Source organism: Barbus barbus, assembly GCF_936440315.1.
Source record: "Barbus barbus genome assembly, chromosome: 2".
NCBI classification, from domain to species: domain Eukaryota; kingdom Metazoa; phylum Chordata; class Actinopteri; order Cypriniformes; family Cyprinidae; genus Barbus; species Barbus barbus.
In genome coordinates this window covers 7,189,091-7,473,192 of record NC_136730.1, presented here as the reverse complement: position 1 = coordinate 7,473,192, position 284,102 = coordinate 7,189,091, and the positions used below count along the sequence as shown (strand labels likewise).

Below are 284,102 nucleotides of genomic sequence, written 5' to 3'. Positions count from 1 at the left end.
TTTTTTAAAAATGTGCTTGTATGCCTTTAATGACCCAGAGGAGTATTTTATCGCCCATGGTTTGCTCAGGGTATTTCTCAACTGTGTCTCAGGTTTTTCTCCTGCAGTTTCCTTGGTTAAAAATAAAAATGTCAGCAAATTAGACAGTTGTTGACGTTAGAGTGATACAATTAATGTGGATGGCATCGATAATTAGGTTTTGCAAGAATTTTGTGCTAAATTGAATTAGTGATAAAATTAATGTGGATTGCACAGATAATTAGATTTTGTAAGAATTTAATAATAAATGTTTGAGCTCTCAAAATTGAAAGCAAAAGTCTCCTTTTAGTCTCCATTTGAAATCATTGCTGTCTGAGTGGTTACCTTTGTTCCCAGTTGAACTCATAGGACCTAAATTAATTATATGATTAACTTCAAAAAGAGCTACAGATTCAAGATTTTTATTTGTCACATACACAATTATACAGAGTATAACCAGCAGTGAAATGTAGGTCAGGTCCGCTCCAAGGACAGTGCAATTATAAAGTACACAAATATTAAGAAAAATAAAAGTAGAAAAAATAAGAGGAATAAAATAAAATAAAAGATAAAAAAATATAAATGTGCAGGTCAGTATGTTGTTGACTTAAATAGTACTAAGAGGAATGTGCAAAAAGTTGTACAGGGTATTTAAATAGCTGCAATATGAGGTAGAGAAAAATTATGAATAGCTTATTGATATGGTGATATTTACATGGAGTCATGTGATGTTATGACACAGAGTTAGAGTTTAGGAGCCTGATGGCCTGGGGGAAGAATTCCTTCTAAGTCTCTCAGTTTTTGCCATCAGGCTACGGAAGCGCTTACCAGATGGAAGCAAAGTGAATAGATGGTTACCAGGGTGATTAGAGTCCTTGAAGATTTTAACAGCTCTATTTTTGCAGCGTTTGAGGTAGATGTCCTGCAGAGAGGGGAGAGCAGACCCTGAGATGCGCTCAGCTAAGCGCACAACTCTCTGTAGTGCTTTGCAGTCCTGATTGGAGCTGTTTCCATACCACACTGAGATGCACTGAGTCAATACACTTTCTATGGTCCCTGAATAGAAAGTTTTCAGGATTGCTGGTGAGACCCTGAATTTCCTCAGCTGTCGCAGATGGTACAGTCTTTGCCTGGCTTTCTTAACCTGTGTTTGGATGTGTGTAGTCCAAGTCAGGTTCTCGGAGATGTTTACACCGAGGTACTTGAAGCTACTCACCCTCTCCACAGGGGTCCCACTGATCCTGAGAGGAGAGTAGGGCTGCTGCTGTCTCTTCCTAAAGTCCATGATCAGCTCTTTAGTTTTGCTCACATTCAGAGAGAGAGACAGTTGTCCTGGCACCATGATGTGAGTCTCTCTACCTCATCCATGTATGCGATCTCATCATTGTTGGAGATGAGGCCCAGAACCACAGTATCATCAGCGAATTTGACAATAGATGTGGAGCTGTGAGAGGACGCGCAGTCATGCGTGTAGAGAGAGTAGAGCAGGGGATTCAGGACACAGCCCTGTGGGGCTCCTATGTTCAGAGTGATGGAGTTTGAGGTGAACTGGTCAACTTTCACCACTTGAGGTCTGCCGGTGAGGAAGTCTTGAATCCAGTCACAGAGTGAGGAGTTTAGGCCGAGGTCTGTGAGTTTAGATGCCAGCTTGATGGGGACTATAGTGTTGAAAGCTATATCCTATATATTTTATGTATAGGATATATATAGGATATATCCTATATATTTTATGCAGATATATCCAATCTGCATAAAAAAAGAAATAAAAAGCCTTACAAAGTACCCCAGAATCTTACATAATGCTAAACTTTAATTAAAAGGTAATAATTCAAATCTTCACATTATTTGGAAAAATATATATATTTTGTAATAAAATTGTGCAAGTATTACATTTTGACAGTATAAACATGATATATGTAGATAAAAAAAATAGACATTTTATCAGTTTAACGCACTCACATTTTAGCATAAACCAGTGGCCTGCAGCTTGCCATCCATGTGGGGAGAAAAGGGTTTGAAATCTCACTAATAGAAATGTTTAACCTATATATCATATGTAATACATTTATATTTTATATTCCATTTATTTAATCAACTTTGCACATAGGCCAACTTTGTTGAATTTCCTGTCAAATTCCAATTCATTATTTGTGGGCACTGCCATTAGCCTAAATAAAAATGCCAACTCAATGAACTGAGCCCTTAAATTATACATTTTCCCAAATCTGGTTGAGCAGCTATAAGAAAGGCATTGCTAGAAATGCATATCAGACAGTCATCCGATATTCCCATCTGGAAAAAAGCCCTTGACTAAATGTCTCTCCACCACTCGCGTTAAAACAAGTCTAAGCTGGATCTATATTTCGCATCGAGCGTAGTCACAAAAAAATTATTTGATCTCGCAACAACATCATTGCCCCATTAATGTCAGTAGGTTATAGTGGTGTGAGATAAATGTTATGTTAACCAAATAATCAAAGCCAGTGATTCAGATATGAATACTTATGTTGATACAAGTCTTTTAACATTCTTGTATATGGTGTGTGTGTGGGGTGGGGGCGGGGGGGGGGGTGATTGTGTGATAATATTTACACATATTTACCAGAATATATGCTTTAAGTCTTTTTAATATACCATGGATACACACATACTGCCTTCTTCCTGACAACAGCTGCGCTTTTCTGTGAAGTAGAGCACAGTTTCTGTTGTATTATTAAAAAAGAAAGAAAAAAACTCAAACTTGGCCTGGAGTGAAATCAATTAGGAGATAATCCTCTATAATCAGATTTGAACAGGTTTTGGCGGCAAGGCTAAAAATCCCGAAGACCGGCTCGCTTGACTTGAATGTCGCCACAGGAGCCTTAATACCGCGTTGCTATGGGGACCCTCCTGAAGGTCAGAGAGAGCGAGATATCGTTTCCTAGCTGCCTGTAATTTGGCCATTTGAATAGCTGGTCGGTCATCTGCATATCAAATGTGCGAAATGAGCGAGGGAGAGGAGAATGAAGTACAGGCCACCTCCCCTGCGTTTTCTTTCTAAAGGCCGAGGTGAGGAAAGGTGAGGGCTGAAAGTCAAGTGTCTCTCTCTCTCTCCGTCTCTGATCGCACCTGTAGGCAGCATCGACTGGAAGCGACTGATGAAAAGACGGGTCTTTAAGTCGTCACCAGGAACCCCCTCTGCTTAATCTCTCTCAGTCTTGCAGCCACCTCAGCTCTGATCTCTGACAGGGACATTCTCTCTCTCCCTCATTCTTTCTTCTCCCTCTTTCGACATGTTCTCCTCCCTTTCTTGTTCAAGCCTTGCATTCTTTAGTTGTAGGAGAGAGAAAAACAAACTGCTGCAGTTAATAATGGGGCCGATGACAAGTACAGCTGGGCTGGTAAAAATGAAACTGATAAAGCAACAGAAATGGAGAGAGAGAGTCATTAGAGGGTGTTCATTTCAGATGATTAATTTATTAACATGACACCATACCAGCCGAATATCCGATACAATACAGTTCATACACCCACATGCTCTCATGTTCTCTCTTCCACTTTATTCACAAACCACACGCTCTCACAAACCCTTAGATCTATATGATAGCATCCGAAAACATCGCCGTGAGTTATGGGTAATCGTTTGCCCTTGGATATTCACACAGAAAATTGCATGGTGGTCCCATGATCTCATCCATCATTCATTCACATTATATCTAGTGTGCTTCTTTCATCTTTGATACTTCAGATGCTTATGTTATTCAAGTCGAGGAGAAATCAAAATTGGCTTATTGCTTTCTTACCGCAAGTTTCTGGTGTTATTTTGAGCGATTCTGCACGTTGACACATTCAATTGAGCAAATGTGACAGTAAAGGCATTTATAATGTTACAAAAGATTTCTATTTCAAATAAATGTTGCTCTTTTGAACTTCCTATTCATCAAAGAGTATCACATTTTCCACAAAAAGTAGTTTTCAACTATTTCTTTAGCATCAACATTTATTTGTATATATATATGTTATGATGCAGATTGTGTCAAAGAAGCATATTAGGATCATGTGACACTGACAAAATGTATCTTTGTCATCACAGGAATAGATTATATTTTAAAATGTTTAAAAATAAAGCAGTGATTTTAAGTTTTAATACAATATTAATATTTTTTTATCTAATAAATGCAGCTTTAATGAGCATGAAAGACTTCTTACTGTCTCCAAACTTTTAAATAGTAGTGTACCGTATGCCCCCCCAAAAAATGCATCACATTATGGAAGTAAAATGGGTTGCAAATGCTGTTCCAAGTTGATTTTCACATTTTTCTTTTTTTTCTTTCTTCACAAAGGATGTGGTTTAGCGATGATAGGAAGCTAAAATTTTCTAAGGGGGATGTGAAGCTAACAGAATAAGCATCTGTCAGTCTGTATGTTCACATAAAGTTGTCTGTTTCTAATCATGCATCTTTCAGGTCGGACAGACAGACTGTCTCTAGAGCATCCACTCGGCATGTTGTTTCCAGCATCCATCTCTCAGCATCACAACCTGTTTTGATGCCCAGTGACCTGAGGTCAGTCTCACCCTGCTTTATAACTTCAACACCCTGAGATAGCACAACAACAACAACAACAACACAAATCAATATGGCCTTCGTCTGAAGGGATTTCTTCTTTTTTTTTTCAAGTCCCAAAGGAAAAAGTGTTCAATTCTATGGTGTTCCGTTAACATTGAAAAAGATGTCACAGGAAAACGAGACAAAATTGTTAGCCTTGTGAACATGCACAAACACACATGGTCTTGCAAACAATGAGACAATAATGGACCCCCACAAAGCCTCAAAATTCAATTTGAAAAGTTTTCTCAAAAATTCCCCAATTGACAAGAGTCCTTCAGCAGCAGAATAGCTGCCCTGCATCTCCTTCTCTCCCCACCCTCTCTCACTCTTTCAGCTCAGAAAAGAGGAAAAAAGAAAAAATGAATCCGCCACCTCCCTCACTCCCCCCACTTACTCTCTTTTTAAGACTCGCACACACACTCCCGTTGCTTTATTGAGGCAGCTGCACCCTTTGACCTTTGTGCTTTTGGAATGTGTGTGTATGTGTGGGTGTGAGTGTGTGTGTGAGACAGAGAAAGAACGACGGGGGTCTCTTTTTCTCCATACAACAAAGGCTTTGACAATAGAGTGGCAGAATAGAGTGTGTCCAGAGAGCCAGTGAGTCGTGCTAGCTTGCTAAACCGGCGAGGGGGACGGAGAGACAGTGAGAAAAGAGAGAAAAAGAGTTTAATTTAAAAGAAGAGGAGAAAAGAGATCAAGGATATTTGTTTTATCTTGGCACACTCATAAATATATGACTTCCGATGCCAAGGGAAGCAAAAAGATGGGCCCATGTTTGGTTCTAGACGTGTGTGTGTGTGTGTGTGTGTGTGTGTGTGAGGGGCCCAGTACACACAGCAGGAGTGTGGGCCCAATGACTCATTGCTGCAAATGACATCAGCAGTGTCAGCCTCAAATACTGCCAAATGCTGCATTCAGAGAAGGAATGTGTGTGTGTGTGTGTGTGTCCAGGTTGTGCAGCTGGGCTACAGACAGACAAAGGTGTTCCGTCACGCTTTGCCTCAAAATGTGTGTTTTCGGAGATATGGGGGCAGTTTGGTGATTTTCTTTTCAGTCCTTTCACACACACTTGGTTTTATCGATCTCTCTGGCGGAAGGCAGATGTATATGTGTAGTCTACCATCTAGGAGTGTATGAAGTGATTTACTTTTTTAAGGTCCGTGTTGGGCAGGCCCTTAATCTCTTCAGCCTAGCTGAACTGACCCTAGCATTTCCTCCATATATGCTGCCGGCGGCCTTAAGGTCTCCGACCTCAACAGAATACATATGGATCTCAATCTTCACACGTTTACACACAAAAACACTGACTAACAGAAAGCCCAGTCCAAACGTTTGGAAACGCCTTAGGTCAAGTGGGGGTTTGGACAATAAAATAAATCCTGATCAGTTCTTGGCGTAGATCTACAGTACAGTTTGGGCTTGACATTTATAATGTTACAAATTTCAAATAAATGCTATTTTTTTTATGTAAAACTTTCTTCATCAAAGAATCATGAAAACTGTATCACAGTTTTCACAAAAGTATTAAAGGGATAGTACACCCAAAAATGAAAAGTATGTCATTAATTACTCACCCTCATGTCATTCCAAACCTTCTTTCATCTTGGGAACACAAATTAAGATATTTTCAATAAAATCTGAGAGCTTTCTGATCCTGCACACATAGCAGGGCAACTGACCTATTCAAGGCCCAGAAAGATAATAAGGACATTGTTAAAATAGACATTGTTAAAATAATTAATGATGAGCTAATGATGAGTTTTTGGGCGAACTATCCCTTTAAGCAGCAACTTTTTTAACATTGATGATAATAAGAAATGTTTCTTGAGCACTAAATCAGCATTTTAGAATAATTTCTGAAGGATAATGTGTCACTGAAGACTGGACTCTCTCAGCTTTGCTATCACAGGAATAAATTACATTTAAAAATATGTTAAAAAAGAAAACAGTTCTTTTAAAATGTAGTAATATTTTCCTATATGTTACTGTATTTTTGGTCAGATACATGCAGCATGTAGTTTAAGCAAGTTTATGCAACCAGCCACTGGTGGCTTACTAGGGTATTCTGGGAGGTTGCCAGTACGTTGCTGTGTGGTTATTAGGGCATTTCTAGTGATCGATTCTGGTCAACAGAGCCCACCCCCAAGGCCTTATTGCCAAATGCAAAGGTGGCACAGACGCTTTAATGCTGCTCAGGGGTGGCTTACAGTAAATGCATTTTACACAGCAATTTGTACACTGTATACAGTTATACTAGAAGCACAAACTCACCCAAACTCTGCTTGGCTCCTCCCCCGACCCCCATCTACTCCAGCACCCCCTTCGTGCATACACAGCAGCTGCCAGGCTGCTTTGCAGGGAAAATGATGCGTGTCCAAAAACAACTGATCGCACATTTTTTCTTTCCCAATCGTAACTACATCTCCCCGTACACCTCCATCCACTCCTAATTTGTTCGTTTTCAGCATTCCAGTCCACGCTGTGCAGGGTCCCTGAACAGTATAATGTGTCTCTCTGTCTCCATCCCATATAGCTCTAATATTAAACTGGGCTTCATTCCTGTGTGCTGACAGACGGAGAGATTTCAGGAGGCTAAGCATTTAAACATACTGCTTATTGATTGTCCATTGAATTTAAAAGGGAGAGTTCACCCAAATATTCTGTCATCATTTACTCACCGTCATGTCATTCTAAACCTGTATGGCCTTATTTTTCTGTAGAACACAAAATAATTTTTTCCTCCAAATGTATCTGTGTTTCTTTGTCCATACAAAGAAAATCAATGGGGTAATTTTTTTTTCTTGTTTATGGAGCTGCAACATTTGGCCAACCATTTTGTGATTAATTATCAATTTGACTAGAAATAATAATAATAACAACAAAAATGATAAATATAATTTAATAATATTTCACTGCAAAATTAAATATCAACAAAGTATTTAAGAAAAAAACATATGTACACACAAACATCACAATACTAATACTAAAAATACAATACTAATATTATGGCTATCTTAATTCATTTTCAAATGTTAAACTTAAAAGGTTTTTTGGACAACAATTGGTTTATAAGCATTTCTCATTGCAATTTTGGCTTGACTGTTGAGGCGCATTAAAGAATGCAGTGCTGCACATCACTAAAACACTTAGTGCATATATTTATTTAAATTGTATACATTGCAAAATTGGTATCTTGATAATTGTTTCTCCAATCTATTGCATAGCCATTGGTTTTCATTGTATAGACAAAAACAGAAGAGTTAAAAAACAATGACAGAATTTTCTTTTTTGGGTGACCTATCACCTTCCATTCTGGTTTTGGTGCTGGTTGATTAGTACAGCCAAAGAAGCTCATTGACCTAAGCAGATTTGCTAGTTAAGCAGCCATATAGAAAAACTTGGTCGTTTCAGCAGTGAACAGACAAATGGAGACGGAGAGAGAGAGTTTGGATAGCTACTAAACACTCCAAGATGTTTGAACGCACTTCTGGAGACATAATATTCAGGGGTACATACTTTCATAGTGTGTAGCTATACACACATTCACTCATACACACACACTGAGATTTGCCGCCACACAAGGGAATCCCCTTTGAGACCTCAGCTTCATTATGATCTGGCTTACCTCAGCATAGACTGGAGTGTGAGCTCTTTGTTGGCTCTGTCAGGGAGCAAGAAAAGAAGAGAGAGAGTGATAGAGAAAGCTCACAACCGTGTCAGTATTGAACACTCAGGCCTGTCTGTGAAACCTATCCCTGCCATTTTTCCCTGCACCCCTTTTCGAGCCCCTCTTCTGCACTACTGGAGCTAACCTCTTTTTGTTTTGATTAATGAATGCCGTGCTGTCACCTGTCTGCTGACACATGTAATGCTCACATTCATCCATGTACTGGACTGGCAGGGAACACACACGTGCGCACACACATGCCCCCCCCCCCATGTGGTTGTGACCTCATAACCTTGTTGTCATGCAGTATCCATCTGCCATCAGGACACAACAGGATAGAGGGAGAGTGTAAGACAGAGAGGAGACTATCAAATGTCAGGCCCTCCCTCCATTCTTACTTGTGAAAAACACTAATGACTTTTCCTTTCTCTTCCCCAGCCAATACTTTTCATTAGGACGGCCATTACTGACTCAAACTCAGTCATTACTTGTGCGCTGTTTTCACTTTATTGGCATATTTATGTTTTGTTAAAGAGAGGATAAAAGTATTTTTCAAATTCTACAAGAGTTGTATGTCAAAGTAATTAGTTGGTTGCTGAAATGTGTTGTGGGATAACCCAGAAGAGCATGTACAGGAATAGTTAACCCAGAAAACTATTACTTAACCGCATTTTGGCCAAGTGCTCATTCAGTTTAAGTTCTGATAATTTTATTATGAGGTTTTGCCATTTTTATTATTTTAAAAACATTTCTATTCTTTTATTTCATTTTTAGTCATTTTACTGTTTCAACTTATTTCATTTAGTGCATTTATTTATAAAGCATTTTAACACTGAAAGTGGCTTTATAATATTAAAATTGTATAACATTAAAAGCATAAAAACCACTCGACCTTTACACAAATTAAGCAATATGTATTTAGTTTAAATTTAAATTTATTTGAGTTTACATTTTCATATAGTATTTCTTTTCAGCTTTACTTCAGTTAATGACATTTTTTTAATAGTTTTAATTTTATAGGTACACTATGTAACCTTTTTTTGTACCAAATGTACAAAATATAATGATACAATGAGCTAGTACATCATGAATCCTACGGTACGGCTATAATTGTTTATATTCTATTTTAGTCCGAGTGGGACGCCAACCACTACAGAGTGGCTCAGAACTGTGTGACTCATAAACATATTCATAAAAAGAGAGAAGCAGCTATGGCTACAATGTTCTTCCACAAGATGCATGTTCTTTTGTTTATTAACCTCTAGAGGGGCAAAAGTTGCATAGTGTAGCTTTAACAGTAAGAGAGTTATGGACTAAAATGGCCCAAAAACTGTATTTTGATATAATTTTTCTTTGGTGACACTTCTCTTTTTAATATATCAAAAACAAGCAATGCCAGTACCAGCTGTACAAACTACTTTTATAGTGTTTTTGGCCCTTTTTAAAGCTTCCCAGTTCATGGTCACAATATGTTTTTATTGTATGGAAAAAAACATTGTTTAAAACAACTCTTTGTGTGTTCCACTGCAGAAAGAAAGTCATACAGATTTGGAGCAACATGTGCAAGGCTGGATTATGGATAGAGCCAGGGGCCTCCAAAGCCTCAGGCTGCGCACCCCAAGATTGCCAAAGTATGCTGAACACTTGTGTCCTCTGTGCAAGGCCAGCAGACATTTCCTCATTTCAGTAGAATATGAAATGAGCTGGTGAGTAGCCAAACACATCTCAGCTTATTCTCACTTATGTCTACAGAATAGTTTCCCCCTTAATTTAGTGTACATATTTATGTAGCCCTGCATCTTACATTTTACATCTTTTCAAAATGGACCTAACTTAGGGTGGGAATGCAATATGCTACTTTTATGGTGTATTAAAAATAAATTACTTGTAATGCGTACTCTATTCAGAGCCTGATTAGAAAACCTAGAAAATAGACATTCTTCAAAATATGTTCAACAGAAGAAAGAAACTCATACAGGTTTGGAACAACTAGAGGGAGAGCAAATGACAGAATTTTCATTCTGGGGGAAACTATCCCTATAAATTACCAATGCAAATGAAATGTTTTTATACACATTTTGTGTTTTTGTTTTTTGTTTGGTCAAGCATTACACACATCTAATCTATGGGATCCAAGGCGGATTTCATTTACGACACCAGCACTGAACATGAGGGTAAGTAAATGACTGCAGAATTTTGTATGATCTGTTCCTTCAGAAGTGGATTTAAAGCATGTTCTGACTTCCGCAAGATTTGGGTTGAGCATCTGAGTAGCAGAGATAGTGAACGTAAGACCTCATATGTATTCTGCTAACCCAGGAGATCATTTAACGGCAAGGGCAGATGTGTCAGATAGTCTGACAGTTGTAGTCCTAACCTAGAATCTCACAACATCGGATTTGGAGTTCCTCTGCACAGTGTGCCAGTATTAGAGTTCGTAAATATCTGCGCGTCCTTCCCGTGACACATTTATTTGTTGAAATTTGTATGATTCATAATGTGGAAATAGAGTGTTTGTAATGAACTGCCTTTTGATAAATTTTAATTAAATCCCATTAAACCCGGCACTTTGTCGCTTGTGGAAAAGGCGGCTGACAGCTCGCTTTTATAATGCATTTTGCTTTGTCATCATCCTGCTTTTCCCTGTAATTAAGTGTGACAGTGCAAGAGCCACGTCGTGAGGGCCCTGGAAGCGCGAGCGCTAGATGGAGACAGGTACGTGTGAGGAGAGCGTGTGGGAACCAGAGGGGTTTTTTATATGGGCGCCAGGCGATTACCTTAATGACTACATACTCCCATACCATGCATTATATTTCCTCCTCCAAGCATAACCCCCACCGCCTACCTAATCCTCCTGAACCCCGTTCCCCTCCTCTCTCTCCTTCCTCATCCCTCCCTCCTTTCCCCATCTTCCCCACGCCTAGCAAAAAAACTCATTTCCTCCTGCGCCCTCGAGCAATGTGTGCCGCGCTAATTGCGTAAAGGTGGAGCTACGCTTTCGTCTGTGTTTGTGTGCAAAATGTATTATATTTGCTGCGTTGTTAAATGCGTGTATTTGCATGTGTCCGCTAGTCTAGGCGTAGTTCCAGGGCTTCCTGTGCCACCTGGGCATCTTAAAGTCTGCCAGTCTGTCGGTACGGGAGACCCAGCTGGACTGAGGGGTGTGATGGTGTGTTGGTGGAATCAGTAATGAAGATTTAGTGCCAAGAACATTAGCCGTCTTGAGCCTCAAACCCACCCAAGAGCCCCCAGGATGCTCAACCTTGAGCTTGTTGCCCTCTATGTGTTTGTGACTCCGACTGTTCATGGCGAGATACATTTGTGCTAATGTGGAGACTTGTTTTGTTATAGCAAATGTTTATTTAGGTCCTTGAGGTAAATGTGAGAGATTTGAATTGCCACGTCCTTTTTTAATTTTCTCTGAGCCACAATTATCATCTAACACCTTCACGTTCATTAGCGACACGTTTGCTTAGTAAAGGTATGCGATGTGGTTACTGTGAAAGGTGTGAAGGAGCTCGGCAAATAAACTAAACCATTCCAGACTCACCGCCAGTGAAACCGTAGTGTCTGGCATGTAATGCACAGTTTTTGGAAAAGAATGTTGGTTTACTGAATGACATGCAGTTTATTTTGTGTACTGCTTACTATTTAAAAAATAGCATGCAAAACTCTACATATTATGTAACTATAAATATTGTGTGTCGCATTGTCACTTCACCTCATCATCTTGTTTCATTCAGCAAGTTTTTAGTACCCAGCATGGGTGTGCACTATTAGGAAATAATTTGTGAATGCCTTGTAAATTGTAATTCCACTTCTGAGTTTGAATTTAACTTGAGGTAGCAAAAATAATGTGTGGAGTTATAAATATATATATATATATAAAAATGAAATTCAAATAAATTAATGTAATTGTAAAAAAGAAAATGTTTGTTTAAAGTTTTATAGTCCTGTTAGATCAGTGGTTTTTCAACCAGTTGTTCGTGATTTTCTGGATAAAGATTAAGTAGAACAGTTTTTAAAGATTTTTTTTGTTTTTACTCTCAATTCCTTTTCCGATAAAATATTTTAGAGCTTTGGATAGCTATGGAAATATACTACATTTATTATAAAAATGCCCAAGATTGATTTTTTTTTAATTATATGAATTCAAGGCCTAGAAATCTAACTTTCAAATTTAGGCTTCCTCATATATACAGGTTTTTCAAGACCCTGCATCTTCAAAGAAAACAAAAGGGAGCTAATTCTTCAATTTTGAGATTTGAATAACCCTGTGCTATAGTGCATATTGCACATTTTGCTAAATGTGCGTCTGTTTTTAGAATTCCTCACTTAATTCCAGAATTCAGCTTGCATTTTGAAAGCAGCCTGAAACACCACAGGCGAGTTTGAATGCTTCAGCTGGTCTGATGCAAGATTCTGGATGTTGTTGATGGCATGATTTGTACCCATGCTACATGATTGTAGTGTTATCTATCCTGTTTACAGGGCTGTGTGTGTGCATGCAGATACTATAGGATCAGAGTAGTCTGGAGACACAATCTTCCCTAGAGACTGATTAGTAAACCCACCAAATGCCATTAGGGCAAAATGAATCCGACCACAATCCCTGTAATGTGTAATAAAGTGAATGGAGTGTAATGCTATTACAGTACAGACCAGACCGTGATATTAGTGGTCTTGGACACACGCACACATGCACACATTAGAGCGTAATAAGCTCTCTATTCAAACACACTCTCTTTTAATAAGGACAATATAAAAGTAGTGACTAATGGTAATATTTCTAAGTTATGGTATTGGACACTGTGGGCTGGGTGAGGTGATGTTATGTCATATATGTGTGGTGAAGAATAAACCAAAGCATTAAACCACAAAAAGAGGCCCATGTGACCTTTTGTCTGGTTTTAATAGACCACAATTTTTCCATAATATTAGCAATCAAGACTGGAATAGCTTGGCTTATTCTGCAAAGATATGAAACTTGGTAGTCATAAATATTCTGCGCTATTGAATGAGAATACAATTCTGAACAATGGTAATTCAGATTTCCCTTCCTGCGTGGAGCTGACTGTTGGATGTGATTGTAGGAAACAAAGATTTATTACTTTAACGTCACATATCAACGTTACGTCCCTGCGACGTACTGTCACTGCATCCCTCACACATGCATTTAATTAACTACTAAATGAATAATTCATAGTTGAGCCTCAGGGCAGTAGATAATTATAACGATGAGGGTTATTCTGTTTATTTTGCTTTTTATTGTGTTAAGATGTCAATTCCTCTCACTGCATTTGAGAAGGAAAGTCACACTCTGTTTTTAACCCAAGGTAAAAAAACACAACTCTCACACCTTATTTTCTGAATATAACTGATGTAAATAGATTGATGAAGTGCGATCAGGAAAACAAGTAGAGAATCTATGTGCAGGTTCTTAATTAGTTCCCTTTAACACTGAGATTAGTTAGATATATTCATGTCTCGTTTGCAGAGCTACAATATTCTGCTGCAGATATTCAATACCATTGATTATATGTTTATACAATTGAGTTGGACCATTCACATGAGGATAAATGATGGTCATATACCAGTTTGCGGCACTGCTTTGAGCACCGCTGCTGATGAATCGACAGCTCCACACCAAAACCACAGATGTGTTTGCAGTCTGCAATTGAATGTTGTGACGAAAAGATGGTGTACTGAAAATAATGGCAAGAAAGCATCTACGGTTGTCTTTGTGTGATGCATGCAAAAACACGTCACGATTAGAGCAGTCTGATTTACAAGCGAATGATTCTCTTCTTGAGCTGGTTATTTTAATGAATTGTTAGGTGACTTGCAAACTCAGTAGTTGCAAACTGACTCGTTTAAGTGTCAACTTATTACTTTTTTGTGTTGATTGTAATGTATTGTTCATATAACAACTTGAAGATACACTCGCACTTGCATTTTTTTTGTAATCCTATATTTTTTATTTTAAAACATTACTTATAGTGCACAAATGTTTTTATTACATACAGATATTTATATGAATTTAAATTATATGAAGAAGTTAGTAACAATTTATTGCATTAGTAATATAATCTGACTACATTTGATTACTTTTGACCTAAGGAGGGGGTTCATGAATTCATAAAAAATCTAATAATGAATTAAATCTTAAAAATGTTAAATTAAAATTAAAAATAAAAACTAATTAATTAATTTAATATAGCCACACCACTAGTGACCAGTCTGACCATACACACATATTACATCAGTATGACATCTTATGCATAACTACGCAGTAATAGCTTGATAAATCATTTTGGTTGGCTTGCATAAAGCATAGACAGGTCACTGATTGGCTGATAAATCTGTTTGTGGCTGACATATATCATGTGTATATGTCCATTAGACAATTCCAGCTGGTATCAGGGCAGAGAAAGACGATGGCTGATGTTGGCTCTGGGCTTTTTAACAGGCGATCAATATGTGATTGATGGCTTAAGTAGATGTTATGACTCCATGAGTGACCTTAGAGACCTTAGAGGAACTGGTAAAGCTGGGTAGAAAGCCCCTCTTCGTCCTCTTCACCACAACTAGCTATTGATTAGTGGTCTTTACGTCTGCTCATCAATGGTGCGAAACTGCTCTATAACTCATTTAAACAAGATACCAATTGGTCTTGATCTATCTGCTGATAGGGGTGCAGAAGGGGATTTTTCCTGTCCGTGAGGCCTTGTGGCCGGAGTGGGAGTGGAGAGTGACAGGCATGGATGTTGTGGGCGTTTGGCTTGTCCAATCTAAACAGGAGCAGCATGTCGGACATGGAGCCGTCCACCTACACACATATATACTGCCACTTAACGACAACATTCCACCAATCAGCGTGTCAACGAGCTCTATTGCTGCCCAGTGGTCTTTAACATGTCTGGGCCTGACCGCAACCTACGCAGCTGTCTGTCAAAAACCGAGGCCCCGCCTCCGTTCACCCACTGTTTATAGAGCGGCGAAACGCAGACAGAAGTGTGGCGCTATGCAGGGGGTGTATGTTTGCACAGAGTCACCCATTGCAACGGGGCCTGATGCATGCTGGGAGAACGTGGGCGTGGGAATGCCAGACGGACACATGTCTGGCAGGATAGACTGAACGCAAGACGGTTTGAAGGAAAAGCAGGAAGGCGTGACAGAACTGTGAAAAGCATGTCATAGCTTGAAGTGTATTCAGAAGTGTATTCAGAGACACATGATGTTTATTTAAAGCAAGAGTGGAGATATGAAGAGATGTACTGAACAGCTTTGTTTAGTACTGGCACTTCATGCTGCTCTAGGACTAGTCTCCCAAAGCCAGATTTTTATTGATTGGTGAAAAGTTTGGTCCAATTTTCAGTTTATTATGGCCAACTAGCACCCACACTGTGTTTTACCCCCCCCCCCCCCCCCCCCCCTTCAGCATTCCATAAATGAATTACCAAAGTGCTGTGGTTTTTAAACTTTTCGATAATAAGAACCTTTAAAATGATAATCATTTTGTGAATTATACCCTTTAAAAACAAATGCAGCTATAATAAATAAATAAATACATATGTGTATTAAAATATTTGAATTTTTGAACTAGAATTGTATGTATATATAAAATTCTAAATAAATAATAAATAAATACATAAATGTGTGTGTGTGTGTGTGTGTGTACACTGCTGCTCAAAAGCTTGGGATCAGTCAAATGTTTTATATTTTTTAAGGAAGTCTCTTCTGCTCATCAAGGCTGTATTTATTTGATGAAAAATACAGAAAAAACAGTAATATTGTGAAATCTTATTGCTATTTCTTCCTATTTTAATATACTTTAAAACATAATTTATTTCTGTGACGCAGCACTGAAGTTTCAGCATCGTTACTCCAGTCTTCAGTGTCACATGATCCTTCAGAAATCTTTCTAATATGCTGATTTATTATGAATGATATATTCATATTGTTTTTTGGAACATGTGATACTTTTTTCTTTGAGTCTTTGATGAATACAAAGAGCTGCATTTGTTCAAAATAGAAATATTTTCTAACAATAAAAGTCTTTACTATGTCTTTTTATTCATTTAACACATCCCTCCTGAATAAAAGTATTAACTTCTTTAAAAAAAAAAAGAAAAAATGTACTGACCCCAAACTTTTGAATAGCATTGTATATTGTAACACAAAATGTATTTTTATTAATCAGAGAATCCTAAAAAAAAAATCACATGTCCCAAAAAAATATGAAGCAGCACAATGGTTTCCAACACTGATTATAAATCAACATATTAGAATGATTTCTGAAGAATCATGTGGCACTGGAGTAATGATGCTGAAAATTCAGCTTTGATCACAGAAATAAATTATATTTTAAAGTACATTAAAATAGTAAAATGTTATTTTAAATTGCAATAATATTTCACAAAGTAATATTTCAGCAGAGCAACAGGTCTGCTGTGGTATGCGCAGACCCCATATTTAAATCTCACCACTGCTTCGAAAAGAGACAAACACACACAAGCATCACATCGAAAGATTTCTGTCAATATGCCTCAGTTCCCTATACCAAGTGAAGTGCTCTTTATGTTTAAGGACATTGAACTCACGTAAGTAAAATTGTGCTGTGGCTGTTACCAGGGTAACAATGCCTTATGGAATGAAATGAGAGCAGAACACATTCACAAGTGCACAAGATCTACTTCTTTCCTGGGATCCTTGTATATGTTCATTTGAGTGTGCATGTGATTGTTGAAGGGGAGGGGGTAAAGGAAGATGTGCCGCGAGATGGTTGTAATCTGCTGAGACAACGGGGTAACATTTTGTGCACCGCTGCCAGGCAAGATTGCTCAAAAAGGGTAACCGAGCCACTTAATACACACTTAGGCTCTGCTTCAGAAACCTAGACAGCACTCTTGCCATCATAGAGCGTTTGGTTCAAATACTTTTTTTGATCATCAGATATGCATTTGAAGCTTCAGTTCAAACTGCGGTTTTGGACATTGTAGTTCTTACATTCAATTGAAATAGAAGTTTTGGATATAATTAGCACTTTCAGATTTTGGTTAGGTATCTTAATGTATATCTGTATACATCTATATTTTAAATTCAGTTAGAGATGCACAATATATCAGCTGTCATATTGGTGTTGGTAAGACCAATATTTGGTAAGTAAAATAAGCCTATATGGTATGATCAAGCCAATGAAGTCAAGCCGAATATGTTCTCACCTATTGATAATCACAAATTAATTCAAATGGTAACTCAGAACCTTTAACTTTTTTAAACCATGGCACATGGTACTTTTTGTTAAATTTCTGAATGTTGTATTTTCCATTTACGTTTTTAAGGCATAAGCATGAATAATTAGTTTATTTCAGTGTTTATACAAGTCTACATTTGTGAGATAAGAAATATGTGCCTTTTTTAATTAAACAGCTTTCTGTTTTAACTTGATATCACTTAAAACATATACTGTAGATTGGGGCTTTGTTACTTTCGTTGTTGCTTTTTTAAATTACTCAAAATATTAATCAGTATCTAAAGTTGGGCAATATGTCATTAATGTAAGGCTTCAAATTATAACTAATTATCAGTTATGCTTTCCATATTGTTGCATGACAAATTAAAACCAGCATCATTTTAGTATTTTAGTAAATATTTATAATTGTTGTTCAGATTTTAATTTAGCTTTTATTTTTAGAATTCCAGATTTAATTTCATTTTAGCTAAATTTACCTATCTGCTTATGTAATTTTTTTATTAGTCTTTCTTTTGCAATATTTCTAATTAGCTTTAATCTATATTTATTTGAGTTATAGTTTTAGTCATTTTAATACTTGTTTTATTTCGGTTAGTTGCCAAGGTAACATTTCTAAATGAATGTACGTTTTTTCATCAAATATTTATATTTAATTTTATTTCAGCTATATTTTAACTAACATAATTATAATTTTATTAGTTCTATTTGTAGTTAACAATAACAACACTAATTCAAGGAAAGTAGTTCTGGTAGTTTCTATTTTCTTTTTCTTTCTTTTCTAGTTTGACATGTATTTTAATTCAAGTAGAATTCTAGACCCATTAGGTCTATTTGGCATTTGGGCACATTCAAATGTTGCATTTTTGATCATTTTATGCATTTGGACATCACGGTTTAAAAACACTTACACTCTATATATCTGTCTACTGTATGTAGACTTTGAAACACAAGTTGTTATATAGTTACCTGTTTCCAGACTGTCCTGTGTCTTAAAGGTTAACTCATTTGCTACTAACTCAAGCGACCATTGATAATCGGACTATCTCTGTGACATAGTCCACACGGCTGTGTGGCTTTCATTTTTCTGTGCCAGTGAAACAAACGTTTGATAAACAAGTGAATAAATTAAAAGGGGGGAGGAGGGGAAGGGATGACAAGTTTTTCATCAGAAAAATTTAATTTCTCACTTGATCACACACGACAGAGAGTGAGTGGTGTGTTTGTGTAGGTACGTCTTTTCTCATTCTTTCTGTGTGTGTGTGTGTGTGTGTGTGCGAGCACCTGTGAGAGTGTGTGTGAGGGATTATTATCTGTGTTGTCTTTGAAGCATTCATCCTTGAATATGCATGCATTAAAAATATTTCTCTCCTCCGTTTTCTTCTGTCTTTGTCTCTTCTTTACCATCTTTTACTTTTTCTTTTTCTTCACTCGTCTTTTCTGCATCTCTTTCAAATATCCACACACACACTGTTCTGCGGTTTGAGCCTCCATACTGTATGTACAGTTGTTATTGACTGTTCATTGGAGGAAAAAACTATATAAGGAAGAACTAAAGAAAAGATTTTTGCTCCTCCTCAGTGTGACAGTTGCTCTCTCTCTCTCTCTCTCTCTCGTCCTCTGGGAGCAATGCCCCTGGCAGCAGGGTGGATCTCGTTTTAAAGGGTTTAAATTTTTAATTGAGCTCTATTCTCAACCCCCCCGTCTTCCCAGACACCCCCCATCATTCCCCTCTCCTCTCGTCTTCGCTCCAGGCTGGCTCTGAGGGCTACCAGATTTCACTCAGTTGTAATAAATAATTCTAATATCTACACACACACACACACACACGCATCGACAAACACACCCAGTTTCGGCTTTTTTTCCCCCGGAAAAGCCCAGCTGTCAGTGTTGGTGTGAGTGCAGTAGTTCAGATGGAACTGCTCTTTCTCCTCTCAATAATAAAATATGCCAGTAAAATGTCATTCCCTCCCCTAAGAGCATGGCAGAGGAAACTGATCGATTCACATTAGTTGTTCAATTGACTTTGGCTTTAACCTCCCTGCCCGTTTGCTCTCTTTCCTTCACTCTCTTCTCGGTCTCTCTCTTCTTACATTTTCGCTTATTTTAAGGAATGGTTCACCCGAAAAGAAATACTCTGTCTTCATTTATTCGCCCTTGTCCCAGACCTGTATGACTTTCTCTCTGCTGCACCTCTCAAATTGCATTTGCACGTCTCTATATAATACATCACATGTGAGAACCAAAGTAGTTTGGCATGTCATATTTGGGAGGACACGTCATGTTTTGAAGTGAAGTGAAGTGACATTCAGCCAAGTATGGTGACCCATACTCGGAATTCGTGCTCTGCATTTAACCCATCCAACGTGCACACACACAGCAGTGAACACACACACACCGTGAACACACACCCGGAGCAGACACGTCATGTTTTGGTGTACATTATACAAAGATATGAGTTTCAGCCAAAAAAAATCATTCTCTTGTGTGCAGATATTCAAGTGGCTTTGTTTTTAATTTCATTATTAATTAACAATTGTCCTCTAATAACTCTTCTGTTCATTTACAGGACCATTGCGTACTGTTTATTTTTGTAGTTTTTGCCTTGGAAATATCTTATTTTTATTTTATACATATTTCTTAATTTTAGTAAATTTTACCACATTTACAATAGCAAAAATACTATATACTTTACAAAATACAAAATATTCAAACATTATTTATTTTGAATACTTGTGTAAATAATACTTGTATTTGTTATGCTTATTTTTTTGTTATTTATTATATTTGTTATTTTTACATTTACATATTTATATTTAATATTCTACATTTTTTTATATTTATGTATTGGGTGAGGATATTGGTATTTATTTTGTCAACAATGTTATAAAAAAGGATCACTCCTTTTCCACAGGAAAAGAATGTCTAGATATTGATTTTGAGTTTAAAGTGAATGATCTGTGAAAGATGCGAATCAACCAACCTTCATTTACCATCATCAGTTAATAAATAATTTTCAACAGCGGTTTAAAAAAGACACATGATTCACTTCCTTTCAAAGATTCATTTAGCTAATTTTCATTTTTGGGTGAACTCTTCCTATAAAGGTCTCACTGATTTTTTTTCCCTTTCATAGTCTGTTTGTTTCTCATGATTCATTCAATGTAGTTTCCTGTCTTTTCTTTTCTCTTTGTTCTCTGCCCTCCTGTCCCTTTCTTAAGAGTCTTTCTCTCTCTATCTTTCGCTCTCTCATTTCTTCTCTCCTGTGGCGTTTTGATTTGATCTTGCTGCCAGTTCCAATTCTCACCTTCTTTACAGTGATTGCTGTCATTAAGTCCCTTTTTCATTTTTTTTTATTCCCTTTTTGCGCACGCACACATAAACTCGCACACACTTTATCATTGTGCCTCGCTGATGCGTTCGCCGCTTTTTAAAGCACCCCACTTTTCCAGCTTAGCTTCTTTTTATCTGGTTGAAAACGTTTAGACCAGCAAGATTCTAGCTTGATGCCTTACATTTAAGCAAACGTTTGTCCGGTCTGCAATTGTTACCTTATCTCTACCAACACTGCAGGCACCTGGCTATCTACAGCATTGTATCAACGCTAAATCAACGCTGAATCAACGTAACGGCATCATTCAGGACCGATGCGCTTATCTGAGCGGCCTGTTTTTTCAGATGGGATCCCAATTTGGACTCTTGTTGTGAAGAAGAGAGAAACAGACAGATGGGGATGTTTGTGTGTGCACAGGGGGAAGGTGGAGAGCGAGGTCAGAGGTCATTGTAAGAGAAACTGATGGCATAAGGTCATGGGGGGAGGTTTGTTGAGGTTAAAGGGGGGTTTGGTTAGTTAGGGTTTAGGGGTTAAGCCTCTATAGGATTGAGTCTAAAGTTAATATCCAGGTGGCTCACCAGCCCTAGGACACGCAAAAACCACTCTTGCCCCAGTCTATGAATCACCAACAGGTCCTTTGACTCTGATCCCATCGCTAAAGCATATGTGAGTGTGTGTGTCTTCAGATTAAAACCTTAGCAGGGAGTTTCCCACTTCATTTTATATCCCTTTGAAAAAAATCAGTTTTTCCCTTCCCATAAGGAGACATGCCCGCAGCTCGATCCTGTCACCAATGTGAGTGGCATTCTGTGGGTATTTCTGTCCGGATGGCGCCTTTTACCAGCCTTCGCGGTCGTACCCTTGATGTCACACCTCCTTGTTAGACGCACACACGCCTTCATATGCGGCTCTTTTAAAACAGGAAGCCGGAGCACCACATTTCACACACTGTGATGTAAAGCACATGGCAACATTTATCTTAAACCTTCATTTCTGTCTAATTAACAAAAACGAGATTTACAACCGTCTTAATTTAAACCACCGTTACACATGCTACACACATGTGTGCATTTATCTGCCGTCGCATGTGTGCATTTATCTGCCGTCGCATGTGTGCATTTGTGTGTGCTGCTAAGCGGAAGACAGACACAAATTCATTTATTAATTAAAGCTCAGTGTTGAGTGCGAGTGTGTGTTTACGTGACTTTCGGGTCATCGTTAGCTTCATGTCAGTCTTGTTCTTTTATGGGTGCTTTTGTTGTGTGTTGTTGTTTTTTTTATAAGGAGGCACCATTGGTGGTCCTGGCCCACTTGTTGCAGTTCAGACGTGACCTACAAAAATGACTTTTTAGGGACTTAGTAATTAATTCCCTAGCACCTTGCTTCTCTAGATGGCATACTTTTAATGGTTTTCTAATGAAACTTGAGGGATTTACCATTTATATGTATACAGAGTTTCTTAACTGCCATATTTTCTCCCTGTCTATTTTTGTTGCCCTTTGGTCCAGTGATATTTCAATACTTGTTTAGTATAGACCCAGTTGCAAAACTCCGCATTTATTTATTAGTTTTTTGTTTTATTTTTATATTTATGTTTAGGCTGATTATTTATTTGTTTGTTTGTTTATATTTTTAATATTCATGTGTAGGTTTAGTATATTGGCATTTACATTTTAGTTAGTTGGTTAATATATTTATTTAGGCTATAGGTTGAGTATATTGACATTTACGTTTGGATTAGTTTATTTATATTTATCTTGTTGTTTTTAAAAGTTCTTTATTTTTAGTTTCTGTTTTATTGAGTACTGTATATTGAGTATATTTTATATTGTGCTACTGTATTTCTATATTTGTTTTTTTAGTTATTTACTTATTTTAGTTATTGATTTATATTATTCACCCCCCCCCCCCCCCCCCCCACAGTTTTTAAAGCTATTTGGGTTATTTTTTAATGTTTATAAGTTAAATATCTATTTATTTATTTAGTCAAATAAAGCTGTTAAAATAGTGCCTCCTATTTACTTTCACAGGGAAAAAAAATCATATGAGTTTTGAACACCATTGTGGCTAGGTATTGATTTTCTGTTTAGAATAAGTAATCTGCTGGAGGTTCAAATCAACCAGCTAAATTCCGTGAATGGTAAAAATACTCCAAGCACTATGTGCATGATGCTTCAGCATGTAGGTGTGTGTGTGTGAGTTCTATATATATAATTCTCTTGAAGCTTGTCGGGCCTCATTATGGCAGGAGGAAAAATAAATAACTGACATGAGCTCTAATCTCCCATAAGACCTTATCGCCCATATACCACCATACAATCTGTGGCCTTTAAAAATACTCACCTATATAAAATGAAGGGATGAGGAGTTTGACTGACTGAGAGAGCTAGCGATAGAGAGAGAGAGATTGTGTGTTATGGATTGAAAATCCAGGAATGGAGGGAAAGCAAGATGGAGTGATAGAGTGAGACAGGAAAAGAGAGGAGAAGCGTGTGTGTGCTGACAGCTCCCGCAGTCTCTGTGGGACTGGTGTCTCATCCCTGACATTTGGAACAATATTGCGCTAGTATGAGTCTACAACACACACACATACACACGCACATCCCCATCTCTCTCTGTCCTGCGGGTGTGTATAAGGAGAGGTAGATTTATCTCTGTAAACTATGGTTTGTTCTTTTTTAGAGAGTAAGAATGGTATAAGGCTGTTTTTGTGCATTTGAGCAGGTATAATCTAGGTAAACTCTGTTCTGCTGTGTAGTTTTATTGAGTGTTATGTCCATATGGATACAATATATGATGTGAATATCACATGAGCTGGAAAAAGCATTGACACGTAGACACTTACACAGTGTGTGTGTGTGTGTGTTTTACAGTATTGAACTGGAACTATTTGATTGCTATTGCAGCTAAAAATGTCTGTTATATAATAATACAATAATTATTTTATTGTCTAATGTTTTTATGCTTAAAGGAAATGGTAAAATATGTTCTCTTAGAACAGCTTAAATTATATAATCCCAAACCTGTAAAACAGAAATCAAGATATTTTAATGAAACCTGAGAGGTTTTTGTCCCTTCATTGAAAGTCTAGGTAACCAAAACTTAGAACATCCAAAAATGGCATAAAGGCATTGTAAAACTGAGTCTTGTGAAGAGATCTGACAGCTTTATATGATGAACAGATTTGTTATTTATATCTAAACAATGATCAAAATGCATAGAGCATATAACATATGGTAAATACAGAAGCCAGTGAGGTTTGTTATATCTTATGACACACATAAGCATCCGTGTTTACCATGATGCTCTCTATGTGTTTATATATGAATTAGTGCTGTCGAACAAAACAGTATATTTTTAATATTGTTTAATGGCATGTTTATTTTTATAACTGAAAGCCAGTATTACTGACACTAATTAATACTGATTTCCCTATAAAAATGTTTCCCCCTAATATTTAACCATTGACTATAGCCATTCAACTTTACATTATAATTAAGAGCTATCAATTTTAATATTTATTAGCCTTTAAAAATAACAACCCAGGTTACGTATGCAACCCAGGTTCCCTGAAGGGAACGAGAGCTGCGTCCGAAGACGCTATGGGAACGCCATCAGCGTGACCGACGCTCTGAATATATCTACAACCAGTCTAATGGATGGGCGAGGCGTCACGGGCGGGGTGACGTCACGACCAGGAAGTATATAAGCACGTGCGGCGGAGCCGGCGTCAGCTTCAAAGTCATGAAGCAAGCGCGGGCAGGGACGCAGCTCTCGTTCCCTTCAGGGAACCTGGGTTACATACGTAACCTGGGTCGTTCCCTTCCAGGAACGTCGAGCTGTGTCCGAAGACGCTATGGGAACGCCATACCAACGCTGCCAGACTGACAAGTCCCTGCCTGGTGTCAGACTGAGAGGACGGAAGAGCCTGGAGTGGCTCTGATGTCAAGATTATAGAACCTGGCAAACATCAGGGGCGTGGACCATCCCGCAGCGTTGCAGATGTCTTGGACTGAGACACCTGCCCAGAAGGCCTTGGAGGCCACCACACCTCGCGTTGAGTGCGCTCTCACTCCCGACAGCGGGGGACGCTCAGAGGCCTCGTACGCCAGATTGATGGCATCCACTATCCACCTACTAAGAGTGGGCTTCGTAACAGGAAGACCCCTCTTAGGCGGACCAAAGCACTCGAGCAGTTGGTCCGTCTTTCTCCACAGGGCAGCTCTGTGGATGTATGCGTCCAGTGCTCGCACTGGACACATACAGTTGTGCCTTTCCTGGTCGGGCTCCCTGAAGGGAGGAGGACAGAAGACCTGGAGTACGACCGGCTGTGGTACGACCGTCGGAACCGTCGGTACGTACCCCGCACCGGGGTAGAGAAAGACTTTCGCCGAACCGGGCGCTAAGTCAATGCACGAAGGGGCCACAGACAGGGCCTGAAGGTCACTCACCCTCCTCAGAGAAGTGATGGCCAACAAGAAGACGGTCTCGATGGTGAGGAGTCTATCTGTTATCTCCTCGGGAGGCTCAAAAGGTGCTCTGCACCGAGCCTCCAGTACCACAGCCAGGTCCCACGTGGGGACACGGGGTCGTACAGGCGGCCTCAGCCTCAGCGCACCGTGGAGGAAACGTGTAACCAGGGGGTGTCTGCCCACTGACTGGCCACCAATAAGGGCGTGGTACGACAAGATAGCTGCCACGTAGACCTTAATAGTGGAGTGGGTTAACCCTGCGGAGAAACGGGCCTGCAGGAACTCCAGACTGCGCGAATCGGGCAGTTGACTGGGTCGAGCTGGTGGTCCCCGCACAAAGAAGTGAAGAGTTTCCACTTAAAGGCGTACAGTTTCCTCGTGGAGGGAGCTCTGGATCGGAGGAGGGTCTCGACAACCTCGGTTGACAGACCGGAAGCTATGAGTTGCGCCCCCTCAGGGGCCATACCCACAGCTTCCACATCTCCGGGCGGGGGTGCACAAAGGTGCCCCCGGCCTGTGAGAGGAGATCGCTCCTGATCGGCACCGGCCACGGGGCGCCGTCGAGGAGCGAAATCAGGTCCGAGAACCATACTCGGCCCGGCCAGAACGGCGCTACCAACGGTAGGCTTACCGCGTCCCGGCGCACTCTCGCCAAAACTCCCGGGAGCAGAGCGATCTGTACCATGTCTGTACCATAGTGTCCAGTCCCGGAGGAGCTGGAGGAACCAGAAGGGAACATTGCGCTGACTCTCGAGTGGCGAAGAGGTCCACCTGTGCCTGGCCAAAAACCTTCCACATCTGCTTTACCCCTCGGGGAAGCATCCATTCCCCGGGCCTCGGCCCCTGTCTCGACAGGACGCCTGCTCCCATATAAAGATGCCCAGGAATGTGCACAGCTCTCAGTGACAGGAGCTTGCCCTGGGACCACACAAGGATCTGGTGTGCCAGCTTCTACAAGGGGCGCGACCGCAGACCTCCTTGGTGGTTGATGTAAGAGACCACTGCCGTGCTGTCGGTGTGGACCAGCACGTGGTGATCTCCCAGGTCCGGGAGGAAGTGCTTGAGCGCACGGAACACAGCTAGGATCGCTAGCTGGTTGATATGCCACATCAGGTGGCGACCACTCCACAGACCGCGGGCAGGGTGGCCACTCATGACCGCACCCCAACCGGTGAGGGAAGCGTCCGTCGCTAGCGAAAAGCGGCGACAAGGAGCTCCCAGCACCGGGCCCTGAGACAAGAACCAAGGTTTCCTCCACATGTCTAAGGCACGGACAACGGCGTGACACTTTGACAGCGTGGAGCGAGTTTTCCCTCAAGAAAACCCCCTTGGTCTTGAGCCACCACTGTAGGGGCCTCATGTACAGCAGGCCAGAAGGTATCACGCTGGACGCAGCTGCCATGAGCCCGAGCAGTCTCTGAAACTGCTTGACAGTGAATGGCTGGCCCTCTCGCACTCTCTGACTGTCGTGAGGATCGACTCGTCGAAACCCACACCACGCCTAGATAAGTGGTTCTCTGAGCCGGAGAAAGCACACTTTTCCTGGCGTTTAGTCTTAACCCCAAGTCTTTCATGTGGGCGAGAGCGACATCTCAATGCCGAATCGCCAAGCGCTCCGATCGAGCGAGCGGGGTGAGAGTGCTAGGCCGAAGGGAAGAACCCGATACTGGTACGCTTTGCCCCCGAAAGCGAACCTCAGGAACTTCCTGTGAGCAGGAAGGATGGACACATGGAAATAGGCGTCCTTGAGGTCTATCGTAACAAACCAGTCCTCGGACCTGATTTGAGACACGATCTGATTGACCGTCAACATCTTGAACTTCAGCGATCTGACTGAGCGGTTCAAGAGACGCAAATCCAGTATGGGCCTCAGCCCCCCATCCTTCTTTGGAACAATGAAGTACCGGCTGTAGAAGCCGGTGTGGACTTTGTGAGGTGGAACCAACTCGATGGCTTGATGGCAGGAGACGCATGATCTAGCGGCTGAGGCGAGTTTCTCAGGCCCGCTGAAATCACAGGCGGAAGAACCTGAGAGTACCACTCGCTGGACCTGCTGTGCCCTGGAACTGCAGGGTTGACAGACAAATCCCCGGAGGGCACCGAGGGGAGACGGTCACCGTGTGCCGCGGTGTAAGCCGCTCCACCCCAGTAGGGGTCGCCCTCCACGGTCCTGGGGCTCGCCCGTCAGGACCTCTGAAGGACCAGACCCTGCAAGGCAGGACCCAAAGAGACACATTGGCAGTTGCTTTCACACTGCCAAATGGTCTCCTAAGGGAATCAGTCTCTCGAGACTGACCTCCGGTGTAATAGAAGCGGCCAGACAGCTGCCTCGGTGCGGCGCACCGGAAGGAAAAGCGCGATCTGGCGGTTAGTATGCGGAGGAGGCTGCCCGCCCAGCAGCCACCTCCCACTGGGGCGAAGGAGGCGGCGAAACCTTGTGAACGCTTGTCACATCAACCTCCTAGGAGGAAGAAAGGCGCAGCGTCGAGCCCTCGTCTCGGGGGAAGAGACTGCTTCCAAACCGAGAGACGGGGCGCCAGATCTGGCGGATATGGGAGGAGATGTCCGATTTGTAGCGGCAAAAGTCATAGTTAATGGTTTGTTATTAGCAAGAATTGGAAGAAAGTTTTATTTTAGTCTTTCTACTTAAAAATGTCATGTTTAATACGTGCCTTTTTTAATAATTTGTCATATTGTAGTTTCTGAATGAGATTGTTTTATTCAATGTATGTGGGTGAGCGGGACAGGTTTTTGTCTACATTGTGGGGACTAAATGTCAAAAGGATATTAAAATCTGAAATTGCCTACAATAAAACATAATAACAATACATGGTGACTGGGTGTAAAATGCACAATGGTTTTTGTTATAGATATGTCTAGGTTTGTTCGCTCAATATAAAAACAGATGTAAAGTCTCCGCCATCATAAAAAACCTGTGTGTGAGTGTTTTAGCACTGGGTAAAATATTGTTTGCTGCAAACTACTGACCAGTTTATCCAAGAACAGCTTCATCAAGCTTTAAAAAGCGCAATTTCCAAATGTCACTTTTTACGTTTTAGGCAGAAATAATTATAGTGTCCTGTCAAATCTAATTCCAGGCCTTAAATTGAATGCATTTGTAACAGGTTTAATTATGCAGACATGTACCTGGAAACAGCGTTCTTCTAGTTTCACCACATTGTGGATGGAGAAAGCGAGTGAGTTTGTTCAGTTAGCTGAGTGTACTCAACTAATTACAGCTGTGAGCATCACGGCACTAGAGTGCTAATATTATTCCACACGACTCCGTGTGTGTGGGTAGACATTAAATCACACAGACCCACTAAATGAGTCTGTTTAATTAACAGAATATGGAAGTACATGTTCACCAGAATGCAAAAGCCATCAATCACATACTAATGCACACGGAAAACACACTCGCTTTCTCTGGCAATATGGTTTCCATTAGGATTGAATCGCAGATCTTTTGGTTTCAGGACTGAACACTACAGTATGTGTGTGTTTGTATTTTAGGGCATGTGCCCTCCAGCCAGTAAGTGTGTGCGTGGACCGTGCGCATCCTACTCTGCGTGCTTTAGCTTCATAAAAATGCCACTCAACTTTCTCATACTCCACAATGAAAAGCAGCTGCGGAGACTTACACTCTCTTACACACACACACACACATCTATTTCATCTACGTCTTTCTTACACACACAACCAACTGTGCCAGCCCCTCTGCCAGCTGTTGTGTGCCCACTCATGAAAGAGTTAGTTTGAAAGCAGCAATAACAGTGTGAATGTTTGCTTTTGTGTTACGAGCATGTGTTTGATATGTAGTAATGGTTTCTTTTGTTGTGTTTTTGCAGTGGGCAGTTCTTGTTCTCCCTCTGCTGTCAAAGTGCAGTGCTGCAGCCACCACTTGTTGCCTCAGCGGCTGATCCCGGGTCAGTTTTTAGTGATTATTTATATATTTCAGTATCGATCCGTCTCTCAGCCTGATGCCTCTCTAATCCTGCGTTGATGAATGTGGCGATGCCTGCTGGGGGACACCAGATAAATCAGTGTGTGTGGCGATGCACGTACAGTACGAAACACACACTGATGTACAGCAGAGAGCTTGTCATAAATATGTTGCATCAATGGCAAAGCCTGTTGGGTGAATGTGAGGCTACACACACACATTTCATATAGGCAAAAGAAGATTAACGCAATCCATCCATGTATCTTTTCATCTCATTCTCCCTCTTTCAGTGGTGGTAAATGTATTCAGCCACTGTCCCATTTCCATTCATTGTTTCTGGGTTTGTCTCCGGAGAGCCACCACCACCTTCTGTTGGAGAGCGAAGGAAACAGGGTCACTACAGATGGAGGGAGAGATGGAGATAAGGAGGGGAAGGAAAACGAAAACTGGAAATATGAAGGCAGACGATGAATAAAGTCAGAGAGAAATGATGGTTAAAGAGGAAGTTCATCCAGAAATTAAAATGTACTCACCCTCAGGCCATCCAAGATGTAGATGACTTTGAAACAGATTTGGAGAAATTTAGTATTACATCATGACTCCAGTTCATCAATTAACATCTTGTGAAGTGAAAAACGGCATATTTGTACAAAACAAACCCATCATTAAGGCGTTTTAACTGTAAACCATCACTTTTGGCCAAAATACCAGTCAATAATCCATAATAACGCTTCCTTCAATGAAAAAGTCCATCTCTGGCATATTTGTTTAGAACTACTTTGGATTGTTTTTGTCTTGTAAACAGTACTTGATCTGTGCATATTTCTCTCCTGATTCAGTTGACTTTTTCATTGAAGAAAGCAATATAATAGATGGACGTCTCCTATTTAAACCGAAAGCAAATCAAGTTTTCTTACAAACACTCACACAGTTTTTCACTTCACAAGACTTGATGAACTCTTGTGGATTATATATCAGCTGTTTGGACTCTCATTCCGATGGCACCCATTCACTGCAGAGGATCCATTGGGGAGCAAGTGATGTAATGCTTAATTTTTCTAAATCTGTTCTGATGAAGAAACAAATTCATCTACATCTTGGTTGGCTTTTCAGCAAAAAGCAAAGTACATTTTCAGCAAATTTTCATTTTTGGGGGAACTTTTCCTTTAATGAAAGAAAAGCCTTGTTTGAAATGCTGGTGTATCAGAGACAGATAACTTATGGTGTGCGTGAGTGATTTTTACAGGCGCTCCAGTTTTATGAGGCCTATCTAACGTAATGTGTCCTACTCCTCCAACACTTTGCTCTGTTGACTGTCAAAGTAACCCGTAAGACCACAAGCCTGAGGTTGAGCAAATGCATACATGATACAGTCACACACACATAGCAGTAATATCTGCTCCAGTCGACCGTTGTCATCGTAATAAAACACTAGTAGCCAAGAACACAAATGATATCACTCAACCTTAAATCAAATGCTTATGATGGTATTTACAGATAGTGTTGTGCGCCAGTTCCCTTCAAAATAAACCTCAGGCATGGACGTTTGTGTGTATAAGTAACAAGTAAATAATAAATACAAGAAACTATAAAAAATATATTTTTCTGTCTTTATGTTTATTTAAGTTTCTTACTCACCAAGACTGCATTTATTTGAACGAAAATACTGTAAAAACAGTATATTATTATGAAGTAATATTACAATTTAAAATGTTCTATTGTAAACAATTTTAAAATATATATATTCACTTACTCTGACTTTTATTTGATATTTTGGAAAATCTGAGACATTGAGATCTCATCTCTCTAGAGAAGAAGTGTCATCAATAGGATCTTTTTCTTAGGAGAAAGTTCTCAGAACACTCGTCATTTGCTGTCTAGGAGACACAATTGAGACACTGACAAGATCTCATTTGTGATTTTTCTTTCTTTTGACCGGAGACAAGTCAGATCCCTCACCGATTCACTCAATGTAATGAGCCGTAATACTTGAATGTTTCTGTTTCAGGAGCAGAAAAAGCCTGAATGGAAAAGTCACAATATAGCAGATAATGAAACTATTGTGCATGGAAGGCGCCATAGTACTCTTTCTACCCATAATTATTTTCCTCCTCCTCTTCAGGTTAGTCATTTGAAGAGGCGCAGGTGCTGTGCTGAGGGTCAAGACGCTGATTCAATCTCAGCCCTCGAGAGAGAGAGAAGATGAGTGTGAGGAAACAGACAGGGAGAGCAAACGCTGCAGATGAAAAAGAGGTGGGAGGTTCACATCTCGCAGGTGGAAGACAGACAGACAGACAGACAGACAGACAGACAGGAAGACAGGCACCATAAGGTGTTTATTTGGTTGCTAGAAGATGGTCTATATTCCCTTAGGACTCAAAATTTGTAAATAGCCCACTCCAGGGAAAGAAAGAAGAAAGAGATATGGAATCCATAGGGAACCCGTGTATTTCAGCATACAGCACCCCGTCTCACACATGCAACACACTTGTAATGAAGCTAAGATTGGATTTACAGAAGTCCATACTTCAGCTCACACATATAGTATATAGGTGAGCAGACATCCATTCACACATACATTCAGTGAGGTCATTACTGACCTGCGGCCCAGTCTCATTGCCATGCGTTTTAATGGCGACTGATCTCTCTCTCTCTCGTTTTCCCTCTCTCTCTTTCTGATGGTTTCAGAAGGCAGAACTCGCTGCGTGAACAGGCGGTATTACCATACAAATCAGCGAAGCATTTTCTCAACGTCTGCGCCACACGCACACAGACACGCGCTCTATCACAAGCTGATTTCAGATTCAAACATCAGATGCAAACTCCATCCTGTTCTCCTGTAACTATGGAGGCCAGTTTGGATCACGATTATCATCACACATAAACAGGAGATCCCTGATACACACATAATACACAACACCAGAAACTGACAGATAGATAGATGATAGAGAGATCAATCATGTCTGCAGTAACTCGGGGTTTGTTGGCAGTGTATTATGAAAACAAATAAAATGAGATGGCAAGTATGTGTCTATTACCAAAATTAGATTTTTACACTTTCTGAGGTTTGAAGAAAATATGATTGGTGCTTGTCCCTGCAAACTTACTGGCATAATGCAAGAGCATCTGCATATGACATCACCCACATTGATATGTGATGTACTGTGGCCCAGTAGTGCACAACACAATGAAATCTCCACAACACAAAGTATAGGACTAATTTTGTTGTTTTGTGCTAATTTCGCTGTGTTGTGGCTTGTTTCCGACCATTGTGTTGTGACTGGTTTCCATTGTGTTGTGGCTTGTTTCTGTTGTGTGGTGATAATTTCAGCTTGTTTCTGTTGTGTTGTGGAGATTTCATTGTGTTGTGCTCTACTGGGCCACCGTACTGATGAGATAACATACATTATTCAAATACTATATCACATATTTGCATTTTCCAGGATACTCCTCTGGATACAGGCTGATTAATAGAGTGTTTTCCATTCTCAGACAGATTGCGTTCATGCACTTGTCTAATCCATGCATTATACAGAGAGTGAGAGACTTACACGTCACATGTAATATACATTATTTAAAAAATATATTTTTTAATTTAGGATCTTTATATCATGCTAATTGCTTTAAAAAAATAAATTATTAAATGTCTTTGAAAAAACTATATTATGCTCACCAAGGCTGCATTTATTTGATCAAAAGTACAGTAATGTTCGTAAATATTGTGAAATATTATTATAATTTTGTAAAAAACTTTTCTTTAAGTTTATTTTATATATATATATATATATATATATATATATAAATATATAATCAAAATGAAATAGAAAACAAAAAATGCACACACCTATTTAATATATAGGTGTGTGCAGTTTTTGTTTTCTATTTCATTTTGAGCCAAGGATTTTAATTTGGTGCACCACTAGCCAAAAAAAAGTCTTTGTAAAAGAACACATTTCTTCAACCAACTACAAGATTTAAAGTGCATAACTCAGCTATGTGCCAAAATGAACGACTTCTTGAACATTAAGGGTTGTTTAAATCAAAAGTTTGGTCTCATGACATATTTTGAGACATTGTTGTGAAAACGTCTTTTTCTTTCCAACTCCAAGAAAGAACCAAGTGATCTAGCTGACACACAAAAAAAGTGGGAAAGAGCGACAGAAGAAATTAATGACAAAATCCAGACATTCATTAAAGACTGGGGAAGATGGAGGGAATGGGGAAAAGAAAACAAACAAGACATCTGTCCGTCGATCTCATTGTTTGCTGTGTCCAGTTTCTCACAGGTCGCTCTGCCCCTTTATGCAGCAGATGGGAGACACACAGAGAGAGAGAGGAAGGACGAAAAACAAGAAATGAAAACAGGAGGGAAGATTTATATCAGAACCAGGATTCTCCATCATTGCCACAGCGACTGGTTACCTGGCAACGGGATACACAATGGTGCGGTAACCCTGACGACAGTGTAGTGGTCTGTCTGGCCAAAGACAAGGGTTTGAGACAGACAGAAGAGAATCAGACGGCAGAGAAAAGGTGAAGTGTGTGTGAGAGACAGAGAGAATCAGTCTACTGACTTTATTAAAATCTCAATATATCCATTCATGAGACTGATATTATTATTGACACACACACAGATGGACAGTGTCTCCCTCTCTTTTTCATTCTCACACACACACACACACACACACACACTGACACAATGTAGTTTCAGTTCAATAGCGCTTTATTGGCATAACTGTCAAAATGCAAAATGCCATAGAAAGGCAGAGTATAATTAATGAACATGCACACAAACACAGTGTGTTTAATGTACGCTGACAGGTGGATCTATTGCTGTTGTCAGTGAAGTTCTCTGTAGACATACAGGCTTGATTAAAGGGCTTGTGTTTTATGTGAGAGTCAGTGTTGTAGTACAAAACAAACTGAGAACAAACACAGCTATATACACACGGACATCTGTGTTTTATATATGTAATATGAGCCAAATGTGTGTGTGCATGTGTGTGTGTCCGTGAACGCTCACATAATGGTTATGTAAGAATATAACAGGCAGAACTAAAAGCCAATGTGACAAGTTCACACACACACACACACACTCAGCATCTCCTCCTGCATATCCTTCATACACTTTATACTAGTGTTTGCATTATGTCATTTAAACGTTTGAAAATTGTCCAAGCAGACACTGGAAAGAAAAATCACGAATGAGATCTCTTTAATATCGCTATTGTTTCTCCTGAACACCAAAGCAATGAATGAAAGCAAATTGAGACTTTTATGTCTCACGTTTTTTTGTAAGAAAGGAATTTCACATGTGGCTTCTTTAGTTTCAAAAGAAATCTCAACAGTGTCTCAGACTGTGCTCGGATTTGCCAAGATGCAAAAGATGTCATTTTTTTTACTTGTCTAGGTATACGGTATGTGCTGCTCTGTAGGAAAATGCTGACTGCCTAAAAGCACTTCTTCTAAGTGGCATTACACAGTCCTCTCTAGTAGTGGCTCTAGTAGAGGAGTTCAAGTGTTTTCTTGTTCCTCCATTCTGTGGTGGAATTTTAGCAAAGAAATCTGAGATGAAGTTGATACTTAAATCTGAGCAGTCAGATTTTCTTCTCCTCAACCCTGCTGAGTAATTCTACTTAAATCAGGTTTGTTTTATTGAACTACAATTAAACCTAAAACTATATATAAAATAATTGTAAGTACTTGAAATAAACAAAGTAATATATATATATACACACAGGTCCTTTTCAAAAAAAATAGCATATTGTGATAAAGTTAATTATTTTCTGTAATGTACTGATAAACATTAGACCTTCATATATTTTAGATTCATTACAACACAACTGAAGTAGTTCAAGACTTTTATTGTTTTAATATTGATGATTTTGGCATACAGCTCATGAAAACCCAAAATTCCTATCTCAAAAAATTAGCATATTTCATCCGACCAATAAAAGAAAAGTGTTTTTAATACAAAAAAAAAAAGTCAACCTTCAAATAATTATGTTCAGTTATGCACTCAATACTTGGTCGGGAATCCTTTTGCAGAAATGACTGCTTCAATGCGGCGTGGCATGGAGGCAATCAGCCTGTGGCACTGCTGAGGTGTTATGGAGGCCCAGGATGCTTCGATAGCGGCCTTAAGCTCATCCAGAGTGTTGGGTCTTGCGTCTCTCAACTTTCTCTTCACAATATCCCACAGATTCTCTATGGGGTTCAGGTCAGGAGAGTTGGCAGGCCAATTGAGCACAGTAATACCATGGTCAGTAAACCATTTACCAGTGGTTTTGGCACTGTGAGCAGGTGCCAGGTCGTGCTGAAAAATGAAATCATCTCCATAAAGCTTTTCAGCAGATGGAAGCATGAAGTGCTACAAAATCTCCTGATAGCTAGCTGCATTGACCCTGCCCTTGATAAAACACAGTGGACCAACACCAGCATCACTGACTGTGGGTACTTGACACTGGACTTCAGGCATTTCCCTCTCCCCAGTCTTCCTCCAGACTCTGGCACCTTGATTTCCGAATGACATGCAAAATTTGCTTTCATCCGAAAAAAGTACTTTGGACCACTGAGCAACAGTCCAGTGCTGCTTCTCTGTAGCCCAGGTCAGGCGCTTCTGCCGCTGTTTCTGGTTCAAAAGTGGCTTGACCTGGGGAATGCGGCACCTGTAGCCCATTTCCTGCACACGCCTGTACACGGTGGCTCTGGATGTTTCTACTCCAGACTCAGTCCACTGCTTCCGCAGGTCCCCCAAGGTCTGGAATCGGTCCTTCTCCACAATCTTCCTCAGGGTCCGGTCACCTCTTCTCGTTGTGCTGCGTTTTCTGCCACACTTTTTCCTTCCCACAGACTTCCCACTGAGGTGCCTTGATACAGCACTCTGGGAACAGCCTATTCGTTCAGAAATTTCTTTCTGTGTCTTACCCTCTTGCTTGAGGGTGTCAATGATGGCCTTCTGGACAGCAGTCAGGTCGGCAGTCTTACCCATGATTGCGGTTTTGAGTAATGAACCAGGCTGGGAGTTTTTAAAAGCCTCAGGAATCTTTTGCAGGTGTTTAGAGTTAATTAGTTGATTCAGATGATTAGGTTAATAGCTCGTTTAGAGAACCTTTTCATGATATGCTAATTTTTTGAGATAGGAATTTGGGGTTTTCATGAGCTGTTTGCCAAAATCATCAATATTAAAACAATAAAAGGCTTGAACTACTTCAGTTGTGTTGTAATGAATCTAAAATATATGAAAGTCTAATGTTTATCAGTACATTACAGAAAATAATGAACTTTATCACAATATGCTAATTTTTTGAAAAGGACCTGTATATATACACACACACACACACACATATTGCTTTGAAGTACTAAATTAACAAACTAAAACTAAAAAAAAAAAGAATAAAAATCACAGACAAAACAAATACTAAAACCATGAACTAAAATGAACTAAAAATTAAGTTGAAATCAAACTGTTAACTAAACCTATAATAGTATATCAATAGCCGGGTTTCCATTACAGATTTGTGCAAAACTTTTGCGATATTTTATAAATGTCAATAAAAAAACTGTTCCGAAATGGTGTTTCTATTAACCAATATTATGCTAATAATACGAAATTTATTTCCTCTTGCGATGCTTGCGATGTTGGTAGGTTTACATACTGTATATCGCAGCCATTGTACTAGACATTCATTTTAATCAAAGACGTAGGCATGTATCTTTAGCAAAGCAGTGTGGAGAGACGCTTCTGAAAGGTTCCGTGGTGCAGATAATATAAACATGAGCATTGACTCGATCAGCTCTGGTGTCTGTGTCAGAGCCATATTGCTCCGCAGACCTGTGAAGTGTAAATAAGTGGTTATCCAAGCATTAATGACAAGCATTGTGTAGTCTAAGCTTGTGTAAGCGGCCACATACGAGTTGTCTTTTGAAGTTATAGTACATTAAAGAATGATCATGTGATCATAACGTATGCCAGGTGATCTGTAAATGCGAAAAAGCCATTGCAGTTTTGCAAAATATACCTTTTTTCGAATTGCCTGAAAAACCACCTAATGCAAGCGGAAAAACGGTTTTGCGATAAATTGGAGTTTTTGTGAAATTTGTGTCTCCATTGGGCGTATTTTCAATTCGCTATTTCAGTTTGTGTATTTTGAAGGGTAATGGAAACTAATATAACACTAACCAAATTAATATGGTTTTCTGATCTCAGCTGGTTTAGGATGGTCTCCCAGCTGGCGTTTAACTGGGCAGCCAGCAGGTCTTCCAGCTGAAAAAAAAAGCCAACAGACCAGCAAACTATCACGTTTCGTTGGAGGAAGGGAATGAGGAGACAAGGAGTTCTTCACCAAAGCAAATCCTTTAATGACAAAACTTCAGGAAACGTGAAGCACAGGCAAGACAAACACTTGAATGACGATTAGACTGGACACAGAGGCAGGGAAACACAGGGCTTATCGGGCCCTGTGGGAAGTTGTGGCCTAATGGTTAGAGAGTCAGGCTTGTAATCCAAAGGTTGCGGGTTCGAGTCTCGGGCCGGCAGGGATTGTAGGTGGGGGGAGTGAATGTATAGCGCTCTCTCCACCCTCAATACCACGACTGAGGTGCCCTTGAACCCCCAACTGCTCCCCATTGGCTGCCCACTGCTCTGGGTGTGTGTTCACGGTGTGTGTTCACTGCTGTGTGTGTGCACTTTGGATGGGTTAAAACTAATTCCGAGTATGGGTCACCATACTTGGCCGTATATCACGTCACTTTCACTTATAAAGGACAGACTAAACTAGATAATAAACAACACACCTGGAACTAATGAACTGATAAATAAATGGAATGAGGACAGGAACAGGAAGACCAAATATGGGCACGAGAGGAGGGGAAACACGAGACACAACGAGACAAAGTCTGACATTATCTTTCTCATGCGGGCTTGCCATATTCTCGGATGACAGGCTTGCCATATTTTCTGCCGGCGAGCTTGTTTTGGCCGCGAACAGCAGCGGGCATGGGAAAGCCACGGACGGCGGTGTGAACTTCCCCGCGGGTAGCTGACTTGCGTCGGCCGCTGACGGTGGCTGGTTAGCGTTGGCCACGGGCGGCTCGGGGCTGAGGACAGAGGCGGTGCTGGGAAGAGTTGGGTGGTCGGAACCTTTGGCTGGGTATGTGGAGGGTCCTGGCGAGGGGTGAGCTGGTGAGGCCTGGTGGTTTTCGGGTGGGGTTGGATGACGATCGTTCTGATAAACTTTGTAGGAAGAATTCTGCTTAGACACACACACAATTTCCAGACCGCTTGACGCCTCCTGGAAGGCCCTCCCTTAAATCTCCTGAGACCAGAAAAACATATATTTTGGGTTTTTGAGAGCCTTTGTCATTTGGAGAAACTCCACAGAAAAACCCTCCCTAACTGCTAACTCCATTAAGTCGCAGTAAATTCAAGGACGATATCGCAGAGGATGATGTTTTTACGATCGACTCGAACTAAAGACAATTTCCAGACTTTTCGAACCAAAGACTTTTACGACCTTGCATAGCAGCACATTCCAGGGAAACGCGCCTTTTCTGTGGTGCTAACAAAGAGAACCACACCTTTGAATTAGAAACGAGTTTTAAAAAGGGAACAAAGTTATACTCGTTTCTGCTACTTAAACAATATACTCGGAAAAAAAAACATTATAGACAATATAGTTTATACATATATTAAAGGATGTTTTTGTTTGTGATATTTCTAAGCTTGTTGTGTATTTTGAACTTATAGAAATCTGTTTCCAGAATGTATAAGTTTACCTGATCACTAGATGATCAGTTCACCTGCTATTTGTGTCGTTTAGAATTCGGGATGGTTTAATCAATGTATTTAACCCAGTAATATCCTCTGTGGTCACGTGTATTTTTGTGCATATCAAAATATAAGTGTTTGGTTTCTTTAGAAAGCTAACCTTATGAAGAATATTATGGTTGAATGAAAATGATCCGTTACATCAATAGATGATTACAATAACGGATAGAAACTTGCTTTCAATAAGTTGTTTCATGTGACAAATGACTGAACAAGATAATGTATGCAAAACACGCAACTGTGCAGGGCGGTGCTCCGCCCACAGAAACACTTGCGATTGGATCAAACGCCCTGGAGGCGGATCCCAAATCGGCCCGTTAAAACGGATGCACAACCATGAAAGTTGTGTTGGAGTTGAAAACTACAGGAGGCCACACACGCCTCGTGAGTCTCTCGTTCTGCTCACGCTGCAAAGCGCTTCTGGCCTCTAACATCACGGCGAAGGCATTGCACAGCGATCAAGTTAAACTGCTAAGAGCTGACAAAGACTTCCTGAGAGCTTCATCAGTCAGAACGAAATCCTCCAATCACTGAAGAGTAACCGCGTCACACGACCTACCGAGCAGCCAATCCACACGCGGTCCGTCTCGACCAAAGCAAAGGACGGAATTCACCTGAGGAAAAAGCCTGAATTTGAACCGAAGGAAAGACTGAGTTCGATCGGAAACAACTGAAGGCACAGTAAGGCAAAATAACTTCTCTTGAATCTACTGGAAACTGGTGACATAGCTATCTGTTGTTTAAGAGTAAAAGATAAAATACTTCTGTCTATGAGTTTCCTCAGGTTGAAAAGCTAGCATTAGAAATGAAGACTCTCTTCAGAGCATAACAACCCATTGCAACGAATGTGTGTGTTTATGTCTGCTTTATGTTGTCTAGTTAATGTTGTGTTAGAATAGTGAATAAAACTTTGACTTTAAGAAATCTCTTGTCTGTGCTATGGATTTTGCATCTCGTAATTATTTGCCAAAAAGATCGCGTTTTACCTACGCTCATGAGTCTGAGAACTAAGTTAACTATTTGGTTATTTTAATCGTTGGTCACGAATTAAATAAACAAAGTGTTAATAGATAACTTGCTGATATCAATGCTTGCTGGACAAGTCGTTGATAAGGTATAAGTTGGACATTCTGATTAATATCAATTAATCATATGAAGATCAACTCTTAAGAGTGATTCCCTAAAAGCTAAATAATAAAATAAATATTTGTGAAAGGATTAATTTCCTACAACTTCAACTTCGAGATTTATGCCATTTACATAGAGGACATGATTAACCAGCTCGATCAGGGAAAAACTGGACATGGGAAGATCGCAGCTGATTACATCATCCAGCCCCAACCGAAAACAGACACCGAGCGAGGCGTCAATCCAGCTCACCTGGTTGGCAAGCTCTAGGAACTCCTCTACATACCTCACCAACTCCCGACCATCCTGCCGCAGGCACCAAAGCCTGTCTTCAGCCGTTATCATGTTTATCTGTCCGGTCTTCTGTCACGTTTTGTCGGAGGAAGGGAATGAGGAAACAAGGAGTTCTTCACCAAAGCATATCCTTTTATGACCAACTTCAGGAACCGTGGCGCGCAAGACAAACACTTGAATGACGATTAGACCAGACACAGAGGCAGGGAAACACAGGGCTTATAAAGGACAGACTAAACTAGATAATAAACAACACACCTGGAACTAATGAACTGATAAATAAATGGAATGAGGACAGGAACAGGAAGACCAAATATGGGCACGAGAGGAGGGGAAACACGAGTCTGACACAAACCAGCTTAGACTGGTTTAAGTGGGTTTTTTTCAACAGTGCCACTAAATGCGAGGATGTGATTGTTTAATCTTTGTGTAAATGTGCCTATATTTCCTTGCTGAAAGTGTTTAATCTAGTAGTTGGAGTGTGTTCTCTCACATGTCTTTGAGTGTATGAGACTTTCACCTTCATCCTGGTGCTTATTATCAAAGTGCAAGAGACTGAAGCAGGTCATGACCCGAGACAAAAAGGAAATTAAAACACTGAGGTACATATGAAGAGAGATGAAAGGGAGAACATGGAGAAAGATGATTAATTTCCATTTCTTTCACTCTCACGTTCTCTTTCTCTGACTGCCTTTATTCTGTTTCAAAAGGCGGGAAGCAAAATAGAGAGACTGAACGAAGCCTCTCCACCTCTTATAAACACGCAGCGCTGCAAGCCGTTTCCACGACAACATGTCTCACACATGTGGAGTGATGGAGGGTGGAAGGAGGGAGAGATGAAGAAGGGGAAATGGAGGAGTGAGGGAAACAGCAAGTTCTCTTCTGTGCTTCAGTGCTTGTTTGCGTGCGCGTCTCTCTGAGATGTGTGTTTGTATAGTGTCTTCACTCTGTTTGTCTCGGTGTCAATCCACACATGACATTTAGTTTCTCAAATTTTCATCAGAACTCTCTCCGTCTGTAAACACCCAGGACCACTCTCATTTCTTTCCAACCACAACAGTTTCCATGCATTGGTTCTTTATAAACACCTGTATGAATGTGAATGGGTATTGTGTTAATTTTCCTTGCAAAGACAGTTCAGGCATGCTTAAATTTGCTTTAATATTAATATTGTGTTATTTAATTGAAAGCACCACAGGTTGTAAGGAGTGTGTGTGTATAATTTTATACACACACAATATTATATGTTCAGGATTTATCAATGGTATTTTATTGTAATCAATCAATATTGTATTTTCAGAAATATATACTGTATTCATTATTTACATTTAGATAAACAATTTACATCAATAATATATTCAGATTTACAACTACATATGTGACCCTGGACCACAAAACCAGTCTTAAGTCGCTGGAGTATATTTGTAGCAGTAGCCAAAAATACATTGTATGGGTCAAAATTATCAATTTTTCTTTCATGCCAAAAATCATTAGGATATTAAGTAAAGATCATGTTCCATGAAGATATTTTGTAAATGTCTTACCGTAAATATATCAAAACTTCATTTTTTATTAGTAATATGCATTGCTAAGAACTTCACTTGGACAACTTAAAAGGCGATTTTCTCAATATTTAGATTTTTTTTGCACTCTCAGATTCCAGATTTTCAAATAGTTGTATTTCAGCCACATATTGTCCGATCCTAACAAACCATACATCAATGGAAAGCTTATTTATTCAGCGTTCAAATGCTTGACGGAAAAATTTACACTTAAGACTGGTTTTGTGGTCCAGGGTCACATATTATAATTCACATTTATATATTCAGAATTATAACTACATATTCACAGTTTACATTTATACATTCAGACTTATAACTATATATTCAGATCTATATATTCATAATTTACTTTTTTTAAATATGTGTTACATATCTGTGCGTTCCAAAAGTATGTGAATCTTTGCTTTCCGTATCTGATGTGACCCCCTTTTGCTGCAGTAACTGAAGGTAAAGTTTCTTGTAAATGCTGATCAGGGCCTGTATTTATCAAGCTTCTCAAAGTGCCATTTTAGTCTTAAGTGCTGAGAATTCATGAAATTTACTTTCAAACTTATGTATAAAAGCAAGTTATCAAATTTCTTAAAGCTAAGAATCACTCAGTCTAGCGCGAGTATTATATGCGATCTACACTGTATGATGAATACATTTCTTACCCCTTATTTACACTGCACGCATCTGCGGTGTATTAGCCTACAGCTCCACGGCCACCGGAGCTGATCAGCCACGCCGTGGCAAGTTTCTGAAGCGGCTCTCTGCGCTCCATGACTAAAGATAGGCCCCCAGTCTATTTTTGACGGATAATAATAATAATCGTCTAGCTGTCGTCAAAGCAAAGGCATCAGCAACAGGCGATATCTTTGACTATCTTCGATACACTATAGCTTACTATCGTCTATTGACACCCTAAAATGAGTTGTGATGACGCTTCGTTTCCTTGCCATAATGTATTTTTTTAAAATTCTTTATTGTCAAATGTGTGTTGAATGTAAACGCCTATTAGGAATTTAACCATTCAATGTGAATTTATCTGAGAAAATTCTTAATTAAGGAAATCTATTCAGTGATTGGTCCATGCGTATGTCGTCATTCAAAATCCCCTTTGTGGCACAGCAAAGTGTCGTGAATCATCCCTAAGACTGACACTTAAGATTTAGTCCTACACTTTGCTCAAATTATGATTGAGCGCAGCTTTGAGCCAAGAATTTTTTTTCACTTAAGTCAATTCTTAGCAGTGTTCTTGAGAGTAATTCTTAGAGGCTTGATAAATACGGGCCCAGTTCTGCACAATAACATGTAGGAGTTTTAGCCCATTCCTTAGTGCAGAACCACTCAAACTCTGTGATGTTGGTGGGTTTCCTCCTATGAACTGCTTGCTGGTCCTTCCACAGCATTTTAATTGGATTAAGGTCTGGACTTTGAATCAGCCATTCCAAAACATTAACTTTGTTCTTCTTTAACCATTCTTTAGTAGAATGACTTGTGTGCTTGGGGTTGTTGTCTTGCTGCATGACCCACGTTCTCTGATGTCCTGACGTTTTGCTTTAGAATTTGCTGGTATAATTCAGAATTCATTGTTCCATCCGTGATGGCAGGCTGTCCTGGCCAAGATGCAGTGAAACAGGCTCAAGCCATGATACTACCACCACCATGTTTCACAGATGGGATAAGATTCTTAAGCTGGAATGAAGTGTGTTCTTTTCTCCGAACATAATAGCTTCTCATTTAAACCAATAAGCTCTATTTTGGTTTCATCCATCCATTAAACCTTTCTCCAGTAGTCCTCTGGCTTGTCCACATGATCTTTAGCAAGCAATTTTCTTTTTGGAGAACAGTGGCTTTCTTCTTGCAACTCTGCCATGCACACCATGGTTGCTCAGTGTTCTCCTGATGGTGGGCTCATGAACATTAACATTAGCCAATGTGAGAAAGGCCTTTAGTTGCTTAGCAGTTACCCTGGGAACTTGTGCAACCTTGCAGACTATTACACGTTCTGCTTTGGAGTGATCTTTGTTGGTTGACCACTTCTCGGGGAAGGTACACAGTGGTCTTGAATTTCCTCCATTTGTACACAATCTTTCTGACTGTAGATTTATGGAGTCCAAACTCTTTAGAGATGGTTTTGTAAACTTTTTTAGCCTGATGAGCAACATCAACTCTTTTTCCTCGGTCCTCTGTAATCTCCTTTGTTCGTGACATGATTCACTTCCACAAATATGATCAGACTTTGATAGATCCCTGCTCTTTGAATAAAGCAGGTCACGTACTGACATTTGATAGTCATTGCTCTGACTGAAAACACAGATGGACTCTAATTTCACCTTTAAATTAACTGCTAATCCAAGAGATTCACATACTTTTGCCACTCACAGATATGCAATACTGGATCATTTTCCTGAATAAATAAATGACAAAGAAAATATTTTTGTCTCATTTGTCTGATTGGGTTCTCTTTGTCTATTTTCAGGAAAAACGGGTTATGTTTTGGGTCATATTTATGCAGAAATATAGAAAATTCTAAAGGGCTCACAAACTTTCAAGCAGCACTATATATATATATATATATATATATAGTCAAGACCCGGGGCCTGTTTAATAAAACAAGTTTACCAAATAAGCCAGGCTTATTACACTACATGACTTTTAAAATCTGAACAGATTTTTAAAACACTAGGCATCATACGCTTACCGACTTTGTAAATAGTGACAAAGGGCATCATACACTACGCGACTGAAGATCATACACTACCAGACTTTAAAGTCATTCCAATCACAACAAACTCATGCAGAAACTTGCGCCTTACTGCTAGAAGACGCATGACAAATGAAAACATTTGTGTTCTAAAATCGGCTGAAAACAGCTCCGTAGTATAAATTATATATAAATATTTCTCTATTAAGTTATCTCATCCAGTTTTAATAACTTAAATGAATTGAAACTTAAAAATTATATAGACCTTTAAAAAAAACTAATAAAAATGACAAAAACAGAATTAGTAAAATATTAAAATAAAATCTAATTCAAACTCTTAAGAAAAACTACAATAGTATCTCAATGATACTAAAATAACACTGACATACTTCAAAGTTAGATGTTTTTTATCTAAACTGGTTTGAAGTAATCTTAGCTGATGTAGGATGATCTGTCAAATCATATATATTGTGTGTGTGTGTGTGCGCATACACGTTATTAAATAGAATCGCCACAGATTATTATTTTTGGTGGAACATTATGTATTTCAAACACGTTTCTCCTGATAAATAACATCTCAAGAGACTAGTTGTGATTGTTATGTGGTTATTGTGCTAATATTTTACAGTTTCTTTCCTCTTATTACGCCTCATTAAACCTTAAAAAATGTATACAGTTTAATTTCTTAGTACATGACCAAGAAACACAGTAAATTTAGACGTACACCTTTGATGTTTTCCTGATCATTTTATAGACACCCCGAGTCTTATCTCGTAATTTGACAGAGTGATGGGCGTCTTGATTGATGTCATTTTTCTTTCATTTCCTGCTGTATTGATTTTGCCATGGTGTGTCACTCACATGTTATTTCCTTTTTATGAATCATGATTCATAAAGCTACAGGTAGCCATTATTGGTAATCATTACACACTTAGGTTGTCAAGGGAACTGAGTCCATTTGAATGGATACCTGGGGGGAGGAGGGGGGTCAGGGAGATGGAAAAATCCTGACGGAGAGCGAGAGGTAGAGAGGGAAGCGTGAAGGGGTTGGGGGAGACAGATGTGCGTCCTCCCGGTGTATTAAACTTTTGTGTCACAGGCAAGTAAATCCACACCTAACGCTTCCACAAACACAGTGGTGGTCGTCCTGCGGGGCCTGCTGCAGTCTAAAAACACCACAGTGCTCTGATTCACATTCATCAAAGATGGCTGTCCACATAAAAGAGAACGGACTAAAACCTGTGGCTGTGTAAATGTTATATGAACAAATGTTCTTAAGGATAAGTTGAGCTCTTTCATCATTACCTTCGTTTGTGTTTCACAATAAAAGAGCTTTTAGAAATATTCCTGCTGATTTGTTCTATTCAGTAAAATAATATTGTGAAACTGACCCTCTGCTGTGGCTCTCTAATGTTGTTTGTGTTTTTGCAAAATCAAGCCTGGTGAATTGGGTTTAGTGTATTACAAGAAGCAATGGTATACACCAAGATATAATATGTGCAAGTCCAAATGAGATTTGAGAGCTATGGCAGAGTGGAAGATTTCAATCTATTTTTCCTCACAAAACTTTTCATGACTTCATAAGAACTTGGGTTCTGTGTTCATTTTTAAAGTTTCTTTGTTTCTTCTGGGTTTCCCCCCCCCCCCCAATTTATTCATAAATTTTTCTTTAAAAATAGTTCATATTTTGTTGTCTTATTAATTAATTTAGTCCATTTTATTCTCTCTAATATAGCATATACTTTTTGTTGACGATAAAATACTAAATGTCAAATGGTGTATCACATATTTGTGATTTTTAAGAGATTTATTATTTTAATTTCATGTATGTATACATACACTACCATTCAAAGGTTGGCATCAATTCTTTAAATGTTTTTGAAAAATGCTCACCAAGGCTGCATTTATTTGATCAAAAATAGAGTAATATTGTGAAATATTGTGAAATATTACTGATGATAATCTATTTTATTATACATTATCAAATGTAATTTCTTCGTGTGATACGATATTTTCAGCAGCCATGAGACATTTTTCAGGATTCTTTGATAGAAAACAAGAACAGCATTTATTTCAAATATAATTGTTTTTGTAACAATGTAAAAGTCTTTGCTGATCAGTTTAACGTGTCCTTGCTAAATAAAAGTATTAATTTATTTCTGGTGAATTACTGAAACCAACCTTTAGACTGTAGTTTATACTTTATAATAACCTTTTTTTCTTAGAAGCTAATGTGAAATGGTATTTTACATGCTTAGACTATTAGGATGTTGCATTATACCATTTACTTGTGTCATTGTCTTTGAAAATGTAATCTTATGTTTATGTTGTGGATATAGCTGATTTACTTCATTTCGTATGTAGGATGCATTATCTCTGATGGCTTAGAACTGATCCTATATACATTTTTTTTTTGTTGTTGTTGTCCTGTTTGGAGGTTAAAAATCCCTCAGATGTAATGGAAAACACTTTTGATGTGAATTTTCATTTTTAGATGGAATAGCCCTTTTAAGCTAATATAATATCTGTGTGATGTTATTAGAATCTGTAAACATTTTTATAATCTTAATGCAACATGGTTTGAGCATTCTTTAAAATGTGATTGTTTTAGCTTGTAGTGTTGTTTCCAGAATGTTCTGAGCGCTACTTTAAAGGGGAGGTAGGGGAAGCCGTGGCCTAATGGTTAGAGAGTCGGACTCGTAATCCAAAGATTGCGGGTTCGAGTCTCGGGCCGGCAGGAATTGTAGGTGGGGGGAGTGAATGTCCAGCGCTCTCTCCACCGTCAATACCACGACTGAGGTGCCCTTGCGCAAGGCACCGAACCCCCAACTGCTCCCCGGGCGCCGCAGCATAAATGGCTGCCCACTGCTCCGGGTGTGTGTTCACGGTGTGTGTGTGTGTTCACTGCTGTGTGTGTGCACGTTGGATGGGTTAAATGCAGAGCACGAATTCCGAGTATGGGTCACCATACTTGGCAGTATGTCACTTCACTTCACTTAAAAGAACATCCTTTTAAGCACATCGCAAGAATGTTTTCAGTAATGTTATGCTAACTTTTAGATAATGTTGTACTTGCATTTAGAAAGTGTTTGTTTAATGCTTGTGTGGTGTGTGCGATGCCTCGTGTGTGTTTTGTGAACATTTGGGCCTTCACGTTGAGATTGCTTGCGGCATGAGCAGGAGTTTGCGTGGCGGTGTTGTGATGGAGTGATGGCTCTGCAGTGCCGTCTGTCTGAGGGAGAGGCCTGCCTCTGATGGGCCCGCTGAGAAATGAACTGCTTTTAATGAAGTGGCATTATTAGCAAAGAGGGACGGATAGCTCTCCTCTGGGAGACACACGGCTAATGCTGCAAAATACATGGAGCGAGAGAGACGGAGAGAATAGAACGGAGGATGAGAGAATGATGGAAAGACTAGAGCTGATGTGATCGAGAGACTTTGGGAGAGAATGAACAAGAGGGAGAAATTTTGAGGGCAGCGCTTTCAAGGGAGATGCGATTTGTTTGAGAGACACTGAGTTAGAGCGTGTGTGTGTGTGTGTGTGTGTGTGTTTCTCATTTAGAATGGAGTGCTAAAAGCTGTGGTCTGAATTAGGCCAGTGTCCATTAATAATGAATATCCAAAATAGCACCATCACAAATCAAACTCCCCGGACACACTGCAATTTAGGAGCAGTACTGCCCACAGCTACATGCTGTACAGCACAGATACACACACACACACACACACACACACACGCACAAGCATCAATGCACTGAGATGTTCTCGCTCTGATGCAATATATGAATGCTTGAACACACAACTCACTCCAGCACATTTTACACACACACACACACACACACACACACACACAGTTACGACTGGATGGAGATTATGAGGCAGTATAATGCACTCTAAACCTCAACCAAATCTACCTCAATGCCACTGATTGCTAATCAGTTCTTTGGCATTGCACACACACACTTACACTTGTTTTTCTACCATGGTGTTTTTTTCCCTATTGACTTTTATCATTTTTATACAGAGCTGATGATATTTTTCATCCACTAGTTCTAATTCTAACATTCACAGAAAAGTTTAACATTTTTATATTTTCATTAAATTACATATTTTAATTACAAACAATATTTTCATTTGTTATATTATTTATCATGCTTTACCTATTTTCATTTTTAGATCTTCATTATAGATTTTACTTAGACAGATATGTAGTATATTTTATATATTATATGTTTTTTCTTTGTGAACAGTTGGCTATTCACTACAATATACTGTAAGCAATTTCAGGTTTTAATGTAGTGAAAAACTGGACCCACACATGCACAAATATGCTAAATCCAGTATGTCGTGACACACCGGCTCATTTGTGGTCAGATAATGAAGATACTTTGTTTGGACCAGAGATAATTAGTCTCAATCATGATAATAAGGATGCATGCATAGCAGTAGATCTTGCAGTTGGAGTGTTTACACAGCAACTTCAAGGTCAAAGTTTGGAGTTGAGATCTGCAGGAGCAGTATTGGAGACAGTGAGTAGAGGTTTGATCTCGCTGCGTGTGATCTGAACAGTGTTACGACACCACAGCAGTAATGGGTCAGTCGGGTTAATCCAGACCCGCTCGCTCACTCCAGCGCGCCTTTTCTCTTTTCACTGTCTCCATCTGTTTCTCTTTCACGTTTACACCTGTTCTTTTCTTGTCTTGTAAATTTCACCACATTTTCACACCGACTACAGGTATAAGTGTGGCATGTTTTAAATTGATTAATGTACACTACTGCTCAAAGGTCCCAATTGGTAAGATTTTAATTTTTTTTATGTTTTTGAAAGAGGTCTCTTATGCTTATAAAGGATGCAGTTTAATCAAAGTTATATTGTTAAATATGTTTATAATAAAAAAGTTTTTATATATTTTAAAATATGATTTCTTCCTGATGGTAAAGCTTTCAGCAGTCATTAAATCATTCTAATATTCCGATTTGCTGCACAAGAAATAAAAGTGTATTAATATCAATGTTGATACCAGCTGTGCTGCTTAAAGGGTTAGTTCACCCAAAAATTACAATTCTGTCATTAATTACTCACCCTCATGTCGTTCCAAACCCGTAAGACCTTCGTTCATCTTCAGAACACAAATAAAGATATTGTTGATAAAATCTGAGAGCTGTCTGACCCTCCGTCAGCAATGCAACTGCAATATTCCCAGGTCCAGAAACGTAGTAAGGACATCGGTAAAATAGTCCATGTGACACAAGGGGTTCCGACGACGTCCGCCCCCTGACCCGAGAGTTGAAGGTCCCCTTCGCGCGGGCAGCGGAGGGGGTTCAGACCCACCGGCAGCCGCGGAGAGGAGGACCCCCGGTCCTCGGGCGGGGATGAGGCGCCGCTCATAGGGCGACGTTCAACCATAATTTTACGAAGCTATGAGAATACTTTTTGTGCGCAAAGAAAATAATAATAACAATTTATTCAACAATTCTTCTCCGCGAGTTACCATCTTCCGACATTTTGGAGAGTACCCCAGAACGTAATCAAAGTAATCAGCGTTGTTTACTTTCAGCATGCGCATGCTTTCTACTAAATGTAAACAGCACTGATTACGTTGATTTTAAAAAAAGTATTCTCGTAGCTCGTTGAACCCCTGATGTCGCATGGACTATTTTACTGTTGTCCTTGCTATACGTTTCTATTCTCTTTCAGTACCTACCGTGAACAAAAATAATTAAAACAAGGAAGAAACCAAGAAGGTACAAATGTGTACATAATAATATAGTTAATCAACATTTATGAATAATGACTACATTTGTTGTGTAATTAAATGCTGAAATATTGTCCATTGAGGTAATGAGAGGAATACAGTCTGTGGTAAGGAAACATCCTTCATTGTTTGGCAGACATCAAGACTCCGAAACACAGTTGAGGTTGAACTGTGGGGTTGATGGAGGGGTCAGGACTGGATCTCCTTTTCTTCATTTATTTTCCATAACACTCTCGCCCTCTTTTGGTTGTCTTTTTTTATGCTAATAGCTGCTATATATAGTCAGTGGGCTAAACTCTCATTGTGACCATAGAGCTGTGAAGTATAACAGCATAACGGAGCAGAGCTTGTATTGAGCCTCAGGCTACCTGTGTGCTTATGACGGGATTAAACTGGGCCAGAGCCAGCTGGAGCCAAAACACCAGCGCAGACAAGCGCTAACATGATCACAGAATCACTGATCTCACTGATTACTAATCAAGCTGAATGAGCCGTTGCCAATAAAATATACATATACATTTCTAAATCAGAGTGTATTGTTTGGCTCGTGTTCTGCTTCTACACTGCACTTCTACACACTTTGATCAAATTGTGGGTTATTTTGTATTTATAGATGTAGTAGAAAGAGAGAGACGACAGGAAATGATGAGGAAATAAAGAGGAATTAGACTGGGAAATGTTCCAAGGCAGATGAAAACTTACTGACCCTGTTAGGCCGTGACTTCATGCCTTAAAACTAAGTTAGAGAAAGCATGTTTTATCTGAGTTTTTGGCTTTTCCAAGTGAACATGAAATTTCTTAACGTCCCCAAAAGAACAGCAAAACCTTGAGGGGGGACATAATTAATGTCTTAATTCAGATGTAAACATGCCAAATAGTCTGGGTTGTTTGATTAGCATAAGCCTAGTATATGACTCATCTTAAAAAATTATGTTATGAAATTAAATATATATTGATTTCCAAAGTAATTTTTTGTAAAGACAATTGAATGCAATGATTTACATTTGAGGGCTTATCTAGGCAAATATTGATATATGCAATTAATTATAAGTAATTTGATAAATTTTTGGTATATCGTATAATTAACATTTGACATTCCTTGTCTATAATTATAATTAGCTTATATTATGCAGTGATATGAAAGTGAAAGGGAGATCCCTACATGCTGGTGTGCTTGTAGAGAGAGTGAGAGTGACTGTATGGGATATACAGTATGAGTGGACGTTTGACGCCACTTGTGTTGCAGCACTCAATCGTGTGTGTGTGAGAGAGTGATAACAGCGTTGAGATCATTCTGCTTCTCTTGACTCCGTGCTGCTGGGGCTCCTCACTGAGATTGGTGTGAATTATTCTAGCACACCATTTCCATTTCCAATACAAGACCAGACGCACAACACACACCCCAGGAGGAGGGACTGGCGGTTTAAATCCATGCTGTATGTTTAAGTGTGTGTGTGCGTTGTTGAATATTTAATGAGACAAAACCATAGTATGAATTTTTGATGAGGACATGTGTCCCATATGGAGGGTTCAAAGAGCACCACACCCACAGCTCAAGACGTGTGTGTGAGTGAGGGAGGGGGTAAATGAGGGAGAATCACAGGAGTGTTTGTCTGTGTGTTAGAGATTAACGTTGATGTGTGTGTGTGTGTATGTGTGCGTCTCAAATCTTGTCCCAGCTTCTCGTATCTGTCTATATCTTTATTCTTTCCCACATCCCTCATTCTTATCGGTCCTTTTGTTTATCAGTCTCAGCTCCTGCTATCTGTCCGTCTCTGACAGACCTCTCTTTTAATTTCCACTCTCCTTCTGTCCATCCCTTTTGTCCTCTACTAGAGTGTTTTTCATGCAGTTTTGTCCATTAGTGCAGAAAGCTGTGAGTATCACATTTAAACACTTATTCTTTGGCTTTAATCAGCTTTAGTGTTCATTAGCTGCTATGTACAATGTGTATCTGTTAGTAGTTGACTGATATATTACTAAGGCTGATATATCGGCTGATGTCTGTCTGTCTGTCTGTCTGTCTGTCTATCTATCTATCTATCTATCTATCTATCTATCATTCAGTACTGCGTAAAGTTGTAATTGCTACATTTAAACTTTTTGTTTTTTTGCTTTAATCAACCTTAGTGTTCATTGGCTGCTAAATACATTGTCTCTATCTCTCTAGAATGTCAGTCTGTTTCTAGTTCTTCCTAATCTGACATGCTCTCTTGATTGTATATCAATCTGAGTCTGTGTGTTTCTCCCTGTGGACTTCAAAGCAATTACTCACATCTGAAGCAGAACACACATGCACAGGCACCTATGAACACACACACGTTATTCCCACCACCCAGAGAGAAAATATCAGCATCTGCTGTGAGAGACAGAGACATTAATTAACCCCGCCCCTCTGCTTCTGACGTGCCCCTCTTCAACCTTGTGCTTTAATCCACACCTGAGCCACACACACACACACTAAGACTCACACTCAGTCACAGAGCTTGTGTGTTCTCTCCAAAACGTTGTGGTCGTAATGTAAATGTCAACTCTGTGTATGTGTGACTGGCAGCTACAACATCATCGTGATGAGCCGGGGCCTGCAGTGCGGGAGCGGAGCGTTCACTCATACAACATAGTGCAGAACTCTGGCCTCTTTCCTCAATAGATGATCAAAAATGTAATATGTTATTATTTTATGATATCTTGCAGATAATTAAAAGAGCTTTTCTTAACCAATTAATGCTTTAAGCTAGTATTCTAAGTTGTTAGCATGTTCTATTGTTCTATCTATCATTCTGTCATTCTATCTACAGTGGGGAAAAAAAACGTTTTGTGGGGATTTTATACGTTTGCCCACTGACAAAGAAATGATCAGTCTATAATTTTAATGGCAGGTTTATTTTAACAGTGAGAGACAGAATAACAACAAAAAATCCAAAAAAACTAATTTCAAAAAAGTTATCAATTGATTTGCATTTATAAGTATTTGACCCCTTCGCAAAACATGACTTAGTACTTGGTGGCAAAACCCTTGTTGACAATCACAGAGGTCAGACGTTTCTTTTAGTTGGCCACCAGGTTTGCACACATCTCAGGAGAGACTTGTCTCACTCCTCTTTGCAGATCCTCTCCAAGTCATTAAGGTTTTGAGGCTAACGTTTGGCAACTCTAACCTTCAGCTCCCTCCACAGATTTTCTATGGGATTAAGGTCTGGAGACTGGTTAGGCCACTCCAGGACCCTTCAACTCCCTTCACAGATTTTCTATGGGATTAAGGTCTGGAGACTGGTTAGGCCACTCCAGGACCTTAATGTGCTTCTTCTTGAGCCACTCCTTTGTTGCCTTGGCCATGTATTTTGGGTCATTGTCATGCTGGAATACCCATCCACGACCCATTTTCAATGCCCTGGAACTGACGGTATATGGCCCCATCCATCGTCCCTTTGATGCGGTGCAGATGTCCTGTCCCCTTAGCAGAAAAACATCCCCAAAGCATAATGTTTCCACCTCCATGTTTGACGGTGGGGATGGTGTTCTTGGGAGTCATACGCAGCATGCCTCCTCCTCCAAACATAGCGAGTTGAGTTGATTCCAAAGAGCTGGATTTCGGTCTCATTTTACTACAACACTTTCACCCTGTTCTCCTCTGAATCATTGGCAAACTTCAGACGGGCCCGTACATGTGCTTTCTTGAGCAGGGGGACCTTGATCCTCCCGTGTAGTTCTGGGCTGATTCCTCACCGTTCTCATGATCATTGAAACTCCACGAGGTGAGCCCCAGTCCAAGGGAGATTGACAGTTATTTTGTGTTTCTTCCATTTGTGAATAATCGCACCAACTGTTTTTCGCACAACAAGATGCTTGGCGATGGTCTTGTAGCCCATTCCAGACTTGTGTAGGTCTACAATCTTGTCCCTGACATCTTTGGACAGCTCTTTGGTCTTGGCCATGGTGGAGAGTTTGGAATCTGATTGATTGATTGCTTCTGTGGACAGATGTCTTTTCTACAGGTAACAAACTGAGATTAGGAGCACTCCCTTTAAGAGACAGCTCCTAATCTCAGCTCCTCACCTGTAGAAAAGACACCTGGGAGCCAGAAATCTTGCTGATTGATAGGGGATCAAATACTAATTTCACTCATTAAAATGCAAATCAGTTTATAACTTTTTTTGAAATGGGTTTTTCAGAATTTTATTGTTGTTATTCTGCCTCTCACTGTTCAAATAAACCTACCATTAAAATAGACTGATAATTTCTTTGTCAGTGGGCAAATGTACAAAATCAGCAGGGGATCAAATATTTTTTCCCCACCGTATCTATCAGTCTTTCTATCTATGATTATATTTTTTGTATTGATTTTTTTATTGTTCTATCTATCTATCTATCTATCTATCTATCTATCTATCTATCTGTCTGTCTGTCTGTCTGTCTGTCTGTCTGTCTGTCTGTCTGTCTGTCTGTCTGTCTGTCTGTCTGTCTGTCTGTCTGTCTGTCAGTCATTCTGTCTGTCAGTCATTCTATCTATCTATCTATCTATCTATCTATCTATCTATCTATCTATCTATCTATCTATCTATCTATCTATCTATCTATCTGTCTGTCTGTCTGTCTGTCTGTCTGTCTGTCTGTCTGTCTGTCTGTCTGTCTGTCTGTCTGTCTGTCTGTCTGTCTGTCTGTCTGTCTGTCTGTCATTCTATCTATCTATCTATCTATCTATCTATCTATCTATCTATCTATCTATCTATCTATCTATCTATCTATCTATCTATCTATCTATCTATCTATCTATCTATCTATCTATCTATCTATCTATCTGTCTGTCTGTCTGTCTGTCTGTCTGTCTGTCTGTCTGTCTGTCTGTCTGTCTGTCTGTCTTTGTTTGATATTTAGTGTTGCTAAGCTAAAAATACATAACACACATAAATTATGGATAGAATAGTAATTTTTCTTTTAGATTTTACTTTTTTATTTTGAATGAAGCCTAAATATACTGTAATTATAATCAGCATTTCTCTGAACTCATCTGCAATTTTGGATTTTTTTTTTTTATAACTGAGCTTGTCATAATGCATTCTACTATTGCCTTCTCTGCAACTGATGTTATGTTGAGGTGCCATACCTTTCATGTTGTGAGCATACTTATGACGCTTTAAAATGTTGTTCAGTAGCTCACTAGGTTTTGGAACAGAGCTTGAATGCGCCAACCTTTGAATGGCGACTCAGCCTCACCCCAATCTCTCTCTGACTCTAATTGTTACCATCTCGGTCCTTTGTTTTGTACCCTTTCTGCTTCTGTCTCTCTAAACCACGTATCCATCCAAAAACCCAAATGCCATTTGTGTGTGTGTGACTGCAATTACAATCCCAGAGTTTTGGAGATCAACCAATAAAACCAATGAGAGAGAGGGAGTCCTTTGTGACTTCTCTGATTTTATTATTGCTCCTTTATGAGATTTTTCTTACTAATGGCACGTTGAGCCTCTCATTCCCTGTGTGTGTGTAATCCTGGCAGCATCGAGCATTAAAATAAGCCTGTGAGAATGTGGAAAAATGTACGAATCCCACTGGTACTTCATGGCGAGGGGGAGGTCATTGCATTTCAGTCATATTCAGATGTTGGGCAGTTCTGGAGAACATGAAGAATTCGAATGACCTTGGACAGTTACACAGGCTCATGGATGGGAAGATGGAAAGAGTGAAGAGAGATGTGTGTGGGTACCGAGATCAAACCTCTTTTTGTTTCTCCCCTCTGCTTTGACTGACAGTTCAAGGAAATAGTCACACCTATGATTATTAAGCGTGCACTTCCTGGGCCCTGCAGGCCATTAACTAGCAATTCAAATGTTTGCAAATAGTGCACGTGTGTGTGTGTGTGTGTGTGTGTGTGTGTTTGCCCCCCTCGCATGCAGATTAGTTTGCGTGCACATGTTTTAATTATGCTCATTTCCTGATTTCGCACAGTTGTGTATGTGTGTGTGTGATTCTATTCTGCTGCTCAGTGCTTAATATATAAACAGAGGAAATGTCTTCTGACATCTTATGCAAACAAAACCGTTGTGTGTGTGCATGTGTGTTTTATTTAAAAGATTTATCTTTTTGCGGCATTAAACCTGTTTTTGACAGATGACATCTCAATCCTGCGATTGCAGGTGTTCAGCGAGTGTGTGTGTGTGTGTGTGTGTGTGTGTGTGTTTCAGGGTCATACCTTGCCTCTGGCTCTTGGAACAGTAGTCGGAATAGGGCGAGCGGTAGAATGTTGAACGGATAGTGGGCGGAGCACAGGAAGAGATTCACACCTCTGGAATGTCTTTACTACTGTTTGCCACTGGGAATATCTTCTGCACTCCGTTTTCTCTCCTCCTCGTTCCTCTCCCTCGCTCCTGCACTCTTTCAGACAGTGAAGAACAGATGGGGCTAGACAGGGTGTGAAGGCACACCTGGTTTTCATCCACTGAGAGAGTGAGAGACAGCATGAGCAAAAAGAGAACAGACATGAAAAAAACAGAGAGGGTGAAAAAAAGTGGAAATGTTTCGTGATCTCTGTCGATTATAGTTTACATGAGTTGGGATCTACACCTATGCTTAGAAACGTTAGCCATGCTTAATAATAATAATGATAATACATTTTATTTGTAACGCACTTTATATTACAACAAAATCCCAAAGTTCTACAATATAAAAACACAGAAAAAAAAAATTTAAGGCCACATTTAAAAGCATCCACCGACTGTGGTGTCCTCAGATGGTCCGGGAAAGCATTCCACAAACTGGGAGCGGCTGAGCAGAAGGCCCAATATCCCATAGTACGGAGCTTGGTCCTGGGGCGGTTTCAGGAGATGTGCTGAAACAGAGCGGAGGGTACGTGTAGAGCATTGTAGAGCGAGAAGTTCCTTGAGGTGGGGGGGGGGGGGGGGGGGGGCGTCACCATTCATACACTGGTGGGTGAGGAGGGAAACCTTATACTCAATCCTGTATGAGACAGGGAGCCAATGGAGCGATTTAAGGATAGGAGTGATATGATCATATTTGCGCACCCTCATCAGGATCCTAGCAGCACTGTTCTGAATGTACTGCAGGTTCTGGAGCCTTTTGTCAGGGATCTCGATGAGGAGCGCATTACAATAGTCCAGCCTGGAGGAGACAAAGGCATGGACAAGCTTTTCTGCATCTCCAAAAGTGAGCATAGGGTGAAGTTTGGCGATGTTCCTCAGGTGGAAAAAAGAGGTCTTACACAGATGTTTGATGGACTCACGTCTGACCCTTGAGGATCACATTTTAACACCCAGGTTGGTGACTGATGTTGAAAGTAAAATATCCTGGCCAGAGAAAGTAATGCTGTTAATGACAGTTGTTCAAACCTGATTTGGAGTGCCGATTAGGATGGCTTCAGTCTTGGAGCTGTTTAGCTGCAAGGAATTTTGCTTCATCCATGCCTTTATCTCCTCCAGGCAGGTGGTCAAAATGGAAGATGGCATGACAAAAGACGAAGTTGAGTTGGTCCTGATGTAGAGTTGAATGTCATTAGCGTAGCAATGAAAAGAAATTCCATGCCGGCTGATGACAAGACCGAGAGGGAGCATGTAAATGGTAAACAGGATGGGTGGGCTTACAGTTTACAAGGGCAGCATGGAAAATATTTATATACTTATATGAAAAGCAGCATAGCTGTATCTTCTACTGTCTGTGATTTCCCACAATTGTGAGTGAAGTAAAAATGGCTGATGGAGTGTTGTAGTCACTGAACATTCTAACAGTCATGAATATTTTCTATGTGCTTTAGTCTTGGCATGGCTTGCTGGTTTAAAAACAGTTCTTAGAAGGTGCTTTCATGCTAATACCCTGTCTGCATTTGGTTTAGGACACAGTCAAAGTGTTGAACCGGTAATTCCTAAATTTGGTTGCTATAGTGATTTCCCAGCAGTCTTTGTGATAAGGAGAGATATTGACTGAACCTCGACCAGAAAAAGCATGTTGTATTATGTCTTAACCTTTAGATTATTTCTGTTCATGGCTTAAAGTAGGTACGTATCCTGCTGTTTAACCTGTCAGTAAGAGTTTGTGCAGGGGAAATGTTGAGGTCAGTCGTGCAGAGATGTACGACCTGCTGTAATGTGAGATTATTGGTTGAGTTAGGTGATCTAAGGCACAGCTTGCAAATGGCCAAAAATGAAAAAAAAAATTTAAATAGTATTTATAAAAATGTATGTATAAATGTATAATCTATGGGTATAAATTTAAATGTGCATTTTGTTTACCTTTGCCATTATCTAGCGCTCACTTAAAGTTAATCATTTCACGAGTTCAACCTGCCCATTCAGCCCTGCCAGATAATGGCAAACAAACTTGACTTGCTGTCTGCGAAGGAGGCTCGAACCCGAGGCTCGGCTCGAGCCCTGAGTAAGAGCCCCCTCTGATGATACGGTGTGGATAAAGAAAAGGGATTTGAAGGAGGAGAAGGGGTGGTGGAGGGATGCCGGAAGACTAGTCCCTTGAACGGAACGATGACTGCTGCTTATATATGGTCATAACGATGATTGGCAGGACTGGATGATTGGGCTCCTCCCGTTGTGAACTTCATTAAACACTAATAATTTAGTAACGCTGATTATTGTAATCTTTGGAAAATAAATTTTTAGCTTTTAGTGTTTCATTTTAAATTAATTTAGAATTTAAATTTTATTTATTTAAAAAAAAAATTATAAACATAACATGCATGTAAATAAATAAATGAATAAATATTTCCTGATTGGTTTGACAAAAGAAAGGGTGAGAAAATGCACAAATTTATCAACGCGCAGACTCTTAAAGGAATAGTTCACCCAAAAATGAAAATTTGCTGAAAATTTACTTTTAGGCCATCCACCAGTGGATCTACTGAAGTGAATGGGTGCCGTCAAAATGAGCTGATATAACATGAATTTTGGACTCCGACGGCATCTACTGATGAGCAAGAGATGCTTAATTTTTCTGCTCTGATGAAGAAACAAACTCATCTACATCTTGAATGGCCTGAGGTTGAGTAAATTTTCAGCAATTTTTCATTTTTTGTGCAAACAGTTCCTTTAACTGCTAGGCCGTGGTTCCAACAATTCACAGCTTGACTGACTTAGCAGACATGGTGTTTGCTTTGAACTCAACCATCTTTTGCAGCTCTCTTGTGTTCCAATCTTCATACCATTAAATATTTCATTATCATCAAATGTTTATAACATGCACTGCATGGTGGGGAATATACATCTTTATTTGGTTTTTAAGTGTTCATATTTCAGAATCTGTTTCATATCATATCAAGCAACTGTGCTTGATTTTGAGACTGTGGCAGTCTAAATAAGATAAATAAAGCCAATAAATAAATACTGAAAGTGTATTCATGTCTGGTCTTGTATCTGAGGCTGTTCACTATACCATTTATTTTGGAGCATTTCTGCATGAGCATCTGCTTATATCTTGTGATGAAGACTTGAGATTAATCTCCTGCTGTCTGTAATTTCTAAACATGTCATATTATGTATGAGTGAAAACTGCACGTATACACATGCCCCATTTGTGTATTTGAATATTAATGTGGCAAGACAAATGGATATGGATTCTCTGTGTGTGGATCTGAATCTGCTAATGCGTATTTATGTAATTAGTTGTGAGATGATCTACTCCTGTGTGTTTGGATTTATGCTTGTGGTGGATATTTCAGTATTTTTATTCATATGCCTAAGTTGCATGCAGAATAAATCAGTGTGTGTGTGTGTTACAAATTGCAATTGTGTAGCAGCATAAGTGTGTTGAAGGCTAGATCTTTAATAGTCGGTGCAGTCAGACTCCTTGATGGGTCACTGAAGCCACTGCAGGATCCACAATGAAGCCACTGCTTGAATTGTGGTGGAGCGGGAAATAGTAGTGGTTTCAGGGTCAGGCAGTTTAGAGACAGAGGATGACATTGAACAGCAACACTTGAAGAAGCAAGATATGACTAATATATGTATTTATGTGTTTTTGTTATTTTTCTCTCTCTGTATCTCTCTGTCCATTTTTATAGATAAATGATCTGAATATGCTTTGCTTTTCGTCATAAATATTTTTCCTTGAACCAGTTTTTCACTCACCAGTGGTTTGTAAGCGTTGATTCGTTGCTCATTTGAATTGTTTTAATGTAGTTAGTTTTATCTTAGTTGTGTTGAGGAAACCACTTTTAGTTAAAAAAGAGAAAGGTTAACCTGGCTAGAGTTTTGCTACTTTAAATTGAAAATATCTTGTAGCTTGGAAAGCCACAGTGCAATTCAAAGTAGCTTTCCCAGCACTAGTTAGCTATAGCTACTAACAAAATGTAGCTAACTACTTTGAAGCTATTCAAAGAGGCAGTGCCTTAAAATATGTAACTACCGTATCTGATGATATAGGTGATTTAAGTGACTGTGAATATGGCATGGTTGTTGGTGCCAGACGGGCTGGTCTGAGTATTTCAGAAACTGCTGATCTACTGGGATTTTCATGCACAACCATCTCTTGGTTTTATAGAGAATGGACAGTGAGCAGCAGTTCTATGGGAGAAAATGCCTTGTCGATGCCAGAGGTCAGAGGAGAATGGCCAGGTTGGCTTGAGCTGATAAAAAGACAACAGTAACTCAAAACACCACTTGTTACAACCAAGGATTGCAGAAGAGCATCTCTAATTGCACAACACGTCGAACCTTGAAGCAGATGGGCTACAGCAGCAGAAGACCACACCGGGTGCCAGTCTTGTCTGCTGAGAACAGGAAACTGAAGCTACAATTCGCACAGGCTCACCAAAATTGGACAATAAAAGATGGGAAAAGGGTTGCCTGGTCTGATGAGTCTCAATTTCTGCTGCAGCATTAGAATGGTAGGGTCAGAATTTGGCGTAAACAACATGGATCCATCCTGTCTTGTATCAACGTCCAGAAATACATTGGCATTTGACATGCATGGAGTGCTTTAAAATTATAGAATTTAAAAAGACCCGTTTTTCTCTGGCACAAAACAATGAAGGTTTTTGAACAAATTAATTCAGTTAAGCTGAGAACATTAAACATTTTTGATTTTTAAAAAAATAATAGAGTGGTGGAACTGTGATGTCACTTTAGCACCGCACTGGTTCCCTCGACAAAAGCCCATAAGATTTTTCCATGGACTTTTGGATTATCGCAAAAAAATAAGCTCTGTGTTCAACCATAGTTCATGAAACTCACACGTTTTGTCCATCAAGATAATCTTCACAAAATAATATAACTTTTATGAATTTTGAAATCTAAATACAAGCGCAAGAACTTAAAAGCTAAACTTAGACTATAAGCGAACTACACCACCACCGTTGCTCCACTTCAACGTCACCACCACCATGCTTCTGACAACTATTTCAAACTTATTTTTAGAAACATGTTCAGTGTTTCTAAAGGATGTACTCTGTGAATTAATTTCAATCCACATCACATTAACCTTTTCATATAAACTGGAATAAATACAAAACTTAAAGCCAAACTAAAAATGAAATGAGACAATAATAAATAGTAAGTAGTTCATATATGAAATAATCATAAAGCACATATGAAAGCATGTATTTCTGTACTTTTCAAAATAAGGTCCATTAAAAGTCAATAAATCCTTGATTGATATGAATATGTGAATGTCTGAATATTGATTAATATGAATATGAATGTCTCCACGTAGTATTCAATACAATTGTAGCCCATTTAATCTATTAAATAATAGCAGAGTGAGCGAGTTTTTGGATATGGTAAGATTAAATTTATTTTAGTGAATAAAGTACCACATTTCAACCATCATTTTGTTAGGGTGGTTACACAAAATTTTCTTTTCAATTTTATTTTCTAGAAAATCATCAATCTTTCTGCTTTCCAACAGCTTCATGTGGTCTTAAACATTTAATTTTAATGTGGCGTTAAGCACTATGCATGATTAAAGCTTCACTTTCACTTTTAGCAAGCCAGTAAATGTGGTGTTTACATATAATAATTGTAATATGAGTTTACTTTATGGTGCGAACCCAGAGTTTCCGCTTCAGTAAGTAAGCGATAAAACGAGCATCTTCCTTTCCGAAGACTTGTGGTTGCATTTTGGGGCAAAGCAAAAAACATAGTCGAACAACAATATAAAATGCAGGAAGCTATTAATTGATTATTATACAATTAATTGTACTACAAATTATACTAACTGGAAAATACTACAAAATGATCAAATGTTTGGCTTGATGACATTAAATGTCTCTGCCAATGCCTATAGTCCCATTTAGCAACTTTTTAGCAAGTGTCTTCTTTAAGAAATGTAACAGCTTAAAAAAATCTCAATTGGGGTGTAACTGGTGTGTTCCACCACTCCCTTTGCGGGGAGCTTGATTGACAGGCGATCTGACCAATCATAACGTAAAATCTGCCATTTTGTTACACTAACAAATCAGACAGATAAGTACATTAAATTAAACTTCGCCAAACTTGGACTTAAACTTAAAAAATGGTCTGTATTGACGTCTTTCCATGGTTGAACTAAAATATGTTCTGATGTTCATTCCTGTTTATTTTGTGCTTTAAGTAAATATGAAAAGATGATCTGTTCATGTGCCGCTTGAACTGAGGCACTACAGCGATCTTTCATGACACATTAAAGAGCCACAAAACAGTATTTATTGTTTGAATTTCATAAAAAAAGACAAAATTTGAAAGATAAGACTTTTCATACCAGAAGTAACCTGCTTTTGTCTTGCATGTCGGTGTGTTGTCAGATTCCTCTTTGCTCCGCAATGGTTTTTTCACTGCGTGAGAACATGATGTGTGGCGTAAGAGTGCCATGGCATGTCCGACATAGCAACAGTAACTAAGGGGGGGGGGGGGGGGGGGTTTGCAAAGAGTCAGCTTACATTCAGTAAAATCCATAAACCTACACAAAAAAAAGGAATATCTGTTTGCACAAATAGCCTGGCTTGGGGGCAGAGGCTATTTACACTAACTCCGCCCACCAATATGATGTTGGTCTAGTCAACACTACAAAAGATTGTCAAGCCACAAGTCTAGTGGTGTAGATGGTAAAGCACATACTGCTGTCTTTTTGACGTGATCGACCCGCCTTTTATCAGATTTTATTTTATCTCCATCACGTCGGAAGGACATTTATTTTTAATAAAAAATGAAGGAAATAATCAAAAAGTTGAAAATGAATGAATGAATGAATGGATGATGCATTTTATATAGCGCTTTTATTGTGTATTGCCATACACCCAAAGTGCTTTACAATCATGTGGGGGGTCTCTCCTCAACCACCACCAGTGTGCAGCATCCACTTGGATGATGCGACGGCAGCCACAGCACAACGGCGCCAGTGCGCTCACCACACACCAACTACAGGTGGAGTGGAGAGAGTCATAGAGCCAATCAAGTGTATGGGGATTATTAGGAGGCCATGATAGACAAGGGCCAGTGGAGGGAATTTGGCCAGGTCACCGGGGTTACACCCCTACTCTTTACGAGAAGTGCCATGGGATTTTTAGTGACCACAGAGAGTCAGGACCTCGGTTTAACGTCTCATCTGAAAGACGGTGCTTTTTACAGTATAGTGTCCCCGTCACTATACTGGGGTGTTAGGACACACACAGACCACAGAGTGATCACCCCCTGCTGGCCTCACTAACACCTCTTCCAACAGCAACCTAGTTTTCCCAGGAGGTCTCCCATCCAGGTACTGACCAGGCTCAACCCTGCTTAGCTTCAGTGGGCAACCGGTCTTGGGCTGCAGGGTGATATGGCTGTGGCATAAATATTGGGTAGGGTTAGGGTGGCTGTAGGTAGGGCTTTATTATCCCAATAAGGTGGTATCTACTTCATAATTTGAATTAAAATTATAATTTGCACTCGTTACGTTACGTTATACGTTATAATTGCATACTGTTTTATAATGTGCAGCAATACAGATGTGTAGATAATTGCCACTATTTGCAATAAGTATTATAGATAGCAGAAAATCCTGCTATTTTAACATAGTGTAAATAGAATGTATCGTTATTTGCACTAAGTGTAAATAGAATCTACCGCTAAGAAAAATGCTATTTTCACTTAGTGTAAATATCATCTATTGCTATTTGCACTTAGTGTAAATAGTCTCTATAGCTATTTACGCTTAGTGCAAATAGCTGCTGCCAAAAAATACAATGATGAATAGCAACATTTAACTAAATGTTTTATTTCAAAGGACTTATTGAATTAATCTGTGAATCATTTATTTTCATGAACCATTCAGATAATTCAAGGTAGTATAGCTATAGTAATTTGCTTCTCCAATACTGTTAATTGTTAGCCACTTTTCTTAGGTATAATTTTTATTTTAAAAATTCAGTAAAATCCATTAATTTTTAACATTTTTATTTTTAAAATTACAAGCTAATTTTGAATTGGATTGAATCTTTTGTGTCTCTCGGACATATATAATCACATTTTTGGCAGGGAAATATGTGGAAAATGGAGAGAGACAGCGAGTGAGTGCTAAATAGAGATGTGGGGTGATGTGATCTACGTGAAAAAAGAAAAGAAATGGAAGCAGAGGGTGAATGTAAAAAGAGCTTCACTAAAAAAAAGGGAGAGAGGGGGTATAGGGTATTAGGTGAGAGGAGAGGTAAAATAGTATAAGTGCGGGTTCGTTATCTCCATTAGCACCTGCAAGGCTAACGAGGCTGTCTCTTCGTTACCATGGTGATGGCTTGTCACACAACACACACACCAAACTATTCAGTTTGCTCTTTATCACACTACATTTTCAGCATTTGTGTGTTCTACTTTTGTGTGTAAGAACCACAAATGAGTCTGAGTTGATCAATAGACAACGTTCGCTTTGTGTGTGTGTGTTACATTTTACCCACCTCCTTGTCCAGGCCATCCTTAAAATCATATCGGCAGAAACATGCAAAAACCCTGCCAACTCGAACCCTGTTCGGTGGGATCCAACAGGATTGAGGACTATGTGTGTGTGTGTGTAAGGGAGACAGCGTGTGTTTTATCTCTTGTAGTTAATGACTGCAGCACAGCTCTACAGATATTGCTTGTGTTGAGTGATCTGTGATTGTATCCGACCGCTAGCCATTTATCAGAGATATATGAGAGAGAAATAGACTGCAGAGAGAGAGACTCCAGATAAGTGATGGCAGAGGTAAGGATGAAGGTAAAAAGAAGTGTAAGTTCATTTCGTCACTGTCCTGTCTGTGGCTGCTTCTGTGGCATTGTGATTGTGATGTGCACAAATAAATAGTGTGTGTGAGAGATACATAATAGTGAGATTTGGGTCCCTTGCAGATGGACCGATACACAGACACACAGCAGGCCTGCTTAATAATTAACAAGGCAAATCTATTATATGAATATTTAATTAGAATCGTTCTTGCACTGTCCTGATACAGGAGTGCAAGGCTGTGGGAATGTCCGTGTGTGGGACTGTATGTACTGCACATGAGGTACACACTGTGTGTCTATGTGGTTGTGTACTACTGTCAGCCAGACCTGTTCTGACATACATGGTGTTGGGAAGTTAGGAATTGAAGAGAGTGTGTGTGTGTGTGTGTGTGTGTGTGTGTGTGTGTGTGTGTGTGTGTGTGTGTGTGTGTGTGTGTGTGTGTGTGTGCACTAGTTTACATTACATGTTACATTGTGGGGACCAAATCCCCACACAAGGATACCTGAAATTTTTGATATTGTGTAAAAAAAAATGATTAATAGTAAATGATGTTTATCTGAAAGTGTAACAATGCAAACAGGTTTAGGAAAGGGTTAGGGTTAGGAGGTAAACATATGGAAAGTCCCCACAATTCACAGAAACGTGTGTGTGTGTGTGTGTGTGTTTTCAGGTCTGTGTTACTCTTTTATCCTTATTTTTATACCTATACTATATTTGCATACCTATTCACCAGTCTAACACCAAATATTTAGTAAGTGCATTTATTTCTGGCATTGAATTTATTTAATTTTATTTGATTGTTTTACACCATTATTATGTAGTGTTAAGAATTAGTAAAGTTAAGTACATGTTAAGAATATTATGAATTCTTGTATTTCACACATTGTAACACCAAATTTACCAAATGTATTTATAATATTGAATTAATGTTGAAAGAATAATTTTTTCTTTTTTACACTATTATAATATCAAATTTAGCAAATATGTCAATGATATTAATAATAATCATTGAATGATTACAATTAAATTTAATTTAGTTTTTACTATTATTTATTTAATTGTTTTATTATATAAATTAAATGTAAACGTACCTATTACGCTCATGTACCCATTAAGCACACTTACATATTTGAGCTCAGATTATAAAAAGAAAAAAAATATTTATTTTCCTACTTGATGTGTTGATGTGTTTAATCGGATCATTGCACACTGAGACATGAGTCTCTGGCTGTGTCCAAATTCAGGGTCTGCATCCTTCGGAGTACTCATTTGAAGGATGTTACGTCACAGCGCCGCGACGAAGGCTGTCCAAATTCGTAGGATCCTTCAAATGCGGCCCACAAATACGTCCTCCTTTTCCCCGAATTGGAAGGATGGGTGTGGTGGATCCTTTCCCGTCCTACCTATCCCATAATTCTTTTCGGCAGAGCGTAATGGCGGACGAAGCGAGCGGTAGCGGAGTGGGAGAGGAGTTTCTCTGACAAAACAAGCTAAAGTTTATGCTTCGGCTCAATGAATTTGTAGGAGAAATTAGTAGAATACTTAAAAACAAATAAAAATAGGCTATAATGGCTTACCTGGATGTGACTGTCTTGTAGTCTGATATAAAAAACTCTCCGACAACGAGCAAAGAAAGTATTTAATTTATTTAATTGCTTTATTTCTTCCAAAAGAATTAAAATGAGGAGAATAACTCTTTGCTTGGCGCTGTCACGGTTGCTAGGCGACAGGATATGAGCAACGGGTAAGGGAGGGAACTGAAAGAAGGGTAGGCTGTCCAAATTCACAAACACCGACTTCCGGGTTTTGCGGACGTCGGAGGATCCCTCCTCCTTCAACCGGGTAGGAAGGATCCTAAGGAGGATGCAGACCCTGAATTTGGACACAGCCTCTGTGTTCACATTGTCTGGCGGCCATTTTGAAAGCTGTCTTAATACTTTCACCAAAAGAGGAGCCCTTTAAATGTGCATTTTTTAGATGGTTAAGCCTTTATTTTGGGTAACTTTCACTACTTTCTGTAAAATTAAGAGATTAATGTTTAGACTTTTGCATATTATAACTTGGAACATGGATGTGGGAAATAATTACAGTTAGATCCAAAAGATAGTTTTAGCAACACAGCACAGATGCTACAGAACACAGTTAGCTGACTAGCTGTATTAGATTGTGTGCTACGCTAATATATTACTTCACAGGCATTTCTGGCTTGTACTTTTACATCCATAATATTATAAATTGACAGTTTATTGCTGGTCTGTGGTTTTACACTGCTGTAATTTTTAAAGATTTCATAATATTTTAAGGTGAGCTTAAAGGGTACACGACTATGAAAATCACAGCTTCAGTGTGACATCAATAAGAAAAAGTATCATTTCATAGATATTGTTAATAGTAGTTGTTCATATTAAAATATGTGTGAACTTTATACATGACCTAGATTATTTATTTAGCAAAAATACTGTTATTTTAATAAATATTACATGAAATTTATAAAAAATTGTTGCCGCTCCAATTAAGCTCAGTGTGCTCTCTTTAAGCTCTTCTACATTGAACGTCTATATAAAGACTTCATAAACAGACTTTAAATATTAACTGATGGTCATAACTTTAAGTTGATCTTAATAAAATGATTAATAACTTATTTTAACAGCTTTAAGATAACAAAATCGAGACATAACTATAGTTTATGCCCAAAGATGAGAGGCATGTCTTCCATTCAAAGAAGGAGCCATCAGAAACCTGTCATATCTGTCCAGGAAAAAACAACTAAATGCTGGAATACACTACACGGCTTTTAAAATGTGAACAGGTTTTTTTAAAACACTAGGCTTCAGACACTACCTACTTTGTAAATATTTGTTTTTGTTTTTTTGAATATGTTACTTCACTGAATATGGACTAGTCTTCTATTTTTGTTTTTTGTGATTGACTTGGTACCTTCAAATAAAACTTTTTTTTTCAATTATTCTTTAAAAAGGTTGTTTAAAATAAACAAGATTTTTTTATAAAATATGATGTGAGCTTAATGGGAACATGGGTGTGCTTAAAGGGTACAAAAATGCACAGCCAGACATTTTGCATTTAGTGATCTTAATTGAAATGCTTTTGTCATTTAAAATAAAGTTACATATTTTTGTTAGAGATTAATATTTTATTTTAACATAACTTTTTGTGCTGAAACCAATGTCTTGTGCACTAAAAATGACTCAATGTAGATTTTGGTGAGCTTAATGGGTACGATTACCCTACATCTGAATGAAACGGATTATAAATTGGCAGGATTTCTATCCATTAGTTGTTGATTGGATAGAGGGAGATCTGAATGTGAGTTTGCAGATCGAATTGTGGTGGGATTTAAGCGACAGTTTACCAGAAGAAGAAGATCCATTTATGACATTTTAATTAAAAATTACAAGGTCAAAAAAAAAAAAAAAACATACACATGGATAAATTGTCCATAGCAAGTTCAATAACAAGCGTTTAGAAAATAGATAGGGTGAATTTTCATTTCATGTTGACTTTAAAAATGAAGGCCATTAAAATGCATGCATTTAATTTGACATCTAATTAATTTTATTTACATGGTTAGTTGGCATTAGTAGGTATTTTGGTTTATGTGTATATCTGTGTAATTGTGTATGCATTTATATGCAATTTTGCTTTTTGTACCTTGCATATGAATATTATATTCAACCATATTCAACCACTCGAATATGAAAAAGAGAATGAGAGGAAGCAACAAACTCAAGGAGCAAATAAGAGAGACAGCAAACATTGGAGAATAAAGGGGAAAGTGTGTGTGTGTGTGTGTGTGTGTGTGTGTGTGTGTCTAGTGATGTTCTCATTCCCATGCCACTTTCTGTTCCAATATCTGTGAGAATTAGAAACTCACACAACTCTCTCTCTCTCTTTCTGCACTGACAGCTCAATGTCAACAGTGACCCAGAGCGAGGGAGGAGAAGGAGAGGTGGAGAAGAAGAGGAGTAGCTAGGGAACAGAATGAGTGAAGGAGAAAGGTGAGCAGCCCGTAATAACACTGCTGTGTTACTTTTGAGCAGTAAAGGATTGCATTTATCAAACCTGAGCTTCAAGAGGGGAAATATGAAAGATGGAGGAACACAGAGCGAGAACAAGGGAAGTGACTTAATAATTGCATTCTGGGAAGTCAGAGATATATTGCGTGTATTTCATACCGAACACTTTTACATACTTTTTTGGACCAGATTTATAACCTCGCACATAGTTTATAGCAAACAAACACGCTCAGGTGAAAAATAGCTTTGTGAATTATTCATCAAGGAAAGTCACTCAATGGCAATTTACGATTTTGAGGTATGTATCCGCCATTGTAGATGAGACCTCCCATATTTTCTGCCGTCTCATGTACATGTATGTGGTTTATGTGTGTTTACCATGGCCTCTCGGCACCTGTGTCTCAGCCCTCCAGATGTGTGCGTTTTTGTACGTGACATGGAAACGAACGTCTTTATCCCGAGACACAACGAGTTCAACTTCGTCACATGACACCTGCCGTAACCAATCAGCGTCCTGCTACAAACAACTGCGCTCTTGAAGTATGTCTGGGTGTCGTAGACAGTGTTTGATTTGAATTTAAATTTAAAATATCGGCCTCATTACGGTTTTCATTATCTAATCAATTATTCATGAGTTAGGCAAACGGAATGGCTTAGACGCTCAGCGAGCACTCGACGAGGGCGATTGGCCTTGAACTTGATTTTCGCTTGATTTCGTATTTTGCATCATTCTCTTCTCCCTCGCTCTGTTTTTTTTTTCTCTCTGTTTTCACTGTCTCTCTTCGAAATTTTCTTTCTACAAAATGAAAAGTGCATGAGCGTCCCAGGGGTGCACTTTCCCCAGTTTTCAAAAACTTATTCCGTGCCACGTTCAGTCAAGAAAAAGCAAGTGAAACGGGGAAAGAAGGAGAGACAGAGGTAGAGAGAGATTGGTGAAGGAAATCAGGGTATGTGCAACAGAGAGCAATGGATGACAGCAAAACAGAAGGGAAGATGGAGGGTTGGCAGATGGAGGGATATGAGAGCTTTGGGACTCTGAGAGAGAGTGAGAGGGAGAGAGAGAATACGCCACCAGAAGTATCATGCCCATTCAAACTGAAGGGACACATGCAAAGTGGATTATAAATGCAACACAATTCATGCAATATATATAACTAAGTTGCCCAATTATTGTAGGTAAAATGTGTTTATCTAGTACACTGTGGCAGAAATGTCTACATTTGCAGATTTGCATTTGCTGAATTTTTGCTTGATTTGTTTAAAAAACAATTATATACTATAATATTATTTGAACCCTGGTTTCCTTGCTTGCTAAGTGAAAGCCTTACCACTTAATGAATGCATCATATATAATGCATTTCTACATTCTTTTTTTTTTTTTTTTTTTTTGGTCAATGATAACACCATTTTTTATCTTTACGATTCATTCAGTAAGTAGGATAACCATTTGTACAAAAAAAAAAAAAAAAGAGAAAGAAAAAAAAAAAGAGAAAGAAAGCATTTCTACATTCTTAAAGACTCCATTCATTTAAAATGAGAGTTTTTGGCTTTTAGTTTATGTCTTTGAGTTTTAAGACTATGTATGGTGTTCAAATATTTGGGGTCAGTATTTTATTTTATTTTATTTTTCAAGAAATTTAAATGTTTACTTATTTATTTATTTGGAAACATTAAATTCATAACAGTGACATATATTATATAAAAAATCCTGAAAAAAAATATGTCAGCGTTTCCACATAATTAAGCAGCTGCATAACCATTTTCAACTGTGATAATAAGAAATGTTCATTGAGCACCAAATCAACATATTTCGTATGATTTCGGAAGGATAATTTGACACTGAAGACTGGAGTAATGGCTGCTAAAAATTCAGCATTGCCATCACAGGAATAAATTACATTATAAAATATATAAAAATGGAAAGAGGTTGTTTTAAATTGTAATGACTTCTTTGTAATGACTCTTGACTCCTTTCAAAAAAAAAAAGTAAAATGTTGTCAACCCCTAACTTATGACTGGTAATGTATAATCCTAAACATTGACTCACTTCACTTTTAGCAGATGCATGCATTTAAAATATCAAATTATTCTTCTATTCAGGAAAACAGACCAAAAATGTTGATAAATCCTCCTGTCCAGATGCTCTGAGAGTATTCCTCCATCTAAAGCCAATGGACTAGCAAATGTGATGAGTCTTTTGATACAGTATTTACATTTTCATGGGAAAAAATGTCAATACAGAAAAAAAACTACACTCATCTAGCGATTTCATGCGGTTTTTAAAAAGTGAGCCAGGACTGCCACTGGTGTCCACCTCAGAAATAACAGGTGCGTGACATTTCTGACAGCCACGATAATAGTAGCATCTCATCATATTGTGACGGTACAATGGAAAGAACGGACAAATGGACCGAGAAAAGAGCGCTCTTCAGGCATATCTCATTCAACATGACAGCTTTCCAAGAGGAAATTATGTTTAAATAAAATCTTTTTCTTTCCCGCTCAGCTTCAGGAAGATAAATAAGGAAACGTAATGAGAAAAGTTTGTGCAGGAGAAGAAAAGCCATTGTGTCTGTATATTACTGGCCACAAATTACGGCCGTTAAAACACCTCTTTGCTCCAGCCCCCCCTCACCAGCCATCCTCTGCCTGAGCAAAGATAAACACAGGCCCTAGATGGAGGGTAAAAAAAGAAACCAAATGAAACAAATGACCTCTTATTTTCATTTCATTCAACCCTCCCCCCAACTCACTCCTGCTCTTCCTTTCTCTCTTTCTGCTCTCGCTAATGGTTATTTGCCTTGGTGGAAAGGGTACAGTGTTCTCAAAGAGGAGAAAAGAAACTCTCCATATGAGAGAAAGAAAGAGAGGGAGGACGAGGGTGTGGATGGGAGGCGGGAGCGGGGGGAGAAAAAAGCAGAAAAATATTTAATTTAGATCCATTTTCATCCCCAGCGACACAGATCCCCTTCCTCTGGCTACAATAAAAGAAAAAAGACAGAGAAAGAGAAGCGGGGAAAGAGATACAGGAAGGGTGAAAAAAGAGAATTACATGTCAATATTTGTTCCCTTTGGCTCCTCGGATAAGGGCTGATACATTACCTAGAACCTCTCCCTGTAAACCAATTCAATAACGGCGTGGTTTGCCGAGGATCACAGTGACTCAGGGGGCAGCGCGGAGAAACAACAAGAAATGGAAGCGAATAAGTGGGGAGAAGGAGAGATGAGTTGAAACTGGCTTAAGTGAGAGAGAATGAAAAAGAGAGAGTCAAAGCAACCAAAATCACTACTGCAACCAAAGAGATAGACAACATTAAAGGCCTTTGTTTCTGCCACCAAATGTTTCGATAAACATGCAAAAGCTCTTGCATGTTTACTCATTTGTACTAATCATCTTAAAAAGCTGTTGACTAGTTGAATCAGTGTTAATATGCAAATTAGTCATCGCACTAATCTTAGAGGTCTCAGGGTGGTTTGCAAGAACATTAATATTAGAAGTTCAACATATTATTTAATGTTAATTATATAGATTAGTATACTTTAATATTTTAGTAAAGTTCAAGTTGTTACATTTGGCGTGAATAAGATTTTTAAGCAAGGTTTTTGAAAGCCTCTAATGCTCACCGAGCATTAATCATAAATACAGTAAAAATAGTGATGCATCATTACAATTTAAAATAGCTGTTTCTAAAATGTAATTTGTTCCTGTAATAGCCAAGGCCATTTTTAGCAGTCATTACTCTAGTCTTCAGTGTGATCCTTCAGAAATCATTCTAATATGATGATTTGGGGCTCAAGAAATATTTCTTACCATCATCAATGTTGAAAACAGTTGTGCTGCTTCATATTTTTTGTAAAAGCCATGATTTATTTATTTTTTTCCAGAATTTATTGATGAATAGAATTCTTGCTGGGGAAAAAATAAAAACATTACTGACCCCAAACCTTTGAAAGATACGGTATATAGCATGAAATACGAATACACAGTAGTGTGAAATGTACTTGTGTTTTTCCCTGTCTGATTCCTTTCACAGCTCAGGGTCATTGCTATTGAAGGGTTTTTCAACCATCAACCAAGCAGACTTGTTACATTTAATAAGTCAGAACATTTACAACATTTTTGATGTGATTAGCTAAAAAAAAAAAAAAGTGGTCCTTTGACCACTATTATCTGTGCTAAATTTCTCTTAGTATTACAAGCCTTCTTTCTCAACACAGACCAAAAGCAGTTGTAGAACTAACAAACTGGGATATTTAAGTACATCATTAAAATTATTCCAGATCCAACAAAGGCTTTAATCAGAAATAACTTCATCTGATCCATCTGTGAGTTCATTAATGAAAGAATGGTCATCACCTTCAGCAGATATTTTCTTCTGTACCCTCACTGACTGTGTATCATCGCTCGTAAGAGAGCCGTTACTTTAACGACTGATGAACCTAAAGATGTACGATGGCTTTTGTGCTTGCGTACTCAAGTTAATTATGTTGTTTGTGGGTCTCATATGGTCTTGTATTAATCCAGATGGTTTCTGAAATAAGTCCGCGATGCTTTAGAAATGCTAAATGAACGTTGTCTTCGCACATTTAGTTTGATTAATAGTGTTGTTGTTATTGAGTCTGGGGCCGGTGAGAGACTCCGGTGGAAGGGTCGTGATCCTGTCTCCTACCTTCATCACCTGTCCATCAGACACAAAGTAGGCTGGGACTGGCTACTTCGGGCTGTCCGTCAGCCTCAGTGGGAGGGTCGTGGATAATGATAGCACCCCATCTGGCCACGAAGACGACATCACGACGAGCTGATTGGGGTGAAAGACCAAGAACGCCCACTTTTTCCTCTCCAGTCCAAGACATATGAAGCAAAACTCTGGCACGTGCATATGTATGTGTGCTATGACATGTTGTTTGAGGGAGACAGATGGGATCCACTCACTTATACTCACGCTGACGCTCGCTCGTGCCAGACTCTGCCCCATTTCACCCTCGGCTCCCCATGATTCTGGCAAGGTCATGACCTCTATAACCCTTGACTTTAACAGACTGGACAAGCATATGGAGGTAACTCGGGGGAAATAAAGTTTTGTGCGCACACACTCCACGGTTATCTCAGCAAAACTTCATTTTCCATTAAACAACTCACTCCCGTCACGATTCGGTGTTGTCCGCTCTCATAAACGTCCCCATCAGTAGACAGAGATCAACAGTAGTTAACTCCACCCCGATTCGCGCATCAGTAGTGGATCCGGGGGCCCGCGGGCGAACGCGGCACTGCCCTCACCTGTGCGCATTAACATTCTAATGCCACCCACATTGATGTCTGCATTCATTAAGACGAGCGCTCAGGGCTGTCATGTGCACGCGATACAAGAACACCAATCTGTCATACAGAGTAATGGCTGTTGCTACTGTCAGCAAACACACGCGCGCACCATCCCAGACACACGTTTGGTGACTACTGCGGTGTTCACTTCCATCTTGATCAAAGCGATAACGGTGCTTCTTAATGTCTCACCTCATTGAGATTCTATCAGTCTATCAGTCACTGGCCTCACAACACACACACTTTCAACCTGAGGAATGGCATTCTCATTAAGATACATCAGATACGGCGACTCCTGAACTGAGCGTGTGGCGTATGGCAACTCATTTCCACCGGCTCTCATAAACATCTTATTAAAACAGATCTCTTCTTATTTTCCACCTGTATGTACGAATGTCGAAATGATTTGCATTTGTACTGGTAGACGTATCAGTAAATACGCATAATGGAATCAGTTTGTGTGTGCGCTTGTGTAGCCGTGGCCCAAAGCCTCACCCGCTGTCAGTAATGACAGGCACAGCGTAATTAGCCTGGGGTAAACAATTAACACAGGAGATCCATTCTGATGCAAATGACCAAACCCCAGCAGAACCAGACACAATGCCGCCTCAATGCATTTAGAGTCATTATGATCACCTTCCAGGTTGGCGAAGCACACGCCATTCGGTTTGTGTGTGTGTGTGTGTGCGCGTGCTGGCGCATTGTCTTTGTTATTTATTGTTATTTCTGGAGCTCGGTCCTCTGTTTGCCGTTCTCATTAGGGTTTAGGGTGAACGTTTTTTAATAATGGCGCTCCAGGTAAGCCGTATGGAAATTTCCGTCAAATTGGAGGCCGAAAAGACATTATCGGGCAAAGACGGTGGTGCGTGGGTGCGAAACTCATCCTTCAATCACACAGCTGTTTCTCTGTAATCACACTCATCATTGTTCTTCTTCCATCCTCTCTCCTCCACCGTTGTCTTTCGTTCTCCATACTGTCGTACCTCTAAATTAGCACCACTGCAGCCGCCATTTTCTGTCCGTTCTGCTTTTCAATTTCCTCTGTGTTTTTAATTTACTCTCTGGATTTAATTTTGAAAATCATAGATTGATTGTCATAAATGGAGCTATTTATTTTTCTGCAATGAGACGTGGAAGTGCATTATGGGATTGATTTTAAAGCACACATTAATGTCTTCATTCACTGTGTCACTTAAACACTTATTTCTCTATTACGCTTCACATTTGTATTTTACGCATAGAGCGAGTTAGGTGTAAGTTTAGATATATATTTCTATGCACTGTTGAGTCATCTGTAATGTTTTTTTGTGTTCATCCATTTTGAAAAGCTTTTAAGGTCATCTGTGCAAATGCACACGGGAATAGAGTTTCGCATAATGGCAGCACTTATTCACTTAATCGAGATCATACGATACAGTTTTTTTTTTTCAGAACAAAACTCTCCGTCTCTTCGAAGAGAGAGAAAAAAACTGTTCCTTTCCTCTAAGAATAATTGAGGCGATAGTGAACACAGTTGCTAATTAATCATGCAGTAGCTGAAAATTGAGGTGAAAGAGAAAAAGATGAGAGGAGAGAGAGAGATGAGAGGGCCTGGATGAGAGATGAGAGACATCTAGAAATGAGAGGAGAGGGCAAGAGTGGATGAGTGCAGGTCACATGGGGAGGGAGAACATAAAAAAACATGGTCATAAAGGAAACAATGGAATAAGATGGAGACAAAGATTGGTACATTATAGATTCATTATTGTAATAATAGATAAGAGCTTTTAAAACATTACTATTTACACAATGACGGTGGTAACATTGCTAAAAGCATTTATCAATAGACAGATAGTAGTGTCACTATAGTTTTTAAAATCATGTAGCTTTTTAGTAGGCTAGTGAAGCTATTTTATTAGCTTTCTTGGCAGTATTTCAATATTAAGGCATGAACCATATTCTCTCAGACAAAGCAATGGTTATTTTGAGAATGCAAGGCTCTTTTGAATCGGTTCTTTTCAGGCAACTGATATTATTTATATACTGTGTATACTACTGTTCAAAGGTTTGTGATCGGAAGGAATTTTATTTGTATTTTTTTATGCACACCATGGGGCCATTCAGACACACAGCATTTTTCCAGTCCACTGCTCTACGTTTCCATTATTTGTTCGATGTAAACACGCTAAGATGGATATGTTTTACTATTGGTAAAAGAAATTGTGTCTCAAGACATGAAGTGAAGTGAAGTGAAGTGACATTCAGCCAAGTATGATGACCCACACTCGGAATTCGTGCTCTGCATTTAACCCATCCAACGTGCACACACACAGCAGTGAACACACACACACCGTGAACACACACCCGGAACAGTGGGCAGCCATTTATGCTGCGGCGTCCGGGGAGCAGTTGGGGGTTCGGTGCCTTGCTCAAGGGCACCTCAGTCGTGGTATTGAGGGTGGAGAGAGCGCTGGACATTCACTCCCCCCACCTACAATCCCTGCCGGCCCGAGACTCGAACCCGCAACCTTTCGATTACGAGTCCGACTCTCTAACCATTAGGCCACGACTTCCCCCACATTGTGTTTTTCCCCATTCCACTGCCTGAGTCTTGCATTTTTTTAAGAAAAACAAAACATGTTCTGAATGCCCCACAAGGCTACATTTATTTGAAAAATACAGTAAAAATGATAGTATTTTGAAATAATATTGCAATTTAAAATAGCAGTTTTCTATATTTTAAAATGTAATTTATTCCTGTAATGGCAAAGCTAAATTTTAATCAGCAATTACTTCACATAATCCTTCAGAAATTGGTCTAATATGCTGATTTGATAACTTTTTTTTTTTTTTTTACTATAACATTTTTTAAAACAAGTTGTGCTTCTAACATTTTTGTGGAAATTGTGATTACATTTTTTAGGATTCTTTGATGAGTACAAAGGTCAAAAGAACAGCATTTATTTAAAGTAGAAATCTTCCGTAACACTATAAATATCTTCGTTGTTACTTTTGATGCATCCTTGCTGAAGGAAAATATTCATTTCTTTTTTTTTTAAACTTACTGACCCAGACTTTTGAACAATAGTGTGTGTCAAACTCTGTCTGCTTATTGGAGCAGTCTGTAAAGTTGAGGCTCAACCAATACTTTAAGGTTTGGATGACACCACTGTATCTGTTTGTCCAACCATGGCAGACGAGGCAGGGCAGAATGGACTCTATAAGAGGATTTGAGACCCTTTCAGACCTCCTAAACACTTTGAGGTTTTCTGGGTGAAGAGAGGTGAAATGGCTTGTCATGTTCAGTCTCTCGCTCTCTCAGGAGAGCATGTTTTATTTTATATTTGTGGGACAAAGGTCCATTCTCTTGGAGTTCTGCTAAAATGACCCTCTTAGCGTCCAACAGCCCCTCATTATCTCTCCATCTATCCTCCATTCATCCATCCCCCTCCATTTTCGCCATTCTATTCATCTCTGCTGTCCTCAAACCCATCTAATTCTCTCCATTTATTCTATGTTAGTTCCCTTCTCTCCATTATTCCTCCATCCTCTTCTCTTTCTGCTCTGTTCATCATCCCACCACCTGTAATGTCCTTTTCCTGCTCTAGTATGCCATCATTACCAATCTCTGTGACCTCCTCTTTCCCTTTCTCCTCTCATCCTCATCCACTCTTCATCCCTGCCTGTGCAGCCCACTCCAAATTGGAGAGGGCTGGTTTCCTCTAATTAAAATCTTTAATCAGACTCCTAATTAGCCTAACCAGAGCCTTGTAAATCATTTCCGCCTCTTGCCTCTCCTACAGACCCAGACCAAGATCCTTTTTGAAAGCATTCGTCCCGCTGTAATGCAGCTAAATGAAAGCAAACTGCTGCAGAGGGATGGATATGATGGAAAAAGAGGAAGACATGGGAACGTGCCCTCATTCATTGTTCTGGGTGGGTTTCCTGTGATTGGCACACTGGTGTGATCTGTACGGTCTCTAATGTGGTTTTAAGCTTATTCAAGTCATTCTGTATTGATGTCAGAGGCTGGTGGTTTTTCAGCATAGCCATGGTGAATTTACGATGTTTATATTAAATAGGACATCATATATATGAATGGTCACTGCAGGTTTGCAGTGCTTTCGAACTAGAAATAGATAGTCCTTGTAAAAAATATTCATTTTAGTGTGTACAGTATCTTCAGGACTCACAGCTCTATATCAAGTAGTTCATCACAGGCGCAGATTTGTTGAAGGCAAACCAATATTTTCTTGTGTGACACACCATAGTATTAATCCCCTGTGTTCCTTACAGTCCTTTTAGAAGTTGTTCCCAGTGGTTGTGAGTTATAATCATTAATCAGGTATCTCTGAATCCTCTTCACAATGCCTTGTTTGGACTGTATAAGACTGTTATTTTGAGTTTACACCCTCGTCTCGTGTCCCTGTTTCATCCTTGCCGTGTGCACCGTGACAATTATTTTCGTTTATATATTTAATTCTTTTTGTTTTTTGTTTGCTTTCAATTATGTATTTATTCTTTCAGTAATTTGTATGCTATTTGTTATTTACACAAGTTACTATATTAAAGGTAAGTAGAATGTATAGAATATTGTATGTCATTTCTTTAAGTGAAATTTTCTTTCCATTTTATGTATTTGTTCTTTCTGTACATAACATACACATTTTAAATGTACATTATTTTCACTAGTGAGTGGCTAGACTAGTACTAGGAAGCATGGAAATCTAAGCTGCATGGAAATTCATAGTGGCCTAAGTTTATCTTTTCAGCAAAGTAAATTTAGATGGATGGCTGAATGAATGTCTTTTACTGATCCCTAAAGGGAAATTCGGGAAGATGAGCAGTTGAATTCACTACATTCTTCTATTACCTCACCGCAGTGAGCTCTTCACCGCTCAGCCCTGTCAGCTCCCTTTACTAATTAGGCTACACAGACTGAGTCTCTATAGCTAACCTGCCTCGAGGCTAAAACTTTATATGACTAACCTCTGCTTCCACACCATCTTTCACATGAATCCAAGCCATGGGTCGTCCCTTAAATCCGCCCGTATTTGGCGAATAATTGAACTCCCGTGTGACTGGGGCTAATGTACACAGTGAATGACCTTTGCCACTGTTAATGATTTAATGTCTGGGTTTAGTCGTGGTGGATGTGGAACAAGAAACGTAATGAACTCCCCAGCATTATTAGACGTGGCTGATTGCTCTGCACAGCTGGATGGGGACATGATGGAAATGCAGCCTTGTTTTCCTCGCTCTTGTTTTATGAGCTTCTGCCTAATGCCCCCAAAACACACTTACAGTCTCGTCTCCACGGTAGCTGAAGTCATTATTTGGATAAATGACATCACCTGTTGATTTTCTCCAGACCCTCGAAGGCTCATATCTCTTCTCCTGCTTCTTTCTTTTGTCTCTCGTACTCTTCTCCTTTCCCAAGCCGCAGGCCTGGTATTTTTAGGGCCATGTGAAGGGGTGAATGCATCGAGCACTTTTTCTCTCATCTCTCCATTTTAATCCCTGAGTGATGGCTGAAATGTGTGAGGCCCAGAAATGACTGTCTCTCCTCGCCTGCGGGCATGAGCCATCAGTCACCTCACTACAGACTAAAACAGCACAATTCCTCTCCAACCTGCCTACGGAGCACACCCTGGAGGTGTGTACGTGCGTGACTGTTGTGTAGTAGTGTATGCGGGCTGCATTATGCCAAAAATTAAGAGCACTTCCTGTGTGCCGCTCGCAAAACACCACCGGGCTAAAAGGCGCATTATGCGTCTTTCACTTTTCACCCTCGCTTTTCACAACGACCATATTGGTTGTACTTACTCACCTCTTTGAGCCAAAAACGAACACGCTCCTATCGCATCACGGAAACACACACACACGCTCGTGTAATGCATAATGCATTGTGCTGTAGCCGTTTCAGCATTGCCCCCCCCCCCTCCGCACGCCCAGTCTGTTCCAGGCTATCAGACATGACAGTGCCAGCTGGGCTCCTGGCAGCAGCCGAGCAGGGAGGAGGAGAAAGAGAGAGAATCCAAGAGAGAAAGAGAGATGGAGACACAGCAGGACAATGTGAAGAAAGGATGCAGGGGGGGAGGCGGTGGGAGGTGCGGTTTGCAGTGCTCCGGCGTCTGTTCCGTTCCCCGCTGATCTAAGACGTGTTGCAGAACCGCGCCGGTCTGAATTTTTTGGGATGGAAAGCCGCTCTGGGTTGAGCAGTGTTCAGTTTATATAAAGACAGCTGTCAGCACAGGAGTGTGTGCCACTTCCAAACACTCCACTCATCGCTGACTCACTCTGAGCAATTAACTGCTCCAGTTAACCTCGCTTCTGTTGATAGAGTAGAGCGAGAGAGAGAGAGAGAGAGAGAGAGGGAAAAACAGTATCTGAGTGTATCTGTTTGAGCAAATCACCATGTGTGTTCAAGAAAGTGTGAGAACTGAAGAAAGTCTGTGTGCGTGGCTGTCCATCTGTCTCGGAAGGTGTGCCTGTTTAAACCAGCATGTGAGCTTTAAAGCAGCATGTGTATGTGATCATGTCTGAGTTAGCTCAGACTGTTCAGAGACTTCGCAGCTTGTTTCTGTATGCCCATGTTGGCGCTTGTATCCGTAAAACTCTGCGTCCTGATATGCATGCTTTCCTATGCTAAAAGCAGTATGGGAAATGAGTAGGCTGTGAGTAGTATTAATGAATTGTTAGACAGGTGATGCACTGCACTTGCACACCTACTGGATCTTTTGGTATACGCTGGTCAGAGTAAAGGTCAAAGGTCAATGCTAATACGGCTGATGTAATATGTCTAGTAATGTTTTTACTCTACACACCTAAATATCTTAATTCCTAAAGAATGCATCAATGGTTAAGAAATTCTGTTTAATTTTATAGACCAAAATTTGTATTATACAGAACATGAAAATCATAACAGGACTGCTATAGATCAAAATTAGTAAATTACTTGTTTGATGTTAAAGGGACAGACATTTTTTTTGTCCATACAATGGAAGTTTATAGGAACTAAAATGGTTTAGTTGGCAAAATTCTTCAAAATATCTTCTTTTGTGTTCCACAAAACAAGTCATACAGGTTTGGAACAAAGTGAGGGTGAGTAAATAAAGGCAGAATTTTACCTTTAAGCTATTATTGAATCTAATTATTTTTTGGTAAAAAAAAAATTTATATATCATATACACACTTTAACCTTCGTAGTGATTATATATGATTTTATTAAAATCATTGATTATGAAGGTTTAAGTGTGTCTACATTCAAAGTTTATTTAAAGTACATTAGATATTAGAGAGAATGATAGCAGGTAGAGTAAGCAAAACTAGATTTTGAGGAAATATGCTAAATATGTAAACTTTAATGTTACCATTAACTGGAAAATTAAGGTTATTTTTTGAAAGAAAGGACAACTGTCATGTGACATCTAAAACTATACCTCAAAAACAGGTTTCTAAGGCATCTACATTACTTACATGATCAATACTTTCCCCAAAACCCTTTTCCACTACGTTTTCTGGACTGTAATGGATTTTCCATACTCTTTATAAAGTAGAATTATCAATATCATTTCCAGAATGTCTTGTTCTATTTTGTGTTGTTCTTTTTGCAGGGAAGTCTTTGCAGTTTTTGATAAAGTAACTGCACAAATAACTTTTATATTGCTAATGTTTAAAAATGAGAAGATGAGAGTTTAAGATTTTTAAAAATGAATATTTACTGCATCTAAGCAACTTATTTTTATATCACATCTCATGCACTATTTTATGGAAAAATCAAGTTGAAAATGTGTGCATTAAATATGATGAAAATCCATGCCTTTTTCTTTTTTCTTTTTTTTTTTTTACATATTTTGGGTAAAGGTTTAACAGACAGTTAAAATAAATACTTTTTTCTTTTATTTCTTATGTCAGGCTTGTGTTAACTGTGTACATTTCTCTACATATGTGCACTTTAACCAGACGCCATTACAGAAAAACCATCACGCCCACCTCTGTCATCTGCTCCCTCCACCCGACACCCTTTTTCTTGACTCGGGTTCGCCCTGAGGGTCGGCCGCCCGGTTTGCCTGGTCTCACAGGAAACTCCTAGAGCCTCTGCCTGGAAACATCTGAGACAGAGAACAGATGGCGCTGTGATTTCTGACAATTGTGAACATGTTTTCCCCCCAACTGTGTGTGTGTGTGTGTGTGTTTGTGCTCTTTTAGCTATCTAGACCTCCGTTCCTGTAGACTATACACCCTTGGGTGTGTATTTGTATGAATGAGAGAGTGAGAAAGAAAGGGTGAGTGAAGGAAATATGTGTATTTATGTTCTTTTCAGGCCTACTTGCTGCTGTGGGTCTGACCCAGGAGTCATCATGGATTAAAAGCACTGGGAAATGCGCCACAGGTCCGTCACTCAGCACACTCGGATCCAAAAGAGTACAACGGGTTGTTGACAGATCTTCTCTTTTAATGCTGATCTCAGAGCAGTACTCCAGAATCTCTTATTACGATGGGAATTTGAATGTAGATGAGAACGACTGCTCTCAAACCAGCATATATAGGAGACTAAGTGTGAAACGGCACCGGCGGGGCCCACGGGTCAGGGATGATAATGAACTGACGGAGCGCATGGAGGAGCTGAACCCCACTGTTTGTCCTGAAATGGCTCCAACATATAAAAGGCCCTGCAGTAAAGGTGTGTATATGTGTGTGTGCACTTCACTGTCTACAGGCTCATACGGAAAGGAAATCAGGAGCCTATTGTACCATAAATGTCACTGCCTCTCGTCTCCTGTCGCTGGCAAAGCGTTTTGCGGGTTATGAGACTGGATGGACACCAATACTCTGCCTTAAAGGTGTCCAGAAGATGCTGGAAGAGACTCGTGCACAAGATGAAATGTGAATTTTGGTCTCTGTGTGTTTTATAAGACATGCAGCATCCATAAGGAAAAGCAATTAAGCTGAATGGTAAATGTCAGTTATTTCTGTATATTGTCTCTGGCACTGTAGAGACGTCCAACATAGCAAAGCAAAGTTGTGCCCTTTTACAGGCATATAATATGGTAAATAGCAGAGTAAACTAGATTTTTACATTCTGAAGAAAATGGGAGTGGTGTTTGCTTATGCAAAACTCACTGCCACAATGCTAGGGTGATAATGGTGTTAGCCAGGGTGTTGATTTATGATTGTTACGGTTCCCTGGGTGTTTTTTAATGTATTGCTATTAGGGCATGATAATGGTACCAAATCAGTTATCTGCCAATATGAGTTGGCAGGTAGATTCCTCTAGTTTTACATTTAGATTACCAATTTATTTTTAAATTTAGATGAAATACTAAAATTTCTCAACTACCAGCCATTTATTGGTTATTGGTCAGAACATAAAAATAATTATTGGCTTAATGTATTTTATATAACTTGACAATTCACTTAACTTATTATTTTTTTAAATTATTATTTACTTAATAATTTTAAGGCAACAGGTTTCCTAAACTGTAAAAAGTGATAAGTTGACTTAACTTAATAATTTTAAGGCAACAGGTTTCTTCAGTTTTTTTAAGTAAATAATAATTTTAAAAAAAGTTAAGTGAACTTGAAAATTCACTTAACTTATTTTTTTAAATGATTATTTACTTAATAATTTTAAGGCAACGGGTTCCGGGTTGTTCCTTTTCCAAGTCAAAACTGTCTATGATGTTCTGTCAACTGTCTTATTAAGTGAATGTTTTAATTTCTGTATCATGCCTCAGAAGATTAGTTGATATCATCTTCATAAATAAATCTTCTTAAACAAGCTATACATTTCCTTTTTAGCCCTGAGGCCAAACATTTAACCCATAACCCTGCAAGGCTAATATAGTACGTGGCTGACCTGATAAGTAGAAATGAGATCCTGCGATGGCATTTGATATGTGAGGGAACATTAACGGAGGGCCACGCATTTCTACAACTATAGGGGTGGAATGAACATTAATTGTGTGAAGGTGCGTAGGAGGTCAAAGGCTGGGATATACGAGTAGCAAAGGGAAGGGTAAAGGTGTCATACCGGTGAAAGGTTAGACCCCTGGAAGATGCAAATCTCCCACAGGGTGTCCACAGATCCCTGCCGTTTCCCGAGGGACTCGTTTAGGTGCGAAGCCGCCACGGGCAGATGGATCACCTGGGCCGGTGTATCTGTGAAAGCCTCTCATTATAGGCTCGGCTGACTGTGATAACCTGATCGGTTTAACAGTTTCTCTTATAACGGCTGAGATTTTGATTTGGAAACAGGGAGGGGGTGATTCTAGACCAGTATGAAAGGGCAACTAATTACAGGCTCCAATGACTGTGATGTTCTGCGAAGGTCCTTAAGGCAGCAGCTCCCAGAGAGATGGTTAAGACATATCCAGTTACACCAATAAGCCCTATCCTCCACATAAAGCAAGCAGCCATGACCAGTCACACATTAGTCATCATTACTGTGAGTGCACGTGTGTGAAGGAGGGGCGTATTTCCAGTCAGCATGATGCTGGCAGTATGTGCGCGTCGGGGGTGAATGCACTAGATGTGATGCGTGAGGCCTCTGACAGCATTAAATGCAAAAAGCATATGTACAGCATGTATGTCTAATTACCCATCACAGCATACGAGTGCAAGCTACAACCATACAGAGACATTGTGTGTGTGCTTGTGTATTCACCAGCGTGTGCTTTGTAGACGACTATCTGAGAGTGTGATGTGGATTAGAGGAGTAATTGGCAGAGTCTATGTACTGTCATGTCCCGGCAGGCTGTTTAGTTTGCGCCGTTTGCCGTGATCTGAGAGTCTGTCTTCAGGCCTGATCCTCCTTTTCCACCCTCTCTGACTATCTGAACATCCATTGATTCTGTCTGTGCTATCCGCTCATTGATTAATTTGCTGTTAACTTGACGTTTACCTTTTTTAATTATGCTTTCTGTGATGATGTTGGAGAATGTCACAAATGAAATACAAAACTGGGATCTCGGAATGTAAATCAGGACGAAGAGGAATGTGTTTAATGCTTTCGCAAGCATATACATGGCATGCTATTATGGAACAAGTCGACCTTATGTTGGGCCGTGGCGGTGTGGATCGCGAGCGCCCCCTTTCGGTCGCTACTGCAACTGCGGGCTTTCCTAGAGGTACAGATGAGGGAAGCAACCAGTTGCGTGAAAAGCTAAAAGACAGCTTAAATGACAGCAACCGGACAGTGGTTTTTGCAGGTCAAAAAAGCGTTTTGACATCTTTTTTTCATTTGTTTGTAACACTGATAGGGGAAAACCCGTCTGAACCTGTCTTGTCAGTTCCTTTCAGCTCAAAACCCGCAGAGGAAGCCGGAGGAAAGAAGGAAGCTTTAATTAATTAACGGTACAAGCAAACAAGTAACTTTTTTCACTTTGTTTTTTGCCCCTCAGTTCTCCGAGCAGACGGAACAGCTGCTCTCGCTCAGCAAGCACAAAAACCAACATCTACTGTTCCGCCTGTATAATATCCTCCAACGTCTGCTGTTATTTAAGAGGTTTGTTTATTCTGTCTTTTCTGTGATCTCTCTCGGATATAAAGCGAAATTTCCGGAGGACACCGTTCGGTTTATGGTTTAGATTTAAAAGGATTGTAACGTTTATTTGAGTGATGTATAGGCCGTGAAGATGCCTGGTCACTATTTATGGCCCTGTTAGCAGCGCAACTGGATGGAAAATGATTTTGACCTCGGGATTAGAGTGTCAGAAGAGGGAGACTTATAAAAAAAAATACCTTGGTAACTATGTTTTCCGCCAGAATACCTTGTCTACTACAGTTGTTACTACTATAAAATTTAAATAAATTCTCATTCAGTGTTATCTGTCATTGATTAATTTCTTTTATGACAGAAACATCACAGTTTTATCATAGATACTATGATATTTTGGAAAACTCTGGTTACCACAGTCATTTTTAAAAGCAGCTGAGAATTATTTTATTTTTTCCTTTAGAATATTGTTCTATGAGATGGGTTGTGGCTTGAGCCGAGGTTCCTGGAGCATCTAGAAGCAAGGCACTGCTAATGTAAAATTGATATAGATAGGTAAACACTGCTTGCCAGTAATATAATTAAATACAATAAATTAAAATCAAACCATTTTGGAGAGTCTCCAAGAGGCTGGTGTCCTGAAGCCTTACAGGACCATAATCCATCCTCAGGGTTCAGTACTTAAACATCAGTTAGTATTTGTAAAGGTAGATGCAGTAAAAGTGTGTGACTGGTTTTTATCCATTGAAGATTTACTAGAATTATGAAAAGTTGGTGTTACATACCAGAATAATAGGAGCTGTATGTAATTTTTTAACTGTACAAAAGCATAAAAATGGCTTAATATGTTTGTTGATATTTAAGAAACATGCTAAGTTCAAATATTTGTTTCTCCAATATGATGCAGCCATTTATTCTACACTGAAATGTGTGTTTCGTGTCAGAATGTCTGTTTTTGTTTTGGCCCGTGTGATTCCTATTTACCTAATTGTATTTCAACACCCTGGATTGCCAGTTGGAAGCTAGCAAACAAACTGCGGTCAGATTCTACTCCACCTAAAAAGTCCTGGCTCACCAACTTGCAGAAGTTGCAGTGCAAGTCTTGTCGCCATCCGTAGCATTGAGTCTGAAGAGGAGGGAGCAGAAGAAACGATGCTCTCCAATATTTTGAGTTTGGACTGCAGAACTCATTTCAACTGCTAGCTGTCAATGTTACATATAGCACCTTTAAGCATTTGGAAAAATAAAAGTGTTTGATGTCAGTTGAAAAGAAAGTCATTTCAGAGGTGGAGCAAGATGATAAACATTTTATTCTTTTTAATTTGGTGCAGCAATGAATGAATTAATCCAAAATACAAACTGGAATATGTTGTATAAAGTAAATGAGATCAGTTTAATTTTCATGTTGACTCTACTTTTGAATTTGTGGAATGATATTAATATTTCTCTCTCTTTTCTCTCCAGTCCTGCAATGGTGCCCATTTCTCCTGTTCCTCTCCTATTTCTACTAGTGTTGGCTCTGCAGAGCATCTGGTCATCTGCTCCACAGGAACAGAAAGTTCAAAGCTCGCCTCAGCCAGAAATCTCCAGCTTACATCACCCCACCTGGAGCCTGGGGCTGCAGCTGTATAGGTCACTCCGCATCGAAGGTTCCCAGACCAACACATTCATCTCCCCGCTTCTGTTGACCAACTCCCTGCTGGCTCTAGAGGGTGGAGCTAAAGGATCCACAGCAGGCCAGTTTCATGATCTCCTGAGAATCACCAAACAGGATAAGGCTGTTGGAGAAGCTTTGACCAAGGCGCTGAAATCTGTCAGTGAAGCTAATGGAACCAGCTACACATTGCTCAGTTCCTCCGCACTGTTTTCCAAACAAGTCCCAAAACTGGAGTAGAGCTTTCTGGAAAAGCTCCAGACCCACTTTGGGTTGCAGCATGTGGCCCTGGAGGATGCACAGAAACAGACTGATATGGAGACACTCCAGTCCTGGGCTAAAAGTGGGATAGATGGAGAGACAGCAGATCTGGAACTGGCAATGGAGACCAAACCTGGAGCCATGATCCTGGCCAATGCACTGCACTTTAAAGGTGAGAAGAAAGAATAAGTTGGAAACTAGTTTAGCTGGCTTCAAATAATGCTAGAAGAATACAATTATATTCTAATATGATATTGTAATATTATAGAGTTACATAATGAGGTTAAGGACAGTTATTTTAATCACTGAGTTCAAAAAACAAATAACAGGACTTGGCATATCACGAAGACAGACTAAAAAGCTTCTGTGAATAGCATGCTTTAGGAACAGCCATTAGACACAGTTAAAATAAAGGTGTGGCTTGTCTACTGTACTTCGGGGATCAGGATAGTTGTGTCTAATCTGGAAGTTTTATGGTCCATTATGTGTTTAGACTTTAGCCAGACGCTATTGCAAAATTCATGGTCTCATCCTGCACTGTAAAACCTGACTTTACTTAAATGGCCTGTGGGAAGTGAATACTATTATTTTCTATAATTTGAGTTCTTAGTGATGTTTTGTTCGTGAGCTAATCAGTGTTTCTGAATGTATTTTAGGCATGAAAGATTTGTAGACGTGCATTGTAAAGATTATATTAGTGGTTGATTCCAGTTCTGTAATCATATAGGCAGATCAGTGTTGCCAAGTGCACTGATGTAAATTCTAACAGCACTGGGATTTAAATAATGAATTCATATGGGATTTCAATCACTGATTCAATTGATTTATTTCAGGAATGAAACAAGAGACTGCTTGTATGGCTGTGTTCCACTTTAGACACACACTTCTGAACTTCCCTAAGCACTTCCCCTCGGGGGAATCCCCGCTGCTATTTGGAAGCGCATTCCACTTTGTGGAGTGGACGAGGGAAGTTTATACGGGCAGACCCTTGACCCCTCGAGTCTACTCAAAAAAAAAAAAAAAAAAACACTTTTCCCTCTATCTTTCTCTCCGCTTACTAGCTTGTACTTATTTGAACAATGACTGAGACTTGGTGTTACGAGCACTTCCTCTGTCTGATTGCCTCTTCAAGATTAATCGCTTTTTGTATTCCCCAATTGTAAGTCGCTTTGGATAAAAGCGTCTGCCAAATGACTAAATGTAAACTTCATATGTACACAGCTTCAACACACACAATGCAACACTGTTGTGATGTCAACATAGGCCGTGTTTAATTTACCCCACCCCAAACAAATCTATGATACATGCATTCTCTTTTCAATATTTAAACAACCCCAGCATACCTATAGACATATGGAATGTGTAACGTAATCAATGACGTACATCTGAGTCAACAAGATGCAAGATGAAAGTTAGTCAGAGAAGGACATTAACAACTGAGTCACTGAATCATTTATTCAACTGATTTGTTCAAAAGCACTTATTCAAAAAAGTGACTGCCACGAGTGAGTCATTGAATCCTTAGTCAAATGACTCGCATAATAATAGGTGCGTTCGACTTGAAGCACGGCTACAGACGGCGATCAACAAGAGTAGCCGCTTGCAGTCAGAGGCGGACACTTTCTGCTCCCGTTAGTGGCACTCACGCGGTGTTTGCATACTCTATCACAGATGAAGTGAATAAAATGCAATATTTGTCAAATACACAGATGTTTCAGAAACGTTTTCATGAGGAACAGAAACACTTTTTATATACTGCTTAATACAGCGCCATCTGCTCAAGAATAAACTTCAACGTAAACTATTTAAATACTAATAAAGTGGGGGTATATATGCTTTCATCAGTGTTCTATGATAAACGTGACTCAATATAACATTGCGAATACAGTAAACAAGCTTTTACTGAGGATACTGATCAAAGCTTTTATTGTTCTAAAAACAGATTTATGAGCAGTATTGGATTTGAAGATGTTAGAAACACACGTCATTGTTGTCATGTGGTGAATTTGGCCAATCATGAAACAGCTGTGTCGTCATCAGCGCTCCTGCAGTCGCTCTGGAGAAACTGCGGCGGCTGAGTGAGCTGGCTGCTCTCGCGGTACTTTGATGCCACACGTGACCGTGACGTAGCGTCGGCACCAGTTCAAGCATGCACTGCTTCAAGTCAGCCGCCGATCGGTCTGTGAAGTGCTGCATGAAGTTGAGCGCACCTGATGTAACCTGAAAAAAGATTCAATTAACAAATCTTTTTGGTGAACTGATTCAAAAGAGTCAATGGGAATAATCTAACTCCCCAAAGTATATGTTATATTTATTATCTAATGCAGCTCAATAAATTTAAGGCAACTATTAACCATTTTAAATACTCAAACAATAGGCTACTTTTTTACATTTTAGTTTTTCTCAGTTCCAATTCCAAGGTCATTGGTGAGTTAATACAGTTTTACACTCACAGATATCAGCTCATATTGTGTCTAAAAAAAGGCAAGAAGTGATATTTGAGCCAAACAGGATCAGACGGAGTGGACATAGCACCGCTGGGCTTCCGCTCTCTTGCGTGCTAGAGAATTAGCTAGTACAGATTGTGCTGCTGCTGCTTGATAAATGGACTATAAGCAGTTGCACGACTGATGCTGAAGGTGAAAATTTGCTTGGAGGATAAGGAATCACACTTTAGGGGGTGTGCAAAACATACGTGTGTGTGTTTGTGTTTGTAGTGATTTATGTTGGTGTAGCAAATGCATCTGTGAAGTGCATGTTTTTACTTGTGTGTTTGTGTGTATTTGTGTACTGTATGCACCTGTTTGTGTTCACGCTGGGAAGTCTGATTTATTTTAGCGAACTGGTGTTTAGTGAACAAATTGGTTGGGATAAATGATTCATTTTTTTAATACAGTTTTCATTACAGTTTCCAAACTACATTCTAGTGATTTACGCTCTGTGAATCTGTCTAAATAAAGTATTTAATAAAAGCATTGATTCAAAAGAATGATTCTTTTATAAATCAGACATCAGTGGTTCATGCATTCTCCTTCACACCCAGCCTGCAAGGTTGATGACAAACCACCTCTAGTATATCAGGAAGAGCCTATGTATCTTCCCGGGAGAGGTGGTGTGTCCTCTTAAATAATTTAGTAATGATCGTCTGCATCGCCTGCCCTTCGGTGAGTGGCTATATTCTTCATACAATACTATTCTGCTAACTGCATACAGTGCAGTATATGCTGTATAGTGCTTGCTATTAAAAATTATTATATGAATCTGTTTGCATTGTGCAACAATGAACTGTGTACTGCATTATTGTTACATGACAATCACTTTGCAGTTCTGTGAATGGCATTGTCTTTTCATGGTTATTCAAAACCATGCATGCTGAAATTTGCATAATATGCACAGAATATATATTTTTTTGTCCATATGTATGAATTTAGCAGACACCCTTATCCAAAGAAACCATTCAAAGTATGCATTTTTATGTTCATGCGTTCCCCATGAGAGTCGATTTAATCAGTGTGTCAATCATATGAGCACAATGGTTCAATGTGTAAAAGCTTGCATGGTAACTATTAGGCCAAGGCTCTGATTTAGTATTTTTAACCCTGAACCCATATACAGGCATTTTAAACTGAAAGGAAAAAAACTGACATGCTCAAGAGAGGCTAGTTTTCTTGTCTCGTTATTATTGAGCTGTAATAGTAATATTGTTTTTGCACAAAAGCCGTGCAGTACATGCAGTACCGTGTTTAGTCAAATCAGACAATACTTAAGTTTCTTGTCACTTCCAAGAAGAGACGTTAAATACGCTTGAAGGGCTTAAAATTAGTTTTTATCATGCCGGTGCTATATGCTGTTCTACTTCACCGGAGTTCTGTCTCTCTCTCTTTTTCTGCATTGTCTCACACATGCTAGAGTCTTGTTCTACTCATCGATTTCTTTGTTTGAGTAATACTGGCAGGTGCTTTGATCCTATTTTAAACACAGAGCGATGAGAATGGAGCGGTAGGAGGAGAGCTTCTCTCTACTACCAAACGCAACAGGAAATAAAGTTTGGATTGATTTTAGGCTGATAAGCAATCTAATTAATTTCTTTTGTTTTATGTTTTGACTTAATTACATATTTTTTTTCCAGCATTCGCAAGCAAGAAGCGGGAGTCGGTGGAAGTTCATTAATTCAGTCGATGAAATATACAAATTAGATCAGACAATAGATTGGGCCTTGTGAATGAGATTATGAAAATTGAATTCATAGTTTGGATTTATAATTTAAAGGCAGTCAGTAGTCGCACCGCTTCAGGGTTCTATAGTAATTCATTTAGTCGCCAGTGTAATATTAACTTTGTCCAAAGCTTTTTCATTGTCTCTCTGATGGGTCGTTTGTGGAGTTTTACTCTTGGTGTTAATCTGAGAGCAGTTTTCTCTGTTCTCCAGAAATCTGTTCAATCATACATGTGCCTGCTTCAGACTTTTGAGCCAATTGGATTTAGATTGTAGCTTTTAAAAAAATGAGTAATTGGCATTAGTTACAAATGTTTTATAGGGAAAAGTGTTTAAAATTGCACCGGCCTTATGCAGATCATTTACTTATATTATTACTGTTATAAATAAAGTAATTCTGTATGTATATATCTGTATGTATGTGTGTTTATATATATGTATGTAACGTCCTCTCACTTTCAGCTAATTTTATTTCCATATATCAAAAGTCACAGTGAGAATCTTGTGTCCACCGACTGCTTTAAGCACTACAGTGCATCTCATACTTATGAAGTTCTTGCTGTGAGATGTTACTCCACTCTTTCACCAAAGCGCTTTCAAGTTCTTGAACACGTCTGAGGGGACACATGGTTATATGTGGTTTTCCACTCCAAGGACAATCAGCTGTCCTTCCTGTCTCCCTGTAGCACTGTCTCAGGCGTCTTACATTGCAGACATTGCAGTTCATTGCTCTGACTACATCTGCAGTCCTCATGCCTCCCTGCAGCAGGACAATGGCATGTTCATGCAGGTGAGCAGGAAACGTGGGATTCTTTCTTCTGGTGTTTTTCAGACTCAGTAGAAAGGTCTCTCTCCTTAATGTCCAAAGTTATTATAACTGTGTAACCTTAATTGCCTTTGCCTGTTAGCTATTTCGCATGACCGTGTGCACAAATTGTTTATGGTTAATTGAACAAGTATCAGAAATATTGTTTATACCCTTTCCAATAAAAATGTGTAAAGCTTAATTGGATTTTACAAAATTATCTTTAAAATACAGTATTCTAAAAAAAGTTTTCACCTAGTTGATGATATTCCTGCCTGGAATGACTATAGTAGGATTGGCTACTGTCCTCTGGTGCATGTACAATTCATAATTCCAGGTACGCTGAAACAAGTAGCCAGGCACCATGGAGAACTGGATTGGACCTCACATCAGGGGGCAAATGGAGAGCCACAGGTGTGGAGTGAAGCAAAGACAGAGGTGAAAGATAAGATAATTTTGAGGGAATGGTCAAAGGCTTTAAAGGGAGAAAGAGAGAGGGGGGAAGAAAAAGGGTACTGTAGGCCGATTCCTGGTGTGTCGTGATGGTGGCAGACACCACACTAGCTCATTACCTCAGCCTTTGTGCTCTGTACAGCAAACCCCAAAAACAAGCACACATACTTCACCCCCGAACAGCAGCCCTGCTTCGAGCACCAAAGGATCTGGCAAGAGAAGATGAAAGAGCTTTAATTCACAGTGTTTTAGCTTTATTGTTTGTGGCTCGGTTATTACTGAAAATGGGCATGAGAGAGTCTTCAAGATGCAAAACCACACAATAGCTGCATTGTCTTTACGCTCTGTAATTAATGAAGAAGGTATGAGTGTCTCTCTCTTGCGAATGCTCGTTGGGTCATTCTGTTTCTCTCTTTCAGTCACAGAATCTCCCAGGATGTTTTCTTTCTTTTGATTGCCAGCCAAGACCGCAGTGACAAGAATCCTTGTGTGGCGTTTCAGAAACTCGCATGGCAGAATTCCTCTTTTAACGCTTGCAGTTCCAAGAGCTTTGCCACCCCATAATAACTGACAGATACCATGCCATGTGTTTTGAACTTTAGGCTGATCAAATTTCATCCCCCTGTATAATTATTGAAATCCAACTGCTCTGGCTCTTGGCTTGCGTTCACAAGCTTAAAGGGAACTGCTAGCATACCATTGAGGCACATGCAAAGCTTGGCACAGGGCCGAACAGAGAGGTTTGCTTTCCCTACACAGGATCAGGTGTTTTTCATAATAAATGACAGTCGAGCGACTTGTCTCGGGTTTATGAAATGAGACTTTTCTTTAAAGAGGAATTCTACCCTAGTTTCTGTCTCTTTGTTTTGTTCATTTTCTGGTTTTGTTAATGGTATTCCTAATTATACGTAAGTAATATGTTTTGAATTCCTCAGGAGGAGGATGTTTTAATGCTGAAAGCAGTGGTTTTGGGACCAGGAGTGTTTAAAGGTGATTATGGAAATTTCATCTTGGGTGGCACATTCCTTTTTAAGGCACAGCAAAACTGAGGCCTGGATAAACTGCAGCTACAAATACAGAAGTGCGATCAGGTGACTTTGAGAAAGTTAAAAACCAGCATCAAATTAAAACCGGGCTAGAGATCATTCTAATGCTGGTAAAATATTCAACAACCCTGAAAATATATTTTGAACATATAAGCCGCATTTAAAGATGTATGAATGCCATTGCATCAGTTAAAAAAAAATATCAATCAAGTGGCATTTATTTAAAGAAAAATATCACAGGCACACAGTTTTTTTATTCCTGTGATAACAAAGCTGAATTTTCAGTGTCACATGATCCTTCAAAAATGGCTAAAAAAATAAACAAAAAGAGATTCTAGCTCAATTTTTGCAGGTGACACTAACGTTATGTATCTGACACAATGAGATTCAGACATTTTAAGTGTGTCTTAATTGTAATACTTTTGGGGGCCAGTGCAGATCCAAATAACATTTGGCAAGGTTCAAATTGTGTTGGAGAGGCCGTTGAATGCCTTATGTGTTTGTCTCTTCTCTCCTGTTCAAGAGCAATATAGTGCTTCTGGTGCCGCAAAATACAATAACACGGCCTGGCATAACCCCATATTGTCTTGCAATCATCCTTAGTATTTGATTTGACTTGATACTGCTTTTTTCGCGCTTTCTTTCCCTCTCATTCTTTATCTTTCCCTTGACTAATCCAATAAGGTGAAAAGAACATGTGACTGTAATACTGCTAATAGTCTCTTTATCGAATCTCATCTTTGTCAGTGAATTTAATGGGTGTAATGGGCTGTAATAACATGTCCTATGCTTCTGCCTCCCCTGCACCCCTCCTTTTTTCTATCTTTTATTTTTGCTTCTTTTTCTGGGATGGTGTCTGTAATATTCCTTTGTATGGTTTGACTCATCAAAGCCTCAATGTATGTCAGATCCAAACAGTATGCCTGTAAGAGAATTGTACCCGATGTTTTCTAATAGTTTGCATCAAAATATTAAAATGCTTGCCCGGGTCATGACGTCCAAGTCATGTTAATCTATTCACTGTCCATATGAGTTTTTTGTGGATTTTTCTGTTTGTAGGTTTTTGGGATCGAGGCTTTTACCATGAAAACCAAGATTTGCGCAGCTTCTTTGGCACAAAATACACAAAGGTTCCCATGATGCACAGATCAGGTAAGTTTCACCAGTCATTTATCATTGAAATACACTGCAAAGACTTCCAAACTACCAAATGTTTGTTTTCCCAGGGGTATACCGTCACTATGAGGACATGTAGAACATGGTATAGGTGTTGGAACTGGGCCTGTGGGAAGGGAAGGCCAGCATGGTCCTGCTTTTGCCCTTCCATGTGGAGAGTTTGGCTCGGCTGGACCGTCTTCTGAACCCGGATCAGATGGAGAAGTGGTTGGGGAAACTGAACTCCACAAGTATGGCATTATCCCTCCCGAGAACCAAGATAAGCAGCATGGTCAATCTCCAGGTAATAGTCTAAATATTGTACATATCACTTCCTACACGGCCGTTATGAGTGTGTGTGAAATACAATTTGAAAACATTACGTTATAGATAAATATTCTTAACATACAATGTAGATAAGACTCATTTAGAAAGCTAATGGAAGATATCCAGATATGACATTAGCATAATGAGAACGAACCATAGGTCATAGATTATTCTCATTCAGTGGGAAAGCCATTTTCCTTTTAATGGAAATTGTATTTGCACTGAAATTGCAGTCAGGCTTTGGAATGCGGTTTTATGTGTCTTAGGACACTGAGCTATGGTCTTTATTCTTTAAAACATTCCTCAGATGCGCATTGTAAGTGCTTCCATTGTGCTGCTCTCTTTTTGAACACCAGCAGGCTGAGCGTGTTGCTTTGTTGACCTGTAATCAAGATGCAGATTACAGAGTTTTTTAATCATAAAAAGATTTTATCTTTTGATGAATATGTCCTTTAAATTCACTAAATATTTGGCATGTCATGTTAATTTGGTCCATTTTAAACCATATTTAATCACATTTTAGGTGGCAAAAGCTTTATTTTAATTCAAACTAGATTTTATTGCTTGTCTGTGCAAAATTCAGTTTTTGTCTGACTGCCAGGGCATTGCTTTCTTTATCTCTTTAGACTCTTTCAGACTGTCAGTTCAAATGCGATTTTGTGCATATGCGATTGGAATCCGATCTAGACGACTAAATGTACAGACCCCAAACTTTTGAACTGTACTGTAAATGATAATAACAGTACTTATCAGACTCACGTGGCAGATCCCATTAAATTAGGAACCTGCTCTATATTATAGAGGGACCAGAATATCATAGAAACACCTATCAGCCACCTAAAACAACAGCCTCATTCAGACTGTCAGCCCAAATCCAATTTTAGTGCAAATCCAATTGAAATCTGATCATATTTAGTCTGAATGGCGACAATGGCCGTTTGGAGCTACATTCATAGGTGGTTTGGAATCCTATTCAAATCGCATTCCTGGAAATCCGTTTCAGTCAGATCAGATTAAAAAATAATTTCAAAAAACAAAAATCAAGTAATATATCACTGTTGAAATATTAAGCAACACCACTGTTTTCAACACCAGCATATTAGAGTAATTTCTGAAGGATCATGTGACCCTGAAGACTAGACTAATGATGCTGAAAATTCAGCTTTGCCATCACAGCAATAAATTAATAGAAAACAGTAGAAAACAGTTTTTACGTTAGTAAACTGCACACATGCACACCCTAAACATTCATGTAAATGTAGTAACTTTAAAATGAACACAAAGAAATTAACGTAACTGCTTCAAAATGTGCATTTTTTTTGTACAGGTGGGTGTAATTTACATTCTAGAGCAAAACTTCCAAACTTCATCAGTTTGTTTACCACAGACCTTGTTTTTCTCATAAATTGAAAAACCCATAGTAAAACTTGAGGGAACCCCATGGTGTTTTAGTCTTCCGGATTTTCACATCACAGCTGCAGTACTCTGTTGGTGTTGTGCAATGCAGACCTCAACAGAAAGTCATCGTATAATTGCATGCCTGTGATCGCTCTAAGTGTTTCCCATACAGACTAATGACCCTCCTGGCATCCCAAACATTTGTGCTCCTTCAAGGCCTGGGCCCTCAGAGAGATGCCATTACATTTACATTTATGCATTTAGCAGACGCTTCATCCAAAGCGACTTACATTGCATTCAAATTACAGTTTTTACATTTTATCAGCTCTTGCCTTCCCTGGGAATTGAACCCATGACCTTGGCGTTGCTAGCACCATGCTCTACTATTTGAGCTACAGGAAGCATGCCATGCATGCCATGCTGGGTTAGAAGCTCAGCAAGAGTCTCTCCAACAGCTCGGCCACAGGAAGCAGCCTGTCCTTAGATAGCAAAGAGTGACAGAGTTTTAGAATATCACAGATGGTTCTGTCTGCACTGCTGAACAGATCTGGATTTGGACGACAGAGAGTGACAGTGACTGTGGCGGGCTTGTTTGGGCTGTTGAGCTAGTGGATGAGACCGTGTCTAGTATGATTGGCTCGTGGGTAAGCACATTTGAATTCTTTAGTTTCTTGCGGTGGGTGGATATGTCAAGCACGCCTTCGTAGTGCTCTTCTCGTGGATCGCGTAGGTGAAGTGTTTTGGAGCTTGATGAATGATTTTGTGACATATGCTTTCCTCTCTCCTCGCTCACCTCGGTCTTCTTTCTCCTTCTCGTCTCTTTCCTGTCTCCCTGCCTGTTCTTGCATTCGTCTTTTCTCTCTCTCCAGTTACCTCTCCGTTCTCCCTCTCTCAGCGTCTGACCTCAGCTCATCTATCTCCTGCCCGGAGTCCACTGGTTCCTCCCACTCATCTTTCGTCTCTCTTTCTTTATTCATCACTTCATCCACCACCTCAATCTTTGTGTCTGCCCTCTCATTCGCTCTCATTTCTAGCTGGTCAGAGTCCCTGTAGCTCATCTTCTGTCTCGCCCCTTTTCTTCTCTCGCACTCATTCTTTGTCAAATTCTCATATTCCCTCTTTACCTCTTTTCAATATTTGCCTGTCTTATTCTTCTTTTCTTTCATTTTTTTCTGTCTTCTCATATCTGTGAAATATTTCACTTTTTATTCCTTATTTAGTGGAATCACCTGTGACCTTTTTTGTGGTCAAAGACTAGTTTTTTCTTACTCTGTTTTTTATGACTGCATCTATTTTATTGTATGGACAGTATAGGTGCATGTGGTCAATTTTGGCTTATTGTTTTATTGTGACATTCGTCATCAATCATGATAAAATTGACCATTTAAAAATGTGTTTTTGCTCATTTCTACACAGACAACTTTTTGTGACTTCTGATTCAAACTGATAAGAGTATGTCACATATGGGAGTGAGAGAAAAAAAATATAATTCATTTATATTAGAATATATCATATCTATTATAATTATATATCATATTTACACAGTAATTAAAACACACAAATATATAGATATATACACACACTGTCACGGTGCACACACGAGGACGATACAAGAACACGGAGACGAGACGTAAACTCAAAAGAACAGTATTTAATGTAGACATCAGGGCAAGGCAGGGCAAGACAAGGCAAGGCTGACAGCAGGAACACCGGGGAGTTACAAGTAGACCAGACGAAATCAAACTGAATAGACAGGACTATAAATACACAGGATAATTAGACAAACATAGCTGGACGGTATTAACTAAAACAAACCAAATATAGAAACAGGAGGCGGGAACACATGACACACACGACAGAGGACTGCCACACACACAGATATGTGTGTAATTTTGATTGTTTTTGACAGTATTTTAAGGAAGAAAAACAAGGTTTAATATATAAAATAAATGAATATATAATGAATGCATATAAAATATGTATTTTTATACATTCAAAACAATAGAAAAATAAATATTATTTTTAATAGTTGATATTGATACTTTATATCATATATAATTGTATTTTCTTTCATTTTAATTAATTTTTATTATATATATATATATATATATATATATATATAAATAAGCAACCAGCCTGATCAGTCTTTAGAAAGCAAAATTAAACAAATATTCCTTTTCAGTTTGATTAATGTAAATATTAAGAAGTTTTTAGGGTTAAACATATTTCTTTAATATCTAAACTGCATGAGTTAATTCTTGGAGCCCTAAAAATCTTTGTTTTTCTCAAAAATTCTAAAAAAATATATTTTTTGCTGACCCTTGCACTCCCTTTTGGCCCCTGTGGGTCCCCAGAGCCCATTTTGAAAACCCTTGCTGGAGGGTCACTGTCCCTGGGTAATGCTGCAGGCAGATGACAAACCATCTAAACCACAAGGTTGGTTTTATCCTCATGGCAGACAGCAGATGTCAAGTCAAATATGTCAGTAGGAGTTCAGTGACAGGGAAGCGTAAGAATTCAGAGAAGCAGAGGTTAAAAGACACCGATAGAGTAGAAAAAAGGTACAACAAAAATGACAGTTGTTGGGGGTTCCATTTGCGTGGCAATGGAGTAAGACGTGCCTAGTTCGGGCTCCCGCCGAATTCCTGTTTTATTAAGTAAATAAGCGTCCTGTAACAAAACATTGAGTGGAATCTGTTTTGAATGCGTTTCTAAAACAAGAAAATTGTTGATATGTGGGCCAATGGCGGAAAAACTATGCAAATATAAATACAACGCATCATCTGGTACTAGGCCCAACACTGCCTCGACTTCGAGTTCCACCGTCACCCGATCGCGAACGACCCCACCCTCGCTGGACAGCCCAGAGAAGATGGGTACGACAGCCTTGAAATCAGAAATTCTTCGCTCGCTAAAAGCGGACATCTCGGAGGTGATTAAATCCGAACTGAGAAGTGTGCTTGCTGATGATTTCAGTTCTCTTAAAAACGAAATGCAAGCAGTAAAAACGGAAATAATAAATAATACGGCGGCGATTCACTCTGAGATAGACCAAATGAAGGCTACGATCAAGGAAGTGGAAGGCGGGCCGTCAGCGTGGTCAGACGAAGTGACAATCTTGCAATCTGTGGTAACCGATTTGAAAGCAGAGGTGACTGTGCTGAGAGGAAAATGCGAAGACATGGAGGGAAGGATGAGAAGGTGCAACATTAGGATACTGGGGGTGGCTGAGACAGATGGATCAAGCTCTACTGTGTCGGTTTCGAGGCTGCTGAGAGAATCGCTACAGCTGGAAAAGGATGCACTTGTGGACCGTTCTCACAGAAGTCTTACACCAAGAGGTCCGGATGGAAAGCCACGTGTCATCGTGGCTAAACTTCATTATTACCAAGACTGTGTCGAGGTGTTGAGACGTGCGCACAGTCGGGCCCCACTGAGATTTAATGGGGATTCAATCGACATTTTTCCAGACTGCACTGCAAGCGTTGCTAAGGCCAGGGCTGCGTTCACTGAGGTTCGGAAACTGCCAGGGTGTCCGGTTTGGTATCCTATTTCCAGCCCGACTACGCATCTCTCATGATGGTAAAGAAAAAGAATTCACTGATGCAGATGAAGCGATGAGGTACGTCAAGAAGAACATCATGCCTACAGAGACTCGAAAGTGACTGCGACACTGAGTTCTGTGTATATACGTTATTTCAACTTAAAACTTACCCCAACGGAGTAATAATTTGTTTTCATTTTTTTTAGCTCTTGCCATGGGGGTAGAATTGTGTTACTCAGTCATAAGCAACGGATGTTCTGATTAATCTTAAGGACAACATTGACAGGACAATATTTATTTAAATGGTTTTGCTGCAGATGTTAATATCACCAGTTAGTGTTGTAAGTGCACTGTTAAAGCTTCCTGTCCTCCTCTAATCTATTTGTCTTTCTTGATAGATCATTTTGGTCACCTTTTAGATTTGAGCTTGTGATCCTCGGCCACAACATCTTGAGGGAAGTGTCATTGTTTTTGCCATTGTCATCAGGCTCTTTTTAAAAAAAATGATTATTACTACTGTCTTATACAGCAGAGTTTGTGTTATAATAGCGTAATGCGTGGTTTGAGTTACCTTAACATGGAGGGTTTGGCGGGAGCCCGAGCTGTTGTCTCTAAAGAGTTCCCTAACACAAACACTTAGTGTGTGGATTTGTTTTGGAGGGATATTGTGCTCACCTTGTTCTTGTGGGTGTTAAAGGGGGGGATTATCATTTTTGTTTAACTACCAGACTTATTCTGACAGATGTCCATTTTAATTTTCATTTGATGTCATGTTGTGACGTTTATAGGTTTCATATACATAATTATTTCTCCTTAACATGAGTAACACTAATACTTCCAGAGGGATGGAGGGTTGCTCAGTCAACTTCATGAGTTGGAATGTTAAATCATTTAACCACCCAGTGAAACGTAAAAAGGTATTTGCACATTTAAAACAACTTAATGTAGATATCGCATACCTCCAAGAGACCCATCTACATACAACGGATCATTTTCGACATAGAGGGTGTTGGACAGGACAGATATATCACTCCAATTTTCATTCGAAAGCTAGAGGGGTAGCCATACTTATTAATAAAAACACACTATTTACTATGACTAGTGTAGAGGCAGACCCATTAGGGCGTTATGTTATTGTGGTGGGGCTAACATTTATGCACCAAACTGGGACAACCCCGTATTCTTTTCAAGTCTTTTTTCTCGTTTGCCAAATGTCATCACACCACCTTATTCTTGGTGGTGACACAAATTGTATACTTTCCCCTGTCTTAGACCGTAGTTCACCCAAAAATACTTCCCTGTCTAAATCAGCGCGTTCGATTAATTTATTTCTTAAATCCTATGGCATAGCTGCCATATGGCGGTTTCACAATCCTACCTCCAGAGAATATTCTTTCTTCTCCCCTGTCCATAAGACCTACTCCCGTATAGATAATTTCTTCCTGGATAAAAGACTCCTTCCCCTCGTTACCAAGTGTGATTACGGAACTATAGTAATTTCAGATTATGGTCCTCTAATTATGAAAATGTGTATCCCTAATATACAGTCCAGTTATTGCCCTTGAAGACTCAACTCTCTGCTCCTTTCTCTCCTACGCATGCGCTGAATTGTGACTGCGTGTTTTGAGTTTGAGCTCCATCAAATTGATTCTTTATCATCTATTAATGGATTAATTTTTTTGAGACCTTTTCTGGGATATTTGGAGAGGTAGTAGAACCATCCCCATTTCTAGCATTGTTTGGTGTGGCCCCTGAAAACACTCTTCTCAACAAAAGAGAAATCAACATGTTGGCATTTGGCTCTCTTTTGGCTAGAAGACTGATATCGTTTAAATGGAAGGACCCTATTTCACCGACACATAACCACTGGATAAGAGAAGTCATGGGTCATCTTAAGTTGGAGAAAATCAGACACACAATCAGACGGTCTGTTGGGACATTCTATAATATCTGGCAGCCTTTTTTAACTTTTGTGGAGGAAATGGAAGCACACAATATAGCAATGTAAAAGAAAGGGAACCTGTATTATATCTTTACTTCATGTATTTTATTTTTTCTTTATGGACGATTGATTATATACAGTCAGGTCCATAAATATTGGGACATCGACACAATTCTAAAATTTTTGGCTCTATACACCACCACAATGGATTTAAAATGAAACGAACAAGATGTGCTTTAACTGCAGACTGTCAGCTTTAATTTGAGGGTATTTACATCCAAATCAGGTGTAGGAATTACAACAGTTTGCATATGTGCCTCCCACTTGTTAAGGGACCAAAAGTAATGGGACAGAATAATAATCACAAATCTCAATAAAACTTTCACTTTTTAATACTTGGTTGCAAATCCTTTGCAGTCAATTACAGCCTGAAGTCTGGAATGCATAGCCATCACCAGACGCTGGGTTTCATCCCTGGTGATGCTCTTCCAGGCCTCTACTGCAACCGTCTTCAGTTCCTGCTTGTTCTTGGGGCATTTTCCCTTCAGTTTTGTCTTCAGCAAGTGAAATGCATGCTCAATCGGATTCAGGTCAGGTGATTGACTTGGCTATTGCATAACAGTTCACTTCTTTCCCTTCAAAAACTCTTTGGTTGCTTTTGCAGTTTGCTTTGGGTCATTGTCCATCTGCACTGTGAAGCGCCATCCAGTGAGTTCTGAAGCATTTGGCTGAATATGAGCAGATAATATTGCCCGAAACACTTCAGAATTAATCCTGCTGCTTTTGTCAGCAGTCACATCATCAATAAATACAAGAGAACCAGTTCCACTGGCAGCCATACATGCCCACGTCATGACACTACCACCATGCTTCACTGATGAGGTGGTATGCTTAGGATCATGAGCAGTTCCTTTCCTTCTTCATACTCTTCTCTTCCCATCACTCTGGTACAAGTTGATCTTGGTCTCATCTGTCCATAGGATGTTGTTCCAGAACTGTGAAGGCTTTTTTAGATGTTGTTTGGCAAACTCTAATCTGGCCTTCCTGTTTTTGAGGCTCACCAATGGTTTACATCTTGTGGTCAACCCTCTGTATTCACTCTGGTGAAGTCTTCTCTTGATTGTTGACTTTGACACACATACACCTACCTCCTGGAGAGTGTTCTTGATCTGGCCAACTGTTGTGAAGGGTGTTTTCTTCACCAGGGATAGAATTCTTCGGTCATCCACCACAGTTGTTTTCCGTGGTCTTCCGGGTCTTTTGGTGTTGCTGAGCTCACCGGTGCGTTCCTTCTTTTTAAGAATGTTCCAAACAGTTGTTTTGGCCACGCCTAATGTTTTTGCTATCTCTCTGATGGGTTTGTTTTGTTTTTTCAGCCTAATGATGGCTTGCTTCACTGATAGTGACAGCTCTTTGGATCTCATCTTGACAGTTGACAGCAACAGATTCCAAATGCAAATAGTACACTTGAAATGAACTCTGGACCTTTTATCTGCTCATTGTAATTGGGATAATGAGGGAATAACACACACCTGTCCATGGAACAGCTGAGAAGCCAATTGTCCCATTACTTTTGGTCCCTTAACAAGTGGGAGGCACATATGCAAACTGTTATAATTCCTACACCGTTCACCTGATTTGGATGTAAATACCCTCAAATTAAAGCTGACAGTCTGCAGTTAAAGCACATCTTGTTCGTTTCATTTGAAATTCATTGTGGTGGTGTATAGAGCCAAAAATGTTAGAGTTGTGTCGATGTCCCAATATTCATGGACCTGACTGTATATTGTCTTTAGGTCTGGTGTTTGGGGAAGGGGGGTTAGTTACTTGTGTTTTTCTAGTCTGTATAATGTGAAAACAAATAAAAAAACCTTGAACGAAAAAAAAAAAGACAGGTGTTGAACTAGGCAGGTCAAGCGGGACACAACCGTTCCCAGGGCGCACGGAGAAGTTAACGGTCGCTGTAGTGCAGGGCAGCATTTTGTTAAAGTCTTGTAATGTCGGGCGAGAAATATAAGCGCCCGCATGCCATGTCCGCTTATGCAGCTTTGCTCAGAAGAACAAGATTTTGACATTAAGATGAGCGGTAAGAATGCCCAAGAGAGACCTAGAAGCTTGCTTTAAAAGAAACCCACCGACAGCCCAGACATGACTCCCTTTATTTGGACTTGCTGTGTTCACATAAGTGATGCCCCAGCATGCGGAAAGAGGCCGAAAAGTCCTGCCACGACTGCATGACATGAATAGAGCTGTATTACTTCTCTGACAAGTCCTCCTGCTGCTCCCTTGCTCTCCACATCTTTCTGAGCTCTGTCTGTTTCTCTGCTCTTTCATGCTCTCATCTGGCTTTTTCTTTTTTATGCCACACACATACACACTCTCTTTCTTGTAGTATCTGAAGAAATATCACCGTAGGTCAGAGACACTTGATTCCTCTGCTTTTATATGGGCAGTGACAGAAGAGGCGCGCCGAGTGCAGCTTCCCTCTCCCTCTCCGATCAGGTCGAAGTGAGCAAACACAGCCTCCATCTCGAGGCGTTAATAGCATTTCCACCTTTTATCCATCATCTCGCCTCAGAGCCTCAGCCTCCAACATGGCCGCCAGACGCTCTGTCACTCTCAAGTCGCTCTAGGCCTTCTGTCATGCTCCCGCGTGGACGTCTTCGGTCTCAGGAGGAGCTGCCATTATCCTGATTTCCAATCCGTGCTCTTGCGTACGCGCTAATGTAGCCGTGCTGCATGCCTACGGGGGCCTGGCTCGGGGCAGGATGACCCAAATTGGACTGACGTGCAGCTGGAGAGGTGAGTGGTTGTGAGGGAGGTGGAATGGAGGTTGAGTGCTGGAGAGGGAGAAAGAGACGGGGAAAGGGCAGGAGAGCGGGTGAGTCGGATAAAAATATCCGCTCTGGTGGTGAGGCAGCAAGGCCAGAGCTCAGGAGCGGTTAGTGCCAGGCGATAGCGGCTAACAAGAGATTGAGTCTGGACTTCATAACGAGTATGAGGGGTCGAGGGGGTCACCGTTTTCCTGATGCCTGGCAAACACACACAGCCAGACACACTGACCTTAAGAGTCTGACGCAGGGATACACAGAAAACACTCTCTCTCTCTCTCTCTCATACACACACACACATGTAGCGTGCCAAGGCCTGTGGATGCCAGTGTGGCTGTAATTGGATTGCACAGTTCTCTGTGTGAGCCAGAGAAGACAGAGGGAGTCAAGCTAACATATACACACTCATTGATGAGGTCATGAAGTGCATGTGGTGTATATGCCAGGACTTGGGAAAAGCCTGTTGTGTTTAGACAAGTGTTTTAGAGCGCTGTACCACACCGTGATAAAATGCTTATTCGTAATCTAATACAAATATTGACATATCCTATTTATTATGTATAATAATATTTAATTTGTTGAAGTTTAGAACTGGCATTTTTTAAAACCTTCATGGCGTTTGCCAAAAGCAAGTGAATTTATATTACTATTTGTCATAAATATTTCTTGCCAGCCATGAAACTGTATTCTAGTAATTACACTAATGATTCTTTTAGTGCTTCTGAAGAAAAAAATTGAAATAAGACACTGTCCTTTTTTTTTTATTTTTTATTGTGCTTATCAGTCTGGCACCAAATGAGGAGATCATTTCAGTTGTCAACAGAGAAAATCAGAAATTGGAAGGGCGGAAGTGTCATAAATGCAGTCTAATAATTAGCCCTAACTATATTAAATAAAATAAACAAAAATTGTTAACACAGTTATTAATTATTTTTATAAAATGACCCCTGAAATCATTGAATCATTCATCTTTCGTTCAGAATTTTAAAAAATTCTGCCATCAGTTACTCTCATGTTGTTCCAAAGCCATTCAAACTTTGAAGCACATACGAAAATATTTTTAATGAAACCTAAGAGATTTCAGTCCCTACATTAAAAGTCTATTACATCAAAACCTTGATACATAAAGTTTGTAAATATATCTATATAAATGGAGTGGTTTATTCCAAGACATTATTGAGACATGATGAACAGATTTAATTTAAGCTTTTATTTACATATAAACAGTGATCAAGTCACATACATAGAGCACATCAAAGTAAACATCTCTTAGGTTTAATAAATCTTTATTTGTGTTTTAAAGATGAATGAAAAGATCTGTGAGTTTGGAACAACATGAGTGAATAATTAATGAAAACTTTTTCAGTTTTTAGGATGAAGTATGTGTGGGTTTACAGACGGGTTTACAGATACCAAATAAATTAATATTTAGTGCGGTAAAATTATCTATGCCTTTTAAAAATGATGTGTGTTTTCTCTTCTAACAGTTATTTCGGTTAGCAAACTCCTGATGGCTACCCTGTGTGACCTTAGCATTATGCATCTTTTAACTTGAGTTGGAGGCTCCCCCTGGGGGAGGGTTCTGTAACTGCGTCGACTGATTCAGAAGTGTTTTTGATTCATTGTGCAACTTGCTCATTTGGATATTGGTTTGCAGTGAGCACACTGTTCATTTAAGTTGAGCATCAGTGGTTCCACTATGTAGTACAAAAAAATTATGGTGTATTAAGTATATTATATATCATTTCTAACATAAGTTCTGTTAACAAAATAAACCATTTTGGAAATCAATCGCTTCAAATGTATGTATATATATATATATATATATATATATATATATATATATATATATATATATATATATATATATATATAACCAATTTGGATTCAGTGCTTGTTTTGCCAACACTGTTTATGTCATTAGCATTTGTAATGAAAGGTTAATGTTGCTGACACACTAATCCATTTCATATGTGTTAACACAGCTCTGTTTTGAACCAGTTTCTCTTGTGTGCTGTTGTTGTGATTGTGATTCCAGGAAGCCTATAAACAGTGTGAAGTTCTTTCTGACTGAGTGTGATGGAAAGGATAATATTAATATTATAATAATATTGTGTGTGAAGAAGAAGGGGACGAAAGTGAAAAAGAGAGAGACAGGAATGTAAATTAGACATTGACAGTGATAAAGAACTCTACCACTGAATAATTTGTAAGACGTTTTCTGAAAGGCAAACTGACTGCCGTGATGCTGCGAGGCTGAATAAAACAGTTGCTGGAGTTGCTTCCATGTGCCGCTGCTCGGCCATCTTCACCCCTTACATTCCCATGCACCATCATGTTATATAGAAAATACAGCATTCTGTCGACTCCAGGGCCGTTTCTTCTTGTGCGTTATTCATAAGCTGTATGTTTTTGTAGTTGTGTTCATTGATGTATAGGCTTGAATTATGCTACAGTATAATGCAGAGTTTGCTGAAAAATTGAGAGCAATGATAGGCTGCATTTGGAAAACTTTGGCTTGAGAAAGAAACAGACAGGAAGAGAGAGTGAGAAGAGAGGAAAATAAGAGATGCTCCATTTCCACCCAATGAGCAGCATTAGAGCTGAACCATGTTTACACAACCCTCCTCCTCGCTCCATCTCTCTCCCTCTCTCGTTTTCCTCCATCTGCCCATCACATTTACTGCATTAGTTGGGAGTCTGTGTGCCATATTACTACATGATATTTATTAGCCTCCTTTCATCTGTTTCCAGTGCAGAAACTACTGTACTCATCTGCAGACCCATCACTCAATCCCGCTGCCTGCTGGGCATGTCTTTTCTTCGCAAACGTGTCATTAATTCATTTTGGGCTCACTGCACCTAGGGAGGCTTTACCTGTTCCTCCTCCGGGGCGTCCTGTGAGCTCATTTGGGGTTTGTAGAAGTGAGGCCAAGCTTCACTAGCTTCAAATGACTCAAAGCTAATAGCTGTGTGGCATCTTGGAAATCTGGATTAAGTGAATATGCGAAATAAGCATTTTTTTGACCGTCGGGCCCCGGGGGGCTTCTAGGGTGAACGCTTGCACGACGACAGCCCACGTTGAATATTTAAACGCTGATAGTTTTTAAAAATGAAGTGACCTCAACAAATCTGCACATCCCGAGAGGTGCCGCCATCCCAAGGAGAAGGAGCGAGACAAAGAATGAGGCTATTTATAGAGCCTGTCACAATGCAGGCTGGGAATGTTGCATGTGACTCTAATTGCTGGGGACAGCATTGTCGTAGTAACACACAGCGCCATGTCATGGTTGTGGCAACAAGCTGCTTCGGGTCAAGGCTACGCAGGCAAGGAGCGGATCTGCATCTATAGTGCCGGAAAACATCAAAGTTACAATGGAAAAGCTGGAGAGGTGCAAGGAAAAACCCTCGGAGACAACACAGAGAATTAATTAAGGGGAAATAAATTCGCCCAATGCGGTGTCAGCCTGAATAGCAAGGACATACAGCCGTGAGAGAGGGTGAGAAAGCCTCAGGAGACAGAGAGGAAAGACCGTCACTATCCGGAACATAAATACATGCTTAGATACAAGCCTGGACATTCGGATCAGAGCAGGAAAAAGACAGGGAGCACATGAGAGCAGGTGAGAGAGGAATTAAACAAGTGCCGGATGGTCAGATGAGGGATGAGCATGCCACAGAGGTGGCTGAGCAGCCGACAGGATGAGGCAGTGATGAAGTGATGGAGGAAAGAGGTAGGAGAGGGAGAATAATGGATGAGGACAATAGAAGTGCATTAGTGCAGGTGTGTGCCGAGACCGTTGAGAGAGAGAGAGAGAGAACCGCAGAGGGTCGAACAGTGTTAGCGCAGGTGACAGCCTCCCCCACCTTTCTGCCTCATTATCAACCTCTCTGTCCATCTTTCTCTTGTTTTCCACCTTTTTTCCCCTTTAACAACCTCTGATTCAAATCACTATTCCAGAGCCTGGGTTGTGCACCCATTCAGAATTGAATTGAGAATGGCTTTTAATTGCTTAATTTGAATTGAGGTAGCAAACAGGATGCAGAATTTCTTCAAAGTCCCTTTTGAAGAAAAGCCAGTTCACTCGGTGGCCATACTTGCAATTTTTCCAGGCAACTATTTTAGGCATGCAAGACCAACTCCTGTCTACTTGAATTGGAAAATAGTGAAATCTCAAAAACTGATTGCCAAACTCGCATTCAAATAACATTTTTCAAATTAAAAACAAACCTTGACATGAACTATCCCATAAATATAGTTACTTTTTCTCAAATAGCATAAAAACATATATTTCATGTTGATCCAGTGGAAAAAAAGGTCTCGACGTTTTTAAAAAGACTTATTTTAACTTGAGCATAATGCCAAGTCATGTGTGAGACTCTGTACAAAAGTCAAAGACGTCCGTTTACAGAGAACACTATGGGAAACCAGCAGAACCAGTGGAATACAAAAACGAGTTTTGTCTGAACGCCCCTTTATTCTGCTGAAAGTGCGGGTTGCACTTACCGTTTTGGTATATAGTGTTTGATCACAATTCAAGTTTGATAGCCTTGTGGGCAGCGCGCCGACATACTGTATGGCGCAGTTGCGCTTCGGGTGTCCCGAGTTCGAATACCACCTTGAGGGCATTTCCCAATCCCATCCCTGTCTCTCTCTCCCACTCGCTTCATGTCAGATCTCCACTGTCATATCAAGAAAAATGAAAAAGCAACAAAAAAAGTTTGAATTTAAATAAATGAATTCCAATGAATGCATACTGTCATTTTTACGTTACGTACTGGTTCAAAAGCAAATTTGACCAAACCTTGCTTCAAGAATAAAAATAAATAGGTTTATAGAACTTTTCTAATGCAAATTCCGATTTAACTTCCTGTCAGGTGAAGACGATTCAATTAGATTTCCAACTTATTCATTGATTTGGAGCCAATTCCTTAATTCTGAGTTTTGCACAAATCTAGCTACCATGCCAACTCAGCCATTCCCAGTGAGCTCGCATCATTTTTGCAACAAGATAGAGTGTGCATGCGCTCTATTTTAATTACAATAGTCATTTAGGCGAGAGTGCTTAATCATTCAGTTAAAGCACTTGCCATTCGGTCTCAGCTTTCACAAACACGTTGGGTGTCTCTCAATCTTCCCACAGCAGTTCACTTATTATCTCCTCTTCCTCATTTTGCCATCTCCCTCGCAGTCTCTCTCTCTCTCTATGCGGGTAACTGTCGTTTATCCAGGATCTCATCCAGGGGGAATATAAACTACCTGTCAGCGAGCATCTTTCTGCCAAATTCATATCTGAAAGGAAAACAAAAGCGGGCCGAGGTCAGAGAGATCTTTTTTAAATTATTCATAAGCAGCTCTCCCTCGGCCACCGTCTTCAGCTCTTGTCGCATGCTTTGTACCGCCCGCACCGCCAACAAGGGCATCTGTCATGCCTTTAAAATAAAGGGGAGACAATGAAGAGGGGAAACAACCAAATTTTTGTAACATTATTGATTTACAGTGACACTCTTTATGTTTTGCTTTCATTTGTGCAGATCATTCCTTCATTATACTAGTCAGAGACAACAGCACTGGGGCATTGCTCATGATTGGTGCACTGGACCAGACTGATGCCCCTGCAATTCACGACGAGCTGTTGAACCGAAATACTTCACCCTCTGGCACTGACAGTCGGCTGAAGAGCCAAAATGGCTGACCTATGGGTATTGACAATAAACCGACCTTCTTATCCACTGCAAATCCACTGTCTTTCACCTACTGTCCTTATGTTTTGTGCAGACACGTTAACGTTTTACTTGTGTTACATATATGAGAGAGCTTAAGATAGGATGTAATTAAACTGATTTGTAGACCTGCACTGAATCTGACTGTGCCCACAGTATTCTGTAGAAAGCATTGCAGATTTCTACAGCATTTTAATGTGTTCTGCAACTTTTTTTTTATTAAATGTTTGGGTTAATTTACTAAAGCTTTAAGCTGCCTTTATAAGTAAAATAGCCACACTTCTGTTGAAATAGGGTCACACACAGATTACAAATGTTTTAATTTATCGGTTTTGGTATTTTAATTTTACATGCTGATTTCTATATATCATTTACTTGTTATCATTCACTAATAATTTTATATTACTGTTAAATGAAAAAAACACACACACACATATATATATATATATATATATATATATATATGTGTGTATATGCATGTGTATAATAATAATAAAAAAACATTATTGGCTTATCAGTATCAAAATATTGTGTATTCATATTTTATAGGTTGGTAAATAAAAACAAATGGCGAAAGATTAAAGAAAGGGGAACTTTTATTATGCAAATTTTCTATATGTATTCAATCCATCAAACTACAAAAACACAGACTTGTTACTAAAAAAAATTGCCTATAAATTGACAGTGTTGGGAAGGTTACTTTGGAAAAGTAATAGGTTACAGATTACAAGTTACCCTGTCGAAAATGTAACAAGTAGTGTAACTATTTCAATTTACTAAAGTAATGTAACTGATTACATTTGATTAGCCTACTTTTTAATTACTTTTATAAATTTCTAATGTTTTCAACTGTTTATCATTTTCAAACATGTAAACCAGGCAGGCTTAACCTTACAGTACTCAACACTGATTAGTGTCATTTTCAAAATCCTTCATAACTTGAATTAAGATTATAATAATTTAATTTTAAAGCACAGCTACCACAAAATAAGACTTACTTTGAGATCATTCTGAGGTTAAATACATATTTAAAACCCCAGTCACTTGATGCCTATTTCTGCTTTGTAGCCCTAATAGTGAAATCTTACTGGTCCAAAATCCTGTTCCAATCAGTGTGTAGATTCTATGTGTGCCTAATGATGTAGTTACTTTTAAAAGACCCAGTGTGAAGTGCTTTTGGTCAGTTAGGACACCAGTGAATACACTAGTACATGTGTTTCTATGTCTGCAAGCTCTTCACAGCAGAGACACTGACTGACAGCAACACTCACCGTGATAGACGTGCACTGCGATGAGATCGTCAGTGGGAAGCTCTGGAGCCAGTGTGGTGGGTGTCAACTACACTCATATCGACACACTGACACAACTCATTCCCTACTGTTACTGTAAGGAAAACCACCATGGTGACAGCCGAGTGAATACATGCTGATGCTGAGATACTGCTACAGACACACGACACACTCTTACACTGCAACGCAAAGTAACTCCAACCGCTGTCAACATGGAAACACCAGGGGTGCCTGCAGGATTTCATCTGAGGGCACACGCACAGAAGGGATTTTTGCAAAACACTAAAAAGTATATGCTAATGTTTGTTTTAATTTTCTATAATATATAACTATTATGCATATTATTCAGACCAAACAATCAATGAGAGCAACAGTACACCTCAGCAAAATATCTCTAGATGCATTTTAAACCTTTTAAAACCAACATGAAAATGGCAAAAACCAATGAAACAGTCATCCATCTAGGTCTAGGAGATGTTCATATAGGAAAACAACTCTGCAATTGGGCACCAAAACACTTGAAGCAAATGACTGCTTATTCACATGACAGCTAAATTTTCTCAAAGTCACCTATCCAAAAGTAGCTTTTTGTTTCAATCATAGGTGAATATCCAGTTCATCCAGCACTGTTTGTTCTCAAGTAACTGACTGAGAAATCGCTTCAGATAATTGTAAGTAAGAGCAGTCCAAATGAATGCAAATCAGTTCAGACCTTTTTGCAAACCTGTTTGGCCAGTTCAGTGAAAAGAGAGAACTGACTCAAAATAATTATTTTATAATTATAAGAATGGTTCCCCAAAATGAAAATTTTCTGAAAATCTACTCACCCTCACGCCATAAAAGATGTAAAGGTGTTTGATGCGTTATTGGAACGTATTTGGAGAAATGTAGCTTTTTACAGTGGATCCTCTGCAGTGAATGGGTGCCGTCAGAATGAGAGTTCAAACAGCTGATAATAACATAATAATTTGTTAAAACCCCACAGCTTATTGCTTCACAAGACATTAATTGATGGACTGTAGCTGGTTTCTGATGTTTTCATCAGCTGTTTGGACTCTCATTCTGATGGCACCCATTCACTGCAGAGGATCCATGAGTGAACAAGTGATGTAATGCTACATTTCTCCAAATCTGTTTTGATGAAAAAAATCGCATCATGGATGGCATGTTTGGGTGAACTTTCCCCTAAAATCTTTCTCAGGTCAGACAAAGAGATCATGGGTACACTGCATACAGCCGTAGCTGCAGGCACCACTGGTACACACTTCAGTGTCTAATAGTGACACGGTTTTTAAATTTACAGTATATGTTTTCACTCATTCCTCTGAAAGATGTCACCTAACCTCAGCTCTGACACAGGAAGGTCCCCGTTTTCTTTCTCTCTCTCCTGTCTCACCTCATCTCTCTCTCTTAATCTCTCCCACCGTTAGCTGACTCATTTTCCTGGACAGACTTACCCAAGCAGATCAGGGGCTCCAGTAGAGCGAGGGCTAAGCTGGCTGTGCTGTCCCCGCCCGGGATCACTCTCTCGGGGAGCCAGATCACTCACCCAGACTGTTATTGATGGGGTAGGCTTAATGCTAATGGCGCTAATGACTCGAGACTGCCATCAACAACGCAGACAGATGATAAACCTTTTAATCTTTTAATGCCTGCTCCAATCAATGAAGGCCATGGCCGTACCACTTCATACCAGTTAAACGGTGTACAAATCATTCATAAATTAAGAATTTACATGTTTATTTTGTACCCCAGGACTTATCATTTGTTGACTTTTTATTGCTACCACTGTGGTAGAAGGGAAAGCTCAGCTGTGCATGACTGGGGAAAAGTGACTGTAAAGTAGTGTTTTGTAGAAGTGCTTGTAATATGGCTTTGGGTTATAGTGCTGGGTTCAATATACTTAGTGCACCCAAAAATTTAATAAATAAGCAAAACAAGTAAAAAATTTAATATCTTAAGCCAATAAAGCTGTTTGCAAGGCGGGTTTACAAGGCTATAAGGCTTTTAATGTTTCAATGAGCGTATTAATCAGCTTCCATTTTACGGAGCGCTTTATTCATTTAAATTCTCCAGAGTGGAAACCTCTCAAAGAAACATAAAACGAAACAGGATAACTGTGTTATAAAAATGGCCGAAGCACTGTATCCTTATTCAACCCCTGTCCGATAATTACATGAGCGACTGGGCCAGAGATATTAAAAGTTGCTGTGATATTGGAACCGTCAGGCCTTTTAAGCGCAGACGCTAATTAAGGGCCGCTGGAAAATGTGCGGTGGCCCGACAGATTTATCATCCTCTCAGTGACGGTTCTTTCAGCCAATACCGCACATAAACACAAACTGTTAGTTTTGTCCCCTCGCAAATTAATTATTGAGAAATAAAAGGAACGAGTGGAAAAAAACAGAATCCCCTTTCTGCCATTAATCTTTAAAAAAGAGTGTCCCTACACGGCTATGTTTTATTAAAAGCTTTGAGGGCAGTTTTATTTGATTACCTCAGAATGCTTCAGTTCCCCGCACTGGAAACACATATTTTTAGAGGGCTATTATTTTTACAGACCGACTGTGTTTGTGGCTAAAAGGGGGTTATGAAAGGGCATAGATGGATTCTTTTAGATGGAAAAAAAAGTGTAAATGCATTGTACATTTGTCCACATAAGGGACATCAGATGTTTGGCCCTGTTTGGTGATGAATGCATAATACGAAAACGTGCTCGTCGCTGCCGGCTGCTACCGCTTCTACAAGGCCTCGGCATGCCCTGTGAACGCCGAGCACAATATGTGACGATGTTAAAAAATGAGTTACGTAATTATCCTCCCCGAAAACCACCAGAAGAATGTCATTATTCATTTGCAACTTCTAAAACTTTTAGAGGGACCCAGATGTTGTGTTCTGGCGATGACATAAGGCTTTCATAACCCTCTTGACTATTATAAGCGTGTGTGAAACAGAACCCTGCATGTGAGCTTGTTTCCGCACACGTGTGTGAGCGCGTCCATCCCTTTCGATGTATGGTCTTCATATATCATGTGCGTTGTGAACATAAAACGTGCTGTGCTGCTGTCTCAGAGACTCTGAGGCCTGAGGCTGTGCAACGAGAGCACATTATTTTTGCCCAAGCTCTCATTAGCTTCACCGCTGATTCGTGCTCACATTCAATTCCAGTCAAATTCATTCAAATCCACTGTATGGCGTGTCTTCCCGCTGAGACCTACTCACCCGTACAAATAGAGTGCTACAGTGATGTATTCTGTAGGCTAACCCTGAAATTAGCATCACCCTGTTTTCCTCAACAAAAACCCAACAGGATTTTTCCATTTGTTTTTGGATTATTCCAGAAAATATGCTATGTGACCAACAAATGTCTTTTTAGGATGTGGATGCATTTGCGATGTGAAAATTTGATGGCAAAAAGAGATCCATTGTTTTATGTCAATAGCATAGCAATGTTTAAATGGCAGAATTCACTTTTAAACCAAGCAGTTTTCTATTGGTCAATGTGGTGAATTCAAGCAATCAACTTGAAAACAAGCAAAATCTGCAAAGGGATTTTTTTTGGCTTTACTCAAACTCCTGATTGAGTGGATTCCAATTGGAATGACTCCCAATTGCGACTGTAATTTCATTTGCAAAATTTTGCTGAGCAACAGTAAATGTGACAGCACCATTTTGTTTATCATGGTAATCTTCACCAATGAACACAACTTTTATGAATTTTGAAGCCTAAATTAATTCGCTATAGCTATAGATAATAGCTAAACGTAGGCTATAAACGAACTACACCAAGGCTGCATGACCATTAAGCTTCCGACATCTCTTTCAATTAAAAAAATTCCCTGAAAGTTTGAGTTTGAATAGTTTGCAAGAGCACGATTATAAACACAACGAGGCTTCAAACTAGTGAGTATGAGTTTATTTGTTCTGTGTGATGACAATTAATGTCCCCCAAAACCTTTGTAGTCCCATTTAGCAACTTGTTAACGCCCACCTTTTTCAAGACAATCTTTAAAGCTTTAAAAAATCGTAGAGGTGTATAACTGATGTATTTTATGTCATAAAATTAAACATGAAAATATCTTAAGCTTACGTTAACCACAGACCATATTTCAAGCATTTAAACAAAAACACGTTCAAAAATCCCATTGACTTTGGGACGATGAAGAAGTGCATAAATGCTTACTCGTTTCTGGGGTTTGGCTGAGAAAAGTATGTCATCCCTGCAGCTCTTGCTCTCTCTTTCTATTATTCTTGGTTGTCCATAATAGCAACCACTAAAACCTGTTGCTTTTAAATTCATATTCAAAGAATGATCATACCTCTTTTGCCTCCCATTTATTATTTCAGGCCTATTTTTCTTTTTCACTGCTCAAGAGGATGATATTTTTGTGCAAAAGGTGCATTAGCTCATAATTTAATATACTGCAGAAGACAATCCAGTGAGCAATGCAAAGCTGTTTGCCATAGCATTAGGGGGAGCATTTTAGGTCCCAGTAGGGAAATATAGTTTGACTTGCACTCGGAGGGGTTTGTCAAGCCATATATCTCGGTGGAGTGTGCTTGGGTGAGAGAGAGAAATGTAGGGAGTGTACGCCTATGTGTGTGTCTGCGTCTATAATCAAAACGTGGAATGCATAATGGGTGGAGATTGAATGAGTGCGAGTGACATTATCAGACACTGAAAGTGCACCTTCTTCATCCAATGGATTTAGAGGGTTTAATCTTTAATCTCCCGTTTTTAAATAAAAGATTATAGACCTGAGCCATGAACTTCAACTCCCATTGCTGCCTTTTGTCAAAGTCCTGCTCCTCACCATTTTGATGCAGAAAAAAGGGAATGAAAATGGCATCTGGGGATTTGTGCACCATCTGAGTTGCTGTACTTACATAGAAAGAGTGAATGGAGGCTTCACAGATCAGCTCCCCAGGGTCAGATGACTTGTACAAATCCTACAGCTTGTCCATTTGCACTCAGAGCCATTTTAAGAGTGGTAAGATAAGAGATAAAAATCACAAACAGATATTTTGGGTTTTAAAAGATGTGTGGGGCAGTGCTTGAACTTTGATAAATCCACAAAGGCTGTTTTGGGGTCTATTCATATACATGTCTGTATCAGTGCATTCTGCCATTGATGATGCCTCCGGATGTTTTCCAGTTACTTGTGGAAAGCAATTCAAAGTGTACTGCTGAGTTTTATTAAACAGACCTTAAGCTTAAAATGGCCCTTTTATCTTTTACTAACTAAACAGTAGCTACAATCAGCATGTCTTTTTTCACCCATATTCTATATTTCAGTAGTTGTAAGCGTCCTTGAGTTACTTTGAATTCAGTAAGGCAACAGTTTGTCATCAGTGCTCGAGAAAGAATAATAATCATGTCTCTCTGGAGACAAGGCCATGTGTGACATTGGAGTATTATAAGCTGACATAATATATAAACATACTGCCACTCCAGCAGGTTTTTATTTAACACACATCTGTTAAAGTCAGTCAAAAGAAAACCGCACATCTTCCCGTTCGTGACCCCAAAAAAGTACATTACAATAGTTATTAAATATTTTCAACAACCGATGTTTTGTGTTTTCGTGGCATACGTAATAATACACGTAAGGCTGGAAAGCCAGCCTCACGCGCAGTTTCCATGGAGACGCGTCCACAGACTTACCACGCGCAGCAGCGTCTGGTGTTTGCTGCTTGAAACCGTTTGAAAACTTTGACTTTAAGCATTTTTGGTTATTTATATAGTGCTATATTTAACTTCACACGGTGGAAGACGCTGTCAGAGGAAGTATTTCAGAGGTGAGAGTGATAGTTTGCTTGTTTATTTGAAACTCAGCTCAGACTGTCGAAATTAGACGTCGGTTGTTTTCAAAACAAACGGTTGTTACTTGAGAGTTTAGCAGTTAACTTACGTGACTTATTTAACTTAAATTACGTACTTATTTGGCTATTTAATGTCTTATTTTGAATGCGTTTCAGGAGAACTAGTGCAATTTAACTTTTCTAACAGCTTAATTGATATAAAATAACCCTATCAGTCGACATCAATCCGTAAATGAAGAATGAAGAAAGATGATAATCTCATAGGATCAGATTTAGATCTTTAGAAGCTTATAATTGTATTCAATAAAGAGCCTAAATTCCTGAAGTCCTTTATAATCAGCCTGTTGCCTCCCACAGTCTTGGCTTTGTCATTTCATCTGATGCAGTGTGGCTCACAGACTTATTTTAACTGATCAAACTCACCTGCTGCCTTCCAAATTTCATCTGATCTGACGGGATCTGCAGTTTTAAATGTTTTCCATTACTCACAGACTCCCTGTCTTACCTTTTCATTCTTTTGTATTGCCTCCAAACGGTCTGCTTTATTACATACAGCACTCAACAAAACTGACAAGTTGGGAACTGAATCAAAGCTTTAATAAAGAAGGAGGGTCTGCTGGTGTTGACAACTAAATGTGGAAATGGAGAGACATCAGCTTGGAAAAGATAAATAGTTTATGAGCTAGATATTTTTGCTCTCGCTTCCTGACTGAGGCAGATCCAGCGAGGCAGATTTATCCATATTGCCTGTCTAGGAAGAGACTAGGAGAGAACGCAATATTGTGGTGCTTGGAGACTGGTAGCACGCCTATGCTAAAAGGTTCTTTTGCGTCTCTGATGTTGCTTCAGCCTCTGTTTTTCATTGCTTTTATTTACTTTGACCAAACATCGCATCTGGGGAAATCACAGAGCTCTTAAACAACTGATGAGGCATCATTAGGATGTTGAGCACATATTGTAACTGAACCTTTCCAACTGTCAAATCTATATGTGCACATTTATTTTGTGTAGTTTAGGGTTGGTAAGATTTTGTTTTTAAAGGACACATTTTATGATAAACAAGGATGTAGTCATTTGTTAAAAATACTACAAATATCCAGTAATATTGTGAAATATTATTACAATTCAAAATACCTCTTTTGATACCTCTCTGATATATTTTAAAATGTAATTTATTCCTGTGATAGAAAATTGGAATTGTCACCAGTCATTATTCCAGTCTTTGGTGTCACCTGATCCTTCAAAAACATTCTAATATGCAGATTTGATACTCATGAAACATTTCTCATTATTATCAATGTAGAAAATTGTCATATTTCTATGCAAACTATGACTTTTTTTTTGTTGAACTGAAAGTTTAAAAGAGCAAATTTTGTTCATTAGGTTACAAGCTGATTTGCAAGCCATATTATTTAAGGTATAGTTCATGTTTATAGCACAAATGGGATGCGATGAGTTATGTGCCAAAGTTAGGGGTTTGTTCAAATTCAGAACCATATATGTGACCCTGGACCACAAAACCAGTCATAAGTATCAATTTTTCGAAATTGAGATTTCTACATTATCTGAAAGCTGAATAAATAAGCTTTTCATAACTATTTGAAAATCTGGAATCTGAAAAATCGCCTTTAAAGTTGTCCAAATGAAGTTCTTAGCTATGCATATTACTGATCAAAAATTAAGCTTTGATATATTTACGGTAGGAAATTCACTAAATATCTTCATGGAACATGATCTTTACTTAATATCCTAATGATTTCTGGCATAAAAGAAAAATCTATAATTTTGACCGATACAATGTATTTTTGGCTATTGCTAAAAATATACCACACCGACTTAAGACTGGTTTTGTGGTCCAGGGTCACATATATAAATAATTATCCCAATGATACCTATTTTAGCGAACACCTCTGAAAATAGAGTACTGTATGTAGTTATTGTATGACTGACTATATTTTTGCCTTACTCTTGCTGAAAGGTAAGCGTGCCCATAGAGGTATCAGTCTCTCAGGATGGCTGACCCAGGGACCCCCCAGCCTGCCCGTTCATCTTCCAGCATGTCCATGCAGTCCGATTCAGGGAAAGGTCACTCCAAGAGCAAAGGCATATCCTCCACTCCGGTCCCCAGTGATGTCCCTCTAGAAGTGCCAGAGGTTGCAGGTATGAAATAGAAACAAGCTGCTTTGTGTTGTTAGTGTTTGCCTCCCACTTGTAAATAGTGTACAAGCAGCTCTCTGATCTGGCAGTTATTTACATTATGCTAAAAATGCACTGAGTTTGACGTCATTATGTATTTAAAATGGTGCCAGCATAACAATATACTGGTTCAGAGTTATTAAATATTGAAAACTGTGACAGAAAGCTCCTTTACTGCCACTCAACACTAACATCTAATGCACTCACACTTATTTTCCTTTTTTCTACTTGCTACTTTTAATTTTTGCCAAGCCCACAAGAAGTGCAAAGGGGCTTTCAGTAGGGAAGGAGCTGCAAATGGATTAGTTCTACCATAATCTAATTGTAGGACGAGTGCATCTGTGACCATTGTATATTTGTGGTTACTTTCACTCTTCTTTTTTGTGTTCACATTTTTGGCATTCTGGCACTCTTGATATGTTTTTTACTTATTCATCATTTCTTGATCGGTTGTGTTTTTGGGCACCATGTAAAACAAAGTTATGGCAGAAGGATCATAATATTATTTTTCTGTTCTTTCCACTAAAGGTCAGCTAGACCTGAACTGTGGTGCAAAATGTTTTCTAATCTGAACTGAGCTGGTTGTTTGAATCATTCTTTGCATTATGTGTTTGTGTGTATGTTTTTTTTTCTCAGTTGAAAAAGAGAAACCGGTCTCAGAGGTGGATGTTTCAGCAGAGGAAGAAGATTCCTACACGAAACGGCTGGTAATTCACTCATACATGCTAAATTACCAGCCTTTAGGCACAGACACTGATAAATCACCTCACAATGATTGGGATTCTTATCTGATTATAATCTGCAATTTATAATTTTTCCCTCGCTTGAGTCTCACGCCTGCGGTCCTGGCTTACTAATCAGTGCTTTCATATCGGCATTATTGAGTTCTTCTAATGATGTGAGTGAATATTTCATCCGCTCTCCACATGCTCCGTGGGCTTAAAGGTCTTGTTTGGGCCCCGTTCATGTCTTAGACTTCATCATCGATCACACAAATCCGGAAGACGGCAGCAAGTTAGTGGGAGAAACATCGTTAAATTCCACCCAATGGTCTTCAAAATAGAGGAAGAAGAGAAACATATTGTTGAACTGTAATTTCCGTTACAGGCTCATGCATACGCATGACGAGGTCTTTGGCTTAAACAAGATAGATAACCCCTGGTCACAAATGATGGCTGATGCAAATAGCACAGGAGGAAGAAATGACTGAGAAAGTGAGGGGCGAGTGGGCAGAGCCAGTCAGCGAACTTTCAGAATCTCTGTCCTTTCATCAATGAGGTTAATAGAATTAATTACAGCCCTCTGGCTGGAAAAAGGCAATGGCATTTACATGCAGTGGCTCAGTGTGTCCGCCCCTGCTGGGAGACCCTGTAGAAAAAGCAGCTGGTGAGCTGGTTGTAATGACATTTGTTATAGTAATGCACATTCACTGACATTAGCCCTTTAGACAAATATCAATATGTTTATAGTAGTTATGTGGTGCTTTTAGCACAGAAATAAGACTAATTATTAATGTGATGTGTTATGCCATGCAACTTCTGAGAGGATGATGGAGGTTTCGATGAGAGTTTTTCATCCAGTTTGACATGCAAAATGCTGTCTCACCATATAATTTGATGTTACGCCATATCATGTTTCATCCAGTTTGGCCAGTCTGGTAATTCAAATCAGCTCATACACTCATCGCATATGCCCTGCCACATGACAACAGTGTACCAGTGACAAAAAAAGTAGTTGCCACGTTGTTAGTAGTGTCACGCCATATAAAAAAATAAGGATGTAAATATACATAATGTTACAAAATATTTCACAATTACTGTTATCATATTCCTGTTTTAAATTTTTTTCTCAAATAAATGGATTCTTGGTGAATGTAAGAGTAAACAAATGTAAACATTTTAAAAATCTTACTGACCCCAATCTTTTGAATGATTGTTTGAACAAATTAAAAAAATATTTATTTAAATTACTTAGAATTTTTATAATTAACTGATTTTTATTTCCACCAGAGAGAAGCATTTAAACAGCGTTTAGTATTGAGTGGTGTATCAAAGGAGTCCTGGACGGAGGAAAGTGAGCGAGCCTTGGATAAATTCATCTCAGACTCTTCTGTCAGGCTTCTCATTGTCTACCATGACCCTTTCACCGGCCTACGCGTGGACTATGCCATACCAGCTCAGGTAAGCTGCAGCTCTATTTTGAGAGATGACATTTAGCGTCCCAATCAGAGCCTTTTGTGTCACAATCTCATAAAGACTGAAGATTATGCAGGGGTTGAGCGTGCTTGTTTTTATAATGATATTTTGAGCTTCAGTTTAATGAAGGAACATGCAGGGGTTGCTCAATAAATTTATTCTTCATGCGTTGCGTTCATTTCTAATGCATCTGGTGACTTGCCAGGATACCAAAGATCTCATTGTTAAACTGTGTGTGATGACCTCTGGTGATCAATTAGCACTCAGAAATATGAATTACCAACATCTTCTCTTTCCCACTTATCCATCTAACATCACTCTCTCTCTCTCTCTCTCACTCCCCCCAGGTGGTTGAGCACATGTCCTACTTCATTCGGGCAGAAGACAGTATAATCACAGAGGAGAGTTTTAAGAGCTCGGTGCAGTTTGGTTCTGTAAGGGGAGGGGCCATAGAAGGTCTCCTCAGGCTGATGAATGGCGTTCACACCCCTCAGGTCACCCTTAGCACTGCCTGGCCAGAGACCGCCAAGAACAACTACTCTATAGAATTGCACCGCTTCCTCAGCAAACTTACAGGTAATGACAGACAGTCACAGCGCCATCTAGTGTGGGCCCTCCTCAGACCGTAGCAGTAACCGCCTGTATACACTTGTATGTTATTTGTAGTGACTTTACAGTTGGCACAGCATGAAGTAACATGCATTAATAACAGTTGAAAAGGGGGCCATGAAGGGTGTCTCGGGAGTTTTAAAAATTATGTACATTGGGAAAAAATGTCAATTTTTCAAAACTGTTTTCTCAGAAATTGCTTGTAAATTTCATAAATAATTAAGAAGAGAAACAATTAACAAATTGAATTAAAAACAAAGAAAAAAAGCCTGAAATAGTATTTTATTATAAAACATACTCCAGTAATCTTTATTTACAGTTTTGAAAAATCACATTTAACAGTGCATGTACAATAAGGAGCTGCCTGAAGTACATACAGTCTTTGATTAATGTCTCAAACTCTTTCAAAAGAAACTTTGTAACACATTTTGCACAGAATTTTCTTTTTCATAAAAAAAAATAAATAATGAAAGTATAGCATTGCAGCCCAGGTGCTTTATTATTTACATGCTCACTGAAGTGCACTGACCTCTCTTTTACTACCACCTTCTATTTCAATTCACATTTATGTTATTGATTCTTCCTTTCATCCATATTGCAGTCAGTGGTTTTCTTCATATGTTTCTTTCACATTAGTCTAAGCCAAATCAGTACTGATCTGAGATCAGATTCCCATTTTGTATTTTGATTTGCTCTCCATCGGCTTTTTTTTTGCAATCTGACTGAGCTTTTCCACCGTCAGCCATTCAGAGGTAATCACCTGGCACAGTGGAGCACCGTGATGGTCCAATTATTATGCTCATCAGTCCAATCAGCACACCCACATCTCCCAGAGCAGCACGACTCTGACTAAACAGAAATAACACAGCCACCAATCACAGGCTCTTCTTACACAGGCACTGCCGCAGTGCTCCCGGCTAATCAGAAAGCCGTTCGACAATTTTAACAATTCGCCTTTTGGTTCTCCTCTTTTAGCACATAATTCTGTAGATCATGTTTAAAGCGTTAAGACTGGGTGCCAAGAAAGACATTTTCAAAAACCTATGGAGATGTATGGAAAGATGATTCAAATGCCATACCGCAAATTTACCTTGAATCTGTTTTAATTAAGCTAACAAATAACAGTGAGGTCACAAAGTGCTCTTGAGTGATGTGTTTAGGCAAGGCAAGGCAAGTTTATTTATATAGCACATTTCATACACAGTGGTAATTCAAAGTGCTTTACATAAAAGAAAGTGAAATAGACATTAAAATCAATAAAAACATGGAAATAAAAATAATAAAAACAAGGAATTTTAAAATGATATAGAAAATGATTTAAAATAAATTTAAAGAAAATGATTATACCTAAAATTTATTGCAGTCAGTTCGGACATATAGCACAGTGCTCATTCAACAAATGCACAGTTAAACAGATGAGTTTTGAGTCTTGATTTAAATGTGGCTAATGTTTTAGCACATCTGATCTCTTCTGGAAGCTGGTTCCAACTGCGGGTTGCATAATAGCTAAAAGCAGACTCCCCTTGTTTTGTGTGAACCCTTGGTATTTCTAACTGACATCGATCCTAATGATCTGAGTGGTCTGTTCGGTTTATATTCAGTGAGCATATCAGCAATATATTTAGGTCCTAGGCCATTGAGTGACTTATTAGTAAAAGTACTTTAAAATCAATCCTAAATGTAACTGGAAGCCAGTGTAAGGACCTGAGGACTGGTGTGATATGCTCAGATTTTCTGGTTCTAGTCAGAATCCTGGCAGCAGCATTCTGGATGAGCTGCAGCTGTCTAATGGTCTTCTTGGGAAGGCCGGTGAGGAGACCATTACAGTAATCCACCCTGCTGGTGATAAAGGCATGAACAAGTTTCTCCAAGTCTTGATTGGAAACAAAACATCGAATTCTTGTAATATTTTTGAGATGATAGTATGCTGATTTAGTTACTGCTTTGACATGACTACTGAAACTAAGGTCTGTCTCTAGAATCACCCCAAGATTTCTGACTTGATTTTTAGTTGTTTGACCCCTAGAGTCAAGGTATGCATTCACCTTGAGAACTTCATCTTTGTTTCCAAATGCAATGTTTTCAGTTTTCTCCTTGTTTAACTGAAGAAAGTTCTGGCACATCCAACTGTTAATTTCATCAATGCATTGGCAGAGGGAGTCAATGGGGCTGTAGTCATTTGGAGATAAGGCTAGGTAAATCTGGGTATCATCGGCATAGCTGTGATAGGCAATTTGGTTCTTCCTCATTATCTGACTTAGTGGGAGCATATACAGGTTAAACAAGAGCGGTGCAAGAATTGAGCCTTGTGGGACTCCACATGTCATGGCCGTCCACTTAGACTTATGCTCTCCTATACTCACATAATAACCTCTCCCTTCTAAGTATGACCTGAACCATTTGAGTGCCATCCCAGAAAGCCCGACCCAGTTTTCCAGTCTCTCTAGAAGTATGTTATGATCGACAGTGTCAAACGCAGCACTAAGATCTAGTAGTACCAGCACTGATATGTTGCCAGAATCAGAATTGACGCGAATATCATTTATTATCTTAATGAGTGCTGTCTCTGTGCTGTGATGTGCTCGGAAACCAGATTGAAAATTGTCCAGGTATCCATTTGAGTTTAAGTAGTTGTTCAGCTGATTAGAAACTACCTTTTCAATAATCTTACCTATGAAAGGAAGATTTGATATGCGTCTATAGTTGCTCAACATGGTGTTATCAAGATTGCGCTTTTTCAGAAAGGGCTTAACAACTGCAGTTTTGAGGGAGTTTGGAAAAGTCCCAGAAAGAAGTGAGGCGTTCACCACTTCTAAGAGATCAGCTTCTAAACAGTTAAGCACATTTTTGAAAAAGGATGTGGGAAGTGTGTCAAGATAGCAGGTTGAAGATTTAAGGTGCTGTACTATTTCTTCCAAAATTTTGTTATCAATTTCTTTAAAAACACACATAGTCACTTCTTTTTTAAATTGCGGTCGAATCTGTGGTGTGACCTCTGCATAACTTGAGGATGTGCCAATCTCCTTTCTGATATTATTGATCTTCTCAGAAAAGAAGGAAGCAAACTCATTGCATTTGCTGTCAGAGAGCATTTCACTGGGAATCTGACTTGGGGGGTTTGTCAGTCTCTCAACAGTCGCAAAAAGAGTGTGAGTGTTGTTTAAGTTACTGTTTATAAGGTTTGAAAAGAAAGTCTGTCTAGCTGTGGCTAGTTCCACATTGAAAGCATGAAGGCTGTCTTTATAGATGCTATAGTGGATTTCGAGTTTCATCTTCCGCCACATCCGCTCAGCTTTTCTGCATTGTCTTTTCATGCTCTGAACTGCTGTTGATTTTCTCCAAATTGATTTCTGTTTCCCCGTCTTCTTGCTGACCTTTACGGGGCAATATCATCAATAACATTCTTAACTTTAGCTGGTTAAGTGGTGTAATTTAGAGGGAATTCAGGTTAAAAATGAAAGAAGTGAGTAAGAGCCACAGGTATATTGATGTTAGCCATGCCTTTTCCAAAAATAACAGCACAGGCTCAGTTCATTCTTTTTCCATGAGGTAAAGCCTTGCCAATTCATCTCTCTCATTTACCAATGCTGAAGAATTTGGCTTGGAATTTGTATTGAATAAATATAGACGCTGTACCCACTCCTACACAAAAACGCCACACACTCTATAGGATTAGACACACAAATACACACACATGCACATTTTTCGCTTCTCAGCCAGCTGACTCATTCACTTTCCGGCCTTTTTTTTGTTGATGTCTCATTATTTTCTCTCTGGTGTATCCCGTTTGCTTGTCTTTGTTCTCTCTGTAAAGGCCAATCGAATGCTGTCATTGCGTTCCTCCACTCTCTTTATTTCTGTGTCTCATAACTGCCGTCACAGAATGAAGCAGCTGGCCGAACTTGTACACATTGGCCTTGTTCCTTGTAATCTTTTCATCTCTCAATACGCTACGCACTTTTTGTATCTCACTCTTTCTTCTGTCTCCCTCCATCAGACTTCTCCTACCAAATATTTAATGTGGCAGACCTCTATTATCTTTTGATCTACCTTTCACTCTTTAAACGCCTGTTAAAGTGGTTGCAGCAAGCATCGTTTTGATGTCCAGCTTGGAAGGAGCAGCAGATACCGTAGAAGTCACAACAAACAGCAGTCGTAAAAACTGTTTGTGACGGCTGACACATGCCACATGGGTATAAAAGCATAGCAGTAAACTTTTATTTGTTTCCCTTTTATGCTCTTGTGTTGATTAATTTCACCAACATGCAAAGCACTATAATGTGGGATGGATTTGCTGTCTGTAGCATTAAGAATGAGGAGTGACATGATGATGTGCTGTGCAGTGCTTGGTGTTTTTGGTATGGATGACTTTCACTGATCGGATTACTGATGTCCAACTATTGTTTTGTTTTTTTCACAGACAGCAGATTTAAACTGCTGTGCAGCACTGTGCTGTACGTCCCTCTGGAGGCTCTGCAGCACCGCCCAGAGGAGGCCGTCACGAACAAGAGTCTGGTGCAAAGGCTGGAAAGTAAGACCGTGGTCGTGTGTGTATGGGTGCTTGTGTGTGTAAATGGGTGTGTGAGAGCTTGAATAATTTCTGATGGAGTGGACTGTGAGGAATAAACAGTGTGAAAAGTATATAAGACACCGTATGCAGGAAATTACATCTACCGTGACAGGCCGTGACTAGTGTAAGTGTGATAGCGTCTGTGAGTGTGACACAGTAACCACAGCTGAAGGGCAAAAATAAAGGGATAATTCAATTCAACACTGCCATGCTGCTCTAAGACAGTTAAAGGAGTCTTTATTAAATTTGGCGGTCCTGGAGGGGTCCAGGGTTAAAGGGACATAGTGGGGGCATTTTGAGGTGTTGGAGAAAAAAAGGTATTTTAGAAGCTAACTTAAGAAAAAAAGAAACCACAGGACATGGCATGAATGATACTCCACTCAAGGTCTTTTACAGCAGGCCGCAGAGCAGAAACTGTTTATAACTATTTATTTAAAATTTGGCCACTGTCTTAAAGTCAACATGAAGTCAGATGTTATCTTTTCTTTATTCAGGTTTAATTTAATGTGTTTTAATATATACCTTTCAAAAGTTTAAAAGGTTTTTAAAAAATGGTTTTAAAAGTCTATAATGCTCACCAAAGCTGCATTTGTTTGATTAAAAATACAGCAAAACATATTGTGAAATAATATTACAATTGAAATTAACTGTTAAATATTCAATTTAATATGTTTTTTTGAAAAGTGTCAAAATATGTGATGGCAAAGTTAAATTTTAAGCAACCATTACTCAGGTCTTCAGTGTCACATGACAGATATGTGCTACTTGATATTTTTGTGAAAATTGTGATCCTTTTTTTAAGATTATTTGAAAGTTCAAAAGTTTTTGTGAAATTATACTATCATTTTCATTCATTTAATGGGTCCTTGCTGTATAAAATCTTAATTTATTTCAAAAAACAACAAACAAAATCTTACTGACCCCAAACAAATAATATAGAATATTATTGAGATATATACGTATATTATGTGAAATTACTTTACAAACTGAAATTACGAACGTTACTTTGACAGATGCAAGTATAGGCATTGATTTAGACTATTGCTGTATGTAATGCAGCATTACAAAAGCTTTCTGGTCCTGCATAGACAGCAACGGAACTACCACGTTCAAGGCCCAGAAACATAAGGACAAGGACATCGATAAAATAATCCATGTGACATTAGTGGTTCAACCTTAATTTTATGAAGCTACGAGAATACATTTTGTGTGCAAAGAAAACAAAAATAACGACTTAACAACAATTAAAAATTTTAATTTTTCAGACTTTGACACGTGCTTACATCAGTACCACGACACATGCGTTTGCATTCCCCTGCTTGCAAACAAGGCGCAATATATCTGGGTTCTACATCAGAATGCCGGCTACTGTGGTGAACGCATGGCGGAGAATGACATGGAAGAGAAGAATTGTTGAATAAAGTCATTATTTTTGTTTTCTTTGTGCACAAAAACTATTCTCGTAGCTTTGTAAAATTACGATTGAACTACTGACTACTATTTTAACGATGTCCTTAATACGTTTCTGGGCCTTGAATGTGGTAGTTCTATTACTGTCTATGGAGGGTCAAAAGATTTCATCCAGAATATCTTCATTTGTGTTCCAAAAATGAACGAAGGTTATGGGTTTGGAACGACATGAGGGTGAGTAATTAATTACAAGACTTTAATTTTTGGGTGAACTATCCCTTTAACAGTAATTTAATTCTAATTGAAGCTGGTCACGGCCAAAATGCCAAATAGCAGTAGATTTGAAAACAAGCATTGCCAATGGGATGTGATGAGATGCTCTTGAGGGTGAACTTGACCTTCAACACCATGTCCTCAAAAAGCCGCCTTTAAAGTGAGATTTGATGGAGTTTCAGGAGCAGAGTAGGCATCCACAACTGCATTTATCTTGCTCCATTCTAGGATGGAATACACACTTTTCATGATTCTATAAATGTTAATAGTTAAATACTGCATGGTAGAAGAGTACTACACCATTAAATACAACATACAGTATTTAATGAAAGATCAAGGTTCTGTAGCACTTTGTGAATGAAGGACATTTAAATGAAACTTTCTGCTGAATTCCATGGCCAAAGATTTGGTGCAGAATTGCTGGTTGATCAAATAGAATGCAGCTCTTCACAAACCCCTTTTTTCTCTTTCTGTCACCAGTGGTGATGATCCACTGGACACGTCAAATAAAAGCAGTGCTGAGCGCTCAACCCGTGAGTGACATAGGAGACACATCAGGCCTCCTGGAAGAGATCTCTTTCTGGAAGAGCCGCTGTGCTGATCTGGACAGCATTAGTAAGCAGCTGCAGAAACCTGGAGTCTGTCATATACAGGCGATTCTGCAGCTCTACACATCAACCTACATCCCACCCTTCTGTAAACTAGCCAAGCAGATCCAGGTACAGCTGAGCATCTACATGTGTGTGTGTGTGTGTGTGTGTGTGTCCATGGGTGTGTGAAAATATGTGTGGGGCTACATGGCAGGAATCAAGCCGAGGGGTAATGGGCTGAACAAGAACATTCTCTGGCTGTTGATGATTTATATGCGGCTTCTGAACGGCTTCTCTTCACCCCTAGGAAATGAGGCCGTCTCACATTCAGGCTTCGCTATTACGAGTTGGCCCGGCTTCTCATTTCAACGGGAGATGGAGCATGTCTGTCAGCTCTACTTCAGCGCTTAGCGTCACACCCTCGTTGCCCCTTAACACTGATTTTGGATCAGTTTATGGTTGTTCTTATAATGACTCAAGATTGGGGTTTAGATAGAGGAAGCTAGTCCTGCATCAGTGTGGAGGACACGTGTCTTTTTTTCTGATTGTTATACCTCCAGCTTCATACTGCGCAAAACTGCAAGGCTGCAGCAACTGCCGTCCTTCATTTCATACAATCTCCAAACCCTCTAAAAAAATCAATGTGACCAGAGTGAAATAATTAAACATCAGGCCTATTTGACCTTCAGGGGCACCCATGGCTGCTTGTAATAGTTATGTGGTAGAGTCAGCTGTGTGCCTGATCACTGCCCCGTAACAGCCACTGTTGTGTATGGGGCAGTCAACAAAGGGTGTTGATCCAAGAACAAGTCCCACTGATGTAAAACCCTTTAAGCTTATTCGGATATCACTGAAGTTGACCTTAACTATGCCAAACTGACTTTAAATGAGTGAAATCAGGGCAATGTAAAGGTGTTGTTCTCAATTATTTGACCTGGTTTAGGTAGTGCTAAACTTGGGAGGAGCATGTTCATCAAATCCTGTATGTTACAGTAAAAGGATATTATCTCAGTTATTTTACAACAACACGCAAGACTGTTTATCTCAATGATATCTATCTGTCTGTCTGTCTATCTATCTATGTATCTATCTATTTGTCTATTTGTCTGTCTGTCTCTTTGTCTGTCTGTCTATCTGTCTGTCTGCCTAAGGATCTATTTAACATTCTTTCTTTTGGTCTATGCATCCATCTGTCATCTATCTAGCTATGCATCTATCCTTCATTCTGTCATTCTATATCTTGTTCTATCTATTTTCCAACATTGAAGTAACATTGATTTTTTTTTTCTCCAGGATAGTACATTGCAGGCTCAGTCAAACGTCTCCTTCCTGTCCCTACTGAAAGAGCCATGTGAGGAACTTGCTCAGCTTAAACCTCGTGAGATTGCACCCAAACTCGCTCACATCCTTAACCTCATCCGTGTGATATGGGTCAACTCCAGCTACTACAACACCCGTGACAGGATCACGGCTCTATTATGCAAGGTAACTCATTTTAATTCAGGAACGCAAATATTGCGTGTTTGCTCAGAGACATACAACGCATGACTCCAAGTAACTGGCAGTAACTGCCAATATTTTGTCTGAAGTTACTAAATATTAACTTGTTGTTTATTTTATTAAAAGCTCACAATTGCTCATATGATAATGCTAAAATGCTATATTATGGATAATATATAATCCTTTTTTTAGTATTATTGCATCGTATGTACATTCTACAAATGCAAATCCCCTGTGCAGAATGATTTAGTAAAGTGATACATTATATGATAGGTTACCTCTTTATGATATCATCGAGTGAATTGATTTTTAGTGCTCCGACAATGAAGATTGATCCACTACACCTTTTTATTGTTATGCACAACCCTTTGTCTAGGCTCACAGATCAATCACTTCATGCATAATTTTGTATGAATCAGCTAAGCTCTCATGCCCAGAGGTTTTCCCTCAATCCACTCACACAGACCTGTACAGTCATACTAGTACCTGCTTCCTGGATCCCACATCCCCCCTCCTCTGCTTCCTGTACATCAAAGTTCGGATTGCTTTGGGCTCCGCCACATAGATAAGCCATCAGCCGCAGTGGCGTAGCACATGTAACACGTGTTCTTCAGATCAGAGGAGCGGGGCCTTGCGTCTCTACGCCACCCGCTCGCATCGCTTCACTTGCTTTTCATTTCCATCCCTGGCTCCTTGAGAGCATCAGGGAAACCGTTTAACCTTCTGTAATTACGCTCTGACCCTTCCTCTGCCGGAATCACATGGTACCACTGCCACTTTTTTTCCCTCTCTTTTTTGTCTGTTTCATTTTTCTTTTTTCCTCTCTTTCATTCTCTTCTTTGAAAACACATCAGACTGCTACAAAAACATTTGGTATAATTGTTTCCTGAGGGGTGAGATTGTGAGCACATGCTAAAATGCCCGCATTGAATTAGCAATTGTTTTCCAGAGGGCCATTTTTATTCTGTGAGGTCACATTTGCACCTTTGACCTGCATGTGCTGAGTGAGTTCAAGTCTAGACAATTTTTTTCCCATTTGTTCAAACTTAAAGGGATAGTTCACCCAATAATGAAATTCTGTCATCATTTACTCACCTTCATGTCATTCCTAAACCGGTATGACTTTCTCTTTTCTGTGAAGCACAAAAAATACACTGTAAAATATCAGTATCCTCTTAAATTTATATATAAAAAACCAGAAATTCACTGTAAAAATACTGTCACAGTGTTTACGGGTGTTATGGGATGCCTGTAACTAACAACCATCTATTTCATTCAAGTGATTATGATAATGTTAACATACCAATCTACTTGAAGTACCAAAATCTGCTTTTTATTATAAAATATACAGTTCACCATCACCATAATAATACTAGTGGTACAATAAAAAGCCACTTGATGAATCTGAGTTCATTGTAAGATGCTTGTCTGTTAAACATGGCCAATAATTGTATAGATGGTGCAAAGATAATATATCATCATGGTAACTCACGGCACTAAAATAATGCAATAAAGATGAAAAATTATCTAAATGCAACACACCCTAATGTACATTACTAATAGCAAAAATAAGAAGAAACTAAATTATTTACATAAAATATAATCATGTAATGCCAAGCAGGGTCCAAGTTAACCAATTAATTTTTTTAACTGTAGTATTTTTACAGTGTGTTTTAAAATGGTTTGTCTATGCAATAAAAGTCAACATGGTACAGTATTGTTTCAAACCTCTTTGACTTTCAATGCGTAGACAAAAACATTTAAAGTATTCTTCAGGATATTTATTGGTGTTCTACAGAAGAAAGAAAGATATGGTTTAGAATGACATGAAGGTGAGTACAAAATAACAGAATTTTCATTTTGGGGTAAATTATCTTTTCAACACAAGCTCTGCCAGTCATTGCAGCACCACCCCTCAACCAAAAACACAGATATATCTAGAGCCCTTCTTTTAGTCTGCCAGAAAAGTACTTCTGTTCATCCACAACACTGTAATTCTTTACACACTCTTACTTAGGCCAAATACCTGTGGTTCAGTCAAGTGAGCTCTCTGCACTTTGTTCATACCTTGTCAAATACACAGACTATCTAATGTGAAAAGTTCTATTGTGTTAGGTCAGTGCTTGTGCTATGAAAATGGCTTAGGTTATGCTATAATGATTTTTGAAGCAAAAGAAAGCTCTCTTCTCCTGCAATGAAAAAGAGCCTTCATCAGTTTACATGCATTTTTATTTAATTTTTTTTTCTGCTGGAAAATTGAATTTCTATTTGCCTGAGTGAAAGATTCCTATGACTGATATAGGCTCTCTCTGTGGAGATTTTTATGTTTTTACTGTGATTCTATGAAATAACGTTGCCATTTTTCTCATGGCAGTTCCACCGTGCCATGAATCTGCTGTGAGTTTAAATCACCCGCTAAGGTCCATTAATGCTCACTGACTTGAATCTTGTACCTGGTTCACAGATTTGGCACACGGTCCTATAGGACTGATGGGAGACCAACTTCCCTGACCAAACTTGAAATGAAACATTTTAGAATAAATTGAGGAAGCTGTTCTAAAATCAGTGTTTAATGCTGATTTCTATCAACACCCATAAACAAATACATCTAAATGGCCTGTAAAGTCCACCCAGCGCTTTGTTGTCATTGGCTGCGTGCAGTAGCGTGTTAGCAGTGCTGTGTTTAATGAAGGTGAAATGGGCCCCGGTATTTGCACTCTTTTTCAGTGGGTTTCTCCCCCTCTAAGATGAAAAATAACATAAGAAACATGATTATTTCAGCAGGGAAGCATTTTATTGTGCTTGCGGTGAGGAAGGAGAGAAAGAGCGGAGGTAGAGAGAAAAGACATGGAGCAGAACTTGCTTTTTTGATTCAGTTTCCAGTCAGAGGTTTCCAGCTAATAATTTCCAATCAGAGGGCATTTGAGTCACGATGTGTGTGTTTGTGCGTGGATTTGTATGTGTGCACGACCACCTTACCTTGTCTCTCCCTCAGGGCTTTAGCATTTCTTTTATTTGTTTTTCCCCCCGTCCTATTTCTCTGTGCTGGTAGAGCCTACATTGGATTTAATATCATTTTCCAATCAGCCAGTGCTAGGGGCCACAGGCTTTGGACTCCGGTGTGCTCTTCCATTTAATACCAAGAGAAAAAAACAGAGGTAAAGAAAGAGTTAAAATACATAAGGCCTTCAAAAGAATAATTTGTAATAATTGTGCAGGCATTCTGAGACTGATGTGCTTATTGTTATTTCGTGCATCGGATTCACGGCTCTATAAGCTGTCTGCTTCCCACCGTCTATTTCCTGATATGAAACACCATCTGCCGGGGTTTCTTAAAGCTCAGCGCCTGTCATCTATTCTTACCTCCTACGTCCACCTAACCCTACTCACAGCTCCCCAAAGAAAGCCGGCGACTCATTTTTTTCCCCTGCGCCAAAGTTTAGACACGCTTCTCTGCTGATTTTCAAGAGCTGCTGTGACAGAAATGGAAGAAACGTCTCTGATTGAACAAGGCCTTAGAAATCTCTTGAGATACAGGCGTTGGGACATGTGTTGTCTTCATTTACAGAAGGTTCTTTTTTTCTCTTCGTAAAAAGAGGAATGAAAAAAATAAATATATTATGAACTCATAAGCTGTTTAATTCTGTGGCTCTCTTAACCTTTTGCTTAAATGAGAATTTTGAGTCATTTACATATCAATTTAATTTCCTCTTGTTTTGTGCCTCCTTCATTAAAACAGGAATTTGCCTGGCACTGTAATCAGCGTGTAGTACACATTACTGCAGCATGGCACAAACACACACACACACACACACTTTTTCTTCCACATACACATTTTTCCCCACAGATATACACATGCATGTACTACTTTCATTCTTTCTTTCTTTTTTCTTTCTTTCTTTCTCACACATGCTTGTTTCAGTGCAGTATGGGGTTCATCTGTCGGATGAAGCCGAGAATGAATGGGAATCTGTCGTTTCACATCCTCTACTATATATACATCATGAGCGATAATTACACTTTCTTTTCCTCGCTTCCTTCTTTTTTTTAACCTTCTCTTCATTTCTAGCTCGTTTCTTTACAACGATCTCTGTTTTTGTAAGGTGCATAGGTTTGAATGACACCATGCACAAAAGCCTGGGTTTTTACAGGAGCAAATCCTGTCTGATTCATAGCAAAGTCTGTACTCAAGGTTAATCTACACCTGAATGCGGAACACATTATGGCACACACCTGTCTGTGCTTGCTTTGGTACAGTCAGTGCGGTTCTCTCATCAAACATTCATGTGCAAATCCTCAGTTATGAGGCTGAACGTCCTGACATGCAGTAGATATAGACACAAAGACAGATTCATGCTCGGATCATTGGGTGGTTTATTTACATATCTATACCATGTGTTGTTGTTTTTTTTTTGCAGATTAGTAATGAGATCATCCGTCTGTGCTGTCGGGAGATTTCTCTGGACAGGATCTTCCAGGGTTACGTGATCTCCAGCAAGCAGATTTTGAATGACTGTATCCAGTGCTGCCTGGCCTGGAAAGAGCTCTACCTGCACACCTCCCAGCTCCACCACAAGTACTGTGTCCTTCAATCATCATTTCTGTCTCTCTCTCTGAGTTCTGCTCTGTTCCCTACAGCACAGGAACACACCACTTAGAACTGCACTGTGATTGCACTGTATTACAGCAACACCCATCCACTTTACACGCCATAACTCTGAGAGTTACTACGGTCAGCAGTGACCAGAGCTGGGTAGTAACTGATTACATGTAATCTGGATTACGTAATCAGATTCCAAAAATTAAGTACTTGTAATCAGAGTAAATTACATTTTAAAATACTCGTAATCAGACTACAGTTACTTTTTTATGGATTACATGATTACATATTATTCACACAATAGCAATAAATTATTCATAAATCATTGATTCCCCCTAATTTCTCTTTTTCATCTTTAAAATTTTCCTTTCTAAAATAGTCTACCGAATATATACTTATTATATATGTATAAATAGTCCAGTCTTGCGGACATTCACACAAAGATCAGTCATTAGTCGGGTGGCGACAGCATTTGACCACTGGATTTACAAAAAATCATTTCAGGTTTAAGAAGGGTTTCAACATTGCATCAACTACTGATGAACACATTCATTTTTATTTGAATTATTACTCTGTAGGTTTTTTAACCATGTATTATTAATTATAACTAATTAAAATGCACATATTCACGTTATTTCTTAGATACATGTAATGCAGGCATTCCAAAACGTTTTGTGATCTAAACCTTATTCACCAAATATATTTGCTTTAAGTACCCCTGAGATTTTAAAATAAATATTTCAATAATTAAGTGTCACATTTGCATGTTCACGGTTTCTTTGATTAATGATCACATGGCATGCAGGTAAATAAAAATATTTAATCTTTTTTAGTAAGTGTTTTATTTAAAACAAAGACTATAGAAACACAAAGACGGTTCTCTCCTATACTTATGAAAGAATTTTCAGTGATTCTTAATAATTTTGTGGAAACCGTGATACATAATTTGTTTAAGGATTCTTTGATGAATAGAAAGTTCACAAGAACAACATTCATTTGAAATACACACACACACACACACACACACACACACACATATATATATATATATATATATATATATATATATATATATATATTGTAACAAATTCTTTGTTGTGGTATTTGATCAGTTGAATGTATCCTAGCTGAATATGAGTATTAATTTATATCTTTAAAAAGATCGTGGTACCACATCCTCTGTTTGGCTAGTCTGGATTCTGTTTCATAGTCACCTAAATGTTTGCTCTCTTCTAGTTCTCTTCTGTCTGAGTCAGCTGTACACAGATAGTTTTCAGCGCCTGGCCTTCCTTTCTATTCAGCAGCTAATAGAGAGCATGCTTTCAGCTTATATTATTTACTGCCCGTCCTCCTCTCTGTCTTTCAGCTTTATGGCCCTTCCTCTCCCTGTCATTTCCACCATCACTGGCTCTGCCTAACCCACCCAGTCATCGCAGCTTCTCCACACAATTCTTGCACTCACGCTCTCTCTCTTTCGCAATGGAAATGATACTGCTGCTAAATGAGAGTGCCAAAGCTGTTCCGTGATTGCAGCCCTCCTGCTAAAAAGAACAGCATTTTACGGTGTGATGACAGAGTTTCTTCTTCAAAGTGATGGCAACTTACTGCCAAATGACATAGGCTGAACACTGCAGCATCCATTTGAAAGAAGCTGTCTCAGAGTCATCTCCTGGAGTTTTTTATTGCACTTAGGTTTAGGTTGGCGCTTCTTCTTTAGGTGTGGTGAAACTTTGCAATACTGTTTCATCATGTCCCAGCAGAATGCGGTGTCTACTTTGTAGCATTCCGCCGTAAACTATGGCATAACTCATAGTGGCTGTGATTTTGAAAGATGTTAACAGTGTTGCAAATGCTGTATTGTTGAAGCTGAATGTAACAGATTCAGTGGGAGACTTAATGTTGAGAAGAAACATTTATTTCCTAAGCAAGTCTTCCCTACAGGATACAGCCATTCAGTTGTGGCTTTTAAAAACAGCAAGGGGCTCCAGAGGTATTTTGCGGAAAATAATGTGTGGTCAACCAAACACAACAAAATGTTCTTAGTGGGTTACACCCTAAGGTCTCTCGCTTTCACCCCAACCCTGTAGTTTTTTTGGATTGTATCATATTTTTAGTGTTGTGGGCCTGCTGGTAGTTTATGACTGTTGGATTCATTTGTTGTGATAAAAACAAAGAGTTTGTTTTACCCCGCCGGCACAGAGAGTAGCTGACCCCATCCTCCAAAATACAGCCAGTGTTCGGACAGCACAAAGAATACAGTGTTCCACCTCTCTTACCAACACTGTACAATAATTCTTAATGTAGATGTAGATGCAGAACTACCAGATGTACCGGAAAATTTCAGAATTATTGAAAATTGCTATCAACTTTAAGGAACACAAGTATCCAGCTCTTCTGTCACGATTTACCATTTAAAAGATAAAACAGGCCTACCTTAATTCACTCCCACTTTCCCTTATGGTTAAATATGGTTGCTTTGTTTGACTTTTATTTACATAAAATTTATTGATAATCACATTTACTTAAGTAGATTAATTAAACCTTTAAAAGCCACGCAAATTCTTGTTTCTTGCAAATTCTTGCAAATTCCACGCAAATTCGCTGCAACTACAAACTTAAGGCACGGCAGGCCTCCGAGGTAGGATTTGATTGTACCTGCTTTACGATATATTGAGTGCGAGAGTGAATGCCCTGTGTAAAGCAGACAGCGTTATAAATGGCCAATGTTAAAGCTGGATCCAGATGCTTGAGGTTTGGTGTTAAGCAAAGAAAGCCTACTATTTTCAGTTTGAGGAGGAAGACCATTATGCACACACTCGCAAACGTCTTCAGAGTTCAGCTCTGGGTCGACGTCTTGGAGACTCGTGGTCGTGTGTATTAGTAATAAACAGCAAACAAATGCCTTTTATCATATTTTACCATAATTGTGTTGGTTTTTGCATAGACATGAGGAGTAGAAAATTAGCAAGTGTCATTGGCACTTTTGCAGCTCACATCACGTCAGATACTTTCAGAGAAATGATTGATCAAAGCTGACCGTCAGCTCTATCAGTCTGGACAGCTATGAATCAAAGGTCACCTGTGTTTTTCTCCAGAGCTATTTTACTGGCATCATATGTATAAGTAGGGATCAACCTCATGGTGCATGTGTATGTTTATATATATATATATGTGTGTGTTGTGACATGATTAATGTGGTGTTAGCATTAGCATGCCCTTTGTCCTCTGTCCTCCTGGTGGCCTCCCTTTCTCTCTCTCTTTTTGTTTTTGCTTTTTCGCTCACTTTATCATTCAATCTCTTTTTTTGCCTTGACCACTCTCTTCTAAACCTCTTTTTTCACTTTCACTCTCGTATGAAAGAAAATCACAAATTACATCTCTATAATATCTCAAGTGATGTTCCTGGACAGTAATGAGATTTAATGGAAAGCAAATGGAGTCTTTCCTCAAGAAGTAATGTTACATGTTTCCAAATTTCAGACGAGATCTCAACAGTATCACAACTCATTTGTGTGCTCAGATTTGCCACGATTTATAATCAAACATCAAAGTCTATGTTTTGGATGCAATACTAGCTTTTTAAATAATAAGCCACTGTCTGACATTTTTTTTTTTTACTTGGATGTACTTCACAATACAGAAGAAAAGATGAGACAAAGTTGATACTGGAATGAAACAAAACTGAGAAATTGAACTAAATGAATGAAATAGTAATACAATCAATAAAATATCAAACTCTTTCATTGCCTTCTCTTTGCCTTTATCCTTTCATTCAAGTGCTCTTTCTCTCCACCACTCTCTTTTCCTTTAACTCCCTCTTTTTTATTATTTTTAATTGAATTCTTATTTATTGAATTACGAGTCAATCATGTCAGAATTTCCAGACAAACCTTTAAAGGTTGCTCAGTAAGGAGTAGAGCACCCTGTCCCCGTATGAATCATAACCCTTGTGGTCAGCCTGGTTATTCTTCTGTATAATGATCGAGCTTAAATCCTTTCAGACTTTCTGAAACACAGATGACCTCATAAAATATCTGTCATGGTTGGAAACATTGCCATAGTACCACTGCCACTAACTGTTCAGGGAGTCGTGCTTTGAAAGAAAGATATGAAGATTATGTTTGTGTGCATGAGTTTAAATGCACAGAACAGAACTATTTTAACTGGTCAATGAGTCACACCGATTTACTGCTTTGCCATTTTGTTACCTTGTGTGTGTGTGTGTGTGTGTGTGTGTATAAGACTGTTAACTTTAACACTAGATTTTCATTACATATTTCATTTTACAGGTCAAATTCTCAATTTCATCATACACTTTTGATTTTATAGCATTTCCTAATGTTAAAATTGCCTCTGACATCACAGCTATGATGCAATTTTGTATGACTGCTACCAGTGAGAGCGTTTTCATTCATGTTCACTTTTAACCTAACAATTTAAAGATAAAATGGCTGTAATTTTGAATTCACAAGCATAAAAAATTCAGACAGAAGTAGAAAAATATTGGACATCTGAAAATATTTTTATGTAACTCCAAAGTCCCCCCCCCCCCCTCCCCTCAGACTGAGAGAGAACACAGTTGTCACCCATCTCCCTTCTGTATTGTCTGGTTAGGACCAATAATGGATACTAATTGGAAACACTTATCTCATTTGAATTAATATTTTGTCTGTTTATGTGAAAATGCAGTCAGTTGTTTGTATTTCACTGATTTCACTCATTTATTTTCCATAAGTACTTAACTTCTTAGTCTGATCCACTCTCTCTCATACTCTGTTTAAATCAACATCTCTAACCTTGCTGGATGTTGTAATGGCGTTTTATCATGGTTCATGGTGTGCAGTAATTCGTTCAAAGGGATATGACCCTGGAGCCAGAGAGCGTGTAAGAGAATAAACATAAAGATAGCTTATCGTCTGTAATCTGTGTTACTGCCTATGTCTGACATTCACCTCTGTGTCCTCCTGTGTGTTTAGACAGTGCATTCATCACTTTGGGCCCAATGACGACCTTCTCTGAGACCTACACCACTGGATCATGTCTCTCTCATAATCACTTACTCTGTCTCTCTCTCTCTCTCTTTCCCAAAACAACCGTGTTCATCTCTTTTTGTCTATTATCCTTCCTCCCAATCCCTCTTTTATTTGTAGAAAAGTTGTCCTCCCCCGGCCCTTTTCCTTCCTTTCTTTTGCATGACAGCCGTTTACTGGAGCATTATTACTCCCCGTATAAGCCCCTCTTTAATTAGACACCAATTTGGATGGATTTACGCTTTTTCACATGTCAAAACATTCATATTGGCTGTTTATCTCCGTGGTTAAAGGGCATAGCTGTCAAACTGACCACAATTCATGGCGATATTAAGTGTTTCGGAGTGAACTGAGCAGCATGGCGCAGCTCCGTTCCTTCCGAGATAACATGGGCTAACTGGTGATTAAGGATTTAAAAGACGAAGTGGAGATGCTCGTGCCGGGCGGTCCTGTAAATGATTCAGGAGAACTGATTGCTGGTGCGCGGCTCACCGTCATTTCAATGTGTTTTTGAATCTCGGTCATTAAAGCTCGGGCTGCATTTCAATTTAAGCTCTCTTCCTCCGCTCTGGCGACTGTGATCTCCGTGCAAGGCGAAAATCGTAATTTAGTCGTTGCGCCAGGCAGCGGTTATTTTTCTTTCTTTATTATTTTCTTTGCATAAATCAAAGTAGTATGAAAGATGAAAAGGGAATTTGTGTTTTACGTGTGGAGACCTTCCTAGAACTTGTCTGGTGGCATGTTATTACCCCACACATCCTGTTATAGGGGCCGCACATAAAAGGAAATCGCAAAACACTGGAAAGCAGATCGTTCTAAATAATAAATGTCCCATTGTATCTTGACATCAGCTTTGAACTGAGAGGAAACCGAGAATGAAGAAACGGCCAGTTGAGGGGTCTGGTTTCATATGAGAACCAGTCTGACAGTTCTTAGTTTCAAGATAGCATTCCCTCAGAACAAGGCCATGGATTTGGTCTATCCCTTTGACTAAATCACTCAATTTACATGTACTATCACGCCTATCTGGTAACAGAGTCATCCCGCTCAAGTCTTACTCTCTTTTCCTATATATCTCTCTTGCGCTCCCTCTCTTTTCCCCTCCCTGTGACCCTGGCTTCCTCTCTGCCCCACTAAAAGTGTTTGTCTGTGAGCGGCGGTGAGGATTACCTTTCCATCAGTAGAAGAATGAGGTGTGAAAAGCAATCTGAGGAACGCCAGGCTGGCTGATATGGAACTTTGGCGGATGCAATTATGCCTATGACAGATCATTTCTGACCTGATCCCTCGCTGCTCTGGATGGCAGCCAGCCACCGCCGTTGTTTTGTTTTGCTCGTGCAGCGTGTGAAATGTGAAAACCTTTAGCAAGGGAGTAGTGACACAGCAGACTTCTCCGTTTTTCTCTGCTTTCCCTTACAGTCCTGCTCTGTAGAAACAAAAATGAGGATGAAGGTGTATGACCTTCACACTTTCTGTTTTTCTTGAACTCTATCTTTGTCTTTTTAGATATTCTTCCCAAGGGTGGTCGCTTGACCAGATTACCATATTTGCTCTGGTGGATTCCTTTGTGCGGAGATGCAAAGATCTGATAGAGGTGAGCAAACACTACAAAATGATGTAAACACACACACACTCACAAACTGTACATTTTCCAAATGCATGCAGAATTTTTACACTCTACTTTCTCAAGCACACATCCAGAGAATATCCTCTCAGATTTCTCAATAATTCACATCTCTGTGTCTTTATTGCTTTCATTTCTCGTATTTCCCAGGACTCCTGTCCTTGCTGAGAGCTGTTTTTTTATATCACTTGACATTTTTATATTTATTCATGCACATTTTTTGCTGTGTGCTCCTACTAGTTCCTCATACTCTTGGTACTTACCACAAATAGGGCTTGAAACTCTTTTTCTCTTCCAACAAATGGTTAGTGAGAAGAGATGCTTAGCCTTCAGAAATTGTTGTATATCATGCATAGGAGTTCAAACTGTTTTATGATTTTTTTCTTTTTTTTCTTTGCAGTAAATGCTTTCAGATTGTTTGACTTTTTGTAAAATAGAAAACATTATACTGAATATCTGTTCTATTTAAATTTTTGAACATCTTACATTTTTCTATCAAAAAAAAAAAAATACAATTAAAAAAAATGCATAGGTTTCTTTCTCTAACACATTCTCTTTATTTCAGGTGTGTGAGTGTCAGCAGCAGTTTGCTCGCTGGGAAGAGGGTGAGCGAGTGCCGTTGCCATGCTTTGCAGGACGTCAGGGGTCAGAGGTCACTCAGAGACTGCTGTACATAGAGACAACCTTTGACAACAGCTTGCAGGTCCTGCGCTCTGTTAAGGACATCCTGGATGTCAGAAATCCCTCTTGGCATGAGGACTACAGCAGGTGCAGTGTGTTTGTAAATTGATCAGGGCACATAGAAAAAGAGAGGTACTGTGAAATAGCTGGCTTTGATTGTTAAAGGAGCTACAGTCTGTCCATATGGCCAACACGATGCCTACACTGGAAGCTACCAGTGTTACATTTGCTGGAAGCTGCGCATCACCTCTAACTAGTCAGCTGTGAGCTTTAGGTTAGACTTCATCAAGATTAAATCAAAAATGCATTCAATTAATAATAAAAGCCTACTTACATTTTTAACAAATGAGCCATTGGTATAAAAATATTTTATGCATGAGCATTTTTAAGATAACATAATTTTATAATATAATATTTTAATATATAAATATGCCAATTTAAGTAATATTAAATACATTACATACATTCAAAAGTTTGAATGAAGTCATTTACCCTCACAAAGGCTTCATTTATTTAATCAAAAATTAAATTACTGTTCCTTTTGAACATTTTAATGCGTCCTTTCTGAATAAAAGTTTCTTAATTTCTTTCATAAAAAAATGACTAACCCCAGATTATTGTTCAGTGATTTTAAAATGAATCTTCATATGGATAGGAAAAATAAGATTGAGTTGCTGTGGTATTTGTAAAATGAAGATGCCAAATCTGGCGCTTGCACTGTAGACGGCTCCATTGACTATAATACGAGCAATCTAGTTTTGTTGTTTAGTGACACGCAAAATGCCTCAAATTGTGTGTCTGTCTTTCTGCCAGCCTGTCTATGAGGCAGTCAGTCCTTCTGTTACTCATGTATATTTATAAATGCTTGTCATTCTCGGTTGCTTATTGGCCTGCTGGCCTGTTGGGAATTCCCATACATCTCGTATTAGCATATCTTCATAAATATGCATATAATGACCCACATATTCGGATCATATAGATATTTTTCATGAATATTCTGCCTAAATGTATGTGCGGCGGGGAAAAGATCATTTTGCCTTTCTGTCTGAGCCCAGCGTGCCCCTATTGTCATTCACAACTGTTTGTGACAGCAGGCAGTTTGGCTGCTTATCTGAATACCATCATGACCGTCTGTGTGACGGAACCTGGGCTGCCCATCAGGCTCCAGAGACCATTATCCCCTCGTACCCCCGCCCCAGGCACTGACGGACCTTGGGAAAGGGAGCAGTGTGTGAGCAAGCTGTGTGCATCTGATGGCCATGATGGATTGGGGCCGAGGCGGGTCATAGGGTTAGGATGTTGTTGCCAAGACAAACAGCTGTGCTTGTGTCTGGGGCAGGTGTTTCATAGTGTTTCAGCATATTGAGAGCACCCAAATCAATACCAGCCTCCGAGAGTGTGTGTGTGTGTGCTGGACTCTGCCTTTGAATAGAGGGCACTGATTTGTGTTTGGAACGTGCTGTACAGCTCTGCCCACTTCTTTGTTGTTTTGTGTCTCTTGTTTATCCCTGTGTGTGTGTGTGTATATGTGTGTGTTTTTAGGTTCCGTGGTAAAGTGAAAGATCTGGAGGTGATGATGCAGAATTTGATCACTTCGACCTTCGAGACTGTGAACTGTGTGGAGGAAGGAGTACAGCTGCTTGACGTGTTTCAGCACCTGTCTGGACGAGAGGTCTTTCTCACACACACTTAGCCTTCAATTCACACACACTTTATCACCTCCTTTAAAACCTTGCACACTGTCAGACGGCTACTCTTCTTAGCAGTGAATACAAATGGCTCCGGCAGAACAGACCACACACAGACTTCTGATGTCACTTCCTTTTCACTCTCATTTACTCAGTAGGTCAGTAGCAGGACCTCACGCACACATATAAGCCCACTGCTCTCTCACCTGTGTCACCAGTCTCTTTAGTTGTTGTCATTAAGATGTGTTTACCTCGTTAATCACCGTCATCTCTCCTGGCTTTTGCCTTCTCCTTCAGTCTTATTCAGTTTTTTTTTTCTCCTTCCTTTTCATTCTGTCATTCAGCTTTTCAATTTCAAAATTCGAAGTGCTGCATTGGCTAGACTATTTTACATGCATTATAGCTAAAGCATTAGAATGAATAATAAAAAGTCGAAAACAAAAAGGTGCTAGTGAGGGTGAAACAAACTAAAATATAAAATAAAATAAATGTAATTTAATATAAAAAATTTAATAAAATAAATAATTTATAGAATAGTAAGGCATTTGCAAACAGTATAAAGACAACTAGTTAACATAACTGTAATTTGTTAGGTTGTGGTTTCTGAGAGTGTTTATTCACATAAAGAGGCAAGCCATGAGAGGCTGTGTATTACATTCATTTTACCACATTTCCTGAGTGTTTCTCTTTTATGTATTTCTTAGGCAATCAAGCGGACCATTGACAGAAAGACGGTGGATGTATACGCACTGCTTAGTGCTGAGCTGAGTGATATCAATTTGGTGATGTGCAGGCTGTCATCTCTCACTCCTGCTCAGATGCCTCGACACGCAGGACAGGGGCATTGGACCCGAGCACTCCGATCACGGATAGAAAGACCCATGGAGGTGATATTAACATTAAAGAGAGGTTAACATAAAAAAAAAAATTGTACTGGTATTGGATTTTTTTTTCAATCCAATACCAGTACAATGATTTTAATGAAATTCTGACAATGCAAAAATACTGTAACAGTGTTTTCTGTACTGGTGAATTCAGACCATTTAATTTTAACCTTTTAATAATTTTATGTGCTTTTGTCATAGCTTTAATTTGTACTTCAGTTTTAGTCATTTTGGTATTTAAACTTATTTAACTTATTTTGGTATTTAAACTTATTTATTTCACATATCTCAAACTAAAATGACTCAATGTCACTTCACTTCAATGACATAATTGACATAATTTTCCTTGTATTTGACTTAAAATACAACAAGCACAACAAGGATTAGTTCACTCCAGAATTAAAATTTCCTCATAATTTCCTCACCCCCGTGTCATCCAAGATGTTCAAGTATTTCTTTCTTCAGTTGAAAAGAAATTAAGGTTTTTGAGGAAAACATTCCAGGATTTTTCTCCATATAGTGGACTTCAACAAGGACCAATGGGTTAAAGGTCCGAATTGCAATTTTATTGCAGCTTCAAAGGGCTCTATGATCCCAGCCGAGTAATAAGAGTCTTATCTAGCGAAACGGACATTTTCTCAAAAATAAAACAAGTATATACTTTTTAACTACAAGTGCTTGTCTTGCAGTAGCTCTGCAATGCGCGTCCATGACTTTACGTATTATGGAATCACATTGGAAAGGTCATGTTTTTTAAATTTTTTAGTTTTCAAAAGATTTAAACATCCAGGATACACACACAAACAGGCAATTGTAAGCAATACATTGATATAGAGACATAAATACGTGTCATTCAACATACAACAACTTTTAAACAGTCCTCCCTCTCCACACTTGTAAACACTGGGTTGATACTTCCGCCCACATCACGTATGACCTTTCCAACTTGACTATGCAATGCGGGAAGCCGTGGACGCGCATCGCAGAGCTAGTGCAAGACAAGCATTTGCGGTTAAAAAGCATAGATAAAGACAAGACCCTTATTTGGCTGGGGTTGTGTTGAGTCTTTTGAAGCTGCACTGAAACAGCAATTATGACCTCCCACCTGTTGGTACCCGTCGAAGTCCACTATATGGAAAAAAATTCTGGAATGTTTTTCTCAAAAACCTTAATTTCTTTATGACTGCAGAAAGAAAGACATGAACATCTTGGATGACATGCAGGTGAGGAAATTATCAGAAAAAAACATCTTGGAGTGAACTAATCCTTTAAGGTTTTGTGAGATCAGTGTAATAAAATGGGCTTCCTCAAAAAAATAAAATAATATGGAATTGCTGAATCAGAACCAATTCACCCAGATTTCCTAGTTTCCGTTTCATAATAAAGATGTTAAACATACTAACATCATGTTATGTTAGTATGTGATGTGAAAATGCCCACAGTCAAATCAAAGCATCACAGGTTCCTGAATGATGCACCAACTGGATGTGCGTTAGGAGTAGGGGTGCTCCGATCAGGATTTTTGAGGCCGATCACCGATCACAGAAAGCAGTATCTGCCGATCCGATCACTGATATCGATCTTTTTAAAGCCTTCTTTTTATCATGTAGAATTATTTATAGTGATGATCCAATCAAGATTTTTAGACATTTATTCAGTGCCTGAATTTCAGTTTTGAAAATGAATTCCCCTCTTAGGTAGCTCTTGTGAGAGAGGATTTTTTTTATTTGAGGGGTGGAGGATAGCTTATACACAGCACAAGCCTGATTTCATGAGCTGTATGTGAGATGGGCCTTTTACACCTGGTTAACACATACTCCGTTTGCAGTGCGTATGCAGTTCATGTGCGGTACGTAAGCGGTGCAGAAGTAGCACTGACTGTGCTTTCCCACAGGAGTTTGCAACTGATCCATGGCTGTTTACTACAAACACAACATTTATCCATTAATTTGATTTCAAATCCAAACATTGTTACTTAAAATGCTTTTTCAGCATTGTGATTCTTTTTTACACAGTACGGTAATACAATCTTTCATAGATGTGTTTAAATGCAATACATATATGAAACACATTATTCAATGCTTTTTACTTTTGCATTTACTTCTAGATTTATATATTAAGTTGCTCAAGCAAGTGACAAAACATTTAAACTACTTTTCTTACATTATCACAAACATTCTAAATTAAAACTTACCATTGACAGAAAGTCAGCTCTACTGCTTGTTCTTTGGCATTTAAATCTTTTAAAAGCAATCCTGCAGTTTATAAAGAATAATGCGCTGTCCGTTTAATTCAGCGCCTGCAGCGGAAACGTTGACGCTGACACACTGCTGGACCGCAACCATGTCATGAGCGCGGAAAAATACACACCACATACACAATGCAAACTGTGTATGGCGCACACGCTTCGAATGTGCATGAGGCACGGAGAGGATACACTGAATAGTTTAAACACTAGCAAGAATTAAAAAGAAATGCAATTTATAAACTTTAGTGACGATGCGACACTGCCTCGATTGTGCAAGTGAGAATTCCTGTGTCATTGTGCAGCGTGCAGCTATAGTGAAGACGCGATGTGATTTAAAGCCATTTGCGCATTTTGAGAGCGAAAGAGAGAGAGAGAGTACGTGGTGATTCACTCACGCTCTTTGTGAAATTATGTCTCACAGAAATTCCTCACATTACTTTATAAGTTATAATGAAGAAATATGAATTGTACAGCAATATATTATTTCACCCGCGCCGGACAGAGACTGACCCTGCGTTCCATTCGGAAGGGCTTATCCCTATGCCCTATATCCTCCGGAGTGAGAGCTTCGAAAGGTGTAGGAGACCAAACAACTGTTTCTTCTGCGTCATCCTCCCGTGCCCATATGGAGGCGCCGTCATCATGCAAAGAATCAGCGCAAAGGATCATGGGGGCCCCAAGTGTCCATCAGTTGTATCCTTCGAAATCGTTCATTCCGAAGGGCCCTTTGAAGTGGCTAATTCTGAGCACCTTGGTTTGGAATGACACTTTAATATGGTAGACATGTTTTCACTCCGAAGTGCCCTTCGGAGGGCGATATATCCCGTTTGGAACACACCGAGAGAATGTGCCGCTGCATGTCTTGTCAATCCTCTCATGGCAGGCGCGTCATCAGCTTGAGATCGATTTTTTTTTTTAGATCGGCCTTCTTAGAGATCGCCGATCAAACATCCCAACTCGATTATCGGCAGATAGTGATCGGTAGCCGGTCAATCGGAGCACCCCTAGTTAGGACACCACTATATAGGCCACATGCACACTGCAGCTAAATTCGGTTGTGAGTTCACCTTTTATTCCTTAATCGCGTTCTGCACACACATAATTCACTAAAATATGGGAGTGACATCCGAATTCCACAACCGCATTAACTCCCGGAAAATACAGAAATAGTGACAACCGCATTTAGAAATTCTAAGCAGTGTGTACGGAACTGAACTGAACAACTAGTTGTTAATGACGTATTTGAACGTGCATCAGAAATGCGTCTTCATCGTGAGATGCAAGAAAATAACAGTCTTAACTTATCACACGGGGCAAGCTGCGCTCATGAGCCCTGCGGTAAAGTGTCAGTGTTGCCAGGTTTTCGTAGAAAAAAAACAAACAAACAAGGACAAGCACAAAAAACACTAAAACACCCAGATACTTTGTTTTATAACACCAAAAAAATCATATCTCATATCCGCAACAGACCACTTTATGAACTTAATAAAGTGCCTATCTTTATGAGATAAGACCAAACAACATGCATAAAAGTGCATGAAAATATGAGGACATGGCAACACTGCAAGACAGCGCTCTCTAAAGCAGCCTCCCGAGCATAAACACAACGCAGCACGTCTATCAATGGTAGTTTAGTTAAAATCGATGGGTAAAAATAGTTTTTAGTCAAAAAATGGCGCATAACAAACGGCTATGTGAATAACTTTTATTCACTCCCACAAGATTACAAAATGTTGCTATGGTAACAAATGCCAGAGTGACTGCTGTTCCGTACACACATGGAACAATGATTTACGGGACTCACTCCCGCGTTTAAATGCGGTTGTCACTCCTGAAACTTGTAGTGTGCACGTGGCAGTGACTAATCAGTCCAATCCCAGCATACACTATGCCGTTTCCTTTTTCTTCTCACCCTTTCGTACAGTAGGTGAACTCTGTTGGGTTTTATGGACAAATTAATCAGACAAATGAACCAATCCAAAACCTCCATCAGGGTAAATTTGGAAGGTGTCACAAGATAGCTTAACTCCATTGATGAGCTCTTGTGTTGAACTCAGAGCCTTGTGTCATAGGCCAGTGAGGGGCCCCAGCAGAGGCCCTGGAGCCGAGCCAGCATCCAGCCGCACAGGCCCTAATGCTATTAAAGCCAGCTGCGCTGCCACATACTCACTCTCTCAATCTTTTTGTCACTTTCCATTTTACTTACCCTTCCTTTCTATTTCTCTCTCATGCTTTCTCTTTCTTTTGCTTCTCATCTTTCTCTCATTCTTCAGTTTGCTTACAAAGCACATTGCCTTCTCCATTGTGTTTAAATTCATTTTCCGCTTTCTTTAAGAAGGCAATTAAGAGCAGACATAAGCTTTAATTGGACACAGATATGATTATGTTGCATTTCCCCACAATTGATCCCAAAAAGTCCCACAGTGAAACAAAAGGGAAACAGAAACCAGAGCTTAATGATGGTCTGATTAGAATGTTTACATAGTTTCTGCATAGCCTGAGACATTCTTAACATGAGCGAAGTTTAGCCTTCATTTGTTTTTATGTTTACCTCTGGTTCGTTTAGCTTAGCTGTGCTCTGATTGTTTTGATTGTTTGTGACCTTGCATGTGTGAGTCGGTAAGATTTCAAGACGTTTGTTTGTAAGTGATGAGATGTGTTTTCACAGAAGGCTCTGCATTCTCTCTGAGCTCTTCCCATCTGTTTGTATGGGTTTTTTGCACATGTGTTGTCTAGGTTCTCCGGTGCGCTCATTTCCTACCACACGTCAGCAGTGGAGAGGAAGTGCATGTGAATTATGCTAAGCTGTGTCAGACTCTGGATGAGAAGGTGAGGAGGATCTTCACAGACTGGAGTCAGAGTCTGAACAGAGAGTGTCTCAGCAGTCTCAACCAGCCACTCATGATCCGCTGTAAAGGGAAGACAGGCCCGCTGGACATCAACTTTAACAAGTACGTGATTACACAAACGCACATGCATACAGGCCCTCCAGTACCTCTGTGCTCACTGTGATTGTCAGTATTATTAGACATGCCTATGTTACTGACCACGGATGTTTTTGTCCATGGTTTTACGGCATAAGATTCAGTGCACTGCACGCTATAAAAATATATTTGTTTTTGGAATTTTTCATCAGAAAAACATGACCTTTTAAGCTTTAATGCAGAGGACAGTATGCAAATATCATGGAACATCTACTTCTGCTGATGAAAATAAATAATATTAAATAATAATATTAATGCAATTGATCGGAATGGATTAAATTCTATACTACACTGAATATTCTGTTAGACTTGAAGTTGAATATGTTTTGAATGCTGTTAATTATTGTCCTTAAGCAACCCATTCAAACCCTTTCAAATAATTCAATTATTTGTGGTTGCACTGATCATACATCTTTTATGCTCTGTAGTCATAATACATGACCATTACTGAAGATGTTTTTTACATGATGAATGTTCTAGCATAAGCACAAATGCACAGACTTTGAATGTATAACTGTGTTTATGTGTTCAGGAACCTGCTGAAGATGTTTAATGAGATTCATTACTGGGACCGACTGCTCTTCGAGATCCCTCACTATGTCACAGAGGTGTATCAGCGCAGAGAGGAACTCCACAACCTGAGAGAGAATGTACTCCTAGTTGTTAGAGACTATAACAGGTTGGTATGGCTGACAGAGACTGACTTTTCGGATGTCCTATACAATACGTTTATTCTTCATAAAACATTCTTTTTTTTAATAATAATAAAATTGGTATTTTCCACAAATCCCAAGTTTTTATTTAATTTTATTATTTTATTTAATATTATATCTATTTAGGTGTGATTTTTAGTGTTTATTGCTTGAAAATAACACAATCTGAGAAATTAGGCTTTTAAGTTGTATTTGCAAACATTATGTAAAATAATTAAAACAGCTCATACAATTTAGTTTTGACCTCCTGCAGTTGATATGGAAGATTCTCTCATGGTTAAGCACCTTCTTTCACTGTGTTTTAAAAGCAAAAAAAAAAAAAAAAGTTTTTCTGTCCTAATTTTGTACTTTATGGAAAGTGACACATCCTAACGCAATGCCTTCCAGACATTTACAATTGAATTTTTTTTGTATATTCTGTTCTATTATATCTTGTGTTGTATTAAGTTTATAAAACATTTTTTTCAAATAAATTGAGAACTAAACTAAGAAGTTAGATGTTATATATTTGTGAAGAAATTTTCCACAACTTGCTTTTCATAAGTAGAAAAAAACAAGTGCACTTTCACACACGGATGCATACTTACCACTCACATACATATTTAAACGGTGTACTTGTCTGGTAACTTCACATCTTTAATATGCATTAATATTACTCTTCACCTCTTCGGCCTACACACACTTGCACTTCAGTGCAAACTGAGTATTTATATTTCATCTGCCTCAATATACACATCTCCATTCAAGACTTTAGTGCATCCAATCTGGAGAAAAGCACTTGAATTAAATGCGCACACACACACACACACACACACATACACACACACACACACACACATACTTCCACTGAACAAAACAATTCACACTTATGTCCCTCATTCTGTAGTGAATAATAACCTCCTCCTGTCTCACATAAGCGCATACACACACAAACACACACGCTCTTCAGACTGGAGGACTCATTGTAACTCTCAGAGGGACAGAGTGAGTCATCTCTGTCAGTATTGTTACCACATTTAATGCATTCTACACATGCCAGCTGGAAACAAACACTTAAACCCAACACAAGCTAAACAGGCCACTTGCCCCAAATGGCAAAGCACATCCACTAAGACTTGTTAATCCATTTTTACCACCCTCTTGTTCTTTTATGCTTTTAAAATGGCCTTGCTTGTTTTTGAAAAATGCTGTGAAAGAAACTTGCCAATGCTTGTAAGACCTAAAATGAAAATGGGGAGAAAAAAAACAACAGCAGTGAACCTAACCTTATATGTTTGTGTTCACTCTCAATTAGAATCATTAAGGCTCTAAATGCAGATGAGCTGGGTCTCTTTTCTGAGAGAATTCGGTTCCTGGATAGGAAAATCCAGCCAGGCCTGTCAAAACTGCACTGGTCCACAAAAGGAACAGCCAGCGTCTTTATCAATGACTGCAGAGTGCACGCCAACAAGGTCAGTAGTTTCTGACACACACACAACAGAAAACTGTAGCCAAACAGATGGTAGAGTGAAAAGCTTGTGTTACTCGGGCAGACGGAAATTTTATGGATTTGCCCTGATCAGAGCAGTATGAATTTCAATGCTGGTCCAGTGCATTGCCACCAGAAAAACATAGCTGGTGGAGTTGGTCAGCCAGCATGGTCTGTCTGGTAAAGCTGATGGACAGCTAGCTAGGCATGAAGCCCAGTGTGGACAGCAGCCTGGTTTCTTCAGCAGAGAAACCTCCCGAGTCCAAAAATGGAAGAGAATTATAGACATCTAGTTTCAAGGCATCCCAGAAATGCTGAATTTGCTTGACTAATTAATAATGAGCATTTCTGGTCATTCTAATTTAGGGCTATAACTGAACTATTTTGATAATCATTTAATACAGTGAAATTTTTCTCTTTGAATGCAATGTGCTCATTCGCTTGTTCAGTTTGTCTATATTGTTTGCTATATCTAGTTGCAAAAATGTTCCAAAATATAAAGTTGCAAAAAAAGTTTATTTACATAGAATAGAATAATGTTCTGAACAATGTGTTCTGTTGTGCTCCATTTGATTGATATGCTTTATGAAGTTTATTAAGTTTAATGATGACAGCAACACTTAATTGCTCACTTGCTGTTAAGAAATACTATTTTGCTTAATGGAAATAATTCTTGCAGTGTATTTAAATAAGTGTCTGTGTGTTTCTCCTCCATAGAAATGCATTTTTCACTACATTAAGTGCAATCACTGAGACCCAAAGACCCAACCAATTAATAATATATATATTTTTTGTATTTATTATTATTTCCTTTATATGTTATATATTTCATTTAATAGCTATTTATTTCATATTCTGGTATGCAAAGTTTCAGCCTTTTCCCACAGGTTTTATTCCAGTTATTAGTGGCACACAGAGTTTTGTGAGTACCACAGGGCTCTGGTGAGTTGTGGTCTGAGATTTGAGCTCTGTAACAGACAGCAAATGCTGCACTAGAATTAGTGGTCAGATATCTGGCAGGTGCTGTTTTTATTAAACAAGACTAGGAAGGCCAAATATAATAAAGGAGACATCCGTAGTGAATGATAGATGTTTACAAGAATGTGTAGACAAGAACATTTGGAATTCAGTTATAGTTAGTTTTTAGGGGTTTAGAACTACATGTTGGGAGTTAGACCAACAGGTTAGGGTTTGGACTGTGAGAAGAAGGGCTTTGACCAATAAATATAACAGTTGGCTGGAAATTTATTAGGAAGACATCCAAAAGAAAATATGAAGAATGAAACAACTATATAAATCCAATTTTATCCCATATATACCACCATTTAAAGGTTTGGGGTCTGTAAATTTGAAAGAAGACACTTACACTCTTTCTAAGAAAACCGTAGAAACCATGGTACATTTTTTTTTAGGATTCTTTGATGAATAGAAAGTTTTAAAGCATTTATGTGAAATAGTCATTTTTTGGAAACAATGTAAGTCTTTACTGTCACTATTGATCAGTTTAATGCATCTCTGCAGAATAAGAGTATTCATTTGTTTTCTTTTCTCTCTTTTTGAACAGTAGTGTATTTTTCAATAAAATCTAGTGCAGAATACATCTTCATGGCAGGTAAGAAATATTTATGGCTAGTAAACTTTCTCAAGTCACCCACTATCGGCAGGTGTAGCAAAAAAAAAAGTTAATTTTATACCCTAGCTACGGTTATTCAGGAGCAGAAGATTTTGCTCTTGTTTTGTTCCGATACAGCCGTGTCCTTTTTGCTGGCCTTATTATTGCTTTTGTAATGCAAGAATAAGGCACGAGGCTTTACTGAGAATGGAAGTGCGACTCAGTGGAGAGCAATTGTGAAATCTATTCACTTCCTCTGCTGGCTGTCCATCACTCCTGCATTGTACAAGGCAATATGATATTAAAGCACTGGCAGTGCCCTTTAGCCATGTGGTAAAGACACACACGCACACACACATACACAAAGGCATGCAAGCAGAATGCCCCATCTACTTTAATAAAGGCCACACAGTCATCTCTCAGTATAAACAGCCCCAGCGTTCACAATAAAAGGCAGCTTGCCTCTTTCGTGCCGCCACTGTGCCCGCTTCTCTCTCACTTGCTGGAGGGGGGGGGTCAGGTTCACGTCCAAGTCAATGTCAGACATCCTTCGAGCCCAAAACAGAGCTGGAAACAGCTTCAGTGGTAATGGAGAAGTGTGGAGAACACGACACATCTGAGCTTACGCACACCCACACACACTTAGAAATGCAAGTATGCATTCTACACACTCCTGCACATAGAGTAATCTTGTCCTTTGAGGCTTATTTCATGTGACACCTTTCATCCCATGAAAAAGTCATGAGATGAGCTGGATCCAGAGCTGGAAGGAAGAGTGAGATTATGCGGCATGTAAGATGCTTCTGAGAACCTCTGTGCAAACTCTCAGAAACGTCTCGCAGTATCGCTGCCCTCCACAGATTGAATGGATGAGAAAGCTTGATGCTTTGTGGATAAGAACTGCCTCCTTTAATTTTAAGCACAGGCATAGGTTGAAATCAGTTGCTCTATTTCTGTAGAAGAGTGAGAGAGGGAGACATGAGCTGGAAAATCCTGCTGGAAAACCCCTGCTGCTCTGTTTGAATGTGTTTTCCATCCTTCTCCCACCACAATCCTCTCACACCCGTTCTGCCTTTTCTTTTCTTTTCTTTTCTTTTCTTTTCTTTTCTTTTCTTTTCTTTTCTTTTCTTTGTTGTCTTTTGTGTTGTTTTTGCTATTTTTTTGTTTGTTTATGCTTTTTTGTTTGTGTTTTGTTCTGTTGTTTTTGTTTAGTTTTCAGTTTTGGTTTGTATTGGTTTTGTTTTTGCTGTTTTTGTTTGTTTGTTTTTTTTGTTTAGTTTTGTTACATACTTATGCCCTAGCATTGTGGTGGTAAGTTCTCCATTGGCAAGCACCACTCAGATTTTCAACCACACTTTTTTTTGCTACGCAATGCCATGCAATTAATTTTCCTCATTAATTTGGTCATTAGATTGGACAGCCTAATGGAGGAGCACCTGAGCTTTTAATGGTTGCTTTGTGCTATAACTCTTCTCAGAGCATTATAATCAAAACTAATTGCGTGTTGCTCCTCACTACACAGGTAAAACATGTATTCCCATATGTAAATGCTAAAGTATTGTTTCGCAATAGCTTAGAGTTTTTGGAACGCCGAAAGACCAGTAAAGTGGAAGCTCATTTTAATAATAGCGCAACAATGACAAGAATAGGTAATGTGGGGCAGTTTTGTCTGCAATATGCATTAGAACATTTGTTAATATAAATGATCCAGTAACATAGTGTTTGACGTTGAGACAAGCTTGCTGCTGAATTGCTGTGTAGAGAAGCTTTGTGTACAAAACTGTTATACAGAAAATGATCAAATCTTACAGTTTACTAAGCTGTGTGTTTTTGGATTAACATTTGCACTCTCTCTTTGTTTTTCTGCTTTCCCTGATTTTGATCTCTCATCTCTCCCACAGGTGCAGTTAATGGTGGATGAGTATAAGTCAGCTAACTTAGCCGCATCTAAGCTCTGCGAGCAGATCAGTGAGCTGCTTTTGGTGCGTGTGGATGGCAAGATGGTCTACGGAGACCTTGAGTTCCAGGAGGATCAGCAGAGTCATCAGCATAGCCAGCTGATCCGACTGCAGAACGCTCACCAGGACATCATCAAAATCATGGCCAGAGTCTACGGGACCTTCCACCTAGATGGCCCAGAGGTTGGACTGTCTGTTTGTCGTGTCTTAGGATCTTTACTACTAAAGCAATAAACTTCTTGAGATTGTGATTTAATGATTTACCTTGTTTAAGGAGTGTTGTTGGTGTAAAATCAGCACAATGCACAACCTAAAGTAGCCTGAGGCTGTCATGGTAAGGACTTCCCATTGACTTCCGTATTTGTGTGTTTTTTCAGGTGCAACAGCATTGGGTGTCATACATGGAGAAGATGGACCGAATGGTTGAGGAGGCGTTTCGTGTGAATATAAAGCGCTCTCTACAGGAGCTCTCTAAAGCCATCAATGGAGACGGCAAGACATCCCCGAACCCCTTATTCAGAGTAGAGGTGGTACTGACACAACAGACTCCTCAATCTCCTGCTCAGGTACACACAGACTGACTCTATTTGTCAAATCTAGTAGTGCAGTGGCTATTGATAGCATTGCTTACATGACGAGGTGACCCTTACCTAACATTTAGACATCATAAAAATGCCCTTTGTGATTTCAAGACAAAAAGTATAAATACAATAACTGTTGTCAGTGCGAATCTTTGTGTTGGTCACGGAGAGCTGCTGGCCATGTGTTTTACATACAGCATAAAGACACTATCATACATCAAGCAGAGGGCATTCAGAACACCACAACCTCTATAAATCACAGCTGTGGCAGCACTGCTGTGTTATTCAGAACTCTACTCTACTGCTCAGCTCTACAGAGGTATATTTGGATTAAGGCCTATGGGTAATGTCCCATGATGCTTAGTCAGCTAAACACAGTGAGAAAGGAAAAGCAGAAACGTTAGTGTGACTTAATTGAGTGTATTTTAGGGACAGTGGTAGCATTGGTCTGTGGAGACAAACTGCTTCAGGCAAAGCGCTCTAAGTGGCAGAGGGAAGGGAAACGCATTAATGCTAGTTCAGGACACACCATTAAAGGCCCTTTCACACTGAATGCAAAATGAATAAGCAAAACAAATCACTGATGAATGGTCTGTTCACACCAAGAGCGAAACGGATATCCATCAGGCTGATCGACAACCGAATTCACGCTGGTACAATAGTTGCTGCGACACACCTTTTCCAGCTCTCACAGTGACAATTATAAACGGTCACGGAAACCGCAAGACACTGGACAAGCTAGCAAGATCAAGATTATATTTCGGCAATAAAAATTAAAATTGATTCTGAGACTCATGATTCCCTATTTGAAAACTTTCCTACATTAGCAGAGTCAGAGTAACATTTACATACTTTTGTGATGAAACTTCACATGAGAACAGTCAAAATATTTTTGGGCTATCAACATGAAAAGTGATGCAGTCCTCATTAACATAATTTGATTATTTGCATTTTTGTGAATAATTTTGTGAACAATTCCTTTTCAGTTCATTATTTTCCCTTAAAGCTGTATGTTTATGTGTTCACTACAATAGGAAAAATACACTAAAAGTTTGGGGGAGGTTTATTTGGTCAAAATTTAGTAAAAGTAATTATTTACCATTCAAAATAGCTTTAAAGTGATACTCCACCCCAAAATGCAAGTTTTGTCATTAATCACTTACCCCCATGTTGTTTCAAACTCGTAAAAGCTTTGTTCGTCTTCAGAACACAATTTAAGATATTTTGGATGAAAACTGGGAGGCTTGTGACTCTCCCATTGACTGCATAGTAAATTACACTGTCAAGGGACAGAAAAGTATAAAAAAACATCGTCAAAATAGTCCATCTGCCATCAGTGGTTCAATTTGAATTATATGAAGCGACGAGAATCCTTTTTGTACACAAAGAAAATAAAAATAACGACATTTATTCAACAATTCGTCTACTTTTTGTCTCTCTGTGTCAGCGTGATGCCATTTTGGAGAGTATCCGATGGACGCAAAGCACGTATGCTGTTCTCTGTCACCAGTAACGCATGGATATATTGAATAAATGTTGCTATTTTTATTTTCTTTGTGTACAAAAAGGATTCTCGTCGCTTCATAAAATACAGATTGAACCACTGATGGCAGATGTCACAAGCCTCCCAGTTTTCATCCAAAATATCTTAAATTGTGTTCTGAAGATGAACAAAGCTTTCACGAGTTTGAAACAACATGGGGGTAAGTGATTAATGACAAAATTTGCATTTTGGGGTGGAGTATCCCTTTAATATATTTTTATTAAATGTAATTAATTCCTGTGATGGCTTAGCTGAATTTTCAGCAACTATTAATCCAGTCTTCATTGTCACATGATCCTTTAGAAATGATATGCTTATGCTTAAAGGCTGATTTGGTGATCAAGAAACATTTTTGAATATATTCTTTGAAAGTACACAAAAAAGTATTTACTTTCAACATAGAAATCATTTGTAACATTACTCTGTTGCAAAATGTCTTTACTAGCACTTTTGATCAATTTAATGCATCCTTGCTGAATAAAAGTATTAACAAAACATACTGACTACAAATAAATTGCAAAATTAATACCATGTAATTGCTGTTATTATTTGGCAGGCCTAGTTTTTATTTAATGAATATAATGATTCTGTCCTTGAAACTTTTTTTTCCACTATGTGTTTGTGTTTGTTTGTCCAGGTGGATTTCTCCCCTTCTCTTCAGAAACTGGCCCACATAGTGAACAGCATTAGCTCTCAGCTCATCAAGACCATGTCAGGGTTCAAACGTCTGCCAGACCTGCTGACCCGCCAGCATTCGCAGCGAAAACCAATCCACAGCATCATCGGTACACCCTCTCTCCATCTCATTCGCCATATCCCCCCTGCATTTACCATGTTTGCCCTCTTTTTATTCCTGTTTCCTCACCTTCATGCCGTTCCAAACTCATATAAATTTCTTCTGTGTAACACAAAATGAGAAATTATGAATTATTGTATGGATCCACTCTTTATACAAAATCTTCCTTCTGTGTTCCACTGAATGAAGGAGGTGAATGACACATGGGTGACTAATTGATGATGAGAATTTTCCATTCACATCATTGCTTAAAGTAATCAGCGGTTGTTTGAGATCAACAATGCTTTCCTCTTTTTCTGTTTCAGAGCAAGATGAAGAGATCTGTAAGATCCAGGGAGCCATAGCTGCAGGAATGGTGACTAATGCATCTTACCTGCAGACCTACCTGAAGACCTGGGACAAACACAGAGAGATCTGGGAAATCGAAAAAGACGGCTTTATACAGCGCTACCAGCGGCTCAATCCTACAGTAACCTCCTTTGACGCTGACATAGCCAGGTCTGTAACTTTCCTTCATTCTATTTTTTAGTAGCAAAACTAGATTTTATGGTTGTAAAAGCAGGGTCTAAATGGTCTAAAAAGTATGCGCTAGTAAGATTTGTGAGCTTATGAATTATTTGCACTGCTACTAGTAAAATAAAAGTTTCTTTAACAAATCGACGAAAGGATTCACCATGTTTCTCTCACCATCATACATGCATCTCTTTTTATTTAAAATGAGTCGTGATAGCACACTAGAGAGCTGTGTTTGAAGTCACGTGAGAAATGATGTGATGGTCTTTCAGACTATTGACGTGTCTGTAGCACAAAGGTGCCAGACCTGAGGGCAGGGTCAACATCTCTTCCCTATAGATTTGATCTGCACTCGCCAAATCGTTATCATGTCAACAATGGATGCTTGGGTGTGTGTGTGGATCAGAAAGTGAGTGTGTGCTGTGAGACAGAGACTATGTGTGATTGTGCATTAATGACCTTGTGCATGCTTGGAGGACACTTGTGTGTTGCCTGCCGCTCCGTTAATGTCTGAAGTTTTTTTCACATCGATTAATGCATGCACAGACACATTTTATTTTAAACTTCTTGCTTTATCTTCACACTCACTCACAAAATCAAATGATGCTGAACAATATTTTTTTTCTTGAAAAGCTCATTTAATTTACAGTAGGTATGTTGTACTGAGATGACAAATTAAATTGCTATTAATAGGGCAACCATTATGAGTGAGCAAAAAAACATAATTACAAAATTACATGATCTTACAGATCAATTTAAACAAAAGTAATTTAGTGGCCATTAGTAATAATTAAAATCATTGTCTTTTAAAATGTACCAACAATAGCGTTAATGAGAATATGTAGTGTAGAGAATATGAAGTACAGATTCAATTACAACATTCTTAGGAAGAAAAAACGAAGAGACAAGCATCCAAATGTCTATCTTTGAACTCTTTTGAACACCAATTACAGATTTATCATGGGAAAATACATCTTTATATGCAAAATTGTTGCTTTCACTAAACAGCATAAAGTGTTGCCATTTTAAGAACTTGCTTGATAAACGCAAGGTGGTTTTTATTATATTATCCAGGTAGTCATGCTAGAAATGTTTTTTTTTTTTTACACAACACCAAACTATTTTTTTAAGCCAAAATAAGACATTAAATGATTGGTAATCTTTAAGAAGGAGCACATCTCTTTTGTTAAAATGTACATAATATCATTTTTTTATATATAAATTTTCATTGTACTATGGTTTAAGATTAGTTTAATGAGAATCAGCTACTTCATTTATGCTCTGTCTCTCTCTCTTTGTACAGATACACAGAGGTGGCGAATAACGTCCAGAAGGAGGAGACAGTGTTAAGTCTGCAGTTTGTGTTGCTGGACTGTTCTCCACTCAAATTCTCTCTGTTGCAACATTGTAACGAGTGGCAGAGCAAGTTCACACAGCTGCTCAGCCTTATGGCCAGTGCCAAACTAAAGGAATTGCACAGCTTCCTGAAGGAAAACGCTCTCAGGTGTGTGTGAGAGCTCTGTTCCAAAATCGTGCCTCGCTGTCTGCTCTCTATATAAGCAGCTAGGATCCTAACTGAAACGAAATCTCATAAGTGACCGTTTTGAAATGCTCTTCATGGGCAGCGACCCTTTTAATGGTCACTCATGCATGCCACAGCAATTAACACCCCTCACGTGAAGAGCATAAGAGACTCGCCAAACCTCTCTGTTGATTCCAATAGAGTCTGGCATTAGCTTGTTGCTAAGCTAATGGCCTGACACTCTAATAAATAGCTGCATCGACTAGCAAGATAATATCGTGGAGATTCAGGCATGGGCTCTTTTGACTTAAGCCAGTGTTATTTTGGTATAATTGAGATACTGTTATTGTTTTTAATTAATATTTTGAATTAGCAGTAGTTTTTTATTTCTGTTTTCATTTTATTGTAGTTAAAATGTTAGCAACACCCTTGCCACAGCATTTCATAATGCTAAAAACCACTCAGAATTCCTTACAACTCCATAGCGACATTTACTAAAAAGTTACAATGGTAGGCAGCTCAATAAGTTTTGAAACAGAGCATCTATATGTGACTAGTTCTGAGTTATTGTGTGTAATTCACTTCATTCAATAGGCATTAAATATTTACCATGCTGATAGAGTCATTGGCTGTGTGTGTGTTTTCAGGGTGTCTCAGCCTCCTCAGACTCTGCCGGAGTTGGGAGAGAATCTAAAACTTCTGGAAACTCTGCGGGCAGATCTGAGTAAGATAGAAAGTCAGATTCCACCCATCCACGAGCAGTTTGCCATCCTTGAGAAATACGAGGTTGCCGTTGACCCCGCTGTGAGTGTCGCGCCACACACACACACATACATTCCCTCAGGTGTTCCAGTCAAATCATCTTCTAAATACACTTTCATCTCTTGCCTCCATTCCATATTTGACTCGGCGCTTTTATTTGACTCAGCGCTCTTAGATTTTCTTTTTCTCTTGCTCTTTCTTTCTGTCTCTGTAGGTGTTGGAGATGCTGGAGGCTCTGAATTCAGAGTGGGTGTGGTTCCAGCAGGTTGTGATTGACAGTGACATCATGTTGAAGAAACACAAAGACATGATGAAGAGTGAACTGATCCTCTCCTCTGAGGAGTTCAAGAAGAAGACACAGTCTGCCCTGCAGAGCTTCAATAGCAATGGTGAACGCACACATACACCTCAACGTGAGAGATTTGAATGTTACAGAATGGGAAAACACACACACAAACATGCGGTCAGTAGGATGACTGCCAGTGCACAGTCTCAGACCCTACTGTGAGCTTCACATCCCAGCATGCCTCTTTTTCTGTAGGTCAGTTCGCTACATGGGCGGCACCGCAGGCCTTTGCTTTCAGGGACCGTGGGTGTGCTGCGTGCTGGGGAGTGCTGGGTAGAGCCATCAACCTCCCACATGCCCCACAGCACATCACAACCAATTAGCCTTGAGATAATGTTTCAGAACGCCATGGAGCTTCACCTACAGCAGAAGTGACCGTCACGCTGACATCCTGCCCTTGACTGCACTCTCAGCCTGTCTGCCACCCTGTTTCTTTCTTTCTCTCTCTCTCTCATTGTTCCGTAATGCTGCTCCACCTCCCGCTGGTGTCTCTGCGCTGTTTATTCTCTGCTCTATTAAAAAACGGGATTGAAAAATTATTTTTTCTGTCGTGCGCTGCCACCTCTCTTCACGAACAAAGTCACGTTGTGCCGAACTGTATCAAAGAGGACAGAGTTTTCGTCCTACTTTTCCTTCCCCCTTCTTTCATTCTTCCCTTTTTCTTGCACTTCTTTGCTCACTCGCTCCCCATCTCGTTTCCATTGTGTTTGCGTTACCTTGTGATCGTTGATAGCTCTGTGAAGTCTGTTGTTTTTCAGTTTGATCTCCTGCCATTCCTTCCCTGTCTTTTTCTCCTGTGTTCTTCTCCTCCCAGAATGAGTCCAAAAGCCTTTCCGTCTTGATTCAGACAAAGTTGGAGTTTGGGCACAGCCGATTAACACGAAAGCTTTGCGCTAAATCAACACGTGGCAAACGCTCTCAATGCTCATCGTCATTATTTCCCACAACCCCAGAATTTCCAAACGTGGGCGGCAGCTGCAACTTGTTGAGAACAGCGGGATTTTTTTGGATTGTTCCTGCAAACAATGGCGGGCTCCTTCAGGTTAATGAGGCCAGGAAGCAGCTTTGTGCAGGGAGAAATTTGTATTCAAGAAAGAGAGACGGTTTCAATAATATCACACTCATTCAGTCCAAACACATACTACTGGCCCCTGCCAAGGTACCCCTTCAAAATCTCATCTCCTGCTCTCCATGGACCCAGCGTGACTTTCCCTCTCAGATCCAGCGCGGAGGAAAAATACAACATTGCGTTTCTCAGCGCAGAGCCAATTAAACATGTATGATTGGTTGAAGTCTCCAAGGCAGATTTATCAAAAATTTAGCACATTTTAACATTTGCTAATTAGATTTTCTTTACGTTTTACTCAGGCACAACAGAGAGAGAATGGGCGTCATCAAACCTCTCAACACCCGTGCTCCTGAATTCGTTCTGCTCCAGCGACACATTTCAACATGTACTAAATGCTTCAGTAAATCAGACTTTACGCAAATATTGACTGGAGATCCCCGAAGGATCTTCTCATGCTGCTTAATGGCTCGCCTTAATGCTAAATTTTGTAAATGTGTGTTTTTTTGTAATTGCCGGAGATGCAAGTGTGCAATTTAGCCAGTGTGTTTGATGGAATCCATTATAAATGCTGACAGACGTAAACAGTCGCACCTATAAACATATCACATTTCTGTGTGTTACTGTAAACGTTGTGTGTTGCCATCCTGAGATGAATGAGGTGCTTTTCAAAAGATCAAATATCTCGTAAATCAAAGCTGTCGCAAGTGCGTATGGATCGTGGGAGTCCGGGCTTGTAAGTGGAGCTGGGTCTGAGCCAGAATTCAAGAAAGAGACCTACTGACCTGCTGAGCTCCCAACTGTGAAACCACATTAATAGCACATTGTGAGAAATATGCTCACTTCACTAACTTTCTGGCCAATAGGAATCCACTGAGCTTTATTTAGAGCGACAAGCTGCTCTCTGGGGAAATGACAGCTGAGCTGAATGTGCCGTTTTTTTTATCATTAACCATATGCATCTGTGTGCTTGTGTGTGAGGTCTTATCTTTGTCTTCATGTATATGGTTTTATTTGGGTCTATATGTATGTGCAGGTCCATTTGGCAGCAGTGTAGCCCCAGATTCTGCACTGCAGCAGGTGTCAGAGCTGCGTACCCAGTTGGAGGCTCTTAAAGAAGAGCAGCAGAACATACGCTACGGTCTCAACATCTTTAATATTGAACAACCAGCCTCTAAAGACATCCTCACTCTTGAGAAGGTGCCTATTCACTGCTGTTACAGTAATGAAAACTTTTCTTCGTACAATACATCACAGACACACAACACAAAGCAGCACAACAGAACTGGCTAAGGGCGATTCATCGGTCCTGCGTGACAGCAAATTGAACGATATCGATACTGTTGGTGAAGGTCACTTCTGGTTCAGTATGCACTGATGTTTAGATTGTGTCTGTGTGTGTGTTTGTAGGACATGAATTACCTGCAGCAGGTATGGGAGATCGCCCAGCAGTGGGAGGCTCTGTGGGACGAGTGGAAGGGGGGTCATTTGGCCTCTCTTCAGACCGAGGCCATGGATAACACCTCCCAGACCATGTTCAAGAGACTCCACACACTCAGCAGAGAGTTCAAGGCAAGCCAGCGCAACACACTCTACACCTCTGGTGTTAACTCCACTTTAGTCAGTTCCATGGCCAAACTGACATTTATGGGAGTTTCCAATAAACAATGATAGTCTTCAGAATAGTACAGAATTTATTTTGTTATATTGTTTAAGCTATGTAGTTTTCCGACAATTACACACACAAAAAAATAGTCAAAATATAACACTAAAATAATACATAAATATTAAGAATAAAAATAAAATATAAATGCATTAAAAATATGTATATATATTTTCTTTTTTTAATTACTTTTTTTTTTTTTTACACTGATTTGCTAATATACCTGGTAGTGATGCACGTGTTTCATCTTTTATGAGCACAGACTCTTGTTTCTTTCCAGATGTGGTATTATGTATAATATATAAAACATAATGCAAATAATATTTGCAATTATGCACTTTTAATTTTTAATTTATTCAAGCACCAAAATTAATAGGTTGAGTACTAAGACCTTCACATAAAAAAACTAGCAGCCATCAGGACCCATTTAACTGCTATCAGCGGCGTCAGTGATGTCTCAGTCTCTCACTCATCTTCTACTGTACTCACACACATACTGATGCTACTTCATTAGGGTCCAGCAGAGACTCTCATTTCTTCGTTTCTCTTTGTAACTTTGATAAAAGCCCTTTTGTGTAGCTAATTACCCTTTAAAGCTAATTTAGCTTCTCTTCTCACCAGCTTCTCATTATCCTGACATTTAGCTTTAAGCAGATTAGAAACACCTGCATGATTCAGACCCTTTGGGTGCTTTTCCACTGACAGGAGATCAGTCAATCACAACACAGCACTCAGCATTTTACACTGCAGCTTGCAGTGGGATCCTGACTTTTCCAAATGTGTGTGTGTGTTCTTTCAGGACAAGCACTGGGAGGTTGTGGACGTCTCTAAGAGCAGGATCATGCAGTTTAAGAAAATCATCCCACTGATCACAGACCTCAGAAATCCAGCCATGAGAGAGAGGTAGGTTCTCTCTCACAAATGCACACACACACACGAATCAGTGTCCTCAGCATAATGAAGTGTCATTCTCACACTAATCCTCCTTATCAAGAGTGGTTCCTGACAAAATGACACTGTCGTCTTTCATGTTGTCTCTTCAGCGGCCAATCTCTCTTTGTAACTTCTCTGTGTTCGGGATATTGCCCTCTGTAGCTTGTGACCTGAGGTCTCCTGTAAAGTCTGGCTGATAATCATCAGCAGCAGAGGTTCGGTGTCGATTGCTGTTCTAGGATCAGCTGTAATCCCACACCTTGACAGCCACCCCTCAGTTACAGCTCGTCACCCCTCTCCTTTCCATCACGCAGAGCGTTTGTGCACTCCGGCGCCATTCCTGCTGAGAGAAACGCAACGTTTTCCGCTCTTCGTTTTTCTTCTGCCCTGTCATTGCTCCCTAAGCCATCTGATTGGATCTGGCATTCCCAAAACAACAACCCATCGGCCCCAATCAGGCGTGCTACAACAGCCCTGGTGGAGATGGCAGAGACAGGCCTCACGTTCCCCTGATGACACTCGGCTAATCACACTGATGTAACCCTCTGAAAGATCCCTGTTAGCGTCTCCCTCTGGCCGGCGCAGCACATCGGGGAAGCAGATGAAAATAAACAGAGCTCTAGCCTCAGAAGTCCATGACCGACAGAATGGGAGACAAGAGGAGCGAAAGAAAAACAGGAACTCGTAGGAGAGATCGCGTCCCAGAATGCTCGGGCCCAATCTCAGAGGGGCCAGTCATTGGCAGGATGTTTTTTTTTAAATAGAGGTGTTGTGTTTTGTTGTGGATCAGATGTGCTGATGGTCTCTGTGGATTTCTTTGATAGAAGACAACAAGCTGTGCGTCATGGCTGCGGGATCTCTCACGGGAGAATTCAATCCTTTCGCTGTCGTCGCCCGACACACCTGTTTATTATGACAAAATCTGACTGTCGACATGACCAGTCTTTTGTGACAGAACAGCGCAGTGGACTGTTTTTCTTCAGCTCTTGAAATACTCCAAATAATACACATTCTCTGTAATTTTAGCTTAGGAATTTTGTTTCACACCTTTAATTAATAAATTACTAACATAATTTCTCCTAATGGCCTACACAATAGCTCTGTTTCAAAACCTATTGGGCTGTATAAGCGTGTATATGTAGACATATTGACATGTATAAACATTGGATAAGATAATTTATTTTTTAATTACAACTTTTTCTTACATGTATAACACTGAAAAGTATTGCATATATATTCTAATATGTGTATTAGAATATATTAGAACGTTTTAATGGGGTTTTTTTAAATACTTTTCCTCCATCATGTATTTAAATTTTATTGTATTTCAACGCAATGTATTCTGGGATTGCCTTTTCTATGAATGGTACATGCAAGTTTAGAATTTGGACAAATTTTAGGAGACAGCATAATTAAGTTGCCTTCCTTTTGGAAAAGCCTTCATCTCATAAACTGCGTCTATGTTGTCTTAAAATGCTGGCCCGTAAGCAGCTCATTAGGTTTTGCAATAGATCAAATGGCTTTGATAAAAGGTTTTTCCACCCTATGAGCTCAGATTCATGTGTCAATGTCAAAGCGTCTTGGCCAGTCAGATTTTATCTTCAAAAGATGATGTGGATCTGTTTATTTTAGACATTGGGATCAAATAAGGCAAGAAGTGCAGCAAACATTTGACCCGACCAGTGCAGACTTCACTCTGGAGAAGATTGTGGCTTTGGGTCTGGACCACCATGCAGAACGGATCAGTGACATATCAGGAGCGGCCAGCAAAGAGCTCTCAATAGAGCAGGTAAGATATCCCTCGTCAGAACTTTCTCTTTCTCATTTGTGTTAATTTATTGCCTTTTGTCACTTGAGACTTGAAAAGATTCTTCAGTGAAAGATTTTCCAGAGAACAGTTTATAAGAAAAGTTATTTTCTGAAAGAAAGTGCAACAAAGAACCCATTTTCCCATTGGTTTTGCCACTGTGTATGGTTTATTCGAAATTAACAATGTCCTTTTTATTAGTTGTTAGGTTCTTCAGATCAGAGTATTGGATTTGGGTTTTTTTTAAAGCAAAAGATCAATCAAATTGTCCCTGATCCTTTGAAGGAGTTTTTGAAAATGTACTGAAACTTTCACTTTAAAACATTGTGGAAACCTGAAAGCCAAATTATGACATTATAAGTGGACCTCATAGGGAAAAATTAAATGATTAAAAAGTATATCATATGATTCAGATAGTATGAGGCTGTAAAACCCTTTTCGATTATAAATGAAACCTTTATTTTTAGAGTGTCTTCCTTATTCAATTTTGTCTCTTTTGTCTCTGTATAGGACTGTAAGTTCATCAAGGTTCAATTCTCTCTGCTCCTCTCGCAGTGCATAAGCTCCTCAGAGGTTTGGAATGTTAAAGAGAAAAGGAAAGTCACTGTCAGGAGGATTATGGTCAGAGGTCGGGTTTAGAAGGTCAAAGATGATATCCTCAGGGTGGCATCCGGTAGTCAGACCGAACCCAGCAGAGAATCACAGCAGAGAGCCCCAGTCTAAGAGTCTGGCAGCAGTGCAGATGTGGTTTTCTTTAGTCAAACCGTTTGAATGTAAAGGCAGTGGTGTTCATGAGTACAAAGCTATCAGACTGCTCTAGGCTTATAGTACAGTCAGAGTTTTAATTATTTTAAAACATAGGCCTGTTTCACTCATTGCATTTGTGACACTACAGGCACATTTTTTTGGTTCCATTTGGCGCCTACATTACAGCATTTCAGCACATGAGCAGCAATAAAAGTAGCACTTCAGTGCTAAGTTTTGTTTTGCTGCATGCCATTACTGGTTTCTGTCTCAGAGTAAAAAATAAAAAAAGGTAAATGAAATAATCACATCGTGAAATAAGTCACTATTATGACAAATATATTTACAATTTCGAGTTTTAAAATCACATTGAGTGAATTAAAGTCACAATCACAAGATATCAAGTTTGTTAACTTTTTTACTCTACTGCTCTGATGTTTACTTTTTTAAGAATTTAATGTTTTTATTTAGCAAGAAAGCAAGAAATTAAAACACCTTTACAAAGTTATAACACAAATTATTTTCTCTTAAATTTCTGTTAATCAAAGAATCCTAAAAAAATACATCATATTTTCCACAAAATTATTAAACATGCACATGTATAAATTACATTCTAAAATATATTCAGATATCAAAGTTAATTTAAATTGTAATAATATTTCACAATATTTAACACATTTTTAATATTTTACAAATTTTGATCAAATAAATGCAGCCTTGATAATCATGAGACTTTATTCAAAAGCATTTAAAAAAAGCTTACCAGTTTCTGAACTGTAGTGTATTTATTCATTGTATTCTCTGATGTAGAAACAAACAGGCTTTTATAAAACTCATCAGAAAAAAATGTTGAACATGTACAGTAAACATTTTCTTAAAACTAGATTTTTTGTAATATTGGCTTTTATGAAGCAACAGAGAGAAGAATAAGTGCCCCATTGCTTGAAAAACACCTCCATGTTAGCTGATGCAAATTCACAAAAAGCACTTTTTATTCCGTAAAGATTGACTGAATCCAGACGCTTTAAGCAGTTTATAGCTATGCTTTGGGTTCTGTGCAAAGCATTTGGATATAAATGTCATTCCACCTCTTCATGTAAATTAGATTTCTATCAAGTTTGTAATGATTCTCAATGGCCCACTTCCGATATCCATTATATTGTTGTATAAATTTATGGCTGTTATTGGAAGAAATATGGAATGTAGTAAACCAGCAGTCACTTTATTTTCAGCATAGAGCTGTTACACAGCAGAAATGCCTTTAGTGTAAAAGCACAAGCTACGTGTTACAGACACAGGATGTGTGAAACAGGCCTATGAATCGACTCGTTTACAGTCCTATTTTAGATTTGAAAAGAAAAATTTCCTGGACTGTGTTCAGAAATAGTGCAGTACAGTATGAGCGCAGTGCTGCTGGAGGCGTCTGTCCCCAGGCTGCAGTCACAGGTCATGTGTGGCAGCCACAGGGGAAATGAGCCTTGTGCTTAATTTCCTTCAGCGCAGCCTTTACTGCCCCTGCAGAGGAGAGCTGCCCTGTCCAGCTGTCAGACTGTGGGAGGCTGTACTCCTCCCCTCTCCCCTCTCTCCTACTTTATTCCTCTCTTTCTTCTCGCTTTCGGCCCAGGGAGATTCCCAGACGTTCTGCTCTGCGCTCGCAGAGGTTACAACAACACAGCTTTGGTTCGAGAGCGGCAATGGGAGAGCAAACCCTCATAACCCCCAAAGCTCAGAGCGGTTCACCTAGAAGTCACTTGCAAAGAGAGAAGAAGAGAAAGACCGATAGAGTGTAAATGAGAAGCATCGTTGACATGGTGCACGACTGGTGTTTCTGGAAAGACCCCATCTCTGACGTTTATTTTGGGGGAACTTTGCAGGGCCACGATTAATGATATTTCCCCCTAACAACCTAATAATTTAGGTGGCTCCCTTTTTAGCTCTAAAGGTGTGGTCACGTGTAATTTTTGGCCAAATTTTGCACACAAATATGGTTCATTGTCGATTGCTAATAGTATAGCGATGTATGATTTACAGCTCATACAGAAGTTACTTTTAAACCAAACAGCTTTATGTTGACTACAACAAAATCCTGCCTTAAAAAGGCAGCTCACATTTTGAGAAACAACCAAATGTTTGAGTATTTAGATTGGTAAATAGATTTTGAAACTTTTTTTTTTTTTAATTCAGCTATAGCTTGAATCTCTAAATGCTCCTATGATGCCAAAAATGCTTTGTAGGTGTGCAGCTCTCTAGGTTTAAAAAAAACAACCAGTGTTTAAATGTTGGAATGCACTTATGATGGCCAAAAATGTTGTCTAGTTAGACAGCGCACTATATTTGAAGCATAGCAAATGTTCGGACATGTCTGTGATGCCATTAAATGTTGTCTAGGTGAGCAGCTCACTGGGATTTAAAAGACAGCCAGTGCTTAAATGTTTGAATGATGTCCAAAAATGCTGTCTAGGTAGGCTGCTTGCTAGGTTTTAAAATATATACAGTAAATGAGAAGTGTTATTGGCACATGTCTGGTATTTCTAGAAAGACTCCATCTATGACGTTTATTGTAGGGGGAACTTTGTAGGGGCCCCAATCAATGTTCTTTCCCTGTCACTAGCAGTCTAACATCCCCATGAGACCGATGGCTGCCCTACCAGCTCTAATACAATGTGGCGTGCAGTGCTGAGGTGGAATGTGTCTGGAAAGATTAGTGCTAACATTAAAAAGCCTAATGCTGACCTCTGATTCACAGACACTGGAAGGCATCATGAAGACATGGGAGGAAACGTCCCTGGACATCACACCCTACAAAGACAAAGGTCACCACAAACTGAGGTGAGGAGCCAGAGGTACCAGAAGGTCAAACGTCAAAAGGTTGCAGAGGTGCTCAATAAGCAGAATCTTATAAAGATGATAATGATGATTCAGCATCCTGAGGTGGCAGAGATTCTCTGTAAGTCCCTGGCATGAGGGCCTATTCACACAACAGTTCATGCAACTAAACAAGAAAGTATTTTATTTTCACAATAGATTTCATTAGCAGCATAATTCCCTTTAGAAAAAGAAAACACAAGAACAAAGTTAACAAAAAATAAAAGTTCACATAGTGAATGTCTGAAACACTTTGTCTTCCCTAGCAGCTTGCTACAGCTTCCAGCTTCCACCAGCAGATTTTCCATCCTAATTGGGGAGTTGTCCTAATTGACTTTGCCTAATTGATATATTGTTTTTTGGGGGTTTTTTTTACTGAGATGTAATTGTACCATAACTTTCATGCTTGTCCAGTCGAGGGGTACTTGCTGAATTGTTTTTTTATTTTTTGTGGCAGACTCCCTGTCCACCTAGGGACTGTTAGTGGCTTCATCCATGCTATTACAGCACCGTAATGTGAATATATTAGTGCCAAAAACAAGCCATAGCCTAAAAAACACCATTCCTCAACATGATGGAGCGCCCTGCTGCAGGGGAGAACCGCCACGCGTGAGGAGCCAGTAACTCCACATTATCATATTACTCTGTGTGACACAGAAAGAACGAGCAAATGAGACAAAACACTGGCTGTGTTTTAAAACCTAGTGAGCCGCCTACTGCCTACTGGACAGAAATTTGGGCATTACAGGCATATTTAAATGCTCTTATCGGATTTATTGCGCCTATGATGTGGAAAAATGCTGTTTAGATAAGCAGCTCACTAGGTTTTGAAAGACAGCCAGTGATAGAATGGACCTTTGATATCCAAAAATTCTGGCTAGGTGTGTAGCTCAGTAGGTTTTGAAACACATCCAGTGTTTAAATGCACCTTTGATGCCCAAAAACGCTGTCTAGGTGGGCAGTTCACCAGGGTGTGCATCACAGCCACTGGCCGAACAGCATTGCTGGTTCAAATCCGTGTTTGACAGCAAGCCATGTTTTTATACACAGACTAAATGGCTTATCAATGCCAGGGCACCTTGAGCTCTGACACAAACGTAATTACTATCAATCTCCTTAGAGAGCAGGACTCAGAATGGCTGCTTTAAGCCTTCTGGGCAAAAAAGTCATGGGTCCAATAAAGAACATAAACTGACTGTCTATGAACGAATAAATACTAGCGGGAAAAGCCATTCTAGTGTTTAGATGAGCTCAAATGATGCTGTTGCTCTTTTGGGTTTGATTGAGACCGCTTGGGCATTTCACAAAGTGTTTAGTGCTCACAATTATACAAACGAGCTGCAAGCAAAGATAAGAACTGGAGAGGATGCTTTGTGCATATGGCAGCCGCACAAAAGCTCTAATCTAATAGAATCATTTGTACAAGCAGCCTCCTTCCCAAGGGCTGAAAGTTTTCTGAAAATGCCTCCAGGCCTGTTTGTATTTAGCTGGAAGCAGTGTGTGTGCGAGTTGCGTGGATGAATCGGAAACGGGTCAAAAGCGTTGTTTGTGAAATTCTTTAGCTGTTTGTCCATTTTGATGTAAGAACAGTTCCATAGTGTTAGCTTGTTTTTATAATTCTCTACGGAGACTTCTCATATAGATTTTTGCGTGCTTATGTAATTTTATGTCAATAATGTCTGTAAGAGTTTACCTCTGGGGACAAATTGGTCTATGATATTTCTCATGTGAATTTGCTCATATACGCTTACGCGCACACGCAACCATATATATGTATGGGCTGTTAGTTTAATGCATTAACTTAATAATTAGTTATGAAAAAATTATGTGATTTTAAAATATTTTAGCACAGTTAACGCACCAGCCCCGCCCCCAGACCTGCACGTCATCTTACATTTCATACAGTTGACTGTTGACAAATATGGTGCAGGAAAACAACTCCATAAATGCAGTTATGCCCTTAAATTCAAGACATTGGTGTAAAAATGCTCCTGAGTTTTTGTCATATATGATGAGCGATATCACGAACAGCGAGAGGATATCACATGAGTGCTGTTTGTCCCAAATATAAGGAGTGCAAATGTCATTTTATACAACAGTTCAATATACAGTGGGGGAAAAAATTATTTGATCCCCTGTTGATTTTGTACGTTTGCCCACTGATAAAGAAATGCATCCAGTTCTCCTCTGAATCATTGGCAAACTTCAGACTGGGCTGTACATGTGCTTTCTTGAGCAGGGGGACCTTGCGGGCGCTGCAGGATTTCAGTCTTTCACGGCATAGTGTGCTACCAATTGTTTTCTTGGTTACTGTGGTCCCAGCTGCCTTGAGATCGTTGGCAAGATCTTCCCGTGTAGTACTGGGCTGATTCCTCACCATTCTCATGATCATTGTAACTCCACGAGGTGAGATCTTGCATGGAGCCCCAGTCCGAGGGAGATTGACAGTTATTTTGTGTTTCTTCCATTTGCGAATGATTGCACTAACTTGTCACCTTCTCACCAAGCTGCTTGGCGATGGTCTTGTAGCCCATTCCAGCCTTGTGTAGGTCTACAATCTTGTCCCTGACATCCTTGGACAGCTCTTTGGTCTTGGCCATGGTGGAGAGTTTGGAATCTGATTGATTGCTTCTGTTTATACAGGTTTTTTAAGAGAGTTTAAGAGAGTGCTCCTAATCTCAGCTCCTTACCTGTGTAAGAGACACCTGGATGCCAGAAATCTTGCTAATTTATAGGGTATCAAATACTTTTATTTATATATATATATATATATATATAGTCACATAAAATTTACAAATAAAATAATAGTGAAGTAAAAGAAGCTGAACATTTTATTTAAAAAAAAAAATTGGGGGAGGGTTAGTCTGTAGTCATTTTAAATACATTTTATATATAAAACAGTAAAAGCTATGTTATCCTTCTTGATGGATAAGTAAATGTGTTTGTAATTAGCTGCAGTTTTGGGGCAAAATTGTTCCTTAATCTGACAAAACCTTCCTGTGGAGACATTCTCAATTGGAAACTCAATGCATAAAGCAAACACTAAAATAAATATATTTATGAATTCAAAAAAAGTTTCTTTTGGGGCTCTGATTTAGCCATTAATTTTTATCTGGTCTCCATTAAGATATTGATTTGCCTGTACTTCATAGTCTTGTTTTCATTTAGATCAAATTAAATACCCCATACATTCCCATACTGCCTAAAAAGTCTGTGTAGGAAGCAGCTCAGTTGGAAACGTGACTATGTGTATGTTTAGTAATGCACTAATACGCAGAGTCATAAAGACTGCAGCTCTCTGTGCTATAAGCTGTCATATGCGTCAGTGTCTCACACCCACCTGTGAGAGAGAATCACAGGGGGTGGTGTCTTGCTGACAGGTAGGCATAGGGAGAAAAAAGCATGCGAGCAGATATATAGAGAAAGAGGGGGAAGATTCTTATTGCATATTTCTAGAAGCTTAGATCCCGCAGAACAGAGAAAGGACGTGGTCTCTCTCTCTCTCCCCTCTTTAGCACACATACCTGCTGGTATTGTTCGTCCCCGTCAGTGCTGCAACAAAAGGTGGACATATGCTTTATCTTTAGTTCTCCCTCTCTCACTTGTCTTTGATCACTCTATTTCTTCCTCTGTTTTTGTTGGTGCAGGGGTGTGTGCCGTATCAACAAATACTGTGTGTTTAGTATTCAGCGGTGGGGTTGTATACAGGGGACAGAATCAATTCCAAATTACTCAGGCTCTCAATAACGAACAGCCCCGTCCGCAAGGAGAAAAGATGATTAATGATGATAGTATTCATGATAGAAGCTGAAGTGTTTGCACACACAGATGGAGCTGTGTGTGCGATAATGGTCCTGCAGTGAAGAGGCTTTCTGTTTGCTGCCGTGTACTTATAATTGAGCGTTTCCACACATTTAGCAGGACGGAGTGCAAATCACCTGTAATTACCACCTACAGCCCCGCATTGTACACACACACCCATTGTATAAACCCGGTGCATAGAAGCATCTCTTTACCTGCTCTGCAGTTGCACGAATGACAGTTCTGCAGAATATGTGGTAAAACCGTCCTGCACCGAAGGTTCGACTGACCGTTGTACACTCCCAGCAGTCGTAACTGGTCTTTAATGACGCGGAACAAAACATGTGCAAACACTTTTAGCATATGCTAGTTTCTGTAATTAAATTAGATACATACACTTTCCTTACCAACACTATTTTTTTTACAGCTTGCTACAGTGCACATTTTTGTCCTGACGCGCATATGCTGCTGTTTGGACGCACACACACAGCTGCAGATGAATGTCCCAGCCTAGTTTTGCTGATGACTAGCTATTTTGAGAGGTCATGTCCTCCTCTATGTGTTTTTCTGTTAGTACACTGTACATTTGTTAGTGTGTGTACAAATTTGTGCGATTTAGTACCTATAGGCTGTTCAAAATGTAGTGAGATGGCATGCATAGCATTTTTAGACATTAGTGGCTTCAGTTTGAACATCAGTATGCGTTTAAGAAACAGCCTAGGTTGGCACTTTACTTGGTAAGCAGACTGAGTTTACTCTATAGCCATAGAGCAAAGCTTCACATTCTAACTCACACATGGTCACTTTCTCTAAATGATCAGCTTTCATTGCTTTATAATGGCTTTAGGGCTATGACTGTGACTCATTGGGCCAGGGTAGTACAACACTGCCACCTAGTGTGTGTGCATATGTGTGTGTTTATGTGCGCTTATGTGTGCGTATACACGTGTATGATGTGTGCATGTGTGTGAGATAAAGGAGGCAGGAATGCCCTGACCATCTGCTGCACATTAGAAAGAGAACCTCAGCCCAATTCAATTAACATCCACAAGACCCCTGATTGGGCTCAGAGAGAAAGAGAGAGATGGGAAGAGAGATAAAGGCCATTGCAGGAGTTACTACCCTGCAGTAAATATGAGTTTCGACATTCTCTGATGAACTCTCTGCATGACAGCGGGGCGAATGGAAAAGTCAAACACACACTCACACACACCCAAACGGTAGACTCGTTCAAAGAGGTTATGGAATTGTGTTTGCTATGAAACAGAGGGAGAGATAAAGAAATACTCTTGCTCTATGGAGATGTTTGAAGTCTTGTTTTAAAAAAGCATTTAATAATGGAGATATGGGAGGAATCTAGGAAAATGTCCTAGATATGTAAATGTTAATAGCATACTAGAGAATTTGTCTTATGTAATTTATGATATTTTGTTGTAATAATGGGTTTAGTGTCTCTGCAGACATTGTAGTGGCTGTAACTGTCAAATATCTGCATTTACTGTCTCAGAGGCAACTACTGGTGAGTGTGCAGCTAAAATTTAAGTTGGTTTCAATAGAAAAAAAATGACACGCATAACAGAGTTTTTATTTTATTTATATTTTGTGAATTATTTGTAGCTGCTTTTGTATTGTATGGTGATGTTGATTTTACAGATAACTGCCATAATTGTGCAGAGAATTTACTGCAGTTGATTCGGTTCAAGTAACTGTCATAAATGGACAACGTACCTGTTTTTTATGATGTTAAAAATATGCCATTATAAAAGTGAAAATCAATTCCAGGTTGCAAATATTGCTGCCTGAAGATTTTTAAAAGATTAAAAAGATTTTATTTAAAATGACACGGCCCCTTATTTTGATAGCTGTATGTGTGAATGTGTAAATGCTGTGGCAGTAGTAATGTAGTTAGGGATTTTTAGTCCTCTCTCTCACCTGCTGCTCCTCTGCGAACAGCCTGCAGTGAAGACACACAGTTAGATGATGTGATGAGAATGGTGAATATGACAGATCAAGAGCTGCTGTGCTGTGTGTGTATATATGAGAGAGACCGAGAAAATGAATCCTCTCATCACTCCACCTTTCCCTCTGCTAATGTTCATGTGTGTGTGAGGCAGAGGCAGAGAGAAAGAAAGAGTTGAGAGCACAGGAGATTGAGCAGGTCTCCGGTGATTGGTCTGAATCAGAGGCCTGCGGCAGGTGGGTGGAATGCGTGATCACTTATAGCAGAGGTGATAATTTACAGCCTTTCTGAGTGTGTGAGAGAGACGCCGCTTCTCATAGCAGCCGTGCTGTATGCTTCCATCCACATTTAACAATATCTTTGTTTTTCTTCCATAACAACAGATGTGTGTCAGAACAATATTATTAAAATGATAGCAATGCTTGAAAATAATAGTCAAAACACCAATATATAAAAGAAAATAACATTTGAGTAAAAAAGTATACATATACTAATGTCTACACTATCGGTCAAACATTTGGGGTTGGTAAGAGATCAGAAAACATTCAAATATCAAGAAACATTTCTTATTGTCAGTGTTGAAAACCGTTGTGCTGCTTAATAATTTTGGAGACATTTTTTCAGGATTCTTTGATTAATAGAAAGTTGAAAAAATCTGCATTTATTTGAAAAAGAAACCTTTACTGTCACTTTTGATCAATTTAATGTGCCTTAAAATAAATAAAAATAGAAAGATAAAAAACTTCAATTGAACACCTGTTGAAGTGTTGAACCACAACCAAACAATGGCCAGTTTTAGTCACATTTTATACACTATATTGCCAAAAGTATTGGGTCACCCCTTCTAAAGAACATGTTTGACTACTTTAGTAATTTATATGACTTAAAATCTTAATGTTAAAGCACATAATGATATTCTAGGGAATTGTGTGCTTCTAATTTTATAGCAACAGTTTGGACAGGACCCTTTTCTATTCTAACATGACAGTGCCTCTGTGTATAAGACACGGTTCAAAAAGACATGATTGATTCAGTCAGTGTGGAAGAACTTGACTGGTCTGCAGAAAGCCAAGTCCTGATCCCAGCTGAACTCCTCTGGTGTGACTTTATATGCAGACCTTGAGCCAAAAACTCATCACCAAACACCAATGACTAGAACATAAGGGTACTGTCATTTTAGCATTTTAGACATGTCCAAAACGGCTGCAACAGAGATGGAAATACAATTTTTAAATACATGAATTATGTTTCCATCTTTGTCGCCTCAGTTTTGTTAGTGCCTTTTTCTGTTCTAAAGAAAGGGAAGTGGTGTGTGGCCAAGTATGGTGACCCATACTCGGAATTTGTGCTCTGCATTTAAAGGGCATATTGCAGGTTAGAGACTCCAGTGAGTCGATGTATAGAAAAATACTGTAGGAACTAGATTTTCTTTAAAATATACTTTAAAATACGCTATTAAGGCTTCTGGAGTCGTTTTTGTGAGAGAAACGCACCAAAACCGGAAGTGACGCATCAAAAGGGAGAGAGCGGTCCATTTAAACCACAGGAAAACAATGGATCGAAATGACAGTTCCGATGCTGAGGAAATGTTAAATGTGTATTTACACTCGTATGACGGACCACAGATAAAATGATGAGCCTGCTATGCAGCCAAGAGAGCAGGACAGGCCAGAATTAGACAGAACAACGGTCAGAGAAGACAAATTGAGTTGATGTGAGGAGAACAGGCCAGGTGTTTGGCGAGAGATCAGTGTTAGCTTACAGATATTCACACGTTAGCTAATGTAATCAGGCAATAGCAATGCTAGTATTGATACTACCAGTAATAGAAACTAATAAGCGTTGATCAGTCGTGTCACACTCGTTAATATCCGACACTAACGTTACGTGATAGTGGTTTCTTATCACCGCAGGAGAGAGAGATAAACACGTTTTTGATTCATAGGTGCTTGTGTGGGAAATGCGCGGAAAGCATAGACCTCCCCAGGCCAGCAGACACATTTTAGGGCAGAAATCATTTATTACTCTAAGCTAAATACTTGTATACATGTATAAATACATTGTTAAAGATTTTAATATTAAAACAGTCTGAATAATTTTGATTCTCAATTACAAGTTAACTCTATGACTACCTATAAGAAACACTTTTTGATGCCATTGGTATAACACAATCAATAATGATAGCATACAGACAAGTTGTCCGCTGGGCCTATGGTGCATGTGTTGTGTCAGCCATTAGAAGATAGTTTACAGAGGAAGGAGGACTTTATAAAGGTTGAATGGCCCCATTTTGTTGACAATCAATAAAAAATAAAATCACAATCAAGCAGATCTGCATTTATGGTTAATTCAATTCAGATTTATTTATACAGCACTAAATCATAAATATTATTTCATAGCACTGTTAATACCCAACTCAAAACACAACATTTCAACTGTTAATATACATATATATATATATATATATATATATATATATATATATATATATATATATATATTTATATGTATATATATGTAGATGTACCAAACATATACTACCAAAAGAAATACTGTCTGACCCATTTAAAAACATTTAACAATCTTTCAGTCTGGGTATCACACTAATGTGTTGTTAAAGTGTGTTATATCGTGAAGGCTGTGCTAGATATACACCAACAGACTCATTGTGTTGATCCTCTGACTGGAGGGATCTGGAGAGAGGAGCAGGTGTAGTGGACATGACAGTGCTGTGTTCTCGTGGAGCCTGTGGTGACCTGCAGTATTCCTCTCTCAGACGGCATATGCTGGGAAAAGCAAACACAAGTTTAGATCACATTCACTGCTGACCATGCTTTTCCACTTGGCCTCCATCACGTGTTAAGTTACACACCACCGTGGTGTTTGAAGCAGATGCATTAGTGAAGTCCAGTCTCTTCACCTGCACTAACGCACCGAGGCCCGGAAGATACCGTCCTATTTCTTGTTAGGAAACCTGTGGACTCGATGTCCTGACAGGCTGGAGTTTGTGCAACCTCCACAAACACAATAATTTACCATGACAATGATAAATTGAAATAAAAATAACTACCGAAAACACACTGACTCGCGCGCGCTCAAAGCAGAGTGCGGCACACGACTCCCTTATGTGACGTAATATGACGCGATGTTGAAAGAAAGCGGTTTTTGAGAACTGTCAAGGAAAGCCTCACTTTATCTAAATTTGTACCCTCGCGTCTTGTAAAACATTTTCAAATCCTGCATTAACGGTTTATATGGTATTTTCATACAAGGTTATATATTCATTTGAAATTTTTTTTTAACCTGCAATATGCACTTTAACCCATCCAAGTGTACACACAGTAGTGAGCATACACCCGGAGCAGTGGGCAGTCAATGCTACGGCGCACGGGGAGCAGTTGGGGGTTCGGTGCCTTGCTCAAGGGTCTCACCTCAGTCGTGGTATTGAGGGTGGAGAGAGTGTTGGTTATTCACTCCCCCCATCTACAATCCCTGCCGGACCCGAGACTCGAACCCACGACCTTCGGGTTACAAGTCCAACTCTCTATCATTAGGCCACGGCTGCCCCTTTTTGTTTGGAGAAGGGGGTGTCCCAACACTTTTGTCCTTATAGTATCTATACAAGTCATTGGTGTTTGGTGATGAGTTTTTGGCTCAAGGTCTGCATATAAAGTCACACCAGACGTGTTCAGCTGGGATCAGGACTTGGCTTTCTGCAGACCAGACAAGTTCTTCCACACTAACTGAATCAATCATGTCTTTTTGAACCGTGCCTTAAACACAGAGGCACTGTCATGTTAGAATAGAAAAGGGTCCTGTCCAAACTGTTGCTATAAAATTAGAAGCACACAATTCCCTAGAATATCATTATATGCTTTAACATTAAGATTTGTACTCATAGAAATTACTAAAGTAGCCAAACATGTTCATTAGAAGGGGATGATCCAATACTTTTGGCAATATAGTGTACATTGATCAGTAATGTTGGGATTAAAGTTATGTAATATTTCTGGAGTTATATGCATCCTGATAATCCACTTATACTGTAATAGTTTAAAGCTCATATTAACTGTCTGGGTTTGGGGATTTTAGCAGGTTCTCTGCCATTCATCTTCAGCTATATCCTGTTATATTCTGATATATGTTTTTAATGCCTTCTTTGATGATCATAATCCAAAACTTTGTCAGCAGAGGAGCTCTTCATGGGCCATTTATTCATATACTATAACATGCCGAAATGTAGAGCATACTAACATGATTTCTTCTTTCTCAACCATCATCATTCGCGTTTATTGTGCTATATTTTTATGGTGGCTTCGGGGCAAAACACCAAGTGCTCAAAAGTGCACTTAAACTTGATTAAAGCTGTGTTATGATTCAAAGGGTTCTTACCTCGTGTTCTCTACACATGGAGCAGGGGATATATTATATTACACTACTATATTACAATATGTGAATATTATATTATATTATATTAATGTGATGTTATATATTATAATACGAAACATTTAAATAGAACATACTGTAATTGTTGGCAGCGATAGTCTAGTGGGCAGTGCACCGACATACAATGCCATTGCGTTACAGGTGTCCCAAGTTCGAATCCTTGCTCGAGGACCTTTCCCAATCCCACCCCCCTCTTTCTCTCCTAATTTGCTTCCTGTCTGCTCTACACTGTCCTGTTCTAATAAAGGCAAAAAAAATAAAAAAATCCACATAAATAAATACTAGAACCGACTGTGATCATACACTAATACTTTTGGGGTCAGTAAGACTTTTTTTTAAAGAGGAAATTAATAGTTTTATTCAGCAAGGTTCGATTAAATTGATCAAATGTGGAAGTAAAGACATTTATAGTGGTACAAAAGGTAACTGTTTAAATAAGTGTTGTTCTTTTGAACTTTCTATTAATCAAAACAATCCTTAAAAAAATGCTAAAACTGTTTTCAACATCAATAAGAATAAGAATAAGAAATTATTAGATTATTCATTATTCAGCATATTAGAATGATTTCTGAAGAATCATGTGACACTGAAGACTGGAGTAATGGCTGCTGAAAATTTAGCTTTACTATCACAGGAATTAAATTTAATGTTAAAATATTGTAAAATAGAAAACATTTATTCAGTATAATTTCAGTGTAATATTTCACAATATTTACTTTATTTTTGATAAAATAAAAGCAGTCATGTACAAATATTTTTTACTGACCCCAAACTAGTGTAATTAATAAATAAAATATACCAAATGTTTTTACAGAAAGTTTAAACTACTGTGCATGAGAGAATGTGCTCTGACCTGTTGATCTTATTCCTAAAAATGTTCATGATGTGCAACTATCAGCCATTACAGACAAAGTGGCTCATCTCAGCCATAAATGCTCTTGGAATTCACTTGTGTGTGTGTGTGTGTAAAGTGTTTTTCCTCAGGCGCTGGTTCAGTGATGTGTGTCGAATGCTATATGTGTCTGTCATGTTGCCTGGACTCGAAAACAGACAGATTATTCCTCTGAGTGTGTGGCTGTAGGTGCCGCAGGCGAGAGATTGTGCCTCCTTTCATGCTTTCGCTCTGGAGGTCAGGTGGCCCACGACTGTCACTCACCTCCTCTTATTCTGTCCTCCTCTCTGGAACCCTCTTCGCCTTTCTTCTTTCATTCTTTCCTCAGTAATGCACTACAAATAAAACTCACTCTTTCCCATCAGCCATGTGCTCCCTCTCAGCCTTTTTCCTCCCTCTAAGAGAAAGAAATATTGTGTTTTGAGGTATTTACACTCATCCTTTTCTCTTTTTTCTTTCTTATCCCACCCTTGTGTCCTTCACAAACTAACACCGCTGTCCTGGATGTGCAAAGTGTGTGTGTGCAGTGCTTCTCCATTGCTCATATGCACACACTCTGCATGCAGGGGCATCAGTTAGAGCTCGGGGAGATGGAGAGGCAGAGACGAACAGAGATGAATAACACATACACACCTGCGGCTTCAATCTGAGAAATCAAGAGATGTGTGACGTGTTTTGTGCCTGTGAGAGTGTAAAACTCACTGTGTGTCTTTCCTGTGGGTTTGTGTGCTTGTGCTAATGTATTAGAGTGTGTGTTTGTGCATGTGCTTGCGGACATCAGGTGCCAGCAGTCACCGTTCATCTCCGCAGTGAGGCTATAGCTTCACCGTTGGCATGGAGACGGCTGCAGCAGCGTGTGAGGCTGCTGCCATGGCAACGCAGTATGCCAAGGAGGGGGGGGGGGGTCGAGAGCAACTGCTGTTCACTTTGTCCTCTCTTTTGTTTGCTTCATACATCTAGCTGTGTGTGCGCGGGCAAGAAAGGGATGTGTGACAGTTTGTCCAAATTATTAACAGGCTGAACCTTGAGCTCTTTATACTGCGTTCCTTTATTTCAATTGTATTGTGACAGTGCCTTTTATGAATAAGCTGTGGGTCCATGTTCAGGTTTGGCTGCACTTAGGATGGTCAATGTATTCACAAATATAGTAAAACAGATGTTTGAAGCAGTCTTCGTTATTTAAAATGGCAGGCTAACTGTTCTGTCTATGGCTGCACTGATGAGCGCAGAACACTATTTAGAGTCCCAGCCTTAGAGGAGACAAGAGAGCAGTGGATTTATTGATTTATACATGTATATTACGCTTTCTTTCCCAGCTGTTTACCCTCACAGACATAGCGACTGTTTTTGTAACTCGTGTGTGTTTTTAACATAAACTTGTGTGTATTTGACAGTTTAGCGCAATAAGACATGAAAGAGAATTTAGTTTAGTACTCACATGTGTGACAGCCGCTTTTTGTGTGTGCGCTTCGGATGTGTGCACTCAGAAAACCGTTTATCAGAAGTTTAAACTAATAGAGTTTAAAATGCATGATTTCAGCACGATAGACATGATAATCAAAACCAAACAGATGTTTTTTAGCAGAGTATCTTAGGTACCAGCTGTAAAGGCACAGCCCTATTCTGGAAAAGGGGGCGGGGAGCAGCAGCTCATTTGCATTTAAAGAGACAAGCACGAAAACAGCCTGTTTCTGCTTCCACTCAAAATAGGCATTTTCAAAATGACGACATAAATGATCTGTGGGGTATTTTGAGCTTAAACTTCACTGACACATTCTGGGGACACCTGAGACTTATTACATATTGTAAAAAGCGTCATAATAAGTCTCTTTTGATTAAAATGCCAGTTGTTGAAAGAAGCAATTAAAATAAAAAATGTCTGGATTTTTAGCTGTTATAGCTTATTTTAAAATCGTTTTTAGCATTTTTCAGCTTTGGAAGTGTTATGAGGCCCCCTAGTGGGTCCCAGCCCACTGGTTAAGAACCACTGGTCTATGAGATGTTTTTACAAATGCATCTTCCAAACTGTGTGTATGTTTGTGTGTGTGCTCAGGGGAACAGATGATGTGTTCCAGGCTCTGGAGGATAACCAGGTGACACTCTCTGTAATGAAAGCATCTCGTTTCGTCAAAGCATTTGAAAAGGAAGTTGACCACTGGGAACGTAGTCTGTCTCTGGTGCTGGAAGTCATCGAAATGATCCTCACTGTACAAAGACAGTGGATGTATCTAGAGGTATGCACACACAGCACTTCCGACAGTTTTATACAGCACATTACTCATCCAAATGCTCTCTTATGCTTTAAAGTCTGTGGTTACATTATCCATGCATATGCTGTACACAGCATACTCCTGACCTTCCTCACACCCTGCTCGTTCTTAATAAACACCAGTCACAATCCACTGCGTTAGATCACAGTGGGGTCCACTCTCTACATGTGATGCACAAATTCACTGTAAAAGATTAGCGTCTCACAGACACACACATAGCGGAGTTCAGAGTCACACATCTGTTCTCTCGTAGCTGATGAGAAGAGTAAACAGTGGCTGTCAGCCTGGATTTCCTGTGTGTATGAGTGTTTGTAAACACACCTGTGATGGCTCCAACAAATCACCGAACTGTTTTATCTTCCCTTCTGTTCGATTCTTCATTTTGGTCATCCGCTACCACATTTTTTTTTTTTTTTTCTTTGTTTAGAATATCTTTCTGGCAGATGACATACGTAAGCAGTTGGTTCGTGAGACAGCTGAATTTGATGATGTCAACTCCAGTTGGAAGATCATCATGGACCGACTCGACAAGGACAAAAATGCTCTCAGAGGAACACACCATCCAGGTAATGAAAGGATGGTGCTGGAATTCACCACCCTCAGCGACTGTAAAAAGCCTTTACTGAAGCAAGTCAGTTTACTTGGCAGCAATCTTGGCAATATCCTGGACAGATGGAGGAAACGTGTCCAGGTCACATTTCACCTGGAAAAAAAAAATCAATTTTGCATTAAAAAACTGAGGTCTGTTAACTATTAAGATTTTTTGCATTGCAGAATTATTTTTATGACAATTAAGCACAGACATAATTCATCCAGTCATTTCACCTTTTTTTGGACAAATTTCATCATTCTCAGTGGTGATTGTCATTACTGTACTACAGGGAATTTTCTGTTAGCCAAACTCTTTTACCTAAAATATTTACTTGAAGTACCCTCTGAGATTGAGAATGATATATATAACCAGTTCTACTGTAAAAAAAAAAGTAGGTCACACGTAGGTCACACTTTGTATTAGGTGGCCTTAACTACTATGTACTAACATCAAAAAATAAGTACAATGTACTTATTGTGGTCATATTGTATTTCAAATCACTTTTGTTGCTATTGAGGTGGGATATGGTTAAGGGTAGTGACAGGTTTGGTGGTATGGGTAGGTTTAAGGGTGGGTTAGGGTGCAAGGGATGGGTCAACAGTGTAATTATAAATGTATATAAGTACAATGTATGTAAAAACATGTATGTTCACAATAAGTGCATTGTATCAAGTGATTAATTTCAATGTAAGTACATAGTAGTTAAGGCCACCTAATATAAAGTGGGACCAAAAAGTATTACACTTTGAATAGGAAGACAGAAAAATGTCAATAAAAGACATAATTTTTTCTGTTGTTTCAGGTCTTCTAGAGAAGCTCTCAGAAATGAACACTAAGTTAGAGGAGATTCAGAAGTCTCTGGACATGTACCTGGAGACCAAACGGCAGATTTTTCCTCGGTTTTACTTTCTGTCTAACGATGACCTTCTGGAGATCCTGGGCCAGTCACGCAACCCTGAAGCTGTGCAGCCGCACCTCAAGAAGTGCTTTGACAACATCAAAAGTCTCCGCATCAACAAGGTACATATGCACCAAAATCTTATACTGAATTATTTTATGTCATGTTATTTATATATATGTTTTGAAATTTCAGAAATGTATGGGGTTAAGCTTGAACATTAGTTTAAATATTCTGCTTGCGTATATGTAGGTTGGGATCAATAACAACAAGTCGGAGGCCAGTGGGATGTTCTCAGCTGATGGGGAGTTTGTTGACTTCACTCATCCCGTTCTTCTGGAGGGGCCGGTGGAGGTGTGTTTTCAACCTAAAGTCCAACACAGTCTTTCTTGACAAATGCACTATCCATTGAGCTTTTCATCTTGTATGTGTAGGCATGGTTGTGTGATGTCGAGCGAACCATGCGTTGGACTCTAAAGGACTGTTTGAAGAACTGCTCGATGGCTCTCAAGAAGATGCCAGGGAAGAGGGGCAAATGGGTACGAGACTGGCCTGGACAGGTGAGTGTGTGTGTCTGTATGCATTTCTGTATCTGTGTGAATGAAGTAATTCCACTTCAAAGTGCTTTGCTTGTCTTTACAGATGTTGATCACAGCCAGTCAAATCCAGTGGACCACAGACGTCACCAGAGCACTCATGACCAGCAAAGAGAGAGCAGATAAGGCTGCTCTTAAATCACTAAAAAAGAAACAGGTGAGAGGAACTTAGCAGTTACAGATTTGGGCCAGTGATCTAAAGGTCACCAGTTTAAACACCAAAAAGGGCCTTGTCCTCTTGGGAAAGACAGTTAGGCACAGTAAAGGTTTGTTGAGTCCAACAATTACCTTGTTGTCCAACCAGTGTCAGATGGAAAAGTGTTTGAAAATTCCATTTCTTTCTGTTTTCATTTAAATTTTTGTTTTACATTGGATGTGGTGTGGACAGTCTTTATTTTTGCTAATAACTGCATCTAGACAGAGTCTGCAGACTTTTCCCCTATTTTCTGTGTCGATCTAGGTAGAAATATGTGGGACTCTGTGGAATGGATTACAACATGGCGTTAAATGAAGCTGAGAGTGCTACACTCTTGTTAGTAGCTGAAGTGAAATAAAATTAGCCCAAATATTTAATTAACAACCATGTTAGTAATGAGGGATTTGTAGAATTGTAGGAATGACAGGTGTTCTGATTCTGCAGAAATCTGCAGAGCTCTCTGTGGAGTTCTGCGGGCACTGATTCAATGCGAGTCTGTTAATAACTAGTGGATGAACTCCACATACACTGCTGACTTCACTCAAACCCTTTATTGAAAATGAGTTATTCATTTCATGTGTATTTGTACTTGGAGCACAGGATGCACTAGATACACAAGTTAATTAAGGACGGCAGCTCAAATGAATTTAATCCAATCACATTTTATAAGCCAAAGCCAGTGAGACACTGAGAATGGCTCAGGCCTGTCTCTGTGCCTTTGAGAGTTGAGATTTAGTCTCAGAGCATGGCTTCTTGGGCTTTAGGAAACTGGGGATTTTTTGTTGTTAATTTACATTTACATTACACGTCTCAGCTGATGTTTACTGACTATGTTTGGAGTAACTACGGTTAGGTTTGATCTGGAACCCCTGATCCATAAAATTAGTTTGCGTTGTGTTTGAGTGTGTCTGTCTTCTAATAATCAGTGTTTGCATTTTGTTACCCAGGTGTCCATGCTCAGTCAGTACTCTGAAGCCATACGAGGGAACTTATCAAAGATCCTGCGCTTGAAGATCGTCGCCCTGGTCACCGTTGAGGTCCACGCCCGTGATGTCATTAGCAAACTGGCCAAAGCAGGCTGTTGTGATGTCAGTGCCTTTGACTGGCTGTGCCAACTCCGCCTGTACTGGGACAAGGTTAGGGCAGAGACAGGATAGTGTGATGGAGAAAACATATAGAATAGGGAGAAGGTGATCACCACAAGCCTCTAAATGTCTCTGTGTCTGTGTGTGTAGGATGTGGACGACTGCATCATCAAACAGACTAATACCCACTTCCGCTATGGCTACGAGTACCTTGGCAACTCTGGTCGTCTGGTCATCACCCCCCTCACAGACAGGTAACACATCAATCAATGTATCAATGATCAATGCATTTGAAGGGGGGACTTCTCCATTACGAGATTAAATGAAAATTGTACATAAAAAACTGCCCGATCTTCTGATCAACACATTTTACGTAAACCCATTGAACGCATGGCCCGCCAAATGCGGTTGACTGTGAGTGACGTCACGTCCCAACACGAACACGCCCCATAGCATAATCCCACCCTTGACACTGATTGACAGGTTTCCGTGTAAGGTGATAAAGATAAAGCATACTTCATACAATTGTTAATTTTAATGGGGAAGTTTCATATTCATAAAATGAAGTGGTCAGGCTCCAAACCAAACTTTTCTCATTTTATAAACGATTTCAAGCTGTATTGTAAAGTCCTGTGTAATTGAACAAATAAAAAGGCTATTAGAACTCATAATATTGTAAGCAGGCATGCTATTGTATAAAGTGAGCCCCCCCCCAAAAAAAAAAGTTAGTAATTTTATTTATTTATTTATTTATTTGTCTATTATATTTTGTTACTGTCCTCTGGCACTGTTTCATTATATTAATGTTGTTCATCTTTTTCTATGTTTCTTTTACGTTTGAATGTTTCTCGTTGTATTGTTCTGATGTAAGGCATAATAAAAAAAGAAAAGAAAAAAGCAAAAGGTTTCTGTGTAAGGCATTGGAAATGGAAATACAAAGGAGATTGCGATTTCCATTTGAGTTTTGGCTGGCTACATACGCGACGCTGAGAAAGTGAAAAAGCAGACGTGGTAATTGAAATTGCTATTTAAATATGACTGGGTCAATACTCGTAAGATATGGGAAACACAGATACAAACGGACTTTGCATTTCCATTTTAAATTTGGCAGTCACTGTGCATTCGCTTAAACGAAAATGCAAACGGTAATGCGCGATTTGCATTTGCGTTTGGATTATGTCACATTTTATGCGTCCACAAATTGAAAACGCAATTGCAAATACAATTTGCAATTCCGTTTGAATAATGTCCGGAATATCATTCCATAGTGCAGATCCTAAAACAAAGAAGTTTTTTTTCGGTCATATAAAAAACCTTTGGATGCATGAATTATAACATAAATCACAAACACAACACTGTTTTATATTACTTATAAAAAAAATGCTATCTATTTTCTATTTTATTTTTTTTATTATATAATAGTAGATATTACAGAGGTGCATGAATTCTGAATGTTTTAAATGTCATAAATAATGAAAAATAAAAAATCTCATAAACATTTAAATGTCATGAATATAAAAAACATCAGCATATAAAGAAGAAAGACCCCCATGGTGGTTTAAATGTAACATCAAACAGTCTAAAGTGAGGACACACTTTTTTCTTTTATTTTCTTTATTTTTTATTTCAGCCCCATTGTATATGAAGTGGCCTTAACTATTATGCACTTGCATTGAAATTAATCATTTGGTACAGTGCACATGTAGTGTACAGACATGTTTTTACATTGTACTTATATTTAAAAATACCTGCATGTAATTACTTTTGTAATTATTTTCTGTAATTAATCCCTTACACCTTAACTCACGCTTAAACCTACCCACACCACCAAACCTGTCCCTAACCTTACCCGTATCCCACATCAATAGCAGCAAAAGTGTTTTGCAGTACAGTATGAACACAATAAGTACATTGTACTTATTTTTTTGATGTAAGTACATAGTAGTTAATGCCACTCAATATAAAGTGGGACCTTTATTTCTTTTTTAATTTGCGCATTTTAGAATAAAAAGTAAAGGTTAAAATTAGAAGTATGATTATTATGTGGTGACCAAAAATGAACTGATTGAACAAATTAGAAATGTTTATTTTAGGTTCTTTAGAAATAAGCCACTCTTTGTTATAAATTACATCTCTGCACAGTCTAAAGATTCTCTCAATCTTTATGAAGGGCACTCCGGGTTGCTTTTTTAATTTCCTCTATATGCCAGGCAATTTATTGTCTGCTTTAATTCACTTTCTGGTCCAACTCATCCATTTCAGATTTTTTTGTTTTTTACATTTTCCATTTGGAATTCATACATCTTATGTTTGTCAAAAAATAATTTTGTCAGGCTTTTTAAGAATGAACCTTTACATCAAAATGTCTGATGACCAACTCCCCCAGTTCACCAGAGAACACAATAAAATCAGAGTGAAGCCTATAGTGTTAGACTTGTTCTGTATATAGAAGTATTGACACCACCAACAAATGTAACCTTCAGCTGAGATATAATCACCTACACTCTCATATTATACCATAACTCTCAGATTGCTAGAGATATCAATATCCTGTCCTGTGTGACAGTCAACTCTTGCATTTGACTGATGCGATCAGCTGGTTTATAATGATCATTATGGGGGACTCTGATGCCGTTATCTGACTTCAGCCATTATCCAAGTCATTATGAGGGAGAGACAGAGATCATGTCATTAACCTTATCAGTCAAGATCTTACCTCCCCATCAGCAGAGCACACCTGCACATAGAGGCAGAGAGAGAGGAGCTCCAGATGTCTCTTGTGTGATAATAGAACAAAACTGCAAAAATGTTTTTCTACATGAAAATATGCAGCGATTCCTGCTAGGAAGTGGAGTCAGGAGTCAATGGCGAATTTCCTGTTGTGTGACTACAGAGGCCGCTAAAAATCAGTGGAATGAAAGGAAGGATCTAATCCGGGTTTATTATGTTGAGAGGGTGACATCTTAAGCCCACTCAAGGACATGGACAATGTGCTTAAGCCTGTCTGTCTGTCTCTTTTCCATGTGTGTATGCGCTTCCGGATGCATGTGATTGGCGCGAATGTCAGTTTGTGTGCCAGTGTGTCTATCTCTCTTTCTATCCTAGCCCTAAGGATTGCTAAAACATTTTCATAGAAGTTAACAAAATAGTTACAAATCCTCCTGTATGGGTAAAATGATTTGGAAATAGTCAATAAAACATGAAGTAGAAAGTGATAGATATGGTCTCTTCCATACATGTCTATACTGTATCTTTGCCATAACTAGACATGATTGAGACAGAATAATTTTGTCACTTCCTTTGCTCTTTATTTCTGTAGTTTCTTGCCAGCAGTATGAATGTCTGTCGTAATGTATATGTGCTGTATGTATTACAGACAGTGTGCTTGTTTTCGGTGTAGGTGCTACATGACTCTTACCACAGCGCTGCATCTGCACCGGGGCGGTTCTCCCAAAGGCCCTGCTGGAACTGGGAAGACAGAGACGGTTAAAGATCTGGGTAAATCTTTGGGCATGTACGTGATTGTGGTCAACTGCTCAGAAGGCTTGGACTTCAAATCTATGGGCCGTATGTACTCTGGCCTGGCTCAGGTATGTAGTAAGCTACATCCATACAAACACTTAAACTTTAAGAACAACTAATGTATCGTTGTTGAATATGTGCATTTGTTTCACTCTCCAGACAGGCGCCTGGGGTTGTTTTGATGAGTTTAACCGTATAAACATTGAGGTGCTGTCCGTGGTTGCTCAGCAGATCCTTTCCATCTTGTCTGCTCTGTCTGCGGGACTTAACAAATTCACCTTTGAGGGGAGACAGATCAGCTTGGTCTGGTCTTGTGGGATCTTCATCACTATGAACCCAGGTACACAATCTGCTTGTTCTAAGAGGAATGGTTAACTCAGAAATGAAAAGTCTGTTATTTACTCACCATTATGTTTTTCCATCACATCAACTTGCTTTGTTTTGTGAAACACATTTTTTTTCCCCCTTGTATTGAAAGTAAATGATGACTGAGGCTGCAAAGCTCCTAAATGACAAAAATGCACGAAAAATTTAGCTTAAAAATAGACTCACGTTATTTTCCAGGTTTTCTGAAGCCATATGATAAACTGACATGGGTAGAGGTGATTGGGTGATCTATGCCTTTAAATATCTTTATAGAGTTGGTAATATGTGTTTCAGTCTGTGTTTGTGGTTCTCATCCCCTCAGTTCCTGTTTCTGTGTGTATGTTTCTTCTGTAGGCTACGCTGGCCGCACTGAGCTGCCTGATAATTTGAAGTCTATGTTTCGGCCGATCTCTATGGTGGTGCCAGATTCCACCCTTATAGCTGAGATCACGCTTTTTGCAGAGGGTTTCAATAACTGCAAGGTATGCAGACAACTCTTCATATTCATAGTCTGAAAGTTCTTATATTCTTTAAGCTTTAAATGGTTACAAAGCATGAATAATACCAACGATTTAAAAAAAATAAAAATGGACACTTAATGTTACGGAATAGGGACTCAGACAGCGTGACGTAATGTGAACGGGTTTTATTGACAGACTTGAGGTTAAGCAATGAAACAGGTAAGCGATGATTCGCAGATTCTTCGGTGTTCAGGAAGAATGGTAACTTGGATATCCTCTTCAAAACAGGAGACACCGAACAGGAGTAACCACACACCTCACCGACACAGGGGACCAGGAAGAGACTCGGAAGCTGACAGACTTGGGATCGCTGGAAGACACACATGGGATGAAACACAGCAGGTAAGTAGACAAGACGGTAAGTATCAAGCATAGAGATATGAATGCTATAGTAGTCCTCTTCGTAGGAACGATTCACGTAGTAGGTAGTAAGTTTGTAACGAGACCAGACACTGGAGTGCTGTGAGGCGTGTGTATTTGAAGCCGTGTTGATGAGTGAACAGATGACGTGCAGGTGTGCTCAATCAAATGCTAAGTGAAACCAGGTGCGTGAGTGTGTCGTGACTGGTGGAGAGATGACAGATCCCATGACATTACCTCCCCCTCCCGGGTGCCCTGGAGGCCGGTGCAGGGCAGGGACACAGGGGAAGCCATGGCGGGACTGGAGGCTCGGGGATCCATGGTGGGACTGGAGGCTCGGGGAGCCACTCTCGGGGATGCTCTGGCAGCGCGGATTCTCGGGGGCGCTCTGGCAGCTCGGATTCTCGGGGGCGCTCTGGCAGCGCGGACTCTCGGGGGCGCTCTGGCAGCGCGGACTCTCGGGGGCGCTCTGGCAGCGCGGACTCTCGGGGGCGCTCTGGCAGCGCGGACTCTCGGGGGCGCTCTGGCAGCGCGGACTCTCGGGGGCGCTCGGGCAGCGCGGACTCTCGGGGGCGCTTGGGCAGCGCGGCGCTGGACTGGACCAGCGGGGACACAGGGGAGCTGAACGGGACCAGCGGAGACACAAGAGAGCTGGACGGGACCAGCGGAGACACAGGAGAGCTCTTACGAGGAGCAGGCACAGGAGGGCACTTGCGAGGCACAGGCACTAGAGGGCACTTGCGAGGCGCAGGCACTGGAGGGCACTTGCGAGGCGCAGGCACTGGAGGGCACTTGCGAGGCGCAGGCACTGGAGGGCACTTGCGAGGAGCAGGCACTGGAGGGCACTTACGAGGAGCAGGCACTGGAGGGCACTTGCGAGGAGCAGGCACTGGAGGGCACTTGCGAGGAGCAGGCACTGGAGGGCACTTGCGAGGAGCAGGCACTGCCGGCGGGCTTGCCATACCTTCTGATGCCGGGCTTGCCTCATCTTCTGCCGGTGGGCTTGCCTCATTTTCTGCCGGTGAGCTTGGGTTGGCCGCGAACGGCTGTGAGTTCGGGAGACGAGGGGAATGTGGGCTACCACCGTCATTGGGGGAGATCTCGGGAGGAACTCCAACTCGGGATCGAAGACTCTCCAGACACCGGATGACCGTCTCCTTCCAATTCAGGTTGGAGGTGTCTGGGAACTTCGTGCATTGATGGTATGTGATCCCGAGCCGGAACAGGGTCTTGAGGTATTGGTCTTCTAGGGCAGTGGAGAGGGAGAGCGGCACAAATGCCCTTGCAAAATTCAGCGGGTCAGGATTCGAATGAGCCAGGGAAAAAAGACCGGACACTGGAGTGTTGTGAGGCGTGTGTATTTGAAGCCGTGTTGATGAGTGAACAGATGACGTGCAGGTGTTCAATCAAATGCTAAGTGAAACCAGGTGCATGAGTGCATCGTGACTGGTGGAGAGATGACAATACTTTTAAAGTATTTAGAATTAGGTCTCATATACTGACAACCTTGAGAGCAAAACTCAAACCACCCCACCCCCCTCTGAAACCCCATGCAAACCCCTACCTCCTGAACATGGACCACCCGCCACCCCAAACCTTACCACACCAAAGAAAAAACTGTATGGAACTTCAATTTTTTTTTTTTTTGTGCAATTCAAGTGTGCTACACACAGGTGAGTGGGCCTGTACAAACCACCTGTAGTAACACACTCTCCTCTATGTGCACTATGGACACTTTACACTATGGACACTCTCCTCTATGTGCACTATGGACACTTTACACTATGGACACTTACACTTTACACTATGTGCACTATGGACACTTACACACACTGCTGCGTGTGCACAATCTCACAAAAGACTCAGCAATATATGTATGTTTACATGCTCATGCACTACAAATCATCCTGCACTGTTCCCCAACCAGCTGCTGACTCAAATGTCTCTCTTTGCACATGTACAGTATTTGTGAAGCATTCGTATAGTTTGTATTTTTTATCTTCTATTTTTTAGTTTGTATAGGGTAATATTTATGTGAAGCATTCGTATAGTTGTATTTTTTATCCTTTATTCTTTTAGTTTGTATAGGGTAAATACTTATAGTATACTTATAGGTAAATCTGTCAGTAGGTTAGTAGTGTATAGGTTTATAGTGTTTTTTACTTCATTGTTGTATGTCTGTATTTATGTAGCACCGTGGTCCTGCGAGACACAACACAACAGATGCACCTTTTTCCCATTTTAAAGCCTAATACTTAATGGTGAAGTGTCGATGCTAAAATACTTTTTTATTACGATTTAATGTAACTGTCTTATATTTTAATATATTTTAACATAAATTATTCCTGTGATGGTAAAGCTGAATTCTCAGCATCATTCTTTGATGAATAGAAAGTTCAGAAGAACAGCAATTGTTTGTTTTGTAACAATGTTATTTTTTGATCAGTTTAATACATCCTTATTGAATAAAAGTATTTATTCTCCGACGCGCAGTAAGAGCCGCCAAACACAGATACAGAGAGAGAATTGAGTCTCATTTCCAGCTCAACGACTCTCGACGGATGTGGCAGGGACTGAGGACCATCTGTGACTTCGGAAACAAATCCTCCGCGGAGGTGAGAGCAGATCCATTGCTGTCCGACGAGTTAAACATCTTCTACGGCCGCTTCGATGGCAACGGCGGCGGCGCGTTTCTGCCGACCAGCGCATCTGGAAGCAACAGGCAGAGCAGCGATGATCCTGTAATCACCGTGTCGGAGGATGAGGTTCGGAGGGCGCTAAAGAAAGTGAACGTCAGGAAAGCAGCCGGACCTGATGGGATAACCGGCCGTGTTCTGAGGTCCTGCGCCGATCAGCTCGCTGGTTTGTTCACTTCTATCTTTAATGAGTCCCTTGCTACCGCTGTGGTTCCCACCTCATTCAAAAAATCCATCATTATCCCTGTGCCAAAGAACAATAAACCCTCTTGCCTGAATGACTATCGCCCAGTTGCCCTCACATCTATAGTCATGAAGGTTTTTGAGAGACTTGTAAAGAGCCACATTTGCTCCTCCATCCCTGATACTCTGGACCCTCTTCAGTTTGCCTATCGCCCAAACAGATCCACGGACGATGCCATTTCTCACGTTCTCCACTCTTCCCTCACACACTTGGATAGCAACAATGGAAATTATGTAAGGCTGCTATTCATTGACTATAGCTCAGCTTTCAACACTATAGTCCCCATCAAGCTGGCATCTAAACTCACAGACCTCGGCCTAAACTCCTCACTCTGTGACTGGATTCAAGACTTCCTCACCGGCAGACCTCAAGTGGTGAAAGTTGGCCAGTTCACCTCAAACTCCATCACTCTGAACATAGGAGCCCCACAGGGCTGTGTCCTGAGTCCCCTGCTCTACTCTCTCTACACGCATGACTGCGTGTCCTCTCACAGCTCCACATCTATTGTCAAATTCGCTGATGATACTGTGGTTCTGGGCCTCATCTCCAACAACGATGAGACCGCATACTTGGACGAGGTAGAGAGACTCACATCATGGTGCCAGGACAACTGTCTCTCTCTGAATGTGAGCAAAACTAAAGAGCTGATCATGGACTTCAGGAAGAGACAGCAGCAGCCCTACACTCCTCTTATGATCAGTGGGACCCCTGTGGAGAGGGTGAGCAGCTTCAAGTACCTCGGTGTAAACATCTCCGAGAACCTGACTTGGACTACACACATCCAAACACAGGTAAAGAAAGCCAGGCAAAGACTGTACCATCTGCGACAGCTGAGGAAATTCAGGGTCTCACCAGCAATCCTGAAAACTTTCTATTCAGGGACCATAGAAAGTGTATTGACTCAGTGCATCTCAGTGTGGTATGGAAACAGCTCCAATCAGGACTGCAAAGCACTACAGAGAGTTGTGCGCTTAGCTGAGCGCATCTCAGGGTCTGCTCTCCCCTCTCTGCAGGACATCTACCTCAAACGCTGCAAAAATAGAGCTGTCAAAATAATCAAGGACTCAAATCACCCTGGTAACCAGCTATTCACTTTGCTTCCATCTGGTAAGCGCTTCCGTAGCCTGATGGCAAAAACTGAGAGACTTAGGAGGAGCTTCTTCCCCCAGGCCATCAGGCTCCTAAACTCTAACTCTGTGTCATAACATCACTTGACTCCATGTAAATATCACCATATCAATAAGCTATTCATAATTTTTCTCTACCTCATATTGCTGCTATTATATACCCTGTACAACTTTTTTGCACATTATTTTGCACATTCCTCTTAGTACTATTTAAGTCAACAACATACTGACCTGCACATTTATATTTATATTTTTTATCTATCTTTTTATTTTATTCTTTTATTTTATTTTTTTTATTTTTTTCTACTTTTCTTCTCTTAATATTTGTATACTTTATAATTGCACTGTCCTTGGAGCGGACCTGACCTACATTTCACTGCTGGTTATACTCTGTATAATTGTGTATGTGACAAATAAAACTCTTGAATCTTGAATTGAATCTTTCATTCAAAAAAACTAAAAAGTACAGACCCCAAACCTTTGGATGGTAAAGGATGTATATTTTACACAATTCTAGAGGGGCCTCCAGGGTTTTGCAGTGCAGTTGCTATGATGTTCTGAATGGTTGCTAGGGCATCGCCAAATGGTTTCTCAGGTGCTCCGAGAGGTTGCTAGGTGGTTAATTACAGACATTATTCAAAAAAGCCCACTCCAAGTCTTTATGATGCAGCCATTTTATTGTCCAAAGTATGCTTCACCTCTCCTCAAAAAGCAAGATTTCAGGCATTATGCATGTCCGTATCACTAACACCACTAACTAATTATTTTTAGTTCAGTGTATACGAATAGAAAACTATAGCTGAAGGAGGTGAGAGTGCTAGTTATTATGGAATATTAGATTATATTGAAGATGGAGGAGATCAACACAGTTAGGCAAACACAGATGAACTGGCTCACACACACACTTACACACTCCAGGGGGCTGATCCTGCCATCGGATTACCTCCAACACGCAGCAGGCATGCCAATTGTGTGTTTACGCACGCGTTTGCGCGAGACACAGCCGACCGAAGCGTAATGCCAACCCCTTCAAACACATACTCCACAAACACACACCCCTGTGGTTGACCAAATCCCACAAGTTTCCACTGGCTGCATCCCCTGTCTTCCTCCTGCTTGCGCATTCCAAACGGGAAGCCTCATTTGTTGATGCCGTACATAGGCCCGGCGGGTTGGCATGGGCAATTGGACTCAGAATTACAAATAATGGACTTGAGATTAAGAGAGCTGGGAAGGGAACCAGCACCGGCCCCAGCCAAGCACAGAATGTCAATGGCAGATTTGATTGTCCCGGCATACTCGGCCCTCATCCAGACGCCCCTTCTGCATAGTCAATACGGCCGAATCATCGCGTGCTGTCGAGAGAGAACCATTACCTTTGCAAATGAAAGGAAATGGACATATCAATGCCGGGCCATGGTAGAGAGAGAGAGAGTGGGAGAGTATTGCCCCGACGCACCAGAGTGTGCAGGTCTTGGTGTTATGAGCCATAACTGACAGTGAGATGACCGTCCCCTGCGAGTCCATAGTCTGCTCAGCCTAGCGTGACTCTGGCGCGTGTTTCTGTGTGTGCGTTGGTGTCTGTATAAGTAAGACTGTTAGCGGGCAGTGTGGAAATGGATCTGACACAGTTACCCTGACTCGCACACACTGCTTCCTTCTGTTACATATTCATGGTATTCATGGGCACACACATGCACTCACCTTTATGCTTCAACATTTTTTTGCATTCTGTCTCTCTCTCTCAATCACAGACATAAATTGTACCCATTGTGTTTGTCTGTCATTATTTTTCATTCAATGCTTTCAATTATTGTCTTTCCAATTATATTTCATGAATTATTGTTGACATACAATTGCATTATGGCGTTTAACACATGTATTGAATCAAATTTAGAGCTTCTCTCTACTGGTAAAATCAGCCAACATTTATACTTTTAATTTTTCACAATGCATTTTTACATTTGCCAGAAATATTTGTTTTTCATTACAAGTTTTCTTTGCCTTTTTGTTTCTTTTGGAAAATTTTCTGGAATTTTAATGGCTATAATTTAACTCCATAAATAAAACAACACACATTTGCTGTAAAACAGTGTTTCCTGAAACCTTTTTGGCAACCAAATTCTTTTGACCTAAAATATTTACTTGATAGTAATGGTTCTCTGATGACAGCTAATGGTCACATGACATGAAGGTAAAGATATGAAATATTTCTTTTTTTTTTAGTAAGTTTTTTTTTATTTGCTTTGATTTTAAAATTTAGTTTTTTCAATTAATTATTAGCTTTTCATCAACTCACAAACCCATACCAGTTACCTCAAAGAACTCCCAAAAACCCCTGCAGTAAACATACTGATTGTGGTTTTGTTGAGGTCTTGCAGTCTCTGACTTTTTTATTTCTTGGCTTCTGTTTCTTCGTAGATGAAAAAATGATGCAATAAAGGTTATTGAATTTGTTCGTTTACACCCCTCTCACTCCCTCTCATGTTTTTTCTCTACCTGTCTGCCTGACGTATTACTGAATTACTGTCAGATGTATTGCTGTATCTCTTCTCAAAAAAATGTATTGCTGTATCTGGTTTCTATTAGCTGTGGGAGTTCAAGGTCACATAATTCATTTTCTTATTCCCATAAGATATTTCTTTAATGTTAATGTCATCAGGAACTGAAAACCTTTTAGACACTATTACTTTCTTACCGCATGTTCCTGGTATTACTGTGAAACTTTTCACAATCAAACCAATTCTCAACAAACAAAATTAGCTCTCATCCTAATTTCTTTTTTCTTCCCTGTTTATTCATTTTCACTTTGGGAATATTAATGGGTTGTGAATGCAGTTTCATGGTATCTGTTCTCATATTCTCATTGTATTTTGTTCAAAAAGACATTATATTACACTTTTAATCTCTGTCTCTTGCTCTCTCTCTCTCTCAGGTGTTGGCTAAGAAGGTCTTCACTCTGTATTCTCTGGCAGTGCAGCAGTTGTCTAAACAGGACCACTATGACTTTGGCTTGAGGGCTCTCACCTCTCTGCTTCGCTATGCTGGAAAGAAGCGCAGAGCTCTCCCTGACATTGTCGATGAAGAGGTGAGACACACAGACCTGCAGCATCCAATAAATCCAGAAACATCTCTCTCAGAGGTCTGCTTCACCTGAATACAGCTCAGTGTATACTCAGTAAAAAAAAAAAGTTTTTGTGTGTATGTGCACTGAATTGTGTGTGTGTGTGTGAAGAATGTACTAATGATGACAGGGACATGTCACTAAAACGTGCTCCTCTTTGGCTATGATAAAAAATGTATCAGAGGGGACAAAACCTTAAAAGGGAAGTTGAAAAGGACTCATAAACCTCATATGAGTGCTTATCTCACCACTCTCTGTCTCTCTTTTTCTTTTTACCTGAATATCATCACCCATGCAAAAGGTGCCCCATGTTTATTTAAAGGTTCACATACAGTATGTGTAAGGTATGCTTGTTAAAATAAATGTCATTCAGAAGCAGTAAGGCTACCGCTTTTGATAGACGAAGAGCAAGAAGGGTCTTCAGATGTATCTGAGGCCCGTTTCGCAGTTTCCTGCCCATAAATTAAGGTTGACATTTGGTCAAGTGAAGCTAGCCTGCCTTAGCTTTGAAGATGTACTCCTGCGCTGAGCTAATTTAACATAATATATTTTATCTTCTTACCCTTTGACCTCAGATTCTGCTGATGTCTATGAAGGACATGAACATCGCTAAACTAGCCTCCATCGATCTGCCACTGTTTAATGGGATCATCCAGGATCTTTTCCCTGCCGTGGAAACACCCACTATCGACTACGGAAAGGTAGCCTGTCCCACTGTGCATCTGGCTTCATAATGGACTCATAAAGCAACTAAAAGTCTCTGTGTATTTGTGTATGAATGTGTGCTCTGACTCACAGCCCTTAAAAGCATATTTTTGTGTGTTTTTGATTACACGCATCCTATTTTTTCAGAGAACAGCTCTCACACAGGCTCTCTCTCACTGTAACACCTTTCAAAAGATCCATTAAAGCCTGAGGATATTTTCCTGCCCTGTCTGTACACAATTCACACAGTCCACTTCTTTAATACAGATAAAGGCCAATGCAAAGGTGTTAGAGGGAGCTTAGTGGATAAATATCCTGACAAGCACCGCAAAGGTTGCTGTTTTAAAGCCAAGACAGTCTGATCTGTGAACTGGAGAGTTATAGAGATCCCTGTTTAACTTTGTGCCTTTAAAGTGCAGTGTGTAATTTCTGTGCCAATAACTCTAACTGAAGAAGTCCACCTAGAAATGGCCTACTTATAGTTTTCTCCTCACTCCCTGCTTCCCAGTCTATGTAGGTTTACTTGTCTTAGCTGGTCTCCCATACTGGTCATCCTGGTCTGTTGGATGGTTGTAGAGCAGTGGTTGACTCCAAGGCTTTCTCTTCTAGTACAAACTGTACTGTAACTGTTGGTAAGAAGTAGAGAATAATGAAAAGCCAAAACTTTTATGAGGTGTATTTGATATACATGATTCTCATCGTCAAGAACTTCAAAACTTGGCTAAACCTCTTACTAAACTGCCTTCTGTTGTCTTGACTGCTGTGATTAATGCATTGTCCAAATACACAGTTTACTTAGTAAAAAAAAATGGCAAAAGATTCTAAAAGTCACATGAATTATGGCGTGTTTAAACCTGTTCTGCTGAATACACACTGTCTAAGAGAGAAATGTTCTTTTTGAGGAAGAGTTTATGGTGTTTGCGAAAAAGGTTTGGAGAAATAAGGCAGATACCTCAGAACATCTGCACAGCTGCTTCCTGTTTCTTCTGCAATCAAATGCGACAAGGACAAAATTGGAGGCAGAGTGTGACACACACACACGCACGCACACATAGACAAAAAGTAATACTGTATTTCTCCTTTTCCGCCTTCACTCATGCACATCATACAGTGTTTTTATTGCTGTTTTATATTACCCATCCTGCATCTTCATCTCCACCTTACTCCAGCACAAACGCCTCAGAGCCGTTCCCTTTATTCCTCCTCTCCATCTGTTTAACGAGTCGAGAGAGAACTTAGAGAGGGAGATTAAATTAACCTGAGAGTTTAGCATGGCTGCTTTAGTGCCCCTGGAGCAGTTCTGGTTGGTGCGACTTCACTCAGGGGTGCAGTATCAGCGGGTGTTTTTATTAAGATGGCCGCCCACCTCTTGCCGGTTCATTTGTCTTTAGTGCTTCAGTGGGATTCACCTCCACCGAAGGGATGTTTTTTTCCAACTTCGGAAGAGTTTATGCAATGTTATGAAGCAATTAGCACACATTTGGTTATAAGAACTTAAACAATTTTCTTTCTATTTATCTCTAGCTGAAAGAAGCTATAGAGGCAGAACTTCGACAGAACGGTCTCCAGGTGACCCCCTTCACTGTGACCAAGGTAATTCAGCTGTACGAGACCAAAAACTCCCGACACTCCTCAATGATCGTGGGAAAGACAGGCAGCGGCAAGACAGTCACATGGAGAACCCTTCAAAATGCGCTCAGCACCCTGCACCGCATGGGAGAATCGGAATTCAACATCATACGTGTAAGACCTTCTCCTTTATCTCAGCCTTTGTCTCCATCCTTTCTCTGGATCAACAGCTAGCAGTCTTGCTTTTCATGTTGTCTAAAGGCCAACAGGTCAACGCAAGGTTCCTCAATAACACAGTGGCCCCGTTAGCCTTATCGAAATGAGTTGTTTCCATTCATGAGTTGTTTTAAGGGCAAAGAGCATGCCTCTGAAACAAATGTCTTTGCAGCAGCTGTTCTAGAGCCTAAAAGGCTACACCAACCTTCTATCCCTCATTACCATGAAAATGAACCGCCGTCAGCGGCCACGCTTATTCAGCACCCGATACATTTACCACCAAGACAACAGTGTTTCCCTTAAACACTCTTCGCTGTTTAGAGAACATGTGGCAACAAGGACTTAACACTCATTAAAAGCCCCCCTGACAGATTCTCGGCTCACTCGTGGGTGTTTTGAAAATGATGGCGTAGTCAAGACGGCAGCTAGCACTAATTGCCGCAGCTTATGATCTCTTTCTTTTCACAGTTGGTTTGGCTGCGGCTAAAGGAGCGCCACTCCACGCTGTGCTTTTAACATAGTCGTCTTTTCCCCCAGTCGGCTGAGACTCCTCAAGTCTAAAACCGCGTGTTTAGCGTTCATGTTTGTTCTGATCTTTTTTGTTTTCACTTCTGTTGTTTTTCCTTATCTCCTTCATTCTTTGTAACCCTTTTCACGTGTCTCATCCTGATGTGGGTAAAAATAGAAGAGTGGGGTAGGGGTGGGGGGAATATGTATTTCTCAGTTTTTCCTTCTTTAATGATGTTCCTAGAGTGTGTGTGTGTGTGTGTGTGTGTGCGAGAGGCAGGTGAGGTCTGACAGACTGTTTTTATGCTTTGTTGATGTTGTCAAAGTCTCTTGTTTCTCTGTTTAGATGCCATCCAAATTTCCCCCTTTTGTACTGCACTCTATAACATGTTAGGAATAGTATACTACTCTTACCGAGTTTAGTTCCAGCCATGTTCCAACACACCTGGCTGCAATTTTCAAGGAACACTAAAGAACTTGATTAGTTTGTTCAGGTGGGTTTAATTAGAGTTGGAACCTACCTCTGCTGGGACGAGAAATGGGGAACACTGTACTTGCTAAATTAAACATCTAACATAATGAGGTCAGGTGACAGCATATTAATTTTTTTAGTATTGAGAATAGCATATTACCAATGACAAAATATTGAGAACAGCTGAATAATGAGCTTTTTTACAGCAGAATTAATGTCATCACTGAATCATTATTTTCCTGTTTATCACTGAAAAGCTGCTTTGAAACAATCTGTATTGTATAAAGTGTAATATAAAAAGGAGAAACAAAACAAATTCAGATTTAAAAAAAGAAAAAGAATACATTGTTGTCACATAACCTTGAATAAGTAGCTTCCAGTGCCTTTCACCTCACATATTACAAATGTGTTTGTTTATTAGGTATACTACCATTAAATATTTGGGGGTGTGTAAGATTTTTTGAAAAGATTTTAAAGGCTTTTTGGCTACAAACCAAGGCTGGATTTATTTGATATAAAATATAAATAAAAATAAATATCATTGATAGGTCCATTTAAAATAACTTTTTTGTATTTTATTTTAAAATGTAGTATATTGTAATTTTTAAAAAAATATTCCTGTGATAGAGATATATACGTATATATATGTGTATATATATATATATATATATATATATATATATATATATATATATATATATATACACTCACCTAAAGGATTATTAGGAACACCTGTTCAATTTCTCATTAATGCAATTATCTAATCAACCAATCACATGGCAGTTGCTTCAATGCATTTAGGGGTGTGGTCCTGGTCAAGACAATCTCCTGAACTCTAAACTGAATGTCAGAATGGGAAAGAAAGGTGATTTAAGCAATTTTGAGCGTGGCATGGTTGTTGGTGCCAGACGGGCCGGTCTGAGTATTTCACAATCTGCTCAGTTACTGGAATTTTCACGCACAGCCATTTCTAGGGTTTACAAAGAATGGTGTGAAAAGGGAAAAGCATCCAGTATGCGGCAGTCCTGTGGGCGAAAATGCCTTGTTGATGCTAGAGGTCAGAGGAGAATGGGCCGACTGATTCAAGCTGATAGAAGAGCAACTTTGACTGAAATAACCACTCGTTACAACCGAGGTATGCAGCAAAACATTTGTGAAGCCACAACACACACAACCTTGAGGCGGATGGGCTACAACAGCAGAAGACCCCACCGGGTACCACTCATCTCCACTACAAATAGGAAAAAGAGGCTACAATTTGCACGAGCTCACCAAAATTGGACGGTTGAAGACTGGAAAAATGTTGCCTGGTCTGATGAGTCTCGATTTCTGTTGAGACATTCAGATGGTAGAGTCAGAATTTGGCGTAAACAGAATGAGAACATGGATCCATCATGCCTTGTTACCACTGTGCAGGCTGGTGGTGGTGGTGTAATGGTGTGGGGGATGTTTTCTTGGCACACTTTAGGCCCTTAGTGCCAATTGGGCATCATTTAAATGCCACGGCCTACCTGAGCATTGTTTCTGACCATGTCCATCCCTTTATGACCACCATGTACCCATCCTCTGATGGCTACTTCCAGCAGGATAATGCACCATGTCACAAAGCTCGAATCATTTCAAATTGGTTTCTTGAACATGACAATGAGTTCACTGTACTAAAATGGCCCCCACAGTCACCAGATCTCAACCCAATAGAGCATCTTTGGGATGTGGTGGAACGGGAGCTTCGTGCCCTGGATGAGCATCCCACAAATCTCCATCAACTGCAAGATGCTATCCTATCAATATGGGCCAACATTTGTAAAGAATGCTTTCAGCACCTTGTTGAATCAATGCCACGTAGAATTAAGGCAGTTCTGAAGGTGAAACGGGGTCAAACACCGTATTAGTATGGTGTTCCTAATAATCCTTTAGGTGAGTGTATATACACACTGCTGTTTAAAAGTTTGGGATCAGTAAGATCTATTTGCAAGTATGCATTTATTTGATGAAAAATAAGGAAAAACCAGTAGTATTATAAAATATTATATATATTGCATTATATATATTGAAAAATATATATTGCAATTTAAAATAACGATTTTCTGTTTTAATATACTTCAAGATAATATACTCCTGTCATGCGAAGCTGAATTTTCATCAGCCAGTTTTTTTAAATTTTGTCTAGTCTTTGGTGTCACATGATCCTTCAGAAATCATTCTAATATGCTGATTTGATGACCACTCTATTGCACTCAATGAAAGTCATGTGAGAACAATGTATGATATTATTGCATAATATGTTCTCTGTCACAAGCTTTTCCATTCCAAACATATTCTGAATTACTGCATTATGTTTCTCATTTTTAGTAAGTATACTGTGCAGTATGCAGTTAGGACTACACTAGTATTCTATTCTTAACTTATTCTATAAACTTTTTATGTACTATTTTTACAATTGTAGTAAGAGTACACTACATACAGTGTAGGATTCAGTAAGTAATAAGGTAGTGTTCCATTCTGAACCTAATTCTCTCTCTCCCTCCAGTGTTTTTGCCCCTGTCCTTGTCACTATCTAATTCTCTGTGGGTTTGGGTACCTGTGGTGACTGTGTGTCTGTCTGGGTTTGGCGTCCTGGTTTTAGCATATGAGTGTGTGTGAGCCTAAATCTCTGTTGGTTAACGTCTCTAGATACTTTCTGCCTAGTGTGTGTAATTCTTTACATTTTTGGGGGTCCATCTTGTCCTCTGCTCTCTCTGTGACTCAAGCTGCCATTTCTATTTGCATCCTCCCTTTCCCTCTCCCTCCTTCCTTCTGTCTCTCCATCTCTCGATGCCTGTCTCCTCACTCTTCATATCTGACTCAACTCCCCCCCCCCCCCTTTCATATCTATTTCTGGTGCCTATCTCTAACTCTCCATGCAAACATCACCTCACCCTGTTTCCTCATTACCTTCACTCCATATAACACACACATACACTCACACACACCCTTGAGTCTCCTGTGTATCAGTGTTTCATCGCTGTATGATTCCACCTCTATTTGATTCCTCTCCATAGAGTCATTCTCTATTTCTTTGAACTCTGACCTTTGAACTCTGCTCATGACCCTTTAGGAGTGTCCACTAAACCCCAAGGCAGTGAGCCTGGGAGAGCTGTACGGAGAATACAACCTCTCCACCAATGAGTGGACAGACGGCGTCCTCTCCTCGCTTATGAGGACAGCCTGTGCAGGTATGTTTTTTGTTTTGATTTGTTCTTTTGATTTGTTCTTTTTAGATTTCTGCAGCAGTGCACTTTAATCGTTACTCTTGCGCTTCTCTCTTCTTCACATCAATACAACGTCAAATACATTTGCCTCCAGAACTGTCAAAACTTGTTAAAGAAAGACAAGTTCAGGTGTCTCATTAAAGGGAGAGGAAGCTACTTGGTGAATCTGTTTTGCAGCCTTAGTATTGATTTGTTATTAGTTTGAAATAATACACACTTTAATGATAATGATGCACACTTTAATGATATTAATCATAATGTTGAATGATTGTCAGTTTAATTGAAGTTTAAAGAAACACATTTCTGGTGTGGTCTTACTGATGGGGCTGTGGAGGTGCATAAGACTCAAAAAAATAGAAGAAACAATTTTTGGTCACTGATGTACATACTACATACAACAGTAGTTTAATGCTGGTCAACATTCATTCAGTAAAGGGTACAGCAATAATTGCAAATAACAGTAGAAATAGGTCTTACATTTTGATCTTTCATAGTTTTTCATATAGGATGCCCACAGTTCATGTTCATTTTTTTACTTATTAAATTTATTTCTGAGTGACACATTACATAAGTAAAAGGCTGTGAATGTGGTTTAATGTTGACTTTAAGGCTTGTGCTCATCAAGAATTTTAGAAATTTGCTGACCGAAATAGCAGTCGCAGATAGCAGGTGCGATGTCAGCTGAAGCACTGACAGAGACAGAGGAAAGATAACGAGTCAATGAATCCTGATGTGACAAAAAAACAAGCAGAAGAGAGAAAGAAAGAAGCAAAGAACGAGTGAAAATGCTGATTTGTTTTCTTTTTTCCATCCCGTCCAGCCTGGTCTCTTTCCAGAAACCCTCTCTGTCTCTCTGCCAGTCTCTTGAGTATCACAGGAAATCACAGAGCTTGTTTTTTCCAGCATTTCTCTTTGATCGCTATACAGCTAAAACAGCAGGGACTGGCACTTGTGTGTGTATTTTGTCAGTTTTTGTACTCGTTTTCTGTGTACAATCCAATATGAAGTTTGTCAATCTGTCCGAAGTCGTTCGCAAAGGATGTGTTGTGTTATTCTGATATTTCTTAATTCTATGTACTCATGCAGAGTTACCTCTTTGGTTGTCGTGTCTCTCAAAAATATCAATTTTTATTATTTTAATTAATTTTTGTTCTTTATTGTAGTGTATCTCATTTGTAGCTGCTGTCACACTGATCTGGTCTTTTTTATGTTCCCTGTCTCTCTCTTCATCTCTTTCACATTAGTCTGAACTTGACCAACAATCAGCTCAAATCCCCTCCGTTTCCATCTTTTTATCTCTCTCTCTTTGAGTTTTTCAATTTCAGTTTGATTTATTGGCATGACAAATAGCAAGAAAGGATGGCTGACAAAGAAATTCTCTTCAAGGAATTCCTCAGTTTTCTTCATTAGGCATTCTCTCTACTGATAATGTTTTTTTTTTTTTTACCTTTAAACAGTTTTTAAGAAGCCTACTGAGCCACATTTCCCTTACTGAAGGCATATTTAGAGGCCTACAGCTTAATATAGAAGTGTTCTCTAAAATAGATTGTTGAATCTTCAATACATACTTCTTAAGAGTGTTATTAGGCTAAGTTGAACATGATTTTTGAGAGTTAACTTTTGCATGAATGAAATTTATTACTACAGTGGGTCTCTGATGGTTAACATTGGAGTCTGTTTGTTTGTGCACTACATTGTTCTTTTGAAACTGTCAGACAGAGCCAAAAGTGTGCCTTTCCCTGGATGCTTGTGTTTCTCTCTGGATTTCTGCAGTCCCTTCCTCCCTCTCTTTCCCTTTGAATGTTTCAATGGGCTTCATTGGCATGACAAATAATGGTGCATTTGCCAAAGAGAATGAGTCAGTGAGTATTAAAAGGAAAAATACAAAATAAAAAGGAGAAAATTTTAATTAAGCAGAAAGGTACAACGGACTGCTAAATTGTGAATAATACAGCACAGCCTTGAGTGCCTTAATGCTTATATAAAACACATGTTATTAGGACACCGGTGTTTATTACAGTCTCATTTTTTTCCATTTAAAAATAATTCATTAAAGGTATAGTTCACCCAAAAATGAAAAATCTTTCATCAGGTTGCTTACATACTGTTCCTCATACAGTTGCAAGTATGGTACTGCCTCTACCCAGCATTCTTTTTGTTCTGCCGATTATAAGGAAGTTGTTTAGTTGTTAAATTTTGATATTTGTAAATACTTTTGCAATTTTCATTGAACGTTGTGCATTGAGTCATAGTGAAATACAGCTCTAGCTGAGTTTTGTTTGGTTTGCTCTATAAGAACAACCATTTATCTTGTTCTTTGTTTATTTTGTCATGTTTTCAGCCTGCTTGTTCCCGTTGCTGGGTTGTTTGTGTGTGTGGACCTAGTCAAGATTATTCCCATTTTTCACAGAGGACAGGTGTACATTTCTGGGCCAGATAACTTTGCATTTGTCTAGGTTTCCCAGTGTGTTTAATTGAATCACATTTCATTTGTGTTCTAGTGTGGTTTAGTCCAATCACAGGATTATTCTGCTGTGCTCTTGAACCTCAGTCTGTAGTAAGAGGCTTGTTTTGCTCTTGAATTTATGGGATTTTATACTGGTATGTTTGGAGACCACTAAGTTCTAAATGGTTTCAGAGTTTAATTGCCTGTTTTGTGTCATCATAGTTAATGGAGATCAGCCTAATTATACCCTGCATGCATTCTTTCTGGAGTTCCATGTACTTTTATTTATTTATTTACAGAATTCAACAAGCAAGGTCTCAGTTGGGTGTTTTTCCCATTTGGCGAGTTCTTGGTTTGTTAGTGGACCACACACCTCGCTGCCATAAAAAGCAATGGCCTCAATTACTGATTCTAATATTTTCAGCCTCATTTTAATTGAAATCTCAACAGGACATTGCCTTTTTACGACACAGTGGGCCCTGTGAGCCATTCCTCTCAATTATTTCACCGCAGGGTTGATGTTGCCTGTGGACCTGAGTTTCAGGCCTAATTGTACTTTGATGAATGTGTGATATTGAAGGTCAATATTCGAGTTTTTAATTTTAGGTTTACTGCCAGGGTAAATTGTCCGGTCTGTCAGTATTGTTCTAGTAGGTCCAACTTTTCCTGTGATCCTGAATCAGCACCAAGTCTGAGCCAAACTCAGTGATACCAGAAACTACAGATGCTGATTGAAAGTGGTTGGAAAATACCAGGCTCAAGCAACAACTCTCTGTGCTGCAGGGATGTTTTATTTTTTTTATAGCTGTAATTGTATTCAAATATTTTCATTTAGTTCATCCTCCACTCCATATTAGCGTTTTGTCAACAATATTGTGAATTACCCCCTTCAACACTTAAAATTAGAATTATAAGACAATGTGCAGTCAGCTGGACATTATTACAAAATAAACCCATGGTCAAGTGGTCAAATCTTGCATAACCCAGTGTTGACTATTTTGCAATAATGACCTGCTGGCTGCTCATTAACCTTCTTATTAAACGGTTCCTTACCAGATAAATGAATGAATGGACATGGAATATAGATTTTAGTTGGAATATTGAATCTGAGTTGAAGAGGTCAAAGAGTAATGTCGGAAATTGCTTGGGCCGATGGACAACGCAGTTTAGCGGCCATACAAAAATATTTGACTTCAGAGTGCAACGATCGATCAGTCAGGATCAAATATTCCAGACAGTTATGCAATCCGCAAACAGCAGACAGAATGGAAGGCTTTTATAAAGTTATGGCAAAAATCTTGCAATTTTTGTTGGATATTTATTTCAATGAATGTTAGAAGTATAATCAGATGTGCTGTAATTTTGGTATTAAAAAGTCAATTTTACTTCTACCCAGGAGATTGTGTGCTTTTTGAGGAATTCTAAGAGTCTGGTATTGATTACTACAGAACAGCCTTCCCTAGTTACCTCCCAGACAAATGCTTTAGTCATTATTACGGATAAATTCATTCCCCCTTCAAGAGCCATATTGAATAGCTTTTGGAGAGCAGACTGGAATTAGTACATTTAGCTCTAGTGCATTTGCTTTTTAATGTGGTCGTTTTGTCTTGAAGCTCTTGCGCAGTAATGCAGAGATCTAATGGATTCTGATCTCAATAGCTGATTCGAACACCTCAGGCTGTTTGTTTATTCAATTTTGCTTAGAACTCTCTTTTTCTCCTGCTTCCCCTGCAATTAAATTTTCCTTTAGTTTGTGCCTAACTTCTTCCTCATACTTTTAACCTAATTTGTAGAGCCGTTTTGTCCGTAGCCCTTATACTGTATACATTAAACTCTTTCCATCACACAGACAGGAGTTTCCTCTCAGTCCTGAACTCTGTGACCATGCTGACCAAGAAGAAGTGTCAGTTTGCAACCAGTAGCATCACCATTCTCAGTCCAATCAAAAGTGATTGTTCTTTTTGCAGGCCTAGGCCGTTCTCTCTTTTTTTTTTTTTAGGGGCTCCTTCAGTTTCTTTTCTATCCTAGGTATCAGTAGGGGTCTTAAACTGGTCTTGTAAATGTAAATTCTGACATAATTTGCTCACTCTCATGTTGTTTCAAACCTGTACACATTTCTTTCTAGAAACCAAAAAATAGATATTTTGAAGAATGTTGGGTGCCTAATAGTTTTGGTTATCATTGACTTCCATTGCATTTTTTGTTCATAAAGTGGAAGTAAATGGGAAACTGAAACAGTTTGGTTACCAACATTCTTCAAAATATCTTCTTTTATATTCCACAGAAGAAAGGAAGTCACATTTGGAACAACATGAGGGTGAGTAATTGATGACAGAATTTTACTTTGCGGTAGGTTTATCCCTCTAAAGGTATATGTTACCCAAAAGGGAAAGTTCTGTCATCATTTATATTTCTGTTACAATGTTGGATGTACTGTAAACGTTTAGATGAAATGGACTTGTTAAATATACAGGTTGTTAAATATATCTTAATTTCTATCATGACAACCCTGTTTTTGGTCTTGGCAGAATAGATTTGCTACGCTGCTAAATTGCTGCTGCTGGTTATTTCTGTTGTTGATTATTGCTGCTGCTGCTGCTACAAAGCAAGTACAAGAACTTGCTACTGCCAATACATATGCCGATATGGTGCTGTGAGTATTTAAGAATACTGCTGCTGCAAAAATAGCATATAAAATAACCCATAGCAGATCTATACAGGTGGAGCTGGGGAAGGTGGAAGGTTTCAGAGGAACTCTGAAAGCGCGCTGCGAAATGCTCTATTAAATTCTAAACAGCCATTTAAATGTAAAGCAGCAAGCTCATAGGCTGCGTATGCAACATGAACCAATCAGCTTGTGCCAAGTAGTTTAACGCTGTGAATATCATTGGTTTGCGTTGAGGACCCATTAGCCTGCGCCATCTAGAGTTTCATGACAGAACTTGGCATTTATTTTTCGAAGATGAGCAAGTCTTTTGGGTTTAAAACGACATGTAGATGAGCAAATGATGACAATATTTTAATTTTTGGATGAACTATCCCTTTAAGCTGTTGTTTGATATATGTGTGTGTGTGAATGCTTTCCTGATATAATTTTGAATGTAAGCTCACGGTTTGCAGTGGCTCAGTGCGGCTTGTATCTGTTGCCTGTGTCCCCTCCTCCCTGTTCAGAGAGGGAAGATGGCCCAGAGGAGATGTGACACTTCCTGTAGCTGTGTGTGACAGGTCTGGTGTTATTCGCTTACCCAGTCAGCCAGCAGGCCTGCTGCTTCCAAACAGGGCGCGTTTGTATGTGTGTGTATAAGACAGATGGGCTGTACGCCGTGTTTGTGTTTTATTGTTTTGAGTTCAGTAAATGAGACACACATGGACTGATAATGGGACAGGAAAAGATAAATGATCAATTAGAGGCTTCACCACAATTGCCTGCAAGTCTCTCTGGTGTCTGTGAATCCAAAGTAGGGAAATGACACTGACAGAGAGAAGAAGATAGATAGAGAGACAAAGAGATCCAGGGTGTATTAGGAAATTCACATTCATTCTGTGCGTGTGTGTGTGTTTGTGTGTGAGAAGCACTAACACTTCCTCTCTGTGTGGCCGAACTCAGATGAGAAGCCTGATGAGAAGTGGATTGTGTTTGACGGGCCAGTGGACACGCTGTGGATCGAAAGCATGAACTCTGTAATGGATGACAACAAAGTCCTCACGCTCATCAATGGAGAGAGAATCTCCATGCCCGAACAGGTAGCGATGCCAGACGATACTCAGCAAAGACTAAAACCTGTAATGCTGCCCGCCCAGGGTTATTTCACTTCTGATTCCAGACCTGATACTGTGCACTTTACCTCACTAACCCATCAGGGTACTACAGAGAACTGTTTAGTATTTCCTTCACTTATGACCTTTTTCATCAGTTATTGGGTGAATCTCGTGAAGAAATGCCTAAGGCATATTAAAAAAAAGCCATTATTCACAGGTTTGGGTTCAGTAAAAATTTGTATTTTTAAATAAATTAATGATTTTATTCAGCAAGGACACTTTAAATTGATAAAGTATCAGTAAAGATGTATTCTATTATTTCATTGTAATAACATTTTACAGTATTGCTGCTTTTACTGTATTTTTAATTAAATAAATGCAGACTTAAGAAAAAAATAAACTTTCAAAAGCTAAAATAAATAAATAAATCTTAACAAGCCCATACTTTTGAATGGTAGTATATTTTGCATCAAGAAAAGGAAGCTTATTTTTTTTAACTATTAAAATGTTTTGCTTAATGACATTATTTTTATGACAAGCATATTTTCTCCCTAAAATCTCATAACAATTATGCATTACTATAATGCTAAAAAAAATGTTGCTGTAATGAAAAATAAAAATCTCTGTAATGCAATTATGTTGTACAATTTTACTTGTTTATTTAATAATTAATTTATATACAATTATATTTTTCTATTATAGTGATGATGACGATGTTGATGATTATAATATTAATATTAGAATTTAGGTGGGAAAATCAGCTTAAATGTCATAGAAACAAATGTTGCAATACATAAAATTAGAATGGCCCTAAAATAGATTTCTTTTCATATACTGTATGCAAAATAAACTCTTGTCATGTTCTTGACAGGTTTCGTGAGATTCACTTTTTAGCTAAGTGACAGGTCTGTTCTTATTTGGTTGGGTTTAAACATTAATGAAGAGAGTGTGTTGCAGGTCTCATTATTGTTTGAAGTGGAGGATCTAGCTGTGGCATCTCCTGCTACTGTGTCTCGCTGTGGAATGGTTTACAACGACTACTCTGATTTGACCTGGAAGCCTTATGCTCAGTCCTGGATGGATAAACGGCAGAAGGTTTGGGACGCAATGTGAAGCATCGTGTTATACATTTGGCAAAGTGCTACATCTCTCTCTCTTTCGCGCTCAGGTTGAAATGGATCATCTCAGGCAGCTCTTTGACCGCTACATAGACAAGACCCTTACCTTTAAGAAGACTCACTGTAAGGAGCTGGTTCCCATCACTGAACTGAACGGAGTTGCGTCGCTCTGTAGGCTCTACGACTCACTGGCCACTCGAGAGAATGGGGTCAGAACACTTTCACTTCTTTGATGTGTACAGCTAATATTGCAACACTAGATGGACCATAGAACTGACCACCATTCATGGAACATCAGTGTGTTACTCAAAACATTTAGAATGACATGAGGGTGATTTTTGTTAATGGATAAATTAGTCCTTTAAAAGCACTTTTCAGCGCTAATTTTTCACTGCGTTTCTTTAGTAAAACCTGACAGTACTATTTTAACGCCAAAAGACAGTTTGCGCTGGCGCAAGCTGTTAGTAAAACTGGCCCTAACTCTCTCTGGCTGGTCAGGTGAACCCAGCGGACTCTGAAAACTTTGGCCGTATGGTGGAGCTCTGGTTCATCTTCAGTCTCATATGGTCTGTGTGCGCCTCCGTAGATGAGGATGGACGCAAGAAAATTGACAACTTCCTGCGGGAAATAGAGGGATCTTTCCCTAACAAGGTATGCATTGGGCCAAAATGTGTATGAACACTTAAAGATGAAGTGTGTAATTTCTATGCCATTAATGTCACCAAATAGAATTGCAAAATATTGACTCAAATACATGTGAAGTGATTTCATTTTTTGTTATCTAGTTCACGTTTTTAAGTATCCATATACTTTTGGGGGCCACAGTAGTCTGCATACAGTGTGAAATAGATTACATGTTTGTGTAATTAATGTAAATGTATGCACACACATACTCACACATGCTAATGTTACATGAAAAGTACTGATGCTCTGGATCTAGAATAAATGTTTAAGCCTTTTTGCCTACAGAAACAAAATATATTACTGGAGAAATAATCACCTTGTATTAAACCTCAGGACACCATCTACGAATACTACGTGGACACCAAGAACAAAACGTGGGCGTCATTTGAGGACAAGCTGCCCAAAGGCTGGCGCTACGCCTCCAAGTGAGATGTGTGTGTGTGTGTGTGTCCATCCTCCCCCTATTCAGGGGTCTCTGCCAGCCGCCTGCGGGCTCAGTCAAAGGCCCCTCGCCTGGCTCCCTCCCAGACTTCTGAGTTCCCCTTCTATTCATATTTCTCATATTTTTCATCCTTCTTCTTCTCTTTCTTCTCTCCCCTGCTCTCATTTGTCATGTCAGTCCAACTCTTTCCCCTTCATTGTCCTTTGTCCTACCTGACTCTTTTTTTACCCCTCTGTTCATTTGAAATGTCTCGCTACATCTTTCAATTTTCAGTCTTTCAATCAAGACTTTTAACCTCTTCTCCTTTCTCGGTATTCTCATTCATTCTGCTCTCTCAACTCTATTTCCTCCCACCCATTTTTGCTCTTTCTTTCTCTCTCTCTTGCTCTGTATTCTACTTTTTCTCTTCATTTTTGTCCTCTTTTTAAAGCATGTCTCATACTTAGCTGTCCCACTTTTCAACTTTCTTTCTGGCATCTTTTTAATGATCATCTCTCTCTCTGCAGTGCTCCGTTCTATAAAATTATGGTCCCCACAGTGGACACTGTGCGCTATCATTATCTGGTCAAGGCTCTGGTGTCCACTCAGCACCCTGTGCTCCTGACGGGTCCAGTGGGGACAGGAAAGACTTCAGTGGCCCAGAACGTCCTGCAGAGCCTGGACTCAGTCACATGGGCAATGCTCACCATCAACATGTCCTCACAGGTGATGAGAAACACTTTTAGTATTAGTAATAAGGTGAATTTTAATCTCAGCAGAAGCACTTGATAAATCCCAAGGATGATCTCAAAAAAAAAGAAAAAAATTACTTTTGCAGTAAAATATCTAAGCATCTTCAGGAAAAGATTCAGAAAAGAAGATCTTCAGAAAAGCAAAAGTTTGGTAAGGTAGCACTTAAAGCTGCAGTCCGTAACTTTTTTGTGTTCAAAATTTATATAATAAGCGAGTACACCATGAATACATTTTCCAAACCGTGTTTTTAGCTTGTCCTGAATCACTACTGTACACCTTTAATAAGTGTTTATATTCAAACTATTTTAGACTGGTTCGAGTAGGTACTGCTGCTAGCCCAGTACCTGCATGATTCGTCATAGACATAAACAGACAGAAGTAACTCCGGCTACAGTGTTCTTCCGCAAGACGAATGCAATTCTGTTTATTAACCACTAGAGCGCTAAAAGTTATGGACTGCAGCTTTAAGCAAGTGTGCAGAAATATGAATATATCTTGAAATATTTTTAACGATAAAATTTATCTTTTTTGTTAGGTTTTATTATGCATTTATTTGTTTATTTTAACAACAAATAAAAGCACTGTTGTATTGGCAAGTGAAATATAAGCAAAGAAAACTTTAGTGCACTGAAAGATTGGACTGAAAGAATAAATGATCAAAAAGGCTATTCATGAACCATCACCAGGTGTCTCCAGGGGGACTGCTCCTGTAATAAGTGAGCTGTAATTTGGGTTGAATAAAAGAATGAGTAATAATGAATGAATAATAGGTCATTTTAGTTTTGTTAAGAATATTTCGTAGCATAAAAGACTGACATATTAAAATAGTTATGAGTTCTGGTGCTTAGAATAAAAATATCTCCAGAGAACAAAAATGAAATGTATTATTACTTTCAAAAGTTTGAGGTTGGTAAGATTTTGTATTTATTTATTTTTTAAGTTTATGTATGTTCATCAGGGGTGCGTTCATTTGACAAAAAAAATAGTAGAAACAGTAATATTATGAAAATTATTTTTTTTGTTTGTTTTCTATTTTAATACATTGTAAACTGTAATTCATTCCTGTGATGGCAAAGCTGGATACTCCAGTCTTCAGTGTCCCATGATTCTTCCTGATTTGGTGTTCAAAAAACATTTCTTATTATCAATATTGAAAACAGCTTCTGTGGAAACTGTGATACAATTTTTAAGGATTCTTTGATTGGTAGAAAGTTCAAATGAACAGCATTTATTTTATATACAAATCTTTTATAAATGTATTTACTGTCACTTTTGATTAATTTAATGCATCCTTGCTGAATAAAGTATTAATTTCTTTTAAAAACAAATACAATAAAATCTTACAGACCCCAAACTGAACAGTAGTGTACACTCACACACAGAACTTTTATATCAGTCACCTCCAGGATGCTCAGAGCGTTCTCTCTCTCTCTCTCTCTCTCTCTGTGAGTGTGTGTGTGGTTAATCAGTGTGTGCAGTGATATTTTAGTAGTCCACTCTCACATCTGTAATGAGCTGAGTCATTGCTCAGATGGCCCAACCTGACGAGCAAATATTAGAACACATGGTGAGAGCTCTACCATCATCATCATCAATCTCCAACTATCATCATTATCATCATTTGTTATTATAATAAAGAGTTTTCCACTAATCTCCAAATCTGCAGTCACGCTCACTGAATATTTTATCGTCTTTGGGTTTACTTGCTAACGTTCTTGTCTTCATAACATTATTTTTCTGTCTTTCTTTCAGACTAGCTCTAATAACGTGCAGGAGATTATCGAGTCTCGAGTGGAGAAGAGGATTAAAGGTGTGTATGTTCCAGTGGGAGGGAAAAGAATGGTTGTTTTCCTGGATGATCTGAACATGCCTGCCATGGACGACTTTGGCTCCCAGCCTCCTCTGGAGCTGCTTCGCCTCTGGATCGACTATGGCTTCTGGTACGACCGCCAGAAACAGATACTTAAGTGTATCAAGGTAAGACTGTGTGTGCGTGTATTTTATTAGTTTTTATATGAGTATATATTTTAGATGTGCATAAAATACATGTCTTCTCTCTATTTTCCATGATCTAAAAGGACATTTTTCTGCTGGCTTCTATGGGGCCCCCTGGTGGAGGGAGGACTCAGATATCAGGACGCCTTCAGAGTCGCTTTAATCTTATCAACATGACATTCCCTACAGTGAGTAGAGATTAACTCTAAACTAGGTGTAAATTGATGAATTTATGATGGAAGTATGACTACAATGCTTTCCCATTGGTGCACAGCATGTAACAGCTTTATAGCAGCTACTGACAAATAACTAAAAAGGAAAAAAGTCATTTTTTATGCAAATAAGTTAGAAAGTAAAAGGACTAATCACAATTCAGTATTAAAATATTATGATGATTCTATAGCTGTTAAATACTGAAAACTCTGCAATGATGTATGAAAACTTTAATCATACAAGAATTATTGAGAAAGCACATGTAAGGATGCTAAAGTTTAAATGGAGTGTGTACACTAAGTGGTTTGAACAGGATTTTATTCCAGTTGTGCAGAAAAATAGGCATAAGAAGAAAGTAATAGGAATTTCAAAACATTTCTTGTATAGCAAGCACTGTAATAAACCATGCTTTAAAGCACATGACTACAGATGGTATATTTGGATTAAACCAGAGGTAATTGTTTTTGTCGCAGCCTACTTTGAATCTAGTTTAACGCCACTTCCAAATAAGAAACACAAGCAATTTATCATAAGGGAGTAAATTATATTAGGAGTCAGTTATTTTAAGTTTTTATTGAAAAAAATGAATTATTTTTTATTTTATTTAACATTTTCTGAATAATGAAAACAGTTTTATTAAAAAGAATGAAAACTGCATACATTATTTCAGTTGTTAAATTCTGAATATATAATTTTTAACATATTATTTATTTGTACTATCTTTGTTGCAAAAATTCATTAAACATTTCATTATAGAAAATGGCTTTTGATATATATATATATATATATATATATATATATATATATATATAAATGTATAAAAGGGATACTTTTTTACTTGAAGCAGTATATTCACCCCAAAATGAAAAATCTGTCATCATTTACTCACCCATATGTAGTTCTTTCTTTCTTCTGTAGAAAGCAAAAGCGATGAGATGCATGAGGGATGAGAGGATGATGATTGTGACTGTCAAGCTCAAACAAACACATAAAAGCACTGCATCATAAAAGCAGCATAAAAAGGGTCCAAATATCTTGTGGTATATTCCAAGTCTTATGAAGTCATATGATAGCTGTGTGCAAAGAACAGACTAAAATTTGAGTCCGTTTCTGAAAATCTTGCTCACCACCCATTTGAACCTGCTTCAGTGATATATGCAATAATGTCTAAATCTCATATGCAAAGCACTCTCTTTTCTCAGATGGTGGTTTAATATGATGTTTCTGTGCATCAAATTCACTAATCACTTTTCCTCTTTTGTCTTATCTGCTCTACTTATCTTCTGTTTTATCCGCCCCTGTAATTCCCTCTCCTCTTCTATTCTCTCCAGGAGTCTCAGATAAAGCGTATCTATGGCACCATGATCAGTCAGAAGCTGCAGGAGTTTGAGGAGGAGGTGAAGCCCATCGGGGGGGTTCTGACTCAGGCCACCCTGGAGCTCTACCATGCCATCACCGCCCGCTTCTTACCCACGCCCGCAAAAATACATTATCTCTTCAACCTCAGAGACATCTCCAAGGTACTTAACATCATGCGTCATGTGTGATTGTCCCTCATCTGGAAAAGGAGCAAATTGTGGTTTAGGTACACCCAATCTGAGCGTAATATCACTTCGATTCAGAACGATTGATTCCAGAAAGATGAGACAAAACATATCAGTCCACTTTGCCACTTCAAGACCACATGCCTAAGATTCAGATGTGTTTGAGGAAAAGAGTGACTGACTGAAAAAGATTGTCTCTCACTTTTAATTAGAGACACGTACATGGTCGTACAAAACAACACCTTTTCAGAACACGCTTTGAAAGCATCTGAGACTGCAAGGACACTTAGTGTATTTCTTTTGAGCTTGATCAGACAAAAAAATAATAAATTGTTTATGCCTAACAAGAAATTAGACTGAAGGCTTTGTCCATGTTTAATATGTCCTCCAATGCAGGTGTTCCAGGGTTTATTGCGAGCACACAAAGATTTTCACGACACCAAACAGAGCATCACCCGCCTCTGGATTCATGAGTGCTTCAGGTACAAACAGGCACAAACCTCCACATACAGATACTCGTGTTAGAGGGAGAAACCAATAAAGTTTTGTGTATGTTTCAGGGTCTTCTCTGATCGACTGGTGGATCATGCAGACATGGAGACTTTTGTGGGACTTCTGTCAGAAAAACTGGCTTCTTATTTCGATGTCCCCTACCACACAATTTGCCCCAACAAACAGCCTCCTCTATTTGGTACACACACATACACACACACTGTTAATTTGTGTTTCACTGGTCACTCCTAGCCCTAATTACAGTTTGTATGTGTGTTTTTATTTTAGGTGACTTCCTGAGGGAGCCACATGTGTATGAGGATCTGTTGGATTTTAAAGCTCTTAAGGTTCATATGGAGAACGAGCAAGAGGATTATAACCTCACGCCTGGTGTGGTGCCCATGAGCCTGGTGCTCTTTAGAGATGCTATAGAACACGGTAAGAGCACCGTCAGAGAGATTGGAGTAGTTTAGCATAGTGGTTAAAGATCTAGGCCAAAAGGTTGCAAGTGTGAGCCTACAATGGGAACTCTATGAACTATCACCATTGTGCATTTGAGCGAAGTTGCTTCTGGGTGACTATAACAAATCAAATCAAATCACTTTTATTGTCACATCACCACAGCACATGTGCCTTCGTGAGTGAAATTCTTGAGAGCGTGCTCCAGACAGTGCAGAAACAATTTACATATAGACATTACCATACATACGTACAGACTTATACAGATGACAATGTGTAATATACACATACATATACTCAGGCGCCATTGAATTATGGCATCATATAAAAAACAAATTCCACCAGTTCTGTTTGTTTAGAGCCATCGGTACAGTTCATTACAGCTCTCATCATTTGCTTACATCCATATCGCAATACCCATGATTCAGCGTGCACTCTCGAGTCCCATAATTCAGTGACCAGTCTCCTCAGTTCTCATTCAGTGCTCGGACAAATATAACTTTCTTCAAAATCACACTCACTTCAGCCCTCAGATCGCCCACGAGCATGAATAATTACCCTTCTCATTCCCACAAAGAAGAATGCAATCGCATTACAAACCCCTCAGCAGGGAGAATAATTAGGCGGCCGGTTCCCCAGCCTATATGTCACTCACCCGCATGCAGGCATTTACTGTCAAAGGCGCATATAAGAATGCTTTATATGCATCCTGTCACGCACACGCCGCACTGTGACATTAAAGAAGTCTCACATTCAGCTCGGTAAATGTGCCTCGCACGTCACAAACACTCAGTTCAATGACATGCCACTGCGCATAGCTGATTGATTACGAAATTAGCAAGCATAACGTGTTTGTTTATATGCCTATGTGTTCATAACTAATTATGGTTTTGTGCCAATTAGTTTCCTTTGTGATCGGTTGTTTGTTTGGCCTCCTGCAGCAATGATGTGTGCCTGTGTGTTTGTATGCATTGACATTTTAATGTGTTATACTTTGTGTTTGTAAATGTTGCATTGACCAAATGACACACATGATTCATGCAAGTAAATAAACTCTTATGATTCTTATGATGGAAACAGTACCCTCTTTCTGCCCCTTCAGTAACGCGTTTGGTGCGTGTGATCAGTCAGCTCCGGGGGAACATGTTGCTAGTCGGTATCGGTGGCTCAGGCAGGCAGAGTTTAACCAGACTCGCCGCCTACATCTGTAAGTTTACGGTCTTCCAGGTGGAGGTCACCAAACAGTACCGTAAACAAGAGTTCAGAGAGGGTGAGTTCTACACACTTACATTTATTCATGTAGCAGTGGATTTTGTCCAGAGCGACTCACAGTACTTTGAAGGTGTACATATTATCATCATGTGTCATTCCTGGGAGTCGAACCGTGACATTGGCATTGCTAGCACCAACAACAGAAAAGAAGCCTCTTAAAACATCTCATGAGCTACTTCATATAATGTGTTATACTTTGTAATGAATGTTTTCTCTCAGTCCAGCTACTTGACCAAGGAAAAGTTAATTAAGTAGCCTGGTTGAGACGCCAGCAAACCAGCATCTAAAGCCATTTTGCCAGTAGTTTATTAAAGGGTTATATTAACATTCAGGCATGTTAAATTGTATTTCAAGACCAACTAATGTTAGGCAGTTGGCTGAGTTATATTTTCAATTTTAGATCTCGAATATAAAGCTCTTTTGATATATACCAAAGGCTTTGATATTTTGTCCTGTGGCATGTTGTAGTAAATGTTTCCAAACGCTGAGGAATAACGCCTCTTGCCCTAGCACTCAGGACCAAAGGATCTATTATGTTATGCACATTGTAGCCTTCACAACACAGTTTAATGTGGCCTCAATGGAATATTTGGCATATTTCTTCTCCTCATACAGATATTAAAAAGCTCTATCGGCTGACAGGAGTGGAAAACAAGCCCACTGTGTTCCTGTTTAATGACACACAGATCGTGGACGAGTCCTTTCTTGAAGACATTAACAACATTCTGAGCTCAGGGGAGGTGCCCAATCTCTATAAAGCAGACGAGCTCGATGAGGTGTGTGTGTTTGTATACATTTTTAATGCGTGTGACTGTTAGGGTTAGTTTTCTAAGTGACAATGAGAGCAGATTGTTAACATGTTTTGTTTGTGTAGATTCACAATGCTCTGTCAGACTCAGCCAGGAAGGACAATATCCTGGAGACATCAGACGCCATGTTTAACTACCTGATAGAGCGCGTCAGAAACAACCTGCACATTGTGCTGTGCATGAGCCCTGTAGGAGATCCATTCAGGTGCAATTTTATTTTAGCGGGTTTTATTTGCATGACAAAAAACATTGCAGCAAAGTTTCATACAATAAGAAATGTAGCAAACAACAGTGCAAGTAGAATGAAAAATGAATATGACATTTTTAGCTTTATTGATATAATGTTTATAATTTAAATAATACAATTATTGTTATTACAGTTTAATAAATTCTACTATTTTATTTTACAGTACAGCTGTATTATTTCAATAGTAATTAATTTCTTTATTGATTCCATTTTATAATTTAAATAATAATACAATTATTATTGTTAATAATAATGTGTAGTCATACTGAATTAATTTAACAATTTTATTTATTAGGTGTGTGATCAGCTACTGTTGTTCAGTATGATATTCAATATGATTGCAATAATAGTAATAATAATGCATAATATTAACAGTAAGAAAAACAGCAGCTGAGGACATGCCTAATTATTAAAATAAATGAAATGTGTAAAACTAAGCATAAATGTAACAAATAATACATTTAAAAATATCAATAAAGATTAATTTAAGAATTTGTACTGAGCAATGTGGCAATTAGTATTAATAATGAACATAAAGGAGTGTACATAAAGACCATGAGAAAACACAATCAGTGTCCTTCATAGTGTGGCAGGCAAAGACATACTATGCTAGTTACTGTACATACTATGGATATCACATGATTGTAACCCGCCACCACTTCAGCATTCAGTCTCGTGGATTCAATAGCTGACTGTAATACAGCACACATGCATGCCTACTGCTTATAATCTAATGTGCTCAAATGGTGAGTCAGCCTTGATTACCATGCTAACATTGAGATCCATCCTGTGGCTTCTTATGGCTTAAGATCTCTCTCTGTAGGCTTGATTCACAGTGAACGGCAATATACAGTTTAACCAAACAGACCCTCGCACAGTATAGCTGCTTATGAATCAACCGATGACTCAGTGTGCGAGTTCAAAGTGGATGCGAGATACAACTGTGTGAAATTAGAGGAAACGATGGGAGTAAACCTCTCTGCCACTGTCATTGCATACACAGCAGGAAGACAAAGCTTTGTCCTCCATCTACAATCTCTTTAACGTGTTTCGTCGTAAACTCACAAGTGTCTTCATAAACGATGTAGTAAATTTGGCTTCGCCTTTCTCTCTTTCGGTTTACTTTTCCATCTTTAGCTTGCTGTGTCTCAGTCAATTTCAGCTGCAGGGGCTTTATTGGCATGACGAACAACAGTGCATTTGTATTGCCAAAGCAGTAGCTGCTTAGCTGCAGTCCATAGTTATAGTGTGCCAAATCAATAATGATAAAATATGACAATGAAAATAACAAGGAAGACCAATAATACAGGTAAATATTAGGTTAAATGAGAGACGGTGATAAGTAGACGCAGTACATTGTTCAATGGCCCCCAGACACCGGCTGGCAAAAACATTCTTGCTTTGTAATTATGCCTGTCACACTTGCAGCACTATAGAACCATGCATGGGAAATGTTCTCGTTAATCACTCGTTTGCATCTGCCGTCACATGAAGTAGGCGGTTGCGCGTAATGTGACACATAGGGCCCTGACTCATTAAATATGACAGCCCGAATCATCTATGCACTCACTCTGATTGGTCTGGCAGTGGTCTGACTTTAATAAGCATGATTGGACCGGTAGGTGATATTAGTGTTTGTGACAAATCAATGCAAACCATCTTGAACTGTCTACATAATAGAGGGTTTATAGGTATGTTTGCTTGTGTGTGTATTTTTTAAGGAACCATATTCGACAGTACCCAGCACTTGTGAACTGCACGACGATAGACTGGTTCTCTGAATGGCCACGTGACGCTCTGTTGGAAGTGGCTGAAAGATTTTTGGATGGACTCTCTTTAGGGAGCGAGGATGGGGTGAGACACATCAACAGAAAGATGATCCAATGATTGTTTTACAAATACTGTCAATGTATTACACACAAATCCACAAAGGTATATTGTAGTGTATACTTGTAGTGGTGTGAATGTAGCTTTTAGTGCAATTTTTTTCTTAACAAGACCATTGTTGAAATGTGCAAATCATTGTCAGACTGCATTATTTTAGTTTTCCACAAAACATTCAGCAGTACAGCTGTTTTCAACTTAATAAGAAATGTTTCTTGAGAACCAAATCAGCATATTAGAATGATTTCTGAAGAATCATGTGACACTGAGGATTGGAGTAATGGTGAAAATTCAGCGTTTCCATTACAGGCATAAAATACATTTTAAAATATATTCAAATAGAAAACAGTTTTTTAAATTGTAATAATATTTCTGTCTTTACTATATGTTTAATCAAATAAATGCAGCTTTGGTTAGCATAAGGTACTTCTTTAAAAAACATTTTAAAAATCTTACCGACCCACATTATTGAGCGATATCGTAAAACTTTTTTAAAGAGGGACAAATTACTGAGTGCACTTGATGCATTTGATGCTTAGAGTATTCCTTTCATACACTCTGCAAATCCAATAAAATCAGTGACACTCACCCCTGGGCTTTAATTTGGAGTCTTTTTGAGGTACTTCATCTCTTAGTAGCTGTTATTGAATCATAGTTCAATTGAATTTCAAGTGTCGAGATTCATCAGGAGTCTTTGACTCTCTCATCCTTCATCTCTGTGTGGATCTTTTGTTTCCTTTGAGAGAGATGTCATAGTTTTGTTTTAGTCTGTTTTAGGATTATTTTGGGTTTATCATGCTTCTGTTGTGACCTTGTGCAAGGTTTGTTTAAAACGGAGGCTTCCACGTCTTGTAATTTCTCTGGTGGCTTCACAGATCCAGACTAATGTTGCCAGTATCTTTGTGACCATGCACCAGTCTGTGGCCCAGTTCTCTCACAGGATGAAAGTAGAACTGAAGAGACACAATTACGTCACACCCACCAACTACCTGGAGCTGGTTTCTGGATACAAGAAGTAGGAATCAAACACACTTTTATCTTTCCTGTTGTTCGTTTTTTTTTTTGCTGCCATAAAGACGTGGTAGTTTCCTGTTTCCATTTTACTGTTGTCTGTTAATAGTAACTGAATAAAACAAAGTATTGTTTCTGAAACTCTCTTTTCTCTCAGGTTGTTGTCTGAGAAGCGTGATGAGCTCGGAGAGCAAGTGTCTAAGTTGAGAAATGGCTTGTTTAAGATCGACGACACACGCAGTAAGGTGGAGGCCATGTCTGTAGAGTTGGAAGAGGCCAAGAAGAAAGTGGCTGAGTTCCAGAAACAGTGTGAGGAATATCTGGTTGTCATTGTGCAGCAGAAGAGAGAGGCAGATGAACAGCAGAAGGTGCGTGTGTCGGTCTGTCTAATGTTGAAGCTCTTTATTAGGGCTAAAAGGTATGACCAAACTCTTACATTATGGTATGAATAATTACAACTTGACACGGTGACATTAAACATTATACATTGTGATATAGAAATTTTCATGGAAAATCAACCTTGAAATGTTTTAAATATTACACAATCATATATTAATAGGGGATTTCATAGTAAAAGGGACTTAATCTTTTTTTTTAAGTAAGATTTTCAAACAGTTTAACTTTGTAACATTAGAGTTAAACACAAAAGACTTGTAATGTATTATACAGTAATATATAATAGAATGTATATATTTATAGTGCTTTCTATTTATTGTACATCATAAATATGTTTAAATATACTGCTTTATAAATGGTACTGGTTGGCACATTTCTGCCATCAGATGGTGTATATCGTCATACTGCTCAGCAGTCCTCTTTTTTTGTTATTGCATACTGATGTTTGTGTTTGGTAAAATGATCTGTGTCTGTGTGTATTTGTGTGTTGTTGTTTTTCTTTGTATGTGTTAGGTAGTGTGCATTCTTGGAATATTTATAACCTTCTAAGATTGTTGTGTTTCTTAATGTGTGTCTTTGTGTAGGCGGTGGGTGCTCACAGTGAGAAAATAGAAGCAGAAGAAATCAAGTGTAAAGCCATGGCTGAGAACGCTCAGAGAGACCTAGATGAAGCACTTCCTGCTCTAGAGGAAGCCATGAAGGTCATTCTGCATTCATGCGACTATTACTTTCAATACGACATCATACAGCTACAGCGCCAACTGAATATGTGATACATAATGTTTTCATCAGCACATGAAAAAACTGTGGTAATCTTGTTGGACTGTCTTCAGGCTCTGGAGTCTCTGAATAAGAAAGATATGACGGAGATCAAGTCTTATGGCAGACCTCCAGCTCTTGTGGAAACCGTCATGCAGGCAGTTATGATCCTCAGAGGATGTGATCCAACTTGGGCGGAGGCCAAGAGACAACTGGGTACGGGAAAGAGAAACTTCCAGATCTTTATTAAATCACTCCATCACACTGATGTCACACATGGATTTAGGCACTGGCTCAGGCATGAAATCCATACCAGACTACTGTATAACCAAAATCACATGAGCCAAACAGAGAAAGGAGAGGGTTGGGTGGTGATTCATTAACATGGCAGGATATATTTAAAAAGTTCAGCATAATGCGGTAGAAAGCACATAACCACAGAACAGATTGCAGAAAAAAATGAAATATGTGCTTGCCTGAGGCTGAATTCAAGCCATTTGTTTTAGGAGAGGGCAACTTCATTAAGCAGTTGGTGAATTTTGATAAAAACAACATCTCCGACCGCGTGCTGAAGACCATTGGACAGTACTGCACGCAGCCCGACTTCCAGCCTGAGATCATCGGACGGGTCTCGCTCGCTGCAAAGTCCCTCTGCATGTGGGTCAGGGCCATGGAGGTACAGCAATCATGATCAATTACAACTGTTATGACACCAGAATGGTGTTATGCTGCCCTTGTTATTAAAGATATATATATATATACACACAATGGTGTGAAAAAGTGTTCGCCCCCTTCCTGATTTTTTTGCATGTTTGTCACACTTTAATGTTTCAGATCATCAAACAAATTTAAATATTAATCAAAGATAACAAGTAAACAATATGCAGTTTTTTTTTCTGAAGTTTTTTTATTATGAAAGGAAAACAAAATCCAAACCCACATGGCCCTGTGTGAAAAAGTGCTTGCCCCTTAAACCTAATAACTGGTTGGGCCACCCTTAGCAGCAACGACTGCAATCAAGCGTTTGCGATAACTTGCAATGAGTCTGTTACAGCGCTGTGGAGGAATTTTGGCCCACTCATCTTGGCAGAATTGTTGTAATTCAGCCACATTGGAGGGTTTTCAAGCATGAACCGCCTTTTTAAGGTCATGCCACAGCATCTCAATAGGATTCAGGTCAGGACTTTGACTAGGCCACTCCAAAGTCTTAATTTTGTTTTTCTTCAGCCATTCAGAGGTGGATTTGCTGGTGTGTTTTGGAAAACAGCCCCAGACCATCACATTACCATCACCATATTTGACTGTTGGTATGATATTCTTTTTCTGAAATGCTGCGTTACTTTTACGCCAGATGTAATGGGACACACACCTTCCAAAAAGTTAAACTTTTGTCTCGTCAGTCCACAGAGTATTTTCCCAAAAGTCTTGGGGATCATCAAGATGTTTTCTGGCAAAACTGAGACGAGCCTTTATGTTCTTTTTGCTCAGCAGTGGTTTTCCCATGCAGGCCATTTTTGCCCAGTCTCTTTCTTATGGTGGAGTCATGAACACTGACCTTAACTGAGGCAAGTGAGGCCTGCAGTTCTTTAGATGTTGTTGTGGGGTCTTTTGTGACCTCTTGGATGAGTCATCGCTGCACTCTTGGGGTAATTTTGGTCGGCCGGCCACTCCTGGGAAGGTTCACCACTGTTCCATGTTTTTGCCATTTGTGGATAATGGCTCTCATTGTGGTTTGCTGGAGTCCCAAAGCTTTAGAAATGGCTTTATAACCTTTTCCAGACTGATAGATCTCAATTACTTTCGTTCTCATTTGTTCCTGAATTTCTTTGGATCTCAACATGATGTGTAGCTTTTGAGGATCTTTTGGTCTACTTTACTTTGTCAGGCAGGTCCTATTTAAGTGATTTCTTGATTGCGAACAGGTGTGGCAGTAATCAGGCCTGGGTGTGGCTAGAGAAACTGAACTCAGGTGTGATAAACCACAGTTATGTTTTAACACAGGGCCATGTGGGTTTGGATTTTGTTTTCCCTTCATAAAAAAACCCTTCATTTAAAAACTGCATGTTGTGTTTACTTGTGTTATCTTTGATTAATATTTAAATTTGTTTGATGATCTGAAACATTAAAGTGTGACAAACATGCAAAAAATGTAAAAATCAGGAAGGGGGCCAACACTTTTTCACACCACTGTGTATATATATATGTATATATAATATTCTAAGGCAAGTTCACGCCAAAAACATTCAAAGTTTATTCAAAGTACTTTAAAGACACCATGAAATCCAAAATGACAATTCTTATTGTATAACTTTTATTTTTTATTATAAATTATTTATCCATGCACATTAACTTCTCCACCCCCTCACAACAATGTCTTGTCTCTGATAACGTGTGCATTGGCGCAAAGACTGGCCAATAAATTCCTGTCACCTGCCACTTACATGAGATCGCATTAATTAGAAAACAACAACCATCCAATTAATTCCGAACAGACAAAATGAAGTTCCACCATGTATTTTTTTTTCATTCAAAAAGCTGTTTCTCTTAGATATGTCACAATAGGGAAGGAAAGACAATAAGACAATCACAATTTCTGTTTTATTCAGATTTGTATTGTTTTTCAATATTTGTATTGTTCTTTAGCTGGAAAAACAATCGTTCCTACATAAATTCCTATATCTTTCCTGAAATAGTGGGTTCTTCTAAGGTGCATTCAAATCTACTGTTTCTTGGCGAATTTTTGTCATTTCAGTAGAAATGTGCGAAAAAGAGTTTTGTGTAAGAGTGAAAAAGTTCCCCACATATTTTCAAGTTGGTCATGCAAATTTGCCCTGTTTGCCTTGTTTTTTAAAGTGACTGTTGTTTGAGTTATACTTCCTGCTACACTTTTGAAAATGGAAACTGCCTGCAAAATGTAATCTGACTGCGCCTTTAGAGTTTAAGAAAAGTTTTTTAGATATTGTTAAAGTTATCATTCTTGCTATAAAGGGGCCTTGATACTGAAACTTTTTTTTATGTTCTCATACCTTTGTGTGTGTAAATATCAGGTGTACGGCCGTATCTACAGGGTGGTTGAGCCAAAGAGAGCCAGGCTGCATGGAGCAATGACTCAGCTGGCTGAGAAACAGGCCTCACTGGCTGAGGCCCAGGGCAAACTCAGAGAGGTCAGCATGTGTCAGTCTGTCCTGCACTATATTTGTGCATGCATGTGGGCATGACTTTATGTTAATGCTATTCGAGTTATATAGTGCTAAAAACATGATTGTGTATGTGTGTCTATAGGTAGGAGAGAAACTGGATCAACTGAAACGGCAATATGATGAAAAGCTGGCCCAGAAAGAGGAGCTACGGAGGAAATCCGAGGACATGGAGCTCAAACTGGACCGGGCCGGCAAGCTGGTGTCTGGACTGGCAGGAGAGAGAGTTCGCTGGGAGGAGACAGTGGCTGTATGCACAAACACACATAGTCACTCTCCAGTCACCTTGATGTTTTATATGTGGCTGTGAAAATGCAGCCATGGGTCTCTGATGTGATTGTGAGTGTGTGTGATGGCTTAGGGTCTGGAGAAGAACATGTCCTGTCTGGTGGGAGACTGCCTGCTGGCTGCTGCTTTCCTGTCCTACATGGGCCCTTTCCTGTCCAACTACAGAGATGAGCTGGTCACAAATATCTGGATGAAACAGGTATCTGTCTACCTGTCGGTTATTCTGTCTATCATTTTATTATTTTTATTTTTATTAAATTTTTTTGATGGTCTTTTTTTCTTTCTTATCTGTCCGTCTCTCTTTCATTGTATCATTTCATTGTTTCGTTTTTCTTTCTATCATTCTATCTGTCTATCTATCTGTCTGTCTGTCTCTGTCTGTCCATCCATCTGTCCGTCCGTCATTGTCTTTCTGTCTATTTGCCTGTCTGCCATTATTTCTATCATTCTGTCATTCCATTGTTGTAGGTGTCAATCTGTTTGTCTGCCTGTCTTTCTGTGACTATTGTTTTTTATGTTACTCTGTCTGTTGTTTTGGCTGTCATTTTCTTTGTCTGTCTGTCTTGCCTTAGCTCATCTTTAGCACCCAGCATAAACTTACTATAAACTTAGCTAATTAATTGTATTGATACAGATAGATAGATAGATAGATAGATAGATAGATAGATAGATAGATAGATAGATAGATAGATAGATAGATAGATAGATAGATAGATAGATAGATAGATAGATAGATAGATAGGCATCAATTTATAAGAAAAAAAAATAGGGTCACTCTAAAAAAAAGTTTGAAAACCACTGATCTAGAGCACTTGCTGTAACTTAATTTATAGTTTTGCACTGTAAACTGGTTTGGTATTGCATAGTATTGCACACTTCACAGGTTAGAATATTATGACATTATGCAGGTGACAGCTCTAACACTTCATTTCTCTTTCCTCTCGTTCAAATGTCCTTGCCCGAATCCTCCGCTACCCTTTTCATCTCTAGGTGAGAGAATTGGGGGTGCCGTGTTCTCCGGGGTTCAGCTTTGCAATGTTCCTGTCTAAACCCACGGCAGTGCGCGAATGGAATATCCAAGGCCTTCCATCTGATGCCTTCTCCACTGAGAACGGAGTCATCGTCACCCGTGGCAATCGGTCAGGCCCAGAGAGCCAATCCCTTAACGCTAATTAGAATAATGATGATATCTCATAAATAATGAGCAGTAATGAATAGTTATTGTAGAATAATTAGCTAAAGATAATAGTAAGCTCAGTTTTCTTTGATTGTTCATTTATAGCTAATGCTAATTTCCTCCCTCACACATACACACACCAAACAGATTAATGGCATTTTGAGATTATGGATTATTAGGAAATAGCCTATTTATGGATAATGTGACATGCATTTATAGTGATAGCTAATGTTTCTCTCTCCCTGTCCTTCCTCACAGATGGCCACTAATGGTGGACCCTCAAGGACAAGCGCTAAAGTGGATTAAGAACATGGAGTCCAAACGGGTGAATATTACAAACACACACACACACACATCTTATATAAATGAGTTCATAGAATGCTTGTACTGAACTCAGACTACATTATTTTGCTGTAAATGTCTTGGTAACAAATACAGACAATGGAAACTGAGACTGCCGTGATCATTAGACAGTGTTAGATCTACTTCTCCATGGAGAAAAACCCACATTCAGTGCCAACATTACCTGTTCAGAGTCACGATGCCTCATCACATGACTCACCGTCTAACCCACAGACGAGCCATTTTCAGAGCCCTTAATTAGAATCCAAGAACTCCAAACTCTATTCTCCTGTGAGTTGGAAACTGCGTCCCCTGTGAGGCCGCATCTCCTCACCTGCTCTCCTTCAGCAGGATACACCTTCCATTTATCACTCCCTCTGAACACAGATGCACATAAATACACTCGCTCTCTGTATCTCTGTGCTGGGGCAGAGATGGTGATGGATGATAGATAGATAGATAGATAGATAGATAGATAGATAGATAGATAGATAGATAGATAGATAGATAGATAGATAGATAGATAGATAGATAGATAGATAGATAGCCAGACAGACAGACAGACAGACAGACAGACAGACAGACACTTTTCACTCTTGAAATTGTTAACCCCGGGTCATCCTAAACCCCGGATAAATGGAATCCTGGGTTATCTGTAATCACTTTTCACACTGCTCATACTATACCTGGGGTTAACTGTTAATCCTGGGTATTCATTAACAGAAGTTTCACACTGTACTAAACCTCAGGTTAATGTTCTTATTTGCTGTGTCACTGTCACTGATTGGACGAACAGTAGGCAACCTGTTTACACGGCTTTTCCCACGTCTCGCCAGTTATTAAAAAAAATATTGCGTAGGTCTTTAGCCGTTTTAAGCCTCATGAGACACACAAAGGCAAGAAAACAAAGACAAACCTCCTCATCACTCCAGTTCACACGGTTTCCGTCTTTAGACATTTCTTACTTTTCTCTCACCAGCTGCTGTCTACACCATAGATATGTATAGATGCCCTATTCAACCGCTCCGGATACGTTGATGCGTCCGCCATCTTGAAACGGTCAACTTGACGTCATTCACCATAATAATCAATGAATATTCAAAGATATTCAAGCGTATAACTTGCTGTTGTAGTTACACAGTCAATGTGCTCATGGTTCGCAGACTGTTGCAAAAATGGCAGATATCTTGCGTATTGGGGCGGGTTTTGCTTGCTGAATGAACGATAGATAGATAGATAGACAGACAGACAGACAGACACAAACAGAAGGATGGATGGATGGGTGGATAAGCTGTCAGGTATGTCCAGAATGAGACACAGGAGGACACACACTTTCGTTTCATCTAATAATAATAATTTGCTGTTCAGCTTCAGCCTCTGTTCTTCTTCTCTCTGTCTGTGACCTTTTCCTCCTCTTCGCAGGTCTTTTCTCATCTGTAGTGGTGAGTGTCTGGAGCGGCGAGTGCCGTTCACACGCTACAGTTAAACGTTGACATTTACGAACAATAACAAAATGACAGAGCCGAATCCTCTTTTCTGCCTCCTCCAGCTCTTCGTCTCTTTCACATCCCATTTTCTTTCTTCGATGTCCATTTATCACGTTTGAATCATATTTATCCTCTCTGCTACCTTTACTTTTTTCTTCTTCATTATCTCGTCGTCTGTGTGTCCTTCACATTCTCTTCTAGTCTCATGTTGTCTCTCTCTCTCAGGGCTTGAAGGTAATAGACCTGCAGATGCCCGATTTTTTGCGGATCCTGGAGAATGCGGTGCAGTTTGGTTCCCCAGTTCTTTTACAGAACGTCCAAGAGGAACTAGATCCTTCACTAGCCCCCATTCTCAACAAGTCCCTTACAAGAGTTGGTCAGTGCCCTCTATACACACACAAGCACACACATGACTCACCATTGACTGATAACATCGCTTAATAATCAGGATGACTGAATATGCAGGATGTAATGGGTTCTGGTTGTGTATATATGAATATGTGTCTGTTAAAAGCATTTTTTGGTGTTATAGCAGTGTAATTTACTGGTATAATGCTAATTAAAGGTTATATTTGAAAGTTTATTTTCTATAAAATTATCTTTACATCATGCAAACTGTAATAAATTTAGTAATAATGTAAAATAGCTAAAATAGCTAATAGTGTCTAATACTTAAAAATAGCATAAGAAAAAATGTCTCAGGGTCAGAGAAACTGTCACCAGGGCAAGTAAAACTTGGCACGGTGATTAAAGATATGGCCTGGCAAGGTTGTAGGTTCGAATTCCACAAGGAATGGTCTGTGGAAATATTGCATATCTCTTGTGTGTGTTCTGCAGGTGGGCGTTTCTTGTTAAAACTGGGAGATAAAGAAGTGGAATACAGTCCTGAATTCCGTTTCTACATGACTACCAAACTGTCCAATCCACATTACACTCCTGAAATCTCTTCCAAAACCACCATCGTTAACTTTGCTGTTAAAGAACAGGTCAGTGTGTGTGTAAATGAACTTGTTCCCATGACAGAGGTCTTTGAGGATGAAACATAACTCTGTGTGCATCAGGGTCTGGAGGCCCAGCTGCTGGGGATCGTGGTGAGGAAGGAGCGTCCTGAGCTGGAAGAACAGAAGGACTCTCTAGTGATCAACATTGCCTCTGGCAAGAGGAAACTGCAGGAGCTGGAGGATGAGATCCTGCGGTGGGCGGCACACACGCTCACACATGTCACAGCTCTGCATTAGCACCTTCATACAAGTGCCACTAACACATCAGTAATTCTAATCAACAGTGTATTTATACTAGCAAGTCTCACATTTTGCACTCATCCATTTTGTTTGTGTGTATGTACAGGTTGCTGAATGAGGCGTCCGGCTCCCTGCTGGATGACGTTCAGCTGGTGAACACCCTGCAGACCTCCAAAGTCACGGCCACGGAGGTCGCAGAACAACTGGAGATCAGCGAACTGACCGAGAGCCAAATCGATACCGCCAGAGAGGTGAGAGAGAGAGAGAGGGTGAGGGGGAGGTCAAGGAGAGAGGGTGCTGAAAGGGTTGCCAGATTGGATTAAAGATTGCGCCTCTGAATAAGGCAGAGAGATAAAAGACTGCTGAGATGAGGATGTTTATAGCAGGAGAGGCAGATAAAGTTGTAGACACCACTCTGTGTGTGTTTGTGTGTGTTCAGGCCTACCGCCCCTGCGCCCAGAGGGCGTCCATCCTGTTCTTTGTACTGAATGATCTGGGCTGTATAGATCCCATGTATCAGTTCTCCCTGGACGCCTACATCAACCTGTTCACCCTGAGTATAGAGAGCAGCCCCCGCAGCCACAAACTGGAGGAGAGGATAAACAACCTCAACAGACACCACACTTATGCCGTCTACAGGTCTGTAACACAAACTCACAAACTCATACACATGCATATATTTATAGAGGTGTTACTTTGTTACTGTGCAGTTTTTGGAGTTTTTTTCACTCTACTTGCAATTTATTAGGTAAATTTTTATTAAAACTTACAAATGCCTGTAACATGTACTTTTTCTAATTTCAAAACGTATTTTAAGAACAAGTTTCATTGTGTCTTAAAGCATGAAATTTTTTATTCAAACTATTTTAATTGTAACAAGAAATAAAATATAAAAGCAATTTTAATATTTGTGTGAAAATTATATGTACTATATACAGTCATGGCCAAAAATATCGGCACCCTTGCAATTCTGTTCGAAAATTCAACCCTTCTCTCAGAAAATTGTTGCAGTTGCAAATGTTTTGGTACTCACATGTTTATTTTATTTTATTTTTGCATTGGAACACCACAAAAAACAGAAAAGAAAAGTCAAATCTAATACAATTCCACACAGAACCCAAAAAATGCACTGGACAAAATTATTGGCACCCTTAACTTAATATTTGGTAGCACCCCCTTTGGAAAAAATAACTGAAATCAATCGCTTCCTGTAATCATGAATGAGTTTCTTATACCTCTCTACTGGAATTTTGGACCACTCTTCTTTTGCAAACTGCTCCAGGTCATTCAGATTTGAAGGATGCCTTCTCCCAACTGCTGTTTTGAAATTTCTCTGCAGGTGTTCTAAGGGATTCAGATCAGTGTTAATTTTGGTAGGCATTTTTGATTTAGTCTTAGTCTTTATCTTGAGACGAAAATGCTTAATGGTCTTAGTCACATTTTAGTAATTTGAGTCTTTCATAGTTTTAGTCTAGTTTTAGTCAACGAAAAGTCATTGCATTTTTGTCAACTTTTAGCCATTACTTTTAGTCAAACTGCAGTTACCAACATTTATTTTGGTAGCTATTTTATATGTAGTATTCAAACAAAAATAGTAATTAATTCTTCTCTCTTTAGACCAAATCAATTAATCTTATGAGAAATTTGAATCAAGGATTGAATTTGGAAAAACTGGAATAAATTTTAATTTTTTGGTAGAGATATAAATTAAACTCATTTTTCAGATACAGTAGGTTTACTTAACAAGTATACATTTATTTAACATCTTTTGTTGGTTAACATTTATGACAGATAATTAGGAATGCTGTCCATTTAAGACGGAAGGTATGCATGTAATAGCCTACTGACATACATTCAGTTTTCACCCACCTGTTTAAGCTCACTTAAACCATAACGGACTGTATTTCCGTGAGATACTCTACATGAGAGACATTTGGACTGCTGTGTGTGTATTTGAGCGCTGAGAACTGATCGCGCGCTGTATGAGAACTGAAGAAGTGGAGCGCGTGCGAGAGAGAGCACTTCTATCAGCGCGTTTCCGCCTATCGCACCTTCACTGACTTTAAGTTAATCGACAATGAATTGTGACTCCCGGGAAAAACGGGACGTCTGGTCACCCACTCCCTAACCCTTCAGGTGCTGAGGCCATTGTTTCAGATCGCTAGTTCGCGTTTTGGTAGCCTATCCGTCCACTGCGGCTGCCATGCAAACGCACCTTATCCAATGACAGAGACGCACATTTTGAAAGACAAGACAGTTAACTTAGCCTGTAGGATGTATTTTGAATGTCCGGTAGTCCTCAAATAACATTTTAGTCCCGTCTCGTCTTGTTAATGAAGACGCGCATAAATTTCGTCATAGTTTTTATCATCAGATATTAGTTTTAGCTCGTCAACGTCTAGTCTTAGTCACAGAAAAAAGGTTCGTTGACAAATATTTTTTGTCGTCGTCGACGAAATTAACACTGATTCAGATCTGGACTCATTGCTGGCCATCTCAAAACTCTCCAGCGCTTTGTTTGTAACCAATTCTGAGTGCTTTTTGAAGTGTGTTTCGGGTCATTGTCTTGCTGGAAGACCCATGACCTCTGGTGGAGACGCAGCTTTCTGACACTGGCCATGTTGCACCCCAAAATTCTTTGGTAATCATCAGATTTCATGATACCGTTCACACAGTCGAGGCATCCGGTGCCAGAAGCAGCAAAGCAACCCCAAAACATCTTTGAACCTCCACCATGTTTGACTATAGGGACTGTGTTCTTTCCTTTGAAGGCCTCATTTCTTTTTCTGTAAACAGTGCCATGACGTCTTTTACCAAAAAGCTGTACGTTTGTCTCATCTGTCCATAGTACGTTCTCCCTGAAGGATTGTGGTTTTGTCACATAAGTTTTAGCAAACTCCAGTCTTGCTTTTTTATGCCTTTGTGTCAGCAGTGGTGTCCTCCTGGGTCTCCTTTTCATTCAGATGGCGACCGATAGTGTGAGCTGACACTGTTGTACCCTGTGTCTGCAGATCAGTTTGAATTTGTTTGCAAGTTAATCGGGGTTCTTTATCCACCATTCGAACAATCCTTCGTTGTAATTTTTCATTAATTTTGCTCTTCTGTCCGCGTCCAGGGAGGTTAGCTACAGTGCCATGGGCTGTAAACCTCTTGATGATATTGTACACAGTGGACACAGGAACATTAAGATCTCTGGAGATGGACTTGTAGCCTTGAGATTGTCCATGTTTCTCAAATCCACAGGCAACTCTTTACACTTCTTTTTTTTCTCCATGCTCAGTGTGGCACACAACACATAGGTTGTCAACTTTTCTCCATTTTAACTGGTTGCAAGTGTGATTACTATGTTGCCCACACCTGTTACTTGCCACAGTCTGTCCTGATTTGCACTTCTCCTTATACTTTGCATTTTGTAACTCTCCTATTCTGTTTTCAATTCTTGAATCTTTATTTTCTGTAAACTGTGGTGCTTTGCGACTTGACGCAGGGCCATGCTATACTGACCCATGACCTCAACGACTATTTATTGATTTATTTATTATATTTTATTTTTCATTTTTTATTTTATTTTTTGGCACGATGACTCACTTCTTGGATTATAATATTTGCAGACTGGGACTTGGATCTCTTTTTTTTTTTTTTTTTTCGATTCGTATTTTTATTTCCTAATGTTTTTGTAGAGTGTTTGTGTGTATGTGGTTTTGTGTGTGTGCTGACTCCCATGGTGCTCACCCACCCTCTCTTTTATCTTTCAATATGTACTTGCATAGATCTCGTCACTAGTCACTGTATTTTAATTTATTTTTCTCTCTGATAAATTTGGGTAAAGGTCTTTACATTATGCACCTGAATATTCGAAGTCTACTCCCCAAAATCGACCAACTACGAGCGTGGTTGGCCTATAATAATCCAAGTATTATTACATTATCCGAAACTTGTCTTACCAGTAACATCTCTGACACCGATATTAGTATTGACAACTATAAACTGTTTAGATCGGATAGAGGTACAAGGGGAGGCGGAGTAGCCACTTATGTATTATCAAATTTAAATTCTCAATGTATGATTCCTAATGAGATTCCTGTATATTTTGAAGGACTGTTTATTAAAATCACTCTTCACGAAAACAAGCAACTAATTATCGGAAATATTTATAGACCGCCTAATTCTCCCAAATTGGATTCAATTAAAAATATTATTTCTACTGCATCTTCTTTAGTTTCTAATAAGGAAATGATACTTATGGGTGACTTTAACATCAATTGGCTTCATTCATCAACACTTACTGAAAGAAATATGATTAATAGCTTAAACTTGACTCAACTTATAACTGAGCCCACAAGACTTACTCTTACCTCTAAATCTCTTTTGGATTGGGCCTTAGTTTCTCACCCTGAACGAATAATTAAATCTGGGGTTCTACCAGACTGCTTTAGCGATCACCACATGATTTATTGTATTTGGAAAATTGTGAAGCCACGTCTCCCTCCTAAATTTATTAAGATAAGGCAAACCAAATTCTTCAATAGTGACCAATTTATTAATGATTTGCAACAGATTAACTGGTACAGGCTCCACTATCAAAGTTAAAGGTAGTCATTTGCCGTGGGTAAATGGAGACCTTATTAATCTTTTTAAACAGAGGGACAGGGCTTGGTACAAATTTCGACGTACAAAATATATTGTTGACTGGGTAGAATATAAACGTTTAAGACATATTTGCACTATGCAAACGAGGAACTCCAAATCAAATTATTTCAGAAATTGTCTAATGAATGATTTTAAAAACCCACGACGATTTTGGAAACAGGTTAATAATGTACTTGGGAAATCAGAGCGGGCTACAACTAATTTGAACCTGAATAATGAAAGGTTAGATGATCCAGCTAGCATTGCTAATGCTTTTAGTTTGCATTTTTCCCTAGCACCACAGGTACAGACTTATCAACCTGATCTGGCCCCTTGTTTCCAGCTGGGCAGTTCCTTTTCATTTATAGAGGTCAGCCCAGCTGATGTGCAAAGGGCCATAAGTGAACTGTCCTCTATTAGTGGTGCTGGTCCAGATGGTATCGAGAATAAGTTTATTAAAATTGGTTCTCACGTACTAGCAGTGCCATTGGCCTCACTTTTTAACTTGTCGTTTTCTTCTTGTAAATTTCCTTTAGCCTGGAAATGTGCCAAAGTTATTCCACTTCACAAAGGTGGCAATCCTGAAAATATTAATAACTATAGACCCATTTCAATCATTAATAGTGTTGTAAAACTTTTTGAGAAAATAATTTTTTTCCAATTATCGAATTATTTAGTTGACAATAACTTATCTCAACACCAATCTGGATTCAGAAACATGTTTCTACCACTACAGCACTTCTTAAATTTACCAATGATGTGTTTTCGAGTTTTGATAATCGTATGTGTACAGCTGCATTATTTTTAGATCTTACTAAAGATTTTGACTTAGTTGATCATTATTTACTCTTAGACAAATTGTATTCTGTTGGTCTGTCTACCTCTTCTTTGCTTTGGTTCAATTGGTCTTATTTACATAATCGTCGCCAGTGTGTGTCCTTTGGGGGCAGCATTTCTAATTTCACCGGCATTGACAGAGGAATTCCTCAAGGTTCCTCTCTCAGGCCTTTACTTTTTTCGATATTTATTAATGATTTACCACGTAGCTGCACTGATTGCAATATCCAACTTTATGCTGATGACACGGTCATTTATTGTTCCAAACCTAATATTTATGACATCAGCACTACATTACAAAAGGGTTTTGATTCAGTCCAGCGGTGGCTATTGTCTAATAAGCTTCTACTTAATAAATCAAAATCATATTTAATGCTTTTTCAAAAGAAGCCGAATCCTTCATCTGAAAATTTACTAAAAATTAAATTTCTTGATCAAACTCCTATTAAACCTACTAGGCAGGTCAAGTATCTTGGCCTTTGGCTTGATTCTGATTTTTCTTTTAGTACTCATGTACATAATACAACTAATAAGCTCAACTGCTCACTCAGAATTTTATACCAATCAATTAATTGTTTTAATTTTCCTGTGAGAAAAAGAATTGTTTCTCAACTTCTATTGCCAATCTTGGATTATGCCGACATTATATACCAAAATACTACTGTTTCTTGCCTTCAGTCTCTCAATACTGTTTACAATAGCCTATGTAGATTTATTCTTCGCTGCCCCTACAGAACACACCACTGTGAAATGTACCATCAATTGTCCTGGCTGACCCTACCACATAGAAGGCGTTTTCATTGGTTACAATTTATTTTTAAATGTATTTATATGGACTATCCTTCCTATTTAAAACAATATCTAATTCCAGTTAACTCATTTTATAACTTGCGTCACAATAACCAAATCTATTTTTTTATTCCTCAAATCAATAAAGAAGTAGGAAGATATGCATTTCAATATAAAGCACCGTATGAGTGGAACAATCTTCCAATTTCTATTCGCTCTTTGACTTCCTTTTCATTGTTTAAAAATGCCATAGCTCAATATCTTCAGAATACATGTAATTGTTTTTAATTATTATTATTTTTTTATTTTTTTTATTTTTTTTTTCTCTCTCTCTGTGCTGGCATTATTGGTGGTCACTACTGTACTATCGTTCTTTGTGTGCATATGTGTTTACTGGTGTCTAGATGTGTGTTATGGTACATACATATTACATGTGTTTATTCTGTTGAGGGAAGTTTGTGCAACCTTTGGAGAGTCTTGTATGAGTGAATGTCTTGTTTGTATGAGTTATGTATTATATATTTCTGCATTTACCATTATTGTAAATAATGGAAATATATTTCTGTTTCATTTGTGTATGTGTTTTTTGTTATATTTGACTGCCGCTGTAAGGTCAATGTCAATTTTTGTATTTGGACTTGAGGACCCCCTCGAAAACGAGATGGTTCATCTCAAGGGGTTATTCCTCTTCAATAAATAAATGTCAAAATAAATAAATAAATGTGTCTAAATACAAATTACAGGAGCATCACATGCTTGTAAAGCAATTATTTCTTACAATTTTGGCAAGGTGCCAATCATTTTGTCCAGTCCATTTTTGAGTTCTGTGTGAAATTTTATGAAGTTTGACTTTTCTTCTCTGTTTTTTTGTGTTGTTGCAGTGCAAACAAAAACAATAAGCATGTGAATACCAAAACATTTGCAATTGGAACAATTTTCTGAGAGAAGTGTTGCATTTTCTGACAGAATTGCAAGAGTGCCGATATTTTTGGCCATGACTATATACACTATCAATTCAAAAGTTTGGGATCAGTAAGATTTTTTTTTTTAATGTTTTTGTAGGCTGCATTTATTTGATAAAAAAATGCAATAAAAACAATAATATTATGAAATAATATTATAATTTAAATAACTGTTTATAATAAAAAATATTGTAATATGTCATTGTCATTTATTCCAGTGATGGCAAAGCAGCTAGAACTCCAGTCTTCAGTGTCACATGATTCTTCAGAAATCATTCCCATTTCTTATTACCACAACTGAAAACAGTTGTGCTTAAAATATGTAGTGGAAACCGTAATCATTTTTTTCAGGATCCTTTTTGAACTAGAATGTTTACAGAACCACATTTATTTTGAAATGTCACAATCACTTTTGATTAGTTCAGTGGGTCTTTGCTAATTAGAAGTATTAATTTCTTTGAAAAAAAAAAAAACTCCAAACATTTGAATAGTTGTGCATGTACATAGCATTTATGTAGTATAACACAATGTTTATATCTTCATGCAAATGTAAATAAGTTTATTTACTTATGGGAAATTTTTCATAAATGATGCACACACATATACAACCACATATAAAATCACCATGTAGTGCTTGCTCGTTGTCATCTCACATTTTTAAGGATTTTTTAAAATCATACTAAGCTGACTTTCAGAGTGATGTCAGAGAGTTTGATCTGTTTGCAGATACACCTGTCGAGGACTGTTTGAGTGTCACAAGCTCCTGTTCAGTTTCCACATGTGCGCCAAGATCCTGGAGGCGTCCAGGAAGCTCAACATTGATGAGTACAGCTTCTTTCTCCGGGGGGGACTGGTGAGAGCTGAAGGGGGGAGTGTGTTTGTGTGTGTGTTCTGGTTCTGAAAGTGGATTTTTGGAAAAAAGATTGTTTTACTTGTTTAAAAATAAAAAAGTCCTCATGTTACATAAAGCAATCTGTGTTGTGTGGTTGTGTGTGTGTGTGTGTGTGTGTGTGTGTGTGTGTGTGTTAGGTTCTGGATAAGGAGAAACAGATGGATAACCCCTGCTCTAGCTGGCTGTCGGAGACTAATTGGGACAACATAACTGAACTGGATAAACTGACTAATTTCCATGGACTCATGGCCTCGTTTGAGCAGTACCCTCGAGACTGGCACCTCTGGTACACCAATCCAGAACCAGAGAAAGCACCACTTCCTGGTAATGTGTGTGTGTGGGGGCGTCAAGTTTTGCGTACATTGTGGGAACCTAATTTTAGGGTATAATGTTTGGTTTAGGTTAGGAATCCTACAATCGGAATGATTCTGGCTCCTTAATGATTCTTAATGGGAATCAGAGCCAATGTCAGAGTTGTATGGATTTAAAATAGTGTTCTGTCCACACTGGCAGAAGAATGCATATACCATTATCCTGAAGCAAATATCATTCAGTTCTGGTACTTTAAAAAAGAAGGTGCCGGTACTTGAATGATTCATGGTTCAGAGATCCTAGTTAGGGAATAGAAAATATCATTAGAGCAATATGAAAACAATAAAAGTCAATGAAAAGTTAGTCAAGTGAAACACATTATCACCTTATTTCTTAATTTCCCTCTTCATTTCTCTTCCCTCTCTCCCTTCCTGACCTGAATGCCACACTCTGCCTCTTTGTTTTGTTTTTCCTCTCTTTCACGCTCTGCACAGGAGAATGGCAAAAAAACTGCAATGAGCTGCAGAGGATGCTGATTGTACGAGCTCTCCGACAGGATCGCGTCTCTCTCTGCGTCACGACTTTCGTCATCAATAACCTGGGCTCTCAGTTCGTAGAGCCGCCCATTCTCGATATGAAGGCTGTGAGTGACACACACACACACACACACATACACACACACACACACACACACACACACACAAAGATGTCTGCTCACTTTAAACCTTAGTATGAAAATGAATCGACAAGCAAAGAAATTAACTTTTTTGTTCTTTATATCATAGTGGCTCTTGGGTGAGATGTGAAAGTTTTGTTACATTAAGGTGAAATGTACTCAGATTGTCAAAGACACCGTTCTATAAGAAGCTGACATTTTCAGCTTTTGAGCTCAGAAAATTAAATGTGAGACTGCTTTTTAACTCTTACCTCTCTGGATCTCTGAATCATGAACCAACACAAGGGGTTTTATTTTTTTTGCCAGCCTACGTCTCCCTCTAGACAGAGAGTGAGAGACTGCATGAAATAAATCAGATATGCTTCAGGGTTACCTAAATGCAATAGACCCCCCCCCCCCCCCCCCCTTTTAGTTTTTTCTCTCAGGTTTTTTTGTATGCATTTTTACTTTTGCATTTACTTAGATAACAAAAACAGTCAAAATCATCTGCATTTGTACAAAAACCCATTTACACTGTGTGTGTGTGTGTGTGTGTGTGTGTGTGTGTGCATGCCTCAGGTTTTAGCGGACAGCACCATGAGGACTCCTCTGATCTTTGTGCTGTCCCCTGGTGTGGACCCAACAGCAGCCCTGGTTCAGCTGGCAGAGACGTCAGGCATGGGTCAGCGCTTCTTTGCCCTCTCGCTGGGTCAGGGCCAGGCACCCATCGCAACGCGGCTGATCAAAGAGGGAGTAGCAAATGGTGAGGTGGATCTCTCTGCCTGTGTTTTTGCCACTATTTATCTCCCTTTTTATAGCTTCTTCTGATAACTTTTAATGGTTTGCCCTCAAAATTAAGTTAGATGAGTAGATTGGGAGTTTGGGATTAGTAATACTGATAGATTGATTTAATTATTTATTTTGGTTTTTAAAATAATTTATTTTATTTATGTATTTGATTGCATAAAATTTTAAATCTTGAAAAACAAATCTATCTCAGTTTCCACACAAAAAAAGAGCTCAGCTGTTTTCAACATTGATATTAATAGGGAAGCACCAAATCAGCATATTAGAATGTTTCTGAAGAATCATATTACACTGAATACTGGAGTAATGGCAGTGGTGTAAAGTGTTTGAGTAAATCTAATTACTAAAGTTCTTAATCAGGGCAGTCATGGCCTAATGGAGAGAGAGTCGTACTTGTAACCCAAAGTTGCGGGTTTGAGTCTCAGGTCCTGCAGGGATTGTAGGTGGGGGGAAGTGAATGTCCCACTCCACCGTCAATACCACGACTGAGGTGAGACCCTTGAGCAAGGCACCGAACCCCCAACTGCTCCCTGGGCACAGCAGCATAATGGCTGCCCGCTGTGTGTGTGTGTGTCTGTGTCTGTGTCTGTCTACTACTCACTGCTGTGCGTGTGCACCCATTCCGAGTATGGGTCACCATACTTGGCCACACGTCACGTCCTTTCCTTTAATCAAAGACATTAGCAACTTTTACTCTCTACTTTTTTGAATAAGTAGGGTAAATGTACTCTTTACTTTACTACGTTTCTGATGAGTAATACTGTTACACATTACATTTTGCATGGCACCTAACGTTTTCTACAGCAGTTTATTTCTGCTACAAAAGAAGTGATATCGCCATCTAGGGCACTGAAGGTCTTGTGCGTCTTAGTCACCCAAAACTTGTCAACAAGGCTGCTTTCCGTGAATGCAAGTGCATTAGCAGCTAGTTGCTGAATCGCAGGTGTTTCATATATGAGATGGGGACATAGAAGAGACCTTTTTGAAGGATATTGGTTTGTACTTGTGCACTTCTGAGTGCTTGAGCTTAAATGAGACTTGAGTGTTTATAGACGTTTAAGAGGATGGTGTGTCGACCTTGATTTATTGCAGTATTATGGTGTTCAGTTTCATTTTGGTTTTAGAAAATAAATGTGATTGCTTTCCTCACAAATCAACTTTCTTGTTTTTCACTGTTAAGGACCAGTGCATCTCTGAGCCTACATTCAGTATGAGTAAAATACTCATCACTTTTTACTGTATTTTTAATCAAATAAATGCAGCCTTGATGAGCATAAGAGATTTCTTTCAAAAACGTAAAGAAAAATCTGTCCAACCCTAAACTTTTTAATGGTAGTATAATGTATATATTCCACTTTTTTCACCGAAAGCAGTTTTATTTTACTTTTACAGGAGTATTTCCACACTTCCGGTGACCCTGAGAATTAAACCATTTGTTGCTTACATTTACATTTATGCATTTTGCAGATGCTTTTATCCAAAGAGACTTACATTGCATTCAACTTATAGATGTTATTAGTTCTTGCATTCGCTGGGAACCCATATCCTTGGCATTGCTGGTGCCGTGCTCTGCTGTTTGAGATTAGGTATGTTGCTACTGTAGCTTTAGCTGTAGCCTCTGTAGGCTCTAGTCTCTAAATGACATCTAGGACTGACTAGCCTCTTCTCATATGCAGTGAATAACAGTGCTTCACAAGGTTGCTGAATACTGAATAGATATTGTGTGGTGGTCATATGTAAACGTGCTCATGGTTGTGATGTCACAAAATACTAGGGGTGATCCATATTTCGGGACTATCAGAGTGAATGAATAGCATAGAGACTTGGGAATTTTGTCTTTAGCCAATAAGCAACGACCTAGCAACTTCATAGCAACACGCTAACATGTTTTAAAAGCATCTTAGTAATCTCGTAAAAAAAAAAAAAAATAATAATAATAATACAGGTAAACACAGCTCACATTTCTTTCAGAATATTTCAAATCTAATGTACTTTTACTAAATCTACTAATCAAATTCTCTTTGGCAGGTCATTGGGTGTTCTTGGCTAATTGTCACCTGTCTCTCTCTTGGATGTGTGAGCTGGATAAGCTAGTAGATGAGTTACAAATCCAAGAATGTCATCCAGATTTCCGACTGTGGCTAAGCTCCTCCCCTCACCCAGAATTCCCCATTGCCATCCTACAGACGGGCATTAAAATCACTACTGAGCCTCCTAGGGTACACATATACACACTATGCACAGTATAGTGAGATGTTTAAAATGGTGTGTGCTGTAATTAAAGTGGTATTGGTGTGTGTGTGTGATTGTGTGTCTCTGTAGGGGGTGAAGTGGAATATGAAGCGTCTCTATCAGCGGGTGTCTGAGTCTCAGTTCTCACGCTGCTCGCGGCCGCTGCTGTACCGTAAGCTGCTCTTCACTCTCTGCTTCTTCCACAGCGTCATCCTGGAGAGGAAGAAGTTCCTACAGCTCGGCTGGAACATTGTCTACAGCTTCAATGACTCTGACTTTGAGGTAGAAAAAGAGAGACAAGGATGTGAATTTTCAATGGTTATGTGGATTTCTGTGTTTTGCAAAGTATGACCAATGTGAATTGCTTAAATTTAAGTAAAAAAAATCAATTTCATATACATTTAAAGTACATTTATTTCATTAATTTATTAGTGCATTTATTTTATAGCTTCCACATAAACTCAGCATGGGTCGCTTATATATTACATTTGAAATCGCAACATACCCTTTTCCCAAATAACAGTAATTATTTATTTTCACTTTTTATGATTATTTATATTAAATATGCTTTTGATTTTATTTTACAATACATTAGTTGTAAAAAAGTATGAAATCCTGCACACAAAAGAAAAAAAAAAATCTTCAAAAGTCTTTATTAGTAAAAGTACAAAACAAATGCACAGTGCAAAGACAAAACTTTTTCAATACATACCATTCAGTGACTACGTGTAGACTAAACCCTTGATCTCATTAAAGATCTTTCACCATACTACTTTCTAAATCAAGTCCATGTTGTATCATCATATTATAAATATATAGATATAAAAATAAATATAAATAAACATATACCCAAAATATATTTTATGTTTAGGGAAAGCTATTAAAATTTCACATTCAAAATATTAACAATAATCCTCAAAATCATTAAATTTCACACATTTTTTAAGAATTTTAATAAATTAAATTCTTCTTCTTCTTCTTGTATAGTCACATTGATTTAGGAGAAAAGCTGGTTTTCCTTCTTTTTGTCTGTAGCCGATCTTATTTTATTTGGTCCACTACTCATTTTTGTTGGCTGCAAAATTATTAGGACTTTGGCAGCTTGTTAAAGCCATTATAGTTGAAAGCATGCGTCTTATCCACGTACATAACCTCAATTAAACTGTTCACCTTTGTGTCCTGGTGATGCTGTAGCCTAAATTTTGCATAATATTTTAAGCTCAAGATAAGCTGCATATTTAATAGGTATTGCCTATGGCTATGAAATTGTTATTGAAAAAAAACATGTTTTAAAAATATACCATAAATAAATCTGTGAACTCGTATGCATATCTGACAAATGTATGGGTTTGTGAAGACTGGCTGTTTAGTAATTATTCCTCTTTCTTTGTTTTTCAGGTGAGTGAGAATCTTCTGAGTCTTTATTTGGATGAGTATGAGGAAATCCCCTGGGACGCTCTCAAGTTTCTCATCGCTGGGATCAACTATGGAGGACATGTGACTGACGACTGGGACCGACGTTTACTTACCACCTACATCAACCAATATTTCTGTCCTGCTGTTATTGATACACCCTTCTTTAAGTGAGTTCTCATACACACACACACATACAAAATTTTATGAAGTTAAATGGGAACATCCGTTGTTTAAATTTTTTTTTTATTAAATCAAACCCTAACCTTACAACTTAAAGAAAGCTTTTTGCTTTTTTATATTAAACATGAGTTATTTAATTTATTAATATCCCTTAAGTAAAGTTCTGGCATATTTGCCTCATTTCTGGAGACAAATGTGTCCCTAAACCACAGCCTAGTAACCCAACCACACGCACAGAATCTCTAATGTACTCTCTGTTCAGTCCAAACACTGTACAGAGTCTTTAGTGTTTGTATGATCGTCACTCTTAGCCCCAGTTTTTGAACATTATGAAGAGATAGAGCGTCCCCATATGGAGAGACTGTTTGCCTGGTTGCAAAAGAGCAAGAAAATCTCACACACTCTCACGGACAGTTCTTCTCATTACTCGCTCACACACAAACTTTGCATTGAATATGTGTCAAGCCATCACACACACACACCCATTGATCCCTGACACCCCTCTTTACCCTGCTGTGAGGATTCCCATGTGTCCTCTTCAGCCGGTAAGTCTGCCGCCACAGTTCTGATCTAACGAAGACCAACAGCTCCCCCATGGGGCCGAAAGATGAATCTCATAGCGTCTGGAGTTAAATGTGTTCCATTTCCTCCGAGTCCCCTGGTCTTTCAGGACCCAGCAATACTGCATACATGGATGGAACATCTGTTACTATAGCAACCACATCATATAATTACCCTCAATCAGGGCCTCCATGGTGACTTGAGTGCACAGCAGAGGCAGCTCTAAAGTTTTAGGCAGTAATAGAAATGAAATAGCTTGGATTACTGGACTTGGAGGGTGAAATAGGAATTGGCAGTAATTACAGTATCTGTGAAGTTTTACTGACAAACAGTTTAGCTACTATCAGTAATTTGATACGACCTGTAGATGAAAACTAAAGAAAGTGTTATTTTGAGAATGTGAATGAAATTGCCCTACAGCTTTACATTTTTATGAGCCAATACGAGGATTGTTCACGCCAAGTCTGGCGCAGAAGTATAGCATATACTTATATATTAGCAGTAATATATATTACTGTGCATATTTACTAGCTTTAACAACTTTTTAGCCAGTCACTATTTAACGGTTCACATCAGATCCTTGTTAAATACTGTTGTGTGACTACATGATAAAAAGTATGACATTCACAATCAGTGTTATTTTAGTATTATTTATATACTACTATAGTATTTATTATAATAATGTTTAAATTTTTTGTCATTTTAATCTATTTTTTAATAATCGATAATCTCTATTTAGCTTTTTTAAATTTCAGTTTTAGTAATTTTAGTGATTCATCTTAAACTTCTTTTATTTCCATTTTAATTAGGTTTTTTGAGCCTTTAAAAACTGTTTGTTTGCATGTATAGGGTCTCCTCGTTGGTGCATTACTATGTTCCTCGTGATGGGCCTCAATCCTCATATTTGGACTTCATTGGTCAGTTGCCAGCACTGGAGCACCCAGAACTATTTGGACAACACGCCAATGCTGACATCGCCAGCCAGATCACAGAGGCTCGAACCCTCTTCCACACACTGCTGTCCCTGCAGCCACAAGTCACCAGCACCGACGCCACCAGCACTGGAGCCAGCAGGGAAGATAAGGTGTGTATAAAAATATATTGAATTTACTGTTCTGATGGCATTTTTAGAGATCTTTCAGCATATGTGACACTTAGAATTGAATGTGTAGCTCTGTGTGTTTAGGTGTTGGAACTTTCTGCTGATGTTCTGCAAAAGATTCCTGCTGAGATTGACTATGAGGGTACTAGAAAGTTGCTAAAGGATGACCTTTCACCTCTAAATGTAGTACTGCTGCAGGAGATTCAAAGATACAACGCACTGCTGCACACCATCAGGTCTGTGTGAGAGCGTAATAGTCATATTTAATTATGAATATTAACACGCTAACCGTGCTCTATTTGTGTGTGTAGATTGTCTCTCTTAGAGCTAGAGAAGGGCATTAAAGGTCTGGTTGTGATGTCCAGCAGTCTAGAGGAGATATTTCACAATATCCATGATGCTCGTGTACCTCCTCTCTGGGAAAAGGTAAGGGAGGACATCTATACACTACCATTCAAAAGTTTGTCAGTGTTTTGAGTCTCTTATGCTCACCAACGCTGCATTTATTTGATCAAACATACAAACAAATATTATGCTATGAAATATTATTACAATTTGAAATAAGTGCTTAAGTGGATATTTGTTCATATTTTAAAATGTAGTTTATTACTTGATGACAAAGCTGTATTTCAGCAGCCATTCCACGTCACATGATCCTTCACAAATCATTCCAATATGTTAATTTGGTGCTTTACAAACATTTGTAAAAACTGTGTTACTTTCTTTTAGGATTCCTTGAAGAACTGAAAGTTAGTTTAAAGCATTATTGATGAATAAAAGTATTCATTTCTTACTAGGCCCAAACTTTGGAATGGAAGTGTACATACACTGTATATCTGGGATTGCCTTCTCTGCACAGAATACATGAAATGCTTACAATTTGGCCAAAACAAATTATCTTAGAGGGTAACATATGCTCCCTCTGCTCCCTCTGAAATGCTATCTAGGTAAGCATCTCAATAGGTTTTGGAGGAGTGCTTATAACTCTGTAAATCACACACACCAGGTCATGTTGTAGTTGTAATACAGCCCTGCGTGAGTGTGTGAAAGTGGGCTGTGAGGTCAGAGGTGTGTGTTCAGCGGAGAGCAACAGGAGTGTGTGAATGAATGGTTGAGAGGATTGCTCTGTGAAGGAGGAGGTGAACAGAGCAACATTTAGAGGATTAAACACACACTCATCTTGGGTTTAAACACTCTTAGTGTTTGTTATAGACTCAGAGAGCTGCCCGAATCATGTCAAGAATACACAGGGCTCGGTCCACAAGATGTGGGACTAATGCCCTTGTGTGTGTGTGTTTAGGTCAACAAGAGTAGATGATAGTCCTTGTATTATTCTGATGTAGATGTGTGTGTGTGTGTGTGGGGGGGGGGCTTCTTTGTTCATTTCTAAGGATAACTGGACTCAGATAAACTGAATAAACAAAACCATGTTTACTTGAAGATCTTTGGTAAGCATATGGCCTATATACTAAGCCAAATGCCAATCCATCCCTCTATTCTGTCTCGTTTTCCATCTTTCTGCGCCTCTTTTACAAAATAAGTGGAGAGCATCCATTAAGACTTCCTCTCCAGCTGAGACTATCCTTCTGCTGTCTGCGGTGCCTCATTACTGTCTTCTCTTTTTCTCTTTCTTTCTCTCTCCATCCATCAGCCTATCTTTAACACAGAATGCACAGTTCCTCTGTCTCTGTCCAGTGTAATATTTTGGCAGTGAGTCGTTGTATCTTTGCTGAGATGTATAACTCTCTTTGCTGTTCATCACTCATCATTTCTCTTTTTTCTCCCATCTTCCTTTCTTTCATGCTCTTTATAACTGCTGGTTTGGGAGTGGTGGAGGTGTCAGGCCTCATACGTTACATTGACACTGTTGACCTAACCCGTTGTGACCTCAAAGGCTATTAAAAGATAACACTCACACCATTTATTAAATCTGGTCTTATTTTTTCACTGACCAGGGATCAGTGGTTTCCAATCTGTGGCCATTTCTGAGTAAAAAATAAATTAATTCTAGCCTAATTGTGACTTTGTTTCCTGCAATTTCATCTCTCATAATGGTGGCTTTATATCTCAGAATAATGACTTTATATTTCACAATTGAGATTTTATGTCTCTTAATGTGTCTTTGTCACAGTTAGCCCCAGGCTTCCGTACCTGTGATGCACCGAAGAAAATAGATGTAATGGTGGAAAATTACTTTAATGTAATTCATGTTAGTTTATTGATTAAAACAATTTGAGATTACAAGCATTACTGACAGAACTAAATTAGAGTTTTAAAAACACTTTTGTTCAAATGCCCCTGCTTATTTTCATAATTATAAAAAATAAAAACAAATTAGGAGAGCATGACCTCCATTACTTTGATGCACAATTTAAGTCCATAGGTGCCAGTAAGTGTAATTTCTGTACTATTTGCATACATTTAGTAATTACTAAAATTTTGAATATTTTGGATATTTTTATTACTTTTTTAATATTTCCATTTAGCTTTATTTGTATATTCTAGTTTTAATTTTAGTACTCCCTTTTAAACTCATATTATTTCAGTTAACTTTCAGTTTTTTTTTTAGTTTTAGTTAACAACAGGAACACTTGTGCCAATCTTGTGTATGTTCAAAAGTTCAAAAGTTTAATCACCTGTGCGGAAAGCACAAGGTTATGTTAATAAAACCGAATTAATTTATGCGTAATTCATTAATGTATGTGCCCTTAACGCTAGCAGATCTCTGCATGCCAGTTAATTGGTTTTGTCATTTCTAATAGCATGCTATATGATCCTCCCCATTTTTTTCTTTGTCACTCATTGTTCAGTGGTGCTGAAATGTTGCTGTTTGACCAGATTTGTTAAGAAAATCAATAATGGACATCATACACTTGTTCCCATCATTGTGATTAATTTGTCGGAGCAAGGGTTTGGTTGATTATTTAGGGCACCCCATTTTCATGCACAGCTTCAATTTGGTGCGTGGGTGGTGGGAAAGTTTGGGAACTACTGCTCTGGAGTGCTAGATCAGATTAAAACATCAGCAGATACTCCATCAAAACCTTTTATCCTCATTTATATCACTCCATGTTGTCCCAGTTTCAAAGGGTAAAAGCAACAGCATTTATTCTGCCTAGAAATATCTCAAAACGTTCTCATTTTCATGCCAGCGAGAACCTAAATGCATAAAGGTTTTTTTATGGTGCAGCGTGAAATGAAACTAATCATGAGTATTTTCCTAGTGCTGTGTGGCAGTTGCAGCGTTTGAAATGTTAATTCCTTTGGCACAAGCCACACTCACGTTTGATTTTTCTTTCTTTTTTTTTTAATCAAATCCAAATATCTTTGTTCTTTGAACACCAAAATAACATTGAAGGGTAAATAATTTCTCGAGACCCAAGAATTCCAGAAAACATTGCACCATACCGTTTTGCACCGTCAGATTTATGTTAGTTTAATTGCTCAATTCGAACTGGTTATGTAAGATTTGTTTAAAACTCTTGAGTCCAGGCGTAATATTAGACTCAATCACTCAAGATATTCTTCATGACAGACAGTAATGCATCTCATCCAAACCCACAGAAACTCTTCCTTTGTATTCTCTCAATGGCCTTGAGCGGCAGTTCTCATAAACCAGCTGAACTCGGAGTTACACAATACTCAATGAAAGGCCTTACTGTAAGCGGAGATAGATGTCACTAAGCTATTTTGTGCCGTTTGAAGTTGATGTTATGCCCTTGACCAGATTGCATTCATCTAGTGTCAACTTCCTGTTGAGAGCAATACTGTTGCAGAACAGTAAGATAATTTCAATTACATCCCTAAAAACACACGCATCAGTAATGAGACGCTCTCCATCCTTAGGCGTACCCATCTCTGAAGCCCTTGGCGTCTTGGACGAGGGACCTGTGCCAGCGCGTGGAGCAGTTTGCTCGCTGGGCGGAAACTGCTCGCCCTCCTGTCCTCTTCTGGCTGTCTGGATTTACCTTCCCTACAGGCTTCCTCACCGCTGTACTACAGAGCTCTGCACGCCAGAACAACGTGAGACTCGCACACACATAAAGTCAGCAACACATCTTGAGACTCATACATATTCACACATACTTAGAGTCTTAGCACACTCTCAGGATATCAAACACATGTGGTGAAGACTCTTTATTGTCCTCTTATGCGTAACTCAGTCACACACACTAGAGAGCTCAGTCAAAGATACACTACTGTTTAAAAGTTTGGTGTCAGTAAGATTAAGATTTTTTTTTATACTTTTATTCAGCAAAGACAATACATTGATCAAAAGTCACAGCAAAGACTTTTAACATCGTTATGTTATGGGCAAATATTTCTAGTTCTAATTCTATTTGTCATCATCAATTAAATGTTTAATTATATTCAAATAGAAAACAGTAATTGTAATAGTAGTTCACAATATTACAATTTTACTCTATTTTTGATCAAATGCAGCCTTGGTGAGCATAAGCAATTTCTTTCAAAAATGTTAACAATATCTTACAGACCCCATACTTTTGAATGGTAGTATAACTATAGGTAACTAACTAAAGTAACTAGGTAACTATCTGAACTAGCCCCACTGACTTTCATTGTATAGTCAAAAGAACGATGCATCATTTTGAAAATATCTTCTTTTGTACATTAAAGAAGATACTTATTTTTGGGGGGAACTAACCCTCTAAACAAAAACGACAGAATCGTGGCTGGAACAAATTCCTATTGATTGTAATAAGTTGTAACTGTGAATGTTAACTGTACAATTGATTTATATGCATTGTGTGTGCTGTTAGTAATGAATATCAATAAATCTTGCCCCAAACTACAATTCATTCAGCCAGATTATGAGGCAACATGCTTGTGTGTCTAAGCAATACTTCCCATCATTCTCTGGAGAAGAACAAGAATGATAAAATACACAGAGCATCAATTATACACCCAATTATAAACCTAACTCACAAGTGGAAACTTCCCAAGTGCAGCATTATATTTCTCATATGGACTTCAATCACAGCAAACCGATGGTCTATAATTAATTTGAGCTCGGTAACACATTTTTACTACATTCCATTTACTGACACTTTGCATTCACATTCACTTACTCACACATTCTGCAGGGGACACAGCACAATCCTGCTCCATTACCTTTCTAATGCCCCAGTGAGGATGTTTATTCTTGGGTCCTTTTGGGGTCTGCAAACAGGAGCTCTCACACACTCCCCCAAAATCACACTCTGCTCAGCTGCTCAGTAGCTTCAGGAGCACAGCAGCAAAATGAGCTGCATCTGATGATCAAGAGACACCTGTGACGCTTCGGGGCATCCAATTCTGCAGCAAATGGACTGAAAAATAAATTTCCTCATGTGTAATGTCCCCACACACCGACAGGTGGCTAGTAAGAACTGACGATACACTTAAAATGGCCATATCTTGGCAGTACTGTAACTGTGTGTGTGTGAGAGAGAGAGAGAGTTTTTTTTCTGCTGGTAATGATTCTGATATCAGTGTTGTGTTTGTTGTGCAGGTGTCTATAGACACTCTATCCTGGGAGTTCATTGTCAGCACTATGGATGACAAGAATCTGCATTCCCCTCCCAAGGTGAGTAACTGCTGCCATCCGCTGTCCATTAGGAGCTGATGCACCTGACATTTGCATCTCTCTCATTGCATCTCACTTGCTCTCCCCCCTCTCTCTCTCTCTCCCCCTCTCTCTCTCTCTCCCCCCTCTCTCTCTCTCTCTCTCTCTCTCTCTCTCTCTCTCTCTTTCTCTCTCTTTCTCTCTCTTTCTCTCTCTTTCTCTCTCTCTCTCTCTCTCTCTCTCTCTCTCTCTCTCTCTCTCTCTCTCTCTCTCTTCTCCTTCCTTCCTTATGTGGCATGTCTCCACAGGAGAAAAACAGCCCATGCCAGGGCTCTAAGCTAACATTTTAATTTTTTTGCCTACTTTTTGGTTGAACAGTTAAATATTTGTTTGACTATCGTTAGTAGTTCATAAACATTCAAATATATTCTATTCAAAAGTTTGGGGTTAGTAAGATTTTTTTTTTTTTTTTTTTTTTTTTACGTTTTTGAAAATTATCTTATGCTCCCCAAGGCAATATAACAAAACAATATTATGAACTATTATTAAAATGTAAAATAACTGCTTTCTATTGTGAAATTTTATTCAACTTTACAATACATTATATATTTATTTATTTAGATGTAACTTATTCAGGTCGTGGCAAAGCTGAATTTTCAGAATAAATTACTCTAGTCTTCAGTATCACATCACATGCTTAATATTTTATTAGCTGATAAAATAGAAAGTTGAAAACAACAGCATTTATTTGAAATAGACATTTTTATAACCTTATATAAACTGTCACTTTTGTTCAATTATGCATTCTTGCTGAATAAAAGTATTAATTTCTTAAAAACAAATCTTGCTGAACAAACTTTTGAATGGTAGTGTATGTCAAACTAGAATTAAGCTCATAACTATTTAAATGTATAAAACAAATAATGTAGCATTATATAGTGTTCCATAATGCTAATAACTGAAGTTATTATAAAGTCTTAACAATATATCTGTATGAGGTGCACAGAGTGTGTCACATGTCTATATGCTGTTAATTTAGGTAAACACTAATTATCTGGTGAACAAATCAATCCTTCTACTATGAAGGCATGGATCATCAATATTATTAATTTACTTGACTGTATACTCTTAGACCCAATTCATATTTAAGCACTATATCTCTGTTTTCATCACAGAACTTAGAGAATAATTTTTTTTGTGATCAGAAACATTTAAAAAGAATATAACCAAATCTGACAGAGCACAGGGGTTTAGAGAGATTTTTTTTTTACTATTATAACACAGCATCTTAATAACAGAAAAAAACACCCCTTTAAACGCCCATGCCAGGGCTGCTGAACAATTACTGTGTGTAACTTAATTTCCATGCATACTTGGATAGGGAGTTTGCGTACTTATGATATTTGCTATGAATTTTTACATTTCGAATGGTTGTCACTGGTCCTCACGTCAGTGTGGCCAATTAGTGCTTAACATTTCCACACATTTATTTGCCAGTTAAATTCTTACACTGGAGGCCGCTGCGTGCCCTCTCTCAATGTCTTTGTTTTGCACTCGACCTCTTGTTTTTCCCCTTCTCTCCTCCAGGATGGAGTGTTCATCCAGGGGCTGTATCTGGAGGGGGCGGGCTGGGATAAGAAAGCTTCCTGTCTGGTAGAGGCAGAGCCCATGCAGCTAGTCTGCCCCATGCCTTCCATCCACTTCAAACCTGTGGAGAGCCGAAAGAGGGTCGCCAAGAGTGAGTACACAGTCTTCTCTTTTGAATTCAGCTGTCAACTTTGTCAGTGCATTCAGTAATTGTTGATGTTCTTGTGTGTGTGTGTGTGCGTGTGCGTGCGTGCGTGTGCGTGTGTGTGTGTGTGTGTGTGTGTGTGTGTGTGTGTGTGCAGATATGTACTCCTGTCCCTGCTACTACTACCCCGTGAGGTCCGGTGGTAGTGGTCGGCCGTCATTCGTGGTGGCCGTTGATCTGAAGTCTGGAGCTGTGCCTTATGATCACTGGATCAAGAGAGGAACCGCTCTGCTCATGAGCCTTGATAACTAAACACACACTCACACTTTCAGTGACACTTGACTAACACGCCATGTCTAATTTTATGCAATGCACAAGGACTTGTTATACCCTTTTTCACACCGAGCAAATTTAATTTAAGAAGAGAATTTAATATGTGTTAAATCACAAGAGATGAAGAATGAAAACACTAGCAATTTGTTAAGTTTTATGGAATTCATTTTAATGTTTAATAAAACAGCTCAGCATTTTCTCCTTTATTGGTGTTGCAGATTTTCCAGACATAAAAAAAGTAACAACCAGTAATTTCACTTGATGTGACAATTATCATGAAATTCAGTATATGCCAGCAGGATGTCAGCAAGATGCTGTGTATCAAATTTTGTGAGAATCGGTCACATGGTGGCACTACAATTGACTTTTTGTGATCTCAGAAACGAACTGAACTGGAATATAAGTTGGGGGTTTTTCTGAATTTTTGAATGTGCCGTTTTAATTAACATTTTAGGGACAGTTCTACTATTTGAATTTTTGGAGGAACCTAAGCCGTTTCTTTTGATTCAAAAGATTTTGATTCAGTATCTGACGTTTGTGGAAGTTCCCTTCCAGGAACTCGAGCTGCGTCGACGACGCTACGGGAACGCCTTCAGTGTGGCCGCGCTCTGAACTAGTGTGTAATCTGTCCAATGGATGGGCGAGACATAATAGGCGGGTCACGTCACCGACCGGGAAGCATAACAGCACGTGCGGTGGAGCCGGCGTTTGCTTTTTGTCATTCAGCAACCGCTACTCTGTCTGTGTGTCTGTCGATTTGTGTTGTGAGTCTTATTTACTGTTGTTTGTCCTGGCACAATCACTTGAAATAGGCTCCAGCAATATGTGCAAGCACTGGGGCGATAGCAGATCGCATTCCGGGCTGTGTGTTCCTCCCTGCACACATTATATCATTGCTTGGGATACACGCAGTCTGTGTGTGGTCTGCTTGAGAGCAGAGCACGCAGATTCAGCTCTCGAGGGAGCTGACTGCCCATTTTGTGAGCTTTTTTCATTGCTTATGCCTGCTCTCTGAAGGCTCTCTTTGAAAAAAAAAGAGAGGAGTGAGTTTTCACTAGCGTTGAATGAAGACGGGCGAGCCCACAGAAACGCTGTCTGTGGTCGACCCTATCTGATATGAAGGAGAAGATAGGGTCTTCCTCATGCACACCCCGCTTGCGCCTTCTGGCCGGTTCGGTGACGCTGTCATTTTCGTCGTCGACAGGTACCAAGAGGCCTGTATACATGCGGCGGCGTTTCAGCGGTTTCTCCCTCGCTTATCTCTAGCTCAGGGGGCTGCTGGGCGGGAGCAGCCCTCGCCGCGTGCCAGCCCCTCTTCAGAGAGGCACAAAACAGAGCGTGGCTACTCGTACCCCACCGAGGTGGGGCCGTGGTGGCAAACGCTCTGGGTCGGGGACCTCTAAGGCTAAGCCGGCTCTGCGGACCGTTCTTAAGTCTAAGGGGTCCTTACGGGCGTAAGGCTCCGGGCTTATGAGGGCAGACCCCTCTGGGGCAGAGCGGGTGTCCGTCTCCCCCCAGTGCCCTCGGGAGACCCTGCGGGGGTCTCTAGAGCTCCTGGTGCCAGCAGCTCTGAGTACACCAGAGGCCAGTCTCGAGAGACTGGTTCCCTTAGTAGACCATTTAGGCAGCGTGGAAACTACTGCCAATGTGTCTCTTTGGGTCCTGCCTTGCAGGGTCTGGTTCTATCCGCCTGATCTTCCTAGGAATGACGCTGGTCTGAGGACCGTCGTTCATTAGGGGGCTTCGGCTGAGGCAGTCCTGCTATGGCCAGGACTTACGAGGGCAGACCCCTCTGGGGCAGAGCGGGTTACACCTCATTATACAGTGTCCATCACCCCCCCCCCCCCCCCCAAGTGCCCTCGGGAGACCAGTCTGCTAACCATGCCAGAGTTCCAGGGCGCAGCTGGCTCCAGCGAGCGATGTTCTCAGTTTCTTCCGCCCCGAAGTGTAGCGGAGCTGAGAAGCTCGCCACCCCTGCGGGGGTCTCTAGAGCTCCTGGTGCCAGCAGCTCTGAGTACATCAGAGGCCAGTCTCGAGAGACTGGTTCCCTTGGTAGACCATTTAGGCAACGTGGAAACTACTGCCAAATGGATCTAATTGGGTCCTGCGTACTGTAGGGAAAGGCCTTTGTATTCAGTTCGGCGCTCCGCCATGCCTTTCACCAGGGTGATTCCCACGTGCGTGGGCCCCCAGCAGGCTCTGATCATGGAACAGGAAGTAGACACTCTCTTGAGGAAGTAGGCCATCGAGGTGGTCCCTCCTCACGGAAGAGAGCCCAGGTTCTACAGCCGGTACTTCATTGTTCCAAAGAGTCAGTTGAACCGCTCAGTCATGTGACTGAAGTTCAGGGTGCTTACACTCTTCAGTCATGTCTCAGGCCAAGTCCGAGGACTGGTTTGTCACGATAGATCTAAGGACGCATATTTCACATCTCCATCCTTCCCTCTCACGGGGGGTTCCTGAGGTTTGCTTTTGGGGGCAAAGCTTACCAATATCGGGTTCTTCTCATTGGCCTTGCACTCTCACCCCGCACTTTACATCAACGATTGGTTGATTCTAGCTCGATCAGAACAGGTGGCGATTCGGCATCGAGATGTCGTTCTCGCGCACATGAAGGGGTTGAGACTGAATGCCAAGAAAGTGTGCTTTCTCCAGTATAGAGAACCACTTATCTAGGCGTGGTGTGGGATTCGACCACGTTGCAGGCACGTATGTCTCCTGCTCGGATCGAGTCGATCCTCACCTCAGTCAAGAGAGTGAAAGAGGGTCACTCACTGTCAACACCCCTACAGTGGTGGCTCAAGACCAAGGGGTTCTCCCCGAGGGGAAACCCGCTTCACATGATCGAGGTCACGCGGCGATGCCTACGTGCCTTAGACATGTGGAGCCAAGCCTGGTTCTTGTCTCAGGGCCCGGTGCTGGGAGCTCCCTGTCGCCGCGTAATGCCAGCGACAGACGCATCCCTCACTGGTTGGGGAGCGGTCATGAGTGGCCACCCTGCCCGCGGTCTGTGGAGCGGTCGCCACCTAATGTGGCATATCAATTGTTTGGAAATGTTGGCCATGTTTTGTGCACTCAAGCACTTTCCCCCAGACCTAAGAGATCACCATGTGTTGGTGCGTACCGACAGCACAGCGGTGGTCTCTTATATCAACCACCAGGGCGGTCTGCGTTCGCTCCCCTTATACAAGCTGGCGCATCAGATCCTTGTGTGGTCCCAGGGCAAATTTCGCTCGCTCAGAGCCATCTATATCCCTGGGTATCTCAATGTGGGAGCAGGCATCCTGTTGAGGCAGGGGCCGAGGCCCGGGGAATGGATGCTTCACCCGTGGTGGTGAAGCAGATATGGAGGTTTTTGGCTTTGCGACTCAAGAGTCAGCGCTATGCCCCTCTAGTTCCTCCAGCTCCTCTGGACTGGACGCTATGGTACAGACCTGGCCGAGGCTTCGTCTGTACGTTTTTCCCCGATCGCTCTACTCCCGGGAGTTCTGGATGGCTACATGGATCTGGCGAACGGGTTGGAGACTGGTTCGCCCTATCTCCTCCTGCATTCCCCAGATCTAGTGCTCTCGCTCGTGGAAGCCCGCGTGTGCGGTTCTTCCCCCTTTGAGTGAGTGCTCGCTGTTGCAGCGCACGTTGCCGAGGCGACGCGTGCATTACGTGTGGAAGCTGTGGCTTCTGAGGGGGCGCAGCTCATAGCTTCCAGTCTCTCAACCGAGGTTGCTGAGACCATCTTCCAATCCAGAGCTCCCTCTACGAGGAAACTGTATGCCCTGAAGTGAAAATTTTTCACTTCTTGGTGCGGAGCCCGCCACCTTGACCCAGTTAACTGCCCATTTGGTACAGTGCTGGAGGTCCTGCAGGCCCGTTTCTCCGCAGGGGTAACTCACTCCACCCTGAAGGTTGATGTGGCGTCTTTATCGGCCTACCACGCCCTTCTCGGTGGCCTTACAGTGGGTCGACACCCCCTGGTTACATGTTTCCTCCACGGTGCGCTGAGGCTGAGGCTTCCTGTACGACGTGTCCCTCCGGGGACCTGGCTGTGGTTTTAGAAGCTCTCTGTAACCTCCATTCGAGCCTTTGAAGAGATTTTTGATCGCATTCTCACTTTGAGACTTCCTTCCTTTTGGCGATATCTTCTCTTAAGAGAGTGGGGATTTGCAGGCCCTTCATGACCCCTTCTTATCTCGTCTTTGCCCCTGGTTTGGCTAAAGTGTTTATCTACCCTCGAGCGGGTTATTTCCTAGATCCCCTCTTCTATACCACGGCCTGTCGTGCTGCAGGCCTTCAGTCCTCCTCCCTTTTTGTGTGTGTGCATTTTAAAGAAGTCTCTTATAAGCACCAAAGCTGTATTTATTTGATCAAAAGCTATTATTTGTTAATTATTATTGCAATTTAAGGTAACTGTTATCCAATTTAATATATTTATTTTAAATGTAGTTTTTATTTTTTTCCTGTGATGACAAATTACATTTTTTTTCAGCAGCCGTTACACGCAACCCTTCAGAAATCATTCTAATATGCTGATTTGCTGCTCAAAAAAACATTTCTTATTGATGCTAAAAACAGTTGTGCTGCTTAATGTTTTTGCGGAAACCATGACACTTTTTCAGGATTCTTTGATGAATAGATTTCAAAATATTGTTCTATAGAGGCTTCAACATGTAATATAGTAATAAGTAAAATGTTGGCCAGATTTGTTATTCTGTTTGATACAGAAGGATGCTCTTGAAAGAATAAGGAGGTGAAGCCACAATCTAATCCTGTTTCCCAGTAGGACTGTGCTTACAGACTTGCTGCTTTGACAACAACTCTGTGATGAACTGAACAATCCAGGATTGTGTCAAATCAGCAGGTCCAGCTAACTCAGTTGTCGGCGGATGAAAAAGAGGACCTATAGGGCAATCTAAGTTCACATGCCTAATTTCTAGTAATAGAGGGTGCTATAATTTCAGAAAATTCTCAAAATTGTGCAACTGTGATCCAATTAGTTGAAATTTACCTCCAAATCATCTGCATCCACAGGAATTATTCCTTCAAATTTGACAGTTGTGGTCATTTACTCCACTTTTCCAGTCGTTGTGGACCTCGATGATTGACGTGTGCGGCTATATTTGTTCTTTAGAGCCGTAGGCAATCTTCTCAGGACACTCATAAGGTTGAGGGAAATTCTTGGAAGAAAAGAACAAGAGAGCGGAGAAACTGGAACAGAAGAATAATTCTGAGGGAAGGGGAGAGAGAAAGCGAGAGCGAGGGTGGCCTCTGTGTAAGGCTGCATTCACTCTGCCATCCTCTTCTAAAAGAGCCAGACTTACTCAGACTGTAAGGAGCTCTTTATTCAGCCACAGGTCTGTGTGTCTCTGTACCTCTAGCTGGTTGTTGGGGTGCTCATAGCAACATGTCTAATTCACATTCAAATAGGCCTCCAAGGCGCCATTGTAATCGTTTAGAGCACTTCAGATTTTTTTCTTTAAAAAAAATGGAAGTTAAAAAGAAGAAGGGAGAGAAAGACATCTTTTGAGTTGAGGATGAAGTCCCCAGGGTTTATTCATCACCCCAATGTTCCCACCTCAGACCCATTGAGGCTGTGAGAGGGGTCGTTCACAAGAAGTAACCCACATTTCCTCACATGAATCTGACACTTGTTGCTCCCGGGCAGCTTGTGGAGAGATGCAAAAGCGTGAATGTAAAACCTGGACGGGCCGAGCTCTGTCCAGATTTCTGTCTGAACCCTCCTCTCAGACACCAGATGAGAACTTAATAATGGTCTGGAAGTGCCAGCTGAGGACAAGTGGACAATCCGATTTGCGTTTTGAGTGATTTGGGTCCCTCGGGGACACTGGTCCCGAGTCTCGCTACATTTGAACTGACATAATTGAGTTAGCTCTTCTCTGTATAGTATTGTATGAAACGTTCTCCATCTGTGTATTCAATTATGGCAGTGCAGCACCAACCATAGACATTCCAGGAGGAATACACTGAACACACACACACACACACACAGCCCGCAACTGCACACCTAATCAACTGTTGCCTAAGAAACAATGCCCACCTGTGATCTTTGAATTGCATTTGACCCACAAAATATTCAATGAAAAATATTAACATTAAAATGAATTGACTGCCTTAGAATGACTGCAGTGTAAAGGGTTTAAAGGCACCCTTATTGAAATGGTTGGTCCCAAACAAATGAAAAAAGCTGGTCCTAAAATTATGCTAAATTTTATTTGTAAATAGTGTATTATTATTATTGGTTTTGACAGAGCTCATCCATCCAGGTGTTATGTTCAAGCTTTTGCGTTTAGTAAATCGAGATTGCAGTGCAATAGGTTTAAAGACACCTGTAATGAGTAAAAGAGAGAAAATGTGGTCCCAAACTGTATTATGCACCAACAAATTTATAAATAATTAATTAGTAATTATTATTTTTATATAACTTGTACGTTCTCGAGTAACACTTCTAATAAATGCACAGAATGTCCCTTTTTACTTTTGGTATTTCGTAGTATCTAATGTATTTTATAATGAATTTGGCCAATTTCATATTTCACAAATAAATGACCTATGTTATAGAAGCAGTCAATATTGACCCCTATGTTTGCACACAGGCAGCATGTCCATTCATTCAATTTTTTGCACTACATATGTAAAGTGCTGTAGTAGTTTTTTTTTCTGATAGAAAATAGCCTCAGGTTAAACTCTTACAAAGAATGGAATGAGGAGACATTGTCAAATATTTTTGAGTCAGATTTGATCAATGTTTCTATTAAACGCTATCATCTATTTTAAGATGAATAGCCCATGTCAGGTTCACCCAATATGGTTCAAAATGAACCCTCATGGCCATAATGTAGTTATTTTATCAAATTTATTAAATTTATTTATTAACAATTTATTTAAAAAAATATTACAATTAAAAAAAACATACAAAAGTTTTTATATATATATATATATTACACTCTTAGCAAAGTCACAGGCCCTATTTCCTGTGTAAAAACTTTCACGGAACAAGCACCATAAATAATCTTAAAACAGAAGGTTTAATTCACTAGAGATCAAACAAAATCAATCCATCCCCATCAACTCTAGTAGCCTCACATTATCCCCCAAAGCAGCCTGCTGGCCCTGGGAACGGACACCCCGCTCTCTGCACGGATGGAGTGAGTGATGGTGGAATTTGGAAGTCCTGAGCGTCCGGGAGAAACGGAGGCGGGGCGGAGCGGGTCCGAGAGAGACTCGTTCACCGAAAATAAACCTGCATGAGGGGGGAAACGACTGCGAGGGAGGAGGAGAAAGAAGAAGCAGCGAAAGAGTGCAGAGAGAGAGAGAGAGAGAGGGGAGTGCCTGCGTTTGCAGCGGATTAAAAACTGCGCAATTTCCAAACGCGCATCTCCTGCTCAGATCAAACTCGTGAGTGGACATGAGGGACTCGCGCCGTGGCACCACATCCTCACCTGGCCAAAACCGCATCATCATATTAGCAGACCACAAAGAAGTCGTGAGATGCCTGCGTGCATTTTTTGGGGAGAAGACTCTGGAACAATTTTGCGCGCTGATGTTTGTCACATCATCTCCTCTTACAGTGGTTTCATAACGCAGCTGCGCCGACATTTTACAGTGTGCGACTGAAATGTGCTCATGTATGGCATGATGAAGGTGCTGGCGGATCGCGCGCTGTGCCGTTCATTCACCGCGCGAGGCGAAAGCAACTGCGCAGTTGCTTATTTAGCTTGCATTTTTACCATGAGGACATGCGAGAAGAAGCCACCTCCCAGTCTGACCCTCCGTGGATTACCAGGTAAAGACAGACACTTTCTGGATTTACTGAACACTGCGTATGGATTGAGCATTTAACGCCTGTTGTATTCTAATAGCCGTTTGCGTTGCCAATGTGTCACAAGGTGTGAAATTCAATGAAACTTGTCAGGCGTGGGTTAATATCGGAAGCGTGATACACTCCCGCCTTTAATTTCCTTGCAGGTTGATGAAATTCAGTCATTTTGTGTCGGTTCAAACAGAAAGTGAGTGTGGGTTTCCATATGAGTGGTGGATAAAGTTGCCCACCCTTTACCAGTAACACGGGTGAGATCATAGTTAACGTGAACCGGGAAGACTGTGGGAGTTAAATATTGTGTAATCACACTATGGGGAATATAGCACAGTACACAGACGTGTATTTATATATATATATAATTATATATATATATATATATATATATATATATATAATAAGTAATTAATGCAAATCTCGCAGTTGTGTAAACGCTTGTAAATCTGTAAGTGAGGGTTTCACAGTTAAATAATTAAATGTCAGATAATCGCTGAATGAGATTGGGGCCTGGCCGTGGGCGCGCAAGGGTGTCGCAGTTTCTTTCGGAAATGTCATGTGGTGAAGTTGTGGCGGGATCAGGGATTTTCCAGGAAGAACATTTGAATTTTTTCTGTGCCATGTTTTTTCTCTTCCTCTCTTCTGCTGACTGTACGTCGCCGCCCCCTTTTTTTCCTCCTGTGTTTCCTGTGTGTGAGCGCAGGGGGGCGCTGCAGCTCCACTTAAAGCGCCTCCCCTCAGAGCTTTCTAGATTCTGAGAGCTGCCACGCTTTTGGGAAGGAAGGGTCATGGGGGCGATCAGTCTTCAGTTAAAGGTGTACTCAGTCTTTTTTCCCCTAAAGTAAAGTTTTGCATGTGTGAAAAGTGCTTTTTGAGGAAATTTTTTTTTTAAATGATGTATGCTCATATCCACTCATATTAGTTTAATAGAAAAAGCTATTTATTCTACATGGAGTTGGTCTTCACTTTGGTGACATCACATTACCAGTCCACAACCACAGTTAATAGAGATGTTTACTAGTACTTATGGCACTTTCATTGCTTCGCACAAACACGCAAAGGTCACAGCTGCCAAATTGCTGTAAGTAATGTGCAAAAATGTCTTAGCACTGAATCAAACAATAGCCATTAATGTGTGAGGTAGAAAAATATAAACAGTTACTATACAAACGTCGTGCATCCTAGTCTATAGGTGTTAGTGTACAGCTGGTCCTATTGGGATGGATAAAATCCTTCTGAGTACACCTTTAAGAAAAGATATGCTGCCTTCAAGCACACCTGAGAAACTTGTACCTCCGAGGCGGGCATTTAAGTTGAAAACATAATGTGGAAATAGCCTAAACAAAACAAAAAAATAGGCTATGTTGTGAACAATAAGCCCAAATGACTACATCTGAATTCAGCTTATTGTATTGTTACTTGGTATCTAAACGAAATGTTTGTGTCATAAAGTAGGCCATGACAATCAAATGATTAAGTTTACACTTAGGCCTGTCACGATAACAGCTTTTTGTTGTGCGATATATTATCCCAGAAATAATTGCGATAAGCGATATTATTGTCATTTTAAGACCATTTAATGCCACTGAATATATAATCATAATTAACAGCATAATAATGTAAGAAGGCCCATACACTTTCAAATGACAACAAACTTTTAATTCTTAAGAATATTTAGATCATGGAAATTATCAAAATATTAGATACCTTAAAATGTGAATAAAAAGTAAATAACATTTTCTAACAAAAAAGTGCAACGTGACAAGAAAAAAGAAAAATGGAGATTTTTCTGTCTACAGATATTTTATTTTTTTAAATTTGAACTAGCACCTCATGACTACACCATGTTATGTACGAGAAGCTGTAAAAGACACAGGCGCAAGTGAAATGCAAAAAAAACATGGTTACATTAACTTTTATGTAAATATAATGGGCAATCTATTGCGTAACCAAAAATGATTGAGGTCATGTACATATCGAGGGGTGAGAACCAGAAGGGCGTAAGTGACATTTGCTTTCTGCCCAATGATCTATATATAAAAATGATTTCTGCCATATTTCAAATCAACACACCCTTTCATTGTCAAGCTCCGCATCTCGTCTGTCATCTAGATTTCTGAGTTTCCCACTTCTAACTTTGCTTTGTTATTCATGTGCTTGGAACAGGCAGTTGCGATATTTCAGATTCCACCTGAAGGACACAGATTTCAAAATTTCTTATAAACGCACACGATTATAGTTTTCATTTTATTATTCATATCACCGCTTCAGCTGGTGGTATCCTGGCTCACATTACCACCAGCTGAAGTTCATTGACAAATCTGTCATCACAAAACTCCAAAAGCTGTAGATGGAGTCACATTGTGTGTTTTTATGAATGCTCATTGATTTCACTTTTTTAATCAGAATTAGCTTTATTGCCATTGTATGACAGTGACAGGACAGGACAAAGATTATAAAAAAAAATAAAGTACAAATATACAAAATAGACAATGTGCAAAATAGACAATTTAGTATGTACAGGTATGTTAGGTGCAAATTTGAAATATAATAAGTATATGTGTTAAATAAATAAAAAATGTTTTTAATGTTTATTGTTAAGAGTTAACGTGTTCATGAGATGGATTGCCTGAGAGAAGAAACTTCACAGTACAATTAAAATGTTGTTGTTCACTTTGTAAATCGGTATCTCCATTTGAAAACCAAACCAAACTTTTATTGTATCTCGAGAACGCTGTGTCCCTATGAACAAACAGCATAGTAATTAATCAGCGATACACCTTTCATACTCGCTACCTGAACCCTTTACCCTCACTCGACCTACCAACCATCTCAAAAACAACAATAATCCCTTTATCAATCTCACCCCAACCAGCAACCTCCTTAAACCTTTATCCCCACTGCTCTTATGTCCCTACAACACCTTCACAAGAGTTTCATGCAGGCTGCTGGGCTTCTGTTCCCCCTTCTCGTATTAGACACGTTTTCACTTTATATTTATTTATCTTATATTGTACTTGTATGTTGTCTGAAGTCATTATTGCCAGCTGTATATAGTTACAGAGAAACAGCATTTGGTTCTTGCTTTAAATATGGCTTTATTGTGAAAAATGTTGTTCCTTGAATCACTGAGGTTTACGTTAACCTCAGCTCCTTGTCCCTGTGTTTTAAAATGGCATTTTTCATATCAACATCACTATTTCATTTTGAATCTATATGTTCGTTTATATTAAGGGAACCGAGCTGTCTGATACAGTATCATCCCACTAGATGGCAGCACGTGCTCAGAAAATGGAGCTATTGTGTTGGCAGCACAAAACTCAGGCCTGTTTCTTCATGTTAGATGTTAAGACAAACGGAACATGCAAATAGAGTTGTTCATGTGAGCACAGCAGTTACAATTACACAGTAAACATTGCTTTTGTTTTGTACACTTGTGCTGCAGTGGATCTCAACTTAGAAAACTGAGTCACAGGTCACAGGGACAAAATAAGTTATGATGGCAAATAAATAAGCTTATCAAGGGGAGAACACATTTGCCATGTATTTTGTGGGTCATATCGTGGACCACATGGTTTGTGCTGACCTCCATCAAATGTGCATTTGATGAAACCATCACAATTCAATTTTGTAGAAGTACATTTTAGGTTACTATGTTGTTGCCAGTTGATATGCAGTAAAATGGCAGGATTAGCAGAATATAACGTTAATTTGCATTTGTTTATTGTATTGTGAACACTATGTATTTCTTTTAATTTTTGTATCTTCTCTGTTCTCATTACTACAGAGCTGGTGGTTTCACCGTGGCTGAGATTTGGTTGGCCAACATGATATTCTCTCTGGAGCAGTCTATGAATCACAGGTCCAATGAAATGGCCACAGGACCTTCTGTCAGCCAATGGAGGAGGAAGATCAAGACGCAGGTGGCTGGATGTTACTTGTGCCGGAGTGGATGGAGAGGACTGAGGTCAGTTGGCAACTTGGCATTAAGATTAATTTGTCTTCACTGTCACAGTGTCACATGATCCTACAGAAATCGTTCAAATAAACTGATTTAGTGTTTAAGAAACATCTCTTTTCATCATCAATGTTGAAAGCATTTGTACTGCTTTATATTTTTGTGGAAACTGAAACATAGAAAGTTCAAAAGAAACCACATTTATTCGATATTTTCTGTAACAATGTAGTCTTATATTATTGCTGAATAAAAGTATTAATCTCTTTAAAAAATCTGACTGAGCCCAAACATTTGAACTGTAGTGTATCAACAGTGGAAGCCTAAGAAGTCAGATGTTAAATTAAAAAAAAAAAATTCAGCAGTCACATTGTTTCAAAAAAGGTCTAACGATAACATGAAACGTTTCAGTATGAGACTACTAGAATCACTTGCTTCCTTATTTGTGAAAAGTACACTATATTGCCAAAAGTATTGGGTCACCCCTTCTAAAGAACATGTTTGGCTACTTTAGTAATTTCTATGAGTACAAATCTTAATGTTAAAGCACATAATGATATTGTAGGGAATTGTGTGCTTCTAATTTTATAGCAACAGTTTGGACAGGACCCTTTTCTATTCTAACATGATAGTGCCTCTGTGTATAAGACACGGTTCAAAAAGACATGATTGATTCAGTCAGTGTGGAAGAACTTGACTGGTCTGCAGAAAGCCAAGTCCTGATCCCAGCTGAACACGTCTGGTGTGACTTTATATGCAGACCTTGAGCCAAAAACTCATCACCAAACACCAATGACTTGTATAGATACTATAAGGACAAAAGTGTTGGGACACCCCCTTCTTTAGAACAGAAAAAGGCACTAACAAAACAAAGATGGAAACATAATTCATGTATTTAAAAATTGTATTTCCATCTCTGTTGCAACAGTTTTGGACGCGTCTAAAATGACAGTACCCTTATGTTCTAGTCATTGGTGTTTGGTGATGAGTTTTTGGCTCAAGGTCTGTATATAAAGACACACCAGAAGTGTTCAGCTGGACTTGGCTTTCTGCAGACCAGTCAAGTTCTTCCACACTAACTGAATCAATCATGTCTTTTTGAACCGTGCCTTAAACACAGAGGCACTGTCATGTTAGAATAGAAAAGGGTCCTGTCCAAACTGTTGCTATAAAATTAGAAGCACACAATTCCCTAGAATATCATTATATGCTTTAACATTAAGATTTGTACTCATAGAAATTACTAAAGTAGCCAAACATGTTCATTAGAAGGGGTGACCCAATACTTTTGGCAATATAGTGTACAGGTCCTTCTCAAAAAATTAGCATATTGTGATAAAGTTCATTATTTAACTGATAAACATTAGACTTTCTTATATTTTAGATTCATTACAACACAACTGAAGTAGTTCAAGCCTTTTATTGTTTTAATATTGATGATTTTGGCATACAGCTCATCTCAAAAAATTAGCATATCATGAAAAGGTTCTCTAAACGAGCTATTAACCTAATCATCTGAATCAACTAATTAACTCTAAACACCTGCAAAAGATTCCTGAGGCTTTTAAAAACTCCCAGCCTGGTTCATTACTCAAAACCGCAATCATGGGTAAGACTGCCGACCTGACTGCTGTCCAGAAGGCCATCATTGACACCCTCAAGCAAGAGGGTAAGACACAGAAAGAAATTTCTGAACGAATAGGCTGTTCCCAGAGTGCTGTATCAAGGCACCTCAGTGGGAAGTCTGTGGGAAGGAAAAAGTGTGGCAGAAAACGCAGCACAACGAGAAGAGGTGACCGGACCCTGAGGAAGATTGTGGAGAAGGACCGATTCCAGACCTTGAGGGACCTGCGGAAGCAGTGGACTGAGTCTGGAGTAGAAACATCCAGAGCCACCGTGTACAGGCGTGTGCAGGAAATGGGCTACAGGTGCCGCATTCCCCAGGTCAAGCCACTTTTGAACCAGAAACAGCGGCAGAAGCGCCTGACCTGGGCTACAGAGAAGCAGCACTGGACTGTTGCTCAGTGATCCAAAGTACTTTTTTCGGATGAAAGCAAATTTTGCATGTCATTCGGAAATCAAGGTGCCAGAGTCTGGAGGAAGACTGGGGAGAGGAAAATGCCAAAATGCCTGAAGTCCAGTGTCAAGTACCCACAGTCAGTGATGCTGGTGTTGGTCCACTGTGTTTTATCAAGGGCAGGGTCAATGCAGCTAGCTATCAGGAGATTTTGGAGCACTGCATGCTTCCATCTGCTGAAAAGCTTTATGGAGATGAAGATTTCATTTTTCAGCACGACCTGGCACCTGCTCACAGTGCCAAAACCACTGGTAAATGGTTGACTGACCATGGTATTACTGTGCTCAATTGGCCTGCCAACTCTCCTGATCTGAACCCCATAGAGAATCTGTGGGATATTGTGAAGAGAAAGTTGAGAGACGCAAGACCCAACACTCTGGATGAGCTTAAGGCCGCTATCGAAGCATCCTGGGCCTCCATAACACCTCAGCAGTGCCACAGGCTGATTGCCTCCATGCCACGCCGCATTGAAGCAGTCATTTCTGCAAAAGGATTCCCGACCAAGTATTGAGTGCATAACTGAACATAATTATTTGAAGGTTGACTTTTGTTTTGTATTAAAAACACTTTTCTTTTATTGGTCGGATGAAATATGCTAATTTTTTGAGATAGGAATTTTGGGTTTTCATGATCTGTATGCCAAAATCATCAATATTAAAACAATAAAAGGCTTGAACTACTTCAGTTGTGTTGTAATGACTCTAAAATATATGAAAGTCTAATGTTTATCAGTACATTACAGAAAATAATGAACTTTATCACAATATGCTAATTTTTTGAGAAGGACCTGTATATCCAGGCTTTTAACTTAACTGGAAAAATAAACTGGTTATTTTATTTGGTGCCAGACATGATACCAGTAAAGCACACGGAAAGGATGTGATGTAACTGTCCGTTTAGCAATCTTTACATGCACTAAACCACAGGAACGCACAACCAGTTCATCTGCCTAGAAAATGAGCCTCACCTTAATAGGACAAGTGAGAAAACTTTGCTCCTCAAACACCAAACATTTACACTGAAGAATTGAAGTGTGCTTTAACTAAAATATGAATGTTGCTACAATTCCATTTGAAGGATGTCACTATAAATCAATTTTTTAAAAATGAGTGACAGGTCAACATTATTTTCTGTGGTAATTGACAGAAGGATACTGTCCATAGAATTGAAGTTAGATTTAACCGGTAATATTAAATTAAATTAAGTGTCCCTTTTAGTGGTTTAAAAAGAGCAATTAATGATACTGGTGCATATAAATTTATGAAAAATGCAAAATGATACAACTGACGTAATTGATTATGATTTAAAAAAACAAATCAAAATTTTAAGTCAAATGAGGGTTATATGAAAGTCAGTATGCATGCTGTGTTTTCTTCTGTGTGTTTGTGGAGGCTCAGTGGTATATGATGGCGTTGATGTGCAGAGATGGTGATAGATTCAAGGCTTTGGCTTTTAAGTTGCATTTCTGCTGCTATTGTGCCATCAGAGGAGAGCTGATACTGTTTGGTTACCTCTCAACTGCTTCCCATTGGCTGGTGTTCAGCGAGGTCTCTAAGTGAAGTCTGGGTTTGTATTACAGTGATTGATTTATTTAATGATGTAAACCATGCAGAAAGCTCTCATGGATTCCTGTTCTACAGCGTCTGTCTGCTCTGCTTGTCTCACTTCAGAATGCTGTTTCTGAATGAGTAGACAGTGTGTGTGTGTGTGTGTGTGTTTGACACACACACACGCATTGTTTTGTCTTAAATAAAAAATACATGGCATATGTGATGGAAAGCAGAGAATTGTTTGAATAAGAAATACAGGAGAGGAACAGAGAGACTTAAGTGCTGAAAGACAAAGGCCACATATACTTGGCAATGTTTTCAAAGGAATAACACAATAAAGGGTTCACCCCAAAATGAAAATGGCGTCACATTTCCTCATTCTCATGTCATTTCAAACTTGTACGACTGGCTTTCTTCTGTGGAACACAAATGAAGAGATTTTTCAGCTGTTTTTGTCCAAGTCAGTGGGGTCCAAAACGACCACTGTATGGACAAAAAAACAGAGATATGTTTTTCTTTAAATGGTAGAAAGTTATACATGTTTGGAATGGGTTTCTTAACATAAAACAGTGAACTCAAATACTTTGTTTGGTGGAAACTAGTGCTGGAAGTGGGTTTGTAGTAACTGGTACAGAGTACCGGTATTTTTTATTAGCTGTTTTTTTCTAACAGTATCTGGAATTATTTGTGAATATCAGCAGCTCTCACAAACTCTGTTCTGAACCAGGATAGTCTGTCCTGTCACTGCAAAGACTGTTAGCCTCACAAAGCCAATGGTTTGACTATCAGCAGTAGGGCCTAAATTTGATTAATGTTGTGGCTTAATCTGGCCAAAAAACATCCATGAAATTAGTAGGGCCCTATAAAATACATTACATTTTTTCCCAAACTCCATTTAATTTTTTTCCAATTCTGTTTTTTCCTTTTAATTTCTCTGGATTCTGTTTTTTTTTTTTCTGTTTTAACAAAAAGCATGTTTAATTAATTTAATTTGTGAAACTTGCAGTATTAAACAGCAATTTATTAAAAGTTTGACAAAAATTACATTTTTAAGGCCCTATGACATATGTTTCATTTTTCTGCTAAATAAATTCGGGTAAATAATCTAAAAATAAATAATGTATTAATAATAATTATATTAGTAATAGTACTATCATTACATTATGTAATATTTCTGTCACAGATTCTTCAAGTTAAACCAAACTTTTATTTTGGCAGGTTATTGTGAAGACCTTTACGTTTCTCTGGTTATGTGATGTGTCAATAGTTTTTCTTAAAAGAAGTGACTCTGAGCACTTCTAGAGATTATGTGATCATGTACTCCTATATTGAGGCGGCAGAGGCTGAAAACACTTCAGTATGTGTGTAGTAAACGAAACCACGCGTCTGAATCATTCATTCACACAGAGACAGGATTCATATTTAAATGGTGTTTTTGCAGCTTAAAGGGTTACTCCACCCCAAAATTTAAATTTATTTAAGCTTTTACGGGTTTGGAACAACCAAGTGATTAATGACAATTTTCATTTTGGGGTGGAGTAACCCTTTAATATTCACAGAGACTAGTCCATATCATGTTTTGATTTAAGTGTACTGACCTACTTTTGATTAATTCATCCAAAATTTGGCAAATTCCATGATGTTCTGCGTTATACAGTAAATTTTGTTTTTATGACTAGATTCTGTGTTTTCCACATCGTGTAAATCATAGGGCCCTAAGTTAGGAAGAGACGGTCTGACTGACAAGTTGTCTAAAATATTACATCTTGATTAAACTGTGGTTTACCTCAGAAAACAAATGGGCATACATTATGAAGTAATCTCATGGTTGTTGTTTTTTTTGTTTTTTTTTTTGAGTTAGCGATATTCATTTAAATTATTGGTATGTAAAATTTAATTTTCCTTCTTTTTTTTTTTTTTTTATAAATTGTGCCAATTTTTTTTTCCCCATTTCTTCCAAAATTGAAAAAGTCAAAGGCAAATAAAGTAAATATGTTCCAGTGCTTTAAATAAAATTGATATATAGAAGACAACTGCATTTAGCAGAAGGTAGTGTGTACGTGGCCAAAGAGAATGTCTTGTGGTTTGTTATGTTTGTGTCAGTATATTATCTGAGAGAAAATTGTTGAGTTTCAATAAGACAGTATGAGATATTGTGATGTGAAATGGGAGGCGCTGAGAAAGTGTGTCCTTCAGGACCGGAGAAACGAATGTGTCATCTGTGGATTAGACAGGAAGTTGTTGTATGTGAACTGGGCCGTAGAGCAGTGTGAAGTCAATTAGATTGTGTGAGAGAGTTATTGCAGAGTTTCTGGTAAACGTATGATGTCGTGCTGCTATCAGGACATTGTATCAATCACCATGACAAGACTGTCAATCACCTGCCATCTCTGCACTGTCCTCACAGTGTCACCTTCGAACACACGCGCACATGACTCTCTCCTTGAATATCTTGAGTGACACATAACTCAGGACAAAGTCACCATAAAGAACTTGTTCTTTTCACCTTCTTCATTCATTATTTTACTCCACTGTAATATCCAGCCTTGTTTTTTTTAAATGTGTGAGTATCTGTTGTGTTTTTAGATGGATGGATGGATGGATGGATGGATAAGTAGACAAGTAGATGGATAGATAGATATTCATTTGCTATTACATTCAGACGTGTACGGTTTGGCATGTTTTATGTCATGCCCATCGAAGGCTGACTTAATTGTATGGTCTTGACAGAAGGATAGAGAGGAAGGAAGGAAAAGAAACAAATAAAAAAACAGCAATATTAGCTGAGTCAGCTGTAGGAAGTGGTGTGGGTAGATTTCCTGTACACACCTCCTCACAGCGAGGAGAAAAGAACATGATGTCACTCTGAGAAGAATGAATGGATGATGTCACACTTGCAGCCCACCTGCTGAAGGGTTGTGTGTGTGTGTGTGTGATGAGACTCACTCCCCGGTGATACTGAAGAGGACGAGTGTGTGAGACTTTATGATGAGAAGGAGTGAGTGAGAAGCATGAATAAGCTGCAGAGATGACCGGCAGGGAGGAGACTTCATCCTTTATATAAGTTTGACTTTTTGTATGGATGGAATCTGTGTGTGTGTGTGTGTGTGTGTGTTCAATCTGACAGGTAACACATAAATGTTTCCTGTGTGTATATGTTCTGTGTGTCCTGAGGGGCTTCGGGGTCTGTATGTGAATGTTTCTGTACAGAGGAAGTGATGTATGCCTGAGGCCCAGCTAACCATGAGAAGGATGAGAGGGGAGAGGAGCACAGGTGCAGGAGGCCCTGCGGGAATGAAGGGACAGAGACAGAGGGAGCATCTGTAACCTGACGGTTAAATACCACTGTCTGTGTCTTTAACAACTTGACCAACGGCCAAAAATGTAAAGAAATTGTCTCTTAGTTAAAGATTTAGTTATGATACTTTACTTTTTGTTATGTTTTTGAGTTAATGTTGATGATTTTCACTTTTGGGTGAAGTATTCCTTTAACAAGTTCCCCTCATCATCATCATCATGTTCCCCACGTTCACTGAGGAGATGTAAGAATCAAAACCTTCTTCTCACCCTCCATCTCTGTTGAATGAAAGGAGCTAATCAAAGCCCACCCCACACGCAGTCACTGCTCTCAGCTCTTTGTGTACCAGGCCTTTGTGTTCAAGAGGCCCTAACGGGGAGAAAGACAGATAGAGAGAGACAGAGCACTTAGAAGATGCAGGAGAGACTGACTGCTTTGTGATCACATGTTAAAACACACCACTGTAATTTACCCCGAAGCTGCTATGCAGTTTATCAAGAACACTGCCAGAATTTGACTGTGCGCAAGAACCGAAGCCTCACAGTGAACGCTGCACACATACACGTGTCCTGCTTAACCCCGACACAAACCGACATTACCCAGATGCTGCTGCATCCAGCGAAATCAATCATGGCCTGTCCACTTCTCTCCCTCTTTCTCTTTCTTTAGTTGTCTGCCACCCCCACCCCACATCTCAGTTTATTTTCTGGCATGACAAATAACAGCACATTTGTGTTACGAAAGCACCAGCTGAATAGCTGTAAACAGTTCATATATTTACTAGATTTATATTTTCTTTAGAAAATGTGAGTGGTGTTTGATGCTATCATTCAAAAGTTGGAGGTCAGTAAGATATTTAATTTTCTTTTTTGAGTCAGGGCTGCATTTATGCGAACAAACATAAAGTAAAAGGAGAAAGGGGGGAAAGGGGAAGTGGTGTGTGGCCAAGTATGGTGACCCATACTCAGAATTTGTGCTCTGCATTTAACCCATCCAAGTGTACACACAGTAGTGAGCATACACCCGGAGCAGTGGGCAGTCAATGCTGCGGCGCCCGGGGAGCAGTTGGGGGTTCGATGCCTTGCTCAAGGGTCTCACCTCAGTCGTGGTATTGAGGGTGGAGAGAGAGTTGGTTATTCACTCCCCCCACCTACAATCCCTGCCGGACCCGAGACTCGAACCCACGACCTTCAGGTTACAAGTCCAACTCTCTATCCATTAGGCCACGACTGCCCAAAAGCAGTAATATTCTGAAATATTATTGCAATATAAATTAATACATAGTATTTTTATATATTGTAAAATTCAATTTATTCTTGTACAATTTATTCTAGTCTTCAGTGTCACATGATCCTCCAGAAATCAGTCTACTATGCTCATTTGGTGCTCAAAAAACATTTATTGGTATTATCAATGTTTAAAACAGCTGTGCTGTTTGTGTAAACTGTGATGCATTTTTTAAAGATTTTTTTATGAATATACATGTCAAAAGAACAACATTTATTTCAAATTGAAATCTTTTGTAACATTATAAATCTGTTATGTCACTTTTGATCAATGTAATGTGAATTAAATTATTAATTCTTAATTATTTAAAAAAAAATCTTACAGACTCAAAACTTTTAAATGTTAGCATATACCATAATTTAAAAAGAAAAATGTTTTGGAGTTCCTGTATATTTATAATTACGGTATGTGTTAAAATGTATAGTAAATAATATTTAATATTATTAAAAAATAAATATTAGATAATAAATGTAAAAAATTATAAAATTCAAAATGTAGAACTATACGTGTTAATATAGAATTATACATTTAAATGGATTTATTTATTTATTCATTTTTTATTTTTGCAACGGGGCCCAGTGAAAATGTCACAAGCAGCAAACACGGCTGACCAGGCTTAATAAATTCAAGCACTTATTATCAAGAACTGATGTTGTTTCAAAGAAAAAATTGAAGGATGAATATGTTCTTTTTTTGTGAGAGTAAAAGACAGTTACCCATTGTCCCTCACACAGTATCAGGCAGACATACTGTACAGCTAGTACACAGCGTTCCTTGTGTGCACCTAATAGCAAGGAAAGTTTGGCATAGTGCAGCTCATTGACGAATTGGAGTGAATCTTTTTTAATTCTTTGTGTGGGTTGTGTGAATTGTATGCAGTCTGTTCTGACTTTGTTTTGCTTGCACTTGATGCACAAAACTAGTCTCGGTCTCTCTCTCTCTCTAAGAACTCATTAAAGGATTAGTTCACTTTTAAAAAAACTTTTGCTGATAATTTACTCACCCCCATGTCATCCAAGATGTCCATGTCTTTCTTTCTTCAGCCGAAAAGAAATTAAGGTTTTTGATGAAAACATTTCTCCATAAAATGGACTTCATTGGGACCCAAACGGTTCAAGGTCCAAATGACAGTTTCAGTGCAGCTTCAAAGGGCTTTAAACGATACCAGACGATGAATAAGGGTATTATCTAGCGAAACGATCGGTCATTTCAGAAATAAATAAAAAAGTTTAAGTTTTATAAGCACAAATGCTGGCCTTGCTCTGTTCTGTGATGCGCGTTCGTGACGTCACGTAATACGCAATTACGTGGAAAAGGTCACGGTTGACTTAGGCGGAAGTACCGAGTCAGTGTTTACAAATGTGCGGAAGGAGGACCATATACACATATTCAAATGTCTTTGTGTCAGTTTATCGTTTAAAATGCCCATTTTGTGTGTGTATCCTGGGTGTTTTAATATTAAAAAGCCCACTGACTCGGTACTTCCACCTACCTCAACCGTGACCTTTTCCACGTAATTGCGTATTACGTGACGTCACGAACGCGCATCACAGAACAGAGCAAGGCCAGCATTTGTGCTTATAAAACTTAAACTTTTTTATTTATTTTTGAAATGACCGATCGTTTCGCTAGATAAGACCCTTATTCATCGTCTGGTATCGTTTAAAGCCCTTTGAAGCTGCACTGAAACTGTCATTTGGACCTTGAACCGTTTGGGTCCCAATGAAGTCCATTTTATGGAGAAATGTTTTCATCAAAAACCTTAATTTCTTTTCGGCTGAAGAAAGAAAGACATGGACATCTTGGATGACATGGGGGTGAGTAAATTATCAGCAAAAGTTTTTTTAAAAGTGAACTAATCCTTTAACCTCTCTTCAGACTGTGAGCTGAATAACTGAACAGCAGGGTGCTTGTGTCAGCTCCACGTCACTGTGATAATAAGCCATCTAATGCCATGTGTGTATGTGGGACAGCTATTCAGGCGATGGTGGGAGGCCGAGACGTGAACTGGGGACTCGTGACTTGGACTCAAATCAGAAACGAGTCCCGATTTGGAAGACCTGTGACTCGACATGCCCAATATTAGAACACTTGAGACTCGACTTTGACATTATCATAGTTACTAGTGACTTGACTCATTCTGGACGAGTCATTCATTGCTGGTGTGAGCTTAGACTCATGTTGATGTTCTGTTCTGGATCAGCATGTACGATGTCCTGGAACATAATTAGATTGTAACAACAAAAAACAGTATAAAAATATCACAACATACCAGCTATTTAACTTGAATCGATTTGATTCAAATGAAAATCTGCAATAGGAGGTTTGTTTCAAAGTCATTCAGTCATTTGTGATTCTCTTCTGTTCTGTTTATTCTGTTGTAAAACAGATTGAGTACTTTTAGTTCTGTAATATCTTGAGTGTGTCCTCATAAACCACCTTCATATTGTAATACCTCTGTCATACCCATGTCATTATACAAATTTGTGTTGACTGAAATGCCCACAAAGTCCATAAGTGACTGTGCATGATGTAACTTGTAAATTGAGAACGTAATTAAGGTTGGGTTTAATTAGCCAGTTGTTATGGGAGTCCGCCAGAAGCCCAAAGCTCACAGGACAGTTCCGCATAACTTTAATTACCTGTTGTTAATTTTGAAGGCCGTACCCCATTAAAACACAGACACACTCTGGAGTGCGCGCCTCTCCACATTGTACGAGCAGCGTGTTGGATAGTGACAGATGGATCACTTCAGTGAGCGTAAGCACTCACACTGCGTTGTGAATGTCTGTTCTACAGTAGCTTTGTTCTCGCTGTAGAGAACTGGAGAAATATGGAGACAGACTCTTCAGGATAAGAACAAAGAGCACAGACGCAATCGCACCATGTTTACGTGTGACTGCGTGTTCTTTTCTCTTTCGCTGTCTGTTTTTCTGTTCCTCTGTGTGTTTCTTCTGATAAGAGTCTGGAACAGGCTTATGCTCCTTAAAACCTTTAAAAGAGATTGTCACAGTGTCATTGTTTTCCAGTGAAGATCCTCCCTGCTCTGTTTTGTCAGTGTGTGCTCTATAGTGCTAATGCAGGACATGATTGGATGTGAAGAGATGAGCAAACAGCCTGGATTGGTGGAGTTAGTTTTGAAGTTTGTTGTTGTTGTTGTTGAGAATGCCATGATTCAACTCTTTATGATGCAACATTTCAGCATGTTGGTGACATTATGAGCTGCAACGTGTCTGAAAGATTAAAAAACATTCAGCTATCACTATTATTCTGATATGTGCCACTGTACAGTATATAAAAACATTTTTTGTTTTTAATTTAATGTTAATTGCTGTAGTTTCTCCATTTAGATTTTTGTTGCTAGCTTTTATATTCATAAAAATTGTAATAAATATATAAAGCTAGAATATAAATAATATTGGTAAAAATATAAACTGTATTTATTCTAGGGCTTTCAAAACGATTAATCATGATTAATCGCATTCAAAATAAAAGTTTGTTTACATATGATATGTGTGTATATTTTTGAATGTTTATTATTGAAATGTTGTTGTTATATGCATGTTAATTTTATTTAATTTCTTTATTTTCTTAAATATGTGGGTAGATAGTATTTATAGAGTTGTAACTTTTTAGTTTTAGTTACTTTTTCTTATTTGTAAGTCGCTTTGGACAAAAGCGTCTGCTAAATGACAAAAGTAAGTAAGTAAAGTGTATATTTATTATGTATATATAAATACACACACATGTATACGTTTAAAACAAATTGTGTGTATATATTTATAGTTGTATAAATATATGTTCTATACATATTTTTCCATACTATATACATGTATGTGTGTGTATTTACATATACATAATAAATATACACAGTACACACACATATCATATGTAAACATAAACTTTTATTTTGAATGTTTTGCAGCCCTAATTTATTCCTACACCCAATAATTAAAAAACAGCTAGTAACGTCATGAATATTCATTAGTCAAACAGTGTAGGAAACCTGTTAAAATCATTTATCCCTTTTTTTTAAAGGAAAAAAGCCCTTATGGGAGCCAAGTTAAGTTATTTAAATTTTTTTGGTGGGAATTTCTTCTTCTGTGCAGGAATACTTGTGTTTTATGCATGTATTCGCTGATGACTCAAGAAATATTTAGACACCTACATGACTTAAAATATATGAATATTACTAAATTAGATACAAAATATCAAATCAGGTGGAAAAAGAGCACAAAATGTCACATTGCTCTTGGTAATTGCACTTCTTTCAAGTCAAATTTTTTTTTTTTTACAAAAGATTTGCATTTTCTTTTCTTTTTTTTTTTTTATATTTCTTGATCATAATTAAGACAAAACACATTTCTGAACCAGAATTATGATCAAGAAATATAAAAAAAAAGAAAAGAAAATGCAATGTGATTATTAATGTGATGAACTACACCTGTGTGAACTTTAGGACACTTGACTGTAGACATCCGTTAAAAATAAGGTGACCATACATGCATATAGAAATCCTGGCCAGAACGTGTCCCCGGAAAATGGCACGAATGGTCACCCTAGTTAAAATCATGTTGGGACCAGTTATTTCACAGTCAGTGAAAAGAAATGGCTCAGAAAAGTGAAGTTCTGAGAAAAGATCTAGCATCATATGTGCAAAAACCACTTGGTTTGATACGTTGTTATCCAAGTGCAGCTTAAGTATCCACATAGTTT

General features: G+C 39.3%; 2 protein-coding genes and 1 pseudogene across 3 annotated transcripts in view; all 3 read left to right on the top strand.

The window, feature by feature from the left end:
* Positions 1-88,006: 88,006 nt before the first annotated feature.
* On the top strand, positions 88,007-111,862 carry LOC306876983 (serpin H1-like; annotated as a pseudogene). Its single transcript has 5 exons — positions 88,007-88,622; positions 96,029-96,121; positions 96,196-96,428; positions 111,399-111,486; positions 111,702-111,862. The product of its transcript is annotated as a serpin H1-like (transcript).
* A 9,152-nt stretch (positions 111,863-121,014) lies between these two features.
* Positions 121,015-259,596, top strand: dnah2 (dynein, axonemal, heavy chain 2; the record flags this gene model as incomplete). Its single annotated transcript, XM_079438529.1, has 87 exons — positions 121,015-121,162; positions 121,835-121,905; positions 123,208-123,378; positions 123,741-123,969; positions 128,423-128,533; positions 130,736-130,974; positions 132,139-132,330; positions 136,764-136,921; positions 143,482-143,569; positions 144,165-144,367; positions 145,823-145,952; positions 146,673-146,855; positions 151,837-152,051; positions 152,617-152,763; positions 154,092-154,248; positions 157,779-158,018; positions 158,213-158,401; positions 160,597-160,744; positions 161,061-161,253; positions 162,572-162,772; positions 163,438-163,594; positions 163,767-163,941; positions 166,001-166,164; positions 166,375-166,536; positions 167,427-167,530; positions 169,193-169,349; positions 172,858-172,940; positions 186,129-186,309; positions 186,773-186,911; positions 187,740-187,957; positions 188,088-188,189; positions 188,270-188,395; positions 188,478-188,588; positions 189,575-189,763; positions 189,863-189,966; positions 193,113-193,302; positions 193,394-193,574; positions 193,955-194,082; positions 201,484-201,636; positions 202,248-202,373; positions 203,902-204,120; positions 208,239-208,356; positions 214,446-214,582; positions 215,555-215,692; positions 215,766-215,924; positions 216,214-216,366; positions 216,733-216,824; positions 217,348-217,546; positions 219,326-219,550; positions 219,652-219,756; positions 221,113-221,301; positions 221,722-221,807; positions 221,886-222,016; positions 222,106-222,255; positions 223,379-223,546; positions 224,164-224,324; positions 224,423-224,562; positions 226,326-226,458; positions 227,364-227,503; positions 227,657-227,867; positions 228,480-228,596; positions 228,729-228,870; positions 229,161-229,330; positions 231,702-231,818; positions 231,937-232,101; positions 232,213-232,338; positions 233,130-233,278; positions 233,575-233,641; positions 235,371-235,521; positions 235,983-236,131; positions 236,207-236,340; positions 236,493-236,637; positions 236,826-237,025; positions 244,330-244,456; positions 244,633-244,819; positions 245,302-245,450; positions 246,042-246,225; positions 248,298-248,488; positions 248,592-248,783; positions 249,900-250,084; positions 251,508-251,742; positions 251,845-251,996; positions 252,072-252,186; positions 255,607-255,783; positions 257,273-257,347; positions 258,914-259,064; positions 259,216-259,596. The coding sequence occupies 87 exons, from the start codon at positions 121,015-121,017 to the stop codon at positions 259,368-259,370; spliced, it is 13,524 nt and encodes a 4,507-aa protein (XP_079294655.1). The 3' UTR covers positions 259,371-259,596.
* A 7,084-nt stretch (positions 259,597-266,680) lies between these two features.
* Positions 266,681-284,102, top strand: part of LOC306886681 (uncharacterized protein) — a 96,682-nt gene continuing 79,260 nt past the window's right edge. Inside the window, exons 1-2 of the mRNA XM_079443985.1 lie at positions 266,681-267,189; positions 271,007-271,186. The gene's annotated coding sequence lies outside the window, so the exon portion shown is untranslated. The remainder of the gene's footprint in view (positions 267,190-271,006; positions 271,187-284,102) is intronic.